We start from the raw sequence: 220,000 nt of genomic DNA, 5'->3' as shown, positions 1-220,000 counted from the left end.
CGTACCCCTCCCCTGGCTCCGCCCTCTTCCCCCCATATATGGTTACTTTTGGCTCCAAATACTGAAGATAACGACGCCCCTCAAGCCAAACTGCTTTTCTTAGACAGCCTTTCATGAACCAGCGGGTGACAGCAGGATGGGCTGTAACAGAGGGTTGGCTCATATTACCTCAAAAATACCCTTGAAGCTTGAGCCCTGCTGTGAGCTCGATCACTAACCAGGCTTCATATTTGGGTGTATGTGCAAGTGTACAGGCGTGTGTGTGTATATGTGTGTGTGTGTGTGTGTGTGTAGTGAGCTAAAGAAAGTGATGGAGGGCCTTTTATAATTAGAATGGAGAGCCTCTATCTTCTCTATATGAATAATTATAAACCCTCACCTGCTGCAGAGAATTAGCTGGAGTCTGCAATGCGCACACACACACACACACACACACGGAGCTCACCTGCTCCAGTTTCCAGTGGAACTCGGCAGGTCTGAAAGCGTCGACCTGGATGAAATCTCTCCTAAGCAGGAACACCAGGCGGCAGTTGTGAACGTAGAGCGAGTAATGGTGGCGGTTCATCTCTGGAACAGGAGGACCACATAAAATCATAAGTGAACGTGAACGGGCATTAATGAGCACGCCTTTTCAGAAAGTAATAGTATGTAATCTATGGAAATGTCCAGTTATCATTCTATTATGATGCGATTGTGACTGAAAGCGCTGCAGTCAGCCACATTATTTTTACTGTCAGTCTTTCTATCTACTTTATGCTATTAAAAATGCGTCATTATATGAAATTAAATATAAGTTAATAGTCTCCAGACCGTCATGGAGTTACAACACGCGTTCTTTGGTTGAACAGGTTGCGTTAGAGTAAAACCAATTAGCTCTAACCCTGAAGACATCTTTTAAATGTATTTGCAAGCTAATGTGACAGAGACTTTAATTATAAATGTGGGGGGGGGAAGCAGGAGTGACATAAGAAAAAAAAACAAAAGGTCAAACGCGAGACATTAACATCACTGTGATTTAACTTTAGTCGAAACGGTTTCCGTACCGGTCTTATCAGAGTTACACAGTATGGTTTCCTTCTCGGCCCGCAGGCCCGGACTGGGCCCGTGTTTCATCCACGTCGCCACGGTGAACTGGTCCGTCAGGTTTTGGGGGACCACGTGATCCGGGACGTTGGCCGCCTGACGCCCGGCGAACCTGTAGATGAGGTCGTTGTCTCGGCCGCTGTCGCTGAGGAGCGACGCCGTCCAGTTTGCAGAAGGGCTGGGGGCAGGGAGGAGGTCGGTGCTGCCCGACGCTGCGCCTGCTCCGTTTCAGAGACACAACAGCCGAGACGGAGCCTTAAAATAGCTATTTCCCTTCCTGCGTGACACGTGTTAAGTAACCCTGCTTATCCTCTCATGCCATAGTATGTTCTAAGCATCTTAATGTATATTAGCCTGACAGGATAATTAAAGACAGCTCTGACAGCTTCATTTGGGCTCATCTCTCATTAGCAGTCCTGCCCTTTGATCCTTCGTCCTCCTCATCTGACAGAAAGAGCTCAGAATAACATCTTTGAACAAAGCACATCTTTCCTCTGCTTCTGTCTTCCCACGTCGCCTCTTTGTTGTCTCCACTTACCGCAGAGCTTCTGCAGAGACTTCTCCGAGTACGTCTCCCGGTCGCAGCCCTTCCCGATGTGACTGGTCTGCAGCTCCACTAAGACCTTCACGCCCGACAGGGGACCCTCGCATGTTTCCAAGCGCATTTTGGGAAACAGCGGCCTGCTTCCTGTCCCTGGCTCATAGTCCACCCGCTTGTTCCAACCTTTGAGGGCATAAGATCGGGATGGAGTTTATGTTTTTTCTAATGCTGCAACAGAAATTCGGCACATACGAAGCTGCTTGAGAGGCTATGGCACCATTAACGCTATTTTCGGCGCATCCCTGAGAGTTTCACAGGATAATTCGTACGATTCTGACGTCATACTTTGTTGCACTGTATATTTAACGTTCCTTTAGATGTACACTCTGGGATGAAAAAGCTTGTTGGGATCAAAGTGCGCAGGAAATGCTCTGTTTTCCTTAAATGCGTGCATTATCTAAGGCAGGATCTCAAAGTTCGCATGATCGACGTCGACATTATTGAGCCAGATGAAACCATGATGGTTGAAAAACCAAAAGTCCCAAAAGCGTTAGCAGGTAAAAAATAACCACATGGCCGTGCCTGAAGTCACCCCTGATGGATCCATCAGATATTTCTGTGCCAGGCTGTCAACAGTCCAGGATGTTCAGTATGTGGGCGTACAGACACTCCCCATAGGAAATCCTATTCAGTTATTCAGAAATCTTTTTCATTCTAGATACAATAATTGATTTATTTCCCCTCCTCATAGACGGATGGAAAATATCCCAGAGCGGAGAGACTGACAGCAAACCACACAAGGCTGACAACTTAGGGGAACTTAAGTTGCGCAGACAAAAGGAGACTGGAGGATTCCGATTTAGCTGACAAGCTCCGTAGAAAGGTGTTAAAGTTGTTGTAGCTGTCAGTCACGGCGCCAGGTTTCCAGATTTTACATTTTTATTACCCAGGCGCTACATGAATGAGCAGTTCTCGAGAATCTCTCTCTGCGTTACATAGAAGGGTAGCTGAGGTAGAAGTGAGGAGGAGTGAGAAGGGAAGAGGAGCCCTGGGAATGTCTAGGAGGCACCTCAACAAAACAGCCGCAGAAACGCGGTTGACCTCCGCGTGCCAAAACACTTTCAAACACTTTTTTCCTTTTGATTCAAATTTCATCTTCCTCGTGCAGTGTGATTGCACATCGCGACCCCCCCCCCCCCCACGAGTAGAATTACGAGGAACGTCGCGACAGCTGTGGAGATGACGGCGGATGTGCCGGCAGATGCTTCTTTTAGTCATTCTGTCATTGTTTTGTCGGCTGACTCCCCTGCATTGTTTCTTTATTTTAGTCATTTAAACAGCCTCAAACTGCCTTTGTTCCTTCAGGCTGACAGTGTTAAACACAACTGGCATTTTGGAGCTGCGGAGTACACACGGGTGACATTCACACAAAGTTCTAAAGCCATTTCTGCCCTCTCCTGACTGTATCTCCCTCTGTGATAGGCGCTGACATTTGTCTGATTGAGAGTCCCAAACCCCCAACAGCTGACATTTATGCCACATTCGGCACTTGCTCCCTTTGCAGCCACGCATCTGAAAGTCTGGCTGCCATCTGAATTTAAAGTGACCTCTTTTTTTACAATTAGGTGTCATACTGTGAGATATCCCAGTTTAAACTCACAAAAAAATGGGGGAAATGGCTCCCAGAAGCTAAAAATGGGCATTCTAATACAGGCAGAAGGAGTTCTCTGCTCACGCTTGCTGTGAAATAAAGAGTTTTCCTCATGCTGGAGATTTTAATGACAATATTCCGTCTTTTGTTTTATTCCCTCCTCCTCCGGGCCGTCGCGTCCCCCGTCTCTCCTTCCTCCACCTCCCTCGTTCCTGTGTGATTTTGACTTCTGAGCTGCTGTCAGTGCTGAGAAGTGCAGCGGCGGGGGAGACGGACTGGATCGAATGCCAAGCTGCTCACATGTTAAGGAAAAACACTCCAGTCGACTCTGGAGAGCTTTGGCAGGCCTCCTTGAGAGAACATTGTTCTAAAATCACGATTCCCCCGGGGGCCAGCATATGTTCAAAAGCGGTTGGTTTTCGGTTTTAATGATGCCGTTTCTGACTTGTTTTTAAAGGAGGCTTAATCCTCATAAGAATAGCGCCTTTCTCAACGTAGATGGACGTATCCTGAGGACATTTCTGCAGCTCTGACCTTGCCACCCAGGTTTGCAGACGGGCTTGACGTCAATGTGCACGGCTGCGTCCTTCTTTGCTCTCTTCTGACCGCAGTCGAACGCCGTCACCGTGATCTGGTAGCTCTGCTGCTTCTCGAAGCTCAGCCGCTCCGTGTTTCTGATGTTACCTGAGGGAAGGGAAACCCAATTATTCACCCACTCAGAGCGAAACAAAAAAAAGTTCCTACAACTTCTACATTCAAGTGTTGGCAACATTTTTTCATTAAATCAGTGATCATTAAAAGCTAAGATCTATCTTTGTGTAAAGGTTTTTTTCTTTTATTGACAACTCAAGGTCTCATGACCATTGTGGTTCACCTGAATGTCTGAATCATTCAATGCAAAGATTGCAAAAGTGAACTGTAACCATGGTAACCAAGAAAGACAGTTGATTTTTTTTTTAAATGGAGCTCTTTTTCAGCAAATAAAAAAACAGAGGAATATTATTAAATTGTGCTTCATCAACAGATTAAATTACCATAATAAAATGTATTATTTAGATATATATCCACTTATCTGCTTTGTACTATGGTATAATACAATGTTACAAAGTTTTACATTCATGCAGAGGTGAAAAATCTCTTCAGAATGATGTGTAAGAGCTGCACTGTGTAATAAGACTCATCAGTCAGGTCAGAGCTCTTTATCAGTGTTAACGCTGTTAATAATCCGTCAAGTATTTTAGGTTAATGATAAATGTGAGACTTTCATACACATACTCTCTCAGATGGTGCCACCAACATATTCATTTCCATTTCATCACCCCCCCCCACACACACACTGACTTCATGCCTGAAGGCATGACTTAAGCTGTTTACTTGTGATTTGCATCTGATGGCTTAGCTGCGCGAAAGGTTGTCACTCTGATTGCTGTCAGAGTGGCGGAGAAGAAAAGAGGGGAAAAGAGCGGTAAGACGAGGGGAAGAAGGCGCCGTGGAGGCAGGAGGAACCCCTTCAAGACACAGACGCTCAGACAAGAGCTGTCAGAGGGTGATAAAGGTTGGGAGGTCAGAGTGGGACTGAAGTCTCCAATCTTTGATCCAAAGCTAGCGTGGGCGGCAAAACGCCAGGCTCTCCAGAGATGTGAGAAAAAGGAGCTCGATACAGGACCAAGCGGATCCAACTGAGACCCAATTTAGCATCTCAGACCCGCTGTGTGATATTAATCAAACTCAAGGTCAAAGCCATTCAGGGTGCGATTAGAGCCAGACCCACCCATCAGATTACCGTCCCTGTCCAGGTACGCACACACAGAAGGAAATCCATTTATTGAACGAGGCACGTCCAGCTCCACTAGGTGGCGATAACACTTAGACTTAATTAGTATCGGACCCTTTCCTTTTGATCGAGTACATTGCTGGCCAGCAATCGATAGACAAGGGCTCCTTCCGTTCTTACACATTTATCTTGGTTTTCTGGATCTCCGCTCACATCAACGCACGTTCCCCAACAGATAACAGCTGATTTCCTGCCTTTTATTCTTTATCAAAGTATATTTTTACTACACTGTAAGTCTTTCAGTGAGTGCATCGCTGCATCTATTTGACATTCCCTGCAGGTTCACACAGAAAGTTTCTGTGGTCCTGAGATCAGCGATGAGAGAGTCTAAAAGAGAGACAGGGCAGTTATAATTGGTGATATGATGAGGAGTGAGTTATGGGTCCGGCAGAAATGGCACAGCGAGCCTATTTTAGCCTTTCATTCCGAGCCTGTCGGGAAGTTTTATTTATCCGAAGCTTGTATCGGCGGCTTCGAGTGCAGCACAGCTATGGAAGAACGTACAGCAAAGTGAGGGGTTGGCGCTTCAATTTTACATCAAACAAAACTAAATCACAATTAATCTGCTTTTTAAATTGAATTAAGGTGAATTAAGCCTTGAGGCGTCCTAGGATAATAGGTTTTGGATATCCTTGTTGTACCTTCTTGCAGACAGACTTCACTCTTCATCATGTCTGCAATTATAATGACTACCCCATCTCTGATCCAATCCACACACACACACACACACACACACACACACACACACACACACACACACGCACACACACACACACACACACACTCACCATTGCGGTCTATGGCAAATGGAGTCCCAGCAGTGACGATTTCATAGTTGCAGATTTGGCTGTACTGAGGCGAGCAGTCCTGGTCCCAGGCCTCCACCTGCAACATTTATGGAGATTCTTATCATATCCAGTCCAAAAGATAATCACGGATGGTTTAAAACAGCAAATACCTGCAGAATGCTGTCGTAAATCTTGCCCTCTGTTAACGATGCTTTGTAGAGGGGCTCCCGAAACACAGGGCTGAACTCGTTGACATCGTTGACCTGGATATGAACCACCGCCCTTTAATGAGGGAATAAAAGACAGGTTGGGGTGTGAAGAAAGAGGTGGGAAGGCAGAGAAGTGGGGGTCTATGAGCAGAAACTGTTAAAACCGCCATTTTCTTTCACTCTTCACTGCATTATTTACTTTTTTGAGCGAACTGTTAGGAACCTTTTTATCTGTATTTTCGTCCATACAATACTGTCCCACTGATAGAGCGTCTCCACGGAAGGGCAGAAGAAGTGGGACACAGATAACGCGATGGAGACTCTTTAGCTATGGACCAACATTATCTCACTTCAGAGTGTTGAATTAGTGAAAAGGCAGCGAGTGAATGACGTTGAACTCAAGTGGTACATCGATCCGAACCTCTGATCTCCCGTGGATGATCTTCTGCCTTTGTCAGGAGGACTCTGCTCACCGTGCTAAAATGGCCCTTCAACTGCAGAACAGAGCTCAGTGTGCAGAGATCTCCTGATGGAGGCAGAGCTCAATCAATATCCCTCCCTCGCACGTAAAACGCGCAATCTCATCTGAAGGATATCAGCTAGGGCCACTGCCCACTGCTATCAGGAATATAAATGAAGTCGTAATTCAGATTTATTACCGGGTTTTGTCCATCTCTGACCTCGTGTGACAACAACACTTGGTGTATCTGGCAAAGCACATCTGGATAATTAATGACATTAGTTTAATGAGGCCTGTTTGGAGTGGCCTACAGTGATAATGTCTCTCTCTCTACCACACACACACACACACACACACACACACACACACACTGTGCAGCAGTGAAATTCTTCACAGAACTCTGAGCTGATAAATTCCTCTCTGTCTTGCTTCACTTCAGCGCAGAGCCCGCAGAATCTTATTTTAGCGTCTCCGCGCCCGAGAGCGAAGGACCAGAGGATTTGATTTGCTGCTGTCCGAGCCAATCCGCCTGCCTGCCAGTCTATTTCACGTACGGCTGCCACACACAAGAAAGGACACACATGATGGATCATTAGGGAGATTTATCCTAAATCTGCCGCTGCAGATGCGAGATAGAAGGACGAAAATGGGGCGGGGAAGAGCTTAGCTGAGACAAATGTCTTAAAGTAAAAATGTCATTTGCATCAGAGGTTATGTGGTCAGAAAAGCAACTGTTTTGTTACAGTGGGGAGATTTGAATTTTTAATATTGGATAGTTCTGACCTTCAGCACTGAGCGAGTCATCTGTGCTGCTAGCATTTGTTCCCTCTGCCCACTTTGCACAAGAGGTGCTTTGACTGCAACCCGTGAATTATTAAAGATAAATAACAATTATCTCTGTGTGACAGCTTTAATATGCATTTTGACAGTTTCCATCTCCATAAGTGCCGCTTGAGGCAACATAAGCCACATGGTGAATATCATTCACCCTTATTTTCTCTTCTCACTGACAAGCCATGAATAGCCGTTGATGGAAACAATCGGGGCTGACCTCTCGAAAGCGCCGCTAAACATCGAAATCGCCGGGTCCACTCACTTGTGGGATTTCTTCCAGTCGGCCCCGCCCGGACCAGCTCCGCAGTCGTAAGCCTGGATTATGAAGGTGTATTCCTTCTGGCTCTCGCAGTCGACAGGGCTGCTGGCTCTCAGGACGCCCTCTCCAGATGTGCGATTCAGCACCACCGCTTCAAACGGGGCGTCCTGGCCGTAGATCTTAAAAGCACAGATCTCCCCTGAAGGAAGCAGAAAGAGAATAACGAATCAATGCAAGAGAACTGCCGCAAAGCACCGAAACTGTGGCCATCAGGCGCTTCAAGTTTCTGCAGAAATGGAAAGTTTGCAATGCCAACAAGAAAGAAAGAAAGAAAGAAAGAAAGAAAGAAAGAAAGAAAGAAAGAAAGAAAGAAAGAAAGAAAGAAAGAAAGAAAGAAAGAAAGAAAGAAAGAAAGAAAGAAAGAAAGAAAGAAACCTCCATCAGGGAGAGACAGAGGCTTGCATGCACTGCTTAAAACAAACAAAATGCTGTCATCAGTTCCACACAAGACAAGATTGTAGGTAAGAGAAGAAAAGGGATGTGAATGGGATGAATGGGGGGGAAAGCCGAGATATAATGGACTGTAATTTGTTTACAAAGAGAGGAAGAAAAGCTTTCTCAGCATGGGCTCAAGATGGAAGGACAGATGCTGACAGCTCTCTTTAGCTTTAAAAAGGCAACTAATTCAACTATTAGAGCGTGAAAATGGGTCTGAGATTGCTGTTAATTGAAGAGAGCTATCAAACATGATCAACAACTGCACCAGTCACCAAATGGCTGGCAATATTTACCAAACTATGAATCCGATCTCTCATAAGCTTCTATTTCTGGCCCTGTTGAGGGCAAACACGGCAAGTCCCTGCAGCTACGGCGGGGTATTACCCAGAAAACTCCTTTCTGATCTGTGTCAAAGCACGCCGGCTCCGTTGTGCTCAGGGACCTCATCTGTGCAGCCAAGTGCCTGCCGATCCGCTCATAAGCCTCGAAATATGAGTGGAGTTCATCCCTTGCACAAGTGTTGAGATCAGGGATTTTGGGAAACCTCACGCATGCAGCATCAACACAAGAAGAAAACCAGCTGCAGCGCTGTGACCCCTGTGTTGGATGATACCCCAGAAGACATGGAAAGGAGACTACCTCTCAGTAGTTATTCTCGCCTGGGAGCTCGAACCCCACCGTCAGACACAAAGGCAGCGCTCCCTCTCTCTGCTGGCCTCTTTCCACGTCTCTTTTGTCTCTTCGTATCCCGACATCGTGCCCACAGTCTTGATGCCACTCGGTTTCACTCAGTTTCCTCTGAACTTGATCCAGCTATATGAAAAAAACCCTTCTTGTTGAAATAATGATGCTGCCAAGCAAAGAGGGCTTAAAAGTTTGATACTGAACCAATTTTTAAAATACCCCTTTTTCTTTGCACCTTTAGATAGGAAGCTTCCGGTAGATTTTAAAGTGTTCTTTTTTCCCATTTTTCATAATCAGGGAGCAAAACATTAATGCCCCCCCCCCCCCCCCCCCCCCCCCACACACACACCTCCCGTTTCCCCTCTTCCCACCAGTGAGTAAATCTGGATGTATTATCGCAAACTTGAGACAAAACTCTTGAATCAAACCCGGGTTAGAAATCCAGACTTTATGATAAAGTCCTGTGGCATTTAGGCATGAACTGAACCCTGCTTGGATTGGACGTGAACTATTTTATGAGTAGTATAAACCAATTTATCTTATATGGATTTTACAGGGGAAAAAAGGCGAAAAAGGTGGCACCGGTGTGTGTGTATATAGAAAAGGTAATCACAGAGATTCAGACAGAATCTCGCTGTGTCAGCAAATAGGAACTTTATGCAGACGCAAACATGTTTCAATTCTTTCCACTTATGCTTTAATTAGTGATAAAAATCTCTCATCAATATTCAAAATTTGAGACCGTGATTTGACTTTCTGTCTCTAAGTCAATAATTGAGTCTGCTTAAAAAATGAATAAAAAACCATCTATCGACAGATGATACTGCACCCTGCATATTCTAACGGTAACTTTTAGGGATTGATTAACAAAGACCTGGGAGGCCTGAAGTGAACCGTGTTTCGCAGTCACATCTCAAAGGAGACAGAGAAAATTCAATCATGTTACTTCCTCTTCTTAATCAAATACCGTCGTGACTCCATCTGCGCTTGTCTCTCTCCGCGAAGAGCATTAGACATAAAAGCTTCAGTATCAAGATTTGACTCTGTGTGCGTGTGTGTGTGTGCATGTGTGTGTGTGTTGGTGGGGTCCAGATTGTGATTAAAGTGAGTTTCTGCACTGAGCGTGTGTTTCTGGCAGATTTAAGCCCTGATTCCTTCATTCTACTGTCATCAGTATCGAGCTTGGCACCCTCATTCCCCCGGTTTAATTAATGACATCAATCCACTGTAAATGCACACGCTCAGATGCACACAAACGGCTGCGAACAACAATACGCGCCGGAAAATACACACCCTGGATGTGGAGTTCAGCATTTTCATCATCCTGCCTGGTTTTGGTGTTATTTTAGGTTACTTCTGGTGCGCACAACTGAACAAGCATGACAAGTTTTTCAAAATCCTCTTCTGCTCTGCGGCTTCAGTCGCACCCAGCCGTCCCAGATAACTTCTCTGTGTAAACTCTCGCCACCTCAAGTCCATTTGGGGCTTAAATAAGTGTAATTCCAATACCCATAAGCCTCAGACTGGGTTCTGGCTGCTGGTGCTGTATGCGCACGTTGCCAGGGAGGAAGAAATATGGTTAATTCCTTTTGTTTGGAGCTGCTGAACATGCTGACAGATGCGGTGATGATGACAATAGCCCTCGTTAGATCAGCGGTGCAGCTGCTTTAATCCTTGCTTCTTGCCGTTTGGCATCAGACAGTAGATTTTGGATGCATGGGCACAAACAGAGGCAGCGGGACTGTGGCTTGAATGTGCAACAGCTGACACGTTTATGTATTTGTCCACTTCATTTGCGCTCGGTGCTTCGTGTTCTAGAAGCCGTTCTGGTATGTCCCAATTCATTTCGCTGCACAAAAGAGGCATCGGCTTCCAGAATGGAATGTTCTCCACATTCAGCTGTGTCTCTTTAAAAGCACCTTGAAAAAAATGAAACATTTTAAAGGCCTTTTCTCTTTGAAAATGTGAAGCTGCAGAGCAAATGCATAGAAAACCATCAGTTTCAGCTGTTGCTGGAACATCGACGCTGCAGCTGCAGGCCGTTCTCTTCCCTTTGTCCATCCTTCATCCGGCCCAAAAGGGGATTTTGTGTGAATCCTGACTGCCAGCATGTCATTTTAGCATGAAATTTCTTCTTGGCCACATCCAGGCTCCTCAGTTTGGTTCCTGTCACAGAGGGTGCAGATGGGATGGACCATCTGTCAGGATATGTTAGTCACAGAGGTTTTGGTGATATTTAGTTTTAGTTTTATTTAGTTTGGTCCTCATCATGCCTTCATTAAAGGTTTAGGAAAACTGGTTTGAATATGTCTGTTTGGGTTCTGTTCCTGACTCCGCCGTTGTTTCTGCTTTGTTCTTTGGCACCAAAGGAAATATTCTCCCATCAGTAACAGCAAAATATCCCCTTTTGCTGAAGCTTGGCAGACGGTCCTTGACCAAAACCACCATTTTTAGAAAGTGGAAAATTTTTAGAAAGTACAAAATTTAAAAAAAGGCTTTAGAGATCTTGGCTGCCTTATACTTTTAATATTGTCGCAATGAAAAAGGTTGAATATAGATTCTTAAACAGGAATGTCAATTTTGTATGAAAACTAGCAAGAACGTGTTGGTCTTGGCACCAAACTACACACATTCACTACAGCACAAAACTGGCTTAAGAGTATATAAAACATTGAAGGTCTGAACATTAAATATAAATGATAAACCATAAATGTAACCATAAACATAAAAACAACATGGATATTAACCAGTTTACTTGGGAGGGGCGGGGGGCAGTAGGAAAAGATGGGGTTTAAGAGCAGATTTGAATGTGATGACATATTTAATATATCTGACGGGGGGTGGACAGAGCTCCGGAGGTCTGGTGCAGAGCCGCCAGAGGAGCGGAGGCCCCAAGAGGACGGGGGGGTGGAGGGTGGTAAAGGGGAGCTGGAGCATTTTGAAGGTGAGGTGACGGCTGATGGGAGGAGGGTGTGAGGAAGGGGCGGAGGCAGTGGAGGCGGTTGATGCGGCGGCGCGGAAGTCTCGTACCTCCTGACCAACGTTGCTAGGTGCTCTGATTCTGATTGACCTCTTCCAGTGGTCCGATTGAAGACTATTTCCTACTGCCAATCAGGCAGCAACAATCAAAGGCTGGAACCTTCACGACCCCCATCTGGAGCACAGCACCACACCCACTTTGTGTTCCTGTTTTGTCCAGGAATTAAAATGGCTCCTTTAACTGTAACTGACTGCAAATGTGAGGACTTAAAGCAACATTAATCCCCCGTTGTTCCTGAGAAGAGGGTGGCCTCTTAGGCTCTTGTATTCATCTTCTTTTTCCTGAAATCCTTTGATGCCTCAAGGTCAAAGGTCATTAGGTCTGTCTGGGTTTGTGCCACACAAACTAAATTCCATTACATTGTATTACATGGATGATTTAATTGTATTTTCTGAAAGAATTGCACTTAATCTTGGGTAAAACAGGTATTTTAGAGAACAGAACATTTTCTAAAGCTGTACTAAATCTTTGATGTAGCATTTAAATAAAATACATAATGATATAAGAGGAGAAACAACTGAGGAAACAAAAGCAGGTTGGTGGCCTTCTGTTAAGCCTTCTTATTGTCGGCTTCAAACCGATTTAGTCTGTGCGACGCACGTGAGCATTGAACATTGCAAAGTTCTTTCATCATGTCTGCACATGAATAATCAAAAAAAAAATTTGTTGGGCCACAAAAATGCCTCCGACTATTTGGAACTGAATGTTCCTGCAACAACGTGGGCTGAGGTCATTCAGGCAGGAGGACTTTGACCTGCTAAGCTGTGCAAACTGCATGTCTGGGTCTGGAGAAGAACTCTATCCACGCAATTTGGAAACCTCAGTGTTCCTTAAAATCTGGAATTAGCACTCAAAATGCCCTGATAGTGTCCGTGATGGGTGGGAGCGAAGGACAAGGAGAGAGACACAAAGGGAGTTTTAGAGACGAGGCCTAGGAGATGGGATAAGATGAGATAAGTAGCGGCTCCAAGATAACAATTGCAGGTATAAACAGTGTAATCAACCTCTCGAGGAGCTCCGTCCTCCTCCTACTCTTCACCTTCTCCACCCCGGACCACTTCTTCCGCCCTTGGCAACAAATTTCGCAGCGCTAAACGGTTGTTTCGCTCTTCACTCCGGCGCCGACTGCACCCGACGCACCTCACCCGCCTTTGCTTCCACCTTGTCTCTCATCCTCTTCCCCTCTTTAGCTCCCCAGTCGTCTGTCGCTGAAAGTTCAGTGCTGTCGGGAAAGGGGGGGGGGGGGGGGGGGTCACGATTGACATTTGGACGCCTTCTTAAATGGATGGAGGTTTGCGACTCGGGGCAGCATCTGTATGCAAAATGCGCAAACACGCGAAGATAAATGGTGACATACAGGCTACCGGCCATAGTGACATTGCTTTGAAACACTGCATAGAGGAGACGAGGAGCTCCCACTGTTTAAGATGAATCGCTCTTTGGAAGTATGTTTTCAATCAGGCTGCCGCGCCCCAGCCTCTTTGGAGATAAACTGGGGACACTGGTGCTTTGGGCTACATGCTTAAACACCTGACTTACAACTGACTTTCACAGAAGCGATCACAATTCATCCTGAGGGGGACATAAATGTCGGAAGCACATTTTCCCCTCGCAAATTTAATTCAGGCGGCGTCGGGACGTCGCGGAAAGTGTGTCAACACCACAGAGCTGGATTATGATAAATGTCAATAAGTTTGAAAGCCTACGCAGAAGTTTCAAAGTGATACATCCCGACTTGACAGCAGCCATCGACTTATTCATCTATTCATCCATCTTCTTTTGAGCCTTGACTTAATTCTCAGCTTAAACGCCGGATTGTCTCACCGTCCTGTGAAGCAGCTCTGTGGTAGCAGTGCTTCTCGTCTCCTCTCGTCTCGTCTGTTTGCTCTGCTTTTGTCTCATCTCTATAGAAATGTGAAGAACTGCAGGTTATGTGCAAGAGCTCATGTGTGATTCACCCCAATTCACACAATTCCACGGCCGACAGCTCCCTGCAGGGGTATGTGGAGGGGTGGGTGGGTGGGGGGGGGGGGGGGGGGGGGCGATAATCTTTGCTTTAAAACACAACACAGAAAAATAACCTGGTGTTTGATTTTTGCATGCTTTTCTTGAATCCCTCCATTAATGTTTTGCTCCCTGATTATGAAAAATGGGACAAAAGAACACTTTAAAATCTACCGGAAGCTTCCTCCGGCCAGGTTATCATGTTGAAGACAGTAGAACAAGACACACAGATGCGTCCTCCCACTGTATATCTGTGTCGGCAATAAGAAAATATCTAAAGGTGCAAAGGTTCCTTATGACATCTTTGCTAATTAGCAGTAAGAATTCGTGAAGTATTTCCTGTGTGTTTTTTCAAAATAAAGTGTTTGTGCCAGGAAGCAGTGATACGAAGACGAAGCAAACTTAACGATAAAACAGATTTTGATAAATAATTCATCCAGGGTCTGTGACTAGAACACAGACAAAGATGTGCACACCATCTTCTGGAAATCAGATGAGCAACTGCACCGAGCGAAATCACCATTTTAATGGACTGCATTAAAATGCAACAGCACATTAGTTCATCGGGGCGACGGAGTTTTGGTGCTTGCTGAGACGTAAATGTTGATGGGAGCACCTGGCTGATAGAGTCAGGAGCGAGAACATTTGTTCCTGTGGAGTTTGTTTGCAGCTGTTTTTCCTGCACTTTGTCACTTCAGGCCTGAGTTTGCACATTCTCAACATTGCATGTTGGGGTGTAACATTAGTTACAACAAATGTGGCATTTTGGAACCACACGAGACCCTCCGGATGCTAATGCACGCTTATTAAAATGGCGGAACTAAACCATCAGTCAGTCAGGGCAGCGGGGGTGAAGACTGGCTGGCAGCCAGCAGGAATCAGCAGAAAGGTGAATTCAGAGAAAAAAAGTAATGAGCGGCGTCTTGAGTTGTTCTGTGTGGAAACTGTCTTCTCTCTCGAGCTGCATGCTAGCTGCTGTTGTCATAAGGTGCCGCCGGAGACGCCTCAGAAACGTGAGCCTGTCATGTTTGATCATCTGCCAGCCTTTAAATGCGCTCGAGTGCATTGTTTGGTTTTTCAGACAGCCGAGCTTGTTTCATCAATGCATGTTTATTACTGCGAGCGCACTGCGGAACTCATTTCCCTGTTGGTTTCATTTCATTTCAATTAATTCTGCACAAAAACAGAAATGTTAAATCTGAATGAACTAAATGCTGTTAAAGGTTTTGTCCTTTTGCTTTATGGGATTTAAGATTTCGCTGTCATAACCCCACACAGTGAAGCCGAACTTTCAAGTTCATTTAAAGAAATGGAGGCGTGACCTCTGACCTAATTATGTGTAATGATTCCCTGTTCAGACATTCATGTGCAGTCATAAAGCCCCCTCTTGAAGTGTTAATGTCAAAGAAAGAAAGCCTGTGTGTGTGTATGTGTGTGTGGCTGTGGGTGGGTGTATGTTGGTCCCAGAGAGGGATAAAGAGAGATATACGTAATGGAAGGCCTCAAAATACATTAAATAAACATTAAGTTAAAGTAATTAAACATCAGTAACACAACTGCATCAATACAGTTTAATAATAATGTTTTACAGTTGTGGAGGCACTAATCAGAAGACAATCGATGTTTAATACCTCCAAAACTAAAAAAATTAAAAGAGAAGAAGAATCCCCAGACTGTCACTACTCGTCACGCCATTTAAATCTGAAAGCAGGAACAATAGATTTCTGAAACAAGAGCCAGAAGGGAGCGGAACAGAAATCACAATCTGAAAAAAGGGACCTTTACGATAAGAAGAGAAGCAGTTTTACTCTGAGACAGCGGGATACGATATCGAGGTGGAAGGTTTCTGACAAGCCTGAGAACTGACGGATCCTCAACCTCTGAGCAACAAGCCTGCTAGTGAGAGCGCCAAATGACCGAAAGGTCACCGAAAGGTCACCGAAAGGTCACCGAAAGGTCATAGAAGGGCAGGAAAGAACTGATATTTAACTTCAGATCTCGGATTTTTGGGGGGAGATGAAGAAATGCTCCTCTCACAGAAGAAATCTACACTGTCGACGTCTTACTTATCAAATAACCCAAATTCTAAACAATTTTATTTCTTATCCCAAACTGCCCTTGGTGTTATTTAGCCTCCCGCCCCTCCTCACGCTGCTCTCTGGCTTTACCTTATCAGCTCTTTCCTCCAGCTACTTTACCTTTAACCTAAAGGACAACTGACCTAATTGATAAGATGCATTGATCACCTTGCTGCTACTTTTTCAACATGTCCCTTACTTGTTTCATGCTCTGAGGAATAATCAGTAGCTTCGCCACAGTGGGGTTTTAATGCCGTTTTCATGCTGTTTCGCACTAACACAATGTGGAGACACACAATCAAGCATTAAAGATTAAATGCACATAAGCAATTTTTCTCTAATTCGCTTTGATTGTCCTTTTTGAAAGGATTTGTACCGAATGACACAATAAAAAAAACAACTGATAATGGGACAGAGGAAACGCACTCAGAGGAGGCGGGATTTAAGATTTGATCTCAATACTCATTTAGAACGCGTGTGAAAACTCCAAAACAAGAATCCAAATAAACGAGGGAAAGATTCAACATTCAACACACACAAATGTCAAAATTAGAAGACCAAAGTCACACTGAAAGACTGCAGCTCGATCTTATTTAGGCGTTTTAAGCGAGATCACATCCTGGCTTAACCTCATAGCTCCCTGCAGAATTTAAAACTGTATAGAAAATATTCCACCACAAAGCCGGTGCTCATTATTCCACAGCTCCCTACGAGAACATTTCATTCTCAGAATGCCAATTTTGAGCTCTTGGGTGTCTTTCCTGGGGAACCTGCAGCCAGTTTGGGAAATGTGAGCAGTTGTCTGGCATGAATCAGGACTGGGAGCACTCGTTTGCAACCCTCTGGCTGCGGTAATGAGTCACATTTGATCCCAGCTGATTATATTAGGACGGTGGATTTGAAAACATCAGTGATATGAAGCGTTTGTTTCATGTGAGAACACATTTTTACTCCTCTTTGACCTATTTGCTATAATTAGAATGTCTGTACTTGTTATCTGGACTAAAGAAATATTTAGATGGAAGCAGAAGTGCAGCCATGAACAGATTGCTGCCATATTTATCTGTGGTTACATAGAGTTTCTGAGTATATGTTGGCTGGAACTCTGACTTAGTTCTGCTCAGGGCTTGACTGATGGCCCTCAGCGCTCCCATCTATTACTCTGTCACTTTGGAATTGCCTTTCACACTTTTCAGCACTTCTAAGCATGCACTACTAATTTTTGTCTGCTGATAGCTGAAAGAAGACGTGTTAGCGGGCGGAGACGTGCGGAATCTTTACTTGCGTCACTCAAGCCGGATCCTGCGGGACCATGTTGAGGGGCTGTGTCCCCACGCTGACGGTCAAATGGAAGCCTCCTGATCCCAAACAGACGTTGGTAAAAATGGAAGAACGGTAAAATGCAGGGCCGTTTGCGGATCGAGATTCAACCCGTTTTTCTGTCTCTCTGTCTCCACGACAGCGCAAATCACCCAGATGATGGAAACTTAAATGGCAAAATGAAGTAAAGAAAAGTCTGAAAGCACGTTCCACACCAGGTGGTGGCAGGAATGCACACACTTGTTGTGCCATAGTGAAAGTAGAGGTCTTTTTTAGACCAACATGTATGACCGTCTGCATGCTTACGAAGCTTAATTTAGGACTGTGAGGACGTGGGAGTGGTTCGTGGATGCCCTGCGCCGCCCTCTGATCAGTCACTTCTCTGATAGTTTATTGCCCATTGCGAGAGACATAAAAGATGGAATAGGCTGGTGATTAGGCTATTACCATCATTACACTGTAATAATTGACCCAAGAGGCCCATGTCTAGCAGCTCAGGCGCTACAGCGAGGCTACGCCCGTGTTTCCGCGGTTTGCCGCTTAATTAGGACTAGATTGGACCGCAAGGATGGAATCTAATTTATTAAACAGCATCAATTGGAGGACTGACCAGGAGAGCAGGGAGCGATAACTGACCTGAGGAAAGCACCAGTAGAAAAATGAACAGTAAGGAGGTGGAATGGCACTAGATGCACGGGCTATTTTGAGATTGGCCAAACCTAACCGCTGGTCGATAAGCTATGGGATGGATGACACTCCAGAAGCTTCTGTCCAGCACGGCAGCCTCAAAGCTGCGCATCCAGGTGAGACAGAAGCAGTCAGACGAAAAACATACTGACAACCAGCTGTTGTGATAAACAGTGAGACACGAGGTATAATGATGGTAGGCAGGGATGGGGTTGGGGTGGGGGGAGGCAGAAGTAGCATCATCTGAGCCAGAAACAATACTCCAACAAATGTGAAAACTGGTGGTGATAGCGGCATCATTAGAGAAGATGACGGTAATGAGGACAGAGCTGGCAGAAACGAGGTGGAGGGCTGAGACTGTGCGCAGCAGTGAGTCGAAACCCATATCGGAAATACTGTAGGTGGGAGGGCTCGTGGATAATGGGAACAAGGTTAGCCTGTATGATTCATGGCTGATGTCACGTCCAGGTCCCAAAGCCAGATTATCCTATTTTCTGCTCACGTGAACAAGGTAAATGGACTGAGGGAGATATGCAAATTGCTGTCTAATTGGCCTGTCAGAACAGTGAAACCCTGTCAAACCAGAGAGAACAGGACTGGAAGACCATATATAATCAATGAATTAGTGCACGGCTGTATTCACTGCACATTTCATGTATTTCGGCGTATATCACAGTCACGGGTTGATGCACAAACGCATTAACACCACCTGGCCGCTGTAGCGGAAATACACATGTTCAGGTAATTCGTGCCGGCTCCCCACATCTGCACAGCAGACGGGAATTAGAATTTATGGGGTGTTGCAAGAAACTGTTCTGGTGATATAAAACAAAACAGCTATGCATTACACACAAAGAAACAGAGAACTCAAGTGGAAATCAATGCCATCTGTCAGGAAGTGACGGACCGATGAAGAACGAAAGGGGGAAAAGGCTTTTAAGTCCTCCCCCCGTGCTTGCTCAACATATATATTTAGCATTTCTAACAGAGCTGGCAATTTTGTTAGGATAGAGGACTGAAAAAGGAGGGGGGGGGGGGGGGGGGGGGGGGGGGGGTGAAAGGTGAACAAAAACAAGGATTATTAAGACTGAAGGAGAGGGAGAGAGTGGAACGTGTCTGCCCTGCAGGGAGCAAACACGGAGAGAGAGAAGGGGTAAGGAGGCAGAGCACTGAACTTCATGTCCTAAGGCAAGGTGGGGTGAAATCAGTGTCCGTGAAAGACACTCTCCTGTTCTGAATAGAAAACAAGAATTACAGTTGCGAGTCTATCGTCTCGTGTGTGAAGTGAAGGGGAGGGCTTCTGCGTTTGGTTTTAGGCCGCCCCAGCTGAGATATATATAGAGAAAAAGAACGCAAAGCAGAGCTGCTATTTACAAAGGATTAACGTTAATAGTTCTGAGAGAAACTAAACACGATCATGAGTTTATTGAAAATCTGAAAGGATTTATTAAAATCTGAGGGGGAGGGAGAGAGAGAGAAACAGGGAGGGAGAGAGAGAGGCCAGGCTTGCAGGTGGGTGTGAGTCCTCTGGCCATAGACAATCTTTGATGTTTTGCACATGATTCATGTTGCAGAAATACCTCACTGTTACCTCACAACAATACACCTTTACACACCTTTACACCCACACCTTTACACACACACACACAAAAAGAAAAAGGGAGAGAAAGCCGGAAAGTGAGTCAGACAGGCAGCTGCACGGTTTGATCACTCATGTCTTTTCATTCTTTGATCTGTAATATCATCTACCTTCCTCACCTCTTCACTCATCCACTTGCTCGCTCACTGCACATCCTTCTTCTCTTTGCTTGGTCCTTTCTCTCTCTCTCTCCCCCCCCCTATTTTCCTCTCTTCTTACAACCTTTCAAGTGTTCCAGAGTGCCAGTTTCCCTGCATTATTGGATCCCACAGTTTTAATTAGCCTTTCTGCTTTTCTCACCTTCATGTGGTCTCACTTTCAAACAGTTGCTGCCAGTGAATTGAAGTTTATTCGATGATTTCTATTCTTTTTGTGCGGGGCTCTTTGTAATCGCTTCATTAAAATCCTTTAAAGTTGTCCTCTTGTCATCTTCAACATGGTGCATTTTCAGCAGACAGAAATAGCAAAAGAGAAGCTAATATTTTATACAAAGCTGTACAACGAGAAGGAACAATACCTCCGTAATGGTTGTTTTCTGATTATTTCGCCGGTTACATCGATATTGCACAGGCTGGCTGTAGGCCTCGGTGCTCTCGACTGTGCGGCAGCCGTATTCAAGGGCGGTCTTTCATTTTGGTTACATGACTAACTTTTATAAACACGTTCCTCGTCTCATTCCAATTCATCGCTTGCATTTGTCCTCTGAGACTGTGCGAGTGCAGCAGACCAAACAACACGCTGCCGCGCATTATTCAGGTAGCGTGATTAATGGGGAAAATCTGTTTCTGCTGACTGTTGGCTCCAGATAAAGAATAAGCAAATGAAACCGTCGTCCTCTGATCCACTGTCATCATTGCTCATGCTAAGTTGATTGAGCGCAAGCCGCACCTCTGCGCAAGTTAGGCGGACTGTAGCTAATTTACACAACGGAAAGAGAATGGGAGGACATTTCTATTTGAAATAGATGAAGTTCCTTCATAAAAAAGTGAAGATGAGCTGAATGGAAGGGAGAAGGTGCAAAAATGGAAAAGCAGAGAGCTCAGAAAGCCTGTTTTCGTACTCGTTCTCCAGCTAATGTGGAGAAAGACGATGAAACAAAGCCAGGGCGGTGTCATCGCCTGGACAGGGGCTCAGGGTGGGGAGAGGTAAAAAAGGACAGTCGGGCAGTTAAAGAAATACCGAGTCACCGCGCTGACAAAAAGACACAAAGGGAGGAATAAATTAGAATAAAGATTTTCAGAGGAAGCAACAAAGGGACGGAGCTGTAGCAGCAGACCATTGCAAAAGAAGATAAATGGGGACAGAGCTGCTCTTTTGATGGCCATTTCTCAGCATCTCCTTGGTAGCGATTCTATGGGTCTCATTCATTAGAGTGCGTATCCTGAAAAACAAGGAGAGTCGGCAGCCAAACGATAGCTCTGCACTTTTACCCGCCAGCAATATTTCACCCTGCTTGACCTTCACGAGGCAGCCGAGCAAAGTGTTAATCACCGGAGAAAACAAAGAAGGAAAGAAGAAAAAACAAACATCTGATTTAAAGTTCTTCTCTTGCTTGTGCAGGCATCATTCTACCTTCTCTGCTTCACAGTTGCTGTTTTATATACTACTATCGCTTAATTAATGTATTATTATCATCAAAATATTTCACCTACAGTTAGCGAGGCTCAGTTAATCCGTCCTTTAAAGGACATGCTTCTAACCTTGAAATCGAGCATATTTAAATACTGAGGGGGATGTGCCTCCCTATTATAAATTATAATTACTGCCTTGAAACAAATAATTCACAAAAAAGGGGGGTTCAGACAGGAGAAAAATAGCTGAGTATCCGTTTTACATGGTTGTCAGCGCTTGGATTAATAGCAGCCATTTTGCTTTAATGAGCTATTAAGTGTTAGCTGCCAAAAAGCCTCTTGGTCTCCGAACTCTTTTTTCCAATTATAGCAGCTTCCCGTCTCGGTGTCAGCACAGCTGTACCTGTGTGATGGCTGTTTTATTCCGGCTGTTGTTGGGGGAAAAACAATCAGCGTCTGAAACGTTGGCGGGCCGCTGTACGATAAGACTGTGCCTTCGTGGTTATGTAAAAGGAGCCCGTCAAAACCATTTCAGTTAAAGCTCCCATCTCGGCGCAGACAGAATAGAATAAGACCAGACACTCACTTCTCATGAATGGAGGATTTTGTCTGGCCTGAAAGGTTGTGAAGCGAGCGCATCAATTGTCAGTTAATAGAGGTTATATACAGCAAATTTAATTTCAGGGTCAAACAATTTGTGTTCTCGTTTCTGTGTTGTCTGTGAATGTGCTGGCACGTGTCGGCATGCACTCGTTTTTCCTACCAGCGTAAGGGACCGGAGCGTCCTTATCCAGAGCGACCAGCGGCGGGTCCAGCAGGACCGTGTCCATGTTCTCTGTGATCACGCCATGGTAAGATGTCTCGATCCACGGCTTGTGCTTGTTGACTGCGGAAAGAGGAGGGACAGGAGAGGAAACGCCATTTACATCATTTGTCTTCGTGCAGTAACCCGAAGGTTGCGGCCGTTGCCTCTGAGCTGAGACTCTGCGAGCGTGTGGACGACGGAACGAAAAGAGGAAACTCTTCAGCTGCGTCGATGTCGTGCCTTTGTTTGTGATGAATGTGCTGGCTTTTTTTATCCCTTCTTCAGCTGGCAGGACAGCTAATGGAAGTCTTGGGGTGACAGAAAAAATGACTTTCATTTAACCTCACATGGCTTGTTTGCCGTTGAAAAGTTTCTTTGCAAAACATCACCGAGAGCAATGGATGACAAAACTCCTTCAAAAGGGGAAATCTTGAACATTTCTAATCCCATTTGTTGCCTCTCAACCCCCAGTGCATTTACAGATATTACTAAGACAAACGTGTGCCTCATTTCTTGAAGAAAGCTGCAAATGGATGGGGAGGAAAGGGGGAGGGGCGCCGCGGCAACGCTGACGTATCTCCTGCACTTAACAACATGGAGGGCTTGAAGGAATGAATTCAGAAACCCACAAATTCTAGATTAAACTTCCTAAGTAAACTTTTGGGCTGCATACACCCACGTTCAGGCCACAAGATTAAGGTAAAATTAAGTTTACTCAATTAATTGGAGAACCTTTTTTATTTCGTGATCTTCTGTTAGCATTAAAATCCGGATTCATGCAAAAGATCATACAGTTTCTGTGACATACAACTGTGAATATGCAAAAGAACTGAAACCTGCCTTTCCTTATTTTCATTCCAATCTACTTTTCTGCTCAATATCTGTGACAGAGACTGATGACTACCGAACACGGGACTCTACTGAGAGTGGAGTAGACTAGATCACAGAGAGCCAGAGAACCACGAGGGAAGACATTATTCATACTTGGAGTCTCATATCACGCTAACATAAGAGACATAAAGTACTGCAGTGAACAGCAGGATTCAGCTCGGCTGGACGAGGAGAACGAAAAGTGGAGATTTGGTAAATTTACACCTGAAATGTTTCTCATTTTGAGATGCAGGAATCCTGGAAGAACAGAAAAAGCAGAGAGGGGGGATAAAATTATGGCAAATGAGAATGGAAATAAAAGTAAATGGCCTTTAATAGAGTCACTTACACATTAGGACATGGTAGAATCCAAATTAGAGGAAGTTTATTGCAAACTGGACATTATTCAGGTCGGTGCCCGCTTGTATTTGGCCAGTGGTTCTGTTATATCTAATAGAAGCTAGCTGCTTGTTTACTCGTGGATGGCAGATTCAATTTCTTGCTCAAGGTCCTGCGTTTATCCAAAACAAATAAGGCAGCAGTGGAGGACATCTGTGAGCCTCCAAACGGAGTTAAGCATAAGAGACGGCGGAGGGAATAAAGGTACATCCGACTACAGAAATATTCTGTTTCCAGAACAAATGCAAGGAAGGAAAATTGTCTGTGGACAAGAGTGGACAGACAAACCTGATAAGACTGAGAACAACTGTTCTTTCTCCACTGATATGATTAAAGGTTTCGCTGACCCAAAGATACACGCTATAGGTCAGTCTGTGCATCATGGGAGACTAATTGAGTTGGAGAAACCAGAGCAGGCAGCAGATTACATCTGATCTGACAGCAGTAGGGAATCAGAAACCCCTGAAACGAGACAGTGCTTCCTTGTTGATGGCATTATCGCGGGAGATCTCTCCATCCAGTTCTCAGATCCAAACATCTTGACTTTATCATCCTGGAACTGACGCACTGGGAAATAGATTATTTGTGGGGACACATATTCCATTTAGTCTCCATAGTGGCTGTCTTTACTTTTTCAAATTCCTTTTCTATCCTTTTATTAAATTGTTCATTCAAATGCATCAGCAGAGCACCTATTACAACCAAAGGGAAAATCAGGACGAGGCTAATAACAGTGGTAGCCTGGTAGCCAAGGATGACAATAAAAGCATTAATGACGAAACAACAACACTTGTAAGAGCTGACAGATGAGTTTTAATTTCCTCTTAAGGAGAAAAACACACTGAAATTTATTTAAAAAATCCTAAATGTCTGTCTTGTTTGCGCTCCGGGCGGCGCAACAGCTCCGGAGAAACAGATGTAGTCTAATTTCTCAGCGACGGGAAACTCTTCCCTCTTCATTTCCGCTGACATTCCGAGGCGACAAACAGAGCCGAACGCCTGCCGCTTCGCACCTTCTTGCGAAATTGCGATTTTATAAATACAGAGGGTGTCCAAGTAAGGACGCGGGGTAGGAATGTGATGGCCTGTGGTGGTACTAAAGCTCCCTGGGAGAGTTAGATGAAACCCAGCAAGCTTCAAATTTCCAGTGTATTAGATAGAGAACGAGCAGCTTGTCGAAGCCTGGTGTGGAGACAGAATACAGCCGGGGAAAAAAACAGGGTCTGATCCAAAAAACTTGCGTAATTAGCGTTAAACACATGGTACGGGAGGCAAAAACATGGTCAAACATCATATGTAGCCCACATCCACCCAGAGTTAGATAAATCTCTGGTTGTCGTCTGGCCTTGACGACAGTCCATAGTTATTCATCTGGCAGCGTCTGTAGACTCTTTGGTATTTGAATTTCTATATGTGGCAATTCAGAACATGCTGAAAAACACAATAGCTTTATAGTTTGTGTGTTCGTTACAAAGTGTGCACAGAACAAATACCGACTGTTGTTGAGGTTCTAGTGCAGCGCTTCTGGTCCCCGGAGGATGGAACTGTGGATATTCAGGAGGTTTTTCTTTTATTCTTTCTGTCACTGCTGAAAACAAACCAGCTTCTCTGTATTACTGGAGGTGATTAATCTGCTGCTGTGTGTGTTTTCTTGTACTTCCTCTATATTGAGTACCGAAATATTCATCATTGTTTTGGAAAGTGAGGACATTTTGGCTGGTCCTCACAGCATCAAAAGGCTATTTTACCGTTTTTGGTTGGTATTCAATATGCAATTTTAGCAATTATAAGGCTATTGTGGGACAATCGAGGTGCCGTGGATCTCCTCAGCTATGGTATACGATCAAGTTGGATGTGTACCGGCTGTACGATAACCGCTTTATGAATCGCAGGCTCGGACATAGGTCAATATGCGACGTCAACAGAGTGTATGAACCTTCTACACCGCAAAAGCTAAAAAAAAATGAGAGATCGGGCTGGAACTCTCGTTATAGTGGCTTTCATTTGGGAATAATATCTGCAGAAGAAGAGAAGAAAGTGGCTTGGGAAAAGAGGAACAACTTGGCATGTCAGTTTTGTTGGACGTCAGTATTTATTCACATATACTAGCGTTTAGCATTTAATTACCTGTCCTGCGCTGGGGTGATTTAGACCCACCACTAAAGACACCTTTATGGTTCTCAATAGACTGTCCATAAGACGTGGTTGAAGGTTAGGGTAGAAATGGGTTAAGGTCAGGGTCAGGGTTCAGGCAAGGAGCTCATGTCTATTAAAGGCATCACAATGACAGAAGTACAAGTGTGTGTGGATGTGTATTTAAGACCTGAAGACAAAGTGAAAGCCAACCAGGTGAGTCAGAAAATGGGAACAATGGCTTTGTGACTGCGGAGAAAAACAGTGAACAGTGACAGCGGAGAAAGAGGCACAAAGAACGTTGGGTAAGGACCCACCGTTGATTAGTTTCACCCAGAGGGCCGATGAGGATGCAGAACAGAGGAGTTTGAGAGGAAGGACATGAAAGTGGAGTGGAGAAAAAAGGACAGCGGGGAGAAATTTATGGAAGAGGGACTTTGAGATGTGAGATCTCCATCAAAAAAAGGGAGGAAGAAGAGCAGAGTGAAGCCGATGACACACTGCACTGAACAAAAGTGCTTTCATGTCTCTGCGCTGGGCAAAATGTGATGCAGCTGTGACCAAATTAGAACCCACTGGACTGAACAGTGGTCAGGGAGAAGTGGAACAGGAAGATGACAAGTGTTAAATGGGTTTTGGGGCATTTATTTAGCGTCAGGTAAATATGCAGAGAGAGGCCTTTGACGGCCCTTACAGGGAATATTCTAACCGAGCTGGGGCAGGTTTGTTCGCTAATTTTTTAGCACCACAAGTGTCCAACAGCAGCAGCCAGCCTGGACCATCCAGCTTTCATATCAGCTTTTTCTATCAGCTCCTTGGATGGAAATTAACAGCGCCTGTATTTTATTTTGTATCCACTTTATTGATTTTATTTCCCAGCCTAGTGGAGCAAGTGTCAAGACTAATAAGTCTGCAGCTCGCAGATGAGAGCTGATCCGTCAGTGTCGTCTCTGCCTGCTTATAAATTGCAAACATGTACAGTCAGATGGTCTGTGGTTTATATCACTGTCTATTAAAGGAGAAACACAATCGGATTGCAAGGCTGTCCTGTTACTAATGCACATATTGTAAATTCTAACTCAAAATCAATGCCTGATTGTCTATTTTCAAGGCATTTTAAGTGTAATTCAAGCTTGGCAGTGTTGCTAAGGAGGCTCCAGGGCCTTATATTAAGGGACTTTCTGCAGGACATCTTTGGAGCTCATTTGTTTTTCAGAAATTGAGAGAAAACACATCGTTTTTAGAGTCATTTTGGAAAAAGTACTGGTATTTATAGAAATTCTGGGAGGTGGCAAGGAACCTGGGGTGTTTTCACCAGCGCCTGAGAGGAGAAATCTGGAAATAGACGTAGATGTGGGATGACGCTGTTGGCACTTTTTGGGTGTGGTAATCCAACCGCTTTTGGGTTTGATGTGATGAATTTGTGCTTAAAGTGGCAACTCACCATTAGCTGAACAGCGGTTTTGTGAGAGCGGTCTATTAAAGGAGTGTTGTGAGCAAAGGTCTGTGCAGAACCACAGATGTTCATTATGTTCCATGATGCTGTTTCCTCCACTGATTATTGGGAAAGAACAAAAGCCGGTTATGTAAGTATTTCATTGTTTTTCCAACTGTCAGTTTAATCCATTGGAAATAAACACAGAAAAAGTGCGCTATGCTCTTCTCTTCATTATGTTGGGGGGTATTGCAGTGACTGCCTTTATCTCTGTCCTGAGCTTCTCTCTTTTATACCTGCCGACTCTGCGCTTCCGGAATAACAAACGTGCACACACGCTCACACACCTCACCTTTGGCAATATCCTAAGCGCCATGGTAGAGAGAACCACGGGTGATTGACTATTGACTGGTGGTTTTCAAGCAGTCTCTGTAACTCGCGGTGGTTAGTCAATCATTTCAGCGGGGGCTTTGGGCAATCTGCTACTATTCACTGGCAGCAGAATCCTCACAAACAGGCCAGAGAGGAGTCTGACGGAGGTAAATGAAGAGAAAGTTGTGTTTGCGGCCAACTTTGCCGAACTGGAACTGAGGAGATTTGTATTTGCTGTGGAAAATAAGGATGTCTAGCTCGGTCGATGAGAAGATTGGAATCATCACTCAAAAAAAGAAACTTGTCATGATGCTGATAGGGGAGAGAATTAACCCGCCATTAGAGCTGCATGTGCTGTGAATCTGACAGCGGGGAGACCTGGTGTCAGACTCATCACCTTATGTGATTCCAACAGCGGTTGAGTATTTTTAGACCACTCTATCAGCAAGAGTGTAGCGATTATGCGACCTGGAAAACTTGTTGGATTTCTTTATAAAACTGCTATGAAGGTCGCGGTTAAGGCAGCGCTCGGTTCGGGTGCAGAGGTCGAGCGCGCTGCTTTTTCTCTTCAACAAAAGTCAGCCTTGCCTAGACTGTGGACGCTTGTGGCTCCAGCAACTTTCCCAATAAAACTCTTTACACTAACTTCACTGTTTGCTGCATTTAAACTGCAGGAATCAATTCGGGGGAAATTATTTAGTTTGGAGTCTAAACTCACAGCACAGAATCCACCAACAGGTTTCACTGTCGACTGCCACCTTCAGACACAATAGAAGCTTGCCAGACAAAAATAAAATGGTCTTACAGGGAAAATAATCACTAGAGTTGCAGAAATTATTGACAGAAATAATTTGCCGAAAATGTGAAGCTCTTATGTCTACCTAAAAATGTACTAAAAGACTAAAATAAATGGCTACAGCCTCAGCAGCTTTGAGACTCGCTGTCTGAATGCCACTTTGGTACATTATTGAGCGATTGACTAAAGTAAAATGTGATTTACAGCTAGTTCAGGGCACATATCGATGAAATCTCTCTCTCTCTCTCGTTCCCTCTTGTTTCCTGTCTGTGCAGTCTGCAGGTAAGTCCGCCTTGGAGTCCAAACCCTGTAGCCAGGGGCCACGCTGAGTTTAATCTCATAACAATGTTCAGGAGACAAACAGATCCCTTTAATCAATAGTGCGACGCTGCTCCTTTGCCATATCTCGCTCTTAAGACTACAGATAGAAACAGGGATCGTGTAATCTGCGTCATGTGGCGGTGAGCCGTTTTTATCTCTCCTTTCACACTTCTGCAGGTTGTAGGTTCAGTTATTCTCTGACAAGATCCTTTGCCAGCACAGTCTTAAAGGGCTCATCTGGCTCCTCTAATAGTCACGACATGAATTCCACATTTAAAGCAGGAGACAGAAGAATAAAACTACTGTTACCTATTATTAGTCGGCAAGTTCTCACCCTCTTGGTGTAAAATTCTATGTGGGATGATACTAATAGATGTCAGCTCCTTTCTTCATCTTTTAACATCAATCTCAAGCTGGAAATTTTAAGGTTTTCTGATGGAAACGTCCTGTGCACAGTAAAGTGGAACCGCTGGAGCTGCATTTGGAAGCCACTTTATTAAATATCAACATTTTAAATGTATTAAATTACCTTTGCCAGTCTGGTTTGTGCACGTCTTACAGACAAACGAAGGGCATGGGCTCGAAACGAGCCAATGGAGATCTACGAGCTGTCAGTGACAGTAATCAGGGTTTCTCCGGCAGCATCCATCTCGGGAGCGGCCTCGCTGGGCAATACCAGTAGTCGGCCAGGCCTGGCCAGCTAACCAGAGGCTGCCATGGCTACAGCACCGCTTCAAACTGCCCACGGATAACAATGCAGACAGCAGGAACGGCTTATCAATTTTAACAGCTTTGGTCTCAGTGATGAGTTCCTCCTTCGGAAGACTGTCTGCAAATTTTGTATTTGCAGACACGTCTGGATAACTGAGATTTCAGCAGCACGATAAATAAAGACGGAGACGGGATGGGATAGACCGGCGTCTAATGTGACAAATACGGGCAGTATGATAGAGAAATTTCCTGAAAATACCCCCGATAACCTTGACATCGAAACGCTGTACCAACATTTGAAAACCGAACTGCTTTTGTGTTGGCGGACGTCCATTCACTCTGTCAACACTTCAAATTTCTGCACAGTTGAGTAAACATTGCACTATACCAGACGATTACAGTGTTTGCCGAAGTGATTCAAGCAGCTGTATAGGACTTATTTTCTTCCTTTTCCAATTCACATTATCCAGCTCCAACAAACCCCCTGTTGACCGCGTGTCAAATTTCATCACAAAGCAAAGATAGTGTAATCATTTCCCCGACTTCATGTTTTTATCTGGCAAAAATAATCTCGCCTCGATCCATATTTGTTGGGCTTTCAAAAACAACATTTTCGCCACAGTCAAAATTGTTTCCTGTCCCCGCTGTCTCACACAAAGGGAGGCGCGCAGCCACGATATAATGAGGTGATAGAAGAGAGCCGTTGCCTCTGTGGGGCAATGCTGATTCTTGGCTTGGGAGTAGCCGCCTTTACCTTCCCAGCAGATGGGAAACAGTCCGGAATTTGCCTTTTCTTTATATAAGGCCGCTATAAAATGTTAGCTCTCTGACTCATTTCAAACCTCCCTCTCTGCAGCTGACATCTGTTTATCCTGTGTTTTAAACGACTTCATCTAAAAAGCACCCGAACAGCCTCTGACACCATCTGCACCAGTCTTATTTCTAAAGAATCCGCCACAAAGCGGCTCGTCAGGCTGATTTTCAGTTTTGAACTCCGCGCAGGTGCGTTTGAAAGAATATGTCATTGGCATACGGTTTAAAGTCAAGTGGAAGGAGGTGTGGGGGCTAAAGTAATCAAGGGAGCTGAGAAGCATGAAAGTGCAATTTCTCAAAAAGCCACATTCATGTTGGAAAGATGAATGACTGCACTCCAATCCCATAATACTGTTCCCATTTTATCAAAAAAAGAAGCCTTAATCCAAAAACTGCATTTCATGTACAATAGTGGTGGTGCATCCATCCATGCTGAGGGCAAAGGTGCCTCGTGTTATCGCCTCTGGTCGGCGCCAGTGACAAAGGACCGAACCATTCTCTCCCGAGAGGTTGAGCCGGACAATGTGGAGGTCTGCTCCATTTCGCCAGCTACGGCAGCGTTTTGAGCACAAATGCGCAGTTTTCAGGTCTTCAGCTCTCATGAGGACGCCGCACCGAGAACCAAAGCTGGCTGGGGGGGGGCGTGCAGCACTGGGTCGAAATGCCAAGTCCACTGATAATGGGCACACATATCCTAGTCTGATTATAACCCCCCCTTCAGAAGTTACTAAGCTGCTCAGAGAGCTGTGGGAGCTCTGGGTGGAGGTAACGGCTGCCAACAGCAACAAAAAGAGACACAAAGGGAGGGAAAGGGGCGTAAATGTCAAGACGAAAACAGTATAAGACACACCGGACTGAATGGATGTGAGTGTCAAGTGGAAACATGCAGGTATAGTTTCATCATTTTTCCCTCTGGTGGGGCATTGTTCAGTTTGAAACCTTTATTTAGACCGAAAAATGCCATAACCTCCGTAACAATGCTAAATAAAGGGAGCTGGCAAAAAGCTGTGGACGTTCCCAGAAAAAAAATCCAGAACATAAAGGGTTCTTGGGTGCATCCAAATGAAACCTCGAGCCATTTGGCATCACAAGTGGTTTGAGTTATTATATTTAAATGATTGAAAGCATGAATCTCTCCAGGGGCACGACTGCTGATGCTGTTTTCCTTTACAGTTGAAGACGCCATTATTTCTAGACTACATGAAAAACATCCATTCAATGTTGAGTTGCTTGGAATGAAGACGTGGAAAAAATCTTAGCGTCAGCTCCTTTAAAAATAGCTCAATTATTGATTCGACAAAATAAAACGTCAGAAATTCTGAGAACCCAAGCCGGATGGCGAGTTCGAGGTGTCGGCATTAGAGCATATAGAGGCTACGGCACAGACTGAAGGGCAGCCGTAATCCAATAAGGGGCAGATAAGGCGAAGCTGCACAAAGGTGCTGCTCGTCGTTAGAGACAGCTTTATCCGACTTCCGAATGCGCCAGAGTGTGATATCACTTCTGTGAAGTCACTGTCATTCTGAACAGCGTTCATAATGTGGCATCAGCAAACCACTGCTTTTCTCTCCCATCTGGTCCCAAATCGTATTTGCCTCTGCAGATAGACGACCAGGCTGAATCTGATCCTCCCACCGCTTTAACATTACTGCCTGTAACTCGTATTTACCCACAATATTTCTCAATATTGAGCAGATCCCAACTCTGACAGCTGGGTGGGGGCAACTGCTAGATGTCTCTCTGGGTGGGGAGAGAAAAAAGGGAGGTGGAGGGAAGAGAAGGATGCGAGGAGAGGAGGAAAAGAAGCGAAATGGGAAAGCAGACACATAAAGAGACCGAGTTCTCAAGGTCAGGAGTAAGTAATAATCATAGTGAAGTCTGTGTTGGCAATTTATATATTCAACATATAGAATCATCAAAACAAATTTAGTCTGATTGACCAGTTAGCTTTAGCAGATTAGTGATATAATGAGTAGAGTGATGCTTCACAGGTAGTAATTATTACTACCATTATAACAGGAAGCAGTAGATAGTAAATAGTTACAATTAATGGCACAGAATAGTACAGTCGTAAGCATCAGCGCGTAATAATTTCTCGCAGTTCATGAGCACATCCAGCACATAAACAGCACATTTGTGCCTTTAATTGTCTCTTCTGGGTGTGTATTTATCAGGTTGGTGCTCTGCTTTTGAGCGCACGCAGGGGCTGAGATCTGTGCTTTCTCGCTGTTAAAGCTCAGCGAGCGTAAGATAGAAGACCTGTTGCTAGCAACCATTTAGCGCTGTGACTGTTATAATGTCTTGACACTACTCACTTCTTTAGCTACGCCTCCACATGTGCTGATAATCCATTTGCCGCGTCAGTAAATCCATAAACACATTAACCAGATAATGGAATCAGACGCTGTGCCCTGGTTTCAGGTGCACTTTGGACCGTCGATGGCGTTAATGGGTGAACATTAGCTCCTGAGTATGATCTGTTTTAAGGACCAGGGTCAAATCAATGTAAATATCGTACACGTTTATTAATAGATCAGGGGTACGCACACAGTTGTTTCAAAGCTCCTGTATATTTTCCCTACAGTCAATAAGATAATTTACTTATCAAATTTATTCAAATCTGACATCTGTTTGTGCTTTAGTCTTGCTTCACGCGGGGCGTTAAACCTTCTCTGTCTGGCTTTGTTTTTCACAAAATGGCACGCTGTTCATGTAAAGAGAGGAAGATTAGTCAAACTTCTCAAACATTTAGTCTGGCTTTCCTGGCTTTGTCTGTCCACGAGCCCCCCCCCCTCCCGGCCAGACTTTGATTCAGCTCGTTGCAAGGGTCAAAGGTCATCTACCGCTGCGTGCTTGCCGTTAATTGTTTGAAGGTGCTTTGGGTAATTCTTCATCAAGGCCGGAATGCGGAGGTGTTGGAGCCTTTCTGAGTTTTTAAACGAGGGACCTTCGTTCATTCAGGAGTAAAATTGAACCATCTGGAGACTTTGAGCTGCTGGGTGAAGGTCTTGTACGCTCAACCCACATAGCAGAAGAGATTCACTCATGGCAACTGTTGATGTGATGTATTTAAATCATTTCCCGGCTAAATTAAAAAAAAAATAAAAATAAGACTCTTCAAAAACACAGAGCACCAACCTGGTGAAAGATTACGTTAGCAACGTTAGCAATGCGGGTCACCAGAATTGTCTTTGTTCCTGATAAAATATTAGTTTTCCTGTTATCTCTTAAAGCCTTATTGTGGATCAGGATTTCTGGGGGAACTGGAGTGTCTCCCGGTGGAGCTCCACCCGGCGCAGACACGACAAATACGGTAATCTCTCGCTGTGAGGTGACGGTGTTAACCACTGCACAACAATGCCACCGCAATCCAATTCAAGGCTGAAACGAAATCCTCCCCCCCGCTCGACTCCGGCTGTACATGATTCCTTATTTTCAGCACAGCCGCTGTGACTTTCTTACGCTTTTTGGCGTAATAATCCCTGAAACACCCTCGAAAACCAGGTCCACGGGCCTACTTCTTGAGTGCGTTAAGGGTTCGGTGGATGTTTTCACGCTGGGCTGGATGAAGACAGTTTTCAAAAAGACAAATCTCTTCACGAGCATCAAATATCCGTGGAAACGCCGTCTGCATAAAAAAGGGACGTCTGCCTTTTGATTAAGAGTGAAATAGATATTTGTTTTTGAGTGCCTGGTGACAGAAGAGGACTTTAAACGGTTCTCTGTCTGCAGAGATTACCAGCTATTCAGCTTCACTCAGACGCGAGCGTCGATCTTTCCAGAGATTTCTGCGTCTCTCGTGCTGCGAAACACAAAACAAACCCACGATCGAATCGTCGCCCGCAAACAGCAGAATGTTTTATCAGAATCAAATCATCTTGGATTTTTCTACCCTGAGCCGCCAGGTTGGGCCGAGTCCGTCCTCTCCGTCCGCCCGTACCTTTTTGTCTCGCACCTTTGGACATTCGTGATTTTCACACGGGCGGCGTCTGACGCAACCCCTGCTTTCGTATACTCATCTGCAGGTAATTTCCCTCGATGGAAACCCTAAACCCGCTGATTTCCCCCGAGGCGGAGGTCTAAAAAGGCTCCCTGCTCCTGAGGTTGTTGTTTTACCGCCGTCTCCTCGTCGCCACCCGACGCACCTGCTACAGCAGCACTGTTGATGGAAATCGAGCCGGATATTTGCATGGTTTATTAAAATCTAATTCCAAAATGACAGCTATAAATCCCCCCTTCATCCTGTCCTGTATCATTCTGTTAAACATCAATAGGCCTTGACATTAATTACATTTCAACCAATCAATCAGCTCAGGAAAAGATCACAAAGGTCAATGTTGCTACTATTATGCACGTTTCTGTACGCAATGTGTGTGTGTGTGTGTGTGTGTGTGTGTGTGTGTGTGTGTGTGTGTGTGTGTGTGTGTGTGTGTTGGGGGGGTTAGGGTTAGGGTTAGACCTTACATGTGGAGAACTGTGCTGTTCAGTTTGGTTTTGTTAAATTTGGGTGTGTTTTATTTTTTGCTTGATGTTATTATTGAGCATCCTAACTTTTTTTGACGCTCAACTTTAGCACTTCTCCCCCGGTCATTACCACTCAACATGTGTGACTCCCACCCTCTGATTTCACACTGCTGGCGGAAGGCGAGAGCTAAAGATGGAGAGGCAGCAGAGGCGGGACAAAGTGTTGACAAAGAAGGGTCGGCAGATAGCATCAAGCTGTTCACCGCTGATGAAGATGCGAGTGTGTTTGTTTGTCTTGTTGACACATATTGAGCAAAGAATGGGCATTTTGGCTGGTCCTTACAACAAGGACTATTTGGGGGTTAAGGCTGAGGTTAGAATTGGGTGTAGCTCAGGGTTAGGGTTAGTGTTACAGTCGGAAGGTAAGCTGGGATGGTTCGGACAAGGAGCTGGCGAAGGTATTGTGCCCATGAGTCCTCACAAAGATAGCACGAGGATGTGTGTGTTTGATTTAGTTGATGTTTCAGAAAGTAGAGATGATTTTCTAAAAAGAGAAGGGATGTCAGAGAAGATGATTAGCACACTATTATCACACTGAGTTCACCCACACACACCTAAAGTTGACCAAATGTAATTATAATTCTGCACATTCTACAAGCAAATAAAAGCACGTTTGCTAACAGCCAAGTGCTGCTGCATGATTGTTGCACGTCGGTGCGCCTCTGATGCGATGCCGCTCATTAGCGTTTCCAGCGAGGCATAATTCTTCTGGAACATCTGCTGTGCCCGTGTCCTGACATTCTTTTCATTTACCTTCCGTGTTTTTGTCCTCTACCCCCCTTCGGTACATTTAATGATCTATTTTCACCCTCTTGCTCATTAGCACATTTATATACTAACAGCATGGGTGGCAACCCTGCCATCTGTCCCCTTCACCTCCCCACTCTGCTGCAGGTTAACGGTGGAAATGGAGACGCAGAGCGAGTTTAAGAGCACCTGGACTGCACGGTTTAAGGGTTACTCTAAACAGGGATGTGCAAATTTGGCATCAGTAATGCAGCAAAGGAAGGGGCCCTGTCAAAGGTCGTTTAAGAAAAAAATACAACTTCCATCTTATTTAAAATGAGAAACGCTGAGTTTATTATCACTTATTAAGTCTGGTTATGATAATGAATCATACATGCATACAGATGGTGTAGTTTCATATCACAAATTTATTTCTTTCCCCAGAATTCGAGCCAGGATGCAGATCGTCTGAACCGCAGACTCGGGCTGCTGGTGGAGCGACTGATTTCTAACAATAGAAGTAATCAGACGTGGTGTCTGGTCTAATGGCTGAGCTATTGTCCCCGGCTTGGCTGTGTTCTGATAACGCCTGGGTCGTCTTCCCGACCGAACTGGGAGTAATGCAACAGAGAAGGAGAGGAAATTTTATATTACCAACGCTGAGGAATGGATTCTTAAACCCGAACAGAAACGGGGAGAAGCATATTGTGAAAAGAAAAAAGACATTGCTCATCCTTTGATCTTTAAGACGCAGAAAAGAAGAGAAGAATGTGACTGTGAGAAAATCTTCCCCTGCGTTGGGAGCTTTTGTCTCACCCGTATAAAGGCTTCTGCATTCCTCTTTGATAATGCCTCCGCGGTGAACACATGAGCACCTTCTGTTAGATCCATTTCTTTTTTAAAGACACATCTTCCTCATTTATATTAAGACCAAGTTTCCTCTTTGTGTCTGACAGGCTTTTTACGGTTGGGGAGGATAAACACGTTATTAGAGCTTTTTCCTTCTTCCGTATTAAAAAATTCTACATCTTGATGTTTTCAATTTCAAGTTCCCGTCACAGTTGTTGAATAATATATACAGAATATTGTGTGGGAATAAGCATTTTATTCATGCAGCAGCTGCAGTCACTAATGAACAGAATATTTGTTCATAATAGGATTACGCCTGCTTATTAAGGGCTAATTGGGCCAGATAATGGCCGGATTTTCCAGCTCTGGACCTGGATTTGATGGAGAAGATGTGCGGCGTGACAGACAGCTTCCGTGCACACTGCCGAGAGATTCTTGCTAATGCCGACAGATGGAGTAATAACTGACCTTCTGCAGTAATAGCCATGATTATCGTTCGGCTGCACCACGGAGCCACAGTTGCTACACAGCATCCACCACGGAGGCTCAACTCAGCCTTCCATTCTGTCCAAATGCATCTTCTCACCATCCTACTGGGGGTTTAACCTGCGAGTCTTCTGCAGGTCCTTTCCAGCAGGGTGTGAAGATAGACTCCCCACCCCTTGTGAGTGGCTATGCTAGCATTAGAAACTGGGTTTTTCCCAGTAGTGCGGGTCAACCACAGCATGACCAACAGTGGCTGATCACGCCTTTCGTGATCCCACCAGGGAATCCACACCAGATCTCATTGATAGTCCTGACAGCTCTGCGGGATGATTGATCTGGATCACGTGTGCACTGTTGACGCTCTCCAAGCAGGGAGCCGGCACAGCGACATCAGTTTAGACATATTAGAATGAGTAATTGGCATCTGGGTTACTTGCTGCATCGACTGAAAGTAGAGAGTAAGCTGATTTATTCTGTTTTTACCGGATTGGCTGCTCAGCCGCATCCCTCACAGGCCTAAGAGAAGGTAGGTATTACTGCATCCATATATTAGCTCACTCCAGCAAACTGTTAATTTTATTCAATTTTTTCAAGCCATCTCAAGCCTCTCTGGGGATTTTTTTACAGTGCATTTTTCTTTCCTTCCAGGCAGTGTCTTTTTTAAATGTGTGCATGTGAGCGCGTAAACAGCTCTGCAATTTGGGAAATCTGAAAATTTGCGCCTCTTATCACCGAGCCACACGACTCTCCCAGACTGCCGCCAACGTTTAAAGATGTGGGATCTGCAGAACTCTTTCATCCACACATTTATTTTAGCTGGTCTGAGTCACCGGAGGAAAGAAAGTCTCAGCATTTAAATTCATTCAACTCTTCTCATCTCGCCGGCATTTAAATGAGCAGGTCTGATGTAGATGAGACGTGCACGCTGGCTTTTACGACATCCAGCTTACTCTCCAGGCCACGTTAAACGAACGCATCTGTGTTTTTAGAAAGATGAAATGTCTTCATTGGAGCGGAGTATCTTGTTTCAACATTAAATGCCATCAAAGATTGTTGTCGAAAGGTTATTTCGCTGATGATTTTTAGCTTCTCTTCAGCCCCTTAAAGTCACTTTAAAGTCTGGTTCCTGATGATGGATCACACTTCAGTGGAGTTCAGACACGTATTGATGTGCGAAGGCTGCCAGTGTCCCCCACTGACTCCGACAGCTGAGGGGAGAAAGGAGTCAAAAAGACTGAAAGAGGACAAACCGCCCTCATCTTTTTTTAATTTCCAGAAGAATACGCAGCTTATCAGCTGCATTCCTCCACAGATGATCACACAAATGGAAATGTGCTGCTGCTGCTGCTGCTGCTGTTGATCGCTTTCTATTTCTGGATGCCAGCGGTCTGCATTAATTAACCTGAGTGAAATATCAGTTTCAAACAGAAATCTTCGGCGATGCGACTGCGATCAAATACACGTTCATGCAGCAATTTTCTGGCCCCCGATTGGCTCAGCAGCAGCAGCGGTTTGATGTGGGGTGTCTGATTAGCGGGCGCTCCTTCAGGCTCCTACTGGAAGAAAATTTCAGCTATTTAAGTGTCCTGAAATGGCGATTTGAAGAAACGTCCAAGACTTCCCCTGCCTTTGCCCAGATCACGGAGCAGCAGATCTCTGTGGTGCCTCCTGCAGGTGATGGGCCCTCAGGAGGCAGGACCCACGTCCCTGGTTTTGGCTGCTTAGAGCAGCTAAGAATAGAGCCGCTGCTCCTAACGTCCAGATGCTTCCTGGATGTCTCCTTGGAGACAAGTCTCAGTGAGTCTAGCAGTGAGAAGACCTGGAGGCAGATCCAGCACATGTTGGAGGAGACCAGAAATGCACCTCCTGTTATAATTCTGGAGAATCTTTTCAGGGGAAAATCCAAATCCCTCGAACACGATGAGGTGGACGCACAGATCGGCGATTTATAGATTAGCTCGCTATTACACATAGCCGAGCACTGGGAAGATTTATGGCGGCTGAGGGTTTAATCAATAACCCAGCGCAGGTGATGTAATGTATAAATGTGGATTTTTTTTTCTTCACTTAAAGTAAAGTACTTGTTTTGTTTTAAGGAATTTTCAGCACGGTGGTGTTTTCATTCGTAATAACTGCTGTTGTTGGTCAACTGATGCCCTAACCCAAACTTTAGTCTGTCTCCTGGGCCGCCACAGCACAACACTGCATGTTTCCCCTCTGAAAAACAAAATGGAGCCGCTGGTGGGTCATTACTACCCATATAGGATACTTGCCACCGGGCTAAACAACAGTTTGGAGGAAACCTCCTGCTGCGATGACGTGAGGAGAAAGCTGGTTCCTAAAAGATGTCGAAACATTCAGCTCCCTTATAACAAATGGAGGAACACGACAGTAAATAAGTGGAAGTTTAATTTTATTCTGCAGAGCAGGGGTCTGGGGGAACATCGGAAGGGCTGCAGCAGCACGGTGCCGTGGAGCGGGATGGTTTTAATCCTGTGTCTTCCTCTCCACCAGATGCAGCGATGTTCCTTACTGCATAAAGGCTAATGTTCCAAGACATTATCTTAAAAGCTGACATATCAAATTCAAGTCTACAGCTGCCTGAGGGCCTGTGGGCCTGTGCGTGTGTGTGTGTGTGTGTGTGTGTGTGAGAGAGAGAGAGAGAGAGAGAGAGAGAGAGAGAGATTGGTATTAATTGGTGTTGATAAGCTTTATTGTTCCTGCAGGTGTCACCTATTTGGCGTTCCGAGGAAGGTGCACCTGCTGCAGAGCTCTCTTTGACAGAACACAACCCCCAATGCATTTTTTGCTCAGCAGGAGAAATAATCACGTTTTTAATGGCAGCACTCGTGATGAATTAATTTGTATCCCACGAGACACAAAGGTTGTTATACTAGATTTAAGGCTTAAAGCTTAAGCTTATTTTAAAGATGACTCTGAGAACAATGGGGTGTTTCCAGTTTAAACAGCAATAACTGCCCCTCCTCTTCATTCTGTGCAGAAATTAATCAATTAAACCTCACAGCTTATCTTATGCGCACACGCTCACACCTACGGGCAAGTTCAGAAGAACCAATTAGGATAAGGTGCACATCTTTGGACTGTGGGAGGAAGCTGGAATACATGGAGGGAGCACTGAAGAAACAGGCAGACCTCACAGTGAGAGGCTCTGGCCCGGAACAGAACCCTGCACCTGCTAGCTGTGGTTAACCCGCATAACCACCTCCATCATTAAAAGCTATCTAATGCGGTAATGGTTCAGTACGATGGGGGGGGTTGAGTGTACATTGGGTAAACATCCCGCTGGCGATGAAGCTCCAGCCCCCAGCAGTGGTCTAGCCGAGGATGGGAACATGTTCTGCACCTGAAGGCTGAGGCACGTATGCTTCTGGCGGCTTTGGAAAAGATTCCTTTATTGAGGGCACGGCTTGTAACCCGCGTGACCCACATAGCTTATCTGTCAAACTGCAACAACAAACTGTTCCGGCAGCAGGCGAGGAAACCATTCCTCACAGAGCTGCTCCCTGCATCGGCCAGGCGGCTGCAGGATTCTGACCCGGATTCCTCTCGCACCGTTCTCCCTGGAATTTCACTTTAGGTGAAGTCTTGTTAAAAGCTCCCGTGAGCAGAACCTCACGGATGCAGCCTCTCGCTCATCCCGTTCATTCATTTCATTGTTTCCGTGTGTCACGACACTGACTGTGACACTGTTGCAGGCCAGATTCACTGTCCCACATAACGAAGGTGTGTGCAGCCCAAGATGCATAGCTCAGTAAAAGCTAAAGTGGAGCACTGGTTTCTGGGGGGGAATAAATGTTAATGAAGACAGAAACTTAACACTCTAATGAGCAATGGTTGCAAAACATGCCTCCCCCCCTCCACCCATGGTAAAATGGTGAGTGATGACACCGGTTCCCAACACGAGAGGGGAGGTTGAAAGGGCCCGTTTCGCACACTGTGTTTGATTTCAAGCCTCGCATTGTTATTTTTATTCTGAAGAAAGAGCTTCCTCTGCCCTCGCATCAGTAATTATCTGCACTTTCTAAAAAGGGATTGAAGAATCACAACTGCGCGAGCGTTACAAAGTATTTAAAGATCAGCGTTTAAAGCGTCTCGTTTTGGAGGAGAAACTCTGTTTTCTGCTGGATCTGAGCATCATTTGCTTTAGTTATTTCACCAGTGTGAGAAGCAAATCTGAAAGGACGAAACAAACTGTGAAAATGATCTCTCAACTCAAGCCGTTACATTTCAGTGAAAATATGTTGGAGACGCAACTGTCCTGGTGCTCCCACTCACGTGTGGTCGTGATCAGCACAGAACCGGATCTCTCCTGCTTCTCGTCGCCAGGCGGCTGTAAAAACAGTCGAAATACCGCTTTTGCTGCTTGCAGCCTTTTGAATTTCTCGTTCTCTGTTTATTCTGCAGCCTATGGATCTGGCTAGCTTAGCTCGTCCCTCCGGAGGTATGGACATGTTTTGAGGATTCAGAACGTTCATTAATGTTGGAGATAATGAGGGAATTTACATATTTGGCCAAACTCGTCCTTTAAACACCTCAAGTGCCAGATATTTATACCGGTAGTCATTACAGTGCAGTAGTCATAACAGCAGCAGCATTTCACCCGATAAAATAACTTTGGTGATCAAAAAAAAGAGTTTCTTCTCCACACTACATTGGTGCAGCGAGTGAGCAGCTGTATTCAGTGTTCTGGATCAGAATCTTTGCTCGTAGAGTAGCCTGGCCGACAGCTGCGCAGCGATGGAGATAAAATAAACCAGCATCACCCAGTTTTACGGCTTTCTGCTGCATGAATAATGTGTGCCCTGTGATGATGGATTGGCCCAAATGTATGACACGTGTACATACAGTAATGTACAGTATGGTCTCCATTAGTAATGAGATGAGGGGGGGTTGGGGGGGTGTCTGGGTGGTGCAGCAAGCTACCGCGGTTGTTAGCTCTCCAAGGCATCAGCAATCCTGCTTAAATCATACAAAATAGATGCTTATATGCTAACTTGGGCCATTTATATGATTGTGGTGTGTGGAGTAAATAGAACTGGAGGGAATTTTCTTTTTTTTGGGAGCATTTAATGAAATGCTACCTTGAACCCCAGACTGATGAAATGAATTTCATAAACGGCCCAGTGTGAAGGATTTCAGGCTGTCGCAATAACCACCTAAATGAGTTACAGTTCTATAACGAGCCAAATGCAGCGGATGCAAGGCCGGTGTCAACGCCACAAATGACATCAAGTCAGCCATGATTTAAACAGGAAACGCCTCTGCTGTCCCCCGGACCAAATATAAATACAGAAACCCAGAAACTTAAAAAGGAGATCCAGCGGGAGCCCCCATGGAGAAGGCTTTGGCAGGATCAGCTCTAATTTGCTGTTATGCCACTCAATGGCCCCATTTGAATAATTAACTATTTGAAGACAAACTGTGGTTGGTAAATTCGACAGAAATATGACAAGAGGAGCCCGCAGAGATCCATCGTTGAAGTGAATATATAGCTGACATCATGAGTTTTGAGACATATGTGCGGTCCTGCTGTGAAACTAACACCTGAGCAGCTGTTACTGCATATAAATGATTGAAGAAAACCATTTTCATTATATTACTGACAAAAGAATGTTCTGCTTTATGCCAAAATGGTGCAGGACGGCACCCTAAATACCCTGTCTCCATCCTGAATACTCCACAAACAAACCCGACCATGGTCCTAAAAGAACAGTGATATTTACCCAACTCATTAAAATACAAATTGAATCCATTTCAAGTGGAATTGGGAAGCTGCTGAGAGCCAGGGGTCGCACGCTGTGTTCTCCACCCGTCTCATGTTGTCCAGATTGTTGTCCATGTGGGTGAAGCTTTGTTCTGTTCTGTGATGCCCCCCCCCCCCTTCACCTTTCCTGCTGGTTCTCTGCAGCAACGTGAAACACGATGGGAAAATGTAACCGTCAAGTTGAATAACAGTTACAGAAAGCATCATTTTAATTAGTGTTTTGTTGTAGATATTTGGAAATATATATTTTTTAAAAACACACAAGGTAAAAGAAATTTAATTACATATTTTCATCAAAGAATGCACGATCCTCCATCTGACTCATTATTTAATCAAATGGTGGACAGATTCCCAGAAATGTACATAAGAGCGAGTAATTATTTCTTTATCCACTGATTCCAGATAGAAGCTCCGGCTAATCTCCCATGTCACAGGGTTTATTTTATAGATTAGCTGCTGATTTACCACATTAAGCGCATTATTATCCAGATAAAATGGCTCAGTACAGAATAAAAAGAAGTTTAAACACATCTAGACTACATCTGTTCTCCCTCCAAGTCAGGGGTGTCCAGACCCGGTCCATAAGAGCTGTATCAGGCCGGGTTGTCTGACCTACCAGGTGGGTACAAGGCTTTCACCTGGAATCCTGCCGTTTCTCCTTGGTAGACGGAAAACCCGGCTGGATTCAGGAACGTGCGGACCGGGTCTGGTCACCCCTGGTCTAAGTCGACTGAAAAGAGAACAGGTTGGCAGCCAACAAGGAGAAGCAACAAAGAGATGTCAAAGAGAAAACAGAAAGAGTTTGAGGATAAAAGTCAGCGCGGACAGAGACAGAGTGAGCGCTCCTTTTTTCATCCCGCCCGCTCTGCCAGGAAGCAAGAATCACATCAGAAATCATCCCCTTGTCTGGTAATGTGTTTTGCTCCCATTTGTGTCAGAAAAGAAAAAGAGCAGTTATCAGAACAGGCCCAACAGGCGTTGGAAATCATTCAGGAGCGCTCGGGCCGAGACATCCCATCGTATTTGAATTTAGAGGATGAGTCATACTGACCAAATATGTACCTGTAATACTCTGTGACACTTTTGAGAGCGTGAAACCTTTAACACATCTAATGTCCACAAAAGTAGCTCTTTTTCTGACCTGGTCGGATCACCATGGCAACCCTATTGGTGGGGGTGGGTGGAGGAGCGGGTTGCTGCATCTTGAATTCTGGATCGAAATCAGGCTTAGCATCAAATTTACGGGCTTTTTTCAGCCAGCTCGTGCTATAAAATCTGGCCAGATTGTTTCCTTGCAACAGATTCGCTTTAATTACCACTTTTATCAGCTCTTCTGTCATCCCGTTAATCATTTTTCTCCCACCAGTGATCAGCCCATATTTCCTCTTGGCGATCTGTTATTGTACTGGTCTGCCTGGTGTACTGTACACTGTCCCTGCTGTGTTGTTTTCTCCTTTCTTCAGTGAGGTAATAGCGCTTGTTTGTGAATGGTTGATGGAGCGTTTTGGAAAATTACCACTCAGAATGTGCTACAGCCGCACTTACCGAAATTCCTTTGCCTCCGATCTGCATCGGTGAAATACAGCTCGGCGTTTCAAGCTTAAACAGGGCCGAGGCACAATGAATACTTAATCAGTTCGCACGTACTTAAGGCGGGAGCGCCTCGTATATTAAAAACTGTGATAAGCTCAGGCCTTCAGAGCTCGGAGAGAAGGCCCTGGCTGACTTCCAGATGCTCTGAAGTGGTGAAATGAACTGGAAGTGTGTGGTGTCTGTGTGCGTGGGGAGGGGGTTCCCACAGGGGCAGAAATTAATATAAACGCTATTTGTTCTGCCACGTTGTTACAGCACATCATGTCAGGATGATTTATTTGTGTTTATTACGAGGCTTAACACTGCTGTTATTTAAGAAACTTCCCCGACTTCCATTCTCTTCTTCCGCTGTAGCGATTTATGTTTGTTGTCGGTATATGAGTGGTACTGATTTCACTTATGACTCGACAAAGATTTTAAATTGTTATTTTATTCAATTTAGAGTGCAAATGAACATTAAAGGACCCTGTGGTGGGTGTAAAAATAACTCTAATTTCCACCAAGCAGATTTGATTTGGATAATGTGTCTGCACAGACTTGGCTCAACACAGGCTGCAGTATTTAAAGAAGTTTCCCGTTGCCATCATTTGAATTAGCCATTTGTATACCTATTTTTTACGCACATATATTTTTCTTCTCTACTGGATCTACTTAAGTTGGCGACAAGACAAAAAAAAAACCTGGCATCTCTCGTCGAGGTTAGATGTAAATTCACCATTATTGGACTCGGAAGTGGGAGCCTGTCAACCCTTTATACAAACTTAATTCAGAAATTCTTCGAGAGTGGGACTTCTTTTGGCGAAACGCCCTGCACCTCATCCGCTGTGGCACTTTTTTTAAAAATCAGCCAATGCTCATCTAAAGGAGGCTTCTTTTAATCATCATCGCTGTAATCTGGTGCCGCAGGAGGTCTCACAGCATCACACAAGGTCCCCCCAAACTTCCTCAGCTGAGGAGATGTGAGAGGAAAGGCTTTTCTGCTACGTCATAAACCAAAACCCACTCAATTAAACCCATTTGTGGGATAAAAATAATCACAAAATCATGTTTGTATCTAGTTTATCTATTTTAACTGACTGGCACGTTCTTCTGTTTCAACTGTACATTTTGACATTTTATGTTCATACGACAACTTGTAAACACCCCAGGATCAATGAATTTTAGTTCAGTCTATCAAATATTTCTGTAGTTTGGTTGTGATGTCACGCGGGGGGGGGGGGGGGGGGGGGGGGGGCACATTTAAGAGGATTTCAATTGGTCCAAAAACTGCAATGCAACATAATATACCTGATTCAGCTCATGGCCACCAAGAAAGGTGGAGATGTGATGGTGATAAAGGGGGAAGGGATGGATTAAGAAATGACTGAGGGGAGAGGCAGAAACCTGGACTTGTGCTTGAAGAAGTCCAAAACTTATCCAAATTTCATGGAGAGACAGCAAAGAGAAGGAATGACACCAGTTTTAGCAGCAGCCCTGGCAGAAGCACCACCGAGGCCACCATTAATCATTTAAACTCCCCTGCTGCCACACCGCGCATTAGCGATTTTGGTGTACAGGAAGTGCACGTGGCAGTACACTGCTCGTGGATGCAGGTGCGTGCGTGCGGTGATATTTAAAAGCACCCACCCACAGCGGAGGTGCGCGTGAAACGTTGCTCCACACATCAGGTTAATGTAGTGAACAGGTGAAAAACAGCAACAAACACGCAAATGATGCCGAAATGATGCGTAAAGGTTGCAGAAGCAGATTATACTGCGGGACAAAAGCCCCTAAAAATCGACGTGATTGACAGCAGAGGCACATTCGGTGTCACCAATATTTATACAACTGTAAAATTGAAAATGAGTCGACTTGATTCTGATGGAACATCAGCAACAGATTCACATAGAATGAACAAAAGGTTAGAAAGAATTGAAAACACTGAATACTGATGAAGGAAATGCTAAAAGGCACCTTAGCGGGAAGCTGAAATATAATGTAAAGACTATATCATCTTTCTGGAGGATCAGGGCAGCTTTAAAACAAAAACGTCTCATCCGAGAGAGAAGAAAAGGTGTCACCAACCTCAGAAATGACTCAGCTCTGCCTACTGTGACACCGCCTCCTTTCCACTCCATGATTATGATGAATCCTGCTTCCTGTTTCCTGTTATTTTCTTGATTTTGCTATTTATCACCTCTTGGCCCTGGTATCATCGGAGCTTTTTCTCCCCAAGTTTCACGTCTCAGGGCTCTGAAGGTTTCGGTACAAAGCAAAATGAACACCCTCACCCGCTGTGTTGCCGTGGAGATGAATAAATAAGTGAACATGCTCAAACTTCTGCACCTTAATGCGCACTTTTGTGAAGTTTTCCTCCTTATGTTTAAAAGCATCTTGTACTATTTAGGATTCAATCTTACATTTCTGAAGGCCAGAACACGGAGAGGAGCGTTATCGAAACACAATTCGCTTCACCTCTCAGCCTCCCGCCCACTTCAGCACCAATATGGAGCAAAGTAGATTACGACAGAATTTTAATTTTTGATTAAATATCCTCCTAATATCCAGGAAGCACTAAGTGTGGCCCGCTCTGCTGCTGAGAGAAATCATTTCTGACGAAGCTTCTTTCAGCTAATAGGCACTGCACCACACAGAAAAATGAACTCTGGAGCCGTGAAGTTATTGAAAAATCAGTCAAGTGGTCATTTATGTCACTCTACGGCGATTTAAAGAGCGTCTGGATCGCATTGTGCTTGCAAAAGCCCAGCTTGACGGTTGGGCAATAACAGCAGACGGGCTGAGCGACGCTGTGTGAGAGGATAATAGAAGCTTAAGAAGGTTTTTCAGAAGTGTGAACAGTTTCTTTTTTTTGTAATCTGCAAGTTCAAAATAGAAAATCATAGTTTGTCATCGCTATTCTTCTGGAATCAATATCTTTACGACGACGTGGCTTAAAAACGCATTCTGCAACAACAAAGAGGCTTTTGGTTCAAAGCTGAATCACAGTTACAAAACCTTCATGATGCAAAGCCTCTAGAATACAGCAGAATGATGACGCAGGACAGGGAACCTGGGCATTTTCGAGATGGTTGAGACGTCTCACATGGCTACTAAAGCAAATATCACGGTGTTCCCTTTGCGGCGCTTCTCCTGGCTACAGTCCAGATGAGGAATTTATTCTCAAGAGGCAAATAGCACCTTGGAAGGCATGTGCACTGTATCTCATTAATAGTGTACCACACCTACACTCAGCCCCGTTGCTGTGCCAGTTCATCAGTCCATCCAAACAACAAGGGGGGAAACGAGGGAAGAGACGAGAGAGAGAGAGAGAGAGAGAGAGAGAGAGAGAGAGAGAGAGAGAGAGAGAGGAAATGAATTAGGATATAAGCAAAAGGGTCCGGCATGGGGAAAGTGTAGGAGGGGAAGGCGAGAGGAGAGCAGGCGAAGAAACAAGAGCTATAAGCTTGGAGGCTGCTGAAAGGAACTCCCCTCGTACTGATGACAACTTGGAGCCATTTTCTGGCCAATTACTTTAAATAAAGGGTGATGCTCTAGTGGCCACACAGGAGGAGGAAAAAGGGGAAGAAGGGTTTAAGGTAATATGTCCCAGACCAATACATAAGGGGTCCAGCCTCTTTCACCTTTACATCCCCCCCCCCCCCCACCCACCCCCCACCCTTGTGGGGCTCATCTGGTGTGACGAGGAATAAAGTATAATCAAGGGTTCAAAACGAGAGCCGGACCAGGAAGATGACCGATAAAACACCACCCAACCCGTTTATAAATGACACATTCATCAGCGCGGTGCGCTTGGCTTCGATCTCCTGCTCTCTAAATGTCCAATAGATTTTAGTTACATGTGTTGCCAGGAGTGCATAGTCAAATTAAAGCTGTAAAACTTTTATTGCTTGCGGCGCTGAATTTACTTATCCAATCTGTGCATCCCAGGAGAAAAGGCTGTGATGCGGTGAAAGATTTTAGTACGACAGAGCATATGTGTAGTTACAGGGCGGAGGGAGCGCGTGCTAGTGCTTTAGTTAACCTTATAACCCTGTGGAGGACTAATCAGAATAGATGGTGTCATTACAGTTCAACGGAGGCTAAATACCACAGAAACGAAGCTAATATGAAGAAATAGCTGCACAACAGAGCAAAATCCCACCTCACTTTCAATAAAAAGATTAACTATCACTGCAAATCTTCTCATACCCTATCCTCTTGGCACCGTATCGGTGTAGTAATGTACGCCGCTGGGGGATTTTGCACATGGAAACGGCCAAATGACCCGCCAGGCTGACGCTAATATCAAACAGGATGTTTCAGTTTGCAACTGTGATAATGAATGCTAATCGATTAACGATGGCCAGCCCAGAAAACCCGGCGTAAGCGTTATTATCAGCCTGTGCTGCCACCGCAGGACTGGAAACAGTGCCGGTTGGGGGCCCGTAACAGCGGAGGAAAGCAGAGGAGGTTGTTACCAGAGTTTAAAAAAAAAAGACAACTCATCTGTTCCGACACGGGCTCCGTGGGAAATGCTGCCACGCTGACACTAAAGTTGTGAGTGGGAAACGCCGAGCAAATGACTCAGAAAGAAGCAACAAATCAGACCAAAGCGCTGCCTATGGAGGGAACAAAGGTAAAGAAAGGGCGTAAATTACAAAATGGAAACGGCGCCGCTAGGTCCAATAGGTGCCTCAGAGTCGCGGCGCTTCTTTCATGGAAAAAACAGCCCCCCAAACACAGATTACAGTTTGATAAAGTGGGTTTCCTGGAGCTGTATATAAAAAAGAGGGGAGACTTTAATTCCCAGCGGAACATTGTTGTGGAAACCCGAAACCAGAGAGCAGAGAACATTTCATCTCCAAAGAGGACCCATAAAGAATGACATTGTGGTGAAGTATGTTGAGGCTGTTCTTGCTCCGGTGTTCTCAGAGCCGCCTCTCTTGTTCCTACCTGACTTTGTGCACCGCTTTTCATTCAACCTCAAATAATTACAGAGGACATTTTCAAAATAGCGCATTTGCGTTTGATCATTTCGCTATTCAAAAACACCCTGAGATTAATTAAGACTCCAGCGAGGAAGACACGAGGTCAGAGCTGCTCGGATTTTAATTTCGCAGGTGAAGCGGCGACTCTGCGCACGTATCTGGATGACAAACGCATGAGAGAAAGGAAAGTGGGGCTGGTGGCAGAGGGGAGGCCAGTCAGAAAAGAAAATGGTGGAGTTTTGCTAGAATAGAAAGGCCGTGGGAAAAGGCAGCGTGGTTGTAGAATCTACAAAGATGTCTTGGGATTGAAAAGCGCGGCTCCTTCACGCTTACAACTGGCGAGAAGCTAAAGCGCAGATATCAAATATAAAGCCATTTCAAAGCCCAGAGTGAGGCCCACACAAGACAACATGAAAGAGAAATGGAGATGACTCAATCAATATGTGAGTGGGAGCGCTTTTGTGCATCCGAGCATCTGTGTTTCGCATTCGAACGCGCCGTGTTGCAAACATTTTACAAATGCAGAGCCCAATAACTTCATATTGGAATCATATTCAAAGCGGCGCGCAGCGGCTCATGTCTTCATAACGGATTTAGATCAGACTGTGGAGGTCTGCGGTTTAATGGGGGGGCGCTTAGACGCAGGCAAAATCCACTGGCTCCAGCATAACGTCACAGCTTTGTTGTTGTTTTCTACAACCCAAAATAAACAGCTAAAAGGATGAGGCCTTCAGACAAATGTGTCCTTCACCACAAAAATCCCAGAGCCTGTCGTTATTTATCCGCCCTGGGACCTACTTTCATTTAAGTTTCTTTTAATAATTCATTTAGCCTGACCACGAAATGCAAAGGGTACAGTATCTATTCTTTTAACCGAATTAAAGTAAACCGATCGGTCTTCCTGCGACCAGCTGAGCCTCAATTGTGTTCTCAGAAACAAACACTCCTTTACCCAAACCTTTGATTCTACATCGTGGGTAGATGCTGGTTTCTCCTACGCCCCCGAAGGCATCACGGCAGATCGGAGCGTCTCTTCTCTTCCGTCTTTTCCACAATTTTAAATGTGTCATGTCTAAAAACCAGTGAATCTCTCCATGTTATGATTCCCTCTAATCCAGTGTCACGTCATGTCAGAGCCTCCATTGCTCCAGTCTTCTTTGCTGGTTTCTCTTCGCGTCTCATATATTAGGAACATCAAAGGAGCGCAATCTCGTGCATTACTGTATGCAAATTATGAAAGACTTTTCCCATCGTCCCGCTGCGAACGGCTGCACAGCAACCGCGCCGCCAAGATTTGCAAATTAAAATAAATCACCAAAAAAATGTCTTATCGGCGCTGATGAATCGGCCCCGCGGAGGAATAGGTCAGCATTTTAATGTGCTGGTGAATTAACGCGGAGGATTTGCATCCACGCGTTAGTGTGAGAGGAGGAATCTGCGCGTGTGCGTGTGAGAAATGCGTGCGGAGTTTATCCACCTTATATTCAGCAGCGCTGACCGGAGAGTCCCAGAGGGGCCAATTGGCGATAATACTCTAGCGCACGCACGCACACACGCACGCACGCACACCGAAAACAAACAAACTTAATAACTCATCATTGCACATGCATCTTCTTTTCCACTCCTCCACCTCACCCTCAAGCCTCATCAGAGTTATTATAATTGCCAGTACAGAGTCATTAACATCCAAATTAGGGCATCTATTTGCATATTTGCGCTCATTTGCATATCACAACGCAGACCTCCCCGACCACAACGTGCGCGGTTTCTTTTTACGCGTATTGGCTGGCCCGTGCACGCGCATCGGAGGCAAACATGCAGGGATTTTTTCTTTTGTTTTGTTTGGGGTTTTTTTTTTCTTTTTGGATGGGGGCTTTACACACGAGCAGATATGTGGACTGTGAAATAGAGGCTGACATGGAAGCAGAAAAGCCTGAAAACAGGGAAAGAGTGCAAATCAGACAGACAGACAGACAGACAGACAGACAAACAGACAGACATGGCTTTGGAAATCAGGATGAATGACTTTGGAGAGAGAAGAGGAGGAATGATAAAAACTCTCCCTCTGTCCCCCACCCTCTCTGTCTCTCTCTCTCCCTCCCGCCTCTGTCTCCTTCCTTCCATCTCTGTCTCTCTCTGTCTCTCTCTCCCCCCCCCCTCGCTCACTCTCTCTGACATTTGCCCTCCAAATGGCATCAGCTCAACAGAGCAGAGCAGCCAAACATGGGCAAGGAGAAGCGAGGGGAGAGAGAGACAGCAGGATGGACAGGGCGAAGAAAGAGTGCGAACTGAAGCGGATGACAGTTAAAAGTAAAAAGAACCACAACCACCCCCCCACCCCCCCCCAGAACAGATCCCCCTGCTCACTGTCTCACCAGTCCGCTCACAGAAGAGGGAAACCTGAGCGACGCTCCTGCCCTCCGCCTCACTGTCACGATTTATGTTGCAGCGGCAATAATGAAGCTAGACGGCTCTGTTGAAAAGACTCCCATAAATCTGATCATGATTTCGATTTTCTTTTTTTTCTTTCCTCCCTCCGTCTTTCTTTCTGTTCCGGCGCCCCACTAATCCTTTCAGTCGGCATCCTTTGATTTTCATTTGCTGCATTCTATTTCCTGACTCCTTATGTAAAAAGGTATTCAGCCGCGAGCTTTTGTCTCATGTGTACTGTATTCTGCTAAGCTTGTAAAGCTTGTAAGTACAACACACATACACACACACACACACACACACACAAACACTGTCCCTCACATATAAACATTCAGCTGCTGTACAGAGAACTGGTCCTTTTTTGTTTGACCTGCACGCCGCCAGGCTGTGGGGATTTACATTAAAGAGCCAATAGGCGCTTTCATGCCCAGTTCTATCAACGTGCAACCCAAAGGGATCCGCAGGGCGCCGTCTTTTCCTCAGGTCTTTGAGATGCCCGTTTGCATTCGCACGGAAACTGTGAAATGACACCGGCCAGATGCACGGCGCCGCATTCAGTGACCTCGGCAGCGGCAAAATGCTGTGCAGAAGTCAGAAAATAGGAGGCACACCACAGCAGAGGAAGGGGAACGGGGGGAAAATAAAAAATGGAGGAGGTCTGGATGCAGGATTTTGAACTGATTGTTTGTCCTTATCCCACTGGCCATGCGCTCAGTAATCAGGAGACAGAAGCAGAGATAATGAGCTGTGCCAGGAGATGGAATGGGATGAAACAGCATTCAATGTTTGCTGTAATCTGAATCTGTTTGACAAATGTGGTTCCATTTCCACTGTTTATCAAAGGCGGCTCATCTCCATTTCTATTGATGCAAAGCATTAAAATGTGCATCAAAACCATTTAAGGAGACATCACCGTCTTAACACAAGTTCGTATAGTTGGTTCAGGAGCTAAAATGGTCTCATGCTAATCAAAACAGCTTCTTTACAGCAGCACTGTTGCTTTTATGGCCTTTTAGATTTTCTACCATCCCAGTTTAGCTCCTTCAGCACCTCCTGGATACAACCTACCAGTGCAACCTACCTGACCGGGGACATACGGGGTTGACATCAGCATAAAGTAATACAAACACACTCCGTTGGTCATTTTGACCAATTTGTCACCTTGAGGTACCATGAGGTTAATGATAAATACACATGCACCATGATGGGAACACCATCAGACATCATCTGGACAGAACCTTTACACTGGTCTGAGCCCAAACCGGGAGGGAAACATATCGCTCCAGCTAAGTTTAGAGCAGAGTTTTTGAGGTGGAAAAGCAGGGTTCCTCTCAAGGCTCTTGGTGAAAGTTCCCACATTGGGAAAGTAGTTTTGACCACCTCCTCCCTAATGGGCACGGCCATATGTTGGTCCATTATGAACGTGCACACAGACAGCCAGTCAGCCCAGCGCTCTCACTCCAGAGACCCAATTAATCCAACTGTAAACCAGCATCGCTCTGCAGGCAACGCAAGCCTGTGTGTGTGTGTGTGTGGGTGTGTGTGTGTGCGTGTGTGTGTGTGTGTATGTGTGTGTGTGTGTGTGTGTGTGTGTGTGTGTGTGAGTGTGAAGAGACATCAAAAACAGGCCACCATATTGACAAAGGTGCGTTTTGATTAGTCACAATTGTAAATTCATTTTAAAACGATATCACAGCGTGACGATATTTCTCCATCAACCGTTTCTCAGGTATTCTGATGATATCTCACAATTAATGTGGCTGTATTTGCATACAAGCACAACGTGACAATAATACGTACAATATATTCCTAACAGACAAGTTTCACATGTGGATCAGACAGATCATATAAGGAAATTAAAGGATTTTTAAAAACAGGTAAATATATACATATATATAGTCCGATGTGAGCTCTAATTGGTCACTGAGGTGGACAAGAGGGAACTGTGTTCAACAAACAACGACTTTATCCATATATAGTATCAGAGTAACATACAGAGATGCATTAAATATGCATCTCTGTATGAGGAATGTTGAGAAATGTTCACCAAAAAAAAAAAAGAGGTGGTGCAGAGTTTGAACGTTTATTGTTTTATTGGCTCCCTTAATTTCTCCGCATTAACCCCACTGATGTCAGTTCGTTCTGCAATAATCTCCCACCACCTGTCCTGTCAATGGTTCTGCCTGGCACCGTGTGAAACTCACAACATTTAAAAATAAATAAGAAAATAACAACAGACGACGCAAAATTCAAAAAGTAAATTTAAAAATACATAAATAAAGCAAAGTTATTGGCAAAACTCGAGCGGGAAAAGTAACTAAACCGCTTGAAACCAAGTTCGTTTTCTTCTACGCAACCTACCTTTCTACGTAATTTGATCTCATACATCATCTTAATTTCCTACCTTTTCCTCCGATAGCAGAAGAGTGGGACCAGAAGAGCCAAAACAGCCCGAACGGGAGCCCGAGGAGCTGCATGGTTATCGAGCCGTGCGGGTGATGCTTCTCCGTCCTTCTCCTCCTGTCAAATCCTGAATCACCTCCGGAGGGCGAGGATGTTTAAAACTGGGGAGGCTCATCCGTGGGTAGAGAGACCCTGGGAGAGACAGAGAGAGAGGGAGCGAGAGCGGAAAAGAGAAAGAGAGAATTACCATCAGTAAATGCCTCTTGCGTTATTTGCTTTAAAAATAAAACATCACAGTGGAGTAGAAAAATGCAAAAAAGAGGATTAAAGCCCTGGCGTCATTTCAGTTAAGTAGTATATTCTATATGTTTACATGAACGTTATGATCGTTCGTTTTTCATCAAGTTTGCAGGAGTTTTGAATTTTATATACTTTTATCTTGAAACAAACAAATATCCGTTTCCGGCAAATCCCGGCTTCAACCCACCAACTTTACAAACCATCTAAAAAAAAGAGCTAATGTGAGTTGTGGGATGGCGATTATCTACAACAATGTGTTAATTTTTATTCTGATGGCAACGTGAAGTAGTCATGGTAATAAAATTACGAATAGTATTAATAACAACAACAATCCTAATGTGATCGTGATCATGTAAATATTAATAACTTTCAATAATTTAATGATGTTTTTTGATTGTGGTACTAATTTGTTAAGTTAACTAGAGAAGCTTACGTGTGGTTTCCCAACTGTGTCTTTTCCAGAACACGCAGAACAGCACTGTTACACTCCCCCTCACAGATTTTAGTCTTTAGGATTTTTCTTTTTTTTACCCTGTGGCACAATCGCTCCTTTTCTCAAGCGGCCTTGTGTTCTTCAATAATTCCCCGGTGCTTCTATTTCTATTGGATGACGGTGTGTGTTCGAGGATTACATAGAGAGAGACAGACAGAGACCACTGAGTATGTTATAATCAAGATGGTACACACGCAGGCAGACAAACAAGTATCACATTTTGCTTACACATAAAGTCACAAAAATTTTATTTTCTATGAACGTGGACGTTTACATGACAAGCGGCGGTGAGTTGCAACACGCCAGTAACACGAGAGTCCGTCAAATTTTGGCTCTGGTCTGAAATTTCAAGCATATATTTCAGTACCATGGACAGCTATGCCATTGTTCGAAAATAAATTCAACCTCTATCCAGTAGGGGTCGTAGTTGAGTTAATTTCATCCACTTCGGTTGGCGGAACCATCGAGCGATAGAGTCTGTACTAGGGGAGTACAAACAGAGTGACACATCATCTACACCACAACAATGGGGGGAAAGGTAATCAAATGCGGTATATGTATCATGTTTATCTAGGTTTGCTGCACAATTGCGCTATATATAGCATCGATATACCCAGTTTGATGTATTTTTAATATGTCTTTACTCCCCCGGGCTAATGGGCTAATCTTGGTTAATCTTAATTAGCTGCACGTTCAATGTCAACTGTTAAGGCGTCGTTGAGGAGGTGATTGCCCAATATTGTAACATTAAAATTAATGAATATACGCAAACACGCTATCATAATGTTTTGTGAATTTATGGGTTAAAAAGTCAAGGTGTGTTAAGTGTGTGAATACATCATGCAGCATGTTTCCAGATATAATACACACTTAATTTAGTTGATGAAAATTTACTCATTTATATCTATGCTGTTTGCACACAGGGGTGGATAGAATATAAGCACTGTTTAGTTCTGTCCTGCACATTAGAATGAAGTTGCCGGCACAGCAGCACTGTGGGGAAAATGATACATTCTGGCAAAAAGGCAACCGTTTGCTGTTGTGCATCACATTGTACAGCGAATCTTAACATTTCTGAAGTGTCATTGTAGATTTTTTGCCTGCCTAATTCCATTTCCTTTCTTCTATTTTCTCATAGATTCTTTGACAGTGACAGTGGGGAGTAAACCTTGATGGCCTCCCACCGCATTCCCCTAGTCTTGCTGGCCTGTGGCTCCTTTAATCCAATCACCAACCAGCACATGAGGCTGTTTGAGTTGGCCAGAGACCACATGCACAGAACAGGTGACGAGCGAAAGTTAGAGGCCCAATACTTTCTGTTTCATATTCCACATAAGTGTCTTTTTTATATATATTTTCAGAAGCAGCAAATGGTGCATAAACAATGGTGGTTTTCATTTCTAAAATACTGCAATATTCTGTGCTATCCTGAACAGTAAACACACCAAAAAGACAAATTAAAAACAGAATTTTAGCTGGTGCAAATTCATTTCAAAACAAGTAAACTACTGCATTGACATGAGTCTTCAGACCCTTTGCATCGCTCAGGTTTCCCTTTAACTCCCGCTCTGAGAGTCATCCAGTTTCACCTTTGAGATGTCTCTACACCTTGATTGGAGTCGACATGCATTAAATTCAAAGTACCTGCAGGACTGTCAGATAGTGCTTAGGCCTCTAAGAAATAAGATTTTCAGACCTGAATGGAGTAAAGTGCTTAATGAAAATCTGATTCGGACCTCACAACCTCCAGCAGGGCTGAAGGTTTGCCTTCCAACATGACGTTGACCCTAATAAGCCAAGACACCAGAGTGGCTTAAGGACTACTCTGGTGTCCTGAAGTGGCCCAGCCTGCTGAGACGTGAAAATGGTCATTTGTCTGTTCCTCTCCAGCCTGATGGAGCTTCAGAGAAGATTAGCAGAATATCTTATAGTCCAGCCATCCAAAGCCTGTGGCATTTGATCCAGGAAGGCTAGAGGCTGTGGCACTGCCAAATAGGCTTCAACCAAGTACCAAGTAAAGAGTCTGAACTTACGTCAACGCATACAAAATTGAACGCAGCAAAAAAATACATCAGAAACACACATCAAACCCATTGTGTTGAAGTAAAAACCACGTATACAGCCCAGTAGCCGGCTGGGATCTGCATGTGCTGCCACAGAGGCCTCCTCTAACGCTTCTGTCAGCACATTTGGTCTCCTTGAATGAGCCTTGACCATTTATTTCCAGAGCAGCTCTAAATCAGAGCACTGGCCTGATCACATGGTCCCAATGACGTCATAATAGCTTCAGCGCTGCTCCTCAGCCCACTCTCTCTAAGATGCTTTGTTGATGTAAGCGTAGTACCTTATAAGGAGGTTGGAACTTTAATAATGCTCTTACAGATTCCATTTGATCCCTCACCTACAACATATCAGCTGACCAACTTGATAATAGGTGTAGGTTGTTGTTTAAAGGTTTATGCCTCTTTTGTCAATGGATTTTTTTTTAATATATTTTGAATGGAATAAATTAATCTATATTAAAAAATATATATAATTCTAACGGCTAGCTTTTAGCTTTTTATTTCACAAATTGGTACCAAATTTCTAAAGGGCGCTTGTGATGATGTAGGAAGATAGTGTTAATCCTCTCTCCCTTCAGGTCAGTACCAAGTAGTGAGCGGCATCATGTCCCCTGTGAGCGATAACTATGGGAAGCAAGGCCTGGTACTGGCTAAGCACCGAACTGCCATGGCAAAGCTGGCGCTCCAGAGCTCCAACTGGGTCACAGTTGATGAATGGGAGAGCCAGCAGCCAGACTGGACAGAGACTGCAGTCACCATGAGGTAGAAACCCGCAGCTGCTCCATAACAGGAGAAATACTGCAGCGCATCTCCAGGATTCTACAGCCTGACTTATAGGTTCTGTTCAGTTAAAAGCCCTTTGACTCCCATTTAGGAGGACAAACCAAGACAGAGGATGTCTAAATAAGCCTCTGGGGTTGTGAAGTTCTTTCACACGAATGGCAGAGAGGCACCAAAAACTGATGGCATCATTATTGAAACTGTATCCCACCACCTACTTCGTGTCATGCATGACAGGCTGTTTGCTGCTCACTGAAATGCATCTTGAATCCTTTCATTTTCCTTCTTCCCTTCTTCAAAATGCAGCACGTAAAACTGAAACTTTAGGTTTAGGTCGACAACCTGCTGTTACAGTTTTTTGAATTTCATATTCATGGCAATAAAGGCCGACTCCCTCCTTTAATCACGTTGCCTTCAGGGAACATGAGCCATATGGCACATGGAACTCAACGCACACTATCTGTCATTTTGATGAGACTTGCTGCCCCAAATGCCAGAACACATATTTAACACTGAAATATATATATATATATTGACATTTGAAAGCTCCACTAAAAGAAAATCCGACCCACACATTGGTGCTCGTAGGTTGACCCAGCTGAGCAGAGGCCATGATGGTGTGCTGCGTTGCCTTCACAGCAGCGCAGGGGCGTTGGGAACGCCATCACCGTCAGTCTGGGTGGTAAACTGCACAATCTGCCTTAACGTGTCCACCAAATATTGGAATTTGTGCCAGTTTTGAAGCATCTGCAACTTTTCTAGTGGTGTGGGTGTTTTTGTGGCCAGATGAAAGATAGCGTGCGTTGACGTGCCATTTAACCTACGTTCCCTGAAGGCAACACGAGGAAGGTACAGTCTCTGCCTTCTTTGCCCTGCTGTCACTCATCATTCTACACCATTCATCTGTTACCATGCTCCCTAGATCAGGGCCATAAATATGGAAAAGGTATAACCTGAAACCTGAAATATAAGATGCAGAACTGTAAAAAAAAAAAAAAAAAAAATCGCTTTTGAATCTGCATATTAAAGAAATTCTAACAGGTTGTGTTTAAACCTCAAAACCTAAAATCTCCGTTTCAAATATTAGCTTTTGATTTCAATTTATTTATTTGAAATGACAAAACCCGTTGGCCCTGACTCAGCTCCATACTTTCCCCACTAATCTCCTCTTGAGCTAAAACCCTCCAACCTTCACCAGCGCCGAGCACTGTTTGCTCAACACGTGTCCTGATCAGGGCATGAACTGGCCTGTTGTCCAGAGCTGCACATGTCGCACATTCTTTTACTCCCGGACGTACACACACATACATTATTACCTTAAAGATTCTGTATTTGGAAAAAGGAACGTATGTCAGTCATCATTTTTACAAATTTCTCACAAACAGCCCTTTTGTTGCATTGGTTCTCATTAACAAGGCTGTGTTTTTTAGTTCTCTGTCACATGTTTGGTGTTGGCAGATATCATCATGAGCAAATACTGAAGCGGTATGAGCAGAGCAAGCCAACCTTCACCAGCTCCGATAAGAACATCGCTTCCCTTTCAGGTGAGAACAGAACAATTACCGGTATTCTGTTTAGGACTGACAGTCAGCTCTGGTTGCCAGCAGTGATGTTGGGTTTGAAATCACATCTTTGCCTTTGAAATCCTTTGGATGGATGACGATGGGTGGTCGGTCAGCACTTTGGTCCAAATATATTTGCTGATCAATTATCACAGTAATCATATTCCTATCCTAATTAGCACGATAGCATGACAGACTCAACACTGATGCTAGCCTCACAGGCCCAATTAGCATAATTGCCAATTAGTATTACATTTGTATATACATTTTAATGAGTGATTTCATGGCTTTCTGTTCACGCCTCCGGCTGACTAACTACCTCGCCCCCCACAGATGTCCCCCCACAGCTGAAGCTCCTGTGCGGTGCAGACTTCCTAGACACATTCAAAATTCCCGGCATGTGGCGAGATGACCACGTGGAGGAGGTGGTCGGCCGCTTCGGCCTCATCTGCGTCAGCCGGGGGGCGCTGCAGCCCGAGAGGGCGGTGCACGAGTCGGACGCGCTCACACGCCACTCCGGGAGCATCCACCTGGTGAGGGAGTGGGTGAGGAACGAGACCAGCGCCACCGAGGTGCGCCGGGCTCTGAGACGAGGGATGAGCGTCAAATACCTGATCCCAGACTCGGTGATAGAATACATTCACCAGCACAACCTCTACACGGAAGACAGCGAGAGGAGGAATGCAGATGCGGTCCTGCGGCCGCTCGCCAAACAGGCACGGCGCCCTGTGAGGAGCCTCAGCGACTGACTCTCAGACATCAGCACTTCTCATCAGAAGCGGTTCACTTCTACTCATTTGTACCACCTGCACACATCTGAAGTGGAGACCTGCTGGCTCTGGATTTACTTTCCGGACCTCAGTATTTAAGCCAGTACCTTTTCACACACACACTCACACACACACACACACACACACACACACAGAAAAAGGCCACAGTGTTATTCATTCATTCAAGGACTTCATTACACTTTGCACCTGGCTGCACATATTGAAATAAAACTATAGATTTTATTAATCACTGCTGTCTGAATTAGTGTATTTTAAAATGCAATATATGAGGATAAAATGACACCACCATGTCAATTATTCTACTATGGACTTTTGTGCTGTGGATTTTTATTATTTTATAAAGCAGACAAGGTCAGAAGTGTTGAAAAATTCAGCCAAAGGTCTCAAAGTTGTATTTTCCAGTGAACATCCTAATGCAATTTACAATCTTCGTGGTTATTTTATAGCTCTGACCAAACATTCTCCCATGAAACTGTGAATTTATACATAAGTAATATTTGTTTTGAGGCTATCAAACGTGCCTCCAGGTGACTTTTTTTAATTCTGAGCTGTGATCCACTGGTCTGTTGTGTCTGTAGCGGAGTTCTAGGAAGGATTGATTTAGGATCTTTTCACACAGGGTGTCAGCCAATCTGTATTTTTCCCTATCAAAGGATTTGAAGTAATCCTGGCAGAGGCTCAGCCACAGGAGATGTTTACTGGCTGAGGCCATTGGCTGAAAATACCACTGTGAGTGATGCAGACAGCCATTCTTCCTGTGTCTTTGTGTTCCGCCTGTGCAGGATTGAAGCAGTGGGCTGGTTGCAGTTGGGCCAAAGGGGAGATTAGCAAATTAATTAAGTTATTTAAAAGAGGGCGAGAATAGATGCAGCCTCCATTGTGTTGGATTAAACCGTTCAGTTCGGATAATTTGATGTGGTTCTGCTTCATCCTCTATTTCGTGCGCCGTAATTGTTCATTCGACATTTCTCTTCATTATCTGATGGCTGTTAGCCGGGCAGCGTGATCAGAATCTCAATATCACGTTATTCAACACTAACACGGGAAATCTGCCACACGTGGAATTCCTAAACCCGTGTACATTGAATGGAAGGTGCGTTCTGGGTTTAATCCCACACAGGCGGAGTAAGCGTTCTCCATACAGCGCAACACAGTCCACTTTACATTATGTGTACATGCCTTGTGTTCCCGGGGCTATGGTGGGGATTGAGGGGTTTACGTCGTCGGAAGGGGGTGAAGTGGGAGGCGCACCTGAGAAAAATGAAATGCGCGTAATCGGATTAAATCGAGTTTGGTTCAAATTGAGGCGTTTGGGGGGTGAGTTTTCCGTACTCGGTGAGATTCAGCCGACCGCAACAGGCCTCCTGCTTCACTGGACGTCCGCACAGCACCTGAGAAACAGCCAACATGCCAGTCGACCTGAACGGATATTGGAAAATGATTTCCAATGATAATTTCGAGGAGTACATGAAGGCTCTAGGTGAGTAACGGGAGAGCGCGCCAGCATTGCGCACGACAGGGCGCGCAAATTCGAGACAGCTATTGACACAAATGTAAATGCACTTTCTTGCATCTGACAGTGCTTCCCTTCTGTTTCTTGTTCCTTTTTCATACTTTTGGGGGTCAATTACTGAATTAAAAACCGTCACAGATGTGAACGTCGCCATCAGGAAAATCGCCAATTTGCTTAAGCCCGACAAGGACATCACTCACGACGGGGATCATATTGTCATCAAAACCCTCAGCACCTTCAAAAACTACAACATGGACTTCTATGTCGGCCAGGAGTTTGAGGAGGATCTGTCGGGGGTGGATGACAGAAAATGCATGGTTGGTTCAAGGAGATGAAAAGTTTTTAGGTGGATTTTAAATTTGTCTGATAGAGGAAATAGACCAGATATTTGTCACTATCTCTCTGTTGAGGACAAAAAGTACATTGTCACCTTTGCTCTTCTCTGCCCAACTTAAAAGAAAGCCTGCCTTGTTATGGAGGGATTTAACTAGATTAAAATCAGCATATTTGATGAGATTTGGCCACATTATGCAAAACTTTAGTCAAATTCCTGCAACTGATGAAGCCCGGCAGCTAATCCTGCAGGAAAAACTGATTATTAACGGTACAAAGGGATCAAAGATTACTAAAAACCCCTGTTTTCCTCATGCTGATTATAGATGACATAAAATCTGTTTAGGGTAATTTACCAGACGGTCACGTGGATTTCTCTGTGCATTATTTCTGAGTAATTGATATAAAGTGGTGGAGCCGAAGCCTCACTCCCACCATTTTAACGTTTAATACAGGAATAGCATTTCAACCACGTCGTTAAATGTATGTTCCCGTTTTTCTCCCTGACACATGCAGACGACTATCACCTGGGAGGGAGATAAGCTGGTGTGTGTGCAGAAGGGAGAGATCGAAGGACGCGGTTGGACCCACTGGGTGGAGGGAGATGAGCTTCATCTGGTGAGAAAAACACCAGCCCCTGCAGTGAATATTAATGACGGTGCAATTTGGATCTTATTGCCAGAGAAAAATATCAAGGGAAGCAAACATCTTATTTTTGAGGGAGTTCTTTTAAAGCTCTGTGGTTAACAAGTCATGGAAGGGCTCATGTCGGTGTGGAAACAGGCCATGAATATTACATAACTATTGCAACAATATAGCTTAGCAATTTATATCATTGAGTCCTCCACAAACAATGATTTAACAAAATTATGTGGTGTCATTGTCGGATGTCGGATGTTGTCAACCATCAGCGAAAAACTTGGTAAGTAGCTTCTAGAGCTGAAAAGAATTTGGAGCAACCGTGACCTCTAGTGGTCAAAATACAAAGTTCATTAGTCAAGCGGAGAGTCCCTTCTAAAAGCTTATCTATGAGTAATATAACGGCACAATAGGTGGCTAATATAGGTTCATACACACTAATACAATTATTAGAAATGTACAGAGATACTTCTGAGACTGATGTGATTTGAAAACAGTAAATTACCATTTGTCCTCTGCAGGAGTTGAGAGCTGGAGGAGCTGTTTGCCAGCAGGTGTTCAAGAAGACATAAGGTGGCTGTTATTAACATCCGCTGACACAGGCACAGACCCGCCAGACCCAGTTCAGACACGATAGCCTATTCTCTCTTGGATGTGTACCATGCTTTATACAAGCTTTAAAATTTTCTGTTATCAAAACTATTATTGCCAACTATCACATTTTTCTTTTTGTCTCTACAAGATCATGAATTTAATGAAGGACAGCTCGCAGGTTTTAGGACATGCAATGTCTGGTGACTCCAGTTTTAGATTCCGTGGATGGAAAATAGATAGATGTGTGTGATATAGATTTAAATGTCCAGTTATATCAAATAAGACGCTTGTGTATTTATCACTCCCACTTCTGGGAATGCATCTTTAATAGCAACAATCAATCAATAAAGTGAACTGAATTAAAAACTGTCTTTTCCCACCCATATTTGTCTATTCAAAATACATTTGCAGCTGCTGGAATTGTAGTGGGGAATATTTTCAAGCTTCAGTCGTACAACTGGCGGAATCAGCTCTTTAGTCTTCCTCCTCATAACAAAATGCCTCTTTCTATTAACAAATGTCACCACTTCCCCACTGATGCCACCTCACTTGACAGTGGAATGACTCCTTTCCCTGCACCATTCCCTGACTAACATCAACATCAGGACTGTCACTATTCTGGAAGGCATCAGTGGAAAATAGTTTGTGGAAACCAGTGAGAAGTATGAGGCTTATCTGAAAGCACTCAGTGAGAAACTTTGAGTGGATTCCATTTTGGTCAAAGGTGTCTTTTTTTGTTCAGTGGCTCATAACAGGGTGACTTGAAAGCGTGGACTAGTTCCATCCGCGACAAAATTGTCCAATTTCATGCTTCCAATGCTCCCCTGATTTGTTCTGTGATGCAGTTTCTGCCTCAGTGTTGGTGTTTTGTTTAGAACAGTCACTGCACAAATGGTTTGAACATTTTGCCATTCAAAGTTATTTCAAGTGATTTTTCATTAGCTTTTTAAAATCATGACTTAAAACTGCAAATAACCTTCTGTCTTGGCAATTTAACAAAAATAAATATATAAAGAAATTTCACTCCAGGGAGGTGGGTGAGACAGCAACCAGTTCATAAATATTGCATAATGTATGTGAGCTTCATTTAAATTCTATAATCAAATCACCTATGAAATCAAGTTTTCAATACAATGACACTGACTATATAACTGCACAATGCAAACTTGTGATCAATTCCAATAACCACCTAAAAAGAATTTTGCACTAAAGGGATCCATGACATCTGGTGACATGGAAGGGGTAAAAGTTGGAGTTAAGGGAGAAAAGGTCAATTGTTCCTGGATGTTTGTCGGTATGACAGAAAAAAATAATATTGACACGGTTACTGGTAATACGGTTATAATGATCCATGCAAGATAATGAGAACATAATTTCATCACACTAAAAATAAGCAACGTTTCAAATTAGTTTGAAAAACAATAACTGTAATTTTCATGGTACGATATCTCCTCTTCACTCTGTGCAAGATATTTAAAAAAAATCATTAAGTAATTGAGCCAATAATCTGCATGTCTTTTCTGTCTTCGTGGCGTTTCGTCATCTGTCTGATCACACGTCGCCTTATTCTGACGTCATCCTGCCGTACATCAATTCACGCGAGATTTTCTTTCAGGAACTTCCACGTCAGTACCCAGAGCTCCGTTCGCTCAAGTCCGAACATTTGGATCGGAATTGCAGCTGTTCAACATACATTTTTCTGATTTTATTCTGACAGCACGAGGATAAAATATGGTGAGAGACAACGAAATACCCTAAATCCACTATTAGTGCCTTAAATGCGACCGAGTCTTCCTTTCTAACCCTTAAATGTTTCATTATTAGTGCACCTTTGAAATAGCTTAGTTGCTAACTGTGTTCGTTAGCTTTTAGCTAACTTCTTGAGTATACATTTTCACAAATGTTTGCAGTTGAGTGTAATATAATTTCTTGTCTTGTTTTGAGTTTCATAGTACATGTAAATGTAGGACTATCAGGAAGATTTAAATGCTTTAGCCTTCATGTTAGCATGCTAACAATTACGCAGGCTTTACCATCTGACATTATGGGTTTTGCCATTGATTAACAAAGTGCAGTTCTTGTATATAGTATTACATTGCCATGCAAAGCAACTCATATTGAGTTTATATTTCTCAGCCTCTGAGGCTGGACATTAAACGGAGGCTGACAGCCAGGTCTGACCGAGTGAAGAGTGTGGATCTTCACCCAACAGAACCATGGATGCTGGCTAGTCTTTACAACGGCAGCGTCTGTGTGTGGAACCACGAAACACAGGTATGGCCATACAAAATACATAGAAACACAGATTCGCACACATGCCTTGTGACATTGTAATAAAAGGCTGATTTTACTTTCGTCAAGAGACGGGATCCAGTCACAATTATCACAAAGCAAGTTTTTTTTGTTGTTGCTTCAGACTCTTGTCAAGACATTTGAAGTGTGCGACCTCCCTGTCAGAGCTGCTAAGTTCGTGGCAAGGAAGAACTGGGTCATCACAGGAGCGGTGAGGCTATCTTGTTGGCATTTGTGTTGGGACATTGACAATGGTTAGCTTTACAATCCACATTTATAAAGATAGAACAGGCTTAAATGTGTTTAGCTTGGGAGGTCCATGATGAGCTTTTGGCTGTGTTATAGTTAATGACATCTGTTTCAAGCAGTATTTAAACAAAATATCTTCCTTTTTCCCCTGTGGGCAGGATGATATGCAAATCCGTGTGTTCAACTATAATACCCTGGAACGCGTGCACATGTTTGAGGCCCACTCTGACTACATTCGTTGCATTGCTGTCCATCCAACGCAGCCCTACATCCTTACTAGCAGTGGTATGCTACCAAAAGTACTTTTGATTGCTAATGCACTAGACTTCAACTTTATTATAACAAATGTGCCTTCATAACATCATCTTCAAGTGCATTTGGTTGGACATATACATGAAAGATTATCTTTGTTTCTACACAGATGATATGTTGATCAAATTGTGGGACTGGGAGAAGAAGTGGTCATGTAGCCAGGTGTTTGAGGGTCACACTCACTATGTCATGCAGATAGTAATCAACCCCAAGGACAACAACCAGTTTGCCAGTGCTTCTCTGGACAGAACAATTAAGGTGCACATATTTATCATCCTGAACATGTTGTATTTTCTTCTTACTGGTTGAGTATTGCATGGTATTGCATCAGATTTTATAGATCTGGGTCATTTTTACATAACTCTTATGAAATTTCAGGTTTGGCAGTTGGGCTCTTCATCCCCCAATTTCACTTTGGAGGGACATGAGAAAGGAGTCAATTGTATCGACTATTATAGTGGTGGAGATAAGCCTTACCTCATCTCAGGAGCTGATGACCGCCAAGTCAAGATCTGGGACTACCAGGTTTGAAGTCATTCATCTTTTCATCACGTAATAGAAAATAGGCTAAATTCACTCCGAATATATACTGTATTTTTTAACATTTCTTCTATGGTCAGCAGTTTAGAAACGTCATATACAGTAATGTGCATCTATCTTACTGTCTGTGTTGTAGAATAAGACCTGTGTTCAGACTCTGGAGGGTCATGCCCAGAATGTCTCTTGCGTTAGCTTCCACCCTGAGCTGCCCATCATCATCACTGGATCAGAGGACGGTAAGAACGTAACTCAACCTCTCTGCTATGGACAAATTACTGCATTTCTGCAACACATACCGTCCCTGGCCTTGTTCATCACTGGTTTAAAATTCTCTGCAGGCACGGTGCGCATCTGGCATTCGAGCACATACCGCCTGGAAAGCACTTTGAACTATGGCATGGAGAGAGTTTGGTGTGTGTGCGGTCTCAGAGGTTCCAATAATGTGGCTCTGGGTTATGATGAAGGCAGTATCATCATCAAGGTAAGTAAGAGAGTAAATATTAAATATCTTTGAAGTGCACCAAGAGCCAGTTAACTCACATCTGTTTTTGTCTGTTTGTTTCTCCCTATGTTGTAGGTTGGTCGTGAGGAGCCAGCCATGTCCATGGACACCAATGGGAAGATCATTTGGGCTAAACACAGTGAGGTACAGCAAGCCAATCTGAAAGCTATGGGAGATGCTGAAATCAAGGATGGGGAGAGGTTGCCTTTGGCTGTTAAAGACATGGGCAGCTGTGAAATTTACCCCCAAACCATTCAGCATAACCCCAATGGAAGGTATGTATATTCATATTTTGCCCAAAAAACATGCAGATATCCTAAAAACTAAAGGTCGCTCATTTGTACATTTATGTGCCCAGGTTTGTCGTGGTGTGTGGAGATGGAGAGTATATCATCTACACTGCAATGGCTTTGAGAAATAAGAGTTTTGGATCAGCTCAGGAGTTTGTCTGGGCGCATGATTCCTCTGAGTAAGTCCTGTGTTGAGGAAAAAATAAACTTCTGACTCTCTCCTCTGATCGGAATGGTAATTTCAGCCCTCTTTCATTTTTAACAACAGGTATGCCATTAGAGAGAGCAACAGTCTGGTCAAGCTATTTAAAAATTTCAAGGAAAAGAAATCTTTCAAGCCTGATTTTGGAGCTGAGGGTACTTGATCTCCTTTGTATTATTATTTTTTTGGCTATGGACATGAGTTGTTTTTCCTTTAATTTATCTGTTCTCATTTTTTGTATCCAGGCATTTATGGAGGTTTCTTGCTTGGTGTAAGATCTGTGAATGGCCTGGCATTTTATGACTGGGAGAACACTGAATTGATCCGTCGCGTAGAGATCCAGCCTAAACATGTACAATGACCAATCTGACTGTAGTTCAATTCAACCCCCCAAAAATCTACATTCTTTATTGATCATTTTTGTTATGTGTTCAGATCTTCTGGTCAGACTCTGGTGAGCTGGTCTGCATTGCTACAGAGGAGTCCTTCTTCATCCTGCGTTACATGGCAGAGAAAGTAGCTGCTTCACAGGAGAACAATGAAGGAGTCACTGAAGATGGTATTGAAGATGCCTTTGAGGTTGGTTCTTTAATTCAGTTTCTAGTTTTCCATATCAAAGTCTCGAGTCATTGTTAAATTTAGACTAAAGCTATGACAGCTGTATTTAGTCTTCCTACTTCCTTTTGTCTTTCAGGTGCAGGGAGAGATTCAGGAGATTGTGAAGACGGGACTCTGGGTTGGGGACTGTTTCATCTATACCAGCTCCGTGAACAGGCTCAACTACTACGTAGGAGGAGAGATTGTCACTATTGCTCATCTTGACAGGTAAAACACAGACTCTAGCTTAAAGTCACCTTGTGTTATAATAACCAACTGTGTGTCTCAGAACACTGAAAGCTTTATAAAATGAGAATATTTAACAATTAAACTCGGATCGCTGTGTCTTTTTCACCTTTGTAGAACCATGTATCTTCTGGGTTACATACCCAAAGATGACCGCCTGTACCTGGGTGACAAAGAGCTCAACATAGTTAGTTACTCCCTTTTGGTGTCTGTCCTGGAGTACCAGACTGCTGTAATGAGAAGGGACTTTGGAATGGCTGACAAGGTACTCCCCACAATTCCCAAAGAACAGAGGACCAGGGTGGCACATTTCCTGGAAAAGCAGGTAAGGGAAATAAAGTTTATTCCAATTCATTAAAATGGGGGGGGGGGGGGGGGGGGTTCAGTTTAAAATGACAACCTGGTGCTTGAAAATGCTGATGCTTTATTTTTCTTTTTTCCTTTTCAGGGTTTCAAGCAGCAGGCACTGGCTGTGTCCACAGACCCAGAGCATCGGTTTGAGTTGGCACTGCAGCTGGGAGAGTTGAAGATTGCCTACCAGCTCGCTACTGAGGCTGAGGTACGAGAATCCTAGCTAGATTTTAAGGTAAGATCTAAGGTAAGCTGCTGCCTGTGTTTCTTAGATTTCTCTTTCTAATGTCTGCAGTCGGAGCAGAAGTGGAAGCAGCTGGCTGAGCTGGCTATCAGTAAATGCCAGTTTGGCCTGGCCCAGGAGTGCCTTCACCACGCCCAGGATTACGGCGGCCTGCTCCTCCTCGCCACAGCCTCTGGAAACACCACAATGGTGGGCAAATTGGCTGAGGGGGCAGAGAGGGATGGCAAGAACAACGTTGCCTTCATGACCTACTTCTTGCAGGGGAAGTGAGTATCAGATGCGGGGCTGTGTATTAAACACGATTTGCCAACTGGTGTAATTTGTTTTTGGCACGTTTCCTCTTTTCCCACTAGACTTGATCAGTGTCTGGAGCTCCTGATCAAAACAAACCGACTACCTGAAGCTGCCTTTCTGGCTCGAACCTACCTTCCCAGTCAGGTATCACGTGTGGTAAAATTATGGCGAGAGAATCTGGCTAAGGTCAACCAGAAGGTAAGTTCAGTTTTAAAGATTTTTCCTAGTATATAGATAAGTTTAAACAAGCTCGTTTGCGTCAGTTTAGGTGACCATGGTTCTCTTTTATAGGCTGCTGAGTCTTTAGCAGACCCTACAGAGTATGAGAACCTATTTCCAGGCCTAAAGGAGGCATTCGCAGCAGAGTCTTACCTCAAAGAGACCTCCTCGGGCACCAGTAGGCCTGCCAGAGATTACCCTCTCGTCACAGTGAGTTTTAAATAGACACAATTGTGTTGGGTGCACAACAGTTACAGCTGTCTCAGAATTGTCTCTGTTTTGTCTTCACAATGTCCATTCTTTTTTTAGCTCAATGAGGACAGAAATATTCTGGAGGAGGCTCAAGGCTACGAGCCAAAGGGAAGCGTCTTTCCCCCCGTGTCCAAGGTTCGTCTGCAGCGCCCAGTGATCTTTTTTTGTAGACAGTTTGATGTGATCGGTTTTCATCAAGGATTTTTAAAATTGATGATTTTCCTGGCTGACACAGGATTGTGGTGAACCAGAGGTGGATAGCCCCACCCCTCCAGAAGCCCCTCCAGTAATATGTGAACCACCTGAACTGGCTATAGCGGAGCCTATAACGGATGAGGAAGAGAAGGAAATCCTCATAGATTCAGAAAACAAGAAGGTTAAACCATTTATTTCCTCTAATTTCATTATATGTGCTAACATGACACAATTGTCAGGGCTATATGTTAATTATTTGATCTGGTCTTGATTTGTTTAGAGTCTGGATGAGCTGGACGTGGATTTGGACAACATGGACCTGGATGACATTGACACCTCTGATGTTAACCTGGATGATGACTTCCTGGATGATTAAAATCTCCCCGGCACACTTCAGAAGCTATTTAAATAAAAAGAGAGACCAAACCCCCCCCATTCCCCTTTTTTGTATTTGTATGAAAAATGTTATATTGTTTGTCTCCTGGAGTGATGGGATGAAAGAAGATGGTAATGATGATATCAGTCATGTTTTATTCTCAAATAAAATAGACAAGTTGGTCTATCAGAGTCCATTTTGTACACCATAACTGATTGCAAAACTTTGTCAAGTGATTGAAGCTTTGTGTTTCTCTGTACCTGCAAAGCAAAATTCCTTCAGTCTAATAAACTGCAATTGCTGTACATACTCACAGTTGACTTCAGTATTTCATTGTCAAGATCTAACAAAATCATTCAAAGTGCTAAAATTAAACCAAACACTTCACCTCTGCAGAAAATATTACTAACATGCAGAACAACATCCAGCATTTGAGGGTTCACTTTTAATCACCGTATGTATACTTTTCACGTTCCATTAAGTTAAATAGCCTAATTTATCCTTTTTTTAATTAAGAACTCCCAAGTGTTTAGTAGCAAAACCAAACTCATGGGACCACAATGTTGCCATGCTGCCTGTCTTCCGTTGCTATTCCCCTCCTCTCCTGTAGGCGTCGCCCCTCAGAGGCTGCCACAGATGGGGTTATTTTTTCAGTTCCGTGAGCAAGTCAGCTCAGAAGAGCAGCGATTGCTCGGCAGCTAAGAGGAAATCGACCTTTCGGAGCTTGGTTACCATTCCTGCGTTTTGACGCTGTTACTGGGATATTCGTCAGCTTCCAGAGTCATATTGCAAGCTTGAAGCAAACGGGAACTATAGCAATTCGATGTTCGGTCGGTGGACAGACGCTTGCGTGAAAATTAAGGTGCGTTTTGAATAGAGGGGGTGATACTGGCGTAGAATAGAAGGAACCGGAATTTTGCTGCGCGTCAGTCACCCAGGGAGAACCGGGAGGACCACGGCACAGCCGCCAGCGCCACGGGGAGTCGGGGCCCGAGAGGGAGCCTGCGAGGCCCTCGGCTTGATGCACCCTGCCTGCCCCGTCGCCATAGCCGCTGTCCGAGATGGGGGAGACCAAAATTATCTACCACCTCGACGACCAGGAGACCCCGTATCTGGTGAAGCTGCCGGTGCCAGCGGACAAAGTCACACTGGCGGACTTCAAAAATGTCCTCAAGAAGCCAAATTGCAAATTCTTCTTCAAATCTATGGACGATGACTTCGGGTAACTGAAATGTGTTTAACATGGCGTCAGTGTAGCACTTTATGGGTTTCCAAATAACACAATGGTGTTAACATGAGCAGTTCTCTTGGCTCAGCTGTCTTGTCATCAGTTGGTCGGTGCCCGGTTCTCGATTATTTGCTAGCCCCGTCAGTTGGGCTCCTTTGTTAGCATAGCTGCTAGCCAGGCGACCCGCATCTGGTCTGTTCAGCGTCCCGGTGCCGTTTGTTTACATTGCTTTAGTGGCCAGCTATTTCGCCGTGTCTTCGCGTCGTCTGGCCAAGTTTGGTATTTGTCAGCTTTGCAAACACCTCCGACAGCTTTGGGGGCCATTAAAAACTATAGTGCATTGAGTGGGAAGCGCCGTCATTGACTGCATAGAAGTTAAGCAGCGGTGTTGCGTCGTTCTCGGTAATGTGTGGGATATTTATGCAAAAGAAAGTCGGTCTCAGTCAGGGAAAGGGCCAGCTTTAGTAATTCCAACAGGGCCTGTTGTTGTTGTCTATTAGCCCCAGGAATGCAGAGTTGGACACTGGAATGCCCTGTTCATCACTATGGCAGCTTTACGAGAGTGTTCTTTTGTGCTAAAACATGACTGCGAAAGTCAACGTTTTATATTACTCCAGACAGGACAGTTTAAATTATGTTTTCAAAGTTGGTTTATGATTTTTTTTTTTTTTTTAAACAACTCATGTACAGGTCATGGTCTTGCAGGTTCTTCTAATATGCATTGGGGGGAAAGGATCTACAGCTCTTCATGTAAATAAACAAGATTAACTTTTACCCCCACAGTGTGGTATAGATCTATAGCTGAAGCAACCCGTCAGACAGGAATAGTTGCTGCCTATATTGACAAAGAAGCTCAGTGTCAACAGCCACTCTCCCCTGGGTGAAAGGCACAGTTACTCCCTCCATTAGCATGGCTTGATTTGCCTCCAGGGACTGTTTAACAAGGTGTTGTCAAGGTACCATCTGACATCCCATTCTTGCAACCACACATTGAAGATTCACACATCTGTATTTGTAAAAATAAACAGGAAAGCCTTCTAGACCAGTTTATTTTGGTTGGTTGTTGATATTCTGGGATTTGGCTTGGTAGCCGTAAACTTTGAAGAAGTAAGATCTTTTCAGATGTTGTGCGTGAACCCACGGTGTAATGGGTGCATTTTTAAAGCGGCACTAGTCGTCCTAGTTGTCGGGGTTTGCCCTGGTCGGTGTGAACACTTCCTATAAGAATGGCCTCTAAATGCAGCCTCATGTTTTATTGCCTTGAGCGTGCCTTTGTTTTGGTAATGGTTTACTGAACTGGAACATTGTTCTCTTTACAGGGTGGTAAAGGAGGAAATATCTGACGACAATGCAAAGCTGCCCTGTTTTAACGGACGAGTGGTGTCGTGGGTAGGTTCAAAGTGAATCCTAGACGCATTTCTCTGATTTGTAAATGTCATGCTGTTGTCATCGTGTCTGTATGGAGTGGTAGCACACGTACATGTGATTCCCATCCCTTCAATTTCCAGAATCTGTGTGATTGCCTAATATGTCTTAATATATCGCGATAATGACCTGATGTGATCTACAAGCAGGCTTTACTCATTTTGTGATTACCGCACTTCTACTGGCTGGTAAATCTTTAAGGATTTTCACATGCTAGCCACCCCATACACACACACAAACACACACACACAAAGATAGTTTTACATTATGTAGGTTCTGAGAAAAACAGAGCAATACCATACTTGCCACCACCAGCACTTGGCCTCCCCTTGTCCTTTTCTTAGCATCAAAATTGAATTTTGAGCAAATGGAATCACAGGATAGGTGGAAAACACAACAAAGCTTCACTCCACGTCGTCTAATACTGAGCTTGACTTTCCCTGGCAGGTGGGAGGAATAAATTAAGCGCTATGTGTCGTGATGTAAAAGGCAATTGGGTAATTCATTGCAGCGAGGTAACAATTATAGGCCCACTGTAGAGTCGGTGGGGTTTTTTCCCTCATTAGATTTGCATGAGTGTAATTTACTGCGCTCATCCTGGTGCGTCGCTGTTGTGGTCATTTAAATTATAAGCAGTTTAAGGTTCTTTGCGAGCATGTTGTTCTTTGCAGAGGCCATGGAAATATTCCATGCAAATGGAAATGTTATCTGTGTCACACCGTGTCCATTTGTTTGTCTCCACTGAGCAACTGTTGGTTCAGTGACCTGTGACTGTCCTGTTTAAGGGGCTGCTCAACTGTCATCACAACCCAACAGTTCTGTTTAATTGTCGGCTAACAACCTAACCCCTGCCTCACCTCATCGTAGAGTATGTATTTTTGGGGTTTTCCAGTTACATTTTCCTCAGGTTACTAGTGAGGCCTTATTTCTGTCAGTCTTTATCACACACAGACACTTAGACTGCAAATGTTCAGACTCTCTGTAACCACAGGTATTGTACTTTGACTACCACAACCTTGCCGACCGCAGGAAGGTCGAGGGTAGATTCGCTAACCTTTGTGCAGTGGAGCTAAAACAAACAGTTTTTGGAAAGATTCCTGCTCCGGAGTCTCATCTGAGCATTTGTTGGTTTTGTTCTCCAGTAAACAGAACGTTTTTAAGTGTTTTGGAGAGGATTAAGTAAAAAATGCACATATACAAAGCTCATTAAATGCACAAAAGTCATTTAAAAATATACAGTGTGTTATTTATTATTTAATGGCCTGAGTAGATGCGTCAATCCTGCTAACATGATGTGATTAAACAGGGGTTTTTCTAAAGCGTTTGTGGAAAATGTGTACAATTATAGCCATAAGTGGCAGGGGTATGGCATAAATAGTTATTAGTTATTTGATTCTCTCTGCCAGTCATTGGCTGTGCACAATGGAGATTATTCATGCTTATTTCTTGCAAACCTTTCTTCTGTTTACAGAATAACAGAACAGAATAATGAGCCATTCCTCAAAGGTCCTTTCTTTCAGAAATGCATTTACAGCTTTGGTCCATAAATGCTGGGTTGTTCTCTCCACACATCGTGACGCGGTGCCTTGGCCAAATGTGGCAGCGCTTTTATTCAGTGACATTAAAATGGGACGTTCCATCCAGCCCACAACTGTGGTGTAACGTAAACGCGCTGGCGCTCTGCCGGGGCTGTGCTGCCCACTTGTTAAGCATCTGCAGTATAATCTTCCCCGCTGAATATTTGTCTCATTCCTCTGGCCGACCTTCTGTCTTTTTGTCTCAGTTGGTCTCAGGAGACGGCGTCCACGCCGACGCAGGCTCTGTGGCAGGTAGCCTCGAGGCAGCACCTCCTCTGGAGAGGACCGGGGGCATCGGAGAGTCAAGACCGCCTTCTTATCAGTCAGTACCTACAGGAAATACTTTCTGATTATATTTTTTACAGTGAACTGTGTAGTTTAAATAGTACTTGAAAATGTTAAAAGCTCTGCGAGCCAATTAACTGTAAAACCCTGCAAATCTGATCATTTTGTGTCAATTTTGTAACTGAGTAATTCATGTAGGTAGCTAATTATTAGATCACCTGCTCAGCTGTACAGTCCTGTCCGGGTCTCTAATCAGAGTGTCCTCCTCTCTGCAGTGGGAAAGCAGCGAGTGGACGGGACAGTTTGGACAATGACACCGAGACGGGTTCCATGGTGTCTCAGAGGAGAGAGAGGGAGAGGCCGAGACGAAAACACAGCCATGATCACGGTCAGAAGAGAGCAATCACGCAGCATCTTTCATTTTTATCGATTTGTTATCTCCAAAAACGTTCAGTTTGTCTGATTTTTTTATTTATTTTCTTTATTTTCTTTATTTCTTTTAAATATTTTTTTTCCTGGATTTACCTGTAAACCTTCTGCTAACGCTACTGTCTCTAGGCGGACGGCAGAATGGGTATTCGGCCTCTCGGGCGCTGGGACGCGGGGCTGCTGACTACGACAGCTGCTCGTCCTTCATGAGCAGCGAGCTGGAATCCACGTCCTGCTTCGATTCAGAGGATGACGATGCAACCAGCAGGTCAGATGTCTTGTTCTCAGTCTGTGTGGTTGGAGGAATGCATCAGAAAAGGGCTCTGGCAGAGATTTTGCAGAATAAAAGTGGTTTTAGTGGTTGCCTCAGATTTTCCAGGAACGTATCACCACTCTGCTGTTGTCAACTCGCTCTTCCTCCTTATTCCTGCGACTTTGATTTCTTTACTCTTCATACAGATAATCTCAATTTTACCTGGATCTCAGTGTCAGAAATCTCATAACACCTTCATAAAGTTTATTATAAAATATGAAATAATGCTATGGAGCTAAAAGGAACGCTTGAATTGGATATTCAGACCGAAGATGTGGAGCTTTTTTTGTTCCGTCCGATGTTTTTCCCTGAACACAGCAAAATAGAAAAATACAGGCAGCGGACAGGGTCTGTAACCAATCGCATAACTCATGGTTTGGATGGTTATATGGTTTGGAGTCACGGGTTCTATTCTTTTCCAGAAACCATTTGGGGTTGCAGATGTTGTATTCTGTCTTGTTTTCCTGTTCGTCTTTTTCAAAAATGAACAATACAAGAGCAACTTAAACAGGCCGCACGTCCACCAGTTCACGGTTTTCTAACAGATCGAGTGATCTTGTCTGAGGCGGCAGGAAAATGAAGTTGGTTTTATGGATTCGGGAGGATTTTTACAGTGATTCTTTTGCTGTTTCTAAGACATGTTGTTCTTTATAGATTCAGCAGCTCTACTGAGCAGAGCTCTACTCGATTAATGAGACGCCATCGGCGTCGCCGACGGAAGCCCAAAGCCTCCAATATGGACAGGGTGAGCAAGCAAACCAGCAGCATAAACTTTCATCTAGTTGTCTAAATGTCTCACATTTCACTACTTTTCTGTCCCAATGTTCAAACATTATTTCCAGTCGTCATCATTCAGCAGCATTACAGACTCCACCATGTCTCTGAACATCATCACTGTCACCCTCAACATGGGTAAGTAACCCAAACACCTGGCACCTGGTGCTCAAAGCTATTTCACTAGCCGACTGCAGCCTGTTTGACATGCTTGTGCACTGACAGAGAAATACAACTTCCTGGGCATCAGTATTGTGGGTCAGAGCAACGAGAGAGGGGACGGGGGAATCTACATCGGCTCCATCATGAAGGGAGGAGCGGTGGCTGCCGATGGACGCATAGAGCCCGGAGACATGCTGTTGCAGGTGTGTGTTGTGGGATTCACTGGAACAGTTGTGGGAATTTCCAAACCTTGCTACATACAATAGTTATGATTTTTGTTTCCTTAGGTGAACGACATTAACTTTGAGAACATGAGCAACGATGACGCGGTGCGAGTTCTCAGAGACATTGTGCACAAGCCAGGGTGAGCTGCACGTTTAGCAGAAGTATTATTTTCTTTGAACTCGAATAAAATCGCATCTTTCCATCTCTCACCTCAGGCCGATTACACTGACCGTTGCTAAGTGCTGGGATCCGAACCCTCGGAGCTGCTTCGCTCTTCCCAGAAGTGAGTTGAAGCCTGTTTATTTGCACCCCAACTGTAATTCCTGCATTGACATCTTTACCTACATAACACGTGCTCCTATTTGACCGAGCAGGTGAGCCTATCCGGCCTATCGACCCAGCAGCGTGGGTTTCCCACACGGCAGCCATGACCGGGGTCTACCCCCCATATGGCATGAGCCCGTCTATGAGCACCGTCACCTCCACCAGCTCCTCCATCAGCAGCTCTATCCCTGAGACCGAACGTGAGTGCCATCGCCCCCCCCGCCCGCCCACGTTATACAACACATATCTGTCTATCTTCTGGTCAACTGCTGGGTGAAGCTTTTAAGTGTATCTGACAGTGAACGGCAAACTGTTGACACAAGACGACAAAGCTGGCAGTTTTAGATCCAGACGGGTTTTAGTTGCTGAACATTTATGCTTGGAGTCCTCAGACTCTCTGAAAAGGCAGAAAAAAATCCATTTCCCTCTTTCAAGTGTGGTTCCACCCTCTCCCTGCATTCCATTGAGAACTTTCTGCTCCTGCTTTTACTGCCTTTGAGCTCACAATGTCCATCTGCTCAATAAATCAGGTCAAAACTCGGCCGTAACTCACAACTACCTCTCCTCGGTAATCTATGGCAGAACTTTGAGGTGTTTTTCCCCCTCTTAATATAATTTCATAATCAAAACATAGTGTCGGGTGAATAAGCTTTTTATGCATTTGTGATTGAAAAAGGACATTTTTAAAAGTATACTTTGGCTTCTGGGGAATATTTGCATTACTTTCCAATTATTAAATTTATAAAGGAACAGTAGAATTGCAATAAATGATGCTTTTGAGGAGCAATAAGTCACTCACTTATCATTGACATTATAAGGCACATTTTAGGATCTGAAATTATTATTAGGCATAAAGTGAAACAAGTTTTATTTTGCTGGATTATCACAAAGCTTTCTGGGAAATAAAGCAAATCAAGAACGGTGGAAAGTTTTGTCTTTACCAGCACAGTAAACCAAAACAAAGACTACAGGAAGCACTATTTCCCAAGAGAAATAGTGTCTGGTTCGAATCTTCTGGTTACAACAGTGCATTTGATTGCGGCTTAAAGTCACAAAAGCGTGTCTTGATGGTTTTGATTTCTAGGTGAGCCTTGATTTCCTTGTCCTTGGAGCTGGTTCCCTTGCATTTAAAACTGTGGTGGATCTGTTTGGCAGCATTTCTGCACGTCCTCTTATCTCCCTCTCCTCCTCCTCAGGATTTGATGACTTCCACCTCTCCATCCACACTGACATGGCAACAGTTGCTAAGGCTATGGCCTGCCCAGAGTCAGGTCTGGAGGTGCGGGACAGGATGTGGCTGAAGATAACCATCGCTAATGCCTTTATCGGTACATCTGGATTTCTTCATTTTGCACATTGTTAATTTTATTAGCTTAATTTATTGACAGTTTCATCTGTCAGAACAAAGGAGGTAAAACCGCTGGGGCGCAAGTACTTGCCTTACAAATTTCCCCTCTACTCTCAGGTTCTGACGTGGTTGACTGGTTGTTCCACCACGTCGAAGGGTTTTCCGATCGCCGAGAAGCCCGTAAATATGCCAGCAACCTGTTGAAGGCCGGCTACATCAGACACACCGTCAACAAGATCACCTTCTCGGAACAGTGCTATTACATCTTTGGAGACCTGTGCGGCAGTAAGTGAACACAAAGATCTCCTTTAGACGTTCCCGCGGGACAAATTGGAGCCTCCTGTCCTGGCTGTGCCATCAGCTGTTCCAGAGCAGAGCAAACGTTGGATTCTAAATCCGGTCTTGCTCTCCCTCAGATATGACCCACCTGTCTCTTCACGACCATGACGGTTCCAGCGGGGGTGCCTCAGATCAGGATACCCTGCCCCCGCTTCCCCATCCCGGGGCAGCTCCTTGGCCCATGGCTCTACCTTACCAGTTCCCCATTCCACATCCCTATGACCTGCCGCAGCCCTTCCACGGTGGACCAGGAGCTGGAAGTGCAGGGAGCCAGCACAGTGGTGAGTAGCCCACCTGAATGTTATTAATATTCATGTTTTAACTTGTATAGTGTGCAGTACGAAGGTTTAGCACATATTTACTCAGATGAAATCACTGAATGTATGTATGCCTGAGCTCCTGTTCTCTTTGAGGACAAAATCACAAGCTGTAAACATTTGTTCAGTCTACAACTTTATTTATGCAGATTGTCTTTAAACTGTACAAAGCAGAAAATAATTCGCTGTGTTTCACATCTCATTTAATTACTAAAAGCCCACAAAATGACATGTCATGTAATAGTGTCAACAGCTACACTTCCCAGCTAAGTCTGACTAAGTGGTAAAATATCCCCTCCAGGCTCCCTCCTCCTTTGCATCTCATTTTGTGTGTTTAAAAGGTAGAAATAGAACTGCAGTCCAGTGGTTTTAGGAGTTATTTGCACATCCTGGGGGGATATTTACTGGACTCACTGACTGTACATTACTTCATAGGTTGTTTTTGCTCTTTACCATCATGGTGTTAAGAGTTTGTACATTTACAAGATGATCTTTCATCTTGATGTCATAAAGTGAGCTTCATTTGTCATATAAAAGGTCCTGATACTGTGGACTGATTTCATTTGATTTAGATGGAATTGATATTTTTTTAATTATAGAAATGTTATAAATCCTAGATGTCTGTGGCAATAAAAATGAACCCATTTAATGTCTAATACTGCCTACGCTGTCACGTCCTTGTAAGGCAGCGAATGCTCGGTGACCATATCTGCATTAGTCACGCAGCTCTCCCATAAACTGGGTCACTGCTCTGCTTCACTTGCTTGCTGCGTTTCAGTAGCTCTAGTGAAAAATAAAAAATGATTCCAGTGCTGCATCTGAGTGTAATCATCGTTTCATCCTCTGTCTGCAGGAAGCAGCGGATCCAACTGCAGCAAGAACGAGGGCCCCAAGTCTGGCGGCAGCGGCAGTGAAACCGAGATCCGGAGCCACCGAGCTCCAAGCGAGCGCTCAGTGGCCCCCCCTAGTGAGCGAAGCATCCGCAGCTCCGTCAGCCACCGCAGCACCAACTCCCACTCCTTAGCGTACGGCCCCGGCCTGGTCTACGGTCCCCCTGGGCTGCCACCCCAGCCACCGCATCTGTCGACATCTGCACCTGGCGCCCCGCCAGGCAGAGAACTCGCCTCCGTGCCACCGGAGCTAACCGCATCACGCCAATCCCTGCGCCTGGCTGTGGGCAATGCTGGAGAGTTTTTCGTTGATGTGATGTAACACAGTTCATAGGTGATTACCTAAGTAACGGTTTGTTTCCGGCGTCGGTCTGGGACGAGGAAGGATGGGGGGGCCACTTCATGAGCTGTAAACCAAGACCCAAATTCTGTTCTTCCTCGAGCAAATATGGAAGCAACTCTGTGTGGATAAAATGCTCCTCTTGTGCTTTTGCTTCTTAGTAATAGCGGCTATACTTTCTTCAATGAAGAAACCTACGCTGCTGCTGGAAATGGAACCAAAGCGCCTCTCTGATTTTCCACTCTTGGGTAAGGCCATGTTTGCATAAGGACAAAGAGCGAAAGAGGAAGGCGGGCAGTGGAAACGGCCGCGGAAGATGACTGTGCGCTTTTCTACATGGATGTCTTTTTTTTAAATTTGTACTCCTTTATTCTTCTCTGCCTTCCTTATCTGCTGTTTGTCCCCCCCCCCCCACCCCTGTTCACATATCGGAGCCTCTTCTCTCCCTCTGGTGCTTCAATACTTTTAGACCTCTAACGAAAAAAGAAATGCTGAACGAACACTAACCCTTAACTTTATTGAGACTTTTAAAATGTCTGCACGACCTAAGAAAGAAATGGATAAATGTGTATGTAGTGCAAGAAAAGCTGTCCTTGCTGTAAGAAGACATTTGTTCTATTATGTATGTAGTTGCAAGTTTCATTTTTTTTAATGTTAAACACAAGCATCTAACTCCATGAGTCATTTTTACATTACACGTCTGTAATTTCATCTGTTAACCAGAGTGTGTTCAAACTCTGTCGTGATAATGTATAACGGTAAACAAATTTCTTACGTCTTTCACACTACTCTTTTTATTGAGGAAAAAAATGTCTTTTTATTTATAAATATAGTTTTATGACTTATGGCGGCTTTGGGTTTTCATTTGCATGTTTGAATGCTACGGTCGTGGGGTTTATAGAAGGTGAGGTCATTGGAATTTAAAGGCAGGAGATACCAGGCAAGATTAGGAATGTGAAGGCTGTGCAATCTGGTGCACAGATGTCTGCGGGTGTTTGGGGTGGGGGCACAAGGGATCAAGTTTGTGCACATTTCAAAAGAATTGGGCGAACTCTCGCATGAATCCCGCACAGAAGTGGTTTCTCATCTTACAATAAATAAATGTGGGGAAAACGGACATTAAAGCAATCACTGTACCTAATTTAACGGGAGTTTATTCAGTCGCCTGGTTGGAGCAGTAAAGAACAATGGTGCTGTAAATGAGGAAGTACTTTTAAAACCTTTTAAAAGGCGACACGTTTACAATGAATCGACTATTAAAGTTATTCGTGAGCGGTCAGCAACACAGCTTATCACAACAAGGCCTGGGTGCGGCTTAGACACGGTTCCAGCCGCGCCTTTTCCTGTCACAGCGGAACTGTCCTACGTAAAGAACGGCGAGTCAGCTGACAGCGGCCGGAGGAAGGAGCGCTATTAGCGGTTGTGAGAGCCGGGAGCCCACTGGATCGGAGGACCGGTGGCGTTCGTTAGAGAACAAGGGTAAGCTCAGCTAATAGTTAGGTGTCTCGTCAAAAATGTATATAGGTTTGACCTAGTCGCCGGTTTGGACTTCTCACCCGAGTGGCTTCAATCGGTGCGATGCTAATGTTAGCGGTGCTAGCTACCGCTCCGTTAGCTGGCGTCAAGGTAGGAATAACCTTCGCGGTGTAACGGGAAGTTAGCTTTTGTTCCTACAAAATAAAAGCATACGCATTTGACGCGTCTATTACAAGTGAGCGACCTCTTGAAAGCTGTGAGCAACGCCTTTAAAAACTTTTTGAATGCGAGTGGTACTGTTATAGTTGTAGTTATTATTTAGTTAGTCACTGGATAATGAATGGGCACGAATTGGTCTGATTTTCTTCCCTCCCCCGGGGATTTATTTTGAAAAGTGTTCAAGGGTCCACCTTTGCAGAATAGCGCTAGCTAGCCTGTTATCTTAAGCTACATTAGCTAGCTACCTCTCAATCCGTCCATTCTACATCACCTTTCATCTTAGCCGAGAGCCCGACGTCCACCTATATCCAAGTCATTCTGGTATGTCTATAACAGCGCTTTCTTATGCCACCCGTTCCTCAAATGTCACCGAAAAATCGAGAAACTATGAAAAATGTATGAACGAGAGGAAATGGCCCGAGTGAGCAGACATCTTGACTTCGGCCAATAAAAGGCAGATAAAAACCCGCTAACGTTTGTTGCACGGTGGATTCGGCCACGACTTTGCAACATTTGCTATGGAAATTTTTATTCGATATTGTTTAAAATGATTATATATTTGGACCCCCCCCCCTTTTCGGCACGTTTTTTTTTTCGGTGGCCACAATCGTCGAGGAATTTCAGGCATGTCCTTCATCCCCTGGTTTCCAGAATCTTCATTTTTGAACCGGGGGTTCAATCTTACGATCTATAAGAAACCTTTCCGGCAAATCTTTAAATGTCCCTTTTCATCATCACCGTCTTTCTGTCAGCTAGATTGATCAAATTCTATCCTTTAGCCTGATTGTTAAAAAAAAAAAATCCACTAAGGATTTTCCCACCCAGTTACTCGGTAACATCCTGCTTTGAAGGAGTGTGATTTAATCTGCTGTTAATCTCACTTGAGGAGTAAACAAGGATTGAGTGGTGGATGGAGAACTAGTAGGATTTTATGCACCATTGTAGGGATGCTTGATGTGTCTATATGAAGGCCTTTGCATGGACAAAATGAGTCACCACATTTGTGCAGCTGCAAGGTACAATCTGTGTGTGTGTGTGTGTGTGTGTGTGTGTGTGTGTGTGTGTGTGTGTGTGTGTGGGAGACAAAAAATGGACAAACGTGTCCCTGTATTGGCGGTTCCCTTCTCTATTCGCTGCTTTCACTTCTCTGTCGCTCCCACTTCCTTCCTCCGTTTCCGTCCTGCACCCTCTCACTGGCTTGTGTATCTTCTCAGGCGGGATTTGGTTTCACCATGGCCTGTTGGGTGTGAGAGACAGCCACAATGATTGGAGGATTGTTCATCTACAACCACAAGGGGGAGGTCCTCATCTCCCGGGTCTACCGCGACGATATTGGGTAGGTGTGATGGGAGCCGATCTTCCTGGTGTTGACATTTGGACCTCTTCTCGAGGGAGCTGAAACACAGCCATGAGTGTTGCAGGATCCTTGGCAAAGGTTTTAGGTGTTCTATGTTTACAAAAGAGTCCACTTTAAATGTAGATGCGCCAAACCACTGATTTAAAACCGAAGCATTTTGCATTCATTGATGGGCCCTCGCCATCATCAGCCATTATCCCACGGCACCTTCCACTTTAAAGACACCGTCCAACGGTTTAAAAAGCTCCGTGGAAGCGATCTTAGTGTTAATACTGGAAACAAGCTGTTAAGTACTAGCATATGGAATTTAGGTACAGCCAGCCAGAACAGTTGTGCTGGGTGTTGCGTAATAACCTCTTAAAGGGCTATGCCACTTTTTGAACATTTTCTCGCTGCTTTAGAATTACAGAGCTTAGCTTAGCAAATGCTGGTAGTGCTAACCATCTTAGATTGATAGGTCTAAATCCAAGAGGCCATTTTTAATAGTATTTTTGAGGGGGGGGGGGAGTTAGGCTTTTGTCGTTAATTCATCACCTTACAAATCTAGAGGTTTTTTTCCCCAACCATTGTACCAGTTTCTGCAAACCACTGCTTCCCCTTCACATCACATGACCTCATTCAGCGCTTCCTCCAGCACGTTAATCTGAGCACGGTGGGATCAATATTTGTGGTGTCCTAGTGTATGTGCGCACATATTTACAGTAAAAGAGGGTTTAAGACGGACGAGCTAAACGTGCTTTTTCCTGTCGGTAGACTGAGGCAATAAGCAAAAACAACGTAGCTCTCTGCGGTCTGCCCACATTGGAAACATGGCTTGTGGGTTGCTAATTAACAGATTAGTTAAGTACATCTTTATGGGTTTCAACTTTAAATACCTCTGTATGTCAGTACGCAGTAGTACTGACAGACACACACTGTGCTGCTTCTCATATACATAAGTCATGGTTATTTTTAGCATCAATAGGAAAAGCTTTATCCAACAGACAACATGGTCTGGCTGTTAAATGGAATTTACCGAATCAGCAAGCTGGTTCCTGTTCAAATGAAATTACAGCACTGCAGAATCAGCGCACGTCCTCGGAGATCTTGCAGGATCTCCTGCGTCCCTGCGCTGGCGGGTGGGCCGAAGCCACTGGTGCAGCTGATTTCATGATCGCTCGTCATCGCTCCTCTTTTGTCCAACAGCAGTCCAAATACACCAGAGCATCCTGCCTCTGTCCTCGCACAAAGCAAAGAAAAAACGGCACAGAGTACGAAGCCGTGAGCACCGTACGAACCTGGAAAATCCATCTGCATCATCCGTTCCTTCAGTCTTTATCACATCTTCAAGTGTAGCTGAAACTAAGGTGACTGAGTTGAGCCTCTTGAGAGTCACATGACCCACGTGAAGGAGCACCCTAACATCCCCTTTTGTGTATGGCAATGAGTCCGTGTCACTCACCTTGTGTGTGTGTACGTGATACACAAAAATGTCTCCATGTTGCCATTTTTCATCTTTTTTTCCCCTCTGTATCACCCTTTCCTCCATCTGTCCACCTCGGCCCCTGTAGGAATAGGTAAGAGATGCTCGAGACTATCAAGCATGACCTCTGCCCTCTCGTGGCCACAGTGCTCTGCCCCCCCCCCCCAGACCCTTAAACTGCATGCCCATCAAATCCACATTCAACATCCCGATACCTCCTCCAAGCATGAATCATTAGTTTGTGGTGGCAAAAAGCTGCCAGATACAACAGCTGATCACCAAATTAGCATTTTTCTAGTTTGATCCACTTTTAATTTAATGAATTAATTTATTTTCTAAAATAAGGCTATCTGGACTGGCACGTTGCACCTTTTGCCTTTTGGTCACATTTTGTAGCTTGAAATCATGTCTTGATTTTAGAGAAGGAGCTCTCTGACTATAAAGGGATTGTGTTGAATATCAGTAAGAAGGGGTGTTCTCAGTAGGATTTAGTATTCTTGTAAGGACACGCCGCATCCTGTACACTAAGCCCTGTTATTTATTTCTGCACTCATCGAGCGCTGCATTCCCTCAATTTGCACAAAGGCTCAGGAACTTTAAACAGACGACTTCTGGGTTTTATTTTCACCAGACTGTGTGGTTAAGATTTTCCCATGGAGTCCACTAATGGTGCTGCCCCTCCCCCTCCTTCCTGGTAATGATCGATTTACATTAAACACCTTATATCCGTCTACACCACCAGCCTGAGGCTCCTCCTCACCGCTGGTTAAAACCATGGCTGCATTCTGGATTGAACCACCTTCCTGAGGAGCTAAATGTCCCTCGCCCTTTCTGTTCCAGGCGCAACGCGGTCGACGCCTTCCGCGTAAACGTGATTCACGCCCGGCAGCAGGTGCGATCCCCGGTGACCAACATCGCCCGCACCAGCTTCTTCCATGTCAAACGCTCCAATATCTGGTTGGCGGCCGTCACCAAGCAGAACGTCAACGCCGCCATGGTCTTCGAGTTCCTCTACAAGATGTGCGACGTCATGACCGCCTACTTCGGCAAAATCAGCGAGGAGAACATCAAGAACAACTTTGTGCTCATCTACGAGCTGCTGGACGGTGGGTGCCGACGGCGCGGACGTGTCCAACGCGTCCCAGTTTCTGGCTCATCTTATCTGCTCGTGTTTGTGCAGAGATCCTGGACTTTGGGTACCCACAGAATTCAGAGACCGGCGCTCTGAAGACCTTCATCACCCAGCAGGGCATTAAGGGACAGGTCAGCAGGACAAAGCTCATCTTTAACTCATTACATGTGATGTTCTGCTCTCATAACATTCATATGGTTCAGCATAAGTTGAATCCATGTATTGATAGCTCCTGAAGTGTATGTTCATGTTCTAAACTTTGTTTTCTGCTGTTGTGCTTCCTTCACCGGGACCTCCTGACACCAGCACCAGGTAATGAACGCCACACCTGAGCCCGAGGAAGCACTTTGTTTTCCTTCCTGCGGAGGGCTCCTCTTCATGTGTGTTTTGGCTCTTTAATCAGCCTCTGTCCGTTGTTCTTGATGAAAACCTTCTCTTCTGACCGTCCCAGACAAAAGAGGAGCAGTCTCAGATCACCAGCCAGGTGACGGGGCAGATCGGCTGGCGCCGCGAGGGCATCAAGTATCGGCGCAACGAGCTTTTCCTGGACGTACTGGAGAGCGTCAACCTACTCATGTCGCCTCAAGGTCTGTTTAGAAGGCCGCTGGTAACTGGGGGGGGGGTTCTGACATGAATGATTCATTGAAATGCTGTCATGGAGAGCGAGCAGGGCCGGCTGATGGCTCCCAGCTCTTCAGACGCGTGGAGAGAAAGCGTTCCTGCCGGGTTTTAGAGTGAAAAATTCCCACTTTTCCACCCACAGGCCAGGTCCTGAGCGCCCACGTGTCTGGCCGGGTCGTGATGAAGAGCTACCTAAGCGGAATGCCAGAGTGCAAATTCGGCATGAACGACAAGATTGTCATCGACAAGCAGGGCAAGGGAGGAGCGTCGGATGAAGGGAAGAGGTGAGTGAGGCAACAAGGAGTGCCGGACGCTACATTTCTAGGACAATTAAAGCTACAGTACGGTCCAGACTGTAGTGTTTTAATCTGCTAAATGTTTTGGATTTCTCTTCTTTTTTTTGCCTGTTGGCCCCGTGTCTATTCAGTGTCGTCCTGCTGCTTTATACAAGACCTTACGTTTTATTTTTCCTTCCTTTGGATGCATCTCTCCTTTCTTTCCCTCTCTTTCTTTTTTCCATATGCTGTACCTCAGTGATTTAGGGGGAGGAAGGTACTGTACTGACAAAGCGTCCTCACCCTTTGCCATTTCCACACTTTCACTCAAGGACACTGACCTGTCTTGTCTAAGCCTTTAATCACATTAAGAGTCAGTGGCGCCTGCTCACCACGCACTCCAAACAAATCAAACACGCCTCCGTAACTCCTCCATGTATTGCCCCGTGGTTGTTTAGCCTATTTTGTGGAATGGTTGGACCGACTCCTAGCCACCTGCTTTATTTCTAACTCATTAACATGAACCTTGATTTGTTGTGTCGCATTAGTATCATATTTCTGTTTAGCGCTCATTTCCCTGTGTGTATTCCTCCCTTTGCTATGAGTAACCGTGGGGGAAGGTCTAGTTGAATAGATATTGTATTCAAATAAAGCATAACAATAAGGAAGTTAACTCGTCCCCCCCATCCCCTGCGTGTGTCTGATGCTTTTGTTTTCGAGCAGTGGGAAGCAGTCCATCGCCATCGACGACTGCACGTTCCACCAGTGCGTGCGCCTCAGTAAGTTCGACCTGGAGCGAAGCATCAGTTTCATTCCGCCTGATGGAGAGTACGAGCTCATGAGGTCAGTGGGGTCGCTTTGAGAGACTAACTCGGTTTGATGAGCGTAGGAAGTTGCGGAGGTCAGCAGTAATGTTATTTTGCCTCCTGGCAGGTACCGCACCACTAAAGACATCATCCTGCCTTTCCGCGTCATTCCCCTGGTCAGGGAGGTTGGCCGCACTAAGCTAGAGGTTAAGGTGGTCATCAAGTCCAACTTCAAACCGTCGCTGCTGGCCCAGAAGATCGAGGTGAGCCGCGTTGGGAGAAAGACGCTCCCGACATGCTAGTAGAGCCGCATTGGTTTGTAACACGGCTTCAATTCACGACTCCGCAGGTACGCATCCCAACACCCCTCAACACCAGCGGCGTGCAGGTGATCTGTATGAAGGGAAAGGCCAAGTATAAGGCCAGCGAGAACGCCATTGTCTGGAAGTGAGTCGTGGTTCTTCCATATTGATGCCATTTGCTTGTCTCGGCTAGATCTGCTGTATTTGGCCAGTTTGAGAAACAAAGTAAATATAAAGTTACCTTTATATTGACTGTGCTGTGTGTCAGGTTAATGATACACAGCTTCCCTGTGGGGCCTATTTATTTAACCTTTGAAACAGTTGTGTTAAATCCTCTTTGATATATATTCTGTTTGGTTGTTTTTTTTAAACGCCCCCTTCACTGTCATCGGTAGGATCAAACGCATGGCCGGGATGAAGGAATCTCAAATCAGCGCTGAGATCGAGCTGCTGCCGACCAACGATAAGAAGAAATGGGCCAGACCTCCCATCTCCATGAACTTTGAGGTCAGAGCACATTCTCGTACACACACACACACACACACACACACCCTGTAACCCGTGCAGAGCACCAGGGCATCCTTTAAACCTCCCCATCCTCATCCCTGCAGGTTCCCTTCGCTCCTTCCGGCCTCAAGGTGCGCTACTTGAAGGTGTTTGAGTCCAAGCTCAACTACAGTGACCACGACGTCATCAAATGGGTGCGGTACATCGGCCGCTCCGGCATCTACGAGACTCGCTGCTAGAGTTCAGCCCTGCCGCGCAGCAAACTGACCACTTTTCCTCCCATCTCTATCTTGTTGATATATTTTCTTTTCTCTCCTCCTGTCAGTCCTTATAGCTCTCTACTACCCCCGCCCTGCCACCTGTAACCCTTCCTAACTAGTTGTTGGAGATAAAAATTTACAACATTTAAGAAAAAAAAGAAGAAAAAAGATGCTCAGATATATGCAAAATGTGAACTGTATCGTATATTTCTGGTAGTGATGAGTAAATCCTGTAAACCAACTGGTGTCTGAAAGAAAGACGAGTGATGCAGACGGGACCCAGGGGGAGAGGGCAGCCCTTTTGGGCTTTATTCCGTGTAAATGTTCCACCCATGTTTCATTAGAGCTGATCACCAGTGAGATGAATTGTAGCCGTTGTGGTTTTGAGTGGTTCCTGACCCTCGGTGGAGGCTACACCTCACATGGAACTATTCTGTGCCGTGGACCAAGTTGATGGTTGATCTGTCATTTTGTTCTTAACGGTCATTTGGGTCTTAAGTGTCATTTCAGTATCAGTGTCTCCTACAGGCCAGTTAGGGAATAGAAGGAATTCATAGTAACCAGTCTGTCCTCTGAAAAGTGTATCGTTTCGTTTTCGTTTTCTTATTTTTTTTCATTTTAACCATCAAATCAATGTGTTGAAATAAATCCAGGACACAGAATTGTTTTTCGGACAGTTTGGAGGTTTGAGCATTGTCTCGCTAAGCCAGGAGGTGGTTTGGAGCTTCTTTTCCATGTTGTTAAGCACTACTTTTGTGGCACTCTTGATTGAAAGCTGCTTTTTGGGAATCTGGCAGTTGGAAGCGCATCAGCAGCGAAGTGAGGGCTCCCCCTGGTGTTTGCCTCGTCACTGTCTGCTTCTTCATGTTTGTAGCTCTGGTGACCTTGTTCTGTCCAATAAAATCCGACTATGTAACAATCCCTGCCTGTTTTCTGCCCTCATTTTACCTCCACAAGCCTGGAATAAGTCGAAATACAAATATCAGGAAAACTGGAGTCACGCTGGTGATGAGTGCTTTGGCCAACGAGTTTTAATACATCTTTCCGTCTTAATCGTCACATTCAACAAGTAACACCATAGTTGTTGAAACATGTTTCCAGTGGATGAAGCTGTTGCACCCACCCAGGATTACCTTCCAGCTCCCAGAAGTTCCAGGGAGTGATTTCCCAAGAACTGATGCAAGCATTTCCAAAGTAGCTTTTCTCTGTTAGACTTATTTTGTAGTGATTCAATACTAAAACCAGGCATAGAAGCACATCATGGTTTCTCCAAACCCTTGGAACTCTTAAATCTGCCCACAGAAGCAGCAGAATTTGAAACCATTGTGTTTTCTGGGGGATAATGGACAGCGTGACGTTCAGAGTGGGGCAGCTTCTACAAAAATAAGTGCTTCCACATCCCCGTTTAAAATGCTTCATCTTTGATTTCCAAAAACCAGTTCAGACTGAGACCCTCCAGCAGGAGGAACCATTGAAATGGGTCCGTCAGCGGGTGGAGAACACAGACCGAAGACGCTTCGAGTCTACATCAAACCGTCACACGAAAAAGTCACATGCACGTACGCGCTGACGAGCACAGCCCCAAACAGGCAGATATATTAGAAAAAGCTCCTTTCACAGCCAACTCCGTTTTCCCTGCGATTAAAAAAAAAAAAAAAAAAAAAAGAGCCGTCATCTGACGTGAGAAGACATCCGACAGTTTCCCTCTGCAAGGCCAGACTACATCTAGCTACGAGACGCCGGCTGTTCTGCTACGATCAGTGTCAAAACCCAAGAGTTAATAATAAAACCTTGCTGCTAGTGGAAACCCCTGCTTATTAATCCTAACGTGAGTAACAAGAACATCATCAAATGACAGGAAAAAGTGGTGAATACTGACGGTTGCACACAGAAAATAAAAGAAGTGGAAGGAAACAAAGGATTTGTGTTATCAGGTGACATGGTAGTGCTAGAGGAAACTGCTAAATCAGAACGGATAAGTGGAAGCGGGAGCTCCGAACACCACATTACTGGTCGGCTCGGGACTGAACGCAGAGACTGCTGACGAGGAACTCGGGCCAGGCTCTAGCTTTCATCATCTTCGTCGTCCTCCTCTTCCTCCTCGTCGTCGTCCTCGCTGATGAGATATCCCCGGGCTCCGCTGTGGTGCGGAGGAGAGGGGGGTGGGGAGGTCTTGGTGAAGAAGGGGAGGCGGAAGGTGGGAGAGGGGGAGCGCTCCTCGCGGGTGGGGCTGCTGCTGGGGCTCTGTCTGGGGCTGATGGCCTGCAGCATGCGGCCCTTGCCCTCCTTCAGCATGTGCTTCTGTGGAGGCCAGATGGAAAGGTCAGAAGGTCATGTGACAGGAACACGCGTGCAGATTATAAGATCAGATTCATCTCCTCTCCAAACCAACACCCTCACCAGAGCTCCCTCGGGACCAAACATCTGCAAGAAGTTCCCGATGAACTCCCTGGATTTCTCCTCCCATTTCTGGATGAGGTCGATGCTCTTCTCCTCCACCTTCTGCACAAACTCTTTGCTCTTCTCCTCCACATCCCGAACTTTCCTCTTCACCTTGTCCACGCGCTCCTGCAGATGGTACTTCTTCTCCTAGAGTGACGATGAGATTTCTGTCAATGTCACCGTTTCCTTCTGTCTGAACCTCGCCGAGCTGCACGGACCAAAGCCGCGTTTCGTACGTTAATGAAGCTGACGTTGAGTTCCTTCGCCGTGTAGCCCCTCTGCAGGTTCCGCCTGACGTAGACGTCGTAGTCGCGAACGATGCGCGTGATGATGTCAGAGGTGGAGATGCCCTCCGTCCGCTGAGTCGGGGCAAACATGCCTTTTGAAGGGACGACGTTTTAGCGGGTTGTACCAAAATACTTAGCATTAGCATCTAGCGACATGCAATGTTAGCACATGGTCACACTCACCAGCTGCTTTAATGTGCTTGTACACATCATCACTTCCAGCTGAGGAGTATGGGATATCGTCATGGGCCACAAAGTCGATCTACAACATATAGTAGAGTGGAATCAAATATAAAACAAAACATAAACCCAGAACAGATGCACGGCTGGTACCGGAGGGTAAAAGTGGGTTTTCTTTTTTGTTCTTTGGACGTAAATTATGGCTCTTCTCATGGAACTCACGCGGTGCTTTGTGAGGAACTCGGGCGTTAGCGTCCAGGGCGCGTCCCTCACAACTTCGTCGACGTAGCGGCAGTGTCTGATGGCGTCGTAGCGCTCGTCCTCGTTCATCACCGTGAAGCCCTTGTATTTGTGGGTCATGTCATCACTGCACACTTGGAACAGAGGAGAACGCACAGCGTCACCAATGTGATTCCTCAGAACCGGGCATCCATGTTCGCAATCACGAGTCTTATCTTTTTTTCGTGTAATCTCCATCGTCTCCTTTACGCTTACCTCCGACGATCAGGTGTGTATTGGGGAAAAGGCACTTAGCCTGCATCAGCGCTCTGGCGTGGCCCGAGTGGAAAACGTCAAAGATGCCATCTGCATACACCCGCACCGGTCGGTCAGCTGAGAGGAGACATAGCAGACGGTATTAAACGGGAAAAGAGGGGACCACTTGAGTGAGATAAAAAGTCGTTGTGATCTTTTTCCCCATCCAAAAATGAGAGCAAAACATGAGGAAACCTACTGAGTTGATATTGGCCTCCGCTCCTCCACCGGTCTGTATTATGTAAAGGAAGCCCTGAAAACACCAGACGTGTGCGTGTGGGGACGCAGGAAACTGACCCGTTCGTTATCTTTCCTCACTGTTTGTTCTGCTCTTGTTGTGAAGAAGCCTTAAGGCGCAGACGAGGAGCCTAAATAAGGCCCAGCTGTCTTCAGCTTAAGCTTCTTCCTCCTCTACACTGACTGATGCGTCACTTAAAAAGGAACAGGACTTTTTAATATTTCGTTTCCTAAATTTGGGATTTCGGCTCTTGTTTGTTGCAATTTCAGTTTTGGTTTTGCCGATTTCTTAACTTTAATCCGTGAAAAGCTGCATAAATCCCGCGCTGTGCAAGTTCACGAGCATGTGCTGGAAGACACGCCAGGGTTTCTCACAAACAACCAGATCCGCCCGCAGCGGAGACGGCGTCTCATGCTATCGGCAGAACTGGCAACAAAGGATAAGAAGCCACTGTCGGGGGATTGCGAGCTATCTTTTCCCTCTTGGTCTCTTTAATATGCAGCCAAACAAGTGAAACTGCTTCATTATAATTGTAGCACTTCGATTCTGGTAACTTTAAAAATGCAACAATGGAAACGTAAGAACTATCTAAAAAAAAACCCACACAATCGGTTCAGGAAGGGGGGGGGATCAGGGTGAGTCTTGTGCTGGGGGAACTTTTTTGGAAATCCCACTCACGTGACGTCCCCCGCTTTGCTTCGTCCATGCTGACTCGTTTATAGGGTTTATCCGCAGGTTCGAGGTCGTCTGAGAAAGGTGCGGGGTGCCTCAGTCCCTGAAAGACCATCGTCATCATCAACCTTGACCATGGTCAACGCATTAAACAGCATAAACACTTGATGTGGTGAAACAGGTGACGTTTGTTCCTGGCCTTCGAGTCGGCCCATCACATTTCCACATATACGTCCGTGTGTGTATTCATAGCCAGAGTGGCTCGGACACATGTGGACTCTAAAGAATCTGCTGCTCCGTGACAGCTGACTCACCACGGTACATCTGGGGATTTTCCCACTCCTCTCTCCCTCCTCCATCTCGCCATTGGAACCATCTCTCTTTCGTTTTCTGGACAGCAGCAGCTCGCTGGAGCTCTGGGCCTGCATCTGCGTCAGAGGCGAGGGAAAACACAATCAGAGCGCCGCATGCCACAGCGCTCGGACACCCGAGCTGGGAGGGAAACACAGATGCCCCCGATCGGGAGGCGACCTCTGCCCTATATAATTACGGGAAGCGTTACACAGCAGAAACGAGAGAATAAATCCGGAGGGATGAGGTGACAGCGATGACACGTCCGGAGTGAAGGGTTGACCCGGTGACAGAGGGCGGATTGCATAAGTGCGTCTTATCTCAATAAACTTGTGATACACTTGGAGAGATCACATGGAAACTAAACAAGCACCACCTGTTTCAACATTTAGTTCCGTCTAAGCCTTCAAAACTTATCGTGTTCAGTATTTCAATAACACATTTCACACCTTCGAACAGCCAGGCCAGAAAGATGATAAACCCAGGGATATTAATATAAGTCAACATTGTATTTGTGGATCATATTACAAGTATTACTGTTATGGGTAAGGCTACTCCCCATTTCTCACATTCCACAGATGGCAGAATCCCTATGTTAAAAAGTCCTGCGTCACCACTTCTTTAACTCCGAATTAATTCCGATTGAGTCGTCTGGTATGCGGGTTATTAAAGGTGTGACTCAGCAGCGGGCGCACACATTTGTCTGTGCTCCGCTTTCAGCACCATTGTGGACATTGTGGTTAAAGTTGATAACTGGCAATAAAATAAACAAATGGCATCATGGGTTTGCAGGCTTGATATTTGGGAAATGCAAATCTTATCAGTTGCATTCCCATGTCTTTCTTTGGGCATTTGCACGAAGGAATCGCCCTTGTTTTGGTGCAGCCGAGGGCAGATCGCTGTTGCCGAGGGCAGATCCCTGTTGCCGAGGGCAGATCCCTGCAGAGCTCCGGTGCGCTGGCATTTACATGAACAGCACATGTTGTTCCAACTGTAAAAGGCTGCTAAAATAAGCAGACAATAAGGGCAGTGCCGCCTTCAGATCTGGTTTGGCCTGGTTTGAAAAAACAAAATTAGAGTTAAATAGTCTTTAAACAGCATAAAGCGTGGATATTAATAAGTAACACGTTAATTCTTTTACAAACATTATTCTTATTAGTTACACTTTAACTGTGAACTTTGTTTCAACTCATTTAGGTCAACAGACAGCCCAAGGCTAAAATCTGTCTGGATTGATTTGAACATGCAAATCTACATAAAAAGTTCCCACATTTCAGAGCATGAATCCAGGGGAACTAATCAATTATCGATGGTCAATCGGTCAGCCAAGGTGAATCGATGGTGCAACGTTAATTAACCTCTCACTGACAAATAATGGAATAAACTGTTTTTCTTCAGCTCAGAGTAACTTTTACTTAAAGCTGGTCATGGAGAATGCTCGGAGAGTCAACAGTTTGAACCTGTAACACAGGATGAATTTAAAAAATCTAAAATGGAAACTTAAATCAAACCTGGTATCCGAACCGCAATCTGACAAGCCTCTTACACAAGCTTGCAAATATATTATTTTCGCATGTTTTAAAATGCCATTAGAGAAACCGATAAATATTGTTATATCAGTATATATTCGACAACTAATCCGTTTCAGGATAGATACTGATATTCCAGTTTTAAAACAACTAAAAGAAAATGCGGTCAACAATAGTTAATCTTAACTTCTCTAACTCGCATTTACAAAAACATAAATAAATCCTAAAGTCACCGTGATTCGCACCGTTGGAATGGCTACTTTTAAAAGCTACATTAAATTTTTTACTTACTGTTCTTTCTTTTTAGGGGCTGCTGCTTCAGACAAGTGGGTGGCTTCAACGCTTCGTCTTAGTAGCAAACAGCATAGAGCTAGCTAACGATGCTAACCCTCTGTCCAATGCTAAAGCTGGTTTGGCAGCTAGCTTATAGCTTGCAAATTAGCCGATGCAAACTACAACGGTATATTAAAGTAATCCTGTGGGTCGGATAAAAGAAAGGTGCGACTAACAGACGGACATGCAAATAACCAGCAGTGACAGCTGGTACTACAGTGCTGACAGGTCAATTAAACGGGGACTACAAAACTTCGATAATCTTGGAGGAACTGACATTTCTTTCCGGTGCAGGGGCGCGCCCGGTGATGACGTAGAGCGTTTTGATTGGTCGCAATGATGTACTGCATTCTTATTGCCTAGATGTTTACGGGCTGGGATTAAAATTATTACTGGAATGACTACGGTACTTTTTTTTCTTAGTACGGTGAATGTAAACGAGATTTAAGAGCAGCGTGATAGTGTGGCGAATAATAACGAATCTACAGGCTTTTACATCAACATTTTCTAATAAACATACACAGAAAGTTCCCATTATTTGTAAAATGAAAAATAATTCTATAAAGAATTGTATGTAGCAATACATTTATCATTATATTGTCTGATATTGTTTGATTTAAATGTTGGTTTTATCTAAAAGTCTGAAACAAGTGAAGGACTTTGAAACATTAAAAAAAACAAAAAACATTAAGGGTAAAGATGTGAAAAGAATTTTTTTTTAAAGCAAAAAAAGGACTTTTTAATGCTCAGATAAATACACAAATACCCGAGCATCATTTTATTAATCTTGATTTCATGTTTCATCTTTAATAGGTAAACCTGTGTAAATGAGTGTTGTCCATTTCTTTTCTTTTTTTTAATTTCAAATTTAACTGGCTATTCCACCTATAAGTAAATAAACTGCACATTAGCCATTTCCTCTTCCTGTACTAAGAATAAATTAATAAATAAAAGTTGGGTGAAATTTCCTTCTGTTTGTGCTGAGGAAAAGAAAGCACCAGAGCTGGGGTGATAAGATGGGAATATTAGTGCTGAGCTGAACCTGTGTCCTACAGAGAGCTTCAGGACAAGGTCTAATTGCATGTGAGAAGCTGAGGGGCACGTCTACAATAATGGATACCTTGAAGATGGTAGTAAAACTGTATAAGAAACGCAGCTGGACGTGTCAGTATGAAGCATGTTCATGGTCCAGGGTCCCATTCATTAGTGGTTTTACACTCACAAATGAAAGCAATGAATCAGACTACTTGTTTATACTTTTATCTGCAACATTATTATTTCCTCAGGGCATTTTTGATTTATTTAGCTTGTGAGGCAGCTGCTGTTAGTGTAAATGTCATTTTGGCACAGCCCGTTCCCTAACCTCTCTATTGTTTTGGTGTACTCTGAGAAATTATAGTATGATGATCACTATTATCCACCTGGGAGAACCACCCCAGACCTTCTGTCTCCTTTGTACGCTTTGATCACAAACCTGCCGGCTGTTTAAAGGATGCCATTTTCCCCAGTGCTGACAAAGAAACTACAGAGGAGACAAAGGCACAAAGAATGTCACGGAGCTAACGTCACTCTCCAAAAACATGCTTGTTGGTAAAGTCGGTACAACTGAGGTGTAAACTTGACTATTGCTTATTGAAATCGGGATCTTTTTTTACATGAATTAGTCATTACATTGTATTGTGGACAAATCTTTTCAAAGTTACTATAGTGCAACAAGGGTGCAACATTTCCCGTGTGGTTTATTCCTAAAAGAGAACAATAAGTTCAGTTTTATTTATTGCTTGTGGTAAATCAAATTGTAACAATTAGAAATATATTGAATGAAAGTTTATTTGGATTAAAAAAGTGAGGTTGACCAGGATCAAAGGTTGGAATGATCTTAATTAGAGTAATTGAGTCTATATCTTTGGTATCCTAAATGACACTTGTTTGGAAATAAAAGAAGAAGCCCAGCTAGGGGATATTTACATTTACATTTTCAGAGGTTAAAAAAAAACCCAGTAAGCTTCACGTGACATATTGCACTTTTGAAGAAATCTGAAGATTAATCTAATTCCTGCATACATGAGTCATTTTGTCAAGACTGTCAATTGAAAATGAAGGAATTTCCATCAACCCTTAGAAAAATCAACAAAAACAGCAACTTCTTTGCAGTCAGGGGCCTCAAAAACATCACCCTCCACTTAAATTTTGGCAGTCAGCATCCAGTGAACTTATTTAATACCTGATCAAAGCGGTGAGGGAGGATAATGTTCCCAAAAATCCTTTGCTTAAGCCTAATTTAACCTTAAGGGGGCTACTAGGAAGCTTTCTGGTTTTCTAATATTTATCCAAAATGCACAGAACCAAAAACCCTGTCTTAGCTTTTATGTCAGAGGACAAAGCAATAATGTCCAAGAATTCACAACTTTTAGCCATTTTGCATTTAAAAACCAGAATTCCCAGGTTGTTACATCAGGTTGGTGTTTAGACAGCCTGGCCCATCACTCCTGCATATTTCCTGGGGACTTAAACAGCAGTTGACACATCTGCTCCTCTATTTTTTGACAACCAGAGATCAAAGCCGAAAGCTGATCCAGCTGTTTTGGGACAAAGGGTTCATTTTTACCTGCCAGGCATGTTTCTTCAAGAATCAGGCCGCAGAAGCACAACAGACAGCTGCTGTCAGGCTGACAGCAGCTTTTGGGATTGGATGGACTCTTGCATTCATGGTTTGTCAGTGCTGAACCTCCTGCACACCCAGTAAATGTCAGGTCCCTGCAGCTCGACAGGAAGTGGCACCTTGTTTGAAGTTTGTGTTTTACTGCTGCGTCATGTGCTCGCTGTTCTAATGAGGTCGTCCAGCAGAAAGAGAAATGGGGCGGAGTCAGGCCTGCTCACTTCCAGGTGTCCAATGGAAAGGCTGCAGCGATGAGAGCAGTATTTATGAACACTTATGTGCAGCCGATTAGACGGGACAGAGGAGATGCCACAGCAGGTGAGTAGCCTCCATTTCACTCAAAAGCCAAATTTAGAGTTTCTGCCACGTCAGAACGTGGGAAAAAATTGGTTGATTTTACCTTTCCCAGGTATTCGGGATGGTTTTCCAGGTGTCTTTTCTGAGGGCTGTGTGCCATCTTCTCTTAGCATCAGGTTTGTTTGAATTAAATTTGTCAAACGATCTACCTGCTTCTGTTGCAACTGTGGGCAGAATGTGTGTCTGACATGTTCCCTGCCTCCTCTCAGCTCTGCTGGAAGCAACTCCTCTGATGGACACTAAAAATCGTGAAGGTGAGATGTAACCAGAGATAAATCATTTGAAATCCAGCCGTTATAGCAGCATGCCGTTGATCCAGTTTGCTTTTACGGATGTGAAAATTTGAAAACCCATCCTATGACTATACTCTGGACACATATGCATCTGATAACTGTGTGCCCATCTGTAGAGCGGCACATAAACATCAGCTCCGATCGGGCACATCATTTCCTGACTAATTCCCGACCAAAGAGAAACCCTGACCCAAAATGGTACAGAGCCAATCCTGACTTTCAGTCCTACTACCGCTTCTACAACAGCATTGGACACACTGAAGGAGTAGGTTTGATTTAATTGGATATTACATATATACTATTTGAACTAAAATGGCATGCGCGGTCATGCATTCCTGTGTTTCTCGTGCAGCTCTATGAGATCGATAAGATCAGGATGTTGTATCAGATGATGCGTTCCTACGAGCTGGTGTATGGCCCAGATGCTTCCAGTTACCAAAATGTTCTTGGTGTGCAAACGACCACGGCACCGTCTCCCACTACCACGCTGCCTCCCACCACCCCTGCTCCCACCCCAGACCCTCTGGAGAAGGCTGAGAAGATATACCTCTGCCACCTCAAAGATCCTCTCTGCAAACCCAAGATCGTCTACCTGCCGACGGGGGCCGTTCCAGTGCTCTGTGACCCACGTCACAACCCTGCGTGTGCGCCCAAATCAGAGGAGGAGCTAAAAACTGCTGCACCACCACCCAACGCCCCAGCAGCTCCCAACGCTCCCAAAAAGTCTGCTGATCCTCCCCCACCTGTTGTGACCATCAAAGGCGTGGAGTATGACTGTGACCCATTCTGGGATCCAGACTGCCTCATCGATCACCCTCCTCGTCCCATCCTGGAAAAACCTGCACCGGTGGGCCCTGCGGAAGAGACGGAAGGGGAGGAGAAAGCAAAGGAGGTGGAGGAAAGCATTCCTGCAGCAGACACCCAGCAAAGCCCCTACCCTCACTTTGACCCCTATGATTTCAAGCGTGACCTTTATGATCCCTTCCTTTATGCCAATCCCGCTCCTGAAGAGTAGTGAGTGTTAGCATTGTGAACGAAATCACAGTTTTGATGGATAGACTTCAATAGTGAAACTTTAATGCAAACAAACTAACAAATAAACAACAAAAAGGCAGGACTTTAAATCACTCCATGGGAAAAAACCTGTCAAACATGTGAAAGTAAACAATTGTAAATCATGCTCACTCACCACCAAGCCTCGTTTTGAGTTCATTGTTTTCATTTGTGTTCATAAGAATTTACAAACTTTTTCTATGGAAGTAAAATAACAATTGAAATAAATGTTGAGTCTGTCTGGTTGGTTTCTGCTTTTGCATTAGCACCAGTAGCTGTGTAGCATTAGTAGTGCTGAAATTTAATAAGTACCAGTCTTTTGACCCAACAGCGCAAGGTTGTTGCAGAGTTGACCGCCATCTTTGGGGCATGAAGTTGTTATATGTCCACAGAATTTGCTTTAAGAAATGCAGATAATTTCATAAAAGACCAGGAAGAAGAAAAATTGCGACATTTAAAAAAAAAAATAGTAATGCACATAGCCAAATTTCTGCTAAGGGTGGAATAAATGTTACTTTTATGAATCATTGCTTTGTGTTTTTTTTTTTACACATGAACACATCATTTTGACGTACGAATCCATACATTTGCACTCACATCGGTGTATTTATCTGCGTTTCATTTAATTCATTCATCTAAAAATGGCAGCGCTTTCACAACTGGGAAAGTTTTCCCGATGCAAGCATATACTTCGCCTACAGGGGGCGGTAATAGGTCGCATCTTAATTGTGAGGACAATAATCGAGGAAGAGCAGCGCCCAGAACAACAGTCCCACTTCCAGCATCATCAGCCGCCTCCGTCACCATCACAGATTCAGCCTACATCCACTCAATCTGGAGATTTTTGGCATCTCTCCGTCCCAACCCAACTACTGATATCAGGTATTTTATACGACCTTTATCACCATGCCATACCTTCAACTGTCGCCGCTGCGGTGTGGAGCAGACGGGATCGGGCGTTGGTTTAGGACGCTCCCGTTAGACGCTTATTGTAGTGGGAGGCCCGCCGGTGTCGCTTCCATGCTAACGTTGCTAGCCTAGCTGCTAATGGAGTCGTTAAGAAGATTATAAAAGTGATCATCGTACCCTTAGCAAAAAAAGCTGCATGGCGTGAAACCTTATTCTTCTCAACGTAATAAAAATTACAACTGGACCTGAATAGCTTTGTGTTATCTTCCTCACCTTATTAGGTAGAGGCGTTGTAGAGCATCTAGGTTGTCCCACTGTTATAGACACACATTTAACCTGCACAAATAACCTAATTTCAATGTTCTAAGCTTTTATTTTTCGGTTTGAGCTTCTAAAAAAATTAGATTTCAGATTATATTTAATGGGCGTTATAATGGTCACTGTCTCATAGAGGCAATGGCAGCATAAATTCATAAATATCAAAGAGACCTAAATATGCATTTTCAATGCAAACGATGAAAGTTCCAAAATGACTTAGATTTAGATCCGAATGTGTTTAATAATGGACTCATCAGTTGATATCAGCCCATGATGCTGAGGAATCAACAAAGAGGGGATTGTTAGGAGCAGTTCATTGGCATCCACATGTTAGCAGGATGACAGGCCCAGGGCGACTGGGAAATGTTGCAAACATCCCAGTCTGCCCTTTAAATAGGTACAACAGAAGATATTTACTGTTTACAACGTTACTTTTTATTATCAGCTGTCTATACATCTAAAATGTATTCTAACAGTGTCACTTTTTATGTTTCGATAGCAATTAATATTCAAGAAAACAGTAATTATTGATTTAAACAGTTCAACACTTTAAATGTTTTCCATATTTTTCCAAAAACACTTTTTTTAAATTTCTGAAGTTAGTCGGTGGGATACACATATTTGTTTCTGACCTTTGACTTCAATTGTTCATTTATACTCTTTTAGCATCACAGTCAATGATTGTGAATATGAATACATCTGAAAACTAATCCCATATTGTCTTTGAAAATGTTCTGCGTTGTGTAGTATGTCTGACAAGAGCGAGCTGAAGGCTGAGCTGGAGAGGAAGAAACAGCGAATCGCTCAGATTCGAGAGGAAAAAAAGAGAAAAGAAGAGGAGAAGAAAAAGAAGGACGTAAGTACAGTTTTTTTGTTTTACACTGTAATAAAATCTGTCTTATACACTGTAAATTCCGCACTATAGAGCACACCTGACTATAAGCCGCAGGTGGCCACGTTGAAACATGAGATCTTTATGGTACACAGAAAGATCATTTTACATGTTTATTACTAAACACGGCAGTAACACAGCAGTAAAATGACATTACAGTAACACGCATTAAAGAAATAATCAGCCGACCAGCTGTTGATAGTTAGTCTTTAACCTTAATCATAATCATTTCCTCGTATATTATCCGTGACGAGGGTGTGTACAGGAAGTGCAAAAAACCTGTTATAAACACAATTAAACTAGCATCTCCCTTGGTGCTGATGGAGCGCCCTCTGGTGGCCTTAAATATCCACTTAAATTCAGAAAACTATTTATCCCGGCGGGGCGACTGAGAAAATCATAAAAATAAATAGATAAGCCGGATCAATCTATAAGCCACAGGGATCAAAACATGGGGGAATAAGCGTCTTATAGTGTGGACTTTAAAATGGTTGTTTTCAGTGATGGCATCTTGAAAATCTTACACACTGGTCATTTTAAAGCGCGGCGCAGATACTGGCGGCGCGTCTTCTGCCGGTCATGAAGATTCTGACCTGGAGAAGAAGAGGAGGGAGGCAGAGGCTCTGCTGCAGAGTGTTGGCATCAACCCCGACATCCCCCACGGTAAAGCCACAATAGCAGCATGTTTAAGATATCACCCTTTACTGCCCCAACCCTGAATCTACTCTCTGGTGGTATAATGGATTTGTCCTCACCTCTAACGTTCCTGTCTGACTTGGTTTCCGTCACCGCCATCTCCTCCACCACGCCTCACACACACCACCTGAACATTGTGTAAAACTGTTATGCATGCCACCTAAATCTGCCTGCCATTTATGTCCGTTCTCTCTTCTCTCCCCTGTTCTGCTTTTCCCTTTATTGATGCATGCTCGCTCACTCACTCACTCACTCACTCACTCACTCACTCACTCACTCACTCACTCACACACACACACACACACACTCTCTCCCCTCGACCCGCTTGCTGATTTGCCTGCTCACTCATCCACTGACCCACTGACACACACACATGCACTCACAGCTCAACCCCTCAGGGTAGTAACAGAAGATACGTGTCTGTTTCACTACCTAGTCCCCGCCCCCATGTCCCCCTCCAACAAATCAGTGGGCAGCGATGCAGGAAGTCAAGATTCCGGAGACGGAAACGCTGGACCGAGGTCTGTGAACGCGCCGCGTCTTCCGTGGGATGTTGGGTCGTGCCGGCATGTCCGTGTGTGTATTTCGGCTGATTTTTCCAGCCCCATTGAAAGAGAGGCCTGGTTCTCCTATGTGCAAGGAAGGAAACTTTCATGACAACCAAAAGTCGTGCGTACGCGCTAGTAATTCTGCTAAGTTGTCGATTAATCAATAATTGGAGTTCTGCATCAGCAACTTTGAACCAGATTCTTCCGGATCAGCGCCTCTCTGCTGTCTTGTCAATTGGGAATATTCCAAAATGTCTCCTTTGCTTTTTTTTGCGCCAGCATGCCTCTCGATTAACACGCACTCAGTATTGATTCTCCCCTCTCTCTGTCTTCTCCTTCCATCTTTTACATCCGTGGTGTGGCTCACTGTTTGGTTCCATCCTCTCGGTTTCCTCTTCCTCTCTGCCTGTCCCGTCTCTCTCTCACTAACACCGACTGGTGGTTTGGCTGTATCAGGACATTGCACTGGGATCCTGACCCCTCTACTCTGCAACTCCACTCCGACTCTGAGCTCATAGGGTACTGCTTCTCCTCTCTCTGGTTTAGCTTGTTCTCAGTTCTTGTGGTTTCATCTAAGATCTGTGTAATATTATTTATGTATATCATTATTTATGTATCTATGTGTACGGGAAGCCTGCCTTATTTCCACCTGTGAGAGCTGTGCATACACTGCCTGTAAATTTCACACAACGGGTTTGTCTGTGTGTAGACGTGGAGCTGTGAGGCTGGGTATGTCCAAAGTGACCCAGGTGGACTTTGTCCCAAAGGAAATGGTGTCCTACTCCAAGGAAACTCAGACCCCCACGGAGGCTGTTGCTCACACGGACCAAAAAGCAGGTAACTCTCAGTGAGGCACACCTCTTTCACCTCTTTCACCTCTCCTGAATCTCAGTTGAGTCAGACCTGCCGTGTGGACGTTTCAGATGAGGAAGAGGATGAAGAGGTTAGCGCCCCTCTGCCAGTAGAGGGCGCTCAAGAAGAGAAGGAAGAACAGGGGGAACAGCAGGTGGACGGTAAGGACACTAACACGGGAACTACAAAATGGAGAAAATTCTTTTCACACTATTGGACCGATCATCTGTGTATAGATACTCCAAAGGAGCTGACCGAAGAAGAGAAGCTGCAGGTCCTGCACTCAGAAGACTTCCTGACCTTCTTCGAACGGGGCAGCAGGATCGTGGAGAGGGCTCTAGCTGAGCAGGTGGACGTCTGCTTTGACTACAGCGGCAGAGACCTGGAGGATAAGGAAGGGTGAGGCACCATGACCTGTACCGCTGCTATCGCTCATGTGCAAATGGCTGATTTCCATTCTCCCGAATGTCCACAGCGATCTGCAGGCAGGAGCAAAGCTGGTTCTGAACCGCCAGTTTGCAGACGAGCACTGGACTAAGAACAGAGTGGTCACCTGTCTGGACTGGTCACCTCAGGTCTGCGGCAGCTTTGTGTTTGCAGAGTTGGACAGGGTCAAGGGTCAGACCTGAATCTAACGGCTGCCATCTTTCCCCGCAGTATCCTGAGCTGCTGGTGGCCTCCTACAACAACAACGAGGATGCTCCGCATGAACCCGATGGAGTGGCTCTGGTCTGGAACATGAAGTACAAGAAAAACACCCCCGAGTACATCTTCCATTGCCAAGTAAGGAAATAAAACACATGCGCCACAGATACAAAAGGCGATCTCTTAACTTGATCTTCGTCCTCCAGTCAGAGGTGATGTCAGCTGGTTTTGCAAAGTTTCACCCCAACCTGGTGGTGGGTGGGACATACTCCGGGCAGATTGTCCTGTGGGACAATAGAAGCAACAAGCGCACCCCTGTTCAGAGAACCCCCCTGTCGGCAGCTGCACACACGGTAATAAAGCTCATATTACATTTGTTCACTGAAAAGCTGCTGTTTTAATGGATTTGAAAATGAACTTGTGCATCTTTTTATCTTCTGTGCTCAGCATCCAGTCTACTGCGTCAGCGTGGTCGGAACGCAAAATGCCAACAACCTGATCAGCATTTCCACTGACGGCAAAATGTGCTCCTGGAGTCTGGACATGCTGTCGCAGCCACAGGTACGTTGGGCTTTTGAAAACAAGTTTTGACAGACGTCAGCAGCTTTGTCAGACCATGAGTGTGTGTGTGCGTGTGTGTTTCCACCTGCAGGACAGCCTGGAGTTGGTGTTCAAACAGAGCAAAGCGGTCGCCGTCACCTCCATGGCTTTTCCTCTGGGGGACGTGAACAACTTTGTGGTGGGGAGTGAGGATGGATCTGTGTACACTGCCTGTCGCCATGGGAGGTGGGAGCTCTTGGGGCTCGTTAGATCATTTTCCACAGCGCAGGGTTTTTAAGAGCCAAGTGAGAGACTGAATTTGTCTGTCCTCACGACAAGCTGTCAGTTTAAGGCCAGAAGCAGTCAGAGTCGAGCCAAAAGCTCTGGTGACCTCGAAGGAATGCCTGAGAAGCACTTTATGGACACGACATCTTCAGTTATTTCCCTGCATGTGTTACAGTAAGGCGGGCATCACCGAGGTCTTCGAGGGTCATCACGGCCCAGTGACCGGGCTCAGCTGCCACAGCGCCGGAGGACCCATCGACTTCTCCCACCTCTTCATCTCCTCCTCTTTTGATTGGACCGTCAAACTCTGGAGCACTAAAGTGAGACTTTTCAGATTAAATCAACTGAGCACGCAGTAACTCAACCCCCCCCCCCCCCGCCTTCATTTCTGCAGAGCACCCGTCCATTGTACTCGTTCGAGGACAGTTGTGATTATGTGTATGACGCAATGTGGTCTCCAACACACCCGGCTCTGTTCGCTTGTGTGGACCTGGCAGGACGTCTGGACCTGTGGAACCTCAACAATGATACAGAAGTACACACACTCACACACACACACATTGTACAGACGTCTAGTGAAAACGTAGGTGCGGAAACCCCATCTTTTTTTCTTTCAGGTCCCGACCGCCAGCGTGTACGTGGAGGGCGGGACGGCGCTCAACCGTGTGAGATGGGCTCACTCTGGGAAAGAGATCGCCACCGGGGACTCTGAGGGACAGGTGCAGGTGTACGACGTGGGAGAGGTAAGACGGGCGCCGAGGCCGTCGTCGTGGTCACCTTTTGGTTTCTCTTGCCGACCTCAACCCATCCTCGTCCCTCCACAGCAAATCTGCGTGCCCAAGGCGGACGAGTGGACGCGCTTCGTCAGGACTCTGGCGGAGATCAACGAGAATCGAGACGAGGCTGAAGAGCTGGCGAACGTTTGATGCGCCAATCTTAAGTGCAGACCACCCAACTCTGGCTTTCAGCTTTTCCATCTTCTGTTACCTCAAGTTGGCCTGAGGAGACTTGCAGGGTCGAACAGGACCAAGATGGGTTTAGTGTTTTTAAGTGTCTTGAAGAGTTTTAACCATTCCGTGGAACACTTTGACGTAGCACTAGTGGCACACACACCATGTTTGACTGACTGGAGATGTGGCTGAACATTGGAAACATCCTCAGGGCTCAAAGAAACTGCTTTTCTCCTGAGGCCGCAGCCCAACTCGCTTCTTTTCTCTTCTATCCGCAGACCTTTGCATTTGCACCTTTTTATTACCATTGGAGTGTTTTAACTTGTAATCTTGGACACACTTGTGCACACAGCTAACAAAGCAGGTGTTGGGAATATGAAAGGAAAAAAGCTGACATCTTTATGAGATACTCTAACTTCAACAGCCTCTATGCTTACTTACACACGCTCACTCAGGCCTGCATAGGAGTGAGTCATTCATGCATTTTAACCACAATATTTAATATTTATTCCAGTGGTTGCACTTATTTAAATATTTTGTCTATTGTAAAAAAAAAAAAAAAAATCTCTTTTGTATGACAAGCTTTAGTCCAGTAGAATTAGCATTACAGTTTTAACAGGCTAAATCTGGTTCTATCTTGTCTTCATTTTGACTTTACTAGTTACAGAATGACATTTTTCTGTACCAAAGGTTATTATTTTGTACTCTGGACCTGTTAATACCATTCCTGACTTATCCTCTGAAAGAGGATCCAAAAGTAGATGTAAATAAATTGTAAAGGCTGAACTGGAAACATTTTTTGAATAGATCACAGGTTATTTCTTTATTCCGTCCAGAAATATCAAAAATCTTCAAATGATTCCTGTAAAATGGCACTGTAGCAGGCAATTTAGTAACATTCTGCATTTACTGCTTGTTTCAACTGTTTCCCCCCCACCATTCAAATAAAAAACACATTAAAACATATGGATGATTTATTTCAATAAAATACAATGACCGTAATTCAGATATTTAATTTATTAATACCTAATTTTCTGCTCATTCTTGTTTTACCAAGAAAACACTTAATTGAACTGTTCTGTACATCAGTAAGATTTTCAGAACCCTGGATCCAAAGGTTCCGCTGTTGAACGTACGTTGCAGCTACCTAACTTTGGACTGCAACGCTTCCTTTCTCACTTCCTGTCAGCGTACTTTATCAATACACTTATACAATATATACAGTACCGTGTGTGAGGTCCACATCAAGGACCCACACCAATCTGTTATCTATGCCTGCCGTTCGATAAGTCCTACTCGCAGTGAGTATCATACAGAATTCAAAATCAAAATCATTTTCAGCTACTGACAGAAAGTTGCAGCTTTGCTTAAACCGAATGTTAACGTAAAGAATGATAAGATGCCGAGAGCGTACAGATACTGAAGATACAACATAGCTCTGCTCGGACACGTCCGCGGCTGCAGCCGGAGCTCCGCCTGGGCTGGTGTCGTCTGTCCCCAAGGCCTCGGTTTTAGGAGTGTATTTATCCAAGTGTCTGGCTCTGGTGAAGAAAGAAAGGGATGGCAACGTGATGGGATATGGAGACGCGGCCGTCTACGGGGCCTGCGGCGGCTTGGCGGCCGGCTCGGGGTGATGTATAGAAGTCACGCCAGAGGACTTGAATTTGGGGAGGTGGAGCCCGAACTTGTTTTCCACTCCAGCGAAGGTGGCCGCGGCTAGGCGGTAGCCACCAATGTGGTCCGAGTTGATGGGAGGAAGCTCTGAGATGTGAGACATCGGAGTGGGCTGAGAGCCAGTGGGGCGACTGTGGATGAGAGCGGAAGACCAGCGATTGTTACCCAAACTAGAATAAAGCCATTTTGATTTTCTGGTTTTCTCCCCAGAGGAATCCTAACTGGGGCTGCCTGATGCATAGAAAAGACTGAATATGCTGTCCACAAGAAATGTAAATAATTCCATAAATCGACATACTGTCCTCCGAAGTCGATGTAGAACCACCGCTGTAAGAGCTCGTAAGTCACCAGAGTGACACCGAACTGAGGAGACGACCGGCACATACGAGCTGGTAAGAGGGAGGAAAAAAAAAAGATAATTCAAAACATGAGTGCCAACAACCGTCTACACACAGAAAGTATCAGGGACCAAGACGCACCTCCAGCTCCCTTCCACAGCGCTCTGAAGCCTTCCTCTCTCAGAATCTTTCGGAAACAGTCAATGACTCCTGTGTAAGTGGTCTGTCCGGCCCTGGCTGCGACCTGCAGACGTGTCTTGACAACATCAGCGGGCGTCACCAGGGAGGCTGCAGGGATGCCTGAGGGCAAGAATGTAGACCATGAAGGTTATGACTGCTGTAACTGGTGGAGGCGAGCAGGCTGCCTGCTGCTCTGTAGGTCTGTTTACCTGCAATGGCTCCAGCTGTCAGGAGCTGCAGAGGTCCCACTCTGCCTTGTTCGTCCGCGAAGCTAGACTTGAGGTGGGCATACGCGGGAAAATAGATGGCCGAGAAGGGGATGTCTCTCAGAAAACAGGCTTTGGCACCCTGCATCGCCACGCGGGAAGGAGACAGGCGTGATTCCTCATAGAACCATTACAGGCAGGCTGCCATGGCGACCGTTCTGGACACATTACCTTATACAGCCCGAAGAAACCGAGGTCACGGACCACATTGAGCGCGCTGACTCGCGGCCCTGTGGTGATCTCACCTGCCACCTGCAAGCGGATCTTTACAATCTCCAGAGGGTTGGTAAAGATGACCTGAGAGCCTCCAGCCTGGTTAGGAGGAGGATTTGGATAAAAATCTGATGTTAAAATAACGTTTATTACCCCAAACCAGGTTACAAGATTAAATTCTTTCTACTTACACAGCCGCCAGCCATGATCTCGGCTAATAAAGGGATTGTGTTGTCCTTCGTGGTGAACTTGTCTCTAACAAAGTCATTCACCTGTGAACCAAGAACACAACATTGGTGGCAAACACTTTATCTGTCTACTGGCTGAACTAAGATTATTAAGGTTCCATATTTCTGGTGGGGTGGGCGAAGGCACTTACTGTGAGTTTGATAGCTTTCTCAGGAGCAACACCTATAAGCTGAGGAACCAAACCTGCAGAACACGATTAGCGTTAATATGCAACAACTGGCAGCAAATGCAGAGAAACCAGGCGAAGCAACTTAAAAGAATGCCCGCATCCCTCCTGAGCACGGCCTACCTCTGTAGAATCCAAAGAAGCCCTCGTAGCGAAGCACCTTCTTGGCACAATCAAAGCTGTTCTTATACATCAGCTCTCCAACAAAGGATCCGGTGGACCTCTGATTCTGCATACGGGTCTTCACCAGATCGATGGGGTACACAGCTGTTGCTCCCGTGGCTGCGCAATCACACACATGCAACATGGGAGGTAAGACAAACCCACGCAGAAAGTGCAGTTCCCTCCCAGGATGCCTCACCTCCAGCAATAGAGCCCAGGAAGAACCTGTAGGCCGACTCTGCGGCCTGGAGCCACACAGGCCGGGAGGCATCACCGTGGATCTGGTGGAATAAACTTTGGGTCAATACAGCTTTACTGACAAAAATCATGTTTCAAGAAAGGCAGACTGTCCTTGAACACATGTCAGGAGGAGAAATATTATTCCACTGACTGGGCTACCTGCTTTTGGAGTTCAGCCAGATGGTATGGAAGGCAGCCCTCCTCCAGTGGAGCGATCCTCTCTATGTCAGCAAGGTTCAGGCGCCTGCCCACAGACATTTACATCGCTGTCAAACATCAGAATACCCTCACATCAGACGCTGCCTGAGTAGCAGTGAGTTTACCCGGAGGGGGAGTGGAGGCCTGACAGCTGGTAGAGGATGTCAACCTCCATGGGAGTGATCTGACCAAACTTGTTGGCAGCATGAACAAATTCCTCTGAAAGCAAAAGATAAAAACCAAAAAAATTTGTAGTAAAAAAAAAAAAAGATTGACTCAGAGACAGACAAAACACAAATGCTGTAACGTGCACACCTTTGGTCACCAGTGTGTCCTTCCGTGTGCCGGCCATTGTGCTGTAGATCTTTCGGATCAGCTCCATGTTGTTCAAAAGGGAGTTGAAGGCATTAAAATATGAGAAGCTGACCATGTGAGAGGTGCTGCCCCCTGCAGCCTGGTAGAAGAAAGAACCCAGAATATCAGATCCATGCGTCTTCAACTAGAACTGTGCTGGTCCTTGATTGGCAGTTAGTTATAAAGGCTGTCAAAGTAACGCGTTTTTACACCGTTAACACAATGTTTGATTAACGCTGCTAATTATTTCAATGCGTGTTAATCACAAGTTTTTGCAAGCTGCCTTGTTTCTCAGTCTGAAAACCTCAGAAACAGTATTGCTCATTTTTAAGTGGTTGAGATAAGCGTTTGTATACGCTGGACCTGTAAACCACGCCTGACGGACCTGCTGGGGAAACGCATAGAAGCAGTTAAATGTGGACTTCCAGCACTTTGTGGGATTGTGTTAAAGGGTGTAGCGGCTTAGACCTACAAAAGAATGTTTGTTTTGTCTGTAAGACGTTCTGAAGCGGCGTTACAGCGATTTATTCGGCAATGTTTTAAAGCATTTTGCCTTGTTAAGAACAAAAGAAAAAAACATTTATTCTGAAATGCGCCTGCCCACCTTTGGATTTTGGTTCAACTATAAATAAAAAGAAAAACCCGTGGATTTTGCGATTAATCGGCATCAACTCGGAAAAAAATTCTGAGATTAAATGTTATGCGTTAAACAGCCCCATTGGTTATTAAAGTCATTTTGCATTTTGGTTGTCTCGCAGTCTAACGGGTTTTCTGCCCGATTAATAGATTACAACACATAATATGACCATTCTTCCATTAACTACTCACCATCAGACTGATGAGGGGAGGGGATGTTTGAGTCCTCAAACAGCTTTAGTACTTCAGGACTAAACAGCCTTGCAGCCAAATGCAACATAGCTGAAGTTAACAGAGACCACGTCTTCACACTAAAAAGTAGGATACATCCAAGCTGCTCTTGTATTGAAAAAAATAAACAACGCAGTGTTCTACTCCGTCTTCAAATTTGCTTCTTTTTCACAAAGTTTCCAGCATACGTGTCCACACGGAAACGTCCTAGCCTAGAGGTCCTTTTTCTTAACTTATGAAGAAGTAGTCATTGTTTACTTCCGCCATAGGGCTGTTTACCCCTGAAACTCTAAAAATGTCTTGAAAAATGACTCCTGCACCCGTGACGCTGTAACAATTAAATAGCAAATTTTGTTGAGCTCCACTTTTAATAATTATTTTTCACCAGGTTGGTTTGTATTACACAAATTTCAAAGTGTGTGAGTGAAATTCCAGGACTACTATTTACCAGATCCTCCCTGCCTGCGCTGACCTTTTTAATCACAGTCAGAGACATTTCTACTGGAGGTGCCAGGGCTAAGAAAAGACTTACAGAGACAAGGTTTTCTTCCACAAAAGATGTGAGCATGTGGTGCCTGATGGTGGACATGATGTCACTGAAGTCCATGGCAGAAATGACGCCATTCTTCTCTTTATCCTTCTGAGCAAATGCCTGCCGTGCGTGCTCCAGCTGCAGCTCCTGAGCGATAAAACACGACACAGCTGAGCGAAAACACAAGCCGATGAAGGGCAACGCGTGAAACTCCACACCGGCGGAGGCTGCAGCTATATGAAAGCACAGCGTACCTGCAAGAACTGGGTGAACTCGAGGTAGCTGAGGTCTTTCTTATAGTCTTGCCCGAAGTGCAAACGGATGAACTCGCAGTCCCATTTGAAGGGGATGTGGTGATGCACCGTGGTCTGACTGAAGATGTCTCGCACATTTTCTGCCGCACAAATGAAAATAGCAACATTCAAGGACAAAAAGAGGGATTTTCCAGATGAATGTCGTAACGCGGAGCTTTGCGCGACGTAGCAAAGAAGGAAAAGTTATGCAGCAAAGAAGTGCGTGAGGATGATTACGTAATTTATCCACACCTAATGCCGTAGATTAGGAGTAATCTGGTTAGAGTCACATTAGGATATTCCCTGGATGTTGTACAGCAGCGAAGAAAAAAGCTCTTTAAAAAATAATCCAAAATGCTGCGACCAAACTACGGGATTTCCACGTCACTGACAAATGCACACTTTACTCAAACTACGTGAACACAACAAAAAAAAGCTGATGTTCCTTACCAAAGGAAATGGTTCCGGTTCCAGTCTTGTCAAAGAGCTGAAAGGCTACGACGAAGAGGCCATCAGGAGCACACAACACGGATTCAAATGCCAGGAACTCTTGGAACGAGATCAGCCTGTCTCCAACAGTGTTTTTAGTAGAAGGGGGAAAGAACACAACCAATAAAACCATGTTAAACATTTACTTTAATAGAGTTATTGCTGAATTCATGCCTCTAATTCAAACAAATCAGCCTGAGCTTTCCCCTCACATAGACAGCCACCAATGGCATGTTGAGATCACAGAGATCTGATTTGACCCCACAGAAATGCTGCCAAAAAGGTTTTGAAGAGAAAATGAAAACGCAGCCATAGTAACTGCTGCAATTGCAATTAAATCTTCCATTTTTAAAAAGCTTCAATTCAGATCATTACGCATATGTAGTATGAACGTATTACGCAACCCCCACCCTGTGGGGGTGAGTAGAGCCATCGGGAGCATTATCTTATCTACAAGTAGCAACGATCTGTAGTATTGATCAGCTGGAACGCTGTAAACTGTCAAAGAGTCAAGATAAACTGGTTTGTGTTTACACATATGCAGTCAGTACGTACCCATCCTTTGTGGTGTCGGCCACAGCAGCAATGAGCTGCACAGTTTTGGGGTTGTGGTGAATCTGAGTGTGCAGTCCGAGATACTTCTGGACAAAGTCGTTTGGCGTCATGAACTTCTCGCCATCCTTGTCCACCACGCTGGCATACTGGGAAGGAGGCAGACAGCAAAAGCTTTTGCAAATCTCACAATTCTCAGGGGGCGATCAGAGGAGGAAAGGTCTGCGTCACAGCTTAGGTTACACACGACTCCTGCGTCTCATTAATGCGATACGTCCACTTTGTAATTAGCGCCAAAGGGGTGCACCTAAAGAGGATCTTTGGAATGGAGACGTATAACGGGCCAGATTTGAGCAGCATACAACATAAACTCTTCATCTGAATGTTCAAGGCTTCAGTCTGTCGCTGATTGATATGTCAAAAATTGACGTCACACTCTAACAATGCCAGAAATAAAACATGGCTGACAACGACTGTGACCGGAGTCACTCGTGCACATCTCACGGTCACAAGCAGAGTACCTTGGGTTTAATGTGTGGTTACTGAGCAGTGTGACACCACGCCTGTTGACCAGCATTCCAGGCAAAACAAAGACAGGAAGTACGTACTGAATAAGAACAAATAAATGAACCAAACAAATCACGTGCGACTTTGCAGCGCAGTTCAAAAGCAAAATGGAGAGAGCTGCAGATCTTAGACATCTCCTGCAGTACTAAACCAAAATAACCTCTCTAATAACAACAGCTGTTGTCACTCAACAAAAATAAAGGTCACACTCCAGCCTCAACTTTCTCAGAGTCAACAATCAGGAAAAATGGCGGATGTTGCGTGTTCAATGACAATCTTGAAGGAAAGTTGCAGCCCAGCAGGCTGTGCTGGATCTTAAACTGTAGTTAATACTATAATGTAAACCACATGATAATTTACCAGCCCTTTCAGGAAACAGGAGGACGCCCTAATGGAGCTTCGCTCCACTGAAAAGTGTTCGTCCAATACATCTCTCTTATCTCTTAAACAGACAGATAAGTTAGGCACACAAAGGAGTACAAACGTGACATAAACAATGCATGCATAAATAATGGAAATCTTACTCTCTTACCTTCTGGAAAATTGCTTTCAGCTCACTTGGGTCGCCGCGTTTGGTAGATTGGACCTAAGACGCGCAAAGAAACAAGGTTATGGCATCAACTGGCGGTGCTAATAATCTCTTTTACACGAACAATACACAACAGGTTTTGGAGGCAGATCGGTTCACATAACATAAGGAAACACGAACGACTGATGCGTCTCCTTCAAACGTCCCAGCAGCTCTACACAATGGAAAATTGTTCTGAACGCGATGCAAGCAGAGTTACACTTTAGGCAGCTGCCTGTGCAAGATTAGGAACTAATACTCCATGCACGATCAAAATAAAGAAGAAACCAAGCAGCCGCAAGCTAGCAGGCACAAACGGCTCGATAGGAAGGACACACAGCCTTGCTAATTTCCCCAAATACGAGACGGTTAAACGCGGGAAGAAACATGTGGAAACACGCCGTAACTACTCGTATCGATGGTTTTATCGCGGCAACATTGGACTCGATAGTAGTTTAGCTTTATCTCGGTAGATAGGAGGTTGTGGACGTCTCATCAAGGCCAGTCGGGCGGCGGCTAGCCCCGGTGATGCTACAGCCTCCGAGCAGCCAAAAGCAGACACCCCCCGCCGAGACAGACTAGTCCTCGCTGAGTCCGCAGAAGAAAACGGGCAGAAAACATGAGAACAAGGCAAATTAAAGGTATAATAATCTCATAGAGCGATGCCGAAGTCACCTTGGCCGCCATGCTGGTTTGACGTCACGTACTGTGAGCGAGCAGCTGGGAGGGCAGCGCACGCGACGTGTCGCGGCAGGAACCCCGAGAGAATCTGCGTCTCCAGTCAAAACCGACACAAATAAGACAGAACAAACCAAAAAGTTGCCAAATCATACACTAATATCATTACGTCAAAGCCCTGACATAAGATATTTTGTAGTTTTGACACCGCACATCCCCAACTTTATCCACGCATCTGTTTGATCTATACCGATGGGTCGGATTTAAGGTATTATTTTACGTTAATGAACGTAAAACCAGTACTACTAGCTCTCCAATTACATGGGAGGAGAGCCAGAGTTAAATACTGCATGTGTAGATGAACAGGTGAGGAACCCAGGAGAAGGGGTTGGAGAATTAGGCCAGCCACATCTAGCCTGCACATATGGGGGAAACAAGGCAGAATAGAAAATAAAAAGCGTCACTGGGATTTTAGTTTGTGTGCCTCTGCGTGAAATGTGCTGCATAAGGATGGGAGTTCCACAGGTTAAATTTTGTTATTTTATACAATAGACATACTACAACCTTGATTGAACAATTTGTGTAGTCTGCAAGGATATTTGTGGTCTGGACGTATCTTTCTGAATCCGTCTAATTGCATTTAGAGTTATTTTCCCTTATAGCCTGTATTTTTGTCAAACATTGCAATATTTTTTGACAAACATCAATTTTGTTTACCTCTCAGTTCAAGCTTCAAGAAAAAAATATATTAATAGATTATGATAGAAATACTAATTATTGTAACTATTGTATTGGGATTTTACTTTATTATAGTTAAGATGACATTTGATACCCTCAGGGGTATGCTTTATTGTCAAAACAAGATTTTATATCTATTTGCTCAGAAAAACTAACTGCACAAAGCACACTCCAACAATGTAAAGAGGAGGTCTACACACCATTTGACGCCTCATGTCCCTGATTAGAGAAAAGCAGCAGTTAACTGGATGCATGAAACAAAGAAATAAATTACAGTATATTGGGAAAAACTCAATAAGTGTAAAGAAAAAAGTTGTAAAAACCTAAATATTGTTTTAAAAAGGGATCAGGGTAAGACGTAAGAGGAAAATTTGCAGCTTTAGCTCGCTGTCTTTGCTTGCAAAGGCATAAAATACCGCAATAGCAGCTTGTATTGAATCATTAGTTTTACGACAATTAACTCGGGCGGCAGCAACAGCACCACGTGACCACAATTCAAGATGGCGGCGCACAACTGTGCAGGATTTGTGACAGGTATTTGGTCAGTGAGACTTTAAATCAGAGGTTAGACGCTTAAAGTCTAATTATCAGGACGGTAGTGTGAATACCGCGGCTCATGCGTCGCCAGGATGTACAGGTTAATAGCTTTTTAAAAATACGTGAAAAACGGTACTGTGAATTCTTCAATTCGGGCATTTTTTGTTTTTATCTGTCGGGTTATAACGCAGTACAAATCATACCATTCTATTTTTACATAATGCACGATATTTGATTTAGAGCATGCAATTAAACCAGTACAAAATATAATAGGGCTGCAGAGTCTCGTCCATCCTTATAAACATCTATTGTGTCTGACAAATACAAATATTTCATTATAATCTATGCTGTGTGCAGTAATTCCTTTGTAAATAAGACGTAAGATTTGTCTTGTGTGAGTACTTGACAAAATAGGTTCAAGTGTAAACCTTCTTTAACCAGTGCTCGCTAACATTGGAATTCTTGCAAACATCTGCAATGATCAATATAATGTAGACGTTAAAATTAATACACTAATCTTGTTAGTGAATTCGCTTGTTACATTGTTACAATCCCAGCGTCTCTGCCATAGTTGATATAGTTTTCATGAGATTGATGGAACAGAAAACGAACATTGGACAACAAAGTAAGGTGAAAGCATTGAAATGCAGTCTAAGACAATGTTGCAATAATGACAGCGATATTCATACATTTAGTGTCTAGTCATGCATTCTGAGCAGTAGAACAATTGTCAAAGTACTTCCTCTTTCTCTGACTTCTTCAGGACTGTCTCGTTTCCTGCGGAGAGTTTGTTTTCTAAAAACCTGTGGTCCACCCACAGCACTACTGTGTCAACAACATCGCCGCTTTTTCTGGAGGAAGTGGAAACATTCTCATAGTGTAGTTCGCCCGGCTACTGTTCGACCTGCCTATGGAGTGCCCAAGGTGAGGGATATCATGTCCCAAAACAGTACCAGGAACTACTGTATGACACAGTTGTTGTATTTCCTGACTAGGCCTAAGTACGAGGCCAAAGTAGTAATAAAATACATGCCAAGTGTCCTTTAGGCTTTAAAATGTGATCAAATATATGTTTTATTATAGAGACTGCTGTCTGGTAATTTTATGTGGAACATTAGCTAAATTAATCACTCATCATAACTCCCTCTCCTGTCTGCCTGTAGCACATTGTGCAGCCCGACTATGTGGGAAGCAGACTGGTGCCAGAATGGCCCGATTACATAGAAATTAAATCGCAAGAGCAGATCGATGACCTTGCGAGAGCATGCCAAGTGGCCAGACACGTGCTTTTACTCGCTGGACAGAGTCTGAAGGTAATATTACACTTGAAAAGTGTGGTGATCAATAAATAAATAAATAAAGACCCAGTTCTGACCTGTACTTTTCAGGTTGGCATGACAACAGATGAAATTGACTATCTTGTGCACCAGGAGATAATCAAGTACAATGCCTACCCATCCCCCCTCAGATACGGGGGTTTTCCCAAATCAGTGTGCACGTCTGTCAACAATGTTGTGTGTCACGGCATACCTGACAGGTAAAACGTCATTTACATCTTTTCTATCACCATAGGTGAGAATATCCTGGTAGTGGGAACGCGATTTATAGATGAACTTTTTTAAATCACCTGTACTGACACCTATCGGCCATAATGGGAACTGCACTTGTGTGCCATTGTATTTTTCACTTTTTTTTTTTTTTAGAAATGTGCAACAACTGTGGAGATATCACGCACACAACTCATGTCCTATAAAAGATACTATAAAGATTTAAAATCATAAAATATGAAGTCAAACAGTTGGTTTGTGTGTTGCAGTCGGCCACTTCAAAATGGTGACATGATCAACATTGATGTTACTGTAAGTATACATATCTTTAAATGTCATTGAAAGCAGTCAGAACATTCACTAACAACCCTGGATGGTTGCCAATTCTTGTAAGGTCTATTTGGATGGTTACCACGGTGACACCTCTGAAACTTTTTTGGTTGGCGAGGTCGATGAGGTTGGCCAGCGCTTGGTGGAGACTGCCCGGCGCTGCCGCGATGAGGCCATCGCTGCCTGCAAGCCGGGGACAAAACTGTGTGTTATCGGGAACACAATCAGGTACAGGCTTATTAAAAAAAACAGCCCAGATTCAACAAATGTAGGAACCATTCCATCATGCCTACTGATATTTCCTTGCGCACCATCAGTGAAATAGCTCACGCTAGCGGTTTCCAAGTGTGTCCTTATTTCATTGGACATGGAATCGGCTCCCATTTTCACTGCCATCCTGAGATCTGGCACCATGGTATGTTAATAGGTGCTAATGCTCTGGTCTAGGTTCCTTCATTTATTACTTATTTATTAAATACTCTTGCCCATTTTGCCGGAAATTTTGTTTTTCAGCTAATGACAATGACATGACCATGGAGGAAGGGATGGCATTTACAATAGGTGAGTTAGCTTTTGAACTGTTTGCTGTAAATTGCTACTATGTTTCTGTAAGATATTAAACATTTCCTTTGTTTTGAAGAACCCATAGTGATGGAGGGTTCCGTGGAGTATAAAATCCTGAAGGACAAGTGGACGGCTGTGTCTGCGGATGATAAAAGGTAGGTTTGACGTTCAAGCTTTGCAAGGTTGCAGCATGAACCATGAAGATGGAGAAAACTTGGTACACTACTCTTGTTATTCCTGCAGGTCGGCACAGTTTGAGCACACCGTGGTCGTCACAGCTGATGGCGTGGATATTCTTACCAAACTCCCAGAGGAGGACACCCTTTGACCTGCTGACTTTCAGAAAATAAAAAGGGATCTACACTAGTATTTCTTTATTATTATGATTAAGTGTTGAAGGCTACATACTGTAAAGCCACTCACCACCAGCAGATGGCAGTAGTCAGCAGGTTGGAAGCAACTGTCTTGTTTTATTTATTTATTCAAATCTCTGCAGAATTGTTAATAACCCATCACTGTTCTGTATCTCCCTAACAAATAATTTGTTAAATTAAGTGGCAATAATTACCGAGAGTACTGAGTAATGGAGCTAAATGTCGCTCAGGGTTTTGTTAAATTCCAGGCATAGCAGCATGTTTTTCATTTCTTTTCCCCACTTTCCCTCTGTATCATTCCAATTCCACGTGGATTTGATAAAGGATCAAGTGATCAGGTGTCACTCACATTCGCCTGCCCTTAAGCTTTTTGCAGAAACACTGTTAACAGCATTTCTGATGTCTTTCTTGCTAGGTAATACCGGTATGTTAGTGATTAACACTGCCTGCAGTCGTGTGGATAGTTCAGTCAACTTTAGGCATGAGCAGTGCACAATCTCGATGCCTTGGACACAAAGGGGAAAAAAATTGGATTCAAGCTGAGTGGGTGTGTTTTCACTTCCTGCCAATGCACTCCACAGTGTGTGTGTGTATGTGTGTGTGCCAGTGCCAGTGCCAGGGGTGGAACAGGAAGGATTACACAAATAAAGGTGGGTCAGCTAATCAGCAGTCTGCTCAAATCCAGCCAGGAAGTGATTCACAATTTTATTTTTATTTTTTTTGAATGCATCACATATGCTGGTCATGTATAAACCCGTAAAAGTCCTATATTGTTCTTAAAAAGTTCACATTCTTCATTGTTGTAGACATTCTTTGCCGTGCTCTAATTTAATCACGTGTGTGTAGGGTTTATTGGGGCCTCCCTTCAGTTTGATGAACTGCAATCAAAATATCAGAAAATTCCACATCGACACGAGTCAGAAAGTGAAGGCAGAGAGCCAGAGGTGTGTAAAAGGCAAAGATTTAGGGAGGAGCAGGGAGTGGTGGGGGTGAGGTCCTGGGTGGTGAATGTTCTGGGCTGCGTCTCATTCTTCTCCTGCGTGTCGGGACTCATTCTGCAGGTCCTCAGACATTACTCAACCTTGCATGCAGGAACATTTTGCTCCTTGAGCTTGAAGCTCATGGTAAAATATTTTTGGGTTGAGGATGTTGGGGGTATAAAGAGGTTGTTTCTATCAAATCTGGTCTTTTCTATTAAAATCCAGCCAATAGCTGCATAGCAAACTTCTCTTTCGGACTTCAATCGGATCTTTTTGCCTGGATTTCAACCCACTTAGTGTTTGTATGTAGTCTGCATGTTCCAGCGAGCAAAATGGTGACGTTTCACCCCTTCACTTGCTGTAGTTGTGCTCTCCTGTTACATTGTTCAGTCAGAATAAGATGAATAATGTGTAATTTCCTTCCCCACACACTCAAATTTCAGGTGAGCGCCCGTGTGTGATATATCGCACTTAGCTGAGATCCTGCTGAGGAGCAGCACCGGATCATCACAGTGAAACTGGAACCAGGAGTGCGAAGCCTCTTTTTTTCTTTGTTTTCTCTTTGACTGAGGGTGGTAAATTAGGTGTTAGGGTTAGGGGGAAACTTTTTCGGTTGCCCTCATGAATCTTTCACTGGAACGCTTTTGTCTCTTCACGATGGAAATCTTTACGGAGAGTGACTCTGCGCTGCTATCACCTTACCTAGAGCAGATACGGTTGCTCAGAGAGCCCACTGATGAATGTCCCTATTAGAATCTCTGGGGTATTTTTTGTCAATCGTGGTCACACTAACACACAATGGCCTCTTACTGCGAGTCAGGGGAAAACTGGTTGTACAGCATGTGTGTGTGTGTGTGTGTATTTCGTTTTTAATGATTGGTTGGGGAACAATTGTCAAGGTACCTTTCCTACATGGAGGAAGCAAACTGGTGCTAAATGCACGTTCAGGGGCGTCTTCAGCTTGAATGCAGCAGGAAGCGTCTGGGGTTCTCTGTAAGTCCACCAACATGCACAACAGTCTCTAATCTGCCCCCCCTCCAGGCGTGAGTGTGTGTGTCAGTTAAGGGTGAAGGACCGGTGAGCTGTTTGGGAAATACTCCAGTAACCACTGGGAGTTCAACAGAAAGTAGAGAGCTAGACTTGTTAACCTGCGATGCTCCCCATCGCCTGTTGCCACGCAGCTTTTTTTTTTACATAAAGGTGAGGAACATGTTGCTATAGCGACCGCAATGTAGCTGTTTTCTACTGAACCACTTCACTGAGGCAATATGTTAACAGCAATATCAGCATGTCATGCTAATGGTTACAGGTGCACGCTGCACATTTCTGTGTGCACATAATCACAGGCTGTGGTTATATCGAGGTGAGAGTGTTCACGTCGGTGTGATTGTGAACTTTTTCCTCACTTTGCCCCTCCCTCAGGTTAAATACCTGGTTTTTTTAAACACACCTGCACCCATAAACACTGGGACTCCTGCTGCAGCATCCACCATCTCAGGTTACACACACACACACACACACACACACACACACACACACACACACGTGTACGGAGCTCATGATGAGGTAAAGGTGCTTAGTGAGGCTGTCCCGTGGGGTTTACAGCACTGCTGGACAGGAGAAGACATCAATTACTGCTTATTGAGGGTAATCAATACACTGATCAGCAGGAGTAAAGGATATGTTTAAAGCCTCTCTGTGTGTTTATGCTTTCACCATAAGTGTAAGTTTTATTGAGAAATGGAGTGAAGACACCACAAAGGGGAATGCAACTTAGATGTTACGATGTCATCAGCGCGCTGACTGACAGCTCGGCTTTGGTTCTGTTTTTCCACCTCAGCAACGTCAAGTCAGAGCATTAAGTTGCACCTCAGCCTGGCCGCAAATGTGTCAGCTCCTGAGCAATCGGGGATGTCACATGTGTAAAACAGGGGCAGAGACAGGCAAGCAAAGGCCAAATCAGCCACCTAAACTCTGGCTAATGTGTCCAACCTGCTAAAACTGAGACTGACTGCTTCCCCTGTTTCCTGCTGAGCTTACCTAACTGCGTGTGGGTGTCTGTGCATGCAGGTATTTATCAGTAACCTGCGGCTATGTCTGTTATAATCACACACACACACACACCCTTCCACTCAGCTCGCTATGACACACCCTCGCATGAGTGTGCCTTACGCAGAGCTGCACCTTTAAGAGCCGTTGTAGGGCCGTGGTCAGGATTGCTGATGAATGAGTGTGCCCTCAAGTGTACCCATGTCATGTTGACTTTGGTTTTTTGGCCCCCCGCCATCCTGCAAGCCTTGAGATTAATTACCTGCTTTAATCTTCTGTGATAAACACACCCATTTAGGCCATTTTTTTTTTTGTATTTTGGTCATTATTACTGCCTGTTGAAGGTGCTTCTGCTGCCTGACAACCGTTCTCTTAATGGACTCGGCCCAACTGTTATTGTGCGTACGGAGCGTTGACCTCCATTTCCCCAAAGGACATCGTGGGAATGCAAGGAGGTGATGCTGATGGGCTGTGTGTGGTGTTCCCTGATGTTTGAACCCGAAGTGTAGGAAATGTCTGGTTTATCAGTTGTATTCAGCTTTAGTCACGCATTAAAATAATAAATTCGATGCCAACACATTTTCTGACCTGTTGATTGAACCTCTGGCAGCTGAATGGACATTTCTTGTTGTTGTTCTGGTCTTCACTGGCGTTTATGAGGCACATTCCTCCTCTGCCCTTTTCAAAGTCCAGCCATATTTCTGCCTTTTCTACTGTACGTGGGCAGCGTCTGTCGCCCTCTCTGAGCACCCTGTTTCTCAGTCGTGCACACAAAGCCCGCGTTGTCTGCTGAGCTGCCGGGTTGCGAGGACAGTCTTTGGGGTCAGTCTCATGGAATGCCTTTAAAATGTTGTGAAAGAGCGTGCATGTGTGTGTGTGTGTCCCTCGTCTTCTGGCTCCATCTGACTCATCTAAGAAGTCGGGACGGAGCCCAAATTGCATGGTGATGGTGCACAGGAGATCACCAGCCTGAACTCTGACTCATTTATGGTCCAATTACTGCAAAAAACGAAAAACAATTATTCATCAGATTCCCTTATAATCTCTGAAGCTAAATTCTGTAAGAAACTAGTGCACGTTATGCTTTATATCAAGCAGTATCCTTAAATGTTCTTTTGAAAACAGAAGATATTGGTAGTTTGGATAAAATTCCTTTCCAAATTGAACTATACAAACGTAGAATGCTTCCATACTGGTGTTTAGAGAATAGATCTTTTTTGTCGAACCACAACTCTAAATGAATGCTTCCAAGCTAAAACCTGAAATTTTCAGAAGCCCTCCGCTTAATTTACAAAGACAACAGTAATATCCAGCGCCTCCAGTCATATCTGAGGTGTGGTAGCGTGGTGTGCCAACTGGGAGGCCACTGGGAGGAGCAGCTGCACCAAAGTGGTCCACCGTGCGCCCTCCCGCAGACAGTCCGGGACATTCAGCAGCTCTCAGGGAAGCTCCAGAGTTTTTGTTTCTTTCTTTTGGACTTGATCTGGAGCCACGGAAGTCAGGATGGTCCCTGGACTCCCGCTACTGGCCGTCTTGGTCTCGACGTGTTGCGCCTTTAACCTGGACACCGAGAATGTGGTGCGCAAGACGAGCGGCGATCCCGACAGCCTGTTCGGCTTCTCCATGGCCATGCACCGGCAGCTCCAACCGGAGGACAAAACCATGTGAGAGCCGAGCTTTCTTGTTGTCACATGATACGACAGCGGGCGCCATTTAAATGTGATCAGAAGTCGGGAGATTGTGGGAGCGGGGAGCTCAGGTGTGTCGCAGGTATTTGAAATCTGAGCCAAGCGTTATTTCTGCGCCGATGGGGCTGTTAATCTTTCATTTACCACAGGGTTACTCATTTGAGAGCCTGTGTTGGAAGGCAGAACTTTTCCGGGTGTGTTTTTGTGGGAAAATAGGAGTTTTGGGGATTAAAAGCGCGACAGTGAATAATCGCTGACGTTTTTATGGCCAATTCTTCAGCTGAGGTTTGTCCTCTGGTAAAAGGGTAGCTGCCATCCAGTGGAGACTGGTTTAAAGCCCCTTGTTATTAACTGACTTAGGGTCAGCGGAGCAGCTATAAATGCAAATTTACCGGTAGGGAAAGAGCGTTTGTAAGCAAAGGGCAGGGAGAACCTCTTCTTACCATTTCTGAGGGATTTATTCCTTCAGATCCAGATTTCTCCAACTGGATCCCCGTGTATTGAGTGTCCCATAAATGATCCAGTCAAAATGAGATATGGTTTTATTCTGGTTTTATGATCCTCTCTTTCCCACCAGTAAAATGATCAAAAATGTGTCATAGAACTGATGGAACATAGGTACGATTCCATTAAACATGGGGTGATGCGCGCTTAAATAAACTGTCCCGTTGCCTTCAAATGACGATAAACCGCTTTCCCTGCAGGCGGAGGGCAGATTGGAGCAGGACTCCAAACCAGTGGTGTGTTGTTCTGTAGGTAGAACCTGATCCACACCCACAGCAAGATCTTTTACAGTTTTATGGCCCAGTTATCAAACAACTGTTGGTCCGTAACCTTCCGCGCGGAGGTTAAACACTGCTGGTAAAGGTTGTTTACTACTGCGCGCACACCTTTGTAATTTTGTCTTTGTGAGCATTTTCTTAGACCTAATGCATTCCCCAGCTCCTAACCCTCACTAACCCCCGAGTAGAACGAGCACTTTGGTGCTCAATATGTAGCGCGCACACACACACACACACACACACACACACACACACACACACACACACACACACACACACACACACAGTTTGTGTCCTGCTAGCCTCTGCAGCGCCCGTGGTGCAAGTATGAATGTGTGCGTGCATGTTTGATCAGAGCACCGTGTTTGTTCTGAGAGGGACTGCGCGCACGCAGTCGCTGCAGAGGAGGAATGTCCCTCTCGGTGTTGAGCGCGCACGCTCGCGTGTCTAGTGTGTTTGCAGTGGTGCCGATGCGCGTCGTACGTGCACACTGAGGCACCGCCGGGCTGTCAGTCACCTGGAAGTGGGATACATTCAGAACCCCGAGGCGCAGCCGAGAGTGAATAGACAAAAAGTTATTCATTCGTCGCTTGTGTTGCCTTCTTCTCCTCCCCGATGGGCGTGCACGGTGACTCACTGCCACTTGCATGCACTGCCAACCTTTATCCGCTTCAATGTTTTTCAGCGCTTTTCGTGCCCTCTGGGGGTTAAGAGGTGCATGTACCTACAGGAGAAGGCTGAGCTGATGTGAGCCGGCATGTGCGCAGCATTCCAGGAGTGACCGTGATGGAGGAAGGTGCCTGCCTGCGGATCTGAAGGAGGAAAATTTTGTGTTTATTGCTAAAGAATAAAGTGGGGGTGTAGGAATAGATCACTGAAATACCAATAGAATACGTTAGATAAGGGCGTTAAATGGTGTCTTCTGTGTAGAAAGTATGAAGGAGAGAAGCAGACTGTAGTTTATGGCAGACAGACTCCCCACCTCCATTCCTTTCAGGTGAGCTGAGGTTATCCAACATCAAACAGGAGCAACGGGAACCCCTCCAAAGAAACAGATGAAAGTAAAAGGAATGGGGAGAGGAGCATAAATCGGTGGAACATCTGGGCGCGGAACAGAAACAGTTATATTTAGCGAGCAGGTGGAAGGAGAATATCTCTGATAGGACACAAACACACTTCTCCACACACACATGCTCTACCGAGCATGAACTCCTCCTGTCAGCACGTGCCTGTTATCACAGCCTCTGCTTTTTAGTCTCCTCCGTCACTTGTGCTCTTGATGAAGTTCCCTTCTCTGCCCACACCGGGATTAACCTCAACTCTGCATCCTGAATGTTTGTGTGGATCTGCAGAGGCTTTGTGCTCCAGCTGAAACTAGGTTTGCCTGATCCCGTCTGGTGAACGCGGTGCTTCGTTAACTTTGTAGGTCATCAGACGGAGACAAAACTGCTTTGGGAGCACGCAGACAGACAGGAAGCCTGTCACAAATGTCCAACGTGGCAAAACGGCAGGTTCAAGGACGGCAGGGAGTGGCATTCCTGTTTGTCCCTGCGACACAAAGGCTACCTCTGTGTGCATGTGGAAAGAGGAGAGAAAACCACCTCCAGACGACCAGAACAGCAATTTTAAAAGGGTCTTTGAGTGAGTCCAACAATGAGGACATGGAACATCAGTTTTGGGGTGAACGCGCATCTTTGTGGATGAATGCGGCCCCTTTGTTTCGAAGTACAAATGTCAGGCTGGTCCACAGCTGCAGCGTGCACATGCTCATCCTTCGCCTGGGTCTCTGTTGCAGACTGCTGGTCGGTGCCCCGAGAGCCAAGGCTTTGAGGGGACAAAAATCTGCTGTGACCGGAGGGTTGTACCGCTGTGACATGAACAGGAACGACTGCTCCAGGATTGACTTTGACAACTCAGGTGAGGTTCCCGCCAACACCTGTGCATTTTTTCCAGCAGATGTTGGGGTCCTAACTCCTGGATTTTTGTGTAGAGGACCAAACCAGAGAAAGCAAAGAAAGGCAGTGGATGGGAGTGTCAGTCAGCAGCCAGGGGCCAGGAGGCAAGGTTATGGTAAGACAGACGTCAGAAATCTGGCTCTCTTTCAAGCTCATTAGCTTCATATCTCAAAAATGTTTTGTATTTTAAAGACAAATACCATCTTCTCAGTGATATCATAAGGCTGTAATTGTAATACCATGTTGTCCCGTTGCTTTCTGCACCAGACCTGCGCCCATCGCTACCAGCGCCGGAGCAACGTGAACAGCGGCATCGAATCACGGGATATTACCGGCCGCTGCTACGTGTTCAGTCAGGACCTGACCATCAATCCGGACTCCAGTGAAGACGGAGGCGAATGGCACTTCTGCGAGAGTCGGCCCCGCGGCCACGAGATGTTCGGATCCTGCCAGCAGGGCCTCGCCGCCATCTTCGACAAGGATTACCACTACTTCATCTTTGGAGCTCCTGGAGCCTACGATTGGAAGGGTTAGATGGGGCGTAGACGCACAGTGCATGATAGAATTACATCAGCTTGAACCACCACTTGCTCTCCCTCAGGTTTGGTACGTTTGGAACAGAACAATGACACTTTGTTAGAGATGGGCATCTTTGATGATGGTCCTTTTGAAGTGGGAGATGAGAGGAAAAAGGACCCCGCTTTGGCCCCTACTCCTCCCAACAGCTACCTGGGTAAGCCATAAAAAGCCGGTTTGCTCCCATTGCAGGCCACCCTGTGCTGACTTTTCCTTTAATTTCCAGGCTTCTCACTGGACACAGGGAAGCGTCTAGTCAAGCAGAACCAGTTGACGGTGGTGGCGGGAGCCCCCAGGGCGCACCACAGTGGTGAGGTGGTGTTATTGAGAAAAGGCGGGGACACGAGCTCCATTCTGGAAAAAGACTACATCCTTGAAGGGGAAGGCCTGGCCTCCTCTTTTGGCTATGCTCTGGCAGTGCTGGACCTGAACGGCGACAGGTGAGAGACGCATGGTGCACGGAGTTGCCCCCCTCTGTCGTACTGTCCTTAATACGGCCATGCTTTTGTTTGTCAGGTGGGAGGATCTAGTGGTGGGAGCGCCTCAGTACTTTGAGAAAGAGGGACAGATCGGGGGAGCTGTTTACGTTTACGTCAACAACGCGGGAATGTGGGACAAAGTGACTCCCGTTAGAATAGACGGACCACAGGACTCCATGTTTGGCCTGGCCGTGGCAAACCTGGGCGACATCAATCAGGATGGTTTCCATGGTAAAGCTGGAAAGCTTGTGCTACTCTTGGTTGGTCTTTATGGAGGTTTTTAAAATGCTTCTATTTTTGGATGTCAGATTTTGCTGTGGGAGCCCCAAATGACAATCAGGGTTCAGGAAAAGTTTTCATCTATCATGGATCCAAGACTGGACTCAAGTCTAAGAAAGCTGGACAGGTATGGTGGAAAAACCGTAGAATATTCGGCTTTATTGGATCGCAATCTGGTCAGTTCAGAAGGGCTCTCCGTCTCACTCCAGGTTCTGCCCGCAATGCCTGGTGTCAAAATGTTTGGCTACTCTTTGGCAAGCAACATGGACTTGGACGAGAACTCCTACCCTGACCTTGCCGTCGGATCCCTCTCCGACGCCGTGTTTGTGTACAGGTGAGAGAACAGGTGTGTTTTTCCCAATGCTCATCTCCGATCAGGAAAGGCCGCTCACCAGGCCTCTTTCCTCCCAGGGCCCGTCCTGTCATTAATATCAAGAAGGATATCCAGCTCTCGACGAGGGAAATCGACCTCACCAAAAAGAACTGCGGCAACACATTCTGGTACAATCGCTCATCACCTTTGCCTTTATTTTCTTCCGCCGGTGTTGCGTCTGACTTTTGACCTTTCGCAGTCTCAACGTGAAGGCATGCTTCAGCTACTCTGCCAACCCCAAGAGCTACTCTCCACGTCTAAGTAAGATGCCGTGCCTCTTCGTTCCAATTGTATCCATTATGGGGAGTGTAATGCCGTGTGATTCTCCTTGCTCTGTGTAGCGGTTGCGTACTCCCTAGAGGCCGATGCTGAAAACAGGAAGAAGGGCCTGAAGTCCAGAGCGGTCTTTACTGGGGGTTCTACAAACAGCTACGACTCCAAGGGGACCATCGTATTGGCCAGCCAAGGAAAAGAAGAATGCATCAATCGTCAGCTCTCCATACAGGTAGCAACTCTGAAGAGGTATTTCCCCGGTCATGGGTCGCTACAGGTGCAACACAATGCTGTGTGATGCAGGAAAACATCAAGGACAAGCTGAGCGGGATCCCCATCGACGTGTCCGTGGAAATCCAGGAAGCCAAGCGCAAACGCAGACAGAGCTCGTTTCCTCAGCTGCCGCCGGTGCTGGACGCCAACGAGAAAAACACGGTTCGATCCATGGTGAGCGCACGTGCAGATGACCAAAACCCCAATATTCAGATGCGGATGTTTGCAGATGACCACAATGTTTACATTTAAAAAGAGGAACAAGGAATTAAATGATAGCAGTAAATATGATTAGCTAAAATTAATAAATAGAAATAAACATCATAATCAAGGTTTGAATGAATATAAAACAGTTAAAATATTTAATTGTGTGCCTGTGTATTTTTCCTCTTAGGTGCCTTTCCGAAAAGAGGGCTGTGGCAACGACAACATATGTCAGAGCAATTTAAAGCTGACCTATCGCTATGGTTACAGGACAGCTGACGACAAAACTTTTGTTCCACTTGAACTGTAAAAAAACCCTTGTTATTCCTATTATTTCTTTTCTGGCAGTTCTTGTGAAAATCGTGGTTTATTGTTACATTCCACTGTTGCTGTTAAAGAGAGAATAACATGCCCGTGATCAAGCTGAGCAACCAGAAGGACCTCGCCTTGGAGGTCAGGGCCACCAACTTGAATGGCGACGACGCGTACGAAGCCTCCGTGGTGGCCTTCTTCCAGCAGTCTCTCACCTACTCCACTTTCACCGTCTCTCCGGATGTGAGCCCTGCGTCCCCCTTGACGTTTTCTCCTGCTCGTGTCCCAGATTGTCCTGACTGGAGTTTGTTTGTGATTCCAGAAGCACCCGGTAACTTGTACAGCTAATAAGAACGGTTCCTTTGTCAACTGTGAGCTTGGAAATCCCTTTAAACGAAACTCAGAGGTGAGATCACGCAGCACTCATCCGTTCACACCCACCAGCTCTGTCTGAACACCCGTCTTCTTCTGTCTATCTAGGCGATTTTCTATATCATAATGGGCACAGCTGGGATTTCTCTCGACACCTCAGAAGTGGAGGTTGAACTCAAGCTTGAGACGTACGCCTTTTATTCCACGTTACATGAAATATCTCTTAACGCTTATGAAATGTTTAATACGTGTCCTGAACTCCTCCCTCTCAGAACGAGCGATCAGAAGGCATTAGAGCCCGTTAAAGCCAAGGCGACGGTGGCCATTTTGCTGCAGCTCTCTGTCTCGGGGTGAGTAGAAAAGAAACACATGTGTGACAACACAAACGCCCAGATTCCTGCTAACAAATCTCTGCTGGTTTCCCCAGACAAGCTGTTCCATCTCAGGCCTACTTCTATGGAAAGGTCAAAGGTGAGGAGGCCATTAAGACGGAGAGTGAAATTGGGAGTGCCATCACGCATCAGTTCAGAGTGAGTACAGGGAAGGCTCTTGTTCACCTTTGTGTTAGTGAACGCTCTCAGGTGTCGAATGAATACCAGTTCCATCAAGCTGGTCTTATCTCAATCTGTAGATAATAAATCTGGGAAAGCGCCTGACAGAAGGCGCTACCCTGGAGATCGACTGGCCAAAGGAGACGGCGAATGAGAAGTGGCTGCTCTACCTGATGAAGATCAGCTCTTCGGGAGTGGAACACATAAATTGCTCTCCGAAAGGGGAGGTCAACCCTCGTAACAAGGTCGGGGAGACGCCTTTGCTGTCTGCACATTCACTTTTTCCGAGGAAACAGATGCACTTAAATACACTGACATAAAAGGCTGACGTAAATGCTTCAATTCTTCCTAAAGGAACCAAAGAGGAGTAAAAGAGCAGCAAGAAACAACCAGGAACGTGACAAAGGCATCATTTCCCGCTTCACCGATGAGAAATCTAAAACTTTGGTATGTACGATGCTGCCGCTTTGACTGTCATGTCTGATCTGACCTTGTTGAGTAACTGAGCTGTTCACAACAGTCCTGCGACCAGGGGGCAAAATGCGTGAAGATAAAGTGCCCCCTGCGGGGCATGGACAGTAATGCAGTCATCACCTTCCACTCTCGTATATGGAACAGCACCTTCATCGAGGTAAAGGAGAAAAAGAGTGTTTCCTTAAAGAAGGGCTCGAATTAGTCGGCTTTTCTCTTTCTAAACAGGACTATTCCAAATTACATCATGTGGTGGTGATAGTGAAGGCCTCTCTGAACGTGAACACGTCCAGGAACATGGTGCTGAACAAAGCAGAGACACAAGTGAGCGCTAAGCATCTGCCACTAATCCCATCCCCAAGTTCTTGGTTCTGAAGCCCCGCGGCTACGTGTATTCCCATAGGTGAGGCTGACGGTGTTCCCAGAGAGGCGTGAAGCCCAGTACGGGGGGGTGCCGTGGTGGATCATCGTTCTGACCATCCTCCTGGTCCTGCTATTGTTGGCCCTGCTGGCGTTCCTTCTCTGGAAGGTAAGAACGCAGAGGAACCCTTACTCTGCTAATTAAACCACAAGCAACCCGTGTATGACATCACTGAGGGAACAGCTGCAGATGTACGTTAACGGCGATGACGCGCCTTCTCACGGTTTGCCTCTCCTCAGTGTGGCGTCTTTGAGAAAAAGAATAACGAGGATACGACAGATAAAGAGAGACTGACAACCAATGCCTAAACAAACAGGGTAAACTTAACTGACCTGCTTTGAATGGGTGAAACCTTTTTTTGTCTGGTGCTGCTTTCTGGCATTCACTGACCAGTTCTCGTGCTGGTCTGAAGGCCGACTGATCCTTTCTAAAGAGCTTACGACTAAAGTGGTCATCACAGATGGTTCTGTGCAGAACCTTTTGAGTTTAACTGCATGGCCGGTGGAGGTGATGGCTGAACCTGTAGTACCTGCTTCCAGTGTCCATGAAAGTTAGTCCAACTGCTCAGCTTTTCCAGTTTCTTTCACTCATACTGTACCTGTGGGTTTCTCCGTTTTGCATCCACGGCAGCAGCTCCTGGATTGTCTTGTATTTACTATTAAACTCATCTTCGTCCTGTCTTTCGCTCCAGACTGACAAACTTCCCACATTTCCTTTTCCTCCAGATATCTTTAAAGCAGCGTTTTCCTCCTCTCCCTCTGCAGGGTGGCTTTTTCAAGCGAGCCAGACACGAAGACACGGTTCCCAGTTACAGCGCCGTCCGCATCAGGAGGGAAAAGCGAGGAATGCTGCCTGGGAATGACAATTGGAAAAACCTGCAAAAGAAGAACTGGATGGCAACCTGGCACGACAAAGATTACTACTCTTAACTGCCACCTTTACTTGGACGTTCCATAACCTGTTTTGTTCCGACCCGACTTCATCAAACCTTCTGCTCGACGTTCTGAGCTTAAATCTACAGACATCTGGAGAAGGTGCGTTCCAGTGTGGGAGGTGTTCCCGCACGACACTTGTCAGCTTTTCTTTGTACCACTGATTGGTGCGTTTTTGTACTATTTTTGTATTTATTCTTCATGAAGACTTCTTTTTTACATGCTCAACAGGCCAAAGATGCAGGCTGTGCAAACACTGCCATGTTTTTAGCAAACTGAAACAAGAATTCACTAATTTGTCAGCATTTTACCGCCCAAGGTGCCTCTGGATGTATATTTAAAGAGAAACTTGTTTTGTAAATATATCCTCACACCAATGCGGAATTTCCATTATTCTCCGTCTGTAAAATAAAGTGTGAGGGTGAATAAAGGGTTCCCATTTTTACATGTTTCTTGTGGTTGTTCAAGGAGGCGTTTAAAACAGTTTAAAGATTAAAACATTTATTAACACATAAAAAGCATTTACAGCAAAAGCCAGGGTGCATTCTTAAATAATGTTATTGCAAATACATTTAAAAAAAAAACACATTAAAAGAACAGCCGTTCACCGACATGTACTGTGATATGATTGCTTTGGGGCTGCAGTCAAACGCTTCTTTTCGTTTAAAAAACCAAAACAGTACTGTGGCCTACATGATAACTATTGAACTGGGTCTGTTTGGAGACGATTTAGTCAAATATTAAATTACTTTAAGTGCATTATGTGTGTTGAAACAAACGCGTGTCGCTGCTGGTGGTTCGCCCTGACATCACCTCTACAGGATGGACTCGGTCCTTACGGTTTTACCGCTCCGTCGGGCTTCTCTTACGCACTTCCCCTCCAGCATCATCTTCGCCTTGTTCTTATCTTCACCTTCCAAAACCACATTCTTGTCCTTCTCCTGTTCCTGTTTGAGCCTCTTCTCCTCCATTTTCTTTATCTCCTTCAGCTTCTTTTTGAGGACTGACCGGTCGCTGTGGCTGCAGACCCCCAGAGCCTGATGGCACAAGTTTAAATCTGACATTGTTCATTTAAAGTATTTAATTCATGCAATTATCAATAGCAGTATCTTTAACATCCAAAGTATAATCAATGGGAAATACAGTGTGAAACATATCGGTGATTCTATTAACCATACCGGGAATGCTACTCTGCATTTAGCAACATGCAGTTTCAATTCTAATCAGCATTAAAGCTTCCTAAGATAGGTGTCATTTGAGTTTGAGGCGATAATTAGTCTTGAAATACATCTTTTAATGGTCTAAAATGAGAAGAAAGTAAGTAAACTTGTACATTTTGTTGACTGACCTTGAGTTTTTCACCGTCCAAGCTGAGCAGCTGCGTCCCATCCACCCCTCTGGCAGTGAATTCTGTGGCGTACTGGTCCATGTTCATGGAGACCAACCAAAGACACACCTGCTGGATGTCCCACTCCAAGATGGGTCGGCTCTGCCATAGGTTGTTGTTGACAGTGGGAACTGGGTCACTGTCCAATGTCTGAGAGGACACAGGAGAAATTAGAGGAAACCTCTAAAAGATGAGAGCAGGGAGGCAGCAGGTGGAGAGCACAGAGACAGAGACAGGTCCAGCAGGTTAAAAAAAAGGAGGGACAAGGGAAGGAAAGGACAGACTCACCTCAGAGGAGGAGAAAGTAAAAGTGTGAGAGTGTCCAGAGAGGGAGGGATCAGAGGCATGACCCGCCATGCTGGAGCTGCACACAGGCGAGCCAATACTCTGAAAGTAAGGGAAAAATAGGCTGCCTACACGCTGCTGTACTGTAGGTGACAGCAAACACAGCAAGTGTTTCTCTCAGCTGTGATTTTGGCATCATCTCGGTGTCATTATAGTTGCGGTATTTATATTCAAATCTGGGGTTTGCAGTAGTCCCACTTCTTTGGGGAGAAGTATATCCCCACCTTCTTACCTGATCTCTTCTCCCTGTGGTGGTCAAGTAGGGCAAACTGCTGCTGGACACAGAGCGAAGTCTTTCCCTGTCGCCCTCCGCTACTTTCTCCCTCCCCCGTTCACTGAACCAAGGAAACGGCAGGCAGGACGGCACTGAGGAGACCGAACCCGACGGAGAAATCCCAGCAGGCAGATCTAGGAGTTCACCGCTGGTAGACACCCTGAGAAGTAGTGGTTTAAAAAATAAACAGTGAAAATACACAAAAAGTGGACACCACTGGATGATTGGCAGGCTATCACACCTCTTGTTCATGGAGTATTTGCGAAGCTTCTCACTTCTCTTTTTGCTGAGAGACTTGCGAAGACCACTGGGGGGGAAAAAAAAAAAATCATCAAGATCAGGAAAAGTACACAAAACTGTTGATTTCAAAAGTTAATGTGTATGTTTAACTGTCGGGAGAGATGACCACAAATTTGCTTTGAAATTTAGGCAAAATGTGTAAAAGTAGTATCTCTCGCCATCCTTGAACCCATCCTAAATAGCTGGAGATGGATGATTAATGCTGTTCTCATTAGGGATTTAAAAATTAAATCCATTGATAGAAAATCTGGGTCGTTCTGTCTGATGACCTAATTTATGTACAATATATGGCTGAATCTGGACATGAAGTGAAATAACCTCAGATCAAAAATCCTTCAGCAGGTACCAGATGTGACGATTCTTTCAGGCAATTCCAAGAAGCAACAGCAAAAATTTGTTCACCTGAAATCTGGAAATTTCCTTTTGGACTTCCTGGATTCGGAAGATTTCCAGGATGAGGGAGTCGTTTCCGTAATGTAGACGGGCGGGGTAACGAAGGAGCTGGCGGGAGGTTGTGGGCTGAGGGCTGAAACAGATGAGGTGCTCGACATCTCGCCTCTGCTGCTTGTATGGGCCGGTGCTGAAGCCGACACTAACGGGCTCTCCTGACTGTCATTTTCCTTAAGAGCGCCAGGAGGACACATGACAGCAAGAGGTACAGTGTGGAACTGTAAATTTTTCCTCAGCAGCGCCACTTCCTACCTGCTTTCTAAAGCTCTCTCTCAGTTTGTCTCGGGACGGTGGGTGGCGCTTGGATTTCTGGGCCAGCTGAGCTCTGGCTATTTGAGCACTGGAGTCTAGACGCCCCGTATCAGGAACTGGAATATACCAATCTGGACCTGAGGACAAACATTTTACATCTGTGCCTTTTCACATTAGCATTTTAGCCACAGTCAAAGGGACACACGGAGAACACTCTAGATTACCTGTAACCAACTGGTCGGCAGAATGGTTCCTTCTTCCTGGCTCCCCCTTCTCCAGCTGTGCTAACTAAGATAAATGGTGTAAAGCAGTGAATACCTGAAACATGGCAGCCTCGGTAAAGCAAACCCACACAGGGTTGAGAAGCCTCCTCTCACCTGGGTTTGCAGCCGTTCGACAGTTTCTCTGTGCAGTTTCTCCCTCTCCTCCATCTCTTGCCTTAGATCAGCTTCTCTTTTACTCCTCTCCTCCTCTCTTGACAAATAAAATCATTTATATAAAGTATGATGGTGGACTCACAGTTGCAGAACTTGAGAAATGATCAGGTAAATACCTGCCCTGGTATTCTCTAACCAGTCTCTTAGCTTTGCTGTATTTGATCTCCAGGCTCTCCGTTTGGCTCTGGGCATCAGACAATCTCTGGCTTACAACCCTGCACAGAGTCTGGGCCTCCTGCCAGTACCTGATGTTAAGAGTGAGGGGTGGAAATGCCCTTTCAGCCATTTTAATTCCTCAGCACTGTTAGAATTCCATCTCGCCGATCTTTCAGTGAGATAAGCTCACATACTTCAGAGTGTGTGTGGTTTACGCGTTTCTGATATACAAGACGGGTGCCATACTTCTCTATTTTGTCAACTTTTTCTGCTTCATCCTCCACTCTTTGAACCAGCTCGTTCCTCTGGCTCTCCCAGCAGGCCTGCTGCTCCTCCCATGCCTTCAACTTTGCAGGCACACAGAAGAAAATAGATTAAATGTCTATAAAAAGCTCTTAGATAAGCTGTTGTTTGTCACGTTCAAACCACTGAACTTCCAACGCTTTCTTAAGAAAAAAAAAAAAGCACCAACCCAGTTATGTCACAGTAGTGACCACTTGGAGGCATAAAAATATACATATATGAATAATCCTGGAATGTGTCCGTGTCCCAGTAATGCTCCATTCCAAGTCCTCACACATGCAGTTAAATGGGTCGAATGGGTCTGAATGTGGATGCAAAGGTGAAGAGAGCACACTTCTGGGTTTGTGTGTAGGAGAGAGAGCTCCATCTTGGCGGAGTGACCTACCTTTCCTCTTGCCTGGTGAAGCTGGGACGCTGCGCTGCGTAGTTTTAACTGAAGCTGGAGAGACAAGAGACAGAAATGCGATGGAATACAGAATCAATGCAATTTCCATACTCTATATGCTGCCTGGATGTCCAAGACTATCAAATACCTGCTGGTATTTCTGGCAGAGCTGGTAGTTCTCAAGGCTGGACAGAGCAGCAACGTCCTCATCTTCATCATCTTCATCATCTTCCTCAACCACCTCTGACACGTTACAGATGAAATTGTTTCTGTTCTCCTCTCCCATCTTCATGCACACAGAAAGCAGCGCGATCACACCAGGTGGAACTGTCAAAGCTGCCGATACTTCACCGTCGCTACAGACGCTGCACCTTTCTGGACGTTTTATCCAACTCCAGGCTTTCGTCGATCAGCCGCGCCACCTCACTCTCCACCCCCTCCTTCTCTCGGCCAATCAAAAACCTGCCCAAACAAGCAGGATCAAAACTAAACATTATAGTCCCATTTTTAGAAAATTGCTCACATCCAAAGTCAATTTTTTTGTGAATTTATTTATTAGAAAGCATGAATACAACGTTATAAAATTGCTAAACTAAAGGAAGAAGACGGCTTACTTCACCAGGCCTGACGTGTTCTTCAGCACAGTGGCTGCAAAAATCTGGGAGACTCCCACCAGACTCACCCCATCCACCTCCACTATCTGGTCATTCACCAGTATCCTGAGACACGCACAGAGCATAGGAAAGCAATCTCCATCATTAGAACCACACTGACCTCTGACCTGCAGGGAACAAGGAGGGGGGGGCTGTAAAGCACCTTCCATCTATGTCTGTTGCTCCTCCTTTAGTAACCGTTTTGACAAAGATCCCCAGTTTTTCCAGGCCCTGATCGGCTCCGACCCCCATTCCTATGATACTGATGCCCAGACCCTGATCGCCCTTTTTTATCTCCACTGGAAACACGTCCATCCGCTCCACCCTCTTTTCCAGCTCAAATTCTGCCGAGGCCAACACGGGGTCAATGTCCTCATTGTGGCGTTCGTAGTCTGTGTTGGAATAAGTGCAATACACCTGAAAGACAATATTTTAATAAATAAAGCACAAAGATAATAATACATGTTAAATTTATTTTATTTACCTTAATTGGGGCTGTTGAGAACTTGACCTTTCTCCCAGAAATCAATGCTGGATCCTCATCAACCTCTTCAGGCACACCGGGAATTTCCTCATATTCCAGTGAAAGGTGACGCTCTGCATGCACGCAGCTTTCACCCTCCTGTCTGGGTGGTGTTGAAGGCTCTGGATGAAGGCTGTGGGAGTCCTGCTCATTCTCTGCCCCGTCGCCGCCTGACAATCCTGTCAGGTCATCTTCTCGAGCCACTTCCTCACCCGAATGCCCGTCTTCCTGCTCACTAGCCTCATCTTGCGTCACTTCTCTCTCACTCGCACTTTCTCCTGCCCCACTTTCGTTCTCTCTGCTTTCTCCTGCTTCTGTCGCCGTTTCTGTCCCTTCAGTGGACCCTTTGCTCCATCCCATCCATTCCTCACTGACATGCCAATACTCGCCTCCATCGTGTTCCCCATCGGACTCCGTTTCACGTGACGACTCCTGGTGCTCCTCAAAGTGAACCATCGGGTTACTCTCACCTGCCCTTAGCTCTTCGCCATTTTCCATGCTTGACTCTTCAAAAACATCATCCACTAGGTCCTGTTCGCCTTCTCCAGCGACTGTGTTTGCACTCTTTCCATGCTTGGCTTCAGGCATGTTTTCAGTCTCCTGCACCTTTTCTTCTTCATTTTCATCACTTTCCGAAGACTCATTCTTCACATCAACTAGTTCCGCTCTCAGTGGGTCCTCCGGGGCCAAGCACAAGTCCAGACTTATGCTTCCTCTATCTTCACGCGCTCCTTGACTGCCTTCATTGAGATTGTAAGATGCATCGGGACCGTCCATTGTAGAGGTTTTGTGGTGACCCGTCAATGAGGCCTGAACATCAACCTTTGGTAAAGAAATATTTTTGCTGGATTGATCGTGGCTATGAGACGTTGCCTGACCAACAGCTCCTCTCCACTCTTTCTCCTCCGCTTTTCCGTCTGTCATCTCTTTGCTCCCCCGACCTGTGCCTTTGGAAACACTCCCGCCACCATCTTCCCACTCCATCACCCTAGTCTCAAACAATTTCCTCGTTACGGAAAATTTCTGAGCCAGGGCAGCTCTGTCGACGTCCACTTTCTCCTCTGATCTGGATGATCTGTCTTGAAGACATGATTCTGCTGAAATATTTGCCACGGCGGAGCTGACAAATGGACGTATGGAGCCACAGAAAGGTGATGCATGGGCCCGTTGGCTAAGATTATAGGGAGAAATAATGGGCGTGGAGCCAGAACTCAGTGCTAGACCGCCATCTTGTTTCATCTGCTGGCTGTCCATTTGCAGGAAGATGTTCTCTCTGATTTTGGTCCCCCTGGTGCTGGGAACCCTCCCTCTGCTGGAGGGACTGCTGGTGTGAGACAGGGGATCAGACAGGCTGGTTAGCAGATTGTTGGAATGGGCACACGTGGTCTTGGTCCCAGTGTGTAGACTGATCCCAGTATCAAATGAACATTTTATAGCATGGAAGTCAGATTTGTAGGTAATCCGGTGAGGAGAGGCACTTCGGCCTTTGCTCTCTGTTCGCATCATTTGGGACTCCACGTTTATCTGTAAAGAGAAAAGGAAGGAAGAATGTCACGATAAAAGCACTTTGGCAAACATACATGGGCAAAGTTTGACATGATAAATGATTTACATACCTTTGTCAATGGCACCAATAAAGCAATAATATGTAGATTGTAGAGCTGGTGCTTTAAGAGGTTTGATGACAGCAGGTGGCAAACTTCATTGTCAAAAGGACTTTTTCATTCTGAATCACCAAATAAAGAAAAGGTCAAGTATTTGACAAAATACAAATTCAACGATGTAATCTTGCAAACAACAGAGGTGGGGTTAATTAGAAATCAATACAGAATCAATCTAAAAAGTGGCATAACAGGAGGTTCAGCGAAGAAAATATAGTTAAAATCAGCAAATGCCAGTCTCAGTACTCACAGAGATGAGGAGAGATTCGCAAAACTGGGGGAATTACTGGAAGAACACGACCAATCGGGCGTTTTCACCCACATCTAATTGCAATCAGCGCGTTTCTGAGAGAACTCCTTCCTTTAGGGACAATGATGCCTTCACTGACTGACGGAAACGAACCAATAATAGCGCGACTAAATTCTACTTTGGACAACGCGCAGATAATTTTTGTTTGTCTCAGTTATTTTCCTTTTAAACAAACACATATAAACATTTCGTAGGTTTACGACATTTCCTTTTCTTCTTAATATAACAAAAATAATTATTTGACAATTACAACGTTCTTGGCTTTACTTTAATTTTACTTTAATTTTAACTATAGCCTGTGGTACACTATACTGAAGCCCTGTGTATATTTTTAAACCTATGTTTCTATGAATATTATATTTAGCAGGACTACTTGCGACTCTGCTGGTTATTTAAAAAAGAGTTTTACGACAGTTACTGAACACAACACGTCTAAACCAACCATGCCCCCAGTGCGCGCGCAGTTTAAAGGTCGCGAGAACTGTAGGACGCCATTATAGTGCTTTAAAAACTCCAAACCGGAGAAATTCTGATAAATACGCAGTAACATTTCACTCTACGGCTTCATCTTACCACAGTGCCGCTTGTGTTCTGTCAGCCAGTGCTGACGGCTCCCTCGCTGTGATAAATAGAAACAGATGGCGACTCATGTCTCTAAATTCTGTAAGTGGATTATCTTACAATAATCCTGTGTAAACTAACTCTATAACCATGAAACACTGGCGGCGAGCAGGTAGCAGCACAGGGTCGTGCTCGCCTAGAACACTGATGCTACGTATATTAATAATTCCAAAAATATGGATCACTATTTTCCATTTAATGCTTTTACAGTGAATGACGGTGAAAACACCTGAAATAGTTGAGGACATTTATCATAATAGGCAGCTATTATAATCATGAACTTATTCACAAATCTGCTGTGGACCATTACAATATCTTGTAATACAATTAAAGCTACCTACCTTTACCTGTCTTCCAGCTTTCTTCTCACTGTTGCCTCTGCAACAGTGGTATTCCTACATTTAAAGGTAAGCTTTGTGTTAATATTCATCTCTATGTGTGATGCAGTCATGCAGACATCCCACTTTACCTGTCCGTGTGTGTTAAAAGACACCAGCGAAGCATCACCTGCTGGTGCTCATATGTGCGCCTACCTACCCATGGGTGATGATGCCAGCGGGTCAGTCTGCAGTCTGTCTGTGATGCTGGCTTTGAATGGCAGAAGGACTGGACTGAATCGGAGCGGACCGATTCATGCAGAGCCGAAGAATGGTTCTGGCTACCGTGACCTGGATCTGACGCCGTCGTCCCAGGTGGCACTGGGACCTAGTTGATATAAATACTAACCAATCACAAAAGCCACGTTCTGAATGAGGCTAGGCAAATTGAGAGTGGAGGAGAGGGGATGACAGGAGGGAGGGAAAGGGAATAGAAGTAGAGGTGAAAAATGACAGCGATGCCAAAGTGGGTGGCACAGATTAGTTGGGGGAGACAAAGAAGAGAGAAGGAGATTTTGATCTGGAATGGCACGTGAGAAGATTGTTGCTGTCATCATAGTGATAGACAAGCAAAACATTAATAGTTAGGGGGGAAGTACCTACTCGGATTTAGCAATATAAGACACATGGTCATGTTTTCATTTGCTCAGATTAATTGGGCATTAGCAGAAGTACCCATATTCACAACAGTGACTTACTCTTTTTGCGTGGATGTGTATAATTCTCAGCGAGTCATGAAATTGCAGTCTCTTGATAATATAACGACTTATTTCTTATTTCATTCTGCTAAATTGTCTCTGTTTTAAGTGTTTGCATGCACCATATGTGCTGTTAAACCAGAGAGCAAACATCAGATGCTTCTTTTTCGATGCAGATCATTAGTTGACTCTGGATTTGGGAGTTACGTAGGCTGCAGTTGGCAGGCAGCTATGCCCCATATGGGTATGAGCTCGGTCAACCCACATTGGGGGGTTTTCAGCATTCATGGGGGAATTGCTTCAATCCTCTGAACATCTGAATGCAGGCACACACAGAGCTCGGAAGAGACGCTGATGTACAAAAAGTTCAGCCCAGAGTAGCAGTTTTGCCTTCTGCACATTTTAAATGGGTCTGTGAATCAATTTGGCATGGCCTCCCATCTTGATTATCGGTAACACTGCCGCCTGGTGTTTAAATAAGTGTACTGCACACACATTTCCAGCATCCATGAAATGCTGAACATGTCTCTATTTTGATAGATTTGATGTCACTTTTTCCTGACATGTTGACATCTGCTCTTTCTTTCCTCTCTTGTGCTCTCTGTCTCCCTCAGTCTCTGTCACACAAATGCCCACAAACACACACACACACACTCATCATTTTAACAACATAAAAACTAGTACGGTCGCCCTCCAGTGAGTCAGTCATGCATGAATGCTGAAGTGCAGTTTTAGTAATCTAGTAAAGCAAGCATAAGAACTCGTGCATCCTCCTGTGGTCACGCGCATCTCCAACAGGTACAGAAAGCAACATATTATGAGTGACTTAATGTGACTGGACCCTCACCTTTAATGATATAACGGGTGAAAATGAATAAAAGGTTAAACTGATTACGTAAGATGGCAGTCCTGAAGGCTCCAAACGTCCCGGCTCCTCGCCGCCTGCCTCCCTCCCTCCCTCCCTCCCCTCCACCCCTCGTCCCTTTGCTGCTGTTGCTGCTGCGGTCATCCTGCTGACAGGCTGCATATCCGCATCCTCTGCTTTCCCCTCATCACCTGCACTAAAAACAACTGAAACTAATGCCACACTGTCACATTAGGTGCCCTTGATGCTGCATTGATCTTTATTTAGGAACCTCGAATCCTGTGCAAGAGATGATGCGTCTCCTCTCATTTCGTATTTCTGGATTTGATTTTTATCGATAAATATATAAAAATGGGTCTCTTCTTGTACAAAAATGAAACGGAACAAGGGTCAATGTGAAGAGTTTTCCTGTCTTCTTTGGGAAGACAATTGATGCTGCAAATAGTCCCTATTTTCATAAAGAAAAGGTAATGTTACATCTCTATTAATTCTCAACCCTATTTACTGTATTTCATACGTTTAAAGGTCACCCATTTATGTGCATATGGTGATTGGGTTATAATTCCTGGGGTATAGCAGTAATGAGTAAACATTCAATTACTTTAAGTTACTTCCAGTTTTTTATGAAGCCGATCTCACCCTTATGTTGGTGCCACTGATCTGTGTTCGATTGAGACTAATCAATAGGCCTTAATGTACTAATTTGATGGATTTCTGATCCCATTACTGACATTTGAGTGGAACAGAGATTACTGCTCCCTCAGCTGTCATTTTAAAGGTTATTCTCTCAGTTCAAAATCAGATCACATTTTTTTACTTATGTTAACACTTAATGTGCAGAATATTACACATGTAACCACAATAAGCCAGCAAGCGACTGATCCAATTATTCGATTTATCATTTAAAATGAGTTGAATGTCGTTTAGGCACTCTGTTTGGATGATCTCCGCTCAAATCCAGATAAACCCATTAGGCAGCCAGGCACTAGTCATCCTCATGCCCAGATGAAGACAGCAGCAGCAGCAGCAGTGGGGAGGGGAGGAAGCGCAGCCGGAGCTCACATTCATTAACGACCACCGACAGCCGGGAAGCCTCCTCCGGTATCTTCCACCGTCACACGGCCGCGGAAGATGGTCGCGGTGCGGGCGTCGCCCAACGCGTCTCCGTCGGCGGAGTGGATCTGCTGCCTGGATAAAAGGTGTGTGCATGCGAGACCTCCGAGCCGCGGTGGTTATTCCCCCGACCCTCCGTGTCATTCAGCCGCTTCAGCGTGATTCGGTCGCAGCCGGCGGTCGCTGCGTGTGCGGCGCGCAATCACGACGCCGACACGCTTTTGTTGCCGCGCATAAAGAGGCTTTGCAATTATATCTATCAGGCATCGTTAACAGCTGTTTGGTGCGTCTTACAGGGGTTCTACCGAACCCCCACCCTGCCTGGTCTGAAAGGCGTTGGTGGCGTCGGGTTCATTGTGGTGTCCCCGCACCGCAGGAGCTGTGATAGGTGGATGATGAAATGCACATGGCTTATGGTTGACTGCTTAAATCAGCCATCCATTTTTAAAATACTACTCTGATGTGCTCGTAAGTAGTTCCCTGGAAAGAGGAAACGATGCACGTCCGCGCCTTTTTGAATGTACTTTGTTGTAAATGCTACACGTGACGTTGTTGCAAATGCCAAATCCCCTGGAAAAGTCTGCGCTGTATCAGTTGGCATTAAAGCCCCATTGATGCAGGAAGACTCTGCTAATAGAAGGCATGGCATCAATAATTAAGTCCAAATGGCACCCTGTGAGCTCATCACCGATGGACCTCCAACTTAAATGTAGGCCCACACCCCGCATCTCACACGCCCACACACACTACATTTGCTTCACTGTGACACATCCTCATGTTACTATTGACAACCTGAGCCATCCTGTACTAAAGAAACCTGATACAAGATGCATTCCATGCGAGAGATGTACGAAAACAGTAGGAATGTGTTGGTTTCACATTCCAGTCAGAATTCCAAAGCTTAATGACCAGTGATCAAAAAGACCTCCAGCTGTGATTGACATTCTGGACAGTGTTGATCTTGTTTAGTGCAAAAGTGCTGAGCCTGGTGTTGACACGACACTCCAGGGTATCTTGAACTAAATGAAGGTGTATGCAGCGGTAGGTGGACGTCAATAAGGACAGCCTGAGTAGCGTTATTAGACTGGACAGGATCTTATTGTAGCACAGTCAACACTCCTTCAATCAATATTTTGGTATTATAGGTGTGTGCGTGCGTGCGTGTGTGAGTAAATGAAATAAACGTGAAGCTGAGTGGGGTAGTGGAGCATAAAAATGGTTGTTAAGATGGAACTTTTACAAAAATAATTGCTTGGAGACAATTCTGGACAGTAAGTGTGAAGTATATTAGATAAGATCAGACGTGTCTGCTGTGTCTCTGGGCAAAATGGAGATGGCCTGTTTAAAAATAAACACCTATCCAGATGTCACAGCAGGTCTGATCAGAACATTTCAGGTCCTTTTAGACTTTCTGGGGAGAGATCAAGATGAAGCTGGCTGCAACACAACATATAGGCTTCGTGGCTTGTTTGAATGATTAATTTTCAGCGTCATGACAGTTTCTCAGGTTGTGTTGTGGCGATGCAGCGGGGTGTCAGGAGAGCTGTGTAATCACAGCTCAGTAATGTCTCCGATACTCTGACACATCAATCTGCCAGGGAGGGAAGCCTGTTTGACATTCTGACGTGCTGCCAATAATCAACTTGTGATTTAATATTTTGTCCAGAAATTCTTTCCCCCCCCCCCCAGAAACAATCTGCTGGACCTTCTGTTGTTTTCTCAATTTTCTATTCGGCGTGTGAGACGACTGGGAGCCTTAATCTTGCACGTTTCTGTGTGTGAGAGAGGGATGTGAGGAGAGAACGATCAGGTGACTAGCTCTAAGGTCACTGCCATCTTTGCATTATGGAGATTTCTCTGCACAGGAAGGAAGGGTGAAGGGTGGTGCTAGTAGAACCTATCCAGGGTTACCCTCCCTGTCTGTCCTTGGTGTTGTGTGTGGGAGTCCACTTGTTTTAACCATTAACCTAGACTAGACTGGGATATGATGCGCTGTTGGAGCCGTGAAGGCTAATGTACTGGCAGCGATGAGTCAGAGGCACAAAAGGGATTAAAAGACTAGCAGAGAAAGAAAAGACCTGGCATCCTCTAATGGTCTTGAGCTTGTGGCAAATGCAGAGGGGATGGAAAGATGTGCAGTGGAGTCCTTCAGGCTAAATGTGTCTATCTAAAAGTGTTGAAAGGAATGCAAATATGCGTGTTTATGTGTGTGCAGGCCAATTATTGCTGCCGGTGAGCCTGAAAACCAGACATGAAGGAATTGGGTACATGTGTGACCGCGTTAGTGGTGGGATTTAATGGACGGTGTGCAGGGAAAGAAAGAAAGGAGCCACGTGTCCTCTTAATAATCTCACTTATTAAGTCAGAAACGTGCTCTATGATGAGGAGGGATGAATGGAGGCAGACAAAGAGGAGAAACCTGAAAGGGGGGGGGAAGGATCGACTGGCTGTCATCTGTGGAAGAAGCCCAACACATTAACTATTCACATGTGCAGTGATGAGTCACCAAAGGAAAAGAAGTGAATGAATGCAGCAACTGCAGCAGACGACGGCTTTGCACTTTGTTTACTGCCGTGTCCTACTCCAGAATGTTTACGCTGTCTGATCCAGCTTCCCTGGTTCCCTCCGTCCCCACGCTTGTGTGAATGTCCAGCAGTGCTTGTGTGTGTGTGTGTGTGTGTGTGTGTGTGAGAGCATGCAGACCGCATGTATTTGAAAGATGGCACAAATGACATTTTGCATCGAGACCCCGTGGGAGGTCTGAGCCAGGAGGAGTAACGCCTGGCCTGTGACTTTCCTCTCCCAAAGGGTAGCGTGCGCTCTAAGATGCACACTCATCTTACATGTGCATAAATGGAGAGCAAGGCATTATTTTGACTATACTTTTAAAATGTCAGTGATGCAAATGTTGGATATTAACTACAATTGATACCAAATTCTACATGTTTCCTGTGGATATTTGACTGATTTCAACAAGTTATCCAAGTCATTTATGAAAGCTCACCTCATTAAAGATGCCAATACGTCTCTAATGTTTGGTTCTCTTTGTGCACAGGCCCTCGGAGCGCTCGGGAGAGGATGTTGACATAATATTGACCAGACTGAGAGAAGTCAAAGCGTTCCATCGGTTCCCACCTCCGCTGCTGCTGCAGATCTGTGCCTGTGCCTTCTACGAATGCCTGGAGAAAGGCATTACATGTATGTACCGGAATATAATGGCTGTGGAGTTGGGTGCTATAGATGACTCAGCTCCTGCTGCACCCAGACAACCCAGTGCAGTTCTTTAAAGCGTGGTCGCATGTTCTTATTTAAGGCACACATTTCTTTCTGTTTGATGTGTGAAAAATCAGTCTATGATGATATTATTGTTGTCATTATGGACAGTGTTTCGACAGGGAGACATTGGCACCAGCTGGTATGCAGTTCTGTCTGGCTCTCTGGATGTTAAAGTATCCGAAACAGCAAACCACCAGGTAAAATCCGGTTCAAGATTCTGGCTCTCATTTAAATCACGTGCATATTTAGGAGTCGGCTATTAGTTTTCAAACCCAGATGACGTTGGCTCCTTTCAGTTCTGCCAGTCAAACCTGCATGTTACAGAAAGCAGGTCCTCTGAAAATGGTGCTCTCTGCTGCTGCTGCTTATTTTATGCAGCCGAGTGTGGAAATGGGATTGCACTGTGCACACAGAGAAGAATGAAGGGAAGAAGCAAAGATAAGAGAGAGAAGAAGGACAGGATTTATTCCAGGTTGAAGACAGAGATAAGCAGCATTTCCACAATGCTTTCTTTCTCCGCATCGAGCCCTAAAGTGCCATTGGCAGCCTAATTTCTGTGGCTGTGTTTGTAAAGTCAGTGTGGACAGCTGCAAAGGTTTCCAAGTTTACTTGGATGTGTTCCTTCTACAAGTCTTTGCAGTTATATCCAGCATCCGGAGATCCGCTTTATACAGGAACGTGTTTACTAGTTCATTTTTGAATTGATTTGCATTCATTACCCTAAATTATTGTTTGCTCTTTGTGCCGATCCCTATTAATAAAACAAACCTTTATGTTTAGAATTGTAACCATGCTGTTGCTGTGAGACGTCAATGGATGTTGATCACGAAGCAAACTACACAATAGATGCGGGAATTTGCAATTAAAATTCCACATCCTTTGCACAATTTCTTGCCTAAAGCCCTGTAATTGTGCACCAAGGATATTACGGATCAATTATCTTTCCTTATTTCCAGTGCATTTATTCTGTGAATAAATTATTAAAAACAAACCAAACACACAACGTACAAACTGTGGCGAGTATAAAATGTAACTGTGTTCTGGAGATGCTGATTTGTGATGAATTGACGTCTTTTGAATGTGTTGCTTCTTTGTTTTCCCCTCCATCGAGCTTGTTGGATGTTGTGCTGCTAAACGAATGCGTTTGCCTGCAGGATGCAGTCACCATTTGCACTCTGGGAATTGGGACGGCGTTCGGGGAGTCCATCCTGGACAACACGCCTCGGCACGCTACCATCGTCAGCCGGGAGACCAGTGAGCTGCTTCGTATCGAACAGAGGGAGTTCAAGAGCCTCTGGGAGGTGAGGGGGGAAACTGGACCAGTTCGACACATTCACGGTTTAGCGGGAAGGGAATCTTAATAGCGCAGCTAAAGCTTTTTAATATGGAGCTGTTTTGTATAGAGCAACCGTCAGATGTAATTGGTGCGATGCATTTTCTCTGCTGCACCTATTGGACACACTCCCTCAGGGAACAGCCAGCCGAGGCTACAGAGGAAGAGCAAGGAAGGGCGCTGCGTCTTCCTATATGTCACACCGGTCATTTACCGGTCACAGCTTGTGTTCAGACACCTCCGAATCACCTCCTGTCCATTATAGCCCATGCCAAAACCATCTTATTAAGATGTGCACACGCTGTCTGGTGCCAGAGTGTGTTATGTTTAAGCAAGTGCTCTCTGTCCGCCTCCAGTCTGGCTGGTTTTGAGGGTGACACTCAAAGCACAGACCGTAGCCTGAAGTTGTCTGCTATTGAGTCTTATTCAGGTCATAGTAAAAGCATCTTTGTGCTTGTGCGCTCGTAAATTACTATTTTTTGTGCATCTGCTTGTCTGGCTGAGACTAGCAGGCTGCAGAGTGAATGCAATTGTGTGTCTGATGAAAAGATAAAAGGGAGAAAAGGGGCCGCTCCTCCATAATTCTTGAGCTAAATGAAAGTGAGGCGGAAAACAGCTTGTTGTTTCAGGCACATGTACATAAGCATCCAGCTCCACAACACAGCTTGTAGTCTTTTTCTTCCTCATTTACTTCTTTCACCTGCTCCCCTTCAGCCCACTTCCTCTCTCCTCTTTTGACCGTGCGGAGACTTTTGGCCAGCCTCCTCCCTCAGAGCGGCGCAGTCGTCCGGAGGCTCGGATCTCTGTGGTAACCTGCGAGAGAAAGCAGCTCCGTCCTTGGCTCAATTACGGTGCAAGAGGAGGAGTGAGGGACCGGGAAAGACACTGGCTTCACTGTGTGTGAAAGGGAGAGCGCGTGAGGGGGGGAGGCAGCGGAGCAGCTTGAATTGAGCAGGATGCTGTTTGGTGGCTCATTTCAGTTGTAAAGTAGCAGAGGGCGGCTCTCATAAGGTTTTAATCCCTTTAATCGGCGGCAGCCGTCCTCAGGTGAGTGTCAGCTCTGACGCTTCCATATGTTTCTTTGTTGTTTCAGTCACACTAAATGTGATTTACAATAGTTTTGCTGAGTCTCCTGGTCGTGATTGTGATGAAGATGGTGACAGTCAGGGATGTCTTTGTGCGTTGTCATCCAGAGGGACGCTTTCTCTCTGTCTCCTTCTGGTTTGTGTGTGGCCTAAGCGTCTCATAGATCATAGCTTTATTGATAGTGGTCCTCAGTGCAGTATGCTGCCTTCAGAAATATTTACAGCTGTGAAAGCTGCATCTGGGCAGTCTCATTAACCCAGACTTGAATGATACTGCTGCTGTGTATGTGTGTTATATAATGTCATTTGTTCTGCATGTAAATGATCTAGGTTGCACAAAGAGCTTTGTTTTGCAGGGTGCTTGCACTGTGTCTGATTAAAAATAAGGTTTGTGTGTGTGTGTGTGTGCTCCTGTGTGTACATCTGGGACAGATGCAAAATGCCTTGAAACATTTTATAAAATTGTTATAACGATACAGTAATATTTTTTAGAGATGCATCTTAAAACATTTTCCGATGTCTGTATTTTATAGAAATATCGTCAGAGCTTGGCTGGACTTTTGGCTCCTCCTTATGGAGCGATGGAGAGCGGCTCCAACAATGACAGTACGTCAGAAGATTTAGTTGCACTTAAAGCAATAATCTAATAGTATTCAAATAAACGGCGAACATATTTCTCGTTCTTTTTAGTTTTTCTGTTTACGAATATATTCTCTTGTCCCTCTGTCTTTCAGGAAATCTTTGCTTTAGCAGTTAGCTTTCAAATGATGACCATCATTGTTTTGGATTAACGCAAAATGGCGATGTGATATTTAGCTTTTCTATAATTCCCAGTTTGGGGAAAAAGTGTAGCATTTGTGTCATTTTGCATTCAAGCACCTTAACGGCTTTGTTTCCTCCCAAGGACTCTCGGACAAAGATAATATGAACTCGGATTCTTCAAACAAAGCTCACAACAAGGTGAGAACTGTCCCCACTCCCCTGCAACACTAAAAGCACCATTAAGACTCACAAGAGCTATATGGCCAGAGGCTATATGCACGGGGCCTGAGTTTTGTTTAGAAAAGGTGTCAGTCAAATTGGTCATAGAATGCTTAAAAACAACAACCCACAACCAGTCTTGACTGATCAAATGAATAAAAACAAATAATTTAGGGAAGCTGGGAGGAGGGTAATTAACACTGGACCACCGTGTACTTTAATGTATATGAATGAATGCCAGGTTAGATTTTGGAGGCGTGTGTGTGTGCGCGTGTGTGTACTGGAGAGTGACGAGCGATGACTCACGGCTGTGATCCTCTGTAGATATGCTAATGCTAGCTAATGCATGCACACAGAAGAAAGATGCCATCTGCCCAATTAGCCTGCTTTGTTGGTTTCTACATCAGCTGTGCTGTTAGCGTCCACATCTGCCTTTTTCTTCTGTCTTTAAAGCTCAGGTGCGGTCTGTACGTTTGTTTTAATATATACATACATTTATCTTGGAGTGGTTCAAACAGAATCAAGGTTGTGGCTCAAAATTAGCATTTTACGGTATTTGAAATCTACTGATGAAGGCCGACTGAATAAGCTGCTGAACCTGTGGCTTGGATGCTACAATCAGTGCAAACATTCTCTTCAGTTTGCAGTGTAAATATTTGCACAACTAGTTCATGGGGGCAACTGTTAATGTGGTGTATTTACTTTTTATTTCTTCAGATCAGATGTCTGTACACAACAAGCATTGACTCAATATCAGTTCGTGAGCAGTTCACCAAAGAACCTTGTTTTGGTGCGCAGGTCCCTTCAGAGAAGCTACAGCGAGCCGGCAAGGTTCTCCGCAATGCCATCCTGTCCAGAGCCCCACACATGATCCGAGACAGGAAGTACCACCTGAAGACATACAGGTAAGATAATGTTTGTTTATAATGACACCGCTGTCCCGAGTGTTGTGTAATAATTCAGATGTGCAGCGTTATGTGATTCTTCATTCTATGTGATTCTTCAGACAATGTTGTGTAGGCACGGAGCTGGTGGACTGGCTGGTGTTGCAGAGCGCATGTGTTCTCACTCGTTCTCACGCCGTGGGCATGTGGCAGGCCCTGCTCGAAGAGAGGGTGCTCAACCATGGTAAATTCTCCGGTGTTTTATATATAGCGATAGCTAGATATTATTCAACTGTCCAACTCGGACCGCAGCCTGTTAATAACACAGTTAACAGACATTGTATTTGTGTGCTCTTTAGTGGACCAGGATCTGGGATTCCAAGACAAGTACTTGTTCTACCGTTTCCTTGACGACGAGGAGGAGGACACGCCGTTACCTAGCGAGGAGGAGAAACGGGAGAGTGAAGAGGAGCTGCCGGAGACCATCCTCTTCCTCGCTCAGATTGGCCCTGACGCACTGCTGCGCATGATCCTCAAGAAATCGTCAGTAACAGTCAGCAATAACATTATTTAGTGTTTCCCCTCCTTGAAATATATTGGCGCATACGTGGGCCTAGTGGCGTAAACATACGATTATCCTGACTCATCATTTGGAACACAAAGTGCCGTCACGCCAACAAATCATCTGTCATGGCTGCTTTCCCACGAGCCGACTCGCTTCTCATTAGAACGTGACATTTCTCATTTGTGAGCAGTGAATTCAGAAGCGACGCACGTAGGAACTCACGAGTGGCACGTTCTCTCTGACACCTCTGTGCTCGTCTGCAGGCCTGGTCAGAGGACGGGGGACGACCTAGAGATCATATATGACGAGCTGCTTCACATCAAGGCCTTAGCTCATCTCTCCAACACTGTGAGTCGGCTCGCCTGTTTTCCATTAAAGCAACGGTACAAAGACGCCCGCACGGGCCTCAGAGGAGTGGCCCATCTGATACTTCAATGCCAAATTCAGAGGACTGTTTATGTGGAAACTCCATAAATCCAGAAAAAAAGAGACCCCTAAGAAATCCTATGTTGCGATAGCATGATTTTAGCATCCCAAAGTAAGCAGATAATTGAACACACCTGGTGTGATGTGAGTGAGACTGATATGTAAAAGGCATTTCTCATTTAGGATTAAGTGTTTTACCTCAGGGAGGCTCTATAGTCTCTGCCAATACTGTATATCCCACCAGTATAATTGGATGCATTCGGCTGTGTGTTGGCAAGCGTTTTAACAAAAATTCTTTTGTTGCTCTCAGCAGAATAACGTTCAGTAGGAGGTTTAAATAAAAACACTGGGCTGTAATCCAGCTATTCAAAAGCCTCATTCTTTCATTTTCTGCAGTTTAATAACCCGCTCTCATATTTGCGTTGTGCCGGCACTTTATGTTTTAAGCCGCACTCTCTGATCTGTAGGTGAAGAGGGAACTGGCAAGTGTGGTGATCTTCGAGTCGCACGCAAAAGCCGGGACCGTGTGTGAGTCTTCCTCCCTGCAATTTGATTGATTTAATATATAATCGTGTTTTCATTGGGAATTGTTTTGGTTATAGACATTTTGAAATGGAACAGCAAGAGCACGCACACACACACACATGCATCAACCTCCAAACACCCACAAAGAGCTCTGTTTTATATATATATCTATTTTAGTCACATGTGGGGGCTAATATGCACTTTTCATCTTTGTTTTTTTTCCTAGTGTTCAACCAAGGAGAGGAAGGCACATCGTGGTACATCATCCAGAAAGGGTCTGTCAACGTGGTCATCTATGGCAAGGTGTGTATTTCAGCCGCTTCAGTCGGAAGGGGGGAATCATCTGTAACAAACGGGTGAAAGACTGGTATTATCCACCCTGGAGGCACCAGTAATGTCTAAACCTGATCTGCTCACCATGACTCCGAAATGTGATTAAAAGGCTTAAGAGGGTTTAACTGGTATACGGTGCCACACACACACGGATCTACAGCTGCTGCACAGGCAGATGCCGCACAGCACGGGTCCTCCTGTGTGCTCGTGAACACGTCGCACGCTTTGATTAAGGTGCTGCTGCTCCTGCTTTTCTCATTTCTGAGTACGTGTAACCAGAGTTGTGCATCGGCCTCAGGGTGTGGTGTGTACGCTCCATGAGGGTGACGACTTTGGGAAGTTGGCCCTGGTAACAGACTCGCCTCGGGCGGCCTCCATTGTTCTCAGAGAGGACAATTGCCACTTCCTTCGTGTGGACAAGGAGGACTTCAACAGGATACTCAGGGTACACAGTTTAAAATGTCTGTAATCTCTTTAATCATATAAGCTGCTCCAGATTATTATTATTTTTTTTCAAATGCATGAACTTTGTTGCTTCTGTCAGCGCATCTTTTACCTTTTCTAGGATGTGGAAGCCAACACGGTGCGTTTAAAAGAGCACGAGCAGCCAGTGCTGGTGTTAGAAAAGAGTCCTCGTGCCTCCACCCTCGGAAGCATCAAGTGGGTGTTTATTAGGAGTCTCACATTGTGTCTGTTGTGTTCGGGAAGCAAAAAACATTGCATGTTCTCCTGCTTTCTGCAGGTACACTGTGATTTCAGGGACACCAGAGAAGATTCTTGAGCATTTCCTGGAGTCCATGAGAGTAGACATACATCCCAGTGAACCAGGTACCAGTTGAATGAAGAATGCTGGAGATTCTGAACACTCTAATGTGCATTTCCAATATTTTGCTCTACACATTTGAAACCTTATAACTCTTCCCTTCTCCGCTTTCTTCCCTTCTCTTTTCCTGTCGTTTTCCTTTATTCTGTCAGATCCAGCAGTGGATGATTTTGTCCTCATGCACTGTGTCTTCATGCCCAACACACAGCTGTGCCCTCTCCTCATGGCACAATATCCTTTCTGCCTTTTCTTTCCAATTATCGCCTTATAATTCAGATTGTCTGACATCTGTACATTAATCCCGGTGGTCAGCCAACCTCTCGAGCATCACCCCTGCACACTGATTTATCACTATATCATCTTTAGCTAGCTATTTTAAGGTTCTACCTTTGTAAAATGTTAAAATATTTAATTTACTGCTCTGAGTATAAAACATTTTAGTTTTTTTCCTCTGCTTGGACATATGAAATCTCTGTTTCTCTTTAACCTTGTGCACTTACCATACAGCGTCTCCTCCTGGCTCCGAACAGGAGAAGTTTGAGTTTGCCGTCAACTGTAAGAGGAGGGCTCTCACTCTGACCCTGCGCTGGGCTAACACACACTCCTACCTGCTCCAGGAGGAGCCCGCCTCAATCGCTTTCCTCGAGGTAACGGAGAGCAACAACCTGGAAATAAAGAGATCAGACGGTGCTTAGAGGCATGGACTGAGTTTGTCTCTTGTCCTCCACATCTCCAGGAGCTTTACGGCAGTTTGTCAAATGATTCTCGGATGTCAAGGGCTTTGAAAGACTACCTTACTGACCTGGAAAAAATAGTTCAATTACAGTATGGTTCCTCCCTTTTCATGCATATCTTTCACCATCATATTCCCTTTATTGCATGTGTTCATTTTTTGTTTCTGCACCTTTTTGTAGTTCAGAAGAAGCCAAAGCTAATAAAAAGGTACGCGCACACTCCTGTTTAAGCATTCATGAGTTGCATGCTAGCAATAATTCATGAGGAGACACAAGACAGGTGAATGCTGACTATTGTATTTTTGTTCAGAAAACACTTATACGACAGTTTAGCAACGGAGAAGAAAGGCTGCAGAAGAAACAGCCAATCAGAAATCAAGACGACAGTGAGTTTTTTTCCCTTTTATTCAAGCTACAAAGCTTAACTGTTAGCCTCCTCCTCATTTTTTGGTATTCTCTGTTGTATCTAGTCTTATTAAAGGTGTACTGCAGTGACCACACATACACAACCATCCGGGTCGCTGTGGCAGCAACGGGAAGAGAGGTGATCAACGCAGTGGCCGACAAGCTGGGCTCCACCGACGAGCTCGTCCTGGTCCACCACAGCTCTGCTGGAGGTAAGAACTCCTGCCTTCTGCCGGCAATCATTCCTACTGCCTACTCTTTGCTCCGGGGTCGGAGCAACTGTCCGCGTGGAATCTGAGCGAGCGCTGAAAGACTGTGTGTATCCTCCTTTTGACAGAAAAACAGGTCGTAAAGCCCAACGACGTGTCGGTGTTTTCTGCTCTGAGCATCAATGGCAGATTGTTTGCATGCCCCAGAGAGCAGCTCAGCAGTCTGGTAGGAGATGTTTCCTTGTAGAATTAGGGCTCTTTGAATAAGAACCGGCTTGCAGTATTATGTTCCCATCGTGCACTGTCAGCAGCAGGTCCACACCTCTGTTAGACTTTTATTTCCATCCCTTTTCCCAACATGTCACAAAAGGACTTTACCCACAGTGACTATTTTGTGTATTTTGTGCATTAGACTCATCTTCCAGACCAAGAGGGCCCCTCTGCAGGCTCCATGTCCACGTTTGAGCTGATGAGCTCTAAGGATCTGGCCTACCAGATGACCATGTTTGACTGGGAACTCTTCAGCTGCATGCATGAGGTCGCACCCCCCCCCAGGCTGAACATTAACATGAGAAAAATCAGCGACGGGTCATTATGCAGCAGAAGCCGCTGCACGATCCGGTGCCGACAATAATCTTTGCGCCTTTTCCTCCCCAGCACGAGCTGCTGTATCACACGTTCGGCCGGCAGAACTTCAGGAGAACCACGGCCAACCTGGACCTGTTCCTGCGCCGGTTCAACCAGGTCCAGCTGTGGGTGGTGACCGAGGTCTGCCTGTGCAGCCAGCTCAGTAAGAGAGTGCAGCTCCTCAAGAAGTTCATCAAGATCGCCGCACAGTGAGTGGCCAAGGCGCCGTCGGCCGTCACGCGCCAGTGCATGCTGGGCCGCACGCACTCGATCACGTGATGAGGTCGGTCTGGCTTGTGTGTTTGCCCACAGCTGTCGGGAGTTTAAGAATCTGAATTCATTCTTCGCCATCATCATGGGGATGAGCAACCCTGCTGTGAGCAGACTGAGCCAGACGTGGGAGGTAAACTCTGCCTAGAACTGCAACCTCGGGGGGGGGATTCCGCTGCTTCTGAAGAGCTACACTGAGATCTCTGTTTTCACTCCCCCGCAGAAGCTCCCCACCAAGTTTAAGAAGTTTTACGCTGAATTTGAGAATATGATGGTAGGTTGCATCATCTTTGAGGTGAGCGCGTATTCATTCTAGTTGCTATTTGAGCATTAGTGATTATACTGGATGGCTCTGCTGCGGAGATCCCAAATAAGAGGGAACAAAAACACCTTTTAGAGATAAACTGTGTGTTTTTGCTGACAGGACCCATCAAGAAACCACCGATCTTACAGACTGACCGTCACCAAACTGGAACCACCCATCATCCCCTTCATGCCGCTCCTCCTTAAAGGTGCAGCTTCATTCAAGAACTATCATCATTGCCATTTGATTCTCTTTTAAATGTTTTTTCCCCCCTCCAGATATGACTTTTACACACGAGGGTAACAAAACCTTCATTGACACTATGGTGAATTTTGAGAAAATGGTGAGTTCGTTTACCCCCGAGGGGGCGAGCTATGTATCATGATGCACTTCCCCTCGTGTAAGATGGACGGAATAACCGTGGCGCCCTTCTCTGCTCCCCGTCAGCGGATTATCGCCAACGCCATTCGGCAAGTGCGACACTGTCGAAGTCAGCCCTTCAGTAAGTCTGCCTCTTTGTCCTCTCGGCCTCACACACAGCTTTCCATCCCTCCCTCCTAATCACATTTCTTCATTGCAACAGATCCCGACATATGCCAACCCAACAAAAACCAAGCGGAGGTGCGGGGTTACGTCCGGAAGCTCTGCGTGATCGACAACCAGAGGGCGCTGACTCAGCTCTCTTATAGGCTGGAGCCCCGGAGGACGTGAGCTCCCAATCTTCCACCGCCATCGCCTTCTGTGACGTTAGCGTTAAAACCAACCTCACACTCTCACACACACACACGTGGACTTCAGCTCTTGTGGACCAATATGGGTCCGAGGTTTCTACTGTGCCGTTAAAAGCTTCTTCTTCCCGGACAGACGATGTTTAGCTGCTTTCCCGTCGCTCCGTCTTCGAGGGTTTCAAACTGTGCTCATCCTCCATGTTTAGGACCTGTTAGATAGAACTGTAATGTATAGAACTGGAATCAATATCCCGCATGAGTTGACCGTTCTAGGCTTTGTGTTCTATACAGTGGATTTCTATCGGAGCGTCCTGTGATGTTGTGCTGCCCCGATTGAGCCCCAGCTCCAGTATCTTTCTCCGTCAGTCATAATGGTGTAAACAGAAAAAAAAGCCCTCATAGTGATGTAGACTCGGATGTCTCTGTTGTCCAGTAGAAAGATGAAAGTGAAAAGAATCGGGAGCGTCCCTTGACGACCCAACAGTATTAGTGGGTTCAAACCACCACAGTATTCCATTAGTTTGCTTTGATGACGCTTGCTTTGATTCAGACAGGCCGACTCATCCCGCCACCGGCTTCTACTCTAAGGGGAAACTTTGATCCACCGGTTGTGATCAGTCCGTGCGGTTAGATTTTATTTGTATGTTGGTTTAGATGTTAATTATTTTCCTTTGATCTCAGGAGCTATTGTGTGTCCAACTGCTGTGAAGCTGCCTTTCCCCAGAGCGGCCTGTTACTGTGCTGTACGTGTGGTTTGCCTGAATAAAAAAAAAACCCCCAAAAATGGCTGATTCCACCTCCGCCTCGCTCTTCTGGATGGTTTGCACGGGTGCCCCTTGTGCCGTTTTACGCGCTTTATTTTTGCTTTCTTGTTTACAATCCCCCTCATTTCCCAACGCTTCCCGTTTTATTCATCCAGTGAATCGTAACGACGTCTCCCGTCCCCACGATCGCTGCCAGGCGTGCGTCAGAAGCGTCTAAACATCTCTGAGCTGATCTCAACTGTCGTGACACCCCCCCCCACACACACACACACACACCCCACCACCACTGTGATGTCAGCGCCGCTATCTTAGTTGATGTCACTGGGTCCTTCCTGTACTGCTGACCCACGCTGTTGGGCTTCTCTGCTGTTTCGGGATGCATAATGTGCGAGACGTGGATTTATTTATCTGTGGCGCTCGGCTTCGTTGTGGACTGATTTATAGTGTGTGACCCACCGCGGACCAGAGGTATGTAACTCTTTCTGTGTGTGTGTGTGTGTGTGTGTGTTGGGGGGAGCTTTTTATAGTCACAGTTATCCAGGAAAGAATGCCCTGAATGCCAGTGACCATATTTGAACAGTGTGTTTGCTACAGGCCGGCTGCGCACACGCTCCTCCGCTCGACTTGCGTTGTAGTTCCACGCGATGGCCACTACGAGGCGCTGTAACCCCTTCTCTAGGAGCACCCTGGCGGGGCTCTGACTTTTTCCTGACTCACAGGGCGCAAACGGCTGGCTCCTTCCAGCACTTTCTTCTTCCCCCTCTGCTGACTGACAACACTGGCCGACCCCCGTGGAGGAACCCACTCTGCCTCTCCTTCTCACCCTTCACTCGCCCTGTGCTGATTTGTGGCTTGTATACTTTTGAGCCGGCTCCACCAGTTGAGCCTGCACTTTTTTTTTGGGGGGGGGGACCGTGTGTGTGTGTGCTTCTGTGCGTGTATGCGTGTGTTTGTGTGCGCGCGAGTCAGTATGCCATGTCGTCCCCTGGCTCGTCGTTTGTGCAGATAAAGCATGAGGACCTGCTTTTCTACGAGAACTGTGGAGGAGGCAGCTTCGGCAGCGTCTACAGAGCCCTCTGGATATCCAGGGACAAGGAAGTGGCTGTGAAGAAGCTTCTGAAGATTGATAAAGAGGTAAGGACACACACACACACACACAGCAGCCAATCACTAGGCAGCAGAGATGCAGCCTGACACATTTGTGTCCCCAATCATCTGTGGCTGCAGCGCGTTTCACCATGAATCCGTTATCTCTCCACATATCTCTCTGGACGCGTCCACCCAAATCCTCCTCCCCTGCTGTCTGCCACTGAATGTCTTTATCTCAAACACCCCCCCCCCACACACACACACACCACCACCACCTCATTATAGATGGAGCACTTTTGCTCTGGCTTCTTCGAGGCGTGCCATCATTGTGGGGAACGAGGATCAGGCCCGGGTGCTTCTCTTCGACCTTGACAATGGCCCAAACAGCATTTCCTCCCATGTTATGTTCCATGTTTCATTACCACCGAGCTGGCCCGCTGTCAGGAAGCTTCCACGAATCAGGGCATCCGTCCCGAGTGGGGAAATGGGCAGGGTCTCATTGTTGTCGCAGCATATTTTTTTTACCAGCACAAAAAGAATATCTATAGACCGTGGCGGCTCCGGGAGGGGTTTGATTTGTAGTCAGTTTGGCTCACACCCGCATGCAAAGGTGGGAATACTCAGCGCAGAAGTATGTGTGCACAATACAGCCTCAGCCACGCGCTCCGCAGCACTAAACCGCACAAATAGTTGGATATTTACAGCTCCTGAGTGCCTTTATTTTGTCTCCACTTGTTAACGCCCGCACGTGCAGGAGCATTAACCTCAAGTGTTTATTTTAACCAGTCTTTAGAAGATGAACTTGTTTAATTTCAAATAGACGGGCCTTACTCTGTTGCTTGGCGACGGTTCTATATTCTGCACACGCTAACGGGACGATCCATACGTCTGCTGAGATTAACGGCATGTTTATCACTCCGGTGTGGAAGGTTTGGGAATTCAAGCCCAAGTATGAAGGAGGTTAAGCCCGCTGCAGACGTCCTGCACACTGGCTCTGTGCGAAGGGGACCACTGCGTTTTAAGGATTAGTTTCTCGGAATTTACATTAAACTTTCTTAAGGCTCATATTTCCCCGCTGAAGTCATGAGCAGAGTAACTCGAGTCTTTTCCTTCTCCTCATCTAGGCTGAGATTCTTAGCGTCCTGAGTCATAAGAACATCATTCAGTTTTATGGAGCCGTGCTGGAATCTCCCAACTATGGAATTGTCACAGGTCAGACCCTAATGTGTTTGTGTGTATGTCATATCCATGTGGGGGAAAAATGATTTAATATTACTGACAGTTCAGTGTCAAGATGTGGCCTTAGCAGGCTAATAGAATTAGCATGTGTGTGTGTTTGTAAATTAGCTGCATGAGTACTCTTGGCTGACTTGGCACGTGTTGCGATGATGATTCCACACGTGTGTTAAAGCATCATGTGTACTCCGTGTGCTGCTGCGCTCTGGCAGGACTTTTGTAACCGAGACCAGGATGTTACTGTAACCCTGGAAGGGGTCAGAGGGTTACGGCGAAGCAAAAAAAGACATTTGCTAACAGAGGGCAGCAGTTTTGAATTTGGCCAACACATCAGAGTGCTTTAGACCTCTGCTAAAATGTGCACGATAACATGGATTATTAGATATTATTATTAGATTTCTACATCAGTAAGATGCTTATTTTTTACAATTATTTTCCTTTAGAAAAAGGTTGAAGCGTCCACCCAGGTTTTCTAAAACCTGGTAAAACTCTTCAGATGTAGACTGATTCATGCTAAAACAGGTTTGTTGTATCTGCAAAAGCAATGAAACATCCATCTTGTTCTGGCTCCTGCACCATCAAAAACATATCTGCACTATTTAGGCCCATTTTCACACTTTCTATTCTTTTCTAAAGTTAGGACGGCTTTTTAGAGCGAATTAGCTGTTCACTAATCTCTCTTCCTGTTTCCCTTCAAAGACAGCTGCTTGTGTGTCTGTTTTTCCATCCAGAATATGCCAGTGGGGGGTCTCTCTACGAGTACCTCTCCAGTGAGCAGAGTGAGGAGATGGACATGGAGCAGATCATGACCTGGGCCATACAGATCGCTAAAGGTACCCCTGTAATAAAAATAGGGCTTTTTTAATTATGGAATGAAGCTCTGAAAATGGATACCTCCAATTATTCCTGAAGATCACACACACGTGTGTGTTTGGCTTTTTCAGCAGAAAACAAACACTTATTAAAATGCAAATCAAATGTTAGAAAGTCCTATTTTCCCACAGCAATGGAGGAACAAACCTGACGCCTTCAGCACCATGAACGGATGATGTCTTAGCATGGAAATGAACCTTTTTATAAGTTCTGTTTCGTTAGAGGTGGCGTCAAATGTTTAACGGCAACATTTAGAACCTTGGTCGAGTTTGTGAGGCACCAATAGTTGCTTATCTTCCAGGAATGCATTACCTCCACGCAGAGGCCCCAGTCAAGGTCATCCACAGGGACCTGAAGTCACGCAACGGTTCGTTCCTCAAATCGCCTCTTGATTGTGGATAAATCCACGCGCGTGCCCATATTTACCTCCTCTTTTCTGCCCCGCAGTCGTCATGACAGCCGACAAAGTCCTGAAGGTTTGTGCTTTGCTTCCCATGTGTGGAAAAGTGAATTGCACCACTGGCGGGATTGAGCTTGCTTTCATCCTCAATGTCGGGATTTCAGATCTGTGACTTCGGTGCGTCCAAGTTCCTGTCTCACACCACTCACATGACGGTGGTGGGGACGTTCCCCTGGATGGCCCCCGAGGTCATCCAGAGTCTGCCCGTCTCCGAGACCTGTGACACCTACTCCTACGGCGTGGTGAGCTGCGCAGCCATGCGGTCACGTGATCGATGGCGTGCACGGCCGCGGCCTCTGACGCCTCTTCTGTGTCCAGGTTCTGTGGGAGATGCTGACGCGGGAGGTTCCTTTTAAGGGATTCGAGGGGCTGCAGGTTGCGTGGCTGGTGGTGGAGAAGCAAGAGGTGAGCGAATGCACGCACGTGCGCGCACCTTCCTGAGCGCGCTGGCACCGGCAGGGTTGAAGGGGGGCTGGAGGAACAATGTGATGCTCTCATGGTTTCCACTGAGCTGCTGAGGCCGGGCGCGGGTATTTTTAGGCCTGATGTCAGTTCTCTGCTCTTGTAAGGCCTGGATACACAGCAGTGGAGCTGGGGCCAGACCCCCCCCCACCACCATCAACACCACCGAGCAAAAGACTTTACGAGAGAGGGAGAGGGAGGGAAGTGTGTGCGGGGGGTGCACCTCTCCCTAAATAACCCCCTCCGTCTCTGAGTTTTCCTCCACTGCGCTACCCCTCTTGCCGACCCTCTTAGTTGCCCCCGCTCCACTCGGAGGTGGTGATATTTTAGGATTAATCCCCCCGAGGAAACAGTTTCCATTTACCGAGGTCTCGGCTGCTTTTTCAGACCGCCGATGACTCCAAAGGATATTTAAACTGGGCTGCACAGTCTCTTATTTCTTTTGTAGGTTTACACGATTCAGATAAATAATTATAAACACTCCCCCGCCCCCCCCCCCACTGTAACGCAAACACCACATTACTTAACGTATTAGCTAAACATACACACGATGGCCATTGTCTGCTGCAGTTTTACTGCCCAGTGTGGCCACGGCTGCAACGCTGGCTTGGATTTTTGGTGCTGCGGCTCTTCTGTCGCCATTTTGACACCAGGTAGCAGAGAGTGATGGTGACATCATTGTTGAATCGATACCGTCACCTGTAATCATGCTCTTTGGTTTAAATTAGACTAGAAAAAACAATGAAGACTTCCATTTTGAGCACCGAGTGGCTGCTTTTTGCGGCGCCGGTCTCTTAACTCCTCGCTGTTGCGTCTCCAGAGGTTGACCGTCCCCACCAGCTGTCCAGCAAGTTTTGCAGAGCTGATGAAAAAGTGTTGGCAAGCCGACCCGAAGGTAAGACGTTCGATACGGGGGGATTCACCCGCACCTTTCCAGACACACTCTGCTCCCATGTGCCTTCATGCACTTGTAGGAGCGGCCGCAGTTCAAACAGGTGCTGGTAACCTTGGAGACCATGGCTAATGACAGCAGGCTACCGGACCAATGCAACTCCTTCTTGCATAACAAGGACCAGTGGAGGTACGAACACGTGCGCACGCACACATGCACACAGGCAAATACTGAGGATACCTGCGATCTTTCAGGCGGGATGACAAATGCAGTTTGTGGTTTCCAGCACCACACATAAAGAGTGTGTGCACTCGCCCAGAGAAGGAAGCGAGGAGCTCTGTGGGCTCCAATGCTCAGGAGAGAAGCTGAATGTGTGACCCTACACTCCACTTCAGTCTATAATAAGCCATCCTGGAAATTGTCCATGGATGAGATTCCTCCGCTCTTAATCGTTCCATCACAGAGAAGGCAAAGTGTGTGTGTACGTGTGTGTTTGTTGAAATCAAACCAAACAAGATGATGTAGAAAAAGCAGAGAGAAAAGAGTTCTGGGGGCTAGCCATCAAATTGGAGGGAAGTTGAGGGGAATCTGGGAAGAGAGAAAGGGAGGTGGAGAGGGAGGAGGAGGGGCTGAAGGGGATGAAGGGGTGGGATGAATGAATAGGGAGGTATGGGAGGAACACAGGAGGAGGTATGCTTGTGCGTCATGACCGTCTATATTTAGACGCTGTGGGAGTTGATTGTAATGCAGATCTGTGGATATTCAATAACTGTCACACTGCCCTCTTGTGGCAAATCTCAATACAGCAGATAATTATTTTCCAGTCTCAACAGTCCCGTCTCAACCCTTTTTGGGTTCTTGCAATAATTAAACCTAATGTTAAATAACTATATTAATGCTGCCAAACGGTTGCCAGAGGAGGAGTTTTACAATCTCGTGCTTGCACCTCAGGTGTGAAATCGAATCGACGTTGGAACGCCTACGCAAGCTGGAGAGGGAGCTTTACTCCAAAGAGAAAGAGCTGGAGGAGAGGGAGCGGAGGCTCAAACTGTGGGAGGAAAGGCTGATCGAGAGGTCCAGCATGTCTCCCAGTCCCACCTCCCTCCTCATGGAGCGCACAAGCATTTCACCAGTACGCACCAGTGCAGCCAGTGTGTTAAATGCTCGAGCCCTTGGAATGACCTGTCCTCTTTCTCCGCCCCCCCTTAGTTTTTCCCATCGATGTCCATCGGTTCCTCCAGCTCCTTCTTTCGGTCACACTCCCAGGACTCCAACAGCGCGGGGGTCAGCAGTGCGGGGGTCAGCTGCCTCTTCCGCACCCTCAGCAACGGAGACACGGAGAGGGGGAGCAGCAGCGGTAGCAATGAGCTGATGGAGAGGGGGGTGGGCTCCCTCGAGGGCGGAAGGCTGCACGCGATGCTCAGAGGGCTGCACGGCAGGTTTGGGGACGGGGACGGAGACGAAGAAGGGACCCTGGAGGAGAAAGCCTGGAGGTCGAGGGAGAAAGATGAGAGCGGAAACGTGGGGGGCAGGGTGCAGGTGACGCTCAGGAGCTTCCCCGGGGGGATGGTGGAAAGGGAGGAGAGGACGTGGGAGGAGGGGGACAGGGAGAAACCTGGGAGGCAGAGGAGCAGGGTGACCACTATAGTCAGGGGCTATTCTGGTGGGTTTGGAGAGGCCGAAGGAGAGAAGGAGGAGGAGGAGGAGGAAGAGGAAGCATGGGAAATAGACAAGTTGGGGGACAGGCTGGATGAAGGGCCCACCATGTTCAAGGGTCTCCACGGGGGGTTTAGCGACATGCTGTCCATGGACATGGACAAACTGGGAGACATGGACAGACTAGGTGAAATGGAGATGGGCGACCTGGGAGTGATGAAGATGGTAGGCCGCAACGTGAGGAGCGGGGTGGGGGTGAGGAGCTGCATGAGCGACATGGGGGTCATGATGCAGGAAGTGAGGGGCGACCTCAGCGAGGCCATCAGCCAAAAGATAAGCGAAGTGGGAGTCATCGGCCATTCGGGGATGCAGGTGAGCATGCGGGCCTCGTCCAATCAAAACTCTGTGAAGAGCTGCAGCGTGCGACAGGGAACCAAGATCAACGTGGCGTCTGCAGCCATGGACATGATGGAGCTGGACTGGTCCGACGGAGACTAGAACAGACTCCGGGAGAACACACGCAGAGGCCAAAGGAGCGAGATTTCTATGTGCGGAAGGATCTTTTGAAACCCAGCTGTTATACACACATTGTTCTTGTTACTTTTTTAATGAGTGGATGAAAACTACACCCATGTGTACTGTGAAGGAGCAAAAATAAGAGAAGAGGAAGTAGAGTATGTTTTGCTACGCTGTCAGAGGATTTGACCCATGTGATTTAACGTGCTAGAAGAGGTACAAGTGTTAACGACCTGAGCGCTAACGGGCGGCTCCTGGCTTATTAAGTATTTTGTGGTTTGGATTTGTTCAAAATAAGCTGACTCCTAACTGTGACCCAGAGTGTGAATTTTGGACAAGTCTTTCTGTATATTATCATTTTTCAATAAAAAATAATGGAATAGGATCCTCAATTATGGTATTATTATTGGTCCTGACAGCATTAGACAACTGTGATGGGAGAGATCGATGGAAAAAACAGCAGCTTTAAAAGTACTAGATGGCTAAGCTTCAAACATTAAGGCTCTATTGTAGATGATTCATGAAGGACGCATCTCACGCACCTTCCTCACCAAACGTGGACCCGCTCACACGCTGAGCAGCAGCGCCACTCCAGCCAGCACCCACTTGGCGGGCCTTTCCCTGGTCTTCAGACTGAAGGTCCAGACGTACGTTGGTCCTCGGATCTTGGTTTTGTAGAGAGGGCACTCGTAGATGTTCCTGATCTCCTGGCGGTCGTTGGGAACGGCTCGCACCGAGATGACCGGCATGGCCGGGGTCAGTTCCTTTAGACGGGCCTCGCAGATCACCCCGGTCTGCGTGTCCCACCTGGCACCTGCGGAGGGGGGGGGGGACAAAGGTGATTAAAAATCACTGTCTTCCAACATGGATGAAAGAAAGGCTTCATTCAGGACACGGAGAGCAGCGTTCGTCTACCTTCCATGTAGAGTCCGTACACGTACGCGCCCTCTCTGGCCGGTTGATTGAACTCCTCCTTGAACTTCTTGGTCACGTCCACCGTCAGGTTCACTTTGTCCAGGGGCCACTCGTTCTTCCGCGCCAGAGTCTGCATCACCGCTGAAACGTTGACGTAAATGGAGTCAAGCCGTAGCTGGGCCCGAGCGGCGCTCTCTCACATCAGCATTACCAGTCAGGAAGGACTGCGGGTTGAAAAGTCCAGACAGCCAGACGACGCTGGGCAGAGACAGGTCCTGCGTCCAGGTGTCCAGCTCTTTGCAGCGCTGCAACACGTCGTTGTACCTGAACCGCGGAGACGTCACAAGATACATATTCGTCACACCCGGCGGAGACGGTTTTGGGTTTTTACGCTGCTCAAAGCGACACCCACCAAACAGCCAGGCTGTACGTGGAGGGGTAGGCCAGCTTGGTCCAGGATTCTGGGACATTGTCGAAGAACAAGGCCGACTGCAGCCTCTCCATCTCGGAGGAGATGGCCAGTTCCCCCTTTGGAATACGACATCACTGTGGATGTTGAGGAAAAGGAAAGGAACCTCCCCCAACCCCCCCCCGATGTAGCGGCAAACCTTCAGGCCCAGGTCCAGCTCTTTGAGCGAGCGCCGCATCTCGGAGACGAGCTGGTTCATGCGCTCGCACTCCTGGAAACACACCAAGGTGTACGGAGACCGTTCCGCAGTCTTGGAGGTGATGTCAGACATGTTGTACTCCTCTGGCAGCTTCTCCAGCACCTCGTCTAAAATGGTCTTCACCTGCCCAATGAAGAGTGATTGGAAAGACGTGAGAAAAAGAAGAGAGGGAATTTGTAGCAGTACCTACCTTTTCCTCCAGGGTCTGCGAGGCTCCCTCCCCCATCACGGCATCTGGGGACTGCAGCTCCAGCAGCGTGTGGAAAAGATTGTCTGACGTTACCGTCAGGAACTCGATCTCGGCGTTTGGGTGCAACCCATAATGCACTGGGCTCTCGTGGGGCAGCATCTCATCAATGAACTTATGGAAACCCTGAGGATGTGAAACAGGAAATGGTAACCCCAGAAAGAGCGGAGAAATGTGCATGACTAAGGACATCAGAGCCCATGTGAACTAATAACTTGTCTTTTACCTTGTAGTCCAAGTTAGAGGGAACAATAAAACCGGGGGCCAGCGCCAGCTTTTGGTCAAACTGGGGGGGGGGGGGGGGGGAAGCCCACAAACGTCACAAACTCAGGCCCAGCGTGCCGAGATAAGCGGTCGGGATCATTTTCCCTGGAGGACAAACCTGGTTGGGCTGCATGTATTCCTCCAGATACGTCCTGCAGAGGCGTCTGTCCCAGTCGTCCGTGACGTGTCCTCCATACATGATCTCGCCAAACAGGTATCTCAGGTCCTCCCATGGCACCTTCGAGGTCACATGTGTGTTAAAAGTCAGCGCAACAATCATCCTCCCGCCCCGGAGCGTCCCCACCCCCCTCGGCCCACCTGCGCGTTAGCCTCCAGGTAGTTGTACAGAATGTTAACGGAGATGGTCAGGTCTCCGGTGTTGAAGGGGTATTTTCTGTTCCACCCTTGCGGCCCAAACTTCCTCCTCTCTGCCACACAGGCGTGAAAGTAACACAGCGAGAACAGGATGGTCTTGAACTCCTGCTCCCGGCTGCACTGATCCAGGATGTCCTACACACAGAGGGGAACGTAGAACTAAGTAAGGAAGGCAAACGATGCAACGGCTGCATTTACCTGGTCAAAGTTATCCAGAGCTGCGTGCAGGTTGGCATGCATGCCAGTGGGAGGCTCGTTAGTGATCTTGATGGCATTTTCTAGGATCCCCTGAGGAAGAACATCCACATTCCCTTTACTCCAAGACTCGTCTGTTATAGCAACCATCATTTAAATCAGAATGGTCCTGCACGTCTACCTGAGGAATGATGTGTTCCTGGGGTGCTGGTGCTGGCTCGGCACTCATAAACACTCTGTAGTCTACGTGGCTGCCTTCACAGCAGCGCTCCAGGAGCTTCTCCAGGGAGCCGAGCCACCGGCCAACCAAGTGGATGTTCTGAAAGAGCGTTGAGACACAACAGCATCAGAATTTCCATTAAGAAGATGTGCGTCCGTCTGGCTTTCAGTCGGACCTGCAATATCACCCAGTGACCCTCCTTGGCAGCCTTTTCCATGGCGACCTCGGCCACGGCTTCCTGGCCCTGACCCAAAGAGACGTTGTGGAGCTTCCCAAGGTCAATGGTGAATCCCAACTTCCTTCCTGAGAACACATGAACTCAAATCACAGACATTCTACACATTTATGTGTCAGAAAAATCCCATAATTCAGCTTCATTTCATGAACGCTCACGCTACCGAGTGCTTCCACGTCTTTAAGCGGGTCCACTCCTGGGGACAGGATGAAGAACACAGGTGTGGCCGGACCACTTTCCCTGTAGGACTTTGCAAATTCGGTCTTTCGGCCTTCGGTGTACTTCGTCCCGAGTTTCTCCTCCACAAAATTCCTACCGCAGAAACCCAATCATCTTTTCAGACACTTCCCAAACATCTGGCGCCACGTTCTCCAAAGCCTCTCCTCACCTGAGAGCGTAGGTCATGCGGTCAGGCCTCAGCGCTCTCATCAGGATGAGCTTCTGCAGGGAGCTCTTGCCTTTCCACTCCTGAGGGAACTTTTCTTTCTCTGGACATTCAGACTCCACCAGCTTCTTCCAGCGCTTGGGGGAGCCTTCGATGTCCCGGTCTAGACCTCGAAAGTCATCTGTGAAGCTCATGACCTGGATGGAAACAAAGGGTGAGCGGTGACGGTACGAGCGATGGATGTGGGGAGGAACCGCACCTTGATGGCGCTCCAGGCGGAGTTGGAGAGAAAATCAACGGGGCTGCTGTAGCTGTGGTCGATGTTGAAGCGCAGCAGGAAATCCAGCTCCCTCACATCTATCTCCGTACTCATCAGCAGCAGCTAAAAGCAGGCGGCCAGACATCAAAGCCAGTCTTGCTCCCTCTAAAGTGATCCCAGGCTCAAACGTACCTGGAAGGCCAGCTGTGCAGTAAAGGTGAGTTTGTCTCTTTCAAACAGCCCCCTGCTGATGAAATTGAAGGTTGAGAAGGTAACGCAGTCGATGAGAGTGTTTACTCTGCTCCTCACGTCCTCGGAGGCCTCCGCCATCTCCACGGCCTTGTGGAAAACCACATTAAAAGCCTGCAATCAAAAGAGAGATGATATATTTCAGTATAAGCAGAAAGACAAACCCAGCCTCAACGAGGAGCACCGCCGAGTGGGAGTGATTCCTGGTTACCTTCAGACTGAACTGATACATGGGGTTGATCTTGTTCAGATCATTCATGATGAAGTAAAGCAGGGACGCCCTGACAGCTACGGGACGATAGTGCTCCCTGGCTTCGTTTATCTTCACCTCATTAACTTTAGCTTCCAGCACCTGCGGATGGAGGACCCAAGGTTAAAGATCAAAAGGAAGGAAATGAGCGACGATTCCCCCGGTTACCTTCAGCTCAATCTCAGCTGCTGTGTGTTTGGTGGTCTCCAGTTTCTCCACCAGCAGGTTGTCACCCAGGAAGTTGCTCTCAGCCGCAGAGAGCCTGGTCAGAAGCTCATCTTCCAGAAGCTTGAGCTCAATCTTGAACATGTTCTGCTGTTTGGTCAGCTCGCTCTGCATAGATTTAAATCTGTGTTATTGGAAAAAGAGAACAGAAAACTGCCGTATCATGGAGAGAAAGAGGATCTGAACTACTCGCCTTGAGATGCTCAAGATCCGGCCGCTCCTGGTTCACCACCTGGGCCAGGAGCTGGTCCTCCAGACCGTCTCTGGTCACTGTGAAGTTGATGAGGGTGGTCTGGGCCTGAATCTCGGGCTTATAGTGAGGATTGGCCAACTTGGTGTGGAGGATGAGTCGGAACCCCGAGTGGAAGAAACACTCTTTGTCCCCGACTTTGATGCAGCTGTGAGACAGCGGTCACGCTTGAGATGAGAGCAGAAGACCAGGTGAGACGAGCGGTTGCTAGTTTGGCTGAGTGTGGCTTACCTGCCCTTCTTAATGGTGTGTCGACCTAGCAGGGGGTCCAGGACAGGGTCAATGGTCTCCTCGAGGTTCTCTATGAGGACAGTGTCCCCTGACACCACAGCCTGTTCTATCACATCTACATACCTGCAACAACAATCAGCAATAAAAGCAGTGTAAAGTCCCTAAAGGGACTCAAATAACCCACCTTTATGAAAAGAATAAAGGCTCATCACTCACCCTTTCTGCCCTAGACTGACAACTTTGAGGCCACCACCATATCGGTTCTTGATCCACTTGATTCCTTGCAGCTGAGGGTCAATGAGGAGTGGCCAGCGCTCGCCTAACCGATGAGGAAAGTTTAAAAACATGGAGGTTGGAGGAATAAACCAGAGGTTGTTAGATGCCACAGCTTACAGTTGGTGAGGATGGTGGCATTCTGGGTGGACATTTTGTCTCCCGGAAGGCCTTCGTTGTTCCACTGGGCCACCGTCGCGTCATCGGTCAGCATGGACGCTGGGTCCAAGCCCTCTGTCATAGGGATCGGTATCTGGTGAAGGGAAAATGAGTTTTACATCATGAATGTGTGACAATGACTATTAATAGAGTACTGCTTCTTAAATATTAAAGGATGAACTGAAGTGAGACCATTTGACTGCGTAAAAAGGGCATCCAGAGGTTTTCCAGCAGCTCTCTCCTGTACTTTTTGGAGAAGGAGCCAGCGTAGGAGATGAAAGCTGCTGTCAGGAGGACATCTCCACTCAGAGTTTCCTCCTGCTCGTGGAACTGAGCCAGAGAATTGGCCCAACGCACGTTCTCGCTCTGAAACACACACATACCATAAGCAAAGAAAGGAAATTCTGCAGTTAAGTAACAAACCCAAGGGTCTCCAACTCGTTGATCACCTCCAGTCCTTTGACCAGACGATTGGCCAGTTCTATGGTATTGTTGGTGCGGTTGACCTCTTCCTGAAAGCGTAGTTTCTCGGATGTGGCCTTCTCAAACGATGTTGTCAAAATTTCAAGGCTGCCATCTAATTCCTAAGACCACCACAGCAAGAACAAGTGAAAGCCCAGGATAACGTGGATGACAACTTGAGTTATAACTTGATTTTCCACAGTCTTACGGCCAGTTTCTTCCTAATAGCCTCCAGTTTATCAGCAGCTTCTGCAAGATCAGCGTTAGCCTGAGACAGACACATCCTCTTCATCTCCACCTCGCAGAATACCTGAGAATCCCACGCAGACGGGTTCGTTAACAAAGACTATGAAAGTCATCACAATTAATGTGGAACACATGATGACGCTGCGAGTGAAGCTGGTGTGTACTCACAAAAATCTGCCGACGGGAGCAAACGGACGAATGAATGAAGACAAGAGTCAAGGATAAGGGAGCAGAAACAGTGCCGTGCGGCATTAAACATGACAGGAGCTAAGCCAACACCGACAGTGCGTGACAGCTGGCGTACCTCTTGGAAGCGGATGATGTTGATGACCCAGGCGCACAGCCCCGCAGCGGCTGATGACTTCTGACGTACGAACTCGGGGTTGAACTCCGGGTCCCTCAGGTACTCCTCTTTCACACACTTCACCGTGACTTCAGGGATGTGCTCCTTGTCGAAGTTCACCAGAGCCTGCAGGAAGTCGTCCACCTGCATTTGTGCGTGAAAACAGAACAATGCATCTCCGTACTGAGCGACAGTAACAGAAATAAATAGAAAATTAATAAACATTTAAAGCACCCTATGAGTTCACATCAGATCTATGGTGCGCCTTTAAGAACAGACAGAGGGAAAAGTTGCCATTTGAAACATGATGGATTGTTTTTTGCCCGGCTCTTTATTGTATCGGCGATGCGGTCTGTATCGCCCTGTGGTCGGCAGCCATTAATCTGAGACAGTGCGAGGCTTCGTGGTGAAATATCACCTTGCTCATGACCATTTTGGAAGCCTTCCAGCTGCGATCTTTGGGGATTCGACCCTGAGGAGACAGCAGCACCAGAACAGCTGCGGAGACGTTGGTGACAATAGCTGGGGGGTTGGGGAACGTCCTCAGCTCTGTCAAGTTCAACTGGGTGATCAGGCACACACAAAATAAGTGAGATTTACTATTTATTTGCCAGCATGGATACACTGTTGCAGCTGATAGCAAGTTTGCTTGTAACATGCAAGGCGCTAATTCGGCGTATGCGTGGAATTACCCTGTTGAGTGTATTGAGGGCTGCGTTGGCTGCCTGTAGGGCAGGTTCTGCTTTGGACAGGTCCTCCTCGGTCTCGCGCTGCTGCTTGGTCACTTCAGTCTGAATTGCCGCCACCTGAAATAAGGTCAAATCCATGAGAAGCAGAAGGGATTAATTCTATCCAGTATTAAAATGTCTTTTCTGTACAACATGTTTGAAAATGAGGCCTCACCTTTTGCTCCTCAGCGTCTGCCACAGCCCTCTCTTGGTTAAGCTTATCTGTCTGCTGTCCTATTTTAGCTATGAGAGCTTCAATGTCTGCGTTCTTCTGCCACAGCTCAACCTCTTGCAGAGCCAGTTTGGCTTTCAGATCTTCCACCTGAGCACAGGAGAGGATCTCCAATATACAGCATGCATATAAGCATGTAGACACTAAAATAGGTCACGGAGATATGACCCGTTAGACCTGTGAGGCTGTCGTTAGGAGTTTTTGGAGGCCGTTCTCAAGCCGCTCCATCTTCTGGGCCAAATCTGTGCGTTTCTTCCTCAGCAGGTTCCCATACAGCTTCATAAACTCCAGGAAACTCTTTGGGGTGGTGTAGTTGAAGTGTTTCTCATTCTGCTGGTACCTGACACTCACCTGGTATATGTGGTTAAACAATCTCTAAGCATGTTGTCACAGGAGCTGCTGGTCATTAATGCAAAACACAACCTACCTCGTTGACACTGGTATGGGCAAAAGAAATGAAGTCACTGATCGACAGGCGCACTTTGGGCTGCAGGAGATTAGAAAAGGAGATGCAGGAGAGTAAGTTGTTTGCATTTAGAGAGACAAAATTGAATCTTTGGCACGGATGTGGGACAAAATACGCAGGTGAACACAGCGAACCGCCACCTCCAGTCCAGGGATCTTCTCTATGAAAGTAGTGCTGACGGACTGCAGGGCGTGCTGAGGCCAGGGGTGGAACCAGTCGATAGCTGTGCAGTTCACCAGAGCGGGAAACTTCCTCGCACGTGTTCGCAATGTGAACCCAACTGGAGAGAAACACAGGACAACCTGCAGGCCAGAGTGGTACCAGACAGCTTCATGAATAAAGAAAGAATGTTGCCACAGCATTGACAAAATTTGATATTAGACAAATAATGATTCAGACCTTAAGCTGTCGCCTTATTCTCTCAATAAAGAAGCTCCAGCAGTTGTCTCTGGTATCTATGAGTCCTAATCCTCTGAGCTCCATTCGGATTGAATTCACAATCATGTCCATATCTTCATCACTGAAAAGGTCTGGAATGTCTCCTGCAGCAGGAGTCAGCAGGCAATTTGGTTGGCTTTTTTTTAGAATTTCATTTACGCTGCCTGACCAGTAATTAATAAATGAAATTGTAATAAAAAAAAGACAAACCTGACGCCAGCATATCGTTGATGAGCACCAGGAAACGTTCATCGGGAATCTGAGCATCTGTATGAAGAAACACTGTGCCGATGTTCTTCAGCCCCACCTTTATATACAGTGCTGCTATGTCACTCTGGATAAAGAACACATACAATATAAATAAAGAAAAAACAACAGATACTACACATAAATCTGGTCTGCACAGAAAAAATGTCATTCCGATTCAACTGCATTCATGTGTAAATATGCATTTACCTTGAGGTCACTGATGCTGTAGCCTTTACGCAGAGTAATCTGGAAAACCTCCAGCGTACTGAGGAAGGCAGCCAGCCGACATAAACTCTGCTTCCCGCTGCCCCCGACCCCCACCAGCAGAGCGTTCCCGTAGGGGGCCTCCAGGATACGGCTGATGCGACACCTGCATACAAACGCCCTAATGACGGGTCTGGGTCTGAAGTTTGTGGACGCGCTCTGCGCACATATGTGAACATATGGCGTGTATCGACCGGCTTACACGTGTTGGATGGCTTCTTCAAACAACACCAGATCCATGACAGCATGCAGCTCGTTATAATGCTCCAGAGCATCAGCTAGTGTCTTCTGGAGTTTCTCCCAGTCTGAAACCTGACAAGGCAACTATGTGGTGGTAAATCATACCATCTTATTAAGACTCTGGTGAATTAACTCTCATGTCAAACCCCTCCGCAGAAGAGAAGGGTAATTATTTTGACTAACAAACCTGCAACTCTCCTGGCTCCTTTTCAGACAAATTAAACATGACAGCATCATTTCATCTCTGAATATTCAAGCTCAGGCTAGAGTGTATGCTAAATAGATTTGAGTCAAAACCAATTAAACTCACTTATTTCATTACCACAGTTAATAAAGAATAAACCGATGACTGAAAATGAGTGACATGGGCTTTGGCTAACAGGCACAACAGCTCTGACGAAAGTATGGGAACCTGGTGATAACGAGGCTCTCCGACTCCCTGGGCAAAGTGACAGTACACCAACGGCTGGTGGATAAACATGGACTCATCAACTCCCTGCAGGAAGAGATAGGGAAAAGGGCAGATGTGTATTAACAAACACAGTAAACAGCTCTGCATTGACATCATTCATAAAAGTCCTGAAAACGGGCTTCAGGAACTTATCACGCTCCTCACCTCAAAGTACCTCTTCCCAGTATCAAGCAGAATTTTGTTAAACAGTTCTACATCTTTCTCTTCCATCAGTTTGTCAGAGTAAACCCTTGAGCTCTCATGCAGCCACAGGTGAACCAGGTCAGAGGGGTAGCGGATTGTCTCAGGTAAGGCAAACAGGATGCCCTCCACACCGAAAAAACATGGAGGAACTTATTATTGTCTAATGAAAACAACTATTTACCTATAAAGTCCAGATGATGATATTTTAACTATTTAATTTTAATTTATACAGCTTATCTCACAAAAAAATTGGATTTAATTAATTTCTGTAACTTCAGATGTGTGTTATAATCATTATTCCACTGAAAGGAAATGTCAACAATAAACCTCATAATGATGACATTCAGAAGAAGTCACATGTGAGTGAATGCCTGTGTGTTACCTGGAAAATGTTAGCAAGGTCTCGCAAGTTGAAGATATAGTGAAACCGAATTGCAGTGGGGAAGAAGTTCTGGCTGATTTTTTGATGCAGACAGATAGCCGCCTGGGTATGAAGTGCAACAAAGATAAATAAAGAGGCGCATAAAACATGATCAGGGGAGATATATGAACTGGTACACAAACCTTTTCATATTACAACTGAGTGAAAACGCTTGCTTTACTGTGCTGCCATAGGGATACCTGTATGAGGGTTCCAACCGAGCGGGAAACTCCATAACTGAAACCACCCTGGAGAAAGTGAACCGACAGGATACTGGAGAAGATGGTGGCCAAAGCATCAGCACTTGGGAAATGCACTGAAAACACGGAGAAATGCCTCTAAAAGAAACAAAAGCAGATGTTATACAGTATTTCAGAAGAATCTCTAACCCTATTCACTATTCCATTAATTGTTAGTGTTAAAATTCTTCACTTTAGGGGGCTTTATTTATCATTTATCAGACTCCTAACTGATACCTGAAGTCTTGGGTTAATGGAGAAACTCCCAGCTGTTGGATTCATACAGGTGATGTACTGGCAGTTATGGATTTCCTTTAGTACCAGCCGCTGTCTGTCATACCTGAAAATATTCAGGTTAATCACTCAATTTAATATGACCTCTAACCACTGAGAGTACATATGCTTGCATAAATAATACTGTAAATGTACACAGCTATATTAGGGTTATTAGTCGTCTTTACCAGTGATTGTAGTCGAGGTGCTGACGGATGAGTGTGTGTGGCTGGACGGTCCCATAAACGTCCACTTCAGGCATGTTGAGGTCATCTATGAAGTAGATGAGCCTTTTGGCAGTAGGAGGGGCAAATTTACGACCAGCCTTCTTCTCTAGGGGTTTCTCCAGAACACCTGAGGTCAAGGTCATTCAAAAACTAGTTAATTAATATTTCGTAATCATGTGGTACCGAAAAGTGGAATTTTCTCTTCATAGCAATGAGCAACATACAGAAACTCTGAAATATAAATTTTTACTGTTGATAAAACCAACGGTGCTGCATTAAAAAAAAGATTCTTACGTTGCAGCATTGCTGATGTGGTGTAATAGTTAAAGGGGACTTTGGCCACCATATAGTCTTCTTTCAGCTTGGACACCTTATCAGTCACAAGGATGGTCTTGCCGACTCCAGCGTTGCCCACTAACATGATGGGTTTGCCCCTCTGGAGCAGCAGGTCTATGAAGTAGGTCAGACAGATGGTCTCTGGGTTGTGGACCAGCACAGTCTGAAACACAGGTCACAGCTAATAAACTGTCCACAAGTCCTTCTACAAACATAGATAGTGATATTTCACACATACCTGTAAGGGCACATCAGGTTCCAGCTCAAATGGGACCATCTTTTCGCTCCAAGGGGTAAACTTTCTAGTCTCAGAGTCAATGAAGTAGTCAAAGATTGTGCCCTGAGAGGGAAATTTCACTGCTCTCATTTCTTTAGACCACCAGCGGCTGAACTCTGCGCGGTAGTCATTCAGCTGCAACAGTGGGTAAAAGAAAAATAATACACAAATCACCTGAAAAATCAAATAATGCCTGGAAAAGCAGTGTGTTCTCAAATTGTTACATACATGATCCTGGAACAGAGCCCCTCCAAACGCCCACACACAGGCGAAGACAAAGTAAATCTCATAAAGTTCCCGAGGAGAGTCAGCGGGAGTGTTGTGGTCTGTCAGCAGGCATTCCAACAAGGAACACAACGTCTGATTGGCCGCAAACACAGAAACAAGTCAACATGTCGGAATAACACAGAGAAATGCAATAATGGGGAAAGGATTCATTTATAAATGAGGTGCGTAATACTTCTACCTGCACCATGCTGTTTTCTGGTATAGGAGTGATGGTTTTGAGATTGCAGCGAACCTGTTCTAGGCAGTATGGTACATATTTATCAAACAAAATGGTGAGATTGGCTCGTTCTGACTGGACCTTCCTGGTGTCAATCCAGCTTGCCACAGATCTCAAGAAAGTATACAAGACAAGTCAAAACACAGATGTCGAGGAGTGTTTTAATTGTGTGTAGTTGGCTTACGAGCTCCAGCCGAGGTCCTGAGGGTTGACGTAAAGTATTCCGGCCCGGGATACGGTGGCTGGAGTAGCAGCTTTCAGATGAGAGATCTCAAAAAGAAGACGCATAGAGGTGGATAAACTGATCCTCTCGTTACTGGCCAGAGTCAGAACCTGCGCAGAAGAGAAGGAAAATGATGGATGCATGGCTGACATGGACGATGTATGCTCACTAATGTGGACTAAAGTCAGAATGGGAACAAGAGATAATCTGAGAATAAACACTGACCTTATTATCATCCATAACTGTATTGAGTGACTCAATCCACATGGGGTCAATATCCCCGTCTAGAACAATCCATTTGGGTCCATCGTGGCTTAATGAAGTCAGCTCTCTCATTGTAGATGAGAACAAACCTAGAGTGAAGCAGTGCATAATAATAATTAGATTTGCTCCATAAAGACTTTAATTGGCTAAGCAAAAATGTCATTATGTCATGTAAACTCTACTAATGCAAAGTCAAGTGACACATGAATTTAGCCCTCAAAATCTATAACAAAGGTTCATTTTTAACTATAAAAAACTGAATTAATATCAAGACTGAGCAGTTGTGAGAATCAATTTCCAACGACGACCCTCACCATCTTTCCACTCTCTAGTAGCAGGATGCAGGTATCCAAACAGCTCATCTGTGGTCACGGCTTTGGGGTTTATGTCCGTCCATACAGGTTTGAGCTTCATGTTAGTGTACGTTCTATGCAGAGTCTTTAAGATCTGGTAGAATAGCATCAACAAATTAACACACTGCTGACCCTATCTTCTAAACAACAGTAATGAGAAGCCTAGAAACACCAAACTTGACAGTAAAATTGCAGCTTGGGTAGGTACGTCTTGGTGTTAGTTAAACAGTAGATCACCTGGCTCTTTCCAGTTCCTGGTCCACCAACTACAAACACAGAGTGTCTGACTGCCAAAAGCTCCTCCAGCTGACTCACCTGGATGCATAAAAAAGCCCTGTAACTGCAATGTACATCATGTAAATATGTACACAGACAGAAAGACATCACGTATAGCCCACAGACAGTATTTTTCTTAGTTTCATTGAAGTAAAAAAAAACAAAAAACATCTGATGGTTTCTTGACTGATGAATCAAACACCTTGAGTATAAAGTTCTCTTCAGGCTGCAGGTGCAGTTCGCTGACAGACTGGCGAACACTGTCCTCCAGCCGAGGGTCTCTCTTCCTGGGCACATCCAGCTGAGGAAATAGGTCACTTATAAGCCCGAGGAATATGGGCACATCACTGGTAACTATCTTAGGCAGGTTGAAGTCTCTCAGCGCACGCATCAGCACCTAGGGTAGATATGATGATTGAAATGTCGCCATAAAACGTAAATAAATCACAGGCGGCAAGTGACTGATGCCTACCTGAGCCTCAGGTCTGCTCCGGTCCTCTCGCTTAAGAGATCCAGCTACAACCAGGACTGATTTGATGGCTCTTAAACCCCAATCGTAATGATCCTAACGAAAAGAGATTTGCGAATAAGTGAGACGATGCCGCAAAGAGACCAAAAGAAGCTCCTACTCAAATTCCCTTTTAAGCAGATTAAGTATAAAGGTCTTGCATGTACCTGTTTGGACAGCAGTTCCTTACAAAGAGTGTAGAGGCAGATAAACTTGCGTGCCAGGAGACGAGCATCTATGAAGCCTTCTGCCACCAGCATGATTTCGCAGATGAGCTCAAAGTCTGGGATCACCATGGCGCAAGGTCTGAATGGTTAGTCAGTGAGGTATTAATCTCTATTTAAACATGTGTACATTAAGAGCTGAAAACGTTCTCTCTTCATACCAGACCTGAATAGAGCCTTAAGGTTCTCTGGGAGCTCAGCTCTGCCAGCATAACCTGGGTTCAGAGTGATAAAAATTCCCACTGTTGGCTTCAGGTCAATCTCCTCTCCAAGGAAATGAAACCTAAACAAACACAGACCCAATTACAGATCAGTAATGAGGTCCATAAAGCCTTGAGTGCATTGTTACAGAAAGAAACCTTAACAAAACATAATATCCCCACATTAGTTCCTCGTTAATTATGCACAGTTAAACCATTTCACTAACAGTAGTGCTGTGAAAGTCTAACAATACAAATAAAGGTGAATTGCCTATAAAATGGAAAACAACAATTCAGGGAACAGGAGTAGAGAAAACACACCCATGCACAACTAATGGGTGATTTGAGGATTTACCTTTGCTTCTTGTTTCGTATGGCATCCTGAATTGTCTTGACCTGCACAGCTACCACAGACAGAACCTCCACGGAGATCCTGTTGAACTCATCAAAGCATCCCCACACTCCTGTCTGGGCCAGTCCTTTATAAATGTTTCCTATGGACTGTTAAAAGAGACAGAGAGAACGGCCAGAATCGTGGAATGAATATGCAGTAAATGAAAAGATTGTAAAGAACGGCTTGTGGACAGTTTGCTCGACCTTGTAGTCCATTTGTTCCGAGCAGTTAAACACATATACCATGATGCCCAAGGACCGCCCGAGGTCTTTGGTAGTCTCGGTTTTACCGGTGCCAGCTGGACCCGATGGGGCGCCACTCATAGTCAGATGGAGAGACTGGGTCAGAGTTATGTAACACCTATTTGAGATGCAAATTTTTTATTAAAGGGTTTTACAAAGCTGGGTGATCTTTTCTGTAGTGCAAATGGACCTGTCAGTAAGCGGAGTGATCACCAGTCTGTTTGTGTTCCCCAAGTACTCATAGCTAAACTGGAACTGGGCGTCACAGATGTTAACGTAGCAATGTCTGGTTGCATCATCCCAGCAATGACGTAACTGGGAGAGCCACGCAAAAGCCTGTCCTGTTGTCACCTACAAATCACACACAGTGACACCAACAGGAAGCCTTAACTACAACAACGCACACTCACTTACTTTCTGACTTATGAGATTGGCAACCACGTCTCGTGCGTGAACATCGATGGTGCAGATGGTCATTATTTTCTGCCGATCTCCAGGGGATAAATCTCCAAGCAGCATGTGGATTAGAGAGTTCAGCTGTATGATCTGTTGAACAGAATTCAGAAGCCGCTAAATAAAAAACCCCACTGTGCAGTCACGCCACACTTAACATTACATGCCTCCAAATTGAGCATGACCTGCTTTTTGTTGTAGTCTCTAAGTGCCGTCTCAAATCCTTCCTCCACCCTTTCAAAAGCAATGCTGACATCGGTGGCCCACCACACCTGACTGCCCGTCAGCCCTACCTGTAAACACACCATGGAAGACGACATCTGTGTTTAGACCATTACCACCACCCCCACACACACATTATATACAATTATAAAACCTGTGCTGGATAGTCAAACAGCCACTGGTCTCGCGGTTTGTCTTCATAGGCAGCGACAGCCTCCTGGATCTCCTTTCGGACAGTGCGCTGCATGGTGCTCTCCAATGCACTTAACCAACACTCAGCCTGGAACAAGATTAGCAATGCAAAAAACCAGGACAGCAAAGTCTGACCTTTATCAGAGAAGCAGCTTTTCGTTTTTCCGCTACCTGTCCTTCACAGATGCATGGTTCAGAGAACTGAACGTATTCTCCCTCCCGACTGTACATCCCAAAGGCAACAACCTCAGTGTTTGCCTCCTCTTTTTCTGCTACGCCGGAGTCCTTGAAGCGAAGGTCTGCTATGTTGTCAAACAGCTTCAACAAATGCCGCGTCACCTGGAAAACATACAGAAAGGAAAACCCAATAAAAAAAATAAAAAAAACACTGGAAGGAAATAAAATTTTTAATCAGCAATGCCAATGAATGAGTAGCAATGTCAAATTAGGACTGCAATTCAATCTGCAATAACTCATTTGATCAAGCTGAAAGACAGGCTCAATAATTGAGTGCGTGAAATAAATAATGACTAAGATGGTTTTGTCTTTCTGTATTCTCAGAGTTCAGCTGTAACTTGTCACCTCTTTGGGCTGTGTTCCCTTGGAGACTATGTCCAGCAGATCTGAGGCAGAGACAAAGTAAAACCTGGGGAATGTAAGTCTCTTGGTCTCCAGGTACTCAGCCAGGGCCTTCTCACACACAGTCAGCCTCTGCTGTAAGGTCTCAAGATTTTCCAAGAAACCCAGCTTGTTAGTGACCTCCACCACGTTATTGTTCTGCACCATCTCAGCCATCAAGCTCTGGGGAGGAGTGTTATTGTTGCAGCACAAACAGAAAGAGAAAATGCAACATGATGACATGACGGGCTTGACTGGACTTACCTGGAAATCATTGTGAATTCCTTGGAAACGTTCTGCGTCATTGGCCAGCTGGCAGCGAATATCGTGGCTGTTTGTGAAGATGCTGTTGAGGTGTGCCCAGGTCCTCTGGACAGACATCCAAGAGGAGATGACGAGGTCAGCCACCATCAGTTTCCTTTGCCAGCTGCTCACCTCTGCTTGGAAGTACTCCACGTACTTGCTCATCAAGATGTTCTGAAGCTGCACCTAAAGGAGGAAAAAGTCTTGCCACTTGAACATATAAACCATTAAATATAGCAAATATTTCTATGTTGTCTAACGAAGTTCAGCTCTAAATGGTGTCAAAATGTCATTTTTCCCCCCTCAAGCTCACCTGATTGTCCTCCAGTGTTTCTATCAGATTTTCATCTGCCCTAAGTAGAGGGATTCCTGTTATGTTGTGGTGTTCATACGACAATGACATGACGCTCCACGTCTGACTGATCTCTGCCAGAACCTAATTTCAGATAATTGGCAGAAAATGTGCACAAATATCACAAATCAGTGCACAAATTCATCCCTTTTCTTTACTGCATGTCTGCTTCGTGATTCTGTGAAAGGTCTTCTATTAAGGGATGCTGGGACGTTATTGGGAACAGTAATGATTGCAGACCAGTTTCTGGTTCTTACTTTCTCTATGGACATTTCTTTCACAGCCTTGTCCACAATGTTTTTGACCTCATCCTCCACACGGTGAAGCTGCAATTCCAAAAGGTCCCCTAACGTGGTGCCCTCTCCCATCACAAACCTGACCTGAGGGCCACAACAATACAACGCCACCATGAGTGTGATCAGATTTCACATGGAGGTAATTGGGTTCACTGACCTGCGCTTGTTATTACAGGGTTGAACATGAGATGGCAGGATAGTTAAATGAAAGAACATGAGATCACAGAGGGGCAGAAAGAAAATCAATATGATTGGTATATAGCGTATCACATAGGCTATAGAATACTGTTCCTTTTAGATAGAGTCTAAGATGCTGTAATACAGCAGCATAACATGCCCTGTACCCCTGTGGTGTTCATAAGCTGTTGCCAATGTCGTTCTCTGACAGCTGAGTTTTGCAGCTCGTTGACGGCTCTCAAAGACGTTAACAAGTTCTTGACCATTGACTCCAAACCAGTATAGACATCCCACACCCGCACCTCCTTATCCAGCACTTTCATCTCCTTAAAAAAAAAAAAAAAACACACACACAATCAATAGACATAAATTAACATGCCACTTCTCAAAATCAGATAGAGAATATGATGCTTAATGTGTGTAAAGATATACTTTAGCAAATCGCCTAAGTTCCATGTCCATCTGCTCAACATTGATCTCCTTCCATGGAGTCTTGGTCCAATCCTCTATACTTGACTGTCGCAGAAACAGCACAAAGCAGCTAAGTTGCTTTTATGAAAACGCAACGCCCAGAAGCTCAGATGGCTCGAGGAATGTATATGTAACAAAAAAATACCATTGGAAACCTTTGTGATTTGTCATATGTACCTTCACAAAGATGACCATGTCCCAAACTGCTTTGACCAGTATGATGTCAGAACGACACTGGCGCAGCTGCTTGTACTCGGGGAAACTGACCTCAAAGAGATCAGCAGTGTCCTGCAGCTTCTTCATGTCTGCCTCCATCACCGCCACAGCTTGATTAGACTGAAAAGATGCATCAGTTAATCGTTTCTAAAAATTTGAGCATTATGAAGAAGATTGAAAAAAAGAACAAATTCCCAGCATTGCTCACCTTATCAAGTAGTTTATATGGCTCTGTAACATTTATCTTAAAGATGTGTTCCATACGAAACCGCTCTCTGAATTCATGCTGCTTCACCTAAAGACAGAGGGAGAATACAGTGTCCTTCAACGTTTCAAATGCTGGATAGGGGTCTCCTTCATATGTAAGGTAGGATAAAAAGTCAGGTCGTCTATATGTCAGATATTGAACTAGTTGTATGGGGCTTTGACATCCTACACAGCTCACCTCAAACCAAACACACTTCCTGCGTATAACTGAAACCTCATTCGACTGCAGCGGAGCGACTTCATGTTTAACTGTGAATGCAATCTTCTTTAGACTTTTCCACTTCTCCGGCAGTTCCTGCAGTTTGGATAAATAAAGGCACGCGTTGAACGTAGTCGTGAGTTAGTTTACAGTATGTGCATCAGTACATTGATACACACTTCAAGCTGTGTGTAGATGCACTCAGGTAGCTGCTGTCCGTAAGTCTTGAGGAGCTCGACGGTAGACTTAAGTGGTTTGAAGTGTTTTTCGTTGCTGATCTGTCTGTCACGTATAGCCATGAGGTGTCCCATTATGGTCACAAGGCCTGCATAATCACCATCTACCACCTTGTCAGAAAGGCCGAGAGTTGTGTCCTGGACAAATGCAGACAGTTCTCTGACGCTGCAGAGAAAAGAAGAGATGGTGAGAATGAAAAAACATGACTTTTGATGTTTGGCGTAGAACATTACACAAAGTAGTGTTTAAGTACACAGGAGACAAACCTTTCATTCACATGGTTCAGCAGGTGCTCCTTGAACATCCAACTCCATTTCTTAATGACGTTCATCAGCGTATGTTTGAAGGGTTTGATATCTAGCTGTAGCCAGCCACAGAACACCCGCCGGTCCTCCATCTTGCTCACCCGGACATACAGCGTTTCGAACAAGTTGATCTTATGTACAGAATAATACAAACATTGAGCTAACAGCGACTGAATCTTTACATGGCACATGACGTCAGGCTCAGTGGACGCAGAAGCGCCGTGAAGCGCAATGAAACCCGAGCTATCCGCAGTCCTCTCGTTCACACCAGTCGCCAATTTCTCCGTGCGTCGACAAGCGACCTGCTCCTCAGCTGTTGTCTACTCTACTACCAGTGTTGTTTAGTTGTAGCCTGTAGAGCTGAAATATTGAAATTGTAAATAAATGTTAAAGTAATCTTTCGTTTATTATCTATTTATCTTCCAGTTTCCCAGTGCAGTCACCCATAAATGGCTCCGTGTGTGTTTGAATACAGACAACCACTGTATATAAATCCACTGTTTCCATCGTGCTTTTTTACTTTGAAACTTGTTTTATTATGAAAATTGCCAGGATTCCTTTGTCTTTGATTGACTTCCTGCCAGGTGACGAGATCGCTCGCGCACAAAATAGGCCAGATGCTGAAATGATCGCTGCTAGGTGCGCGCCGATCGCAGCCATTCACGGCGCTTCGTGTCTGGTGCGAACGACACAATCTGTTAACATGGCTGCCAAAACAAAAAGCCTCCCCGCTCGCAGCTATTCGCATCGCTTCCGCGTCCAGTGTGGACCCGGCGTGCGCACACCTGTTCTTTAAAGTTGTCCAGCGTGGGTGGGTTCTTCTTCAGTTCATAGTCGGCGTAGAGCTCAGCTTCCTCTGTGCTCAGAACATGGCCGTAAAGCAGAAACTGCCTCATGAATTCCGATCTGTGAAATGTGAACATTGTGTTTATGGTCAAAATTGGTATGTTTCACATTTACTTTTCTTTTATACCTGTCGTCGGTCCAGAGGTAGCGGTAGCTGGAAAATGATGCCTGGTATTCTCTGATCTGAAAATGAAAATCATTGTTAGGGTTGGAAAATCAGACGTGACGGCTCTGAGTACGGAACAGATGCTCGCCTTAGCAACAGCCATGCGTGCTCTTGAGCGAATGGTGTGGCACAACTCGGATAAGTCCCCCATTTCATTAATGTTGCTCTACAAGTGGAAGCAGAGGGGGGTGTCTTTAGACAATCACAGTTCTCCAGCAGTGTGTTTGTGTATCTGTAAAGTGCGTACTGCACCTGGTAGTTGTCCAGCTGCATGTGTTTTGCCAGACGGGGAATGACGGACGCCATGTGCGTGATACTGGCAACCATTTTATCCACAATTTCATAGAAATGACCATGATAACTGAAGTCTAGTGGAGGGTCAAAGGTCATCTCACTTCTGCTGAGTAACAGCTGGACCTCAAACAGAGGTGTGCAGCGTTGGGATGCGTCCGTGTTATCCAGTAAGTATTGCAGGGAGCAACGTATCGCACTACAGAAGCCCTTCAGCACAATGTTGTCCACGTAGCTCGTGTAGGCCTTCCATTCACTGCTGTCCAGGTCAGTGACCCCTAGCAGAGACCGGTTCTCCTGAGAGAAAGCAAGGATTAAAAATTGAAAATACAAAGAATAAGTGGGGGATTCTGTGCTTTGTCTTTTAACGATCTAAAATACCTGCAGAAGATTGTGGATTTGTTCGCCAGCACTGCGAACTAAAGTGTGCTGTTTTGTTACACCTTCTTCAATGTCAGATAAAATCTGAAAAACAGAGCCGTCACTCCTTCTGGTGATAAAGGGACGCTGGCTAAACCTCCCCATTAGGGCTTGAATGGCTTCCACATTAGCTTTACTCTTCTGGACTCGACTGGAAATACCCTAATGGCCACAAAAATCGAAGAACCTGTTAACAGCAGTGATTAAGTCTTGATCTGTTCTTCTGTGAGAGACTCGCCTCCATCAGGTCTCGTGTGCTCCGTATATAGTCCGATAAATCCTCCTGAGACCAAACGAGCTCTTGGAGGGCCGGCTCAAGCTGTTGCCTCATCATGTCCATCTCATCTTTTACCAGTCCCATCTCCACGTCTAGCATAGTGTTGTGCAGCTGGTTGTACCACTGAGTCACCAGAGTTAGTGTCTGTGTGTACTGCATGAAGCAAAAAACGCTTAAGCTCCCCCCCAAATACTTATCTGACTATGTGACAATGTTTACAGAGATGCTAGAAGCTCAGAAACTCACCACATACAGTCTCCCTTGTTGAGAGTGGAGTTGGACAGCCACTTTAGGAATGTTGAGGGTCTTCAACATGTCCAAATACTTCACCTCCCTCAGGACTGATGCCAGCTGATTACAGGACAGTTGTGTTTGTTCCACAGTTGTTGCTGTTGTTTTTGAAAATTTGCCTGCTTTTTCGGTGTGCTTACTGCAGGACTGAAGTTGACATAGAACCGGCCCGTGTCGGAGTCTAGCATGAGTAGGGGCTCATTTAAGTGGCTCTGGCAGATTTCCTCCAAGCCTACGGTCCACTCCGAGAACAACTGTTCATCAAGCTGGTCCAAGGACTCCAGCACATGCTCGCATTTTTGGAGAACATCATCTGCTTCTACACCACCCAGAGGACTAACAGAAGGCACGAAAAGACTGAAATGCAACTTTGTAAAGCAAAGGATTAAAAGGATTATCCTGAAATATTCTGGAGTCACATACACATGATATAAACATGTTTGCATCTGATAACCATGGTTTGTACATACACATGGGCCAGCTGACAGAGGTTGCTCCTGTTGGAGAGGATACGGCTACGAAGCTCCTGAGACCATTTGAGGTTGCCGGCCACTGACGGCATATTCTTCCCTACAGCAGTGCTGCCTGACCGCAGCTGGAAAAGAAATACAGGCACGAATAACCCGTTAATGCCATAATGCTACACAAAGGGTACAGGAGATTACATTCTGATTGGTGATTTCGTTTAAATGTTCTCACCCCCGCTCTGTGATGATCAAATATAACCTGACAATAGTCAATTTCCTGACTGAACATTGCCAACAGCAAATTGTAGTTGGGGGCAAACTGCTGATGGATTCTGGGTCTCTCAAGCAGGGTGCTGAAAATCTTCAATAACTAGAACAGAAATCAAAAACGTACTTTCAAAGCTGCTCCTTTAAAAAGCCAGTATCATTGACGCCTCCGATATACACTGGAGATTCCCTCATTCCAGCTTCAGCAAGCAGTAAGTTAGGAAAATCAACATGAAATGCTTGGCTGCTGAGCTCAGATTTAATATGCAAACATCAGATGCTGCTTTTTAAATCGGATGATTAAAAAAATGCACACGAGCAGCAGCTGGTGCCTTGAGGACGCTATTTTTCATGAATACACATACCTTGAATGTCGAATCGAGGTTTTTGGAGTCCTGAAAGGCCTGATTGAGGACAGTTGCGAGCCTCTGGTCAAAATCTCTGCTCTGCTCCATGAAACGCATGTAGTGACGCTCAAAATCCTGAGCACAGGAGGGCAATAGACAGAAAATCAATCAATCTCATTTCTGCATGCTGATACTGTGAGATCATTTGCTTTGCTTCACTTTGCTGAGTCCAACAGTGCTACCTGGGAGGAAAAAAATACTTGAAAAATTCAATTTCTGACTGAATCACAAAAGAAACTGTTGTAAATTGGCTGTGAAATATCAGTTAATTAAATATTGACGCACTGACTAATGATGCCTGCCATCACTAATTCTTGAGTGTTGCTTAGCGACTGCTTGCAACTTTTCAATTACTCTACTGCTGGGCAGAAAAAATGATGTCTAATTACTAATTTTTTTTAAGAAAATGATTTGGCCCTGGGTGTCAGTGCTATTCATAAATGGTACTCAGTCACAAACCCCCGGGGTTTTTATAATTCATATCAGTGTGATATTAACATCAACAAATATTGCCGGGCCTCACATCATTGGTGTAGTCCAATGGATCGTATTTACTCTCGCGGATCGCACGCCAATGGTCATGGAACTCCTCACTCATGCTGTGGACCATCTGACTGAGGACTTTTCCTCTGGATCCACCCAGTTCAATCTTCTCCAGTTTCAGAAAGTCCAGAGCAGTTCCAAAAAGTTCCTTTGAAATAGAAGGAGGAAATAAAGCAGAGTTCCAAAATAAAAAGTGAGGTAAAGGCTATAGAGAAAATAAAAACAGCCTGATGATTGATTTAAAAAAAAAGCTATAAAGTGCTTGGGGAATGAACCTCGATCATACAAAGCCGCTCCATGACGCAGTCTGAGCGCTGGAACACAAGCCTAGCGGGGAAGTCCCACAGTCTGATGGCCGCCGTGACTCTGAAGTACGAAGGGATCTGCTGACGGTACGCGTGAAACAGCTGCTTGAAAGTCTGCAGAACCGCGATGGTAATTTGAACTCTCTCGACTCCCTCCTCCAGCTCCATCTTAAACAGCTCTTCAGGAATAAGGTAGGCAAAAGCCTGGAAAATTACAGATTCATCAGTTGTTTCACCGTGCTTATTTGTTAGTTTCCTTCCTTCTGAACCGTAATACCTTTTCAATGATCAGGTTGCAGAACTCTTGCAGGAGAACAACCATGCGATGTGCCGCGCAGTAGTACCTCGAATGGCTCCAGATGAGACAAAGCGTGTGGAACAGAGCTGGCAGAACATCGGCCACTTTTGGAAAAACCGTCTCTTCTAAATTGCTGATCACTCTTCTCAGTGGGCGAAGATAAAGATCAATGTCCTCGGCTTCCAGCACCGCTGATATAATCCCATAAAGAAACTTTATGTGTAACACACAATCTCATTAAGGGAGATGCTGTGAAAAATGTTTCCTGCATTAGCGGGCAGCCACAGAAATGGTGCCTGGAGACAAACTCCAGACTCAATCTAAATCAGAGCTGGATATTAAATACAAAAGCATCGATTTTCTGTATCTTAAATCAGGGGAAGACAGATGTATTTATAAATAAAGACAGGGTAGGACTATTGCATTTTTTTAAAAAAATAATAGTTTGTTTTATAATAGTGTGCGATCTCTCACTTTACGTGAGGAGTTATTCACTGAGTTTGAGTGACTGTGACGGAAACTAGAAAAAGCAATAATAAATTTCGAGCCATGCAGCTTTACCCTCATCGACTTTGAGACAGACGTCTTTGAAAGAGGAGTAGTAACTGCTCTTGACTTGTCTCAGGATCTCCATGATGCGTTCCACTTTGGGACTCTGGAGCTGGATGAAAATGACAGTATTAGGTCTAAAGCAGAGCGGCAGATATATCGATTAACTTGACTCATACTGTCGTCTTGAGGTCACAGCTAAATGCGTGCATGCATTACACAGAGGTATTATTTTTAACCTTCTTGTCTACTTTCAGGAGATAGTCTACTCTGACCAATCAGCATCAGGCCTCTCCATCGGTGGCTACTTAAATTTCAGTGTATAGCTGCACTTATGTGGACTATCACAGAGCGAATGTCATACTTGAGACTGGATGCCCAGGAGGTTTTCTCTGTGAGCACTCCAGAACTGGATCTCCACAGAGGGGCCAGGGTGGTCTCCCTGGAGCAGCAGCGCACTGGAGTCTTTCTTCAGGACGTCCCATATCTGAAGAGACCACTGCACTGTCAGGGTTTCTATGGAGTACAACAGACCACGGTCCAGGGGCCACCCAATGGGACTGAGGAGGACAGAGACGAGGCCATCAGCATTACATGTGCTTTAGTGATAGAGTATGCAAAAGAAACAAAGACTACATGTTTTGTTTTCTGCCAGGTTGTGCGCTCTTTGAAAGCAGGACACACAGGACAGGACAAATAAACCACGAACGGGAGAAAATGAGAAAACAAGCCGGTCTGAAGTCTGTCTTAGCTTTGTTCAAACGCCATCTGCTTCCGGAATTTTTCTTTGTCACTTTATAGAGTCACTTCACAAACGACAACACTCATGGAACGCTCTGTCTCTGTAGCTTCTTCCGGCCCTGCTAGCTCTCCTCTCCCCAGGAACGCACCTGTTGGCTCCGCGCCCACCTGTTCTACACTGCTCCGGAGGTTTATTCTACATTTTTAAACGTCTGTAGGCACTTGCCGCGATAGCTGACTTAGCTACAAATGACAGCTCTATAATACCGGAGGCTAGTTAAAGCACGTTAAAAGTAGAAAGCAGGTTAAAAAAGTTAATTAAAGACAGCATCCCGGAAACGTCGTCATCTTCTTCTTCGTCCTGGTCTTCTTCTTCTTCGATGACAATAAATGTGTTTTGTGCAATCTATTACAAAATATTTAGTTTTTTTTTTTTTTAAATGAGGTTCTTTTGATTTAATATTTAGATTTTATTTAACCTCTGACGTGTTATACAATGCATTTTGTTTATTATATGGAACACTAAAAAAGGGATAAAAATTAGCTTGACGTGAACAGGTTACCATGGTAATCAGACGCTAACCTGAGGACAATATCTTGAGTTTGTGCCCTTTCCAGGCACAGGGGCAGTGGCAACAGTGTGCGCCCCTCTGCATGACCTTTCAAGGTCACCACCCTGCTCCTCAACCTCTCCAGGTGGCTCTGAATGTCATCCGAGACCACCTGTGGCCAGTCCTCATGATTCAGGCCATTTGAGAGCACGTGTAACAGCACCTATGAAAAACATGCAAGCTGTTTAAAAGCATTTGGATACATAGTTGCAGTTAGACATTCACACACAGGTAAACACAAGGCTCACCTCAGAAATAACAACAGGAAGGTGTTCCATGGGGTAATAGGGGACTTCTCCAAGCTGCAGTTGGTGTCTGAATCCTTCTCTCTTTATTCTTTTTACACCTTTCTTTAGCACACAAAGCACCTTGGACCTCCATTGCGGAGTTGTCTTAATGGACGCAAACACATTACAACAAATTGAAATGGAAATAAAAGTCCGGGATATTTGGTTTAATAAAAAATTGCTCGTCTAGCTGTCTTGTTAATCCAAAACATGCACATTTTTATTTATTAATTTTTTCTTTTTTTTAAAACCCAGAGCTGGAAGAAAATGTTTCTGGGGTTTAAAACTAGCAAAATTGCCTATATGGACTTCATACCTGTGCATTTCCTGCATGCAGTGTTCCTCCAGGCCCAGAGTATAGCAACAATTTATCAGTCCAAATGTGGTCCAGAAAATCCAGCATCATCTTTTGGTTTTCTTCTGTTCCTATGAAGCGGTTCCATTTATCTGTCTTCACCCGCAGCACACAGAAGGCCTGCTCCCGCAGGAAGTCCACTCTCTCATCTGACAGCACAACCCCAACTTTGAGCGAGGGCTCCTGAGACACATGCACTCCTCCATTCCCTCCACTGTTTAGATTGCTTCGACTTGTTTTGGCAGGCTCCTCCATGGAGACTCAGGAAAAAGAATTAAGGATACCGCTGGATTTACTGCACTGTTGATATGGAATACAACACAAAATAGCTGCTATAATAAACCCAATGGAGCCCTTCTTTTTGAGATCAAAAGCAGTAAATGGATCCCAATCATCACAATGATGCACTCGTTTCCCATCCAAAGCTAATATCCCTTCTGTGCATCAGCTGGGAAAATGATACGCTCCGTGATGGAAAGGTGAGCTGACTCTTTGCCAACACAGCATTGGGTGCTTTCATTATCCTGCTCGTTGGATGTTCTACGGCCTGTGTGACTGCAACCCAATCTAGTAACCTGACTCTCAATATGCGACCGCGTTACAGCGCCGCTTATTGGACACGTGATGACATTGCACTCATCAGAGGGAAAGGTTTCTGAGCGAAATCCCGCATAAGTTAATAGACGTTTTTACAGTTACTTTTGACATTAGTGATGTATCGATGACAGGTTGATGGGAAAAAAACACGTTATGTTCGTTCAGCTCTTTCATTTGTAATGTGTTTTATCGCCACACGAAGGCAGTAAAGTACAATGTTTCTCACGGGTCTGTTTCAACTGTAATCCAATGTGACCCGAGCCATGACATCCTATTACACATGTTACAGAGTTGATGAAAAAAAAAGACATTCATCTCATTGTGTTACTTAAAATACCACAGCAGCGATTAGCCTTCAACCTCATCCACTTTCTGAGTAAATATTAAATACATTCCAATCTACACGGCCATATAATGACTGTATAACACTGCAAGACTTTCTTACCTTTCGCTTGTGAACGGAGGCTTTAAATCTATGACTTGTTTTGTTTGCATATATTAATGACTGTACTTTATGTTGTGTATGCATATTATTTTGGCATAACTCATCGCATGTGTTTATATTTGCGTAATGTGCTTTAATTTGCATTTTTAAAGCATGGGTGTAAAAATTCCACTTTTAAAACTGCTCCCTGTGATTGCAGAGGTGTGTGATTGGATATGTAAAGCATTAGCATTTGTGAATAGAGCCCAAAGTGGGTGAGGGAGTCCCACAGGCGCCTCTGCATTCACTGTATCTAAGCCCATTTGAGCCCACTGACAGTACGAGCATGGCTGCCCATCTCTCTGACCTCATGCCCAATGTCAGCTCTCCTCTGCAGGGATGGAGAACAGAAAAAAGAGATCTCAGGACAGAGGAACAAGAGGAGCGGGTAAGGGAGCCAATGGAGGGACAAAGAGGGGAAAAGTGAGTGATATGCTGGCATGGGGAATGACGAGGGGCAGCGAGCTTATGGAATACAGATGAGACAGAACAGAGTGATGGAGGAGCAGAGGAGCTGCAGCAAAGTGGAGATATGCACTTGGCTGGCTATTGGTGATAAATATGCAAAGAGGAGTTCTGAACAGAGCCATTGCTGAGCAGTGTAAACAGACAAATCAAGAGGCCAAATGGAAAAATATATCGTGGGGCTATATTTAATCTCCGAGCTTTAGGCTGTATCTGAAATAACAGCAGTGTGTGTTGATCTAATATTCTGCTCCAGTGTAGCATATAACAGAGCGTAAGCTAAACTCTCATTTCATGACAGCGATGTAGTTTTAACCTGAAGCATCTCCCTTATTTTTCCCTCTCTCCTCCTCAGTCTCTTCTCCTCTCACTCTCCATTTGCCGTTGCCATGACGACACGTTGCTTGACAATCAGACTGCCGCTCTTGACTCAAAGCTTCACCCTGGCTTACTCTCTGTTTCTCCTCTAAACCACTGGCCCTCCCCTCTCCTCACCCTTTTCCCTTTCCTCAAACAGGGGAGCAAAATTAAATGTGGTTCTACACTACATGCACACACAGACCCACACTGAGACGCCTCCAGTTCTACTCACTATGGCCTTTTTCTACCTATGTCTTGTAGTCTTCCTGGAAAATGATGCATTTGTGTGTCACAGAATGAGCTGGACTCAGGGGATGCACAGGGATGGATGAAAGGGGAGTATATGATAGAGGGGGTGCAAGACATGAAGAGACAAAAATGTCACCAGGGAAAAAGAGAAGGAACTCATACGCACGTGATGACGTGCACGTGATGGTCATTTGAGAGCTCCCCTCCTGTTGCAAGGCCCTCGCGCCTCATGGCGACCACGGGTGTGCTCGCATGCATGTGTCCAGATGGTGCTGACCAGCCATCCCTTCCAGGGAGGATGAGGTAAATGGAGCGTTTACAGTAATGGCAGACGTGCACATCTGTCCCGCTACTCCGCAGGGCCGCCAGCTCGTTTGCACACGCGTTTGCAGAGCCTCTATTTGCAGAAATCATTAGTGGTGGTCAACCCAAGCGCGCCCCCATTCAAACAGCAGTCAATTGAACAAAATTTAGTGTTTTGTGTGTGTAAAGGTTAGCTCGGTAAAGTCAAAATAGCCCAATACAAGTAAAACCTCCATCATGTTACTGAATGTTGCCCCAACTATATGGTGGTATCAGCCAGGAGTTGCATGTTTGAGTAGATCATGCACTCTTTTTTCATCTCTTCTTTTGTGCGTTCTCCTGCCAGCCTTCTGATTCTAAAACCTTCTTTTTTTCTCTGTGTAACTGTCGCTGAGGTTTTTCCTCCACTAAGAAGTGATCTGAGGATGTGGCCACAGCTGCTGTGAGCCACACCACCATTCCTGTGAAGGTTCCCCCACCATCTATTATAGACCCATTTTAGACCTGTAGATGGGGCTGTTTTCCTATCTAGATGCTTGAAAAGTCCTGTGGAAGCGCTAAATCAGAGAAATTCCCACGATATACCCTCTTGTTATCTATGAGAAGCTACAGAAACCCGTTTTTACAGCTCCATCAATGACGTGAAAATGGAAAGAAAAAATAAAACTGAGTGAATAATTATTCTAACAAATGATCGTGTGTCTCTTAGGTGATTGCAGAGGCACCTTCAGGAACCTGTTCCCCAATGCCATCACTTACAGGGTAATCCCGCGCTCGCTAGTTTGGCCAAATGAGGTGAAAGGTGAAAATCTTCCTGAGAATAAAGCCAGGAATTAGAAGCACAGACACATTCACTACCCCACCCTCCTCCCCAAAATGGCCTCTACACTGCTTTTATCTGATTGGCCGCCGCCACCGTTTTCATTTAAAGACGTGCTAATGAAGGTGGACAGAAGGGAGATGATTGAATGAGGATTCACTCTGTTGAGTAAGATTGCAGAGCACCGAGGATGATGGCCTGTCATTCCGCGACCATTCAATCGCCATTATTGCTGCGGCCAGCAATTAGTTCACTGTTGCATATAGGTGAACCCTGCTGCTGTCTGAGGCTCTCGCAGGCAGGACCACATTTGTTCTTCTGCTGTTATTGTGCCGAGAAGACGGACTGCTTTGGGGTAAAATGCTCCGGGAAGATTAGGGTAATTGCTGGCAGACGGGGTCGGGTGGTCAGGACGCCGCGTCTTTGAGATGCTGACCATGCGAAGTTAGAGGCCCGGGTACCGGCGGATTGTTTGAAGCGTCACAAAGAGAGTGTCGCCACATCAAGCCGTGACCTCATGGGCACACATATATCTGACGTGCTTCAGATCATTGGAGAACCTTAAAACACACATTTATTCCTACAGTTTTATAGTTTCTCTGAGGACCATCGTGTTAACTTGACAAGATAATATATTCAAGCAATCACGTTTGGGAATGAAACAGCGGAGAAGACATAAAATAGTCAATAATAATCAAATCTTAGTTCCACGCTGACATCTTACTTCATTTGCCGTGAAGCTTCCGAGGTCTCAGGTGCGTGTGTGCAGCAGTGGAGTGCACAAATCTGAAGCTGAAGCCCCAGTGTGGTTTGTCACCTCAAATGACATTTAATTCAATTACTGCTCAAATTCCAAACTGTGCATCAAAACAGCTGCTAGACAGGCACAGCACCAAGGGTCGGTCCAGGTTGAGGCCGAGCTAAAGCTTCCTCTGGAAGAGATTTGTCCCGTGGAGTCGATTTATCTTTGCGTTTTGGTTTTTGGACCGTTCGACCGCCACAACATGATTGACAGCCGAGCTCCGGCTACACGTGATGTCACCGCTGGGAGATGGCAGCCTCCCGTTGGTACCCTGCTGGGGCAGGAGGGCACAGAGCTGCTGTCGTTCCGGCTCCATTCACCCCACAGAGGGGACCTATTTTTTTGCTTTTGTCATAGCGTGTTTCATTTCTTTTTTTCCAGGACGATAGTGAAACATTTTCTATAAAGCTGACACAGTTGTCCCGAAATGGAACTCACAACCCTGGTGTTGAGTCTAAAAACAAAACAAAGCCAAAGCAAAAAACAGAAAGCAGCCACTGAAGGTTATTGAGAGATTCCTGAGAGGCGCAAATTGAGATGATGCATAAAAACCCACGAGCACACAAACAAACAAACGTTATTGGGGTTAAGCTTTGCTCTCTGTGTAAGATCATGCCACGATCGATCGATAACTTTAATTTGGCCTCCGGTGTGTGTTTGCACGAACCTGCCCCACCCTCCTATCCCTCAGCCTTCTACCTTCTACGATACACACACACACACACACACACGGTCTTATTCTATCATTTCTCAAACACTTGCGGGCAGAATTACACATGAGCAGAGAGGGAGAGAGAGGGAGAGAGAGGGAGAGAGAGACACAGAAAGAGGGAGAGAGAGACACAGAAAGAGGGAGAGAGAGACACAGAAAGAGGGAGAGAGAGACAGGGAGAAACCTGATTAGGTGAGCCGCAGGGGTGACGCCTAATGACAAACAAACTCAGCATGTGCACAAACACCTCAGCTCTTCAGATGAAATATAGATTTTCCACTGGCCCAAAAGCTGATGAGTATTGGTTGACAAGATGTGTGTGTGTGTTTGTGTGTGTGTGTGCGTGTGTGTGTGTGTGTGTGCCTGTGAATGTATGCATCTGTATGCTCTTGTTCTCCAGATTGTGCTCAATGAACGGAGGGACCAGGGAGAAGCCAGCGAGAGATTGGACACTACATTGCTACAGTTAAAGACCCTCTCCCCAGGGAAATTGGGAGTTAAATAACTGTTTTCTCTGTCTGTGTGTGCGGTAGGTTAGTGCGCCCCTGAAGGATTAATGGGATTGCCGTCTCATCCATAAAATGTGTTGTTTTCTCTGTTTCTGACCCTGGAATTACGAATTAGACACTCGCATCTCCAAAGTGTCTGAAGCTGTCCAGATCCAGTGAATAATAATAATAAGTGATGGTGCGTTTGTGCATGGTGGGAATATCGTGTGTTGGGCCAGAAAGACAAATTAAAACAAAGTTTAGACACGCTGACTGGTTCTGTCTGTCTGTCCCTCTATCCGTCTGTCACGGCAACTTAACGTAGAATAAGTCAGTGAAAGTGGCTTAAATCATCAAAAATACGCCATCAGTATGTAAAGCACAATACAATTTCCCCCTCAATCGTCTCCTCCACGCTCTCATCCCAATTTAAAAATCGTCAGTTAACATTTCAGCCCATCAAAAATGATTGTATCATCAAACCCTGAGTATTATTTAGGCTGAGGGATTAGAATGGCTCATAACTTTAATTATAATCTATAATTAACTTCACTTTCATGCCCTCCGTCAAACCATGGGTATCTTATTTTGAAACTCTTTTTCTTCAAACTCTTTCAAAGCCTTTGATAAAATGAGGTGTATATGCTATAAATCGATGTGTGTGTGTGTGTGTGTGTGTGTTTGCATGTGTGATTGTGTGTTTCAACTCACTGCAGGTTAACCAGAGTGGCTATCTGGCACAAGCGTCTTTGATTATATTTATTTATCCCTCCCACCCACTGTTCCCTTGCTCCGGCTTTCACTCACACACACACACACACACACACACACACACACACACACACACACACACACACACACACACACACACACGTCCCGCTAAAAAGCTAATCTTTTGGTGCTAATGAAAGGTATTGGGTTTCCTAACAGGCTTTTAAAGGAAAGTGATGGATTGAGGGATAGATGGATGGATGGAGGAGAGAAGGAACAGAGGGAGGGGAAGAAGTAAGAGGGCGGCGGGGTGTCAACGCACACGTCAGCCTGATTCCTCTCCGAAGACGAGGTGGGCATATACACCGCTGATGCATGCATCCATGCATGCGGCCTCACGCCGCCGGAGTTGCCCATAAATCCCCGAGTGAGGCATAAAAGCGAGTCTTTTGGTGCCAATAAGGCAGGAGATGGATCGAGGGAGACGTCTCCACCTTGACCAGTGCCGTGATAAACACCCCGGGGGGCGTGTGCGGTTGTGCGTGCCCCCACATGCATTAGATCAGACTTGCAGGACTGCAGATTGGAACAGATCTACTCCTCCGAGTGAGTGGTGCAGTAAGGAATTCATTTTAAGAGACGCGCCGATTCTGGGAGAAAGCTGCATAAAGTCCAGCTCAGTGTGATGAAGAGCGATGCAGTAACGGTCTCAGAGTTGGCCCGTGCACCTACAGTGTCCCTCAGGTTTGAGACTCGGGGGGTGTCCTGGAGTCTTTACCCCTTTCTAATAAAGCTGATAATCGTTTGTTTCCCAATCACATTAGCATTCCAGTAATGAGAGGGGTAAGTCAACCATTAGAATATGATCCATAATTCATTGTTGACTCCTGTTCATTACCCCAAACTCACTCTGATTAAAGTTTAATAAGTGTGTGTGTGTGTGTGTGTGTGTGTGTGTGTGTGTGTGTGTGTGTGTGTGTGTGTGAGACACTCTGCATCTTTTCTAGATCATCTGGGGTCCAAAGCTGTGGCGGGTCACAGGATCGTTTGTGCTGATGAAAATTCACATGACATTCGGAGTGTTTTTTTTTTTTAACCCTTTGCGTTGCGTAACTTATGAGTGACTGGAGACACTTTTAATTGGAAATGTATGCAGACGTGCGTGACTGTGCGTTTGTGTGTGCATGTGTGTGGGTGTGTGTCTGTTTGTTCCTCTTCCTGTTTTTTTCACTCTTATCATTGGTGGAGAGAACAACACAATCCCCCCCCACAAACCCCCCTCTGCTGTCAATCACCACACATTGTCACCTTGTCACTATTTAAATAGCTCCTTTCTCCTCTATTTACTCCTGAACGGTGTGTGTGTGTGTGTGTGGGATCTCTACCCTCCTCTCCTGTCCCAAAAAAAAGACAGATTAATACACAACCCCCCCCCCCCCCTCCCAACCCCCTGAAACCTTCAGCAGGTTCCTGCAAAATTACTCCCTCAATAAATAAACAGTTGTTAAAAGCAGTTGGAACATCATTAGGTTCCAAGCCGGAGGAACGGCGCACATGTGTGTGTTTACGGGCATCTTTTGGCAATATCTTAATGAGAGGCTTGCGTTTCCCCTCCATTAGTAGTTTATTAGCTAGCATGGGTCACTGAGGTTTGTAAAATGCAGGAGGCTTAATTTAGCACATTTGGCACTTTGGGGGCACCGGGGGGACTGAAAGGAGCGTCAGGGGCACGGACAACTGGCATGTAAATTAGAGTTGCCAGCAATAATAAGCGAGCTGTTGAGCTCGACTCTGGAACAAAACGTTTATGAATTCAACAGCCGTAAAGGTGCCGATGACTGGGAATATAATTATGTTGAACTGGGATTTGACCCACGTGAGAGATAGCGCTTCATTTTACGGCTGCTTGAAACGCCGCAATCAGGCCGGCGGCGGACGGACATCAGCGCGCAATCAAACAGGGTCATCGTGCAAGACGCTCTCTGATGCTCTATTCATATGGATTTTAATCTAAATGCCTAATTTTGTCTGTTTTATCCCACCTCTCCGCCGGTGTGTGTCATGACCTGGGATTATATCCTCTGCAGATCGCCGATATGATGCTCTAATATTCTGTTAATAGATGAAAAAAAACAAAGCTTTTAACTGGCCCACCTGCGCCTCCCACGGTCATGCGTGCACACATGCGTGCAATTTATAGCGAGCTGTTAAGTGACAGATAGACCAATTCTCCACTGTTCATGTGACCTTTTCTGTCCGGGGCTATCAAAGGTCACTCCCTCAGGCCTGATTTACTACACGAGCGTGGCGATCTCCCTCTCTCTCTCTCTCCTCTATGGTTTAGTCCATCTCTCATAAGCCTCCATCATAAATAGTCTGTCAGTTTAATATCGTGTTTGACAAGGACGCCCTCTCCACTTGCATCTTGTGCAGGACTTGCTCTGACATTCTATATCTAGCTGTTATTAGCATGAGCAGATGTCACGTTGCTGGTGGACTCGTCATAGAAATTACACAGTTGTCATTTAGGATTTGCTGACGGACGCATGGATACAGGATAACACCTGCGATGAAACAAACAAGTAGCCGGCCCGATGTGGACGCCATCACAGATGTGATGGGTTTGTGGGATGCACAGCATGTTGGAAGGAATTAGCTCCCTGATTGTACTCTGGCGCTGGCGCATGTTTGACATTTGGGGTTTGAAGCGATAATGTCTTGACAAATGTCAAAGCCAGTTGAATGGATTGCAAAGAAATTTAGCACAAAATCTTGATTGAATCGAACAAACTTCACATTTCTAACTGGATGTGAGTGTGGGTTATGTTCTTTAGGCCAGCGTGATTTAGTGACGTCTGAATGCTCAAATTAGACACATCCAGGGCACGCGTGGTTGGTTCGTGCTACTTGCACGTGTAGAGTGCTGAGGTGGCACCCAGATGTGGTGGAGCGAGGCTTCGGGGGGAGGGGGACAAATCAAATGAGCTAATGCTAGCTATCACCGCTAAAGCGGGTGAAGCAGAACATCCTGTCGCTCGCCCTCGATCACCCTGTCAGCACGTAATGTTGACTAATACTTAAAGTCTCCACGCTGATTTACCTAACAGTGGGCTAGCGTCTCTTTCCTTTATTTTCCTACTTGACTTTTCATTGGCCAGAAGGAATAATGATGCAGAACGCCAGCGCTGAATGGTGGAGCGCCATGATTGCAGACTGTGCTCCTTCATCATTGTAATAGCTGCGTGTGTGATTGCGAGCAGGTCGGGCCAGCGCACCTGAGCCAAACTGCCCCCCCCCCCCACCGCCGACGGAAGAAAAAAGACCTGCCATGTCATTGTGTTGAATGTAAGAAAAACACTTTTGCTCACGGCACTGTGAAGCTCATTCATGCACGCAGCTTTACAGCCGTTCCTGTTACAAATGACGCTGGGATATCGGGGAAAACAGAGGAATAACAATTTAGTCACATTTTTCCCTGCAGAAGAACTTTCGGCCCCCTATTTCCTTCATTGCTCAGGCTTTGTGCGGATGTCGGCAAATATTATGAAGGGTAGGAGGACCCTAAATCCACCTAATGAGGTCACTTCCTGTGAAGGAGCCACTCTAGCTCAGATTTATATATTTGTTGTACGTCAGATGGAAAAAAAAAAAGGAAGCGGCTTCTTTATTATGAGTTTTAGTACATATCGCTATTGACAGGCTATAACATTGCATCAGTTTTAAGTGGGCACAAACATCCCATCTGACGCTGACAGGTGCAGTCGATGGAAGACGGGAATAAATTAAACATTCCTCATCCTTCACTGCCTTTGTCTCACCTCGGCTTCACTGATGTCATCCTCGTTTGCATCCCATCTGCATCCCTTTATGTGTTCTTGATCCATCACGTGACCCTGGATTTCCCCCTTTAGCACCCCGTTGCGTCATTCTGTCGCTCTCCCCCTTGTGTTTTACGCTTCTCCGCGACTGTTATTGCCGTTCCATCCATATGCACAAGGTGCGACTGGAGAGCTTTAATCTCCCTAATAAGCTTCACCACTTCATTCCCTCCCATATTGTGGCAGAGGAACACGCTGTTTTATTTGGTTTGGCTACGCGTCAGCGCCACCACATTAAAATCGCTTTCCTGAGACTTTATTGGGAGGCCGCTGTTTTCATTTAGCATATTGATTCATTAACTAGATCTTTGCGCACTGAAGCCGCCGCTGTTATTTACTGCATTTGTTAAGTGGAGGCGCTTCCCATGTGACGCCGTGCGCCATGTATGCTCGCGCGAGAGTGTGCACTGTGGGTCCTCACGCCATGGCGTTTGCAGAGAGAGAGGCTGAATCTCTTGTTAGAGCTTCCCGAAAATGAAATCGTTGCATCACTGGCTACCTTTGGAGCTAAAAATGCCAAGATGGGTACACGAAAAAGGAAGTATGGGACATTTCTAAAGACCTCAGCTGCCTACATAAGCAGCTGAGACCCCCCCAAGACCTCTCTAAGAGTTATCGTCCTTTATAGGATGAAGTCAGTCGGTGAAAAGGCAATATTGCATAAACGCTATATTACCCCATTTAGACTCGATACATTTAGGCCTATGCTATGAGAGTTTAATGCGAGACCTGTCCCATAAATAACTATCAATACTTCTGCTCGCAGGAATTATCGTCGCGTCGAGCGTTTCTCCGCTGCCTTTTTGCCAAACGCTCCACAAAAGGACGAGCTGTCACTCGGCGCAGGAGTCCCGGTCTCCTGAGGTCTGCCTGAAACAAGCACAGTGTCCTAAAATGCAAATTTGTTCTTGGCTCGCAGAGGAAAAAACATCGCATTTCTCCCCACCATGAAACAACGAGGAGACGTGTCTATAAACAGGTAAAACGTTGACATTGAAATAATGCAGTTGCAAAGGCTCCAACTCAGGCTGAGCTTTTCCTTATTTAAACCAGTTTAAACTTGAAACTTTTTGCCATAGTTATGTGGGCATAATAGAATTGTGCACTATCCAGTTAAGGATGGTTTGGACAAATAAATAACAGCTGCACCATCTGTAGTAAACATCTGAAAAGAGACCAAATAATTCACTCTGAATATTGTGGAAGATAAACAGTTGTTACTTGATGGTCTTTGGGGGAAGAGCTGATGTTAAAATGCTTGTAAATTCAGCCTTTCTGGGCAATGAGAGATTAACTCTGCTAAGCTTAACTAATCACCTAAAATGATGTCGTTTTTTAATGTTATTCAATAACTTTAATCTCTAGAAATGGACCAAAATCAGCTGAATTATTTAGCACAGGTCAGTATAGTTCAATTAGCCCATGACTCCAGACGTAAAGTATAATGTTGACTGGAAGTTAGAAACCGTCCCAGAGGGGACGTGGCGTGTCTTCAGCCTCGGCGTCTCACATTAACGCTGTTGCTTCAAGGTTAATCTTTACGTCTGGATCCCTGTGTTTGTCTCTGCTCTTCTATTTTCCCTCTCAGGCATTTTCTCTCTCCTTTCATTTACTCAGATCAATGAGCTGGATGACTGGAGTAAAGCTTAATGGTCAGGGGGTGTGAGACAAACTGTGCGTGTGTGTGTGTGTGTGTGCGTGCGTGTGTGTGCGCGTGTGTGTTGGTCTCTTGTAGGTGAAGTATTGCTCACTCAGCACTGTCCTGCCCCTTGGGCACCACCACAAGCCTGCCTGCCTCCTGTCAGCCATAATCAATTTTGCAATCACACACACACACACACACGCACACACACACACACGCACGCGCGCACACACACACACGCACACACATTATATTTTTAATCGTTTCAGTGACTGAAATGACTGTTTTATTTTCCAGTAATTTTAATCCATTTATGCCATTTTTGGATTGTGTGCTTTACTCCTTTGGTGTAACTGTCAAAGGGCCTTGAAAGTCATTGTTAATACACAGCAAACTCAGGAATTCTACCATTATCGTTTGAGTGTTTGTGTGTGTGTATGTGTGTGTGTGTTAAAACAGCTGCAGCCTCTCTGCTCTGATTTTATGATTATGGCATTTCATGTTTCCTGGCCGTAATTGTAGACTGCCTCTTTGCACATGTATATTGGGCCGTGCCCGGCGTAGGTGCTCCTTCCAATCAGACTGCTGCATATTCACTGCAGACAAATCTTCATCACATCTAAGTGAAATGGAGCCTGATGAGCTGCAGCACCCCCCCCCCCCCACACCCGCCCTCACCCCCATCCTCTGGGAGAGGGATACGCAGAGGAAGAGGCCCCACTGTGCCTAGATGGCATGGCCAGGTGGTTGGAGTGCAGAGAGGGAGGAATCGAAAGGTGTGTGTATCTGTGTGTGTGTGTGTGTGTGTGAGGGAGAGAGGGAGACACAGAGAGAGAGGGAGGTGGTGGGGGAGTATTCATCAAGCACCTGGTGGTGACAGCCTCTCATTTAAACTCTGCAATCCAGATTCATCCCGCCCCCCCATGCTGCTCTGAAGGACCTTGTGACACCTCTCCCCTCCCCTCTTTTCTCCCATTTCTCCTCTCCTCTCCTCCCTCCCCTCTCCTCTCCTCCCCTCCCCTCTTTTCACCCATTTCTCCTCTCCTCTCCTCCTCTCCTCTCCTCTCCTCCCCTTCTCTCCTCCCCTCCTCTCCTCTCCCCCGTCCTTTCCTCTTCTCTCCTCCTCCCCTCCTCTCCTCTCCTCCCCTCCCCTCCTCTTCTCTCCCCTCCTCCCCTCCTTTCCTTTCCTCTCCTCTCATCTCCTCCTCTCCTCTCCTCTCCTCTCCTCTCCTCTCCTCTCCTCTCCTCTCCCCTCCCCTCCCCTCCCCTCCCCTCCCCTCCCCTCCCCTCCCCTCCTCTCCTCTCCTCTCCTCTCCTCTCCTCTCCTCTCCTCTCCTCTCCTCTGATTGGCAAAAGTGTGCTTCTGTGTGTGTGTGTGTGTGTGTGTGTGTGTGCGTGCTGCATGGACATATGCGTGTATGCCTGCTTTCTTCGCTCTAATGTGTGTGTTTACCCACCTGCGTGGGCACCTGTGCACATGTAGACGTGGACGTGAGCAGCCATCCTCTGCTCTGATTATGATTGAAGCATCAAGTGAGTGAACTTCCAGTAATAGACCAGTGATTCGGCTGGCAACTGGCTGAGAAAAATGGATGTGGAAAAAATGGTATTACAGGCAGGAGGACTGTCCGTTAATGTGGAACAGTAATCCAAAACACAACATTGGAAAAATAGTACTAATTTTCTGTAATAATCAGAAATAAACATGACGATTTACTTTAAATCTCGCCCTCTAAGCCCATCCTATGTTTATTCAAAATGTGGCAATAATCTGTTTACATCTACTCTTTTATGTGTTCCAGCTACATAAATGTTCCACCAAGCCTTTAAATAGTTACTTACTGTATTTTCTAAATGATGCATGTTCAAATACCAATTTTAGCCTTCTTAGTTAATTAGTGCCATAAAAGTGGTGTCAAAGGTTTCCTTTGAGATACAGGTGTGGGATGGGATCAAGTGGCCAGCTTTATTTGATGTTGGCGAGTGTATCTCGCCTAGATCCATTAATGTCTGTCTCAGCAAGGTCATTAAAAAGTGCCACTGAAAGGAGGTGGCCTGATTGGCTATTTGACCTTTAAAGGGTAATTGTCACTTTTAAACACCAATAAAGACTCAGAGAGGGTAAGAGGAATCCAGCCTCACTTCGCCAGGAACAATAACTCCAAATAATATATTCCTCAATAAAACAAGGCGCCTTCTCGAGTTACTGGGAAGTGGCCGGGCTCTAAAGTGAAAGCAGCAGAGCCTTAAACGTCTTTTTGATCTATCAGACTAAAATATTTCCATGGGGTAAAGTCTACCTGCAGGCCGTTCTCATCAGAGTTCATGCCGTATAGTTTTACCCTCCACATTCCGATTACTGAAATGAAAACTATCTCCTTCAGAATGTTCTCCTTTGCCTTATCTGCTGAAAAACGACAGAAAGATGTGAAGATAAAACTTTGTGACAGTTTTACTGGATCTGAGTTAAAAGGTGCCCTCTATTCAGCTGGCCTGAACGTCTGTCTGAACTGCAGCATTTTGGAATACGGACTGCTTTCAGAACGCAGACTATTGTTGCTTCAAAGCTGTCTGGATCTCTCTTTGGCTCTCCGGCCTCAGAAGAGACAGATAGAGATTGAAACCATATCAGGCTGGAAAGAGGGCTGATAATAGCCTGGAACACGAAGGCAAGACGTGAAAGAAGAGATGGATCAGAGGGGAAATTAATGGTCTCAATTTTAGGGGACACCTGAACTGCTGAAGACGGCAGAGGTTCCTTTAAATCATGACCGAGTTGAGGACAAAAAAGGCAACAGGATTGGATATTCAGTAAAAACATTGATCTGCTGGAGACACCTGATAATGTAAGTGTGTGTTGTGTATGGTCTCCATGGCGCCGCAGCAACGGTGCAATAATTACCACCTGAGCGTCCCCTTAAGTGCGTCCACGACAAATATCATCAGCACCGATGCCGTCGTCACCGGAGTGACTAGGAGGTGCCCCGTGGCGGTGATTCAACATCATTAGCGAACATGACGGGCCGTGTGCATTAGAGACGCAACATTACACCGCACCATGCAGGGCGCTAATGTTCTGGAAAACTAGATACCATCTCTTCATCTCGTCATATTTCACTCACTGAGTTGTGCATAAAAAAAGATTTGGAAACGAGACAATGGCTTTTTCTCTTCAGCTCGTGGGTGTAGGAACGCGGGTCCAACCAAGCATACGTCCTGTCTGGTGGCTCTGAAGCCACATTTCACTGCGTCATCATCTCCGTCGTGGTGCAGCTCAGAGCCCGCTGGCTCTGATCCGTTTGTCCCTCCGCCGCTGAAAGCTTCATCCTCACAGGCAGAAGAATCGTGGAAACGATTCCCAATCGTCTCAGCGAGGCCTTTGCTTCTCTCTGAGGAGAAACTGGGCTTGCGTGTGTGTAAATTGCGATGTTCAGTCCTGCGACACAAAGTGTGTTTGTGCCTCCGTGAACGTGCATCAAAGCTGTCACCATCAAAACTCCTGCTAGTATCCCGTCTCCTGCTAATTAATTTACGTCACATTTCAAGTGTTTGGAACACCTCTTTTAAATCCAGTCATCAACCCAGTTCCCTGGTATTAATCCTCATAAACTCTTCTTTTTCTTTGTTCCTCCTTTTTCCCCTGAGTCTTTATTCCACTCGCGCTAAAAGAAAACAGGAGCTGCTGGACAGGCTCATTATCCACAGTGACAAACAAACTAGAAAGGAGAAGAAGAAAAGAGCAAAAGATCAGAAGAGACAGTTATTTGTCGTGAATCATTTGCCGGAACACACTTTGAAAGAAAGAAAAAAAGCCATTTGAGAATAATTTCCATTAAAAAGCAGCAGCCATACGTGTTGTTTGAGCTTCTACAACTTCCACGGCTTCTCGGTCCGTTTGGGATAGTTTTTCATTTCTGGCACATGCAAATTCCACCGGAAAGCCCACTTATGATCGCCACACGTGTGATCCTTGAATAAAAATGAAGTCAGAGGCAGCTGAGAAATGAAATCCGGCTCAGACAATTAGACGCACCATCTGCCTCACCCCCCCTTCCCCATGTGAGACGAACAAATACCAGCCAAGTTAGTTAAGTGAATGCAATCAACTGCTTTGGCTGCTTTGTGCTTGGAACGATTGTTTGAATTTTAATATCGGGATATTTTTAGCGTGTTTGTTTGAAAGAAACCTCCAGTTGGTGTTTCTCAACACGGGGAGAGCAGGAATTCTCCCTTGAGAAGGTGCTAGACAACCACCACAAGAGTCCAAAAGGCTTTGAATGCAATAGTGATTTATCTTCACTGCGTGTATCTTTTCATTTTATCGTCCTTTTTATCAGATATTGTAGGAAACTTGCAGCATTTTTTGGTGGAAAAGTCGAATTCCTCTGGGTAGGATGATGCTTGTTTACAGCGGCTCGATATTAACGTGGCGCATTTGGATACACATTCGTTTGGGGTCCTTGCCTGAGGCTCACGCGAATACTTCATCGAGATTTCGGATCATGATTTGTCCTTCCTGTGACTGCCGCTGCTTTCCCTGATATCATCAACTGTGGGGGCCATTATATTTTAATAGATTTAGCATCGAGTTTACCCATTTTTTTGCAGATATTCTTTGTGTTGAGACCCATCCTCTCAGAGGAAGTCTTTGTTTTGGGTCATTTAGATGTGATGCTGCGGAATTGTTCATTTACGCTGCTCAAAAAGGAACACGGTCATCACAGTTTCCAGGACCGATTCCAGAATATCAACCGGCCCAGTCAGGAAGCAACGGCTCTGAATGAGTTTGCTGTACTGTTGAGCAAATGCGACAGTCAAAAGGTGGAAGGGAATTTGCAAAAGAGCCCCACTGCAGTTTGGTAGACCCATCGTCACCATTTGCTTTCGCATAGTGTCCTTCTGGGATAAGTCAGGTGTGTGTGTTAGTTGGTCCTTAATGGTTTCATTTGCAGGAATTAGCATTAACAGGTATTACCTTTATTATTATTATTATTAGAGACTGTAATCATATCTCCTTGTGTGCTACTGTACGCTTCTTTCCTTCTATTGTTTCCATCCCACCTTCTTCTCCTCCCTCCCTTCAAGTGGGATGAATGAACCTTTCTGTGCAGCAATGCCATTACCAGCCTGCGTGCACGCACGTGTGAGTCTCGGTGTTTGCTCTGTGTGACATACAGAGGCTGTTGGCACAGCCTCTTCCTAGGGGAAAACACGGATGCAGCCTTTTGTTTTTGCTCTTGTTTCACATTATGCCGTGTTTTATTAATACTATGGTAATCAGCCTTATCCTCCGTCTACGGTTCCCGTGTCTCTCGGAATGGCAGTGAGCTCAAAGGGCATCCATTGATCCGAGGGCCTCCAGAGACGCTGTGCCACTCAGCCCATTTCTACCGTGTCAATCTTTTATGAATGCTTCTGGAGGAGAAGTGGCCGTTGGGGAACTGCAACAGACAATATGCGTTTGAACAAAGGTGGGCAACAGCAGAGCCACGGGTGCGATGGCGGGACTCTCGTGCTGCTGCATTACAGGCTTGTTTTTCATTATAAGCTTATTAAAGATGCCTCTTTGCACTTGCAACCAGTGCCTGGAGCCAAACAGGCCGCAGACGAAAGTAGGCGGGAAAAGGATGTGGTTTAAATGTCCTTCTAAGGCTGCAAATATCAACTTTTGAACATCTGTCGTCCTCCGCCACCCAGAGTTGACCTTTGCAGGACTGTACAACCTGACTCCTCTCAGTGATCACAACTCATCTTTCTCATCAGTGGCAATGATGATTGATCAGCGGCTTAACCTCAAGGTTAATGTGATGCGAACTTGTGTCCATACATTCACCCGTAAACATACACGCATTGTCTTTTCTCGTCGTTTCCTTCTTTCCATGCATCTCTTGCACCCTCGTCACCTGCAGGAGACAGCCTATAAAATATTAATTACAGTGTACTGCTGAGACTGTGCTGCGCCTACTGAAGAGCACTGTGTTTGTGTGTGTGTGTGTGTGTGTGTGTGTGTGTGTGTGTGTGTGTGTGTGCACCAATCTTTTTTCTGCATTCGTGTTCTGCCTGATAATGACCCATGTTTTTGCGACCTCTTGCCCTCTTCCTCTGAATCCTTGTCCATCTCTCTCATTCTCTGACCCTCTGGCCACCTCTAATCTTGTCTGTCGCTCCTCTTTCTCTTCCATCTGTCTCCGCTCTTCTGCCCCGCTCAGCCCCAGATGCATGTTTAAACAACTGGCCTTGAGGACTGGTGACACCTTGTCAATGCAAATCCAATCTCCTTCAAGTCTTTGTCATCCTCATTTCTTTGTCATCATCCTCTTTACAGTCCTATCCAGGCATAATTTGGTAATGAGGTGGCCTTCCTCGTGTAGATGACCCTCCACCCTTGCTCTCCCGCAGCTCTCTCTAGCTTGTTGCCATTTTTTGTCCCATCTGTCCATTAGCCTTGTGTTGCATTAATTACTTTAGGTGTCCATATAGGCCAAAGACGACCTGAATGCTAATAAGTGCTCTGGAACTGGGAAACCAGCTGCTTTGTCGTCCTGAGCGTCCCTGCAATCTGCTGTAAGTGGACAGCATGTAAAACACATGCAGATTATTATGACCTGACAGGTAGTTGTTGGATGTAGCTTTAAACAAGTGAGCATATGGTGTTTCTTTTGGTCTGCAACTTCCTCATATATTTTATTAATTTGTGCTCCATAAACTTTTGTTTTGTTTGAATTAGATTTCGAACCTAAGCTTGATTAAATATTCTCTGTTTCCTCACACAGCCTGAAAACACACATGTTTTGCCCCCGGGGGCTGTCCCTGCTCGGATGGCCCATGCTGGATCACCTACTGTTTCTCTGGCTATCACTTACTTTTTGTCTTTACTGTATCATTTTGTATTGATCTATTTAAACACCACCGTGGTGGTGCAGTGGTTATCACAGCCAGATGAAAGTTTGTGGAATTCTCTCCACGTTCTTCCCCCGCGTCGTCACTGGCGTGCACCTCGAGTGGCTTCTACACTTACAGAGGGTTTTTTCCTTAACGCTGCTCCTTTAGGAATGGAGGAATGTTGCCATGTGACAATGAATGTTGTGTTCTGCAGATGCTTCGTTCTGCAAAAAGGAATTCAAGCCAACACCCCAAAAACATGGTGCCGTAGTTAAGATTCTCCACTTGGTTTTGGTTGAAGCAAGAGAGGCAAAATGGTCCTTTTTGGTTATCAGGTATTTGATCCCTTGAAAGGTGGCTGCCCAGTGAGGTAGAAAATGCCACCTGTCACATTAGATGAGGTGAAGGGAGTGGAGGCAGAGACCCCGCTAAGCTTTTTAGCTCTTATCTTCAGTGTGGCTGCCTCATGCAGACACCAGGGAGAGAGGAGCCTCACAAATATCACCCAGACAATAAATCATGCTATGTTGTGTTTACTTGTAGGCAGGAGCTGGGCATCATTAGCGAGGGGAGTATGATAGCGATGCAGTTTACAGCACGGGCAACCGCGTTGAAATAGACGGCTCCGTGTTGGCCTTTCACCAGCGGAGTCCCGTGGCGTTCAGGGTCGACTCACGGTCACTGATTTCTGCTGAGGGATGACTTTCAACTGTGTGCATGTGTCATTGTGCAGGTGGGTGTAAATGTTCAGTTAATTCAGGTCATAACAGTCCTCAGAGGAGCTGTCACAACACAAATAGCAAAGTGAAAAAGGAGCCCACGGACACGAGTGCGTAAGCATGTGCCCCGCTCCCACACGCATTAAACACACCTCAATGATTCATTTCGTGAAAGTCTGTCTTTAGATTCAAAATGAGAATCCCATCCATATTATGTATTCAATAATATATTCAGCGCTGGTTTCAGCTAAATCAACACAGGAACCTTTGGGGAACCGCTGTGCTGCGTGTCAATTAGCAGGGTGAACAGTACTGTATATGTTTGAGAGGATGTAGTCGTAGTGTGGGTGTCAAGAATATTAATGGACTGTTAACCTGCTGTCTCCAACCTCTTAGAGAAAATCTTAAGAAGAACATGCCTCTGTGTTCTTCTAGATTCCAAAGTCTTTTGGTCAAACTCAAAACCAGGGCGTTAATCGACCGTAACCACAGACAAATCGCAGCTCCCATATTAATTCCAGTATTAATTCCATCTTATCACTGCGGTGTTGGTCCCACAAAGAGGACTGAGGAAAATGACAAAAGGTCATTGTCATGGCAACAGCCTCTCTCACCGTCCCTAAAAGGGTCTGGCGCCTGTTTTCGGTAAAAATAGCTGCAACTCCAAGTCTCCCACAGTGAACTGCGTTAGATGAAGCTGAGCATATATAAATACCAAAAATCTGGGAACAGCGATGTCCTCCTGTGGGCAAAGATGTAGAAGGTGGGTTCAGGGGATTGAGGAATGTGAGGATGTCTGCCAGGACAACAGCTGGGAATGAGAATGAGAACGTGCTGGTGGGCGCCAGCACATCCAGATACACACATTCGGTTGCAAGCACAATTTTTTCCCCCCAATTTATTTGTGCTGCTTGCAATAGATAAACATGGAAAATGAGAGTGTCTTGCATAAATCAATAGAGTTTGTTAATACGTAGGAAAATGTAATAGCAGCTTGTGTACGTGTGTGGCTGCAACATTACATAGATGACATCATTACACCGATATGTACACTGTAGCCACAGGAAGAAAAGGAGATTTGAAAAGCCAGCGGACGTTTATTGTCTCTGAATTTTAATGTTAAAACTACTGTGGAGTAGGTTGAAACAAGGAGAGAGCATCCCTGCACACACACAGCTGCACACAAGCGCACACACACACTTGATACACTCTTACTTTATGTTTAAGCCATTAAGGCATGCTGGGCCTTTGCCAACTCAATAAACACATCACTGCCACACCCACATTAACCTCCACCCCGGCCACAGTTCACCACACTACATCTTAAAAACGTCCTCCGTCAGCTACGGGCTCCCGTGTGCTTCTCAGCGTGCGGATGAATAAAAGGTGTCAGGTAAAATCAAATTTCGGGCGCCTGCAGGAGTCTGAAATCACTTAGCTTGCGGGGCCAAAGTTTACCTACTCCTGTTGTAGACCTGGATTTTCAATAAGCTTTACCAGCGTTTTTCGCTCCCAGGGCAATCTAAAATATGAGCCGGTGTAAAATTGGCTTTCGTGGATTATGCAGAGCTCAACCGTGTTTGACACAAGTAGCATAGGTGGAGAAAATGTACTCAGATTGATTTAATACATTCCCACAGGTAGCTGACAGGCTGTCCTCACAGCAGGGTGACAAAGACGGAGCTACGGAAGGAAATATGTATGTTTCCTTTAATTATACTGCGCTAAGAGCCACAAAGTTGCATCCTGACAGCATGAAGATGAGGCGTTTGTGCTGAATCTGTGAGACTTCCTGCTTCCTGTGAGCTGCTCATATGCCAAATCCCCATTTAGTTCCACTTCTTGAATGTTTTAAATGCAGAGGAGCAGCAGTGGCATTAAATAGCTCAGAGTAAACACAGAGGTTAAAATCTACTAAGCAAAATTTTGAACAGTACAGCTGGATATGTCTCTTTGTGCTAATGTATGTTGTTGCTGTACTGTAATATAAGGCTTGGGACAACGGATATTGTATGTAACGGATACTGTAATTCTTTGTTTTAACCCTTGTTACTCCAGAATGTGAACCGGTCATTATGCATTCGAGGCAGATTAGTCCTCATTAGACCTATAACAGAAGCCCATGAATAGTTACCAGCATAAACCTGACAGTGCGGAGGTGAATATGGAGTTCAAAGGCTCTGTCACTGCAGACATACAGTCAGAGAGACACACATTAAAACAGTAATGTGACCCAAAGAACTATAAAATGCATTTTATCAGGTAAAAATATTCCAATTTAACCACATCAACAGGTATCAAAAGGATTTCCAAAATCAATTCATTCTGGGATTCTGGAAATAATAAGAATGGAGGGGAAGAAAGGTGGAGGTGGTCGGGGAGAGGGGGGGACAACACACAAAATGTAATAAAAGTGCTTGAACAACTAATTGGTGAGAGCACCAGACAACAATTGCTGCACATGAGGTTGTGTTTGTGTGCCGGGAGACTCTTGCAATTTAGCACATTCAGTACCAAAAATTGGGTTGATATTTCTTTTTGCATCTTGACAATGTCGTAATCAAACACTTTGGACAACTGAGATTTAATGGCGCACTCTCGTGTAGCCATGATTCACCCCCTCCAAAAATCTAATTTAGCTCTACTTTAACACTGAAGAAAAACAGTATTTTACACGTGTGATCCATCTGCTCCGCATAGTAAAGAGTTTCTCTGTTTGTCTCTTGTTTAAATGTCAATTCCAACCAATTTGCACCCCCCCCCCCCCGCAAAAAAATGCGATGTCGTTAACTCGTGTCCCTCTCCTGGCAGGTGTACGTACCAGAACACAAACACATCCAGATACGGGGATTAGGTTTTTGCTCAGAAACCACTGATTACAAAATATTAATTATTAATCTTTAAGCTCGCTGCAGAGCCCTTATCACACACACACACACACACACACATACACACACACACACGTTCACAGAGTTCTTATTAAAAATTGATCCGCAAGCTGTTGTGTGTCACTGCTTTGCTGAGGAATTCATTACCTCTGTCATGCACAAACACACAACTTAGCATGGAAACAAACAGACGCTCCGCCGGGAGACGGCGAGAAGGAGCGATATTAACAACGAGGAAAAAGGAAGGAATGCTGATGGAAACAAGAGAGAAACACAGGAGATGATTTGCAGGGCCAGGGAAATGGGGAATAAATAGAAGTGTAGGAAAGTTCCGCCAGGATCAGGTTCTAAGTAGATAACTGATGTTTTTAAATGACCATCGCTGAAGTGTGAGCCAACTGATCTGCCTCGATTCCTCCTTCGTCCCCTCCAAACCTGTACTTTCCCAAATCGTTGCTGCGTCTCCTCCTGTCATTTTCTTCCGTCCATCTTCTTCTGCCTGAACCTATTCAGCAGCCGCGCCTCTCGCGTCACTTTGGCCCTGTTTATTATTTGTTCTTTAGCTTCATTAGTATTTGCTGCCGACGGAACGAGCAGCAGAAATGAAATTCCGGTTGACTGATCGGCGCCATCTTTACCCTCCGTCCATGCGTGTTAACTCAGAGGGCCCTGATTGAAATTCAGCCCCACGCCTCCCAACCTGCCAAGTGTCCCTGAGAACCTTGTTCAGAGCAGAGTGTAGATGAAGAAACAAAGAGAGGGCGATAAGAGCCGGCAAAATGAAGAAGGAGAACCGTTCGGGTTCTGTCTGCTCCTTTCTCTTTCTGTTGATCTCTTTTGGCTTTAATGACCTCTCTGTGTGATCAGTGTGCCACAGAGAACAGCTGTGTGCCGTCTCCAGGCTTCGTCCCACTTTTATGTCAATTTCTCTTTTTCTAAAAGCCTCTGAAACCACTCTGTACCTCTCTCCTGTCTGGTTCATCTGCAATTCCCCACCTGCCCCGCAGTCAATGTGCTGCCCATCATTACTAGCTGCTGCTTTTTGAATCTCACTGCTGTTGTGACCTAGCGCTCAGAACATTTTGGTCCCTGACTTCTAGCAGAAAAATCTCTTTTTTTGGCCTTCATGAGGTTGTTTCTTTGTTTGTTTAAAAGGTTCTATTAAATATTGCTGGTGGAGCACTGCTTAGGGCCGACGATTAAGCTGTAGTGTGCCAGTAGTGGTACACGAACCACAGGTTGAAAAGCATGATTATTGACTAACTTTTTTGGTTAAAAGCCAACAAACTTAATTATCATGTTGCTTATTTCTCATATACAATCTGCATCCCTCACAAAGTAGCTAACCCTAGTTTGGGGAAACCGCTTCCTGTTCTACCAAAATAAAGCTTTATTCAGCATGTTTTTTATAGCCACAAAGCAGCTCTGTTCAACAAGTGTTCGGGAACCGACAGCTCAGCCGCCGAAAGCAGATTACTCTTATGAAACGTGTCGCTTTTAGAGCTCATTTGACAATAATGCAGCTTTGTGAATTTACTTTGCACCAGATATGCTCGATCACAAGCATTTTCCGCTGCCCCGGCCAAGATTTTCTCGGTATGCGTTTGATTTGGACCTGATTATGAGATTATGAAATTGGGTGTCGAAGCTCTTTCTCCGTGCATTATTGTTGTACATTGATCGGTGGCATTGGCTGCATTAGAGATGCTTTTTATTTATAAAGCCGGGGGCATGGGAAATGTCAACCTCCTACTGAATCAGAGAAAAGAAGTCACGGCATCGCATTAGAGTACCACACCTCAGTAATACCTGTGGGTTACTGGGGGTGTTACACTAAAGAAATGTGAAAATTACTCAACTAAAAATAATAATAAAAGTTGTATTTTAGTCTCCCTCAGGCCCCTCTCTGCCATGCTCCGAAATCTAGGAACTCAGCTTGTTTCTTTGCTGGTCTTTGGTCCTCAGACCCGCCACACTAAACACTTTTTGCCTTTTCCTCTTATTAAATATGGATTTGTGCACCGGCTGATATGCTAATCACCCGCTTGTGTGTAAGAGTGTCTGTGCGCACCTCTGTGTATAATTCACTGGGTTATGTGAGGGGGAAAAAATGGGGGGGGCGTACGCGTGTGCGTGTGTGTTTCACTGGGCCGAATTAGATTTGGGTCCCGATGCGAGTGAGGGAATAGATGCATGGAGGAATTTAGTTATGAGGCTCATAAATAGTTTAGCCACCCAGAGCAGATTCATCAAGTAGTGTGAGGGATAAATCATATTCCTCCCCTCCTCCACTATCACTTGCTTCTCACCCCTCCAAAAGGATGGAATAAAAGATATTGGATGCTAATCCTGAAGCGCTGTTGAAGCAGATACCCCCTGATACTCCAAGAAATAGCATCCAGCCGTGCTTGCGTCAACATCACCATGAGGGTTTATAGTCTCCATTTCCTCCCCTCGCACGAACATTTCCAACGGCAACGCCCTCCGATGCAACGTGTCACCTAAAACTACAACAATCGATGGTGATCTGCTGCCTGCATTACCTGGCGAGGTGACAAATGTCCTCACAAGGGGGCCGCAAGGAACTATTTCCTTCAAATTGAAAGGCCCGGAGGTCCTTCAGGCGCTGGTGTTATTTGGCGGCTGTGCTTCCCTCATGGCCATCCATGAGGGATGAACCTCTCTATATATCATTTCTGCCTCTTTGGATGGAATCTGAGCTTCATCACCATAGCAATGGATGTGTAGCCAGCCCCCCCCCCCCCCCCAAGAGGCCTAGCCATTTCACAGATTGCCTGGAAGAAGGAGATTGTGCATGATGGTGAATTTTGAGGTTTTTAAAGTGTGTGCATGGGCCCCCCTGTTTGTGGTACTATTTCCTCCATTTGTCAGGGTCGCGGATCAGGACAGCCACGACATTTACGATGACGTCTCACGGGAGTTGCAGCTTTTATGTTGAAAGAAGCTAAAGCAGCTTTAAAAGCCTGTTCCATAACACGGTGGTTGGTTTGCAGAGCCTTTCGCTCCATCACGGCTTGGCTGTGCCGCCATAGTTCTCTCAGTAATCCTCTCCTGCGTGGACTTCCCTCTTTCTCTGTCTCGATGTTTGCCCCTTATTCCTCACTCAGCCCCCAGGGTCACCCCTCTTTTAAAAGAAAGGTCTTTCGAACAGTTTGCTCCTTCATTGCCTCATTACTTCACTCTCACTCGCTTGGTCTCTCCGAGGAGGACCGCACTTGGTTTTCATTACTCAACAAGTCAATCTTCATCACGCTGTCCTCTGCGTGGTGTCACCACTGCAAACAGAGTCACACAACAAGCCAAAGAGCTCCATACCGGCAGCATCTACCAATAAAAGCAAACTATAGTGTGTTAAAAATGATTTTTATTCACTGGTGACAGTATTTTATCTTCATGTTGGTTCACAATGTATAAGCAAGGTTACATTTGTAACACTGCTGTGCTGCTATAATGCAGCCCAGGTTCAATATATCTTTCAAAACGATGCTATAATATATAGTTAACTCATGTGTTTTGTGTCTGAGGCCCGTGGACAGACGGCAAGTGGAATATTAATGAGGACACGTGTAGGTATAAGTGCATCCGTCTGCCCTCTCAGAAGCAACGTGGGCCCATCGTTGAATCAGAGGTCCGATTTCCTCGGCTCTGTTGTCACACACGCATCTCTTTGTGATTGAGAGACCCGCAGCAAAGAGTCTTTATGCTGTTTAGGGGCACGCGCTCTGTTCTGTGGCGTGCTTTTGTGGCTCTCTCCCCTTCCCAGCAATTACTGGCGCAGGAATAAACACTCATTTCATACCTCAAATTCTTCTCGCTGTGTTGAAAAGTCTTGAAAATGCAAAGCACCCCCCCCGCACACAAACGCATGCACATCAATTTGATGTCCCTCCATTGAGTGGCTCTAGAGAAGAGACAGTCTGCAGCCAGCCAGTTGTTTACTCTTGAGAAAGGCTCTTGTTTAGCATTTAGATTGGCTTGATCAACCACCATTTAGCCGATACATGTCCGTCCTCTCTCTCGCTCTTCCTATACGAAGGCAGGTGCACGTGAATTGCAGTGCTCGAGGTTTTTTGTTGCAGGGAGGTTTGATGAGCCATGGCTGGCAGCTCCTGGGGAACGCTGCAGGTTTACTGAAGGTTGCCGAGGTGAATCCCATGGATCAGGGTCACACACAGTAACACATTAATGTTTTAGAGGCCAACGCCACCGTTACCATGTTGTGCCCGAATTTGCCAGCGTGCACGCGTTTAGTCACACGGCCACAAATAAATTGGCTAAAAAGTCCATTTGTTGTATAGAAAGCATGAATATAGGTGTCCCGTTCTGCTCAAAAAATGCTAGATTTGAGAGAAAATGGCTTTATTGAATAAAATGGAGGTCAATAGAGTTTTAAAATGGAGGTCAATGGAGCTACCGAACATGATTAAATGACACAATTCAATTATTTAATCTGGAAAACACTGTCTATATTGTGGTTTTTTATGGCAAGTCACCTGATATTAGATCACTACAGCTGCTGAGGTGTGTACGGTGCGTTCATATGTTCACTTGTGTGTGTGTGAATGTGTCTCTCACCTCTGTTTTACCCCGAGTTCAGCCAGAGTTCAGTCGGCCTAACACTGCTCACTTAATGCGCGTGGGGGGAGAGGGGAATCTCTCCCGCCTGGAGTCTCCCCAAAAGCCACTTACAGGCTTGCAAAGATATGACTCAGAAAAGAAACAATTAGCGTGTGTGTGTGCCCAAGTGGGCCTTTAAATCTGAACCCAGCGTGGATTTGCGGGCTCATGACAGAGGTCCAATCTCCGGGGTTCTGTGTGATTGCAACCCCTGGGTGTCAGTGTCATTACTGTCCGTGGCCTCGTGCTTTCAGCTCGACTTTGGCGTCATTACACAGACGAAGGACGGGTGGAGTAGTGACGAAATTCAGTTTTTTGATGATATTTAACCTCCTAACGACAGCAAAACTGCCCACGTGTCCCTTTCTGTGCCCGTGGTGACCACGACACAGGGCAGACGGCGGTGTGCACGATTCAAAGGAGATTGACTGGTTATGGTGTCCCCACAAGTTAGGTTCCACCCGTTTCTCTTGCATGAAAACAAGTGAAGAACACGCACGCCCTCAGTCGCAGACGCGCACACCTGTTGGCGTCCGCGGGGACGCGTGTTGATGGCGCGTGGGATGACAACAGCGCAGACGGGATGGGGAGCTAAAGCGGATTTGACAGGATGTCCCTTGCTCTGACACAACAAATGGCTGCCTGGATGGAAATGTCTTCATCAGGCCTCCGCCGCGCCTGTCGACCGAGCAGTTCTGCCCTGTTTCTCTGGGTCCCCTCCTGTCGGTGGCATCGCTGTCATTCGGAGGGAGAGAAAACTCTCTTCTGTTCCAGAGGGGGAGGGGGGGGGGTGTCTGGAAGAGAAAGAGAGGGGGTGCATGTGTGGTGGAGGTCTTAAATGAAACCGAGGCCTGGCCTTTGTTTGAAATATGAAATCGCTCTCAGCTGTATAATATTACAGCAAAAGAACAGCAATCAGACACTAATTGAATCTGGGTTATGACTTTTCTGTGCTCTCTTTCAGCCGAGTGTCCCTTCCAGTTTTCTCTCACCCCACCCCCACCCCCCGGGACTCTTCCTCTCGTATCCTCACTAACCCAGTTCCTCCACACTCCCTTCCCGCGTCTCACCCCGCGCGGCAGTGAGGGGCTGTTGTTAACCGATGTCATGATGTGCTCCGGGACCCCATCTCTGCCTCGGCTGCACCTTTCACGTCTCATTAAAAAGCCCTCTGGTGAAATGTCACCATCTTCACCACCCTTAGAAACGGGACACTGCCTCCTAAACGCAGAAAAAAGTGGCGTATTTCTGTGCAGGCGTGTTTCCTTGTGCGTCAGAACATATTATGCATTTCATAAATGCTAAACAGTAAATCCTGAAACCTATTGAGAAAGTGGGGACGATTAGCATTTTTGCTATGACTTAAGGTTAAAAAACAGAGGTTAATGTTGAACGTCCAATTTATGGAAATTAATGTGTTCAGGCTGCGTCCTCCAAGTAACACAACTTAATACTCCTGTGTGTGTGTGCGCACGTGTGTGTGTGTGTGTGTGTGTATGTGTATGCGTCTCATAAATTGAGGGACCATCTATTCTGCCTGACCTTTTCCTTAATTGGTTGGTTTGGGTTCTGTCTCTGCTCATTCCAGGAGAAGTCTCCCTGAAATGACTCCTGATTGTCTCTGGTGAACCCTCACTTTTGCTTGTGGCAGCTGACAATCCACAGACCCGCCATTTAAGCCAAAGAAACTGAAAGAAAGGCACGTAGAAGTAGAGAGCCGCAGACATGCCTCAGTCTTTGCCAGCGGATCTGCGAACATAAGTAATGCAATTTGGCTGTCAGTGTTGCTCAAGGTCATATAAAAGAGTGCAGACGGCAGAGGCTGTCTGTGTGTGTGTGTGTGTGCATGTGTGTGTGCTGTTTTTTTCATCGGGCCTGCATATCTGCACATCTTCACCCATTATTGTAATCTTTGTCATAATAAGCCGCTAAAAGGACAGAAGCACCAACGACGGTGTGATGAAGCCCTTTCCTTTGTGCAAATGTATTGCCAAAATGTTATCAGCTCCCTGGAGGCGGCAACAAAAAGAATAAAAGTGGCAAATCTGCAGGCGAGTGAGGAGGGGAGGGGGGCGGGTCAGCGAGCTTGAAAAATGGGAACATTTGGGAACACAGTAGCACCCTCACATTTACCGCTCAGTCATATTCGGAAGCTCCGTTCCGCCATCTCTCAGCCCAAATCCTACTGGATCAAATTACAGATGATTGCCTGCTTGTTTCCACTTTCCTGGATCCACTGCACTATTCAGCCTTTTGCTTATTAACCTTATTAACTGCACCCATCATGTGCCGCCCCCACCCAGCGGGGTTTGCAATCACTTCCACTTTCATTCCTACATTCTCTTTCTCTTGGATGGAAAAGTCCAGATCAATTAGTTGCCATTTCGCGCCGCTTGAATATGTACATATATTGGAATATGACCCCGACTCTGCTGGTAATCTGAGAGGAACTACATCATATTAGCTTCTGCGCGTTATCTGGGCCTAAATGAGCATTTCAGCTCAGCCGGCTTACCTGAGCGATGCTCGCTATCGCATCCCGACCTCCTTCTCTGTCCGACCCTGAGTCTAATTGTCATGTGGGCAGCCTCGGCTGCATGGATTTAGTGTCGCGCTCGCCTTAATTTAATTGAAAAGCTGCAGAAAGGAAGGAGGAGGGAACGGATGGGAGGGGATGAAAAACAGATAAATAAAAAGCGGAACCAATCTTTGCCGGCTACGCTGGGCGGTAAAATGGCTGTGTGCAGTGAATAATGCATGGAGGAGATGGATAGGTCTGCGTGGTTGGAGCCCGGCGCTGCTGCTGCCACCGCCGCCGCTTCATTACAGAGGCGTTTGTATGCTGATGCCGTGACGCTGACTCCCACTCTGTGATGGGTGGCGCCTCCCTGAGATATCTCATATTTTGTTGCTCATTTTCCCTTTAAAGCTCTTCGTCCCTGGCTCTTCTTCTGCTTGTTTTAATGTGTCTGACTATAAAAGGCGCCGTATCCCTGCGCCAAAGCTCGGACGGTATTCAGGTTTCGCTCGCGTGCAGCTAATTTAAATGAGAAATAGACCGGGGCGACTTCTGTCCTTGACTTTTGGCCCTCGCTGTACCTTTCGGTCCACATTATTCATGATCACGACCCTCCTGTAAGGTTTCCTGGAGTCTTGGAGTCTATTAGCAGAGGTGATGTTTACTCTGACTTCAACGATCAGACTTTGTGGAACAAACTTTTGCCATCAGAGGGTCGTTCTAACGTTCTCGGTT

The 220,000-nt window shown here is 45.5% G+C and overlaps 16 protein-coding genes across 29 annotated transcripts in view; 11 read left to right on the top strand and 5 right to left on the bottom strand.

The window, feature by feature from the left end:
* Positions 1 to 53,747, bottom strand: part of clstn2a (calsyntenin 2a) — a 67,545-nt gene extending 13,798 nt beyond the window's left edge. For both annotated transcript variants that reach the window (XM_029830854.1, XM_029830855.1), the window contains exons 1-9: positions 53,600 to 53,747; positions 21,944 to 22,066; positions 7,663 to 7,858; positions 6,068 to 6,179; positions 5,898 to 5,994; positions 3,810 to 3,959; positions 1,622 to 1,807; positions 1,044 to 1,301; positions 446 to 567 (exon numbers count right to left, since the gene is read on the bottom strand). In XM_029830854.1, the coding sequence (XP_029686714.1) occupies positions 446 to 567; positions 1,044 to 1,301; positions 1,622 to 1,807; positions 3,810 to 3,959; positions 5,898 to 5,994; positions 6,068 to 6,179; positions 7,663 to 7,858; positions 21,944 to 22,066; positions 53,600 to 53,672 (1,317 nt within the window). In that variant the 5' untranslated portion in view covers positions 53,673 to 53,747. The remainder of the gene's footprint in view (positions 1 to 445; positions 568 to 1,043; positions 1,302 to 1,621; positions 1,808 to 3,809; positions 3,960 to 5,897; positions 5,995 to 6,067; positions 6,180 to 7,662; positions 7,859 to 21,943; positions 22,067 to 53,599) is intronic.
* Positions 53,748 to 54,826: 1,079 nt separating this feature from the next.
* Positions 54,827 to 60,010, top strand: nmnat3 (nicotinamide nucleotide adenylyltransferase 3). Its single transcript, XM_011616511.2, has 5 exons — positions 54,827 to 54,929; positions 55,530 to 55,675; positions 57,033 to 57,216; positions 58,693 to 58,778; positions 59,130 to 60,010. Exons 2-5 carry the CDS (start codon positions 55,564 to 55,566, stop codon positions 59,543 to 59,545), a joined length of 798 nt encoding a protein of 265 aa, XP_011614813.2. The 5' UTR covers positions 54,827 to 54,929; positions 55,530 to 55,563; the 3' UTR covers positions 59,546 to 60,010.
* An 882-nt stretch (positions 60,011 to 60,892) lies between these two features.
* On the top strand, positions 60,893 to 63,032 carry LOC101065707 (retinol-binding protein 1). Its single transcript, XM_003975670.3, has 4 exons — positions 60,893 to 61,067; positions 61,239 to 61,417; positions 61,950 to 62,051; positions 62,594 to 63,032. Exons 1-4 carry the CDS (start codon positions 60,995 to 60,997, stop codon positions 62,642 to 62,644), a joined length of 405 nt encoding a protein of 134 aa, XP_003975719.1. The 5' UTR covers positions 60,893 to 60,994; the 3' UTR covers positions 62,645 to 63,032.
* Positions 63,033 to 64,251: 1,219 nt separating this feature from the next.
* Positions 64,252 to 70,141, top strand: copb2 (COPI coat complex subunit beta 2). Its single transcript, XM_011616512.2, has 22 exons — positions 64,252 to 64,400; positions 64,803 to 64,940; positions 65,083 to 65,169; positions 65,366 to 65,492; positions 65,629 to 65,777; positions 65,898 to 66,044; positions 66,196 to 66,295; positions 66,398 to 66,540; positions 66,637 to 66,836; positions 66,920 to 67,030; positions 67,120 to 67,208; positions 67,299 to 67,405; positions 67,489 to 67,632; positions 67,748 to 67,878; positions 68,014 to 68,221; positions 68,345 to 68,455; positions 68,543 to 68,757; positions 68,845 to 68,983; positions 69,077 to 69,214; positions 69,314 to 69,391; positions 69,492 to 69,632; positions 69,732 to 70,141. Exons 1-22 carry the CDS (start codon positions 64,398 to 64,400, stop codon positions 69,825 to 69,827), a joined length of 2,802 nt encoding a protein of 933 aa, XP_011614814.2. The 5' UTR covers positions 64,252 to 64,397; the 3' UTR covers positions 69,828 to 70,141.
* Positions 70,142 to 70,888: 747 nt separating this feature from the next.
* Positions 70,889 to 80,648, top strand: LOC101065936 (segment polarity protein dishevelled homolog DVL-3). Its single transcript, XM_011616513.2, has 15 exons — positions 70,889 to 71,049; positions 72,375 to 72,444; positions 74,264 to 74,379; positions 74,618 to 74,730; positions 74,901 to 75,039; positions 75,739 to 75,829; positions 75,927 to 75,996; positions 76,084 to 76,223; positions 76,308 to 76,384; positions 76,461 to 76,528; positions 76,620 to 76,769; positions 77,766 to 77,897; positions 78,035 to 78,202; positions 78,334 to 78,537; positions 79,427 to 80,648. The coding sequence occupies exons 1-15, from the start codon at positions 70,889 to 70,891 to the stop codon at positions 79,783 to 79,785; spliced, it is 2,058 nt and encodes a 685-aa protein (XP_011614815.2). The 3' UTR covers positions 79,786 to 80,648.
* A 479-nt stretch (positions 80,649 to 81,127) lies between these two features.
* LOC101066161 (adaptor related protein complex 2 subunit mu 1) lies at positions 81,128 to 89,139 on the top strand. Of its 4 annotated transcripts, none has more exons than XM_029831237.1 (13): positions 81,128 to 81,282; positions 82,713 to 82,834; positions 85,158 to 85,423; positions 85,498 to 85,580; positions 85,756 to 85,761; positions 85,901 to 86,036; positions 86,213 to 86,354; positions 86,605 to 86,622; positions 87,069 to 87,188; positions 87,279 to 87,414; positions 87,501 to 87,598; positions 87,849 to 87,960; positions 88,065 to 89,139. In XM_029831237.1, the coding sequence occupies exons 2-13, from the start codon at positions 82,761 to 82,763 to the stop codon at positions 88,197 to 88,199; spliced, it is 1,326 nt and encodes a 441-aa protein (XP_029687097.1). In that variant the 5' UTR covers positions 81,128 to 81,282; positions 82,713 to 82,760; the 3' UTR covers positions 88,200 to 89,139. The 4 variants fall into 4 exon arrangements, with proteins under 4 accessions (XP_029687097.1, XP_003975721.1, XP_029687099.1 ...); XM_029831238.1 differs by lacking the exon at positions 81,128 to 81,282 and adding an exon at positions 81,669 to 81,819; XM_003975672.3 differs by lacking the exon at positions 86,605 to 86,622.
* On the bottom strand, positions 88,827 to 95,074 carry pcyt1aa (phosphate cytidylyltransferase 1A, choline a). Its single transcript, XM_003975682.3, has 9 exons — positions 94,745 to 95,074; positions 92,888 to 93,001; positions 92,580 to 92,676; positions 91,625 to 91,741; positions 91,352 to 91,503; positions 91,133 to 91,211; positions 90,899 to 91,041; positions 90,621 to 90,809; positions 88,827 to 90,521 (listed from the first exon to the last, which is right to left on the bottom strand). The coding sequence occupies exons 2-9, from the start codon at positions 92,999 to 93,001 to the stop codon at positions 90,285 to 90,287; spliced, it is 1,128 nt and encodes a 375-aa protein (XP_003975731.1). The 5' UTR covers positions 94,745 to 95,074; the 3' UTR covers positions 88,827 to 90,284.
* Positions 95,075 to 97,641: 2,567 nt separating this feature from the next.
* On the top strand, positions 97,642 to 99,669 carry LOC101068870 (pollen-specific leucine-rich repeat extensin-like protein 4). The gene is made up of 5 exons (XM_003975683.3): positions 97,642 to 97,763; positions 97,855 to 97,918; positions 98,012 to 98,056; positions 98,212 to 98,360; positions 98,448 to 99,669. The coding sequence occupies exons 1-5, from the start codon at positions 97,722 to 97,724 to the stop codon at positions 99,108 to 99,110; spliced, it is 963 nt and encodes a 320-aa protein (XP_003975732.3). The 5' UTR covers positions 97,642 to 97,721; the 3' UTR covers positions 99,111 to 99,669.
* Positions 99,670 to 99,884: 215 nt separating this feature from the next.
* LOC101069096 (cytoplasmic dynein 1 intermediate chain 2-like) lies at positions 99,885 to 106,569 on the top strand. 4 transcript variants are annotated; one of them, XM_029830872.1, is made up of 17 exons: positions 99,885 to 100,030; positions 101,123 to 101,231; positions 101,810 to 101,930; positions 102,400 to 102,484; positions 102,968 to 103,030; positions 103,221 to 103,348; positions 103,435 to 103,524; positions 103,600 to 103,762; positions 103,839 to 103,938; positions 104,021 to 104,146; positions 104,215 to 104,361; positions 104,456 to 104,569; positions 104,661 to 104,794; positions 105,009 to 105,153; positions 105,228 to 105,368; positions 105,451 to 105,576; positions 105,658 to 106,569. In XM_029830872.1, the coding sequence occupies exons 2-17, from the start codon at positions 101,124 to 101,126 to the stop codon at positions 105,757 to 105,759; spliced, it is 1,893 nt and encodes a 630-aa protein (XP_029686732.1). In that variant the 5' UTR covers positions 99,885 to 100,030; position 101,123; the 3' UTR covers positions 105,760 to 106,569. The 4 variants fall into 4 exon arrangements, with proteins under 4 accessions (XP_029686732.1, XP_029686731.1, XP_011614821.1 ...); XM_029830871.1 differs by having other exon boundaries at positions 102,349 to 102,484; XM_011616519.2 differs by lacking the exon at positions 102,968 to 103,030.
* Positions 106,570 to 106,743: 174 nt separating this feature from the next.
* Positions 106,744 to 114,500, bottom strand: LOC101069325 (calcium-binding mitochondrial carrier protein Aralar1-like). The gene is made up of 18 exons (XM_011616517.2): positions 114,367 to 114,500; positions 113,656 to 113,709; positions 112,560 to 112,705; positions 111,966 to 112,081; positions 111,477 to 111,616; positions 111,223 to 111,369; positions 109,785 to 109,923; positions 109,595 to 109,688; positions 109,431 to 109,515; positions 109,231 to 109,312; positions 108,993 to 109,151; positions 108,834 to 108,886; positions 108,646 to 108,726; positions 108,413 to 108,553; positions 108,185 to 108,323; positions 107,937 to 108,095; positions 107,756 to 107,846; positions 106,744 to 107,588 (listed from the first exon to the last, which is right to left on the bottom strand). Exons 1-18 carry the CDS (start codon positions 114,376 to 114,378, stop codon positions 107,378 to 107,380), a joined length of 2,049 nt encoding a protein of 682 aa, XP_011614819.1. The 5' UTR covers positions 114,379 to 114,500; the 3' UTR covers positions 106,744 to 107,377.
* A 1,044-nt stretch (positions 114,501 to 115,544) lies between these two features.
* metap1d (methionyl aminopeptidase type 1D (mitochondrial)) lies at positions 115,545 to 119,126 on the top strand. The gene is made up of 10 exons (XM_011616522.2): positions 115,545 to 115,641; positions 116,408 to 116,568; positions 116,808 to 116,957; positions 117,033 to 117,181; positions 117,461 to 117,503; positions 117,586 to 117,749; positions 117,839 to 117,936; positions 118,035 to 118,082; positions 118,162 to 118,240; positions 118,329 to 119,126. Exons 1-10 carry the CDS (start codon positions 115,608 to 115,610, stop codon positions 118,411 to 118,413), a joined length of 1,011 nt encoding a protein of 336 aa, XP_011614824.2. The 5' UTR covers positions 115,545 to 115,607; the 3' UTR covers positions 118,414 to 119,126.
* A 3,737-nt stretch (positions 119,127 to 122,863) lies between these two features.
* Positions 122,864 to 131,872, top strand: LOC101069789 (integrin alpha-6-like). Of its 2 annotated transcripts, XM_011616523.2 has the most exons (26): positions 122,865 to 123,152; positions 125,754 to 125,875; positions 125,949 to 126,028; positions 126,181 to 126,442; positions 126,515 to 126,646; positions 126,716 to 126,929; positions 127,006 to 127,199; positions 127,277 to 127,374; positions 127,457 to 127,581; positions 127,659 to 127,748; positions 127,820 to 127,881; positions 127,962 to 128,125; positions 128,197 to 128,340; positions 128,561 to 128,676; positions 128,769 to 128,925; positions 129,005 to 129,088; positions 129,163 to 129,242; positions 129,327 to 129,404; positions 129,482 to 129,584; positions 129,686 to 129,850; positions 129,960 to 130,052; positions 130,126 to 130,236; positions 130,305 to 130,400; positions 130,480 to 130,605; positions 130,737 to 130,814; positions 131,262 to 131,400. In XM_011616523.2, the coding sequence occupies exons 1-25, from the start codon at positions 122,992 to 122,994 to the stop codon at positions 130,803 to 130,805; spliced, it is 3,126 nt and encodes a 1,041-aa protein (XP_011614825.2). In that variant the 5' UTR covers positions 122,865 to 122,991; the 3' UTR covers positions 130,806 to 130,814; positions 131,262 to 131,400. The 2 variants fall into 2 exon arrangements, with proteins under 2 accessions (XP_029686286.1, XP_011614825.2); XM_029830426.1 differs by lacking the exon at positions 130,737 to 130,814 and having other exon boundaries at positions 122,864 to 123,152; positions 131,262 to 131,872.
* Positions 131,873 to 131,913: 41 nt separating this feature from the next.
* Positions 131,914 to 138,935, bottom strand: LOC101070018 (neurabin-1-like). Of its 3 annotated transcripts, none has more exons than XM_029830424.1 (19): positions 138,806 to 138,935; positions 138,511 to 138,620; positions 136,856 to 138,418; positions 136,535 to 136,788; positions 136,333 to 136,437; positions 136,090 to 136,180; positions 135,867 to 136,004; positions 135,719 to 135,772; positions 135,277 to 135,377; positions 134,991 to 135,119; positions 134,815 to 134,911; positions 134,662 to 134,725; positions 134,438 to 134,595; positions 134,138 to 134,355; positions 133,677 to 133,742; positions 133,394 to 133,595; positions 133,105 to 133,203; positions 132,778 to 132,966; positions 131,914 to 132,466 (listed from the first exon to the last, which is right to left on the bottom strand). In XM_029830424.1, the coding sequence occupies exons 3-19, from the start codon at positions 138,398 to 138,400 to the stop codon at positions 132,245 to 132,247; spliced, it is 3,732 nt and encodes a 1,243-aa protein (XP_029686284.1). In that variant the 5' UTR covers positions 138,401 to 138,418; positions 138,511 to 138,620; positions 138,806 to 138,935; the 3' UTR covers positions 131,914 to 132,244. The 3 variants fall into 3 exon arrangements, with proteins under 3 accessions (XP_029686284.1, XP_029686285.1, XP_011614826.2); XM_029830425.1 differs by having other exon boundaries at positions 134,438 to 134,574; XM_011616524.2 differs by lacking the exon at positions 133,105 to 133,203.
* A 3,435-nt stretch (positions 138,936 to 142,370) lies between these two features.
* LOC101070245 (rap guanine nucleotide exchange factor 4-like) lies at positions 142,371 to 156,843 on the top strand. Of its 3 annotated transcripts, XM_011616526.2 has the most exons (30): positions 142,371 to 142,625; positions 145,595 to 145,737; positions 145,924 to 146,012; positions 146,970 to 147,116; positions 148,767 to 148,839; positions 149,138 to 149,193; positions 150,013 to 150,119; positions 150,221 to 150,342; positions 150,458 to 150,641; positions 150,927 to 151,011; positions 151,557 to 151,617; positions 151,841 to 151,917; positions 152,246 to 152,392; positions 152,513 to 152,607; positions 152,690 to 152,775; positions 152,923 to 153,001; positions 153,267 to 153,417; positions 153,507 to 153,595; positions 153,685 to 153,712; positions 153,815 to 153,890; positions 153,975 to 154,121; positions 154,247 to 154,344; positions 154,531 to 154,656; positions 154,776 to 154,954; positions 155,058 to 155,148; positions 155,239 to 155,289; positions 155,440 to 155,527; positions 155,598 to 155,662; positions 155,767 to 155,821; positions 155,903 to 156,843. In XM_011616526.2, the coding sequence occupies exons 1-30, from the start codon at positions 142,558 to 142,560 to the stop codon at positions 156,028 to 156,030; spliced, it is 2,991 nt and encodes a 996-aa protein (XP_011614828.1). In that variant the 5' UTR covers positions 142,371 to 142,557; the 3' UTR covers positions 156,031 to 156,843. The 3 variants fall into 3 exon arrangements, with proteins under 3 accessions (XP_011614828.1, XP_011614829.1, XP_029686287.1); XM_011616527.2 differs by lacking the exon at positions 152,923 to 153,001 and having other exon boundaries at positions 142,372 to 142,625; positions 153,278 to 153,417; XM_029830427.1 differs by lacking the exons at positions 142,371 to 142,625; positions 145,595 to 145,737; positions 145,924 to 146,012; positions 146,970 to 147,116 and adding an exon at positions 148,056 to 148,195.
* Positions 151,849 to 188,577, bottom strand: dnah9l (dynein, axonemal, heavy polypeptide 9 like). Of its 2 annotated transcripts, XM_029830422.1 has the most exons (91): positions 188,480 to 188,577; positions 188,128 to 188,227; positions 187,546 to 187,757; positions 187,239 to 187,472; positions 186,944 to 187,111; positions 186,379 to 186,495; positions 185,979 to 186,116; positions 185,750 to 185,874; positions 185,420 to 185,615; positions 185,235 to 185,339; positions 184,950 to 185,141; positions 184,673 to 184,873; positions 184,253 to 184,588; positions 184,089 to 184,166; positions 183,962 to 184,017; positions 183,774 to 183,894; positions 182,950 to 183,119; positions 182,626 to 182,848; positions 182,426 to 182,542; positions 182,189 to 182,275; positions 181,942 to 182,100; positions 181,726 to 181,809; positions 181,461 to 181,619; positions 181,078 to 181,200; positions 180,782 to 180,904; positions 180,430 to 180,654; positions 180,130 to 180,348; positions 179,719 to 179,886; positions 179,510 to 179,635; positions 179,319 to 179,426; positions 179,095 to 179,226; positions 178,871 to 179,031; positions 178,642 to 178,798; positions 178,400 to 178,545; positions 178,011 to 178,127; positions 177,788 to 177,926; positions 177,585 to 177,677; positions 177,315 to 177,509; positions 177,074 to 177,151; positions 176,798 to 176,930; positions 176,445 to 176,572; positions 176,181 to 176,329; positions 175,958 to 176,108; positions 175,720 to 175,851; positions 175,453 to 175,626; positions 175,173 to 175,377; positions 174,840 to 175,005; positions 174,616 to 174,718; positions 174,340 to 174,477; positions 174,101 to 174,202; positions 173,680 to 173,841; positions 173,476 to 173,559; positions 173,026 to 173,135; positions 172,767 to 172,929; positions 172,521 to 172,644; positions 172,272 to 172,414; positions 172,013 to 172,174; positions 171,834 to 171,893; positions 171,584 to 171,757; positions 171,350 to 171,496; positions 171,139 to 171,252; positions 170,865 to 171,008; positions 170,408 to 170,590; positions 170,272 to 170,277; positions 170,066 to 170,167; positions 169,845 to 169,979; positions 169,588 to 169,761; positions 169,357 to 169,489; positions 169,180 to 169,282; positions 168,964 to 169,086; positions 168,676 to 168,880; positions 168,426 to 168,590; positions 168,219 to 168,359; positions 167,951 to 168,121; positions 167,759 to 167,881; positions 167,503 to 167,696; positions 167,278 to 167,426; positions 167,055 to 167,182; positions 166,841 to 166,978; positions 166,663 to 166,752; positions 166,408 to 166,599; positions 166,208 to 166,327; positions 166,052 to 166,111; positions 165,769 to 165,951; positions 165,519 to 165,701; positions 165,323 to 165,438; positions 165,122 to 165,234; positions 164,911 to 165,051; positions 164,538 to 164,809; positions 153,271 to 153,435; positions 151,849 to 151,957 (listed from the first exon to the last, which is right to left on the bottom strand). In XM_029830422.1, the coding sequence occupies exons 2-89, from the start codon at positions 188,198 to 188,200 to the stop codon at positions 164,562 to 164,564; spliced, it is 12,648 nt and encodes a 4,215-aa protein (XP_029686282.1). In that variant the 5' UTR covers positions 188,201 to 188,227; positions 188,480 to 188,577; the 3' UTR covers positions 151,849 to 151,957; positions 153,271 to 153,435; positions 164,538 to 164,561. The 2 variants fall into 2 exon arrangements, with proteins under 2 accessions (XP_029686282.1, XP_029686283.1); XM_029830423.1 differs by lacking the exon at positions 170,272 to 170,277.
* map3k20b (mitogen-activated protein kinase kinase kinase 20b) lies at positions 157,388 to 164,387 on the top strand. Its single transcript, XM_011616528.2, has 11 exons — positions 157,388 to 157,945; positions 159,025 to 159,112; positions 159,868 to 159,969; positions 160,311 to 160,376; positions 160,457 to 160,485; positions 160,574 to 160,711; positions 160,788 to 160,874; positions 161,752 to 161,826; positions 161,906 to 162,012; positions 162,775 to 162,955; positions 163,033 to 164,387. The coding sequence occupies exons 1-11, from the start codon at positions 157,787 to 157,789 to the stop codon at positions 163,975 to 163,977; spliced, it is 1,977 nt and encodes a 658-aa protein (XP_011614830.2). The 5' UTR covers positions 157,388 to 157,786; the 3' UTR covers positions 163,978 to 164,387.
* Positions 188,578 to 220,000: the final 31,423 nt, after the last annotated feature.

This window comes from Takifugu rubripes, chromosome 22, assembly GCF_901000725.2.
Source record: "Takifugu rubripes chromosome 22, fTakRub1.2, whole genome shotgun sequence".
Classification (NCBI taxonomy): Eukaryota; Metazoa; Chordata; class Actinopteri; order Tetraodontiformes; family Tetraodontidae; genus Takifugu; species Takifugu rubripes.
The sequence above is the reverse complement of the archived record's forward strand: the minus strand, read 5'-3'. Positions and strand labels throughout refer to the sequence as shown.

Bases quoted from the DNA above. Each gene is read 5' to 3' on its own strand.
- nmnat3 (XM_011616511.2), top strand. From the start codon at position 55,564: ATGGCCTCCCACCGCATTCCCCTAGTCTTGCTGGCCTGTGGCTCCTTT. The intron at 55,676-57,032 runs GTGACGAGCGAA...CTCTCCCTTCAG, and splicing joins AGACCACATGCACAGAACAG to GTCAGTACCAAGTAGTGAGC. The intron at 57,217-58,692 runs GTAGAAACCCGC...TGGTGTTGGCAG, and splicing joins GAGACTGCAGTCACCATGAG to ATATCATCATGAGCAAATAC.
- LOC101065707 (XM_003975670.3), top strand. From the start codon at position 60,995: ATGCCAGTCGACCTGAACGGATATTGGAAAATGATTTCCAATGATAAT. The intron at 61,418-61,949 runs GTTGGTTCAAGG...TGACACATGCAG, and splicing joins TGGATGACAGAAAATGCATG to ACGACTATCACCTGGGAGGG. The intron at 62,052-62,593 runs GTGAGAAAAACA...TGTCCTCTGCAG, and splicing joins AGGGAGATGAGCTTCATCTG to GAGTTGAGAGCTGGAGGAGC.
- copb2 (XM_011616512.2), top strand. The intron at 68,456-68,542 runs GTACGAGAATCC...TAATGTCTGCAG, and splicing joins AGCTCGCTACTGAGGCTGAG to TCGGAGCAGAAGTGGAAGCA. The intron at 69,633-69,731 runs GTTAAACCATTT...TGATTTGTTTAG, and splicing joins TAGATTCAGAAAACAAGAAG to AGTCTGGATGAGCTGGACGT.
- LOC101065936 (XM_011616513.2), top strand. From the start codon at position 70,889: ATGGGGGAGACCAAAATTATCTACCACCTCGACGACCAGGAGACCCCG. The intron at 78,203-78,333 runs GTAAGTGAACAC...GCTCTCCCTCAG, and splicing joins CTTTGGAGACCTGTGCGGCA to ATATGACCCACCTGTCTCTT. The intron at 78,538-79,426 runs GTGAGTAGCCCA...CTCTGTCTGCAG, and splicing joins TGCAGGGAGCCAGCACAGTG to GAAGCAGCGGATCCAACTGC.
- LOC101066161 (XM_029831237.1), top strand. From the start codon at position 82,761: ATGATTGGAGGATTGTTCATCTACAACCACAAGGGGGAGGTCCTCATC. The intron at 87,189-87,278 runs GTCAGTGGGGTC...GCCTCCTGGCAG, and splicing joins GGAGAGTACGAGCTCATGAG to GTACCGCACCACTAAAGACA. The intron at 87,415-87,500 runs GTGAGCCGCGTT...ACGACTCCGCAG, and splicing joins TGCTGGCCCAGAAGATCGAG to GTACGCATCCCAACACCCCT.
- pcyt1aa (XM_003975682.3), bottom strand. From the start codon at position 93,001: ATGCAGGCCCAGAGCTCCAGCGAGCTGCTGCTGTCCAGAAAACGAAAG. The intron at 90,810-90,898 runs GTACGAAACGCG...TCGTCACTCTAG, and splicing joins TCAACGTCAGCTTCATTAAC to GAGAAGAAGTACCATCTGCA. The intron at 90,522-90,620 runs GTGAGGGTGTTG...TGGCCTCCACAG, and splicing joins TTGGTCCCGAGGGAGCTCTG to AAGCACATGCTGAAGGAGGG.
- LOC101068870 (XM_003975683.3), top strand. From the start codon at position 97,722: ATGTGCAGCCGATTAGACGGGACAGAGGAGATGCCACAGCAG. The intron at 97,919-98,011 runs GTTTGTTTGAAT...GCCTCCTCTCAG, and splicing joins CCATCTTCTCTTAGCATCAG to CTCTGCTGGAAGCAACTCCT. The intron at 98,361-98,447 runs GTAGGTTTGATT...TTTCTCGTGCAG, and splicing joins GCATTGGACACACTGAAGGA to CTCTATGAGATCGATAAGAT.
- LOC101069096 (XM_029830871.1), top strand. From the start codon at position 101,124: ATGTCTGACAAGAGCGAGCTGAAGGCTGAGCTGGAGAGGAAGAAACAG. The intron at 103,031-103,220 runs GTACTGCTTCTC...GTCTGTGTGTAG, and splicing joins TCCGACTCTGAGCTCATAGG to ACGTGGAGCTGTGAGGCTGG. The intron at 103,763-103,838 runs GTGAGGCACCAT...GAATGTCCACAG, and splicing joins GACCTGGAGGATAAGGAAGG to CGATCTGCAGGCAGGAGCAA.
- LOC101069325 (XM_011616517.2), bottom strand. The intron at 108,727-108,833 runs GTAAGTGCCTTC...CTTGGTTCACAG, and splicing joins AGAAAGCTATCAAACTCACA to GTGAATGACTTTGTTAGAGA. The intron at 107,589-107,755 runs GTATGTCGATTT...TCTCATCCACAG, and splicing joins TACATCGACTTCGGAGGACA to TCGCCCCACTGGCTCTCAGC.
- metap1d (XM_011616522.2), top strand. From the start codon at position 115,608: ATGGCGGCGCACAACTGTGCAGGATTTGTGACAG. The intron at 117,504-117,585 runs GTAAGTATACAT...AATTCTTGTAAG, and splicing joins TGATCAACATTGATGTTACT to GTCTATTTGGATGGTTACCA. The intron at 117,750-117,838 runs GTACAGGCTTAT...GCGCACCATCAG, and splicing joins GTTATCGGGAACACAATCAG to TGAAATAGCTCACGCTAGCG.
- LOC101069789 (XM_029830426.1), top strand. From the start codon at position 122,992: ATGGTCCCTGGACTCCCGCTACTGGCCGTCTTGGTCTCGACGTGTTGC. The intron at 125,876-125,948 runs GTGAGGTTCCCG...ATTTTTGTGTAG, and splicing joins GATTGACTTTGACAACTCAG to AGGACCAAACCAGAGAAAGC. The intron at 126,930-127,005 runs GTGAGAGACGCA...TTTGTTTGTCAG, and splicing joins CTGGACCTGAACGGCGACAG to GTGGGAGGATCTAGTGGTGG.
- LOC101070018 (XM_029830424.1), bottom strand. From the start codon at position 138,400: ATGATGCGAACAGAGAGCAAAGGCCGAAGTGCCTCTCCTCACCGGATT. The intron at 136,438-136,534 runs GTGCTTTACAGC...TGCGTGTCTCAG, and splicing joins GCAACAGACATAGATGGAAG to GATACTGGTGAATGACCAGA. The intron at 135,120-135,276 runs GTATGGCACCCG...TCTTAACATCAG, and splicing joins AAAGTTGACAAAATAGAGAA to GTACTGGCAGGAGGCCCAGA.
- LOC101070245 (XM_011616526.2), top strand. From the start codon at position 142,558: ATGGTCGCGGTGCGGGCGTCGCCCAACGCGTCTCCGTCGGCGGAGTGG. The intron at 153,596-153,684 runs GTATGGTTCCTC...ACCTTTTTGTAG, and splicing joins GAAAAAATAGTTCAATTACA to TTCAGAAGAAGCCAAAGCTA. The intron at 154,345-154,530 runs GTAGGAGATGTT...TTTGTGCATTAG, and splicing joins GAGAGCAGCTCAGCAGTCTG to ACTCATCTTCCAGACCAAGA.
- map3k20b (XM_011616528.2), top strand. From the start codon at position 157,787: ATGTCGTCCCCTGGCTCGTCGTTTGTGCAGATAAAGCATGAGGACCTG. The intron at 159,970-160,310 runs GTACCCCTGTAA...CTTATCTTCCAG, and splicing joins GGCCATACAGATCGCTAAAG to GAATGCATTACCTCCACGCA. The intron at 162,013-162,774 runs GTACGAACACGT...CTTGCACCTCAG, and splicing joins CATAACAAGGACCAGTGGAG to GTGTGAAATCGAATCGACGT.
- dnah9l (XM_029830422.1), bottom strand. From the start codon at position 188,200: ATGGAGATCCTGAGACAAGTCAAGAGCAGTTACTACTCCTCTTTCAAA. The intron at 175,006-175,172 runs GTAAGAATCTTT...CCTTGACCTCAG, and splicing joins CACATCAGCAATGCTGCAAC to GTGTTCTGGAGAAACCCCTA. The intron at 172,930-173,025 runs GTAAGCCGGTCG...GTTTGTATGCAG, and splicing joins GAAGAAGCCATCCAACACGT to GTGTCGCATCAGCCGTATCC.